At 41.8% G+C, this 287730-nt stretch overlaps 10 protein-coding genes and 4 long non-coding RNA genes across 31 annotated transcripts; 5 read left to right on the top strand and 9 right to left on the bottom strand.

The window, feature by feature from the left end:
* Positions 1-1391: 1391 nt before the first annotated feature.
* Positions 1392-8312, bottom strand: LOC133480052 (uncharacterized). Its single transcript, XR_009789163.1, has 2 exons — positions 7896-8312; positions 1392-2318 (listed from the first exon to the last, which is right to left on the bottom strand). It is a non-coding gene; the product is annotated as an uncharacterized LOC133480052 (long non-coding RNA).
* A 903-nt stretch (positions 8313-9215) lies between these two features.
* twist1b (twist family bHLH transcription factor 1b) lies at positions 9216-11209 on the bottom strand. The gene is made up of 2 exons (XM_061777702.1): positions 10471-11209; positions 9216-9711 (listed from the first exon to the last, which is right to left on the bottom strand). Exon 1 carries the CDS (start codon positions 11049-11051, stop codon positions 10497-10499), a length of 555 nt encoding a protein of 184 aa, XP_061633686.1. The 5' UTR covers positions 11052-11209; the 3' UTR covers positions 9216-9711; positions 10471-10496.
* A 13481-nt stretch (positions 11210-24690) lies between these two features.
* On the top strand, positions 24691-46273 carry LOC133479742 (uncharacterized). Of its 3 annotated transcripts, none has more exons than XR_009789058.1 (6): positions 24691-24780; positions 31559-31652; positions 33844-33938; positions 34637-34695; positions 45301-45524; positions 46115-46273. It is a non-coding gene; the product is annotated as an uncharacterized LOC133479742 (long non-coding RNA). The 3 variants fall into 3 exon arrangements; XR_009789059.1 differs by lacking the exons at positions 45301-45524; positions 46115-46273 and adding exons at positions 40144-40281; positions 40363-40440; XR_009789057.1 differs by lacking the exons at positions 45301-45524; positions 46115-46273 and adding exons at positions 40075-40281; positions 40363-40440.
* Positions 26817-32161, bottom strand: macc1 (MET transcriptional regulator MACC1). Of its 2 annotated transcripts, none has more exons than XM_061777079.1 (5): positions 32005-32161; positions 31355-31460; positions 29255-31269; positions 28902-29090; positions 26817-27751 (listed from the first exon to the last, which is right to left on the bottom strand). In XM_061777079.1, exons 2-5 carry the CDS (start codon positions 31365-31367, stop codon positions 27548-27550), a joined length of 2421 nt encoding a protein of 806 aa, XP_061633063.1. In that variant the 5' UTR covers positions 31368-31460; positions 32005-32161; the 3' UTR covers positions 26817-27547. The 2 variants fall into 2 exon arrangements, with proteins under 2 accessions (XP_061633063.1, XP_061633062.1); XM_061777078.1 differs by having other exon boundaries at positions 31365-31460.
* sp8b (sp8 transcription factor b) lies at positions 36504-40078 on the bottom strand. 2 transcript variants are annotated; one of them, XM_061777080.1, is made up of 2 exons: positions 39946-40078; positions 36504-39636 (listed from the first exon to the last, which is right to left on the bottom strand). In XM_061777080.1, the coding sequence occupies exons 1-2, from the start codon at positions 39964-39966 to the stop codon at positions 38269-38271; spliced, it is 1389 nt and encodes a 462-aa protein (XP_061633064.1). In that variant the 5' UTR covers positions 39967-40078; the 3' UTR covers positions 36504-38268. The 2 variants fall into 2 exon arrangements, with proteins under 2 accessions (XP_061633064.1, XP_061633065.1); XM_061777081.1 differs by lacking the exon at positions 39946-40078 and adding an exon at positions 39728-39836.
* A 48834-nt stretch (positions 46274-95107) lies between the features above and the next one.
* Positions 95108-136562, top strand: si:dkey-233k19.3 (dynein axonemal heavy chain 11). Of its 4 annotated transcripts, XM_061776575.1 has the most exons (82): positions 95108-95508; positions 95637-95780; positions 95874-96067; positions 96143-96332; positions 96461-96560; positions 97024-97235; positions 97376-97597; positions 97669-97836; positions 98167-98283; positions 98389-98526; positions 98604-98719; positions 98801-99005; positions 99269-99370; positions 99461-99856; positions 100059-100391; positions 101131-101385; positions 101467-101636; positions 101718-101940; positions 102022-102138; positions 102220-102306; positions 102411-102569; positions 102749-102832; positions 102933-103091; positions 103186-103308; positions 105160-105282; positions 105802-106026; positions 106708-106799; positions 107240-107366; positions 107453-107593; positions 107741-107974; positions 108315-108446; positions 108674-108834; positions 108911-109067; positions 109164-109309; positions 109393-109509; positions 109588-109726; positions 109807-109899; positions 110075-110269; positions 110345-110422; positions 110531-110663; positions 110808-110935; positions 111180-111328; positions 111478-111628; positions 111721-111852; positions 112335-112508; positions 113060-113264; positions 113415-113580; positions 113648-113750; positions 114059-114298; positions 114378-114539; positions 114639-114832; positions 114997-115159; positions 115582-115705; positions 115897-116039; positions 117597-117758; positions 118955-119188; positions 119363-119509; positions 119628-119741; positions 119818-119961; positions 120542-120724; positions 121977-122078; positions 122192-122326; positions 123184-123357; positions 123460-123695; positions 123848-123970; positions 127814-128018; positions 128110-128274; positions 128451-128591; positions 128831-129001; positions 129401-129523; positions 129643-129836; positions 130271-130419; positions 130502-130629; positions 130934-131161; positions 131249-131440; positions 132335-132454; positions 132847-133089; positions 133182-133364; positions 133440-133555; positions 134740-134852; positions 134922-135062; positions 135153-135625. In XM_061776575.1, exons 1-82 carry the CDS (start codon positions 95290-95292, stop codon positions 135398-135400), a joined length of 13374 nt encoding a protein of 4457 aa, XP_061632559.1. In that variant the 5' UTR covers positions 95108-95289; the 3' UTR covers positions 135401-135625. The 4 variants fall into 4 exon arrangements, 3 of the variants coding, with proteins under 3 accessions (XP_061632559.1, XP_061632557.1, XP_061632558.1); XM_061776573.1 differs by lacking the exons at positions 95108-95508; positions 95637-95780; positions 95874-96067; positions 96143-96332 and adding an exon at positions 135637-136562 and having other exon boundaries at positions 96493-96560; positions 132326-132454; positions 135153-135315; XR_009788964.1 differs by lacking the exons at positions 95108-95508; positions 95637-95780; positions 95874-96067; positions 96143-96332 and having other exon boundaries at positions 96493-96560; positions 132326-132454; positions 134933-135062; positions 135153-135291.
* A 1075-nt stretch (positions 136563-137637) lies between these two features.
* On the bottom strand, positions 137638-158670 carry LOC133479489 (rap guanine nucleotide exchange factor 5-like). Of its 2 annotated transcripts, none has more exons than XM_061776577.1 (18): positions 158248-158670; positions 154199-154321; positions 153530-153662; positions 148690-148768; positions 148421-148565; positions 148241-148338; positions 144930-144960; positions 144711-144789; positions 142835-142984; positions 142064-142161; positions 141522-141644; positions 141207-141385; positions 140418-140508; positions 140294-140344; positions 139670-139757; positions 139502-139566; positions 139370-139424; positions 137638-139289 (listed from the first exon to the last, which is right to left on the bottom strand). In XM_061776577.1, the coding sequence occupies exons 1-18, from the start codon at positions 158647-158649 to the stop codon at positions 139171-139173; spliced, it is 2109 nt and encodes a 702-aa protein (XP_061632561.1). In that variant the 5' UTR covers positions 158650-158670; the 3' UTR covers positions 137638-139170. The 2 variants fall into 2 exon arrangements, with proteins under 2 accessions (XP_061632561.1, XP_061632560.1); XM_061776576.1 differs by having other exon boundaries at positions 153530-153630; positions 154185-154321; positions 158248-158658.
* Positions 158671-164349: 5679 nt separating this feature from the next.
* Positions 164350-170771, bottom strand: si:ch211-254p10.2 (solute carrier family 40 member 1). 4 transcript variants are annotated; one of them, XM_061777521.1, is made up of 9 exons: positions 170632-170771; positions 170259-170364; positions 170093-170160; positions 169019-169178; positions 168561-168676; positions 168270-168396; positions 167931-168182; positions 166528-167202; positions 164350-165580 (listed from the first exon to the last, which is right to left on the bottom strand). In XM_061777521.1, the coding sequence occupies exons 2-9, from the start codon at positions 170359-170361 to the stop codon at positions 165321-165323; spliced, it is 1761 nt and encodes a 586-aa protein (XP_061633505.1). In that variant the 5' UTR covers positions 170362-170364; positions 170632-170771; the 3' UTR covers positions 164350-165320. The 4 variants fall into 4 exon arrangements, with proteins under 4 accessions (XP_061633505.1, XP_061633504.1, XP_061633507.1 ...); XM_061777520.1 differs by having other exon boundaries at positions 167931-168396; XM_061777523.1 differs by lacking the exon at positions 170632-170771 and having other exon boundaries at positions 167931-168396; positions 170097-170160; positions 170259-170319.
* On the top strand, positions 168276-170643 carry LOC133479948 (uncharacterized). The gene is made up of 3 exons (XR_009789123.1): positions 168276-168401; positions 170079-170143; positions 170249-170643. It is a non-coding gene; the product is annotated as an uncharacterized LOC133479948 (long non-coding RNA).
* A 1484-nt stretch (positions 170772-172255) lies between the features above and the next one.
* On the bottom strand, positions 172256-178486 carry slc6a19b (solute carrier family 6 member 19b). Its single transcript, XM_061777519.1, has 12 exons — positions 178253-178486; positions 176702-176842; positions 176498-176635; positions 176253-176434; positions 175561-175671; positions 175142-175254; positions 174944-175072; positions 174703-174859; positions 174303-174507; positions 174051-174210; positions 172863-173025; positions 172256-172773 (listed from the first exon to the last, which is right to left on the bottom strand). The coding sequence occupies exons 1-12, from the start codon at positions 178449-178451 to the stop codon at positions 172624-172626; spliced, it is 1848 nt and encodes a 615-aa protein (XP_061633503.1). The 5' UTR covers positions 178452-178486; the 3' UTR covers positions 172256-172623.
* A 758-nt stretch (positions 178487-179244) lies between these two features.
* fhod3b (formin homology 2 domain containing 3b) lies at positions 179245-267490 on the top strand. 3 transcript variants are annotated; one of them, XM_061775849.1, is made up of 28 exons: positions 179245-179733; positions 190715-190821; positions 197345-197409; positions 230827-230894; positions 232448-232553; positions 245939-246033; positions 246546-246657; positions 247270-247364; positions 248410-248553; positions 248653-248900; positions 252381-252512; positions 253599-253646; positions 254437-254532; positions 254619-254753; positions 254834-254884; positions 255590-255780; positions 256094-256681; positions 257364-258244; positions 258825-258983; positions 259570-259752; positions 260796-260915; positions 262056-262217; positions 262748-262938; positions 263029-263221; positions 264017-264040; positions 264309-264495; positions 265726-265887; positions 266054-267490. In XM_061775849.1, the coding sequence occupies exons 1-28, from the start codon at positions 179569-179571 to the stop codon at positions 266134-266136; spliced, it is 4791 nt and encodes a 1596-aa protein (XP_061631833.1). In that variant the 5' UTR covers positions 179245-179568; the 3' UTR covers positions 266137-267490. The 3 variants fall into 3 exon arrangements, with proteins under 3 accessions (XP_061631833.1, XP_061631835.1, XP_061631834.1); XM_061775850.1 differs by lacking the exon at positions 264017-264040 and having other exon boundaries at positions 179247-179733; XM_061775851.1 differs by lacking the exons at positions 252381-252512; positions 253599-253646 and having other exon boundaries at positions 179246-179733.
* On the bottom strand, positions 194672-204850 carry LOC133479215 (uncharacterized). 2 transcript variants are annotated; one of them, XR_009788872.1, is made up of 4 exons: positions 204696-204850; positions 201470-201635; positions 200786-200925; positions 194672-197151 (listed from the first exon to the last, which is right to left on the bottom strand). It is a non-coding gene; the product is annotated as an uncharacterized LOC133479215 (long non-coding RNA). The 2 variants fall into 2 exon arrangements; XR_009788873.1 differs by having other exon boundaries at positions 204606-204710.
* A 72-nt stretch (positions 267491-267562) lies between the features above and the next one.
* rxrbb (retinoid x receptor, beta b) lies at positions 267563-275780 on the bottom strand. 3 transcript variants are annotated; one of them, XM_061775853.1, is made up of 12 exons: positions 275597-275780; positions 274669-274838; positions 273582-273735; positions 273278-273457; positions 272919-272972; positions 271586-271746; positions 270276-270405; positions 269669-269795; positions 269550-269591; positions 269348-269439; positions 268877-268982; positions 267563-268793 (listed from the first exon to the last, which is right to left on the bottom strand). In XM_061775853.1, the coding sequence occupies exons 2-12, from the start codon at positions 274792-274794 to the stop codon at positions 268646-268648; spliced, it is 1320 nt and encodes a 439-aa protein (XP_061631837.1). In that variant the 5' UTR covers positions 274795-274838; positions 275597-275780; the 3' UTR covers positions 267563-268645. The 3 variants fall into 3 exon arrangements, with proteins under 3 accessions (XP_061631837.1, XP_061631838.1, XP_061631839.1); XM_061775854.1 differs by having other exon boundaries at positions 272928-272972; XM_061775855.1 differs by lacking the exon at positions 272919-272972 and having other exon boundaries at positions 275597-275776.
* A 1535-nt stretch (positions 275781-277315) lies between these two features.
* LOC133479211 (macrophage mannose receptor 1) lies at positions 277316-282265 on the top strand. Of its 2 annotated transcripts, none has more exons than XM_061775847.1 (6): positions 277316-277491; positions 277659-278018; positions 278109-278426; positions 279884-280015; positions 280137-280241; positions 281386-282265. In XM_061775847.1, the coding sequence occupies exons 1-6, from the start codon at positions 277404-277406 to the stop codon at positions 281748-281750; spliced, it is 1368 nt and encodes a 455-aa protein (XP_061631831.1). In that variant the 5' UTR covers positions 277316-277403; the 3' UTR covers positions 281751-282265. The 2 variants fall into 2 exon arrangements, with proteins under 2 accessions (XP_061631831.1, XP_061631832.1); XM_061775848.1 differs by having other exon boundaries at positions 277322-277491; positions 280137-280232.
* Positions 282266-287730: the final 5465 nt, after the last annotated feature.

The raw sequence follows: 287730 nt of genomic DNA, 5'->3' as shown, positions 1-287730 counted from the left end.
GTGGAAAAAATAAATAAAGTAATATTGTGTTAACATTGACTGTATGATTAAGGGACTGCCCTGATTGTGACACTATTTTTGATTGTAAAAACAATCAAACGGTCATTCCATAAAATAGGAATGGGCATTTTGCACGACACAATGTTTAAATGAAAACAGATAGCACAGCAACGTTTGGCCAATGGCTTACACGACAATGTTTTCAAACCAGAAAAAGCACACATTACAAAACAGCTATTAAAGTTATCAGTAAACATTTGACAAAATGCAAATGGCAAAATCTCATAGTCTTGGTATACAGTGGTACCTCAACTTAGAAGTGCCCTAACTCACAGGTTTTTCGGGATACTACCAGTTGCTCGGACTATTTTATTCTTTTTGCCTTGACTTGTGAGCAGTGACTTGAGTTATGAATGCTCTTCAGACTCTCCCCCACTCCAGTGAAATTGGAAGAAAAAAAATGGCGCAATTAAGGTGATCCTTTTATCAGGGGTTTCCTTTAGGAGTCAGTTTACAAATTTATCGGACAAATATTGCTTGGGTTCACAAAATATGCTTCCTGACATGGCTCAGGTGTGCTTTCTCTCACAAAACATAAATGCCATTCATCCCGCATGTCATGCATCATACAGTACAATTTTTCTTTGTTAAAAACATAACCAAAAAAGATTGGGTGTGTTGGAACAGATTAATGGCATTTCTATTCATTTCAGTGGGGACCGTTGATTTGATTTTGAGCGTGGTCACGGAATGAATTGAACTCAGTTAAGGCACCGTTGATTGTGACTGCCGCTGTCTGACGTCCATGTGGTTTGAGGACTTTTGAATTTGATGTGAATCTCGTAATTCTTCTTCATGTACTGTCAGCACTGCCAAATCCAGTATTGTGATAATAGCGTGTTGCAAGTTTCTCCCTCAACTTAAGGTCTGGGATCACGAATAAAGTGTGTGAAGACGGACAATTGCAGTATGTCACGACATACACAGCAATGGTGTAGCGATGCATTTACTACACCACAATTGCATATTTTGAGTCCCTTATTATACATAGGTACGCAGATGAAGGGCGTTCAAAAATCTGTTCTTAAATAGAACTTGAAGAACAAGCAGTTGGTGGACGTGTATTGCGCAATTATCGCCAACTACTGGCCTGGCATGCATATTTCAGCGCTTAGAGCCACTGAAAGCGGCAAACTGTGTCAAGCTTTCTGCCAAACACCAGTCATCCTCTTTAAACTTGATTTACCACTAAGGTCGTCTTCTATGTGTGGAATGAGAGGAGTAGCCAGATGACGAGGAGATAACGGACATAAGCAGGCTTTGTCATCTCACGGCCATTATCAGTTGCTTGCAATGGAGTGTCCACAAGGAAGCCCAGTCAGACTCGAAGAAGAAATATTTCTGGAGTATTTATTGTATGTTTTTAGATATGAATGTACATTATACAGCAGTGAAATACAATTTTCCAACATAAAAACACAAACATTAAAGGAGAGTTTGTGAATAAAAACAAATAAATAAATCAAATCTGTCGTATTTTAAAACTTTTTGTCATTACGACTTGACAGTAACGAGTACGTGATAAATGTTATCTGTGGGGGCGGGGGGGAATAATCTGTTTCTGCCACATCTCATCGCACCTGTCTACGATTGGTTGTTCTTCTTCGGGCGTGGTGGTTTCTTGTACATGAAATTAAGGTACAAGATGCGGCTCATTTTTTTTTCACAGATCAAAATTGTCATGTACTACTGTCAAGTCATAATGACGAGAAGTTTTATCAATATGACAAAAAGCGATAGTTATAATGACTGTTAACAATATATATTTTTTGCAAACTTCCTCTATAAATTGTTTTGAGCAAGGTTGTCAGACATATACGGCACAGATCAATTTGTGACAGGGACATCGGTTTATTGCAGCAAACAGGAATCAAAAGGTTATTTGCCAAAAAGATGATCGATAACATTTCGCTCTGACAACTAAGTTTGGCGGCTTTGCAATCGTATAGTTGTAATGTAAATTACAATAATATTAGTTTTATAAACAAACAAATTGACACACAAAAGACAAATGGTAAGTACACCATCCACAAAAATGGCTGACATGCTATGTACTACATGTTACATTTTGACATCCTTCCAAATCAGTTTGGGGTTATTTTCCTAATATTCAGTGTTTTTATCAAGTGAAGTGTCTACACATTGGAGCACTAGGTTTTCGTATGAAATCCACCTAAGTTCTCAAGTGAATGGGGCACGGTTCTTGACATCCAAGTGGTTCCTTAAACAGTGGGCTGTGTGTCGCCATGACGCCCCTGCTGGAATGTGAGAGAGGACAGTTTTTCCGTCAGTCACGGCTTTAGTGATACATTACAACCAAGCAACACCACACAACAAACACTAGCCTGGTTATTACATTTCACCACAGTAAACAATGAAAACATGATTGATGAAGTCGGTTTTCATCGTGGAATGCTGTATTATGGTCTGTTGCTGTCTGGACCTGCTCCGGATCGACTGTGCCCTGGGATATGTAGAATTTGACACCATACATACAGTACCACATTGATTTCGATAAACACAACAGCATACGTACTTCATTCCATGTTTACACCATGCGTACGCAAGGTAGACCCCATCTGCTGAAAATCTAAAGTTGCAATCAAAATATTTGTGAAATTGGGGACGGCTCTCGTTGATTTTTGCCCACTTTGAGTGATTATAGCACATTAAGCCATTATATGAGCACAGAGCTCTGAGTTCAGTTTTGATATTTATCTTTTTTTTGTGGCGGGGGGGGGGGGCTCCAAATGCAGATTAGTGCAGCCGGTTGACAATTCATATGCAGTTTGTGCAAAGGAACTTGGAATTGGAACACCCCGGAAGTCACAAAATACAGAATTCGAACAATATTTTCAGGGAAAAAAAAAAAAGGCCTTGTGAGTAGTTTTATTACATTTTGATATGTAGCACTTCTTTTACATTTGTATAGCAGTTAAAGAATGTTTTGACTGTATAGTTAACAGTTTTATTTTAGCAACAACGACTGAAACTGATTGAAATTCCATTCTTTCCTATGGGGGAAATAATTTCTAAATCCAAACAGGAGGTCGACCAGCGTGCCGTAACTGATTGCGTTCAACCTCAGAGGTTCCACTGTATTTAGATTTTAATACCACATTTTTTTTCCCCTTTTCTTTCAAAATGTAAGGAAACTCACATGTAGTCCATTTTCCTCTCTAATTTATCGACATAAGCGCCCAACGTCTGCTGGAGAACAGGGTGTTGATGGTCAATTTGACTTGCCTCGCTTGCACAAAAGGATCCTGCCTCCCTGGAATCCACTTAATGGGATAAGAGTGTTTGAAACCGTGTAGGAGCAACAGGGGGATCATTGTAAGTGGAGGTAATGACACATTAATTATCAGCATGAGCCCCACTATTGGTGGGCCAGCAGGTTAATGAAGGCAACGGGATTATAACCCGGGGAGTTGTGCGCCCTCAGGGACAAGATGAGGAGCTTGCCGTGTCTGTAATCCCCTCTGGCAAAGCGGCTTTCTCTCTCGTTGCGCTGCAATAAAAGGACAAATTGTCTTCTGCGCGCATTCACTCTCAAGAGGAGGTCGCATGGCTTTTGTATGATGGAGCGTGTCCCTCTTGTGCGCTTTATTAGGTACAAGGCATTTGAGAGCCAAACTCGAGTGAAATCAAGGTCTCTGCTATCAATTGCAACAAGATACTGTATATATTTGTTTTAGTTGCATTTCATGCTGGAAGAGGATATTTTTGCAAATGAGAATCTGGAGGACTAAACGAGCGACATTACAATTAGTGTAGTGCCAGAGCACTGCAAACGAAAACAATCAATATTGCTGAATACTTCTTTCAATCCAAATTTAATATGATCAAAACTGTTGAGCTTACACCTCAGTCAATATTAGTGTTTTGGTCTTTCTTTCTCCAAAACCCCATTAATGCTCAAACTTGAGTAGTAATCAGCGAAACCCAAAACAGACTAAAAATGCATGGTCTTAATTCACGCACTGACTGTTTCAACTGCTGCACTACCTTCTCGTGCAATGGACTATTCCATATTCTTACTGCACATGTGTGGACTTGATTCAGGAAAACGTGTTGGCACGTTGTGAGGAAAATGAAGCATTTTACCCCAGTGGAGTGGAGAAGGTGAGAGGAAAGCAGTTTAAAAAAAAAAAAAATCAATACAAAGGTTTCAAAACTTTTTCACCGTGACACATCACACGAGTCAGACACTGCAGTGTCATCACGAAGATGTGACTATGAAAGCGGTCCAAGTGGTAAATCATATTAAATGTTGATTAATATTCTATAATATTACAATAAAAGCCTTGGGATGATTCACTTGTTAGACAACCCTCGAGAAGGATTTTAAGCAACTTTTCTAGCTCATGAAATAGGATCATTTTCTCAAATTCACACTTTTGATTATTAATTATTAATATTGAAAATCTTTGCAGTATAAGGAGGTGGAGGGCCCGTCACGCATTTTTAAAATCCGTTTATGTGTCGACGAGCCTAACGTCAAAATAAATCCCCTTTCAGCGTTCCACGTTCACTATTAGTGGGCCAACAATCCAAAGCTACATCACGATGATGGTAAGACCCCCGCATCGAAGGATTCAAAACACCATGATATTGCCAATGACCAATCAGGGTAAAGCTGTTTTCCATATTTAAATTAAGAATAACCGTGATCCGATCAAAGCAAAGCACATTTACACAATGAATATTAATGAGAAATCAGGCCGTCGCAAATGCTAAGCGTAATAGACCAATCGGAATAGCTCGGGAAAAGGGCATCCTGGGCATTTCCAACCAAAATCATCCTGCAACCCCGATAAAAGGACGTCAAAGATTAGGGGGGGGGACATTGATGGTATGGTACCGTTTATGATTTGCAGCGGTTCACTTCTTTTTACCCATGTATGGCAGTTAAGGATGTGAAGTTTTTGCAGTTAATAAAAGTTTTACGATGTCCACAGTTTGACCCCAGAACAGGTCATTTCCTATGGGAAAATGTTCTGAAATTAATGTCAGTCGACCAGTGTCCCAGAACGGGTTGTTTGACCATCGAAATTCCGCTCGATATAAATATATTCCCCTAGGTTCAATTCTATACTATGTGCGTATAAACATATTTGCTATAACATCTTGATTGAACATAAACAGGAAGGTTTGAAATGGTTTGATCTCATGTTTATGTACGTCCTAGAGGGGCCCTCAATTTAGGAGCAAACGACAACCACAAATAATCATCGCCTTTGTGCCGCTAACCCCCAAAAATCTGATTTTATCATCTGCAAAGTTTTGCACGGCCTTTGTGTACGCTCACGCCACCCTCTGATTGCCTGTTTATTATTGCAACTTTTCCACTGAGCCAATGAGGATGTGGCCAATTGCAGTTAGGTGCCAAGCTATTTTTTTTTTTCCCCCAGCCATTTCCTGTCTGGTGACATCATTGTGTACTCCTCCTAAACACGCTGATTTGTGTCTTGTCTGCAGCTTGGGTGGCACGCATCACACGCGTATGAGCTAGAGCAGGTTTCCAGCGTGCCCTTCGCAAAAGTATCAAAGGATGGAATCAGGTCGCATGCCTGAATCGTGGCGTCATTCAGCGCCACTAGCGAGCCTTCAGCTATGATGAAAAGCTGACCTGCCTCCAAATTCTGAACTGAAATATGCAATTTGCCAATTGAAACACACACTTTACATCCAGCCTTCAAGATGATTAAAAAAAAAAAAGCCAAGCAGCCAAGAACACATCATAGATTCCCATTCTGCTCACTTTCATCCAGATGGCGACAAAAATATATTTATTACCGCCAACATTTTGAAAAACGTATACCTCCGTCAAAATTTGATTTGGTCTTCCCCCCCCCCTCCGAGATGGAATTAATTTGCAAACTTCAGCAGCAATCAGCTAAGAAAAGTCAACATTTTGAGGAGAACAGGTGACTTTGCAGTTCGGTTGTCTTTAATTTTTCGGGAAAATACATTTGCCTTTAATCCTTGAACTGTTTGTTTTAAAACTTTATTGAGGTACATTTTCATGTAACTTTTATATGCAATACATTTTAACTGAATCATTTTAAGTTCAGCGTTTATAAAAAAAAAAAAATTAAATCTACATTTAAGTGTAGGATTCAAACTACGTAATGTTACAATGGCTTAGAATAATATTTAATATACTTCTTTGGAATAAAATGACAATTTTTGTATGACCACTTGGGCCTACTATGCTACTGTATATTAATGGTCATGATGCTTCTTGGAAAATTAAAATTAGTTAGCTAGTTCGTCTTTTCGGAGGTTGTACTTGGTGTAAAATGTTTGGGAAGCACTGTAGTAGAATCTGAATGAACATTTTTATTTTTTTTAACTACCTGCCATCTACTTGTAGGGGCGGAATATTTAAGAAACATGAAATTGCCTCTTCTACTTTTTATTCTCAAAGGTAATTCATGGCACTGATCGGATTTTTAAATGACTTTACAAACATGCCATAACACAGGTGGTGAACCTATAGTCCCTGGGCGATACGTGGCCCGCGAAAGCATTTGAGTCGGCCCTTTGTGCAATTCATATTTTTCATAAAAAATACAACCTTCTGAGGATTTTAAAAGGCACATGATGGTTACAAAAAAAAAAAAACACACACACACACATAACATTAAAAAAACACAGGTTCCCCACCCCTGTTAAGACAATCAGTTTGACTTTGAGTATATTACATTTAAAAGTATCAAATTAAAACGCGTTGGTTGAATGCATTAAAATGGTGTGACCTTCCACCCAGAGCTGCATTTGTTCATATAGACAAATATCAAAACCACCACTTAATTTAATTTTGTTTCCTTCATCAAGTGAAACTTTGATTGTTTTGTGCTTTCATCTTTAAGATTTATTTATAGGCATGGCTGTTTTGCTTTATTTTTACCTTCTCTGGAAAATTCTACTCTGAAGCTACAGACGAGTTCAAAGCTGCACCTGCTTTTTGCTCAATGACTCGGCAAAGAAACTTATGCACATATGTTTCCAATTGTCCTTTTTTTTTTTTTTTTTTAAAGCACAAATTAACATTGACACTGTTTTTATTTTAAATCCAGCATGACTGACTAAGTAAATGTTTCATTTTATTTAAAGTATAAAAGGACAGGAAAGAGGGAAATAATTAACTAATTAAAATTGATTAGCCTCAAATTAAAAGTAACCAAAGAAACAACTGAAGTCATTTAAATTGACACGATACATATACAAAAGTTACCTGGAGAGACTCTTAAATTAAGTTTTGATGCAAATAATTGTTGATCATTTTAAAAACATTTTTTTAACAAATAGGAAATAGTTATTAATTTTAGATTCTGTTCTAATGCATACCCACAAATAATAATACTAATAATCACGTATTGTTCTTAATGATAGCAGTATTGCTCTTATCATTGTTAGCGCAGGTATCAATATTATGATTATTATTATTACATAATAATAAATGTACTTTATGCTTGTTTCTCAAAGTTCATTCCTTTATGTTTTCATTTTTGGAATCTTGTACAGTAATAGAATAGAGTGAATTACATAGTTGTTAATTAGATACTGTCACATACTAAGTCTGACTTAAGTTTCCCTCCCCAAACAGCTGCTTGAAAACACACACACACACACACGCGCGCGCGCGCGCACACACACACACACACACACACACACACACAGAGCTTCTGCATTTTTGACCTCTGGACCTTTGAAACTCCCTGATCTTTACACGTGGTATAATTCATATTTCCATCAGCACTTACAAATATAAAATAGAACGGATGCAAGCAATAGATGAACAAAACAACACGTTTTGAATGGCCTACCTTTGCTTTTCTTTTCTTTTTTCTTTTTGTGCAGCAAGATGATTCCTGCACGTCCACGCGCGATCATTCCGATAAAATCCATTTAACGGGAGGCTGTGGGCCGCTAAGCGCGATGTCGGGCTCGGTTCGGCGTGCCGTGCGGGTTCCCTTCCGTCCGCGCACTGCGACGCAATGCACTGTGTGAGCCTCCGCACCGCACTGAACATCTGCTCATTTCACGTGACTTTTTCCTTCCAAAAAAAAAAAAGGAAGAAGAAGAAGAAGCTAACATCTGTTCTAAATAGGTTTCATTCTGTGTGCCTCAATTGGCAACTGCTCTCCTCTGAAAAGGGGGAAACATATTGAAGTTTGTTTCATCCAGTTTTTAAATGTCAGTAGCTCAAGGTCAACACTAGAGTGATGCGTTCAAACCAATAGGGATATAAGTCTTTTTTTTTTTTTTTTTTTTGTAAATGCAAACGTTAAATACATCAAGTCAATCTTAAAGTCTGTGGATGTGTTCGTGGGTTTGTGGAGCCCCCACTCCCACCCACACAAACAAGCGAGAGTGGCCCCCTCGTCCACGCTGCCTTCACGGCCTCCTTAAATTTCATAGACATCTGGGAATTCCATACATGCCTCGAAGGCCAATTACACACCTTCAAACGGTCACGGCTTTCTTTTTGGACAGTGAGAAAAAACTTTCCCACGTCACCTAAACGTTCCACAAAGCCATGACAGCGCACATCAGGACACCGGAAGTCGCTTTTTGTCATTGAAAATATATTCGAGTCCAGTTTTATTTGTGGTTTACTTTTCAAAATTAGTAAATGAGTCAGTCTTGTATTTAACCACATATTGGTGATTATTAGAACGTCAAAAAAAAAAAAAAAAAAAAAAAAAAAAAAAAATGTTGCGCTAGATTTTACTGAATACTCCGAAACACATTAAAGCAACGTTTACAGCATTTGAGTTGGGGGGAAGAAGAAGAAAAAAAAACTACTTTAGCAGGTTGACACGACCCCTCGAGCCTTTATTTTTTTATGGTGAGTTCATGTATGCGTACAAGCCAAGACCAGCTTCATTTAGATGTAAACGCATTCCGGAGCAATAAACACAAGTGCATTTTTATTATTTTTTATTATTTTAAGGCAGTGTATTTAGCAATTACTTCACATGTTCACTTTAACTTGTGTATTTATTTTAAAACTGTTTTTTTAGCTAGTATTTTATCCAATATACTTTTTTTTTCATTGGTGCCTGGTGGTTTGTCCCTTTTTGAAAAACAAAAAACTATGATTAAATTAGAACCAGCAAAAGAAGGGTATAAAGGCAAAAAAATATTCTCCTTTTCTTTATTGCAAAAAAATATACAAACATTTACAAAAGTGATAATAAAAATAGGAATGTATTTGTATTTCAGACACAGGATTTATTCCTAAATGTAATACCAATAAATAAATAAATGTTTTCTGACAATATTTTTTTTTTTTTTAGCACAGGTTTGCTCCACCAAAAAAAAAAAAAAAAAAAAAAAAAAAAATCGCCTCATAATGTGGGCTACACCACCAGTAGAGAACACACACACGCACTCACACCGAAATAAGTCCCAATACATGTGATATATTCAACATTCGTCGTCAACAACATGCACATAAACCGTCATCAGAGTGGCTGCAAAAAAAAAAAAAAAAAAAAAAAGAAAAGCTAACAAACGACAAGAAAAATCCCCTGCAGCACCTCCGTGGTCTTTGCTTTAAATAGTGATCCCATGTATCCAGCATTGGACTCCAGACATGTCCCGTCAGAATGTGAGAAGTAGAGAATCAGCAGTCACCTGTGCAAGGTCACACACACACACACACACACACATGAAGATGAGTGTTTATTGATCACTTTATAGTCCAATATTTTTTTTTCTGCATATGTGACACATCGAGGCATGCATTGTAAGTGCAGTTGACAATTTGCGTCGTGAATTTGAATAGTTGGGGGGGGGGGGGGGGGGGGGGAATAGTTGACTGTTGCATCATGCAATTTTGCTGTAAAACGCATGTTGGAGCACATTATGATGCATGTGAGATTTTAGTTGGGGAGGGGGGCAAGTAATTGCCAGCACCATGCAGTTAAGCAATAAAAACGTATTTTAGCTGAAACAATTTTGAATTAAGAATTGATCGTGTGCTTCAGCTGGGAAGCAGTTTGCATGATGCATTTTAGATGGGGGGGGGGGGGGGCGGGCAATATGACGATATGCATTATGTATTTTCGAAAAGGAAAAGCATGCATGCGTTTTAGCTGGACAAAACTATTTGACAACATACATCGTGCAGCGAAAGAAAAATAAGCGTGAATGCGTTTCAGTTGGGGGGCGGGGGGGGGGGGGGCGCTGGGGAGTATTTTAACAAAGGAAATAAAAAGTATGCCTACATTTTAGCTGTTCAAAAATACATTTGACAATATATTTTAGAAAGGAAACTAAGCATGCATTTGTAAGTAGACAAAAAAAGTATATTTGCCAAAGATAGGCGATATGTATTTTGGTGCTTAATAACTTTGGATTGGAGCGCAGTGTGAGGAGCGTGTGCCTCCCTACCGTGTTGGGCTCGAGTCGCGCGGGCGCTAGTGAGATGTGGACACGGACCAGGCGCCCTCCATCCTCCACACGGAGAAGGCGTAGCTGAGCCGTTCGTGCGCCACATAGCTGCAGCTGGACATCTTGGCGTCCAGCTCGTCGCTCTGCAGCACCTGGCACAGGAAGTCGATGTACCTGGCGGCCAGTTTGAGCGTCTGTATTTTGCTGAGCTTGTCGGACGGCAGCGTGGGGATGATCTTGCGCAGGGCCGCGAAGGCCTCGTTGAGCGACTGAGTCCTCTGACGCTCCCGCACGTTGGCCATGACGCGCTGGCTCTGGAGCTCCTCCAGCGACTGCGGGCTGCCGCCGCCGCTGCTGCTCGACTTCTTGCCCCGCTTGCCCCCTGCCGCGCTCGGGCTGTCCGAGTCTTCGGCGGCGGCGGCGGCGGCGGCGGTGGCGGCGGCGTTTTTCCTGCTCGGCCTCCGCTTCCTGGCGCTTCTTTTGGGCTGCGTGTGCGCCTCCCCCTCGCTGTTGCTCGGGCTGCTGTCCACAGGGGAGACCGGGGAGCTGCTCGACTCTTCCCCCAAGTTTTCCTCGGACATCTCCACTCGCCACACGGAAATAGTGCCGCTCCCCCCCCCCCTCTAAAGGAGTCCCAATATTAGCTCCCTGTCATCAAGTCCTCGGGTTAGTCCACCTGTAGGTCTTCGCGCTTTGAAGACAGCCGAGCATCCATCGATGGGCCTCCGGGAGCACAAGTCTTTTTCTGACGCTTGAGAAAGTTAGCCTCATCTTATAGGCTGAAAACGTTTGGGGGGTGGGACGCGATTGGGCGACGAGGCGAGCGACGTCACGAGAGGGGCGGGGCCTCTTTGACAAAAGAAACCCAGATAACGGTGCTGTATCATTACGTCATACCAGAAAAGAAGAAAAAAAAACAAAGTTGTGCCATGACTGCCGCTATGGAATAATAGTACAACCAAACATTAAACGACTGACTACGCAATCAATGAGATCTATAAAACTTACAATTAAGAACAGTGTAACAGTCTAAATCGTTGTATCTTGCAATGGTGTAGAACGGCATTATTAATGACTGATTGCACACGACAAAACATTATGTCATTACCAAGATAATAGTACTCAGTTTAAACTGACATGGTCAAAAATGTTCATCATTCCACATCATTTTCACTCTTGTGATACTTTTGCAATGGTGTGGATCTATCCATCTATCTCTAGCCATCTTATCTGCTTTTCTAAACTTGTGACCATCTCCTGCAGCTGAATGATGCAAGTATGAATAAGGACTTGTTCGGATAGATGTTGGAGAACTTTATATATACTGTACATTAAAACAACAACAACAGCAAAACAATTTGATCATTTCAGTTTGTCCAAACATTTTGTCTGAAGTATAAATATTGACATACATTTTAAGGATTTCAAATGATGTGCATGGTATGTTTTGGATTAGGAGTTTTTCTTCAGCGAATATGACAAAATAAGACTTTTGCGGAGAACAAATATAACCTAAAGCAGAGACAAACAAAACACTGTAAATTAAAATGTCGCCTCAGGGTCCAAATTACCTCCCCCTGTCACATGACTGCCCAATTGTTTTTTTCATTTGACAATCTTCTTTCCTTCCACTGCACCAGTCCAAAAGAAACACCTCCCCAAAAAGTCGCGTATTCTATTATGCAACCATGCGTGCAACCCACATGACGTTTGCTAATAATGTTTCCATAGTCTGACCTAATCCCAGGGAGATCAAACGCGTCTCATTATGCAACACATGAGCCCAATCTGACACTTTGCACATGAAGCCAGGGTTGCACATTGTACAAGAGTTTTTTTTCTTTTCTTTTTCTCCTTATGCTCTAATTATATTCCCCACAAGAGGGCATGTTTTGGTTATAAACCACAAATGTAGATGACGTAAAAGCATGGTAAATCACAGATTACAGTATGTCTTTGTGCACGTGCATATGAAACAATGCGCACATCAGAGCCCCCTGTCGAGTCCACGCAGCCGAGGGAGAGGAAAATGCATCTTTGTGTGCGAGGCCCTCTGGTATTTACTGGCGCGGTGATACAATATCCATCTTGTTTAGTGGAGGATTACTTTGTTTAGGTTGAGAAGGCCGTGGACCACGGGAGCAGCATCTGGTTCAGGAAACGGGGGGCAGTCGGGGTGAGAGGTCACAACACCAGCCAAACCATCCATTTACATCTTCACGGAGGCCTGAGAGTGAAGTATTGTTCCAAGGGGAGCGCCTCCAGGTACTGACAACACACAGGCTTGTTTAAGTGGGACTTGTGCTGCATTTTAACCAAGCAGATGCAAATCTTTCGCCTTTTATGAGCACAAATGAGTACTGGAACTTGCATATGAAAGTTTGTAACCTACACAGTTACCCTGATGACGAATTAGAATCTGAATGCGTCTCGTCAAGGTGAACGTACCTGTGTGGTGTCCCTGTCCATGGTACTGACTTCAGCAAGCACCTTTTATCTGTGTGTGAGGAGCAGTTACCATTCATTTGTCCTCATCGGCGTTGCGGGTGAGCTGGCGCCAATGCCAGCAGACTTAGGGCGAAAGTCTGGTTACACCCTGGACTGGTCACCGTCCAATCACAGGGTATTGAAAAACAAAACCATCATTCACACCTATGGACAATTTAGAGCCAGGGCATTAAACTAGTTTCCACCCAGAGCCACATTGTAGTTGTGATGTCTCTTGGAGGGCCGTTATGACTGTGGAAACTATATACTGTAAATGTACAAACCCCAAATCCAACGACGTTGGGACAACGTAAAACAAAAAGGGAATACAATGTTTGCAGATGCTTTTCAACCTCTATTCAAATGAATACATTAAAAAGACAATGATAGTTGCTTGATGTACAACTTCAGTCGCTCAACAGTCTGGGGTCTCCATTGTCGTATATTGTCCTTCATAATGCCCCACACATTTTCAATGGGAGACAGGTCTGGATTGCTGGCAGGCCAGTGTAGTACTCACTCCTAACACGTGCAGAATGTGCTTTGGCATTGTCTTGCTGAAATAAGCAGGGACATCCCTGAAAAAGACATTGCTTGGATGGCAGCGTATATTGCTCCAGAACCTCGATGTACCTTTCAGCATTAATGGTGCCTTCACATATGTGCAAGTTACCAATGCCATGGGCACTAACACACCCCCATATCATCACAGAGCCTCTTTTTGAACTTTGCGCTGTTAACAATATGGATGGTCCTTTTCCTCTTTGGCCCTGAGGACACAACATCCATGATTTCCCCAAAACAATTTGAAATGTGGACTCGTCGGACCACAGCACGCTTTTTCACTTTGCATCAGTCAATCTCTGATGAGCTTGGACCCAGAGAAGTCGGCGGTGTTTCTGCGTGTTGTTGATATATGGCTTTGGTATTACACGGTAGACTTTTAACTTGGTTTTGTAGATGTAGCATCGAACTGTTTTAGCTGACAATGGTTTTCTGAAGTGATCCTGAGCCCACATGGCTATATCCTTTACACAATGAGGCTGTTTTTTAATGCAGTGCCACCCAAGGGATTGAAGGTCACGGGCATTCAATGTTGGTTTTTGGCCTTGCTGTTTACATGCAGCGATTTCCCCAGATTCCCAGAATCTCTTGATGGACCGTATGATGGACCGTAGATGATGAAATCCCTAAATTCCTTGCAATAGTACATTGAGAAATGTTCTTCTTGTTGTGCTTTGGCCATGTTGTACTGAACAGCCGGAAAAAGATGCGTTCCTATGTCTCAGTAACTTCCTTTCTGATTATCACACTTTTCCTCTTTGCAATACTGGTACTCTTCTGTTATAAAGAAGTTGAGATGTCAGCCAGGCTAAAAAAAAAAAAAAAAAAAACATTTCTCTGTTTCACTGTTTCTGTTTCACTTCTGCCTTTACTGTAATTGAGGACTGACTTGCATATTTTGCAAGTGGCCATACTACCGGCGTCATTTTCGGTAAAATATCTCCACACGCTTGTATGCGCTAGTGTTACAGCACAGTGTTGTGATGTTTGTGTTATATTGTATGACGAATACATTTTATGTTATCACACAGTTGTTGCCCTCGCATTGCGGTTATTCAACTTCAAGATTTCGACCATGTGGAGTAATATAGTCGACTAGTCGACTCATCGGTTCAGCCCCTAGTCGGTTCAGTAGTTCAGATTCTAGTTCAGAAAATGTGACAATCAAATATTCTTGGTCTACCAGGACATCCTCTCATAATATCCAGAACCGTGCAAATAGCTCAGGCCATCACCATTAAATGTGTGGATTTAGCAATGCGGGAATGACCATACATAACTAGGAAGTCTGCAATATACAATTTTTGATTTACTCAAAATAAAAATACAAAGTGCAGCATTGTATTTGTTTGTTTGTCCATCTGTGGGTTACTTTGCAGGATACTTCCTGGTTCAAGGAGAATGATGCGCAGACAAGGAGGGCCGTTTCGATTGTGGGGGTAGACTTATCCATTGATGACAAAATTGTGACGGTAAATTCCTGTAGCTGTAATGTTGCTAACTGCATACGTCCTGTTATTTACCATGTCACATTGACTGTTGAAAAAAAAAGGTAATTAAAACAGCAAAGCTTGTAGTGGTGGCCTTCTGCACGGTATATCCATTAAAAAAAAATAGAAGCTTGTCTTTAGGCCCACTCTATATTTATAATCCTTGGCAGATTGCACTGCCGAGTTCAGTTCTTTGCTGCTGAAGTGACTCTGAGAAAACACAGCTGCTTCTCAGCTAAATGATGTCATCACAGGACAACTCCTCCGGTGTTGATCTTTAATAAAGACCTAACCTTCATCCAACTGTCGGGAAAGGACGCACACAAATACAAAAAGAGCAAGACAGGACGCCATGACGTGTGCCCGCTCGTCTGCTTATCAATGAGCTCCGGCGTGGCTGTTGTGATCCTTAAGTGTTCTTGAGCGCGCGTCATCGAGGACCCTCCCAGAGGTCACATCGAGGCAGACACAACTCAGGATCTCACTCACTATACGATCTGAACCCGAGCCAGATCCGCAGAGACCTGTCTATTTTCTCTGCTGGGGCCTTGGAAGGCAGCGTTTCTCTATCAGCCCACTCATATCTGCTGGAATAACAAACCACAGTCCCCCACATGCACTACGCTCCCACAATTGCCCGTGATATCCGCGTTCACCCCATTAAAGAGGCCGATCGCACCGAGTCCGATGCCGGCTTGCCAAGATGGATCAGCTGCACGCTGTGAGAAAAGACAGGGCTCTTTAATGGGACGAGAGCGCTTAATTAACCCAAGGGGGTAACAAGGTCAAGCAACAGCACTGGATGACAACACTTTCCTCAACAACAAAATGTGCCATTCAAGAGGGAAATCCAGACATCATATTAGGTTTATTATTATTTTTTTTTAAACTCCGATAACAGCAGTCCTATAAGTGAGAGATGATGTGGGGTGTTGAAAAGGGAGGTGAGGATAAAAACAAGCCCTTATAAGCCGTCTGGACATGGAGGAGCCAGGACTCCTGGACAGCAGTTAAAAAAAAAAAAAAAAAAAAAAAAACGGTCTTTAAAGCACAGAGCTTTGATGTTGCACATTCTAATCGGGCTTCAAGTTGCTGTTGCTGCAGCACAATTTCACTTGGTTTGAGAGGTCTGAGCTAAGGCCTGCCGTCAGTAGTCGCTCGCCCCTGAAAAGATACTTTGTATAGTGTGAATGTGTGTTGGTTGTAGCTGTATCCCTGGTCAGGGGCTGCATTTGAAGAACGATGACATCATGACAGACGGTCCAGGATCCAGATCACCGGGGAGGACAAGTGATATAGAAAATGCATTCATGGTAGGATCTATATTATACAGTATGTATTGCAAGGTAAATGCCTCATCCGGCCCCCTCCCCATCACATTTTTGAATTACATCAGTTCATCGATTTTTCTTTTTTTTTTTTCCTTTTCTTTCCCCACACGGAATCCAAACAGCAGCACCTATCAAGGAACAAAAACAGTTTCCAATGGATTAAAGTGTTGGTTCCATGTTTATGTGGAGATGATGTAAAATAATTTGGAAAATGTGCGACCAGTAACAAGACGACTGGTGTTTTGTGCAGTTGAGTAGTAGTTGAAGGGTACAGCACCTACGCTATTGTGTCAATAGTACATGTTCTGTTCAAATGTATTCATAGCATCTGATTGGGATGTGGGACAGCTCCAAACACACAATGACACCTTATTAGCCACTAAGAACCAACCAAGCTCCAGCATGTTTTCACAGCTTGGAAGTTGACACACTCGCGCACACACGCACAAAGCAAACACCAGGGATAGATTTGCTCATCGCATGGTCTGAGTTTGGCACACACCAAACTTCACAATTAGAATCAAAATCCCACCCTGTTGCATCTCTGCATCATTCAACATGTCCTAACTTTTTCCTTACTTTGTGTTTTACACATGGAAAGTTAGCATGTGTGTGTTTTTGGCTCCTTGGCTGCAGTTAAAATCTTAAAACCTGGAGACCAGTGAGCCGTGCCTTCTGCTGTCTATAAAAGCTTGCCGGCAACCAAAAGACCACACACACACTCACACACACACACACACACACGCACACACACACACACACACACACACACACACACGTTCACCCAGACTGCTGCAGCAGGCTGACCAATGCAGTGACCCACGCAATGAAAACATCTGCTCATAGAGGAGTTACAGTAGCTTTATCGCGGCTTTGCCATCAACAGGTGCTGTGCTGAGTTTCGAGAGTGCTGCGTTTGTGCAAAGCTCTTTAAGGAAACAGGCTGAAAGCTACTCATCTATTGGGAACTGAGCAATTTATTTGCGCAACAGTGGTGTTTTTATTTTAAATATACTGGTGGGGCACAAATTAATTCCAATGTATCTTCCAAGGAAAATGTTATAAATAAAAAAGAATCCCTGACTCATTAGAACAACTACACGATTGGAATCCAATTTTGACCATGTAGCAGACATACAGGAGACACATAAATCAACAGAATGGCCCTGAATCTTTTTCCTGCATGGGCACATCACATATTTGGCCTGGCCTCTTGTTGCTAGGTGAAATTTATATGGCTCAATCATTTTTTTCCTAAATATTGGCCATGCAGACAAGTTCATTTATACACAATTGAATCACTGCTCCGTATTAAGTATAAAATGCATATTTGTGAAAACGAGGAAATTGATTTCGATAAAAGTTTGTAGAGGAGTCCTATGTGTGCCCTGCGTGCATCAATTTTAGTAAGGGTGCAAGAATTAATTTTGACTTTTACACTCCTTGCATTGGGGCCTAGCCTTGAAATGACCAACTGGATATGTTAGTGCCACCTACAGGTCTAAGTGGAACAGAATGTCATACATGACATACGGTGCATTTTTCCAAACACCCCAGGATACAGCTTTTTTATGATTGACCTTGGCGGAAGTGATGTTCCACTTGTACTCATTTTTGTCATAAATGTTTGCAATCTGGCGGCACGGTGCGGCATTGTGTAAAGGAGAGCGCCACTGGTTAGTCTGCCTCACAGTTCTGAAGACAGGGGTTCACATCCCGGCCCCGCCTGTGTGGAGTTTGCATGTTCTACCCGTGCCTGCGTGGGTTTTCTCCGGGCACTCCGGTTTCCTTCCACATCCCAAAAACGTGCATTCATTGAAGACTCTAATTGTCCGTAGGTGGTTGTTTGTTTCTATGTGCCCTGCGATTGGCTGGCGACCAGTTCAGGGTGTACCCCGCCTCTCGCCCGGAGATAGCTGGGAAAGACTCCAGCATGCCCGCGACCCTAGCGAGGATAAGCGGAACGGAAGATGAATGAATGTTTGCAATCTCTTGTCCTTTCAACTGCATATGCTTAAAGCAGGTGGCATGGTGGTCAAGTGGTTAGCACGTTTACCTCACAGATCTGAGGTTGGGGTTTGAATCTGGGCTTGGACTTTCCCGTGTGGAGTTTGTCTGTTCTCCCCCTGGTTCATTGGGTTTTCTCTGGATACTCCAGCTTCCCCCTACACTCCAAAACCGAGTACGAGTGTGATGGTTGTTTGTCTAAATGTGCCCTGCGATTGGCTGTCGACCCTTTCAGGGTGTAGCCCTTCTCTTGCCCAAAGTCAGTCTTTTTTTTTTTTTTTTTTGTGATTTTTTTTTTTTTATACCAGAAGCTGGTGATATTTAGGCTGCCACAAGACAATCCATTCACCATAAATAATTTTTGGAGCCGACAATGTCCCAACAAATCTCTTTAATAGGATCATGGATGGGAAATATCTTGCTTCTCCAATTCTTCTGCGTCGTTGTCTTTCTGTCTGTTTTTTGCCCCGTCTAATAATTCACCAAATTCTAAATCAATCAGTCAAGTTTTCAACTGTGGTCGAATTTACATCTGTTTTCATCTTTCACTTTCCTCACCTGAGCCCTGCCATCCTTCAACAATGAAAAATAACTTGAAACTCAATCGCAGTGGGAACCTTCCACCCTCTTGACAGTCCACAAGAGCTCTCAATCAACCAACCGATTTGACTGGCTTGTTTTTATTTGCACTGATGCAATAGTCCCTGTGCAATGTGCTCTTGAAATAAAATGTATTGGCTTGCATAGCTGCGCTGTGGATTCGATAGGAATATAAATGCACAAGTCATGTTTTATTTCAGATACCAAAAAAAGGTCACCCTCTTGATTTGGGAGATTTAAGACATGATAAACTGTTCCGTTGATGCATCGTACTTGAATTTGAGCATACAAGTAACAACGTTATACATACAACATAAGCTGCTGTAACATTTTCTGTTTTGAGGTTCACAAAAAAATGCTTGGATGAGTTTGGTGTGGAAGAAATTAAGAGCCCTGACCTCAACTACCTCAAAAACCTTTGGGATGAACTGGAACAGTGATGGTGAGTCAGCAGTAAAAGAAATGGTAAATGTTAATAGCAAATCCTAAAATCAACATGTAGCGTATCTGAAACATTGTTGAGTGATACTGTTATTTAATTTAAAGTACTGGTCAATTTGTCTTGAACATCTAAACCCGTTCCTATGTCACGGTTCCACTTCATGTTCTATTTTTATTAGCACTTTTTGCCATCACTGGTTGATTGATTTCTGTGGTGGCATCACGAAATGGCAAAACACATTTTGTTGAATGAATCCATTTAGAATCTCAGTTGGCTGCAGTCTGCCAAGATTTGCTGACGTCTCATGAATGGTTTGAACTCCAACAACTTTTGTTCGACTTGGTGACCAGAAGATTTTGATTGAACTCCGAATTTGGTGAACTCTCAAGTCAAGGTCCCACTGTATGACCTCTTAAAAGAATAATCTTTAACTCAGACCAGACTTGGCATGACACGAGTCCATGTTGGGAAACAGCATATGGGTCACTTTCATATAATTCAATAACGGTAAAGACATGGCCCACAAAATTTCCTTTTGAAAAATAATTATTTTACTGATATTAGTATTTTAATTATTGACACCTGTTATCTATCAAAAGGTTATCATTGGTTTTAAGAAAAAACAATTCTAAAGTCCATTTTTGAAACTTTTAGGCCAATTTTAGAGGGGCTAAAACTTCTCAAGCCCCCCAAAAATTATTGCTAGTATGTATCTATGGCGAAGTTTTATTGTCTCTGCCCCCCTAAAACCGATTTTCAGGCACCACAAAATAAAACAAATCAATTGTGGTTTCCCAAAAACGTCATGAGAATAACGTCACTCTGAAGTACTGCCTACTAATTACGGGTACATCGAAGCTTCTGAGTTTCTGCTCATAAGGGGCTATAAGTAGGGAGCAGGTCAAGCAGAATGCTCCAGCTGCATATGAGGATGAATTTCGTACAAGTGGGGACGATGGGCAGAGGTGTGGGGGTGGGCAGCCGGTACTTGGGGAGTGATCTGGGCGGAGGAGGGTCTCCCATCTCTCGCCAAGAACAACACTACAGAGGATCCTGCTGACTTGTATATTAAATGGCCAGGAATCTTATCTCATTTTTTTTTCACTTTGTCATTCGATAGTCGTTCAGTCGAGGTGATACGGCTTCAGAACCAATATGTGTATCCCACAATGCACCGAGGGACGTAATTGTAAATGATGCGAGGCTGTAACGACCCCGATGGTCTCTGAACTGCAGCTGAACACTCATCTCTATACTCACCTCTGCACCTCCCCACCGTGTCAGTTAGAGGCGACCTCTTCTTCCTCCTTTCCCTTCTCCTCCTCCTCACCGAGGACACAATGGCCTACCTCTCCAACGATGTTGTTTTTGGAACAGGAACCCTTCAGCCTTGCTCGGTTGACAGAAATTAGCCAAGAAGACATCCTCGGAGAGATTTACCCCCAAGCTCTCAGCTGATTGTAGATTTTTGTGTATTTGCTCTTGGGAGTTGTTTATTTTCCCCTCATCGTTGAAGTTGTGTGGTCACCCAGCTGGGCATGTCATCAAGGCATGATGTCATGCATCTTGATAATTCCAAGCAATAGCTTAAAGTACAGTGGGACTTTCAAGACTGAACACAATCTGACCTCCAATTTATTAGTGTGAAGCACTTCAGGAGAAGTTCAGCAGTTTAAGAAAAATAACACACTTTGAAAACAATACTGCTACAATAAATTCTTCTTACGATGACGACGTCCTCCTCTCTCATGGCTCCGTAGATGTGAATGGAGTCCAATAATTGATTTACAGCTCCAGCCACAAAAGAGGCAAGTGAATGATTTTGTGGAAGGTTGCGGTTGGTGTCGGACTCTTCGATCCAAATAGCGTTTCAAATTTGTCTGTCTGGACTTGTACCAGGTGTCTCCGTTGAGATCGATCAGGAGCAGAAGCTTTGACGGTTTTAGGTTCAATACTACAGGTCTTGATGGTTTTCTTTTTTCATGTGGTCAGCGTATCGCTTCTTTGGAGCCTCGTGTGGTCGAAAGCCATCACAAAGTTCTGAGTACAGAACAATCTTAGGGTGGCGATTGTCTGGCATCCGTCAAACATCTTCATTGGTGTTGATATCGACTGGCTGTGATGCTTGACAGTCCACATTTGCGAAGGATCTCAATGTAGGGGACATAATCTTTCCAAGAGATCTTAAGGACTTTTTATTTTGAGACAGCGGATGTGAAAAGTCTACAACATCTTCACGTCTCCGGTACATGGTCCAGGTCTCACTACCATATGGAGAAGATATAAAGACTGCTCTGTAAACAGTTATTTTAGTGTGAAGGTGAGGCGAGTGGATAAAAAAAAAACTCGTTCCTCGACACGACCAAAAGCAGCTGCAGCGAGATGAATACGATTTTCCACGTCCCAGTCAATGGTACCAGAGTTTGAAATAATACTACCGAGTTATTTGAACTGGTTGACGTTTTTCAGTGATCTTTTGTCAATTTGAAACTGATCAGGAGGGTTACCGCTACTGGAAATTTGCAAAATGTCTGTCTTACTCTAATTCGCCAACATCCCAGCTTGTGTATAGATGTTCTTCAGTGACGACTGCATGGATTGTAAGGATGGTAAATTCAGTTACAAGTCAAAGGCACAATAGAGAGGAGACCGTCTGGGGAGAACAGAGAACTGAAGTAAATACTAGCCAGAAAATGAGTTCAACAATTGCAGATATTATATATGGATTTGATGTTGAAGCTGTAACATTGGTGTCAAACTCGAGGACAGGGGGCCCGATCTGGCCCACCACGTCATTCTATTTGGCTTTCCAAGATGACTTTGAGCGAGTACACCTTGGAATGGTTGCCGGTTAAAACATTCCAAAAAAATTTTTCAAAGTTAGAACTGGCCCTCTGCGATTGGCTGGCGACCAGTTCGGGGTGTACCCCGCCTCTCGTCCAGAGTCAGTCAATTGGTTTGTGGTCCCTGTTAAAATGAAAAGCAGACTTACACAGTGCACAGTGATTAATTCTTTGGGTGTGAAAAATGATAGCAACTGGGATATGTTAATATTCAATAGAAAAAAAATGTAAAAAAAAAGCCTTTCAATGTGTTTTTGATGAGATTGTTCAGCTCTGGCTTTTTAAAATCTGTCTTCAAAGGTGGTACCTTGACCTACAAGTGCCCCAATTTGCCAGTTTTCCAGTGACGAGCTCTGTTGGTCTGCTCTGGTTGGTTTTCCCCCCCTTTGTGTTGGAAAAATTTGAACTAAGTTGACTCTCTGTCATTGACTACGACAAGTCCAGAGTGTAGTCAGCATTTTGCTTGATGTCAGCTGGTAACAGTAGGCGGTGGCAGTTCCACTTTAGGATGGAAGCCGTGTGCTATGAAAACTCACATTGCTGATGATCAGCATACCTCAAAGCCAACCCTGTTCCCGCCATCTGGTTTTTAGATCATGAGTGGACTGGGAGTGTCACGCTTGGTACACCGGGCCTGTCAGCAGCCACGCTCTCTGCACATCCCCCACACCATCGCTGTACACCTGACAAAACTTTTGACCACAACATAGGATGTGATCACACCATCTTAAAATAAATAAGGGATTCCTTTTGCCATCATTTCATTTGACTGATTGCCTGCATAGGAGCTGTTTATCAAAGCCGAGCTCATTTGTGTGCTTTCATTTCATGAAATTCAACTTCTGTAAGGTGCCGAGATGGAAAAAGTGAGAGGAAAGTCAGGCGTCCAGGATGTGGATGCAGATTACTCACAAAGCTGCTCCAAAACGCTGCCAAACACTTCACGTTGCATTTTTCCCCCCTTTCTTTCCCTCTGAGTCATGTGGTAATGGAGCTTCCTCCTTCCCAGCGGTGGTCATGAGAAGAGGCTCCGGGTAGGCTGTTAGTCAGAAGAAAAGCATCGAACACCTTGTAACCACAAATATATTGCTCAAAAACTGTCAATAATTCGTCCCATGAATTAGCTGAATGGAACAAAATAATAATGATTATGACTGAACAGATGATTATTATTATTATTTTTTGCTCATTTGAACAGATGCAAATACAAGATTTAATCACATTACAATTTTAGATTATATATAGAGTATAGTTTGCAAAGGGTTTGTAGTTTGAGTTCCTCTTTAAACATCCATGCATCTATTTTCTACACCACTTGCCGTCATTGGGGTCATAAGTGAGAAAGAGTCTATCTCAGTTGACTTTGGACAAGAGGCGAACTATACCCTGGACTGGTCGCCAGCCAATTGCAGTGCTCTTAAGAAACAAACAATAGAGTATTCCAATAACCTGACATGCAGTTTTTTTGTTTTGTTTTGTTTTGCTTTGTTTGTTTGGAATGTGGGAAGAAACTGCAGAAAACCCACCCAAACATGGGGAGAACATTAATTCCACACAGGAAGTCCGGAGCCATTATTCCAACCCCAAACGTCAGAACAGTGAGGCGGATGTGCTAAACACAAATCCACCATGCTGCCCCCGCTTTTAATCAGAGGGACTCAATCCCCAGTGATAAATGAAGTGCAGGTTTATATACTGTTACAAGCCCCCCCCCCCCCCCCCCCCCCACACACACACACACACTGACTTTTCTAATTACCCAACATGCTCAGCTATCACATCATCCATTACCAGATTATTTGGGTGTAAAGTAAAAAAGGGTGGGTGTTGTGGTAGGCGTCACCATCACAGGCTCCACAGTGAGCATAAATCAGCAAGCTAATAAATTGAAAGCCAAATGACTTCTTGGCCCCAGCATATATCACGGAATCATGGCGGCAACTAAAATGAAGCCTCGTGCACCCAAGGGGGACAGAGGAATGCTTCTGTTCATGCAAAGTGATTTGTGGATTGCTCCCAAGTTTGTTGGCTGCAGAAAGCACCCTTCCACAAACTTCCAAACTCACTTATCTTAATTTGTAGTGGATCGTTACTCCATTATGGCTTTAAGTTGGCAGCAAATCTTCGAAATGGGACTTTAAATCTTCTGATGCAGATATTAAGATACTAAATTAATGTTATTCTTTATATTGCCCTTGTACGTGCCCAATTTTTAGACTCACAATGATTCCACATTGTTGGGACAATGGCGCTACCCATTGGATGCAGAATGTCACGACAGCTTGATTTTCAGCCTGTTGTTTTCAAGTTAATATCAACACAAGAGCATGGCGATGTGCTTCTATGGATAGATTTGACCAAACTCTTCAGTTTCATTTAATAACTTTAAACAACAACATATGCACGTCTATCATAAAAAGGGTGGAACTAATGCATCAAGGTGTCGTTGCGCTCAGGTCCCTTTTGAAGGAAACACACCATTCCCGGAAGTAAAAAAAAAAGTGATTTATTTGGAAACCCTTAAGACTTTTAACCACGTTTGCCAAGTAAGTATGCTTTCAAATGTACTCAAAGCCCAGTGTTTACCATTTTAAAAAATTATTTGCGAATGGGCTTATTTTTAGCTATATATCTGAGTGTAATTTTGAAGTTTCTAACCACAAACTACATCGCTGTAGCTGCAAATTCCTTGTGTTAACGTCCTAGACACGTTCACTAAAAAAAAGAAAGAAAAAAATACTACGTTAAGATTCCTGTACTTTACTACTATTGTGTGTGTGTATCTATCTATCTATCTATCTATCTATCTATCTATCTATCTATCTATCTATCTATCTATCTATCTATCTATCTATCTATCTCAACTACAAAATAAATAATTTCCCACAAAATATCTATCAGTGGTCTTCAGTCAGGGCTCTTTGGTATACACTCGTGCTCTTAGAGATTTAGTATTATAAGTACCAAAGTGCTGAATGTGAAATTAACTTTTCTTTTGAATATCACTGAAAAATATACCCGTATGAAACAAAAAGTGCTTCAGGATAAAGCAGCCCAAGTATCGATGGAGTTAGAGCTGTATATAGTATAATATGTTGTACACATTAACTTGCCACATCATTAGGTACACCTACAGTTTACTGTTGGAAACAGTGCTTTTGTATGTGACTAAAAATAAACATATTTAGGGACATAATTTTATATATTGTGTATTTTCTTTGTGATAATAAGAAAATGTCAGAAGAAACATGCACTTCTTTTATTAGTGTTGACCAGGGATTTTAGAGTTAATTCAAATCTTTGACTTGATTTTTAAAAATGACCAACGATGAACATTTTGTGCATTATAAGCAATATGATATGTTCTCTCTTCTAAAGAGCTTCGCATACAAATTCCTGAGGCCACTTCCAAGTGTTACAGGAATTTAAACACTTGCAAGTGTGGTAACGATTATTTTCGTCAGGTTTATTTTCTCAAAGACTGTGGAAGAAAAGCAACCACACATCAAAGTGAGATTTTCTGCTCAGAAGCAGATCTCAGCTTTAGGCTTGGGGTTGGAGTGTAAGTTACAAGGCTTTGTTAGTTTGGTTGTGTTGTATAAAACTCCCAGGGGAAGGCATGGCTCTTCTGTAACAGAAAAAAAAAAATGTTTTGATGGAGAAGCAATGCATTATTTCCTCTAATAGACACTCTGCCCCTATTATTTGCTGGGTACTTGAATGAATGAAGAAGTAAATGTTCCGCCTTGAATAGATCCCTCATTTGTTCTTTAACAATAAGTTAGCAGACTTGGCATTTGTAAGTCTTAAATTTAGGGTGGAGAATGTACTGCCGTATACAGTAGTAGGCAATAAATGACTGTTTAATTAGTTAAATTTAAAAAATTTAATTTAATTTAGAATAATTAATAACTCTAAATGCTGTCATTTGTTTTAATGCCATCTCCAAACTCCACTCATAAGTCAGGTGAATCTGGTGGGCTAATTCCCATAAGAATTTAGTGTAGTTGTTTATCTTATGTAAACGTCGTGCACTTGTTGTTTTGTTTTGTTTTGAAATTTCAGCTTTCTGGTCGTCTTAAAACCCTGTGCAATACAAGATATTTTTTCTTCCCACCGGCCATTGTACGAAATAAAGTACAGTAAGCTAAAATGTTTTTCATTTCAGCATTGTTAAATTGTGCACACATTTTTTTGTGTATATAATCCTGATTGTATATATTTTTGTAGTCTGTTTCCAGTGACAAATATTTCCTTGTTTATAACAATAAAGATGATTCAAATGATCACTTCTATTTTTATATTCCTGCACATTTCTACTATTGCTGTCAATGTCCATTTCTGCAATCAGTTGACTCTGTTGCCTGTTATAATGTGCAGATTTATTTAGCCTCAGGCACGTTCAGTCAGCCAAAGTCAATTCATTGTAGCAGTGTGTGCTCCAGTAAAGACAGTGAAGATAAAACTGAAACTAAAGCTTAAACAGTGTTAGCAAAAGCAAACATGGAGGGGAGGAGGTGGGGGGATAAATCACCACTGAAACCACTGCAGCAAGACCAATTAAAAATGCATGACACCAAACTGTTACAAAGATCTCATTTATTAAAATGTGATTCCTCCAGGTAGTTTAGTTTCAGTGAATGTTTCCATCAAATGCAACAGTTCATTTCTGTGTCAAGCTTGGTACCACTCTAAACAAGGATCAATAGTGCAGCTTTAAAACATTTGGCAACATGGTGTATAGGAAGTAATGTTTCCTTGTAAAATATAACGTTACAATACAAAATATAAAGTACCTGTTCATTATCACGTTAGGAGAGCATTCAGGAAGTACATATAAATCATAAGTTAATGCACGTAAATGAGTTTCACATTTCTTGGTGTCTCAATTCAGATGCTTTGTGTTTCAGATTAACTGATGCAAATATCTAAACATCTACCGCAACAATAGTGATGTGACTTATATTCAAAAGGAACAAGTAGTCTGTACAAAGTACCCAAAAAATACATGTTGTAATCATCATTATTTGATAAATGTTGACATTTTACGGGTAAAAGAATACATAGGTAGATGTCCCTAAAAATTATAAGGAGAATATCACTGTAATGTGTTTATCTCATTTTCATAAACACAATGTCCTGATGGGAAAACTGGCCTTCATTTTTTATTTGATTACATTTTTTTTTTTTCCTCATCTGATTTCAAGACATGCTGATCACAGCTGCAGTTAAAGGACAAAGACATACAGTAAACAAACAGAAGAAGTCTAAGTGCAGGGACATTATCATGCTCTGATTGCAAAAGTGCTTAGCTTAGGTCTTTCGGGATGCTGAGTCCCTGTAGAGATTGAGGCAGTTGACTGTGATGAGGGCACCGGTCAGTTGTCGCCATTGTCTGGTGACAGGATTCTTCATTTTATCTAGGACCAGGTGGAGGTCTTGAATCACGTCTCTGTATCGGTTTCCATAATGTTGACTCCAGGAGAACAGGAAATCGTAGGCAGGTTTCCACATGAACTGTAAGACATTGGTAAACAATAACATATTTTTAAATTTCATTAACTGCTCCTACTGTTGGAAACTGTAATATGCATTTAAGGCGTGTTTAAAACAAATCAACAGCTGTAAATACACATTTGTTAAACATAATGATCACATGCTACAGAAACCGACTCAATAAATAGCCACGCTATCCACCAGTTAATATATGATATCATGCCTTGAAGTAAACCATGCCGGATTATTTTAGCATATAGCAAATTTTGTTTGAGCACTGCTGACAACTCCAAACAGTAACAAAAGCACCGAAACAAGCACTAACTTAACACAAGTTGGTCCACCAACCACATTGGCAGTACGCTTTACACCGATCTGATCGGCTTGATCGGTATCGGACAGTAATTAGCATTTTATGCTGATCGGTTTTGGTGTCATAATTCGTCGTTCCGATCAATGATGTCATTGATCAGCTCCGCAAAAGACACTGCAATAAAATCTTGTATTCCAATACCACCGTCTTTTACGATCACTGGGCTTTATCGTGTCAACTCAAACGCGACCGGATACACTCATTACCACGGTGACAACAATGGATCGTGCCACGTGTATTGTAAGAACAAAATAGGGGAAAACGTGTGGTGGTGGTCACCGGTGCTCGGGAGAGGACGTTCAAGGTTTGCTTGAGGTATGTTCACGTACTTTTAATACGATACGGCACGCAAGCAGGCAACAAAACGTTATGTAGCCTAGCAAGCTTGTGCTAGCACTAACAGTTGTACGTAAACATGCCGCCGTTCTGTCGAATCATGCTCTAAAGTTCCGGAAGTGAAGTAATTCCAATAAAGTAATTTAATTACAGTAAGTTAGCACCCATTATTTGTCATGCTGTAATGTTGGTTTGACCTGATTGATTAGAATACATGACCTGACGAGAATACTTTTGAAGATACTCAGTATACAGTACACAGTAAATGTCATTTAAATAGATCGGTAGGTAGATAGAATAAATCGGTTATCGTTTTTTTTTTTAACTCTCTGATCTGTGACTGGCCCCAAAAATCCTGATCATGGAAAGCCTAGTAATAACAGAGAATACTCTCCGTGTTATAAGCAAGAGTACCATCAAAATAACTGCAGGTCTGGAAAACTACAAGGCTGGTTAACTGACCTGAGGCCCAACTTCTCCATTCTTTTCTCTGTGTGGAGCCTCATAGACAGCGATCTGAGCACTGGTCAGCTTTGCCGTTTTGTCAATGAGCTCCCGCCATCGAATCCCCAGCTCCACAGCAGTGGACAGGATAACTGTATTCTGAATCATCTGGGCCACAAGATCGATGCTGTCCATCTTTAACAGACTCTTAAAGGACAAACACAGCAATAAGTTGCTCGTAGAAGAAAGAGGTCACTGAGAGGTGGAGGAGGGTGAGCGTGTTTGAGTATTGTCTGACAATAAAAATGTATTGTCAAGTGTTGACAGTCTTGTTGGTGTGGAATTTAAAAATGAAATGTCCCTCTACTTACAACCATGAGTTCGTGAAGGAATTTCTTTTCACTCTTCTCAGCGTGGCAGTCTTCCTTCAGCTTTTCCAGCACACAGGCCACCTTATCAGCCTCTGTTTCAGCAACTCTGCGAGTGATGCTGTCCAGCGACAGATTGTAATACCCTAAAGCATCTGCAAAATCTCTCCAGTTGGTTATGTGCTCAGTGACTAATGTCTGGATGGCTGAGTACATGTACGTAAGCTTCTTGAAGGGCAGTGTCATGTTGTCCAGGAGAACCTCTGTGGTCACGTGAATGCCGGTAAAGTCGATCACTTGATCGACCGTAATGAGCTTGACATTTTTGCAATGGACCAAACCGATCTTGCCCCTAAGGAATCCAATGTACCACTCCTTTACCTTTGAATTCCCTACAGATCTAACGGTCGCCTTGGAGAGGATAGCCAACGTGTCTCCCTTGAAGTACTCCAATAGGTAGTCCACGTGTGTCTGACGGAGAACTGACTTTAGGGCTACACCATACCATTTTAGGTTCACAGGTCCATCTTTAAAGATGGGGAAATCTGACACCCGTTCCTCAGGAATAGAGGTTGTTTTCGATATTTCAACAACTTTTCCACTTGTTTGATTTGGCATGCGCTTTTCACATCGAATCGGTGCTGCAGGAGGGGAAGGGACCTGGAAATATGCAACAGTTGTAGAGTTTGTTTCAGTTACGTGCAGATCTAACTGAAACGGACTTAGGTCTTTGCTACTAGCACAAGATAAGGCCACCGGTAAACGCAGCACTGTCCCAATTTTGAGCTGGCTCAGCCTCACTTCTTTCACCGTGTCCTCAAGTCTGATTTTAAACGTAGAGCCTGCGATACTAGTGGTGACAAGCAGGTCGTGCAGGTTGTCAGTCCTAAGGTGATGTGTTCCCCAAAGCTGCAGCACGAGTGGAGGCAGTCTGTTTCCTCGACATATATCCAAAAACGGGAGCTTTGGTGGTACCTCCTCGTGACAGCACACCACTATTACAACATTAAAAGCTGGATGGATGTACCTGGGGCCATAGATGGCGACTGTGATTTGGCGGTGAAGGTAATCCCAGACTGACATAGCCGTGGACTGAATGGCTGAGGCCTCTGCGACTGCTATCACGTAAAAATGCGTCTTCAGGTGCTGGAGCTTCATCTGCATTACGTTGTTGAAAATGTCACAGTCATTCACTCTAGTATAGGGTCCTTCTCTTTTGCAAGACAAGAGTCCGACCACTGTGGTCAGGACCTGACTTAACGGGTCGCTCCGCACTTCTCCGGACAGCTTAACCTTCAAGGAGATTGAACCCTTTGTGTTGATGTTGCTGAGCACTACTTCCAGAAGTGGACTCATAGTGGTAATGTAGTTGTTGTTGAGTCCAGGAGGGGGGTCGAGCATTGCCTTCAGTGTAACTTCCTGAACTTCACCAGGAGGGATGTGGCCCTCCGGGACGTGCATACTAATTTCAGAGTCTGGCAGGTGGACTGTGCCTCCATCATGGCTGATCTTGCAGATGACCTGAAAGTTTGTTGCCTGAGTCTGAGCCCATCCAGGACTCTGGCTTATCAGATTTAGGTCCAAGCAAGAGCGAGTTAACTGCCTGTGGCTCAGCCAAGCCATTTTATAGGCTTCTCTATCATTTTTTAGCCAATCAAAATCAGGAGTTAGAACAGGCTGGGGTGGTTTGAAGCTGTCCCCTCTCTTTGGTGTCTTCCTCTCAAAATTATCCAAAATGTCTGTGGCACTCTTCCATCTCCCAGATTTGTTATTGGCTTTGTTTTTCTTTTCCAGAAAGTTCCCCACATTGCCTTCATCTGAAGATGTGCTAATGGTGTCCCCATTTTCTGTGTCCAGGTGGTTTACAGATCCTGGGAATATGTGTGATGTGTTGGAAATAAGGTTATCAGAGTTGTTGTGTGCAATGTCATCGAAAGGAATAGATCCTGACAGCTTGTTCCAAAAGGGATTTTGTCTTGTCTCGTCATCGTTCTTTGGCGTTGGAGGCACATTTCCATCTATTTAAAAAGGCATGATTTTATCAATAATTCTGCTTTGAACAGGATCTTAAATATTGCTTACAATTTACAGAAGGTACATTACATTTTGTTACCATTTAAAGCGTTTTCATCCAGATCGATCAGTGTCCCCTCAGATTTGCTTCTTACAAGACTCCCTGCACACGGCAAGGAGTTTGCCATATTTTCATCTGTAAATGTTAAAAAAAAAAAAACATAGTTTGGTTCAAAGTTGTTGTCGTTATTTTTTTTCCCGTCAGTACAGAGAGCCTCTGTGCCTGTCTTGCAGAGAAACGGCACCCAAAGTGGAAGAAGGCCTCAGTTCGTCATAATGTGTCGCTTGTTGGCGTAACGAGGAGTCAACCCATTCATGACATGTCACAGTGAGTCAGTCATCAATAATGTGCTTTCTTACAACCAGTGCACAAAAAAAACAGGTTGGGCTTGTCAGGCTTTGAGCGTTACAGTCAGTCCTCTCCTGTGTAGAAAATGTCAATTTTTACCAGTGCCTTGAATGACGTCAGCAACTACATTTTGCACTGTCATCATATTTTAATACATTTCAGATGAATGAAATCCAGGTAAATAAACGATCTTAACTGTACTGCCGTCTCAACAGGTGTGTGTCTTGTGGTTACATGTTAATAATTCGTAAACTAGACCGGTCACGTCAGTGTCGAGCCGTAATGTATAAAACGATGAAATGTAGAAATAAAAAGGAATCTAATGTCTCACCGTCGGCATGAGATGTTAGTAGTTTTTCCTCGGGCACGCGTTCCGAAAAAGAGTCCGCTTGACAAACATTGACACACTTTGTTGCCGCACACACACACACACACACACACACACACACACCGAGCATGTTGGGACTGCGAGTTTGTAGCCGGACGCGCTCGCTCGGCGGAGGACGGGCCTGTCCGCCGTGCGGCACTACAACTCCCACAATGCACCTCCGCGGACGCGCGAGATGTGACGACACCTGAAACTGAACGGCGGTTTCGAGGGCTTCAAGGCGAGCGTGCCGCTGACAAATGATGTTGCACGGGAAGGCAACACGTTGACGCACAAATACACTTCAACACAAATGGAACACAACGCGGCAAATACTGCTCTTCGTTTACGAGTGCTTTGTAGTTCTCTATGAAGGCTCACATGCTTTGTTTTGATGGATTTTCCTCTGTTTGGGTATCACTGCTCTTTCGTGTGATCTTACCCCAAACGAAGGTTAACTGGAGTTAATCCCGTCAAGGACGGCTGCCGTGTTATCTAATGAAACAAATTACTCATTAACTGTGAAGGCTGACTGTTTTATATCACGTCGCAAAATAGTGGCGGCATAGCAGTGCAGCTATTAATTAACAAATACTTCTTCTCTCTCTCACTAGCGGCCTATAACAGAACAAATATGTTATGCAGACCTACATCCAATAACATCTTCCATCCATCCATTTTCTGAGCCGCTTCTCCTCACTAGGGTCGCGGGCGTGCTGGAGCCTATCCCAGCTGTCATCGGGCAGGCCAATAACATCTTGTATCAGATTAAAGATAATACAGCAAATGAATAAATTATTGTACATTTTAAGCAATTTTAAATGAAAATAACTTAATATGGAGGAAGGGATAGAAGATGGAGGAGGGGGGGGGGGGTCAATGCTACTTTTAGGGTCTCCAGCAGGTCAACACACACGGACATACGCACCCGGACTTGAAACCTTAACCTTATTTTTAAAAAATAAATAAAAATAAAATAAAAAGCCTTAGTCGCAGTTTGAACCCAATTTGAAAGCCTAATTCCAAAGCCTCTCCCAAGGACGGAAACCCCATTTTGAAACCCCACTTCGAAGACTAACCCTGACTTGAAACCCGAAACCTTCCGTCAAACCCTGCTAACGCTTGCCTTGAAATCCTGTTTTGAAAGCCTAATTCTTGACGCATGACTTTATTGAAAGTGATGCAGATCGGAATTTGTGCGAACTCGAGTGTCGCAATGATCTGGGAAGCTTTGAGGAATGTTGCAATGTCCAATGAGAACGTTAAGGTGTTGTCACTTCTCAGCCACGTGGTGGCGCCATTTCTCTAACATTCATTTCATTGCCAACCGACAAGCGTTTTTGGTGTTGACCGAGTTGAGATCCGGCCTGAATTGAGTCCGTTTAAATGCGTCATTCTGGTCCCCATGAAGCAACAGCGATGCAATATAAGGCTTGAAAATGTGTTACGCGGATTTCATCCCCCAAATTGAAACGGTTTATTCGCTCTGCTCAGTGGAACCTCTAAAATGGGACAATCTGTTCCGTGACGCTCACCCCCCCCCCCCCCCCCCTGTAATTTCAAAAACTATTTCACCGAATTTAATCATATAAATAAGCGAAACTCATTTTGTGTGTCATCGATAATCGATGACAGTTGATGTACAACAAAATTTGCTGACGTGCACGATAATTAGTTTTGTTTGACTTTTGAGGCATATTTTCAATTGCTTGAACTGCAAATTGGGTCACATTAGGGTCCATTAGGGCTGCCATTGGAGTTTTGCCACAATCTCAATGCTATTCATTCTGTTCCGTTTTACAGTATTTGTTGTTGTCTCCCATGGACCACAAGCCACCACACCCTACGGTCATGTGACATCTTGAACCGTACTGCTCTTCTTGTTTGGACTGAACAGGGTAAAAGGTCATTTATTTATGCTACTCCTGCTTGGAACGCTCAGCAGACAGAGCTGAAATGATCACATCTTGTCTCATTTGGAACTTTTCACTCTATTTTAAAAGACAGATAGCAGAATTCAATTGGACACTTCTTTGACTGTTGACAATTGACCCTTATTGCTGCTTTCACAAATCCTGCCCTTCATTGATTTATGTTAACCTATGCTATGTTTTGTTTGTATTTGTGATGTATGTTGTGATCGCTTGGCCAGATCATCAAACCTCGGTCTCAACTGGTCTTTTACCTGGTTACAAAAAGCAATTTCCACTTCAAATTGTGCGTAAATTATTATTCATTAATTACAAATATATCTTAGGTCATCTATCTTTGCCAGCAACTTGTAGTGACAGACGGAACAATGAAATGCTCTTCCACGAGATGGTGGAAAGTACAGTAAACCTGCCCACCTGTTGCCATTGTCAACTTTGGGTTCAATTAGACAGATGCACATTTTTTTTTTTTACGAATTAATTAAGTCAATTTGTCAATGGATTGAGACAAGATCATCATTATTTAAGTATTCATACTTTTTTTTTGGTAACATTCTTGTTTGGCGTGCTGTGCGACCTTTTGTTGGGAAAAACTGAATTCAAGGGAACTATGTGACTTTGTCTGGGGAAAAGACTTTGAAAAGTTGTTGTTGTTGTTGTGACAGTTTGCGAGTGGATGTAAAGAATGAGATCGATGGACATCAATCTTCAACATCATCCTATTGTAAGTATTAATGCTTTTTTTTTTTTTTTTTTTTTTTTTAAATAACAAATCTTATTTTGATACACGAGAGGGTCAAAACCGGTACGGTTCTACACTGCTGCAAAGTATAACCACAATAATAAACACATAATAAATAAGCACATTGTTAAATGTATTCCTCGGTGACACCGTCAGTCATAAATGCCATATATTCTTATGCCGAAACAAGGCAACATTTCTGATATAGTGCCTGTCTTGTATCTGATTATATTGTGTTGGTGTACCTAATGAAGTAGTGGACTATTTTTTAATCAATTCCCTTGCTTAGCGAAAAAATTGTAGGTGTTGCATACTGAATGTGGGAAAAGTAGTCTACAGATATAATACACAAATACAGTACGGTATATAACGTTTTATATCTCCTGTATATGAACTATTAAATAATGCAATCAGGCTGCCTCATGTCTCATTTATAGAAATAGCTCCAAAAAAAAACAAAAAAAAAAACACCGTTGCCTAAATTTAGTGTTGGTATATTTGAAAACCTAACTTGATTCACTTGGGCTTTATCAGAACGTATTGTTTTTAGTTTATCTATAGTAATGAAGTTGAGAACTTCAGGGGAAAAAAAACAAAAATCAAACTGGTTAAAAACAAACAAACCTTGACTGTTATACAATGACAGTTTCTAGTTTCTGATTAGAACTCTGACTGGAATTGTACGATGATGAACAAAGTTGGGAATTTATCAGAATTGATGTGGTCTGGCCAAAACATTTCCACCGATAGAGGGCGCTGAAAGGTTGCACATTGAAGAAGGACCTTAACTGCTCCCTCCTTCGTCTTTAAGAGGTTTAAATAGTGTTTTTTTTTTTTTTTAAACAGTTATTCGATATTACAATGTGTAGCAATGTTTAAATGTCACGCTTAACAAGGATGTTTTGTTGTTGTTGAAAGTTTGCCATTAGAGTTCTTAAATTTGTTTCACAATATCTCGTGTGTGCGTGTGTGTGTTTGTGTGTGCAACACAAATTCACAGCAGAAAGTCAGTTGAATTCGCCTTGAAGTTTATAATCATGATAATAAATGAATGCTTTGTATTAAATAGGTGTTTTGCTTATAAATTATTATTATTATTATTATTATTATTGTATCAACTAGAAATGACGTGTTTTCAATTTATTTGAGCAGGCTACATATTTATATAAAAAAGTGGAACTTCCAGCCAATGACCAATTTTGTACATTTTGCTCTTGAATGCAAAGCTGCCTTTTGAAATCAAATTTACAGGGGAAAATATATATCTTTATATTTAGCTTTAATTGCCCGCATGTTGTCGTCACTTATTTCTGTTTAATTTGGAACAAACACAACGTTTTAATTGCTGAAATGATTTGAAAGACATACGGTTTCAGCACATTTTCAATATCGGTATACTCGAGATGGCAAAATTCATTAAAAAAACAAAAAACAAATCAAAATATTGCAATTGACGTCAAAATATTGAACACTCGTACTGCACTCAACTGCTCTTTTATCGGCATGAGGGAATTTTCTTTAGCTTTAGATTCAAATAGAGCCTAAATTATTAAATATTTTTTCTTTTGATTCTTAAACTGACCTGACCCATTTTTCCATTTAATTAAGAGTTGAAAGTTAATTAAGGAACAAAAACAAAGCCCTGTTTAATACAAACGTGCTTGTTGGGGGGGGGGGGGGGGGGAACTAATCCATGACCTTATTAAAATGTTTTTAAATAAAACAGAATGATTTCCAATAGGTAATTAGTTAGTTTCATCGCCAATCATTTAATTGACCCAACAAAATAATTCTGAGTCCTTACTCACTTTATTGAGTGCATGGCTCACATAAAAAGCCATTCTCAGGAGAGAGAAAAAAAAACAACAAACGAAAAGGGATATCATTGTAAAATTAAAATCACTTTACAACATGCTTACTTAAATAAAATAAAAAATAAAAAACAAGTGGGTAAACAGTAACTCATTTCCAAAGCTTACAAATAAATTCAAAAGTGCGCCTAATGATAGACCCCTAAATACAAGAAAAATCGTGGTTAAATAGAACTCCCCACAATACATTTCATATCATGTCAAAAATGAAAAAAAAAAGTACATATCCGTATATTTTCAAATATTTACTAGAGTCCATATACAACTAGAAATCGCTATACAAAATCGTCTCCTGGACAAATACATTACTCACCTTTGACATGGGCGTATATTCTAACCTACATGGTTCAATATTTACAGCACATTTTGCAGTCCAATAAGGGACCTCCTCAACTGCAAACCTGCCTTGGCGCACATGTGGACTGGACACAAAGTGTGTGTGGGCGGTGGTCAGATATAACAAAACCAGCCCATAATTATACTCTATTTCTTCCACACCGAACTATATGTTCATCTCTCCTTGTCGGTAATATAAAGTGCCAGAGTTTGCCCGTGAACAAAATGTACCACAGCACACTTTTTCTTTTTCTTTTTTTTTTTTTTTTTTTTTTTTTTTGCAGCCCCTGCAAAAATGCACAATAAGGCATGAACCAAACTTTTTTTTTTTCTTTTTTTTTTTTTTTCTCCCCCAGCACTTTTACACGGGAAAATGTCAATTGGAACAGCAACATGTCAATCAAAAAAAAAAAAAAAAAAAAAAAAAAAAGTTTATAGCCTATTTTCTCAATAAATGACACTCATGGTGGAGCACACTGTATGTTCACTGTCACCTCCTTAGGCCTAAATTTCCCCTCACAAATGATATGGAGCGTCGTACACCAAATGTACTTAAATATAAGTGTGCAGGCCTCATTTCTCAGTCAATGATGATGGATTATTGTGCGTAAGATATCCACTGCGCCCAAAAATGTTGGGGCCTCTTTTCTCAATAAACGGCCTGAATCGTTGCGAATAGGTATACACATTAATGTGCCTATACTGAAAAGAAAAATGTGCTATACACCAACGTATATACACACTGTCGTTTTCATACAGAAAAAAATGTGTAGGTTTATTTTCTTCATAAATGACGTGACGTATTGCGCATATACTTAAGTATATACACGTTAATGCCCGTACATAAAAATGTATCGGCCCATTTTCTCCATAAATTAGAGTTAGGAGTTTTGTGCATACACTAAATGTTGTCCACTGTCTAGTCGTTACCCCCCCCCCCCCCCCCCCCAAAAACAAATGTGAAAAATGCACAAATTGCATGGGCTCCCTTTCTTAACGAACGACATACGATGTGCATACACCAAAGTGTATTCCCCGGCACGCCCATCTCGGGGCAGTTATGACGTTGCACGTTGTGTACCAAAGTGTAGGATGTAATTTAAGAAATGCGCTGGCCTTTAAATGCAACATCGAGCAAAGTAGTGTACTCCTCACGCCACAGAAAGTTCTCAAGGCTTCTTTGACAGACGGAACATTGTGCACCCACTCGTGCACTGTGTCCTTATTGAGAAACGTGTAACTTTCGCGATTTGACATTGCGCACGAAGTGCAATAATGTCCACCGGTGCCATGTCCTCACAGAAGGTCCCCAACATTTTCTCGTGGTTCGCACACACTTGGAACGGAGTTAGAGACCGTTCATGCCCAGCACGCCCTGCCTGGCCTCGGCCGGGTGCAACAGGTCCGGGGAGTGGCACGGGGGGCTCCCCGGTGCGCTGTGCTCGCTGTCGGTATCGCTCCCCCGCTTGCCCCCGCTCCCCCCGGAGCCCGAGCCCGCCGACCCTCCGGCGCTGTGAGTCTTGACGTGCTTGCTCAGGTGGTCGCTTCGCATAAACCTCTTGTTGCACACCGGGCAGGCGAACCTCTTCTCCCCGGTGTGCGTGCGTAAGTGCCGCTGGAGCTCGTCGGAGCGCGTGAACCTCTTGCCGCAAAAGAGCCAGTTGCACACGAACGGCCGCTCGCCGGTGTGCCACCGCAAGTGCGCCTTGAGGTGAGACGTTTTCCCGTAAACCTTCCCGCAGCCGGGGATGTGACAACTGTGGAGGCCCTTCCTCCGCAGGCTGGCGCCACCGGGTCCCAGTCTCTCTGCCTCCTGACAGTTGGGACAGTCGCAGGTGGCCCTGCCCGAGTAGCGCCGCGCGGACGAGCGCGGGGACGCCGCTAAGGAGGCCGGGGGAGCCCCGGAGAGCATCGTACCCGCCGCGCCGGTTAACGGAGACGGGCTGGTGTCCGGATAAGAGGAGAGCACCGGTTTGAAGCCGTCCATCAGGTGCTGGCCGGTGGTCAACAGGTGCGGAGAGGGGTTTGTACTGAAGGCAGAGTGGCTCAAATTGGAATATTCAGAATTATATCCGCCCAGGGGGGAGTGCAAGGACGTCTGCAGTCCGCCGGAATGTAACGACGTCTGCAGTGCCGCTCCGTTGGGGTTCTGGACGTCAATCCAGCCGGGTCCCACGTCCCACCAGGCCGATGCCCCCGCGGTGCCCACCTCTCCCGCGGGGATGCCGGGGTGGGACGACTTGAACCAGGACTCGTACGGGTGCGCCACGCTCATCCTCGGGTAGATGCCCTGCAGACCGTCCACGGACGTGTGCACCTTGGAGATGAACACCGGCTGGTGGCTCGACTCTTGGGAGCCGTTGGACACGGACGCTTGGAACACCGAGTAGTCGTTGCCAAAGTGGGATCCGGGCGAGGCGCCGGACGTCAGGGAGAAGGCGCTGGAGCCCGTGGAGCCGTTGGAGCTGAACGAGTCCGAGATGGCCGAGCCGTTGCGGGACACCCCGAAGCCGGAGAGGCCGGAGCCCAGGCTGCAGCTGCCGGCGCCGGCGGCCGCGGCGGCGGCGGCGGCGGCGGCTCGCTTCCACGGGTGGAAGCCTTTCCCGAACGAGGAGGAATTATCCGAAATGGTGGACGGCGAAGGGCTCGGACTCCCGATTTTGTTGCATGTTGCGGCTAACATGGCTAAAGGAGTCGATCCCAACCTCGGCTCCTCCTGGATGTTGGGGACACAACGAAAGCAGCACGTTAGGAACAAAAACAAAAAAGAAAAGCAAAGAAGACGCTTTCACGCTCGACCTGCGTACCTGGACAAAGTTTTACAAACAAGAGAAGAGCGCCACACACAACTTTGATCCCATCTACCGAAAATAGAAGCTAAACACTGACTTTGCTGTAAGGTCGCCCGCAAATTTCAGAGCGTAACCCCCCCCCCCCCCCCCCCCACCCAAAATCCAAGCCGGAGAGGAGCAGCCAATGACAAGAACCAATTGAAGCAGTAAGAAAGTCCTTTTCGGAGACTCACCCCTAGAAGTGAAGTTGCCATCACACACAAAAAAACACAGCCCTCCTCGGAGGATCTTTTTATATTTATGAATCCGAGCAGTGTTTCTTTCTTCCTTTTTTTTTTTTTTTTTTTTTTTTTTTTTTTTAGAGGTGTGCAATACAATGATGCGTTCCGCCCATTCTTCCACGGTCCCGCGGCTCCTCTCCGGCTTTGAAGTGGCGCTGTGACACGGGCGTCCAATCAGCGGCTCCAGCGCGACGCTCGGCCGCCGCGCGGCCCCCGTGAGGTCATCAATAGACGGGCCTCTCCACCCCCCAGGCCGCCCCCTCCATAATAAAAGACAGCGGAAGGAAGGTAAAGTTAAATGAGAGTGAATAAGGAGGGAGGAATTAGGGGGCCACTTATTGAGATTTTTTTTTTTTTTTTTTTTTACAGAACATCACTTTCCATAAATTAGAAGAAAACTGCTTCAAGGAAGGATGAGCAGAGCGTCAATAAAAGTTTTTCTTTCACGCAAATCTCACTCCTTTTTTTGCTTTAATGCAAAGTATCATTTTTCAACTTGACTGTTTTGTTGCAGTTCTTCTGAACTGAAACATCTTCAGAACGTCTTTTTCTTCAGTTCATCACATGGCAGATTAAAATTCCAATTTCTCTGCTTTAACTTAATATACACAAAGTCACGCAACATATAAAAGGCCGCTTTGTTCTCCACCCGCGTGTGATCCTATATTAAAATCACTTTCGCATAATTGACGTCAATTATGTTGGCGCTTTCGATGAGTAGAAGGTGCAGGTTTTTGCACAAATTCAACAAAATAGAAGCAACCCCACGCATGGGCTGGCAATATGGATAATGTTGGCGTCTGGATTATTTATGGGAATACATGATTGCGCTCTTTGGCTCGGGCTGGATTTCCAAATGTAAATGTTGCATCTGTTGAATGGGGTTCATCACTTATTTGCACAGTGACATGTTTTTATTTTTATTTTTTTTGGGGGGGGGGGGGGGTTCAAGGTGCTGTTACGTCATCGGTAGTTTGGGTTGGGGTGTGGGTAGGGGGGCAAAAGCGTGCATCGCACGCCGCTCTCGTCCTGCTCTATTTGGCATGCAGCGCGCACTCGACGCGTACATTTCATTTGAATTTCAAATTTAATAACGCGGGAGGTTTTTAATCATCCGCACTTTTATTTGTTTGATATTAACATGCTTATTGACCGCCTCTGTTGACCAGCTTGGTCATGACAGGACAGGGAAAAGTTAATTAAAACGACCAGGGATTATTCATCACATCATCTGCCTTGGCCATGTCGCTTCCTTTATTGCACAGCCTGATAGATGGACTGCCTGATTAATTTTTGTCTTTCTACATTTGGAGACGATCTTTTTTTTTCTTTTTTTCTCTCCAAGTATTAATCCACACTACTTTGCTCGCGGCTACACAAAAACAAAAATGATAGGGATGACAACTTTATTTATTTATTTGGTTGTAATTATGGCGTACAGGTGCAAATGTTGATTAAAAACAGATGACGTTCCATCACGTTTTACACTTGTTGCTAATAACTGGCAACGTTTAGAAGTCATTCTAATATAGGGTTTGACATCGAGCAATTAAATTGGATTATTATTATCATGATGCCTTTTTAAAGATTCTTTCAAATCAGCTATAGATTTTTTTTCAAGATTCAAAAAAAGTGAAGTAAGACTAAAATCGGGAAACTACACTCTTTATTTGCGGGATGGGAGATTTTAAATCTTGAAATGCAAGTAATACATTTCAAATGAATCTAAATATCTAAGGAAGATTCATCCCTTTTATTTATTTCATGATTTGTATTTATGTATTTTGACTGCGTTTTCATTAAAAGACCTCGACGGAAATTAGTCGCAATATAACGAACGGACAATGCTTTTTGGCTGCGAATAGACGTGTGACAATGACGACGAGAAATAAATGAATAATAACTACCTACCGTTGTCCTCAGCTTGGTCGTGCACCGATCAGTGTTCGCTTTAAGAGCAGCGCAACGTCACATCCCGGTGCAGGCTGCGTGTGGCAGTGTGACTGCGCACCGTGCACTTAAATGATACACTTGTAATTTCCTTTGCTCTAAGTTGGGAGACAGTTCGCCAACCCCCTCTATTAGAATATGCAAAAAAAAAAAATGGTCCCCTCTTAAAAAAAAAAAAAAAAAAAAAGAGGTAAATATATGTAATGAGAAATAAATATGTATATAATTATGGATAATTGGGGGTGATTCCGTTTTTCAAAAATCCATTATATGCGCAAGAGAGAGTCTTGCACACGAGGCTGCGGTGCGTGGGGGCGCATGCTGTGGCCCTTGGTGACAAATTAGCAAGTGATCATTGCGGCAAGGCTCAGGTCAAAGGTCGGCGCGACAGCCAGCGTGTCGCTTGTGCGCTCAGCTCTCGTGGACACTTAATGCATTCAAATAGAAATATAAAATTATTTTGGAGTTCCTATCTTCAGTGGCTTGTTGTGTGTGCGTTCAGATGGTGCACAGGTTGCAGCGATGGCTGTAACTGTAAGCCGCCCTGAACAGATGTCTCCATTGAAGGCTTTCTTTGGGGCTATATTACCGCCATGACATCAAACTCCAAACCTGTCCCCTTGGCCGCCATAATGAGCGACTTATTCTGGGCCGCTGAGCACGAACAAAGTGGGCGCAATATTGCATGTGGCACAATTGCTCCTCCGCGCACTAAACAACCGGGGCCGTGGCTGCAGACACGACACTTTGATTGGAAGCTTCGCCTTCAAAGTGGCTTGTGTGTGGAGGAGAGGAAAAAAAACAAACAAACCTGGGGGTCATCACTTGTGGCCTCAGTCTAGAAAGTCCTCAAGAATCTACTTTTGTGGTCATTACAGGCTTATTTTTAATAGAAGCTTAACATGTCAATTAAGTTATTAGATTACTTCTATTTTTACGCTTAACCATATCATGCTAGGTTTGCCTTATTACCGCCACCTGTAATTAGGACTGTAGTACCGTGTTAGTGTAGGTTAGCGATAGACTACAATGCGTTGGAACCTACATACAAATTTAGGTTTAAGTCACTGCCAAAGGAATGAAACAGTCAGAAACGGATGGATTTTCTCTATTTTCAAAATCGTACTCCCCCCTTGGAATATGAATTGCAGTTTGGTAGAATCTTGTCCTTCTGTTCCTACGGTCTTGCCTCATTTTGCATGAACCGGAACAGAACCAGCTAAGTAAGTAGCAACATAGCCACAAATGCAGCCCCCCATGATTTTTCCACTTTTATCAGAGGAAGTAATAAATTGTATAAAATATTTCTTAGTTACAAATGTTGTTTTCTTCATCTATCTATGGCAGCGATGTATAGTGACAGGCAGAACAATGAAATCCTCTTCCATTAGATGGCAGAAGGCCCCTTTGTAGGCACCTGTCGGCGTTCATGTGACACAATAAGTCATGGCTTCTTGTGACTATATAAGCTTTGTGTTTAATTAAAGAGGCCCAGAGGAAGTCTATTTGAGTGAACTGAGACGATACCATCATTTCAGTAATCATATGTCTTGTGACATTTTGGTGGTGTGCTGTGACATTTTTGAAATGTGCAATCGGTTCCTTTTTCTCAAAAAGGTTGTAAAACATTGTTCTAAGATGCCCCAATTAGTTTCCAGGCTGCATTATCTACCTGAGAAAAATTGATGATGGCAGTGTACCCTCCGTCCCAGATGAAAAAACTGTACATTCCTGTCATGATACAAACATGATATGTTTTGTGCTATTGCATCAGGCTTGTAGTTTGTTAAATTCTGTTGATTTCATTATTTCATTCATGTTGCACCAGGAAAGAGATACCGTAATTTCTGGTGTATAACGCGCACCCATATATAATGCGCACCCCCAAAGTTGACCTCCAAATTCTGGAAAACCCTTCTACCTATGTATAATGCATTTTTACGATGCATGATTTTGCTTGTACCCATATGATCAAAACATGAAGTATTATCTGTATTTTGTTAGGTTTTTTTCAAAGAATTATTCTGACGTTAAGGACTTAATTTGAACACGCAATACTTTATTTTTATTTACTTGCTCTTCTTTTGACATTCACAGCCCTACTTTTATGTAGTAAATGAGAAAACACACAGTTGTGCTCATATGTTTGATTACCCGGGGAGAATTTGTAAGATGGGTACAATTCTTTAAAGAAAGCACGAAGGGCCAGGCAAAACACATTTAGTTTTATTTTGATTGGATTCAAATTAAACGTTCAAGCATTTCAGAAAAGCATGATCATTAAACAAAACATAACCATAAAGAAATTAATGACTGTTGTTGTTCAGTCATTAGTTATATTTAATGAAAACAAAAACAATATTTCACAAATTCTGCCAGGGTATGTAAATTTATGAGCACAACTGTACATATTATGCAGTCCTACGTACCCCTGTCATATTGGAATGAAAGTGTAGGCTACACCTTTTTCATAGCCTCTAGGTGGCGCTGGCATATTAGAATGAAAGTGTACACCTTTCTCAGAACCGCTAGGTGTCGGTGGCATATTGAAATGAACGTGTAGTGCTTTTTCATAACCTCTAGATGGCGGCATACATTTATAAAATGGGGAAAAAAAATTCATTTTCCCCTAAACCTATGTATAATGCACACCAGTGATTTTTGACATTTTTTTGGGGGGGGGGGGGAAATGCGCATTATACACGATAAATTACGGTAGTTACGTTTTTTTTGTGTGTGTGGCTTCACAATAAAGACCATTCCTTGCCATCTTCCTGATTCAGTACGTTTACATGCACAAAAAAACTAAGTATTGTAATGAATCAATTGAAAAGTTATTCATTTAAACCACTCGACTTTGTGCCAATTAGCAAGTAGCAAATACGTCTAACCTCTCTGTAGTCAACTCTTTCTTGTTGAAAAAGCCACAGCTAAACGAGCTGAACAGAACATCGTCGCCACCTAGCGTTTGGAGGCAGACCCAATTCGGCCAAAGATCAAATTGAACCCACCTCGTATAAACTGAGACCTCCCAGAGAAGTGTGAAAAAGTGAAAAGACCCAACTGTGTCAGTAACTAGATTAATTTGGAGATGTAAGTCAGAGAGCACGCTGCTGTTTGCAGAAACTACCACTCCTCACAACATAATTGGACAGATCATGATATTTCCAGAGTTGCTGCTTGCAAATGTCTTAAATCAATAAATAAGTGGAAATTTGTCTGGGATAATACATTTGCACGAGGTGCAAGAACAGATAAAAAGTTTTGTAGAGGTGCGTAAATGTTTGGAACCCCTAAGATATGAATGAATTGATCGATGAGTGTACATATCAAAGAATAGGCTCTGTGGCCCGTCAGTGTGTTTCTCCACCAGGAGGTTTGGTGGGAAGAGCAGATGTCCGCGTGCACATGGAGCTGCCAAGAGGGTGCAGAAACGGGCCATGCTCAGACACAAGGGCCCCAAATGGTGTGACAAAGGATGTGCAGGAAGCCCCTCTCCGCCTGGGTGAGCCCCAGAGAGGGTCTCCTCCTCTGCCAGTCTGTGCGAGCCAAAGCCTTGTGCTCCTCACCAGGACGATGAGGTGATACGCTAACATGCAAACAAACACAAATGCACGAGCATACAATATGTACAAAGATAAAGGGGCAATTTCATCTTGCACAGAGTCTAGTCTGTCATTGTAAAAAAAGTATTTTTTATTTTTGGTATTTTTTTTAAAGAAAAGCACTTTTTTATTATTATTATTTTTTTTTTACATGAATGTTGTCTAAAATGTATTTTTCATTCATTTTGTTCCCGTCCAAGTGCCCCAAACATTTAATCTGTACTATATGTATAAGTATAAACATCATCTATCAATCTAAATCGGAGTGTTTCAGTAACTGTAATTGTCTCTTGGATTATATTCTTATTCATCAACAACCTGCTATAATAGGCACATTTATACATCAATTACTGAAAATGACACAAAATATTGAAAAATTATCCATGTGTTAGTATAACTAATTGCAAAATCATAAGCAACATACTATGGCAGAATGAAAGGGACCCAAAAACAGTCATATATATTTTTAAATCACAACTAAAGTAAATACTTGTTCTGGTATACTAGATTAAGACCAAATTTGTTGTTCAAAGTATACAGATAGTTCATTTGTATATCTCTTTCAGTTGCCACCGTATCTAATAGATTCTCCATCCATCCATCCATCCATCCATCCCCCCAAACAAGGTGACCGTGTCACGAGTGTCAATCGTGTCGTCTTCCAAGCACAGGTGTGCCGCCTGGCCCAGAGTGAATGGGGTGCGGTCGACCATAAACAATGATATAAATGTCTGACAAATAAAATGGCTAGTTAACGGTCTTTTGACTGCTCTAACCTCTCAGCCTTTTGTTGAGTATCGATCAGCCAGCTGTTACCGGCTTTGTGCGGCAAGACGGGCGCTTCTGCTTTCTCCTGCGCAGATGAATGAGAGCCGCCAAAACACTTTCCTCCCGATCTGTCCCAACAAATAAAGATCGAAACGGAGAGCAGGGCCTCCCCTCTACATCTAACCTATTTTATATACTGTATTTAATATGGTCTCATAAAGCTACACAGTAAAAACTGAATGTTTTAATGCAAAGCAGTTTTTTTGTTTGTTTTTTTTCTTCTTCAAACTCCTTTGCTGTCTTGGTTCTCAGTTGCTATGTTTTGGTTGGCATGGAAACCTGTAGCTGGTCAAATGGACAGGCATAATCTGTTTCTCATAATTGTATGTTAATAGCGAACATGCTCAGAATTGAGGCGTGACGGATCTTGTCACGCAACTATGTCGAGATAGGCCGCTAATGATCCAGCCCAGCTTCTGTCAATCAAATTCTACGGCCAAGACTTTGTCGTATAGCTCACGTAAGACCCCGGCGCTGCCTCAGTGTTACAAATGATTCTTCCTCTATTAACAAAATTAAATGTGTGGAATAATTTATGTGTGCCTGTTGGATGTTATGATCTGCATCCCCTGTGATAGATTGCAGTGTTTGTTTATCATAAACCGAGATAACTGCTCTGCCTGGCGTGACTGCTGCATCTCTTCTTATTGACTTTGACTGAGGCCAACGTTGCACTTTGTCAGCAGCCGTCTAAAAGAGACGAGCGGCCGAGGCGCTCGTACAAAGTGAGGTACTTAGGATTAGCGTGGGCTCTTCAAGTTTCACTAATTATCCTCCCGGAGGCATTCTTTCGCTCTGTGCGGGTTAAGAATGGAAGTGCGGGTGTACGCCTGTCACCTCTCGAGTGTGGCTGGATGGGATTGTCGCCCGCGAGAGGCGCAAGACAGAGAAATGTTTGCGTTTCTGTTATGTCATCCGAGCAGGCGCAAGAGGAAGACAAACTGGTTGTGTTTGCCAAGCTTGCACACAAACAAACGTCTCCTTGTAATCTTTTCAACTATGGATGCGATAACAAAACAAACTCAGAAAGGGGGGGGGGGGGGTCACACCGTGTCATGCATGGGTGTTTATTGCTTAACAAATATGTCACTTGATGGCTGCATGTGTTGATATATTGGGGAATAATGTTATCTGGTATTCATCAAGCTGTGAAAATATACTTAAACATGAGACTGAATGAAAAGGTTCATTATTATTGCCGTAGTATTTTGTAGTTTGGCACTGAGAGCTGTTTCTAATGCCGTATTTCTCAGCTCTCAGAATGATGCAATGCAGTTCTACACCAACACACGTCTCCCTGGAATCTTTTCTCGTCTGGTTGTGATAACAAGAAAAAAGGAAGGTGGGTTACCAAGTGTTGCGCACGGGTGTCAGTTAGGATAAGCAAATACTTTGTATCGACGTGATGACAGTACGTGTTGTTGAAAGATAAACGGTCTCTCCGTGATAAACATAACTCTTAGATTTGATTGACACTGGCATTTCGCAATGGTTATATTTACAGCCCAGTTGTAGTTTGCAGTGGTGTACAGCTGTAGTTATATACAATACAATCACAACAATAAACATATTGTTAAATTACACCTTTGATCAAACCTGAGCATTCGAAATATTATTTGGCTGACTTTTTGGTACAGCTTGTGTACTGGTTACCATTAGCGGGTATATTTGTACCTTATTTACGTTTTGTCCCGTGAGTGCATTTCAGCAAACGACGCCAATCGGATAGCGCTCTCTCAAGAAATATTTCAACATATTTTCTTATCAGTAGCTACCCATGCCCCGAGGCCTTGTGTGTAACTTTTTTTTTTAAGGGTTTCATCACTTCTTTTGCACCTTCACTTGTATTGGCTCTCATTTGAACGTGCGAGCATATAACTCATGTTGCGGTCTGTGGGTTTCTGTGGTCCTTCACTTTGTTGTTATAAGCCTCCACGAGAGGAACAAATGAATATTATTTTAAGCTCTATTCAGGTGCAATGTTGGATGAGTATAGATCTCGTTCTAGCCAGCAGAGAAAACAATGCTTTAATTAAGAGTCAGTACGATTTCCCTGAGGAGAGATTGTCTGCTTCCATTAACTTAGTTTATCATATAATAAAGAGGTTGCCTTGTCCTTCGTCACGCAGACAATTGCTTTTAATCAGCCAGCAGGCCTTTCATGGCTGATAATTTATGCTAAATTGACAAGGGTGGAGTGTGTCACACAAAATCATTATGACAGGGCTCATGTCACTGCCTGTCACCGTCTACATTTAGCCCGTGTCTCATGGCAGTTTCTCAAAAGGGTAAATAACTAACCTTTGTGCGACACCATTGTTATTTTCGGGAATAAAATGTGGATGTATTTCAAGCAAAGGAACTTAATTTAAAAAGTTAACATGAGTGAGTACCAACAGTTTGTTCTAAAATAGACTTGCCAGGCCAGTAAGAGTGATGGTGTATGCTATGCTTATACTGTAAAAGTAACAACGGGTTCAATACAAATTTATAGCGGGTGCGCTAAGAACACAATGACGACAAAACAATATATCTTTATTTGTTTTAATAATGAAAAAAAACAAACCTTTTTAGTACCATCTTTGCAAATGTGAAAGTAGAAATTAAGATTTGAATTAAAGTGGTGGTGGTGGCGGGAGGGGTGGGGCACAATCCGGGATGAGCGCACAATCCGGGATGAGCACGGCGAGGCGAGCCCGTGACACACTCCTTGCGGTGCAATTTAATCACTGTATACCCAGGCAAGTATTGACAGTTGTCCTGTGGAAGCTATTAAAGTTGCTGTCCAAGGTTAAATGAAATTGCAGTTTATCAAGGCAGCATTGAGAAAATAAGGGAATCTGTTCGTGGCTGTTGATTAATGTGGAGCGTGATCAACACAAGGGCTTCATTAAGCTATACATCACGGGGGTAATTTAACATGTCACCCGGCCTGCTGTCGCTCGCCTTCACACGTTCTGTGCACTGTGTACACTGCGAGTGTTTGTTGTGTGCTTACGAGATGAGGCGCTATGACCTCGCGCTCTCTCTTGTTTTCACGATTTGGCTTCCCCACAAAAATGCGGTCACGTTTGCTTTTTTTGCAACGAACAGTACGGTGAACCTCCGGGTATTCGCAGCTCGGTATTTGTGAATTTACTTATTTGTGGATTATTTTTTTTGTAGGTAAACTACACGTAGCTATAAAATGTACACGTGTGCTGAATGTTAGTTAGCGTTAATGCTAATTGCAAATGCTAACCATTTAGCAAAGGCTGATTTTTGTCAGTCTCAATTTCAGTACAGTTTATACCAAGCATGTTAGCAGTTAAATTTGTATTTATTTATTAATTTTTGTGGGGAGCGATTACTTGAGTAATTGGCGAAATATATATATAGGATAATCGATTCTAAAAAGATTCGATCGTGACAGCCCTAGAGTTAATGAACATTTACTGTTGGCCGTAGACGGCAAAAAAATCACAGCAGTTGTTCACTCAACCAAACTTCTGCAGTGAAAGGCAAAAGGCTGTTGAGTGTGGAGGCGGAAGTTCTGCCAAAACACACTAATTTAGTCCACTGCCACCCTGCAGCTTGCTCATCCAATTTCAAAGCTAACAGCTGCGGTGTTAAGGCCTCTTTATACTCCGGCGGTCACGTGACCGACGAATTGCCCCGCGCAGCATCTCTGCGTAGCAAAAATAGTTGCTGCGCGTCGAACGCCGCGGAGATCATCTCTCGTGATTGGTCCATTTTACTCACATGCTGTGACGATTTACCAGCGTGCCCATTGGTTCTACATACCATCTCCGTCGCCGCCTTCTCGATCGATTTTGCAGCATAATTAAACGTATCATGTGGTCATCTAGGTCCATAGCGACACCCCCGACTTGGAGGAGAACTGCAGCACACTTTCAAAACAGCGCGCGTGGGTTGCGCTCGAGTATAAAGGCAAACTACGCGTGGGACAGCCGCAGTGACGTCAGCGCGGTCGCCGTCCGCCCGAGTATAAAGAAGCCTTTAGATTTGTGATTGACAGTCAGTGTGGATAGATAAAATGGCGGCGCCCAAGTCTGCTTCGGCTGCTTTTCTCACGATAGTTTGGCCAATCTAGGACTAAACACTGCGTTAAAACCAGTGGAATCTGTTACAGCAGCTCAGCGGAACATCGCTAAACGCTAAAATATGTACAACTGCCAGTTCGTGTTTTTTGCTGCCTGGATCCAGCGGTTTCGGGTCATTAAACAAGCAAGCGCTAAATGCTACAGTATGTCGGTCGGCGCTTGCAGCCTACGAAGCAGCAGACTTTTCCACCACCACAGGCCACCCCAGGGGGTGTCGGGCCGGCCCCATTGATGTAACTCTTGTGCTTTGCTGTGCATTCAAATGTTTTACACCTTACTGCAACACTAGAGTAATTCATCATCATCATCAGCAGCATTATTGACACGTACGTACAGGCACTGTACTTTATACATGCTTGGCTATAAACTGTTAACTGCATGGTATTTTTGAGGGTAGAGCACTATTTGAAGATTTTTGCAAGCGTTCGAAATGCCATTAAAGTGGACCGTTGTTGTGGTTTAAACTATTAATATATGCACTTCTAATCACCGATAGAATTCTTGGCAGACATTCGCTCTTCGCAGTAGGGCTCGGTCCCTATCCCCCGAGAATAGTAGGGATCCACTGCACATGCGATTGGAAACACGCTGCTATGCTTTTCATCAGTGTATCAGTGCAGTAGTTGACAAGAATACATATAGGCCTATGCTAATCAGGCATCAGGCCTGGGACCTGCAGCTGTCTTTTTTTTTTTCGGTGCTCTGCAGATTTGTTTGCTGGTGCTGGATAATTGATGGTGCTTGAGGGACAGACGTGAGTCAGACATGAATCACAGTCAACATGGCTCATGATAAGGAGCTGAAAGTCGCCTGTAATTAAGCTGGGCACTAGAGACCAATTGTTTGTGGAATGATTTGGTCGGGGCTAATTGGCACTAATTGTTTAATCAGATTTTCTTCCCCTCCTTGCTGCAAGTGTGTTCTACTAGCACTTGACACCACAATGCGCTGACAGAAGCCCTCGCCCACGCTTGATTTGCGATGCATGTGAATATAGACCTCTGTTCGTGATATGCACACCATGCATCCCAACCAAACGGTGCAGTCTTGTTTTCTCTCAACTTCAGGGCGTTTTGATGTTTGTTAGTAAACAGGATTATGCAAAAGACAAGCGACTTCATGAAATGTTATGTGCTGAGGAAGCACCTGTTACATTGAGGTACAAATCTGGATATAAATGCAGCTAGAAGAATGACAAAATAAAAACAAATGCCAAACACAAAGATGACACTCCATGATTTCAAATGTTTGGATGTTAGCATGCTAGCTAACATCATTTTCTGCTTTTGTTAGATGAACTGATTTTTTTCTCTTTCGGCGTTCGAGTCATTATGGAACTTATTTGAGGGTATTTCTTCTTTTTTTTGCGATTTGAGTCACAGTGGAACCTTTCCCACAAGCCTCGAAAAATCCCAAACGGTAGAGTTCTATCTATCTATTAAAACAGAAAAGTAGACTGATGGTAATTGACGGACAAACAAGCAAACACGAACACAGCACATCACAAATTCATCATCTCTGTTTGCTGTTCAAATCAACATGGAACAGTTCTCCACCGCCCCACAATGTAAAGAATAGAATCCTATATAACCGTAACATCTTGCACTCATTCCTCATAAATCAGAAAGTAGTTTGCTAACTAACATAGCCGAAAAACGGCAATCGGGAATTTTCTTCGTTTTCATGTAAAAAGAAAACACTCACAATTTGGAGATACATGCTTTTCATTTGACTGAGATTCTACAATATTATTCACTTTAGTGGGAGTCATTTTGTCTTTTTGCTGTGTGAGTCGCAATTAGTGTAAGTGTTAACCTACCCCCCTAAAATGTGCACCCCCCTCATGTTACATCATCCATTTACCACAATGAGATTCGTGTTATTGCGGTAGGCGTGTTGTTTGTTACGATTGCTGTCTTTTTCGTTGTGTGTGCGGCTTCGCAATCAGGGCAATTCATTACCATCTACTTCCTCGTTCTTGTCAGTGCGTACACCGCCAATTGCAGAAACCATGTTGTCTGAGGAATAAAACAAATACAGCACTCCGTGATTTCACCCCAGTTCAATACTTGGCGACAGTCTGCATTTGGTTTTCTAGTTTCTATTCTTTTATTGAATGCTGACATCACCATCAATATAATAATATTCACTGGTGTTTTAGAACAGCAGCGGGCGTGTTGATGAGCTGTAGAATGCAGCAGATTTACGACATCTGGAGCGGGCACATAAATTAGTGCTCTAATATTTGTGGTCCTCCCACACAGGAAGTGTCCCATTTAGCCTTTTTCACAACAGCTGCTTTGGAACTCTTTTGAAGCACAGAGTCAATTACAATGCTTCAGGGAAGTTGTTTTGGAAGAAAATGAGGCTTTTTTTATTTTCATACTTCATTATGAAGATAACTTAAAGCTAGTACCGTAGGATGACTTGACAATCATTTACATATCATAGCAATTACATCTGCTTTCTTTGAACATCCATTTACCTGAAGTGTGACCATACTGGGGCTTGTAGCGAGTCAGAAAAACAAGCAAAAGACTGACGATTGAATGCTAAACTATGCAAATGAATAATTGTATTGGACGAAAACTATATGACGGTGTTTCATCATGTGACGGTGGCAGCACACGCGAGGAGCTGTTTTTGAAAGATTAAATGATGAAGCAGAGCAGACAATTAGATACGAGAATTCCTTTGCCATCTGATTAAATCCAGCAAGTCAGGATAACGAGCCGGCGGTAGGCGGAGACGCCACACATGAACATGAGATCTAACATCATTACGTTTAATGGCAATTGCGCTTTTTAATTAACACAAACTATGATTGGATATTAATGGTTATTACGTGGGGGCCGGTGGAGGAGGCACATGGGATATCCCATCACTTGATGTAAATCTTACTGAATGGAAAAAAAGGAAAACATCCAACTAAAGAGCTCAGGTTAAAGGGATAGCACAACAAATTAATGTAATATAAAATGATTATTATTCATTTCATGTTCCTGCAGATTTATTTATGCCAAATGTCAAACACACCAAAATGAATCATAGTTTGTTACAGCTTTTGTGACAGTTTGTCATTTTTGTTGTCTTGTACAATTAGCGACAGAGGATAAAATTAATACTTCGCCAAGATGAATTCAGATCTGTTTGGAAGCACACAGCTAATAATCAGTTTAAGTTTTTACAAACATACATACATAAGTACATATATGTGACGAGGGTCCAAAATAAAAATGTACTTCAGCTGTAGGAAAACAAACATTGCTTGAAAGTAGAGTAGTAGTTATATAAATAACACTCAAGTCAAAGAACCAAAAGTTACATATCATGTGACATGTTATTGTTGGAAGCAACACTTTTAGGGAAAAAAAAAAAAAAAAAAAGTATATAATGTGGATGAAGCGCATTATTCAGACATATTTATTTGGTGTATAATATCCGAATGAACTTCTGCTTCTCACTAATAAAAGTGTCATTAGCTTACTTTTTATTTATTTATTTATTTTTGGTAATGTGGAATTTATTTTTTATTTTTCAGTGCGACGCCTGAGTCACAATCCAATGAGTGTTTATCTAGTGTGTGTTGCTTTTCAATAAAGTTTTCCAATCTCTTGTGGAAGGCTACCTTTACTTTGTGCTAATAATTGGATGCTATTGAAAGGATGAGTTTCATTGATTTTTGTGGATGACTCGGAGCATTAGCAGCACACACCACAGATTGTCGGCAGGGTCTGCGGTGAGCTGGGATCGATGCCGCTGAGCCCCCACCACCCCTTCTCCTTTTTATTTTTTTTTTTTTTTTTTAATTTACTTGTGTCTCCATTGATTGAAACATGTAATAGTTCAAGGGCTATTATCACACTGATGCTAAGTTTCTCTGTCTCGCGAGTTGAAATAGCTCCCCGTGTTTCTGGGCAATATCTCACTCCAGCAAGTGCTCCCATCTTTCCCTTTCTAACTAATGAGTTAAGAGTATTGCTATGACCTGTAAACATCAATCATGGACCGAGAGGCAGACAGTGACTAACCGCACCGGCAGCCCAGGAACAAAATGAAAGTATACAATAAAAGAAGCATCCAGAAATCAACACAATGATACTAAAAAATGAACTTCCTTTAATTGTGGCTGAATTGCATATCCACGCAACATGATTTCAAAGGTTTTATAGAGGGTAGCTTATAATACAATTAGACTTTTGCTGAAGAAACAAAGTACTTGAAACTTTTCAGTTCTCTCATTGTGTATTCAGTGGCATACTCTTAATCCAACTCACTGCACTCAGGCTGTGGAACAAAAAAAAAACAAAGCCATGAATTCCCATTCAACTGTTAAAATGAAACTTTTCTTGTTTTCTCCAAATGGATACCTCGCACAATTCACCCTCTTGTGGCTGCCGTGCTAGATTGTTTACACGATGCAACATGGGAACGTTTTATTTCCCGACAAAACAGGAGAAAGGTCAGTGTCCCATCCAAGTGGGACAGGCGTGATTGAATGTAATCAGTATGTACTTGTTATTCCGAGTGCTGGGCCTTTCTTTTTATTTGCTGGCCCAGAAGTTAATTTCCCTGGTGACCTTTTGTGTAATAAAACAGTATTATCTGTTGCCGGAGCCGCAGCGAGGAAGCGAATTAGCTTCCTCGGCAGCAACGTTTTGTGACCCGTTCGATCGCTTATGAGTTTATTTGCTTTAATTCGATGAAGGGTGCTGTAAAGGCATGTTCCTAGGTGGGAATCAGCCCTTGTCTCCTTGCATTATCGGATTGTCCCGGGACAGTTGGACATGTGTTGTGCTTTTAGGAGACATATTTGGCAACTACCCCAAAATACATGCCGTATGTCTCACTATAAGGCAGTAGAACTGGGAAATCAGCAAAGAAAGAGCTCATTAAATGCAATGGGGGGAGTATATTATACAGAGCTATAATAATTAATAATTTAGAAAAAAAATCAAAAGTAAAAAATAAATCTAACGTACTGCATACATTTTGTAGGGTTTCATGTTTTTTGTTAAATATATTTTTCAATGAGTGAACTATGAAACGGTGTTTCTAAGAGTGTGGTCGGTGGACTACTGTTGGTCCCCCAAAGAACATCAAGTGGTCTGTCTGTATGTAACTAATGTTTTATTTAGATTTTAGCTGAGTTAATTCTCTTGTAAGTGCAAGAAAAGCAAAGTTTACCAAGAAATGTATTAGATGTATACTACATCATGGCCCTACTAACAATTTTACTGTTGTGAAATTCACAAAAAGTAAGCGCGACACACACACCCTCAAACTCTCTTGTCCCATTTTTTTTGTTCGGATTTTGGATGCTTATTCGACCTTCGGAGCGTATTTACCGTGGAATTTTTAGGTCAAACTTTGCGTTGCTCGCCTCCCAAAGCGTTCAAGTTCTGAGGGTCCACGTTGCAATGATAAGCAGGTCTGTTGTTTTGGGATATTTGGAGAGCAGGTCATCTGAAAAGGTTTGACGAGTACAACTATAGTCTGTGTTTGTTTAATTGTTTTTAATGATGATTGTTTTAAGGACTTCTGTCAAACACGGCGAGGAAAAATGTGATGTCGATTTCTCACACTTTTGCACGAACATATGTCACTTGATACTGTGGAATTCCTCTAATCCTTCCTCTACTTTTAGTGGGAGTGACGCTTTTCTTTTTGAACCGGATCTTTCTTTCTCTAACAAGCTTGGATCAACACCTCAACATTTCCCCCCCCTCCCCGATGACGACGATTTACCGTCAACTACAACGACCATGTTGTTGTTTTTTTTTTTGTTCTTCATTTACTGCAGTTCAATCTTATTAGACGTTCGTGATCATATACACCGGCGGCACACACACATTCCGTGTCGAATGTATCGTTTGGCGAGCGGGCCCGGTTAAGACTAAAGGTGTGTGTGAGCGGCGGAGGCCAAAGTGAATGCAATGCTTTAGTGACCCGAGGAATCTCTTTTATTGCGGCCTCTTTGTGCCTCTCCCCGCGCTGCTCCGTCAGCCCATTCAGACGCAGTGGCAGCCACCTACATTATATCCTGGATAGGCAGGACATTCATGCCTTTTTAACCCATTGTCCTTCCCCCCGGGGCGAGGGCCCAGAGCGGGATGTGAGAACCCCATGCTCGGCATTGTGTCCCTCCTCGCACTCTTCACACACCCGGCGGGGGACTTCCTTTCTGGTGTCACCGAAACCTGTGTGGTGTAATCCGCAGCTCCCCGCTGAGCAGGATGGGAAGGTTATTAAAAGTGCGTCTAATGTCTCGTTAATAAATCGCTTCCATTTTCCGCTTCATTTCGGCGTAATCGCGTTGGGAGTGTGGATAGGCAGGAATGTGTGTAGGCCCTGTTCCCGTGGCTTCCGCTATCAAAGCGGCGCTCGCATTAGCATTTCTTTTTATTGGCCTGGACACACGAGTACAGATCCATTAGCGATGTGACCCCAGCATCGGAGATCAAGCAATACGTGCGTCGGTGCGGCGGGGTCAAGCGACAAGGTGTTGATGCCACTCTGATTGCCGCAGGAGAGATATTTAAACATAGCGGATCCAGCCAGGAGGCTTCGGGTTAATGGCGTCTCTACAGTGTGAGCTGCTGATGGTAGGTCGAGCTCTATAAAAGCAGCAGAGGTCAGTGCAGTTAGAGCTGCGCTTGTGTTGGGAGGTTAGAGAGCAGAGGTCCCGCTCAGCGTGCTACCACAAGCACTCTTCATCATGCATTTAGGATGCTCAGGCCTCTGATTGCCACGGTGGGACCTGGAGGTGAGCTTAGGGACCGCTTGGGTAATCCCATTAACTGTGACTCCTCAAGCACTCTCCTTGTGTGTGTGTGTGTGTGTGTGTATATATATATATATATATATATATATATATATAACCCCAATTCCAATGAAGTTGGGACGTTGTGTTAAACAGAAATGAAAACGGAATAGAATGATTTGCAAATCATGTTCGACCTATATTTGATTGAATACACTACAAAGACAAAGATATTTAATGTTCAAAGTGATAAAGTTGATTGTTTTTAGCCAATAATCATTAACTTAGAATTTTATGGCTGCAACAAAAAAGCTGGGACAGGGTCATGTATACATATACAGGAAGTCCTCGAGTTACGACGTACTCGACCTGGAACGTTTCGACTTTACGACTCCCGTGCCTCGTCCGCCATTTTGTCCCCAGCACAATAGTGTTTCTGCTTAGCTAGTGCATAGCGCTTGTCTGTGTTTGTGCGCCGGGAGTATCTTTGCCTTTTTCGCCCTCCTTTTTTCACTCTCAGCAGTAATGGTAAGTACAGCATCTTATTTTTTAATTTTAATGTATTTTAGTTTCTTTCTACGAAGTGTTAACCTTTTCCTGCTACGGTCACCTGACTGTGGTCGGGAGACGCCTTCTTCAGGGCCGAGGTTGTCCTCCTCGGGGTTAACTCCCTTCTCTCGTTGCACAGCTGAGCTGGGTGGCGGCAACAATAAAGGCACGATTGCTGCTTTAATGGCTTTATTAGCGCCTCTGCACATTCAACGTCAACGGTTCCTCCGCTAATCCCTACTCTTCCCCGGTCGCCGCCACTACACTTGCCACTGCACACACTCGCACCTGCGCGCACTCCTTCCTCCTTCACAGTCCCGCCGGACGACGCCTGCGCAGTCCCGTCTCACTCCCACATCGACGCACACGCCCACACACACTGAGCTTGTTGTCACAATCACATATATATATATATGTATATGTATGTATATACATATATATATATATGTGGCGGCACGGTGAACGACTGGTTAGAGCGTCTGCCTCACAGTTCTGAGGACAGGGGTTCAATCCTCGGCCCCGCCTGTGTGGAGTTTGCATGTTCTCCCCGTGCCTGTGTGGGTTTTCTCCGGGCACTCCGGTTTCCTCCCACATCCCAAAAAACGTGCATGGTAGGTTAATTGACAACTCTAAATTGCCCATAGGTGTGAATGTGCAAATGCAAATGGTTGTAAATTTCTATGTGCCCTGCGATTGGCTGGCAACCAGTTCAGGGTGTACCCCGCCTCCTGCCCGATGACAGCTGGGATAGGCTCCAGCACGCCCGTGAGGAGAACGAGCTCAGAAAATGGATGGATGGATATATATGTGTGTGTGTGTGTGTGTGTATATATGTATATATATATATATATATATATATATATATAAATATATATATACATGAGAGCTGATGGTGGTTATTATGTGCAATACACTGCTAAGGCTATCTGCATCACTCCCAGGCAGGTGGTCAATGCGAGAGGCTGCGGAAATACAAATGGGGCATTTATGGCAAACTAAAAGCTATCAGTGATTGTGAATAGAGGACAACTACTAAGAAGGGGTCAAATGTCAATGGCGGGGAGTGGGAGAGTGTTTGCTATTGTCAATAATGGATTCTCTGTTTGAGGCTCGCATCCTCGCTGTGGAAACCTTCGGTGGTCAAGATGGATCACACTGTACATGATAACTAACTGTACAGTATGCATTGCTGTAAGGCCAAGCAGACACATGGTTCGTTCTGGTGACATTTTCTTCTCTCCATGAAATGAAGGGAAGCAGAAGGATAAAGTGAGCTTTTAATACAATCAACTGTTGTTTTTTCAAAAATGATTTTTACATTTTTAAATTTTTTTTGCTTTCTAAATATGGACAAATAATCATTTGGATATTTTATGATAGGTGCACCATAAATCTGAACGCTTGATACCACAGATCACATTTTCAGATACATTTATTCTAATTTCTTTGGTAATTAGTGAGACATTGCACACACATGAAATCTAGTCGAATTAGATTGATTTTAAACATCTCCAATAACTATAACAAAAGTTGTATTTTCCATGATGATTCAAACTCAAAATAGTTTATTTCTCAACCCGTCGGCACACAGAGCCATCCATATCTTAAAGGGTACATTTAATTATTTGACTGTAACTAATGCAGTTAAGACGGCTATTCACAGTTATCGGGATTTGGTACAATATAGTGAGTGAGTGAGTGTATTGATCAGACTCGAGTTATGTCGCATCTGTCAATAACAGTAGATGAATCTAATTATAGTTTCTCTCCGTCTACTCAGTTAACTGTCAGCACGGGAGCCCTTAACCTGTATGTTCACATTTAGTGCACTAACACACACACACACACACACAGGCCCGCACACACAAACACACACTGCTCTAAGCACATTAGCGCTGTGGGCTTAGACTCGCAACTCGTTGCTTAATGTACTACCTTCTAAGCTCTAGAAGATGTGTACCAAAATATATAAGTGAAGTGAAGGCAGTGAAACCATTGTAAATAGGATTCATACCAAACTGTATATATAGTCACTGATAGCTCTAACATCTATTTTCCTTACTGAAAGTAATATATTCAATCATCCATGGCTAACACGTGTATGGAAAAAGCGTTAAAAAATCCGAATGAAGTACATAAAGAAATAATCACCCTGCAGACCAAAGCACCAAGCATTTTGGAAAGAAATGCAGATTTCTTGTTTTGGCCTATGGGGCATTTGATGCTTCAGCCCTATGAAGTCTGCCTAGCAACAAGCCTGACTGGAGATGATACAATGTCTAAATTTCACTCCAAGAAAATGATCGCGGTTTTGATTATTATCACAACATTGCTAAAAGACAAATCAACAAAAAACAACAAAAATGCAGATGCCTGCACTCAATGCAAAAAAAAATAACAAATCAGTTTTCACATTGGAAATTGTAAACCACAGCAACCAAAATATAAGACCCTTGAAATTTAAGAGAACTATTAGCCTACTTGCCTTGCATTGGTGTGCAGTTTTGGGTGATAATCATGGATCACTGGGAAGTTTTATGAATGGTGAATGATGTGTGGTTTCAAACTTTAAAAATTATTTTTTTAATTTATATTAAATAAAATAACAGCATCAGGCAAATTACTGCGGTGTTTTTGTGTTATGCAGCTGAGCTCAAATGGAGGGTCTTGTAGAAACATTACCATATAAAATGAATAAGTTCTCATGAATGCAATACAACATGCTTTGCAGAAAAGAGTCACTGGTCCGATGACACACTTCCATTTTTGTTTGCCCAGTGTGTCACCTCAGTGAAGCACGTGCGGCCACTTGGGGACTAAACACACACACACCCGGCCCCCCATCTCCTCAGCTTCGCAAGCCAAAGTCGTTTGAGTCAGAAATCTTCTGTGGCAAGTCCAACACTTCATCAAGGGTGAAGACTCCGCGGCTATCAGAGATGTATCAGTTGGTGTGATAAAGCCCTCGGTGTGGTCCCTGCACCGCTACATCCCATCATAAATAAAAGCAGCAGAAAGAGGCCTTTGTCACTGTTTATCTGCGCTGCTTTTCTTCCTCGCCCTTGATTTCCTCTTCAGAAAATTGATGCACCCTTAAATTGAAGCGGAGGGCTTGACAGGTAATGGTTAGTGTGATAACCGCTCAGATTTCATCAGCCCAGGCTTTTTTTCCCCTCCCTTTGTGTGCAATTGTTGGAACTTTCAGCTAGATTACCTGTCATCCAGTGCATCAGATAAAAATGCAGAGTTGATGAGATACAGCCAATAGAGGAGCAGATAGCAAGAAAAACATCTGGATGCTCCATGTTGGACGGCAGTGGAAGAGCGAGTACACAAATCCACATTTATCTGATTGGGTGCCAAATAAAACACATTACTGTCACAATCACTGCTGGTTTCCAGAGAGATTTGTGGTTGTATATTATGGGATTTTAAATGCCCCACAAGCACATGATTTCTACATCATTGCCTGCCTCGGAATATTTGTTGCCTTTTAATATAAATGTTCGCTGATGGATAAACATGCAAACTATTTATTAGATGTTTTAAAACACCTCTTGCAAAGATGTTTATTGGGCAAACTCTTTCACAAAAAGCCACAAAAGGCTAAAGAAGACAAAAAAAAAAAAAAAAAGACTTCCATTTTTAGCGCTTGCTGAAATGAGGTCTCGTGGGCTATACTGACGTGTGACATGACACGCGTGGCTGTTCCAACTCAGATGTTTTGTTAAAGACAAAAGTGCAAAATGGTAACGCTTCATAAAAATCGTGCGGAACAATTTACACATAACAATTGATTTTCAAAAGGAAATTCAGTGTGGTGTGGCTGTTTTTTGATCAAATTATATGACAATGGCCCATATGTAACCCTGCAACACTGAGCGGTCTTTGCTGTGTGGAAAAAGAAAGACTGAATGACTGTACAGTGTGTCTCCTTATTTCCATACGTTGCATTTAAAAATGGTCCTATTGATCCATGGATGGATCTTCTCTATTTAATGATGTATTGATTACTACTTCTCATAGAGATCTTTGGCAAACCACAAAGGTGAAATCTTCTGACAGATGTGTGGCAGCTCATTTTTCTTAGCTATTTCTGCATTATTGCTACTCTGTTGGAGTTACATAAAACATGCTTTTTTTTTTTTTTTTTTTTTTTTTTTTTATAGACAGGGAAATGCTCTGACGAGAGAAACAGCTGTGCTGGCCTTACAATGCATGAAGTATTTCATCCCTTTTTAGATGGTTAAATTGTGCATGAAATGCTGCTGGCGTCGGGTTCTCCCGAGCTGGACTGATTAGGCAACATCTGTTACATTGGGAGAAATCTGTGGCGGTTCTAATTAGCTGTCAGGCTACAGCTACGTTGCGCCTGATGGTGCTGAGAATCTGCCACAGGTTCCTCTCCTCGTCCTGTCACCTGCTTGTGCGCGGCCCCTTCCCCCTTTCTCCCCCCCTCCCTCCCTGCTTGCCTCAGTCTCCCTAACATCATGTGTAATTAGAGAGCAGGCTCCATACAAAGGAGCGAGCTGGGAGTCAGGCTCAAGCCCATCTGTGCAAAGGCCATCGTCGGCAAGCCTCCGACGCTGGGGGACGCTCCTGCGCCAGAGCCCCAATGAACTGATGCTGGTCATCGGAACAACAAAACAAACTTTACTCCTTTGCTTACGTCATCTTGGACTTTCCATTTTTACTGATTGTCCCTCACACAAGACTGAAAACTAAAGGTGATAGAGCCTTGCAGTTTGTAAATCTTCACTTGTAGAATGCACTTTTCTCTTCTGTAGACATTTTTAAATGCAGATATGAACACATATGTTTAGGCATGGACTCCAGCAAGACTTGATTGTTGGTGAATTTTTAATTGCTTTGATTTATTTTAACTACGCAGAGCACTTTTGGAGTCTTTCTGTGAGAAGTTCTGTCTAACTAAAATGTACTTAGTTACTTACAGTACATTCATTTCAAGTGAAAAGTGGATAACATTCATTTCTATTTACCTAAGCACTGGTCTCACTTTTTATTTTCTGTGTAAACCAGAAGACTACATCTGTGAAAGGACATTTGCATGCATGTTAAAGGAGATTTTCTCCACCATTTGAGACAGTTCCCAGGTGTCTTAATAACATGTTTGTGACCGCCTTTGTCAACAAATGATCAATAGCACGGTTTACATGCCACATTTCTTGTCTTGTTGAAATTGACAACTTCACCGAGCAAAGTACATGTAACTTAGGTAATGCTGCTATCTTACACTAATCTGTGAATCCAACAAAACTCAATGCAGCTCTACTTATCTTGCGCAAAAGCCACCACTGGCTAATTTAACCATATCTCCAGAATGGCTAGAATGGCAGGCACAGTTTCAGAAATAGGAAGATAAAAAAAAGTATGGACTTGGTTCTTTAATTTTACACTCAATGGCTCAGCAGACCCTCCGGTTACCCGACTTGTACACAAACAATAAAAAGTAAAATTTCCATAATAAGCCACTTTAAGTGTTCAGTGTCGGCATAGTCGAGTATGTTGCGACCAAAACAGCCATAGCGAACCACAACGCTCAGTTTGTGTTTAGACTACAAAGTGCACATTAACTGCACGGCGCGCAGTCCCAGTGGGGTCGTGTTCCTTATACCGACTGCATCAAATGTTATACTCACATATGAGCTTTTGAAGGACATTAAATACTCCAAGTTAAAATCGTGTTGCTGATGGTGTAGTGGTTCGTTGGCTTGGATTCTGTTCAGGCATCAGTTACCACTCAGTGCAGTGTGAACGTGAGTGTAGTGGTTGTCTGCCTCTAAAGTATGTTCCCTGTGGTTGATTGGCGTAGGTGGTAGAGTGTGGTCTTCTAAGAACCTAAAGGTTGTGGGTTTGATCTTGAGCCCCTGTGAACAGTGTCCTTGAGCAAAATATAACGGTCCACCCAAGTTGCTTCTGATGCATTGTCATGGTGAGGATCATTTAAAACGCACCTTGAAAGTAGAAAAGCGCTATACAAGTGAAAGCCCATTGACCATTTTGGCCCGAACTTAGCTGGGATTGGCTCCACCTCCCCACCACCCTGAACAGGACAAGCAGAATAGAAAGTGGATGGATCAATGGATGGATGGGTAAGAATTGACAAGTAATTAGCAATATGATAAATATTGATATAAATACGTAGTGATATTTTGTGATTCGTGATATTTTGATAGCAGCAATATCACGAAACAGCATATGGATATGTGGTCTGTGCTAACGGGAATCATTTTGACGAAGCTTCTCAAATACAGAAGAAGAAAAAAAAAACATTTACTCACTTGTTTTCTTTCACTCTGACATTGTGTGTGTGACTAATTCGTCTTAAATCAAATTAAATACACAGCAGGGAGGCGATTGACAAAACAAAGCATTAGAGGAATAGCGTGAGCTAAAGTCCATATGGACAAATTAAACAAAGCAGACGTGTCAAAGACACACACATTTTATTTTTTTAAATGTACTCTTCTTTTTGATCTGAAATTCTAACCCTACAAGATGCAATCCAAATCCATTTTCATAATTCGCTGACAGACCTTATTGCCCCGCTGTCATTCAGCGTCATCACTAACCAACTGACACATTATGCCATCGCTAAAGGTCATTTCCCAAACAGAACACCTTATTTGTCAGATTGTTCATTTCATAATCAATAAGGGTTGCGTGCATATTCCAGTGAATCATAAATGGCTTCAGCCATTGATCCTTTACCTAAGGTTACAAAGTCTGCTTCTATAAAATAGGTTGATTGAAGATTTAAAAGGCTGATTCTTTTTTTTTTTTTTTATGCAGACCGAGGAGTTATATGAGCTTAGGATCAGGTTATGCTGGTATGGTTCTAATAAGATATTTACCATGTGATGACTAATTACCTGAAATACTGGGTTAAAGGCCCTGTAAAGTGAAATTAAAAATGTCTTACCACAGAGAAGAGTGTTAACGAGCCTGCCAAATATAAACGAATACAATAATCACGTACAAGAGGCAGTCCAAAAGTAACAAGCCCAATTTAATTTAACCTACTGATAATTGAAACCTTTTTTGGAAAATGTCATGGTTTGTAGTTTAAATACTTGTTTGCACCACAGAGCGCTATGATTGAATTACTTACTTTAGAAGGGGAATCACCGCTAAACATTATCAAAAGGTAGGCAAATAGTGTATAGGGTTAAGGTTTTTTCATCAGTGGTGACTCATGATGGCGATTTCATCAATCGTGATTCTACGATCTTCTCTGATCATTGCCTCGACCCTAGCGATATTCCCAGATCAACCGCTGAAGATAGTCTGCCACTCCTTTGCTTGTCACGGAGGTCACTCAAAGCAGGCTCTTATTCGGCCTTTGATCCTGGACACCCACTTTCTGACCGTGCTGTAGCCTGTTGCAGCTTCTCCATAAATATTTTGTGCGGCCTTGAGCTTGACACCACTGGTTTAACGCTATAGCTCAACAATTTAGCACTAAATTGTTCTCAGTCTTTGCATGTTTTCGGCATTCCATTTTTTTCAACATGTATTGAGAAACAAATCACCAGAATAACTCTATAGTGTCTATAAAACTGTAAAAGAACCACATACCTTGATAGCAAGGTCTGTCTTTTTAGATAAGTCTTCATTTCGCTGCGTGTTTTTTTGTTCCATTATGTGTGTTTTTCCCTGAAAACCTCATGAATCCAAATGAAAAATTACATAAGCAAGGACCTGACTGTCAGCTGTGTAAAGAGGAAGTTAAGTGCGGGTACCCTGGGTGGCTGGGGGTGCAGTCTCGCTAGGTACGTTGCCTTTTGCAATTCTGAGCAAATCAAGTTAGAGTGGTAAAACTGTGTGTGACCGAGAGTGACAGGCCGGAGAGAATGTCACAGCAATTGCGGGGCCATCACTGAGGAGAGATGATGGCTGATTGCTCAGTGTTTGCGTGGCGAGTCCATCCTGGAGGACACTGCTGTCCCTCGCGCATCTGTGGCCCCGCCAACCTTTGCCGCTGACATTTAAAGTGTTGATTTTGGAGCACTTATGCTAATTGTTGTAATTTTCCTGATGAAGCGCCTTTCTGATACCTTGATGTGTCCAAGATAGTTTTACATTTGCTCGCGCTCTCCTCTCTGTGCCATTTACACCGTGTCGTGGCAGCTGCGAGGGCTTCTGAAAGCAGACAAAATTGCAAGCAAATTGCATCAGATTGCCAACATTGTGAAAAGGTAAATTGCTTGCAAATCTATTTAAACCACTGCCCTATTTTCATCAGCTATAGTGCTTGGTATTCATGATGACTTAATTGTTGACCTTTTCTCTTGTGTAGTGCTTTATGGTGCGATGGAAAACAATCTTTACCAAACCAATTACCACAATTTAAAAAAAAAAATGTTGTTGTTTTACTCCACACTACTGCATGCATTAGAGCTGTGATTGAAGCAGCTCACCCTTTGTAAAGGAGCTGTCAGAATGTAAAAGTGGCATTTGTTTTGCTATGATGTTGCGGTAGCCATTGTGTTGTTGTTGTTGTTTTTTTTTTTTATTCTAAGCATTGTAACATAGACAGGCAGCTTTGTTATACCCTTTCTACGTGTGACAGTAATATGCCCACATAATAGTCATATTTTGATTTTGTCTCTCTATCAATTGTGCATGTGGACCTACCATGACTTTACTTTAACATTTAAATAACCTTTACAACTGCATGCTGACAACTGAATGCATCTCAATTCTTTTTTAATGTGAATGAATATAGTGAAGCGCTGCCTGTCTGCCAACAGGCCGGTAGAATTCATTCTGGATTAACCCACACAGCATGAGTGTGAGGTAAAGCCCCTGGCTGTGCATGTGTGTGTGTGTGTGTGTGTGTGAGATGCCAAAACCTTGGCTGTACAACTGGCATCTGTGTGCCGCTGTCAGGTAGTAGAAATGTACTTGCCACGACATCCCTGCTCTCTGCCTCTCACCTTTGATTGTTTGGGAGTACTTGAATGGCTCTTAAGAATGACAAAAATCTTTATTGGGTCCAACATGAAGTTGTGGGGTGGTCCTTAGAGAGGCGGTTTCAACTTGTTTTTCTTATCCATTGAAGGTGATTCAAATAAAACATCAGTTCTGGGTTTGGGTTAGGGTTAGGGTTTTTAGGTCACTGGTAATGTGACCTTTTGTGTAGCCACCGAGGGATCGATTCGGACTCAGTGACTGTAAGTGTATGTGCATGCTTGTCTGTCTCTTTGAGTGCACTGCGATTTTAACTGCCGCTAACCATGGACTGCATAATAAACCAGGGTGTAGTCTGCAGACATCTGGGATAGACTACAGTTTACCAGGGACTCTGAACAACATGAGCAGTAGAAAATGGATGATTGTCCACTTTTGAGGACCTAGAAAAAGTATCTGGTCGGCATTTTAAAAATAATAAATTAAAACCCTCTCAGATTTCATACCTCAGTTGGTATGTATTCTTCCACTCTTCTGTGGCTTGTCTCTCATTAAGACCACATTCATGCATAATCTGACTGTATTGTCATCGGCTGGATTTTTAGTTACTGTTCGTTCAACCATTATCTTAATCATAATAATCAATATCATTATACACTTTAGCCATGACTGTTTTTGTCACTCAGGTTGTATACATATTAGTCGTAAATTTGTAACACTTTCAATCCAATTTTCAGCTATTTTTGTGGAAAATGTATTTTGTTCCTTTAGTTTAAATTTAAATTTAATTTTTTTAAATAAAATTTTAAAAAATGTAAACTCATTCTATAAATTCACTATACACAGGTTGAAATAATTCATGATTGTATTTTTTTATATATCATTTTGATGATTATAACTTAACAATATGACAAAAAAACCCAAATTCGCCATCCCCAGAAATTACATAAGAAATTCCTTTTAATATAGAAATTCGGTAGGAATTGGTCTGAAGTATTTTGGCTTTCTGAATTGAACTACTGAAATAAATATTCAAATTTATTGAGATGCAGCTGTATATTTTCAGCCAAAGTTGTTCACACTTGTGACTGCTTACGTGTTTACCAACAGGAAAACCTCAGGATAGTATACATATAGATAAGAGTGAAAGAGCACCGTCACACTGAAGGAGTCTGATCGAGCTTGAGGAGTACCGACAATACAAGTGACGACAATCGGCCTCGGCGGTGGCTAACAACAATGCGGTAGTACGATTTTTGGTCAAAATAATACTATTTTTGCCGAGACTGAGTTTTTTGATGAAATTATTATATTGTCTCTCTTTACATTGTACAGGTGTGCCTAATGTTGGGACCAGTATATGAGCATATGACTTCCCTATCATTTCACCAAAAGCACTGAGTGAGTTTGTGAAGGGGAAAGTCAAGGCAAAGCTGATTGATCTGTGATTGTAAAATCAATAAGGAGACACTGTCATTTCTGTAAAGGAAGCGTTGGAGGGAGAAAATAAATGAAGACTCCCCAGATTGGTCTGGATGTGCACACACTGAGACTTTGGTCACATTAATTCACTTGACGCTGCGTTTTGGTACTGCAGCGTCCACAGCTTTCTCTCTCACAGCCGCTGAGCCGTGGCGTGCTCTATTGGCAGCTAGCAGGCCCTGTTATTAAACTATGTATATTTCATCTGGGTCGTGCAGAGAAATCACACCGTTACCCTTGCACCCCCTCCATGTCATCATTCCTGATGAATCTATTTAGTTATTTTCTCAAGTGCATCATCCTGAGGGTTGATTAAATCAAGAAGTGAGAGCCATTGTCCGTCTTGCATGTCCCTTATCAGAAGCAATGTGCAGCCTGTGCTCATTTGTCTTGAGTTGTTATAAGAAATAAAGAGCGGGGGCACTTTTCTCTGGCGCGAGATATTGCAGGAAGATTAATTTACCACTTCTAATCTCTTACCTTCTCAGTTTACTGTCGACAATGTCTCCTCTAATATTTGTCACGCTTATATATGCTGCTTTTGCGTCTTCATTCTTGCTTCCCCTCTGTCTTCTCATCTATTATATCACACTTTTCTGAGCCTGAAGAGAATGCGGTCCTCAGTGGATGGATGCTTGGAGGAGGCATAATATCAACTTTTGCCAGAACATTTGTCACAATGTGCCCCCGTGTGTTTCATGTGTGCTCATGATTTGCTTGTATCTCCAACATCTTTGTTTTGTGCCATGTAGAACATGACTGTCTCATGCGGCATAGACAGCGTGCTGTGCACGTGTGGGCGAATACATCCAGCATCTTTTAAACGCTGGTCTCTAATGTGCCTGTAGTTGATGGGGATCCACTTGTCATGTTGCTTGCTCAGTTGGGCCATTAAGGACACATCAGACTCTGAAGGCAGCTTGTGGAGGACTGGCAGATAAAAAAAAAACACTCTCGGCCTTAGTGGGAATAATCTTCAGGTCAGGGAAGCTTCGCATGCAGCTGGGGGGGCCTTAGAAAAAAAGCACTGTGATATTGGAAACTGATAGGTTGATGACTTAAATTATCACCAATCATATGTAAGCTTCTTATACTTTACAGAAGGGTTGTCATGATTTGCTTGCACATAATGCTTTGTGTATGTGTGTGTGTGTGTGCGTACGCGCGCAGATGTGTCACTGTCTGCCATGACAGACAGCCCATCTGTCAGCCAATCATGTTCTAATAGCCGCAGTCAGCTCCACTCCCCTATTTAAGACTTTGTTGATAATGCAATCATTGTCAGACTGTCCAACAGCCATCCATGCAAGACACTACGTCGCAATCCGCTCCACTTTCCGTTCACGACCAGGAGTTCTGCCAGATCAAGTTCCCTATTTCTGCTCTCTGTGAATTGTGGATTAAGAGAGCAATGAAATCTGACCTGCTATCTGTAGATTACGGAACACAGAAGACAAATTCCCTATCTTCAAAGCCTCACCCGCTCAACTCTGAAGTGAACTACATCCTGAATTGGAATTAACCTGTCACAGTTGATCTTAAAGGAATTTGCCAAAGTCAATTCCAACCTTTCCAGTGGTTTGGCGTTTTGCATTCAGGTCCTTTTGCAGGATTATACAAACTAGAATAACACTGTGGAGTGAAGACCTCCACCAAACTTGGACGTTTACAAAAGTACCAAATAAATGTGTAACGGTGTATTTGTGTATGTTAGTGTGACCCCATTTTGGCAAGCAGCAGTTTCTGCCTATCAGCAGTGTGCACTCTAACAAGAACAGGTTGGTAGATGCTAATTGATGGCCTTTATTGTGATGTCGCATGAAACTCTAACAAGGAAAACAACTGTAGTAGTGGTTTAAAAAAAAACCTCCTTGCACCTTCACTCTTCTCCCTTAGCCCACTATGCCCCACTCCTCTACCCGTCCATCACAACTTGCGGCAAGCTACGAGATCTCAGAGACCCTAAAACGTAAATTGTCTGACTCGTCCAGCATGCTGGAAACCCACGCTATACCCCCTAACCTTAGGACATACCGTAGGGGTAACGCTCTCTGGCTCTCTTTTACTAGTCCAGTATTAAACACTTTTTAGCAGACAGTTTTGGAATTGGTTCTAGCTGACTTTGTAGGGCAAAAGCCCCTGGAATGTCCACCAATCATTTGGAAAGCCATTGTGGTTAGGAGGAAAAAAAATGGTAAGATTTATTATCGGGGGAAATTTGTTGCGTTCCGCCCTCACTTTTTGTCTGCTGGCAACCAGTTTGGAATGTGAATTTCCACCACCTACAGAACTGGTTAGTAACAATGTCAACCGTAACAAAGCCAACAACAGGGCTTTTTTGTTTAGTTTTTTCTTGAATAAACTTCACTGTTTACAAACAGCTCAGATATCCTCTGTAAATGTGGCCTTTAATGGCTTTGAAGTCTATCTAATGAGTGCCATTCTAGTTTGTTGTCCATCGGCTTGTTTGAAGAATTACTCAAAAACTCTTGACTTCCTTGAAACTCAGTGGAGGAATGTAGGATGGGCCAAGGAGGATCCCATTACAGTTTGGTACAGATCCAGATAAATTCTCAACTCAGCTCAACTTTATTTAGAGAAAATACCACTTTAACCACAGCCGCAACCGTAACAGTGCTCTCCACGAGATATAAAACATTTATAATAATACAATCACGAATAATCCCAAAAATATTATTCCACAATCAAAATACACCATAGTTCCCTTCACACTTGCAAAGTTTGAATCCCTCTTGTTGCAAATGTTGTTTGAAGCTGTTAGTAGAGGAGAGAGGAGCAAGCAACTGTTTTCGAACTGTTGGCGAGTATCACACTTACAGAAAGATTGGTTCAATTCCACTGCCCCATTTAGCCGTCCGTCTCTTTTGCTTCACTTAAATGTTTAGTGCCGACTCTCATCCCTCTCTACATACCCTCCGGGACGCATTCGACTTCACGTCTGGGGCGAAGCTCCTCGCAGTCCCGCTCCTTAGAGCCGTAGCAGCGCAGACACTCCAACAGTGCTGACATTCCCTGCTCAACAAAAACAGAAAAGACAGAATTTAGGTACCAGATGGCTATCCAAAGTTGGTATTTTTAATATCTTTATCTGTTTTTAAAATTCGAGATGAGAAAAAATATCGGAAAGTGCGTGCTCATATAGTGTGTGGTGTATATGAGACGACCAACGTAACACAAGACACACATAATGACATTTCCACTGACAATCCCTAGTCTTCGAGCCCAAACCAGATGTCTGTCCGAGTAGCAAGACTGACCTGTAAGACCTGCGGCATGGTGACCACAGGGCATCCAAACTGCTTGAAAATGCAAAGAAGAAGCTGATAAGTCTAGATTGCGTTTGCCTTCACACAACACTCAACTACAAGCAGTTGCTCCTCTATTTGTGTCCAGCAACAGCGTGAGCTTCAGGAAGCGTCCTAGTTTGAGGTCACAGAGTCCGTGACTTGGCGAAACTCTGTTCACCGCACATGTAAGGATTTGCGATGGTAAATATTGAACAGGTTTAACATTTACAATTGTTGGCGCCGACTACTTTGTGTGAGAACATTTCGAACACACCCTAGACCACAGGATAGTCACTAGGGATAATCTTTTAGAGACATCCGACAATTGGGTCTTTACTGAGTTTGATCATAAGGGAAGGAAAATGCTCAAATTTGGCCTGATTTTTGGTATTTGTGTACCCCACTGAAGATGTACAATTTGGTATGATCCAAATTTGAATTGTTTGTACTTGGAGGTCTTCACTCAGATTCATCCATCCATGGGTAAAAGATGAAGCAAACCCACAACGTTCTGAGACATATGTTGATGCCGATCAAGGCTGTAGCATATAGCGTGGTGGGTGATAATCTGTTGTTCAGTGGAGCCATTAAGGACACACCAGACTATCAGGAGGCATCTTTTGCAGGATCGACAGGAAGAATAAAAAGCACTCTTTGACCTAAGTGTGAATAATCTTCAGGTCAAGGAGGCTTCACATACAGCTGGGTGTCTTAAAAAAGAAGCACTTTGTGATTTGGACCTGACAGCTCAAGGACTTCAATTGTCACAGATCATATGACTGTTTGAAGAATTTCATTCCTTAGGGATTTAAAAAAATATATATATATTTTTTTTAAAACAGAGACTTGGGAACGACACAAGAACCTTTGGGCACAAACAAAAGGAATAAATCAGATTTATGTGAATAAATAAAACAAAGTTTCTGATGCGACATCTGTTGTGGCAGAGCTAAAGACTAATTCTTTCAAGCATGGCATGAAAGGAGATAATTTGTATGTGAAATACTCATTTAATTCACATTCACTAAGCAGGTTATCAAATTAAATCAGGGCTCTGTTAGGCCTGCCACTTGGGCTTTTGGGCCTGGCCTCATGTGTAAAATTGGCCAACAAGAGATTTGAGGGAGCATTTGGCACGCCTCTGTCACGTCATCCCTTGGCTCCCGTCAGGAGGGCGATCCCGGGGTCAGCTCTTGTGGAGAGGTGCTTCTATGGACTGCCACAGGGTGACAGGGCCACGACACCACCTCCAGCTGGGCAACTTATTACAGCCCCGGTCTTTCTCACCCCTCCTGGGCTGCTCCAGCCATTCACAACATCATCAAGTCATCACTTATTCATGAAGCTGTGTGCTGCTGGAGTGTGTGTTTGGGAGAGAGATGGAGTGGGTGGGGGGTTCTGCCAGCGAGGTGACGCCGCGCGGTGGTCGGGTTGGGAGAGCGTATGTTGCAGACAGTAGGGGGGTGAGTCTGCAGGTGGCTGTCACATCCGTAATTGCCTCATACTTCCTGCCGCAGCGTAAAATTGTTTTCATTATGTGTCATGCACACAGTGCCAAGCAAAGGCCCCTCGAGAGCGTTCCCGAGAGCCAGAGGGAGGAGGCACTCATTTAACCAGCCGCTTAGCTTCAAATGCGAGAGGAGAAAAGGAGCTGCGAGAGGAGGTGGAGGAGGAGGAGGAGGAGGACAGGAGAAGAGGGAAGGGGTGTGGAAAAAAAAAAACAGAGGAAGCTCATCATTAACTGTGTTCGAACAACAGCAGACAAGTGGGAGCTCATGCACAAAAAAACAGCCAGATCTTATCCTAAACATCTCAGTTACCAAGGGAGGGGGGCGCTTGTGTGGCACACTGTGAGCTCCTGGAGGGCTTCCGTGGTCGGAGGGGGGAGAGAAAAACAAGGAGCGGGAAAAGAAAAGGGGAAGGAGAAAAAAAAAGTTTCCACCTGACTGGAGTTCCCATGGTTTGCCATGCAGGGGGCTAAGCAGGTTTGAGCAATAAACTCAGGCATTGTCAAGCAATAATGCTCAGTCAGGTCCCTGGGATTCGAGGGTGTCTTTTTCTGTGCTCCCCGCGCTGCACTAATCACAGGCCTACTTTGTTTAATTGCGTCAGAAAGGGAGAAAATGTGTTCAAGAAGTCATCCTAATCCCTCCCCTTTACTCCCTCACAACCACCGCAGCTCCACCGCGCTGTCTCTGTATATTCTTCACCCCCACCATCACCATCCCCTTTTCCTCCTTTAATGAATTGTGGAACTTAGCAGAGACAACAAACAGCTGAACAGTGATTAAATAAAGGATTGACCAGGGGTGGGGGGTGTGTGATAGGTGAGCGCCTGAGGTGTTGGCTGCTTATCTATGAAAAAAACAACAACAACACTTCCGCTGCATTTAATCACCACCATTATACAGTTGTGTTTAGGCTTTAATTGGAACTGAATTTAGCCTCGCAGTTAGCTGCTGGTCGCCCACTTTGAATACAGCCTCAGTGTCGTCACGACTGTTCAAAAAATAAAATAAAATAAATGCCATAGAGCCGCATTCACTCCTTCTGTTTTCCAGTGGCAGATGTAGAACGTGACGGCGGTGGCGTGCATTGTAGGCGATGACTCTGAGGTCACAGGCGCCAGGGGGGTAAGAGCGGGGATTTATCAATCAGGACTCCTCGTGTTTCTAAAGCTGAATAAAAAGCCAGCCATGAAGAGACAAACCAGTCCCCCTTAAAGCAAAGCCTTTTCTTATTCATTAGATCCGTATTCTGCCTTCTCCTCCTTTTACCTTCTTCTCTGGTGAGAGATGACCTGGCTCCAAGTCATGAAGCACATGATTTTAAAAATGGTACTATGAGGGAATCACTAAGAGGTCATTTTGATGACAAATAATCCCAGATGTGCTGAGTCACTAAGGTAGGCAACATTGATACAACATTTCACAATTTTTAATAATCAATTGTACTGTTATGAATTAATATATTCTACTGTATACTATTAAGTCATATATACAGTGAATATTAATTAATACAATTACATTGTAAATTGAGGAATAGAGAATTCTTTTAAAATGTGTATTTCATACAAAAATTTTTTGATTTACAATCATTTAATTGTAGTTATTTACTTTATAAAAATAAAAAAAAAAAAAAAAACCTTGTTCATGTTAAAATATTTGAAATAAAATGCTTGTAGCATAAAACAAAATCCCATATTAAAAGTGATACATATATAATAATTTATTCATATTTTTACAAAACTGCGAAATTCCACAAATCATAACCTCAACCTTGAAGTTTACAACAAGTTTTTTTTAAATGTGGGACTAATAATCATTAATAATAATTATTAATAATAACCAATGTACCACTTGGTTTGGTGAAATTATTTCTGCTTTTACCTCATTGTGGAGCATTCAGAGTCAACGTTGAACTCCCGCTTAAGTAGCCAAATATGTTTCAATATGTTTTCCTTGTCCAAAATAGGGTTAGCTTTTAATAGAATAGAATGTCTTTAAAATTCCCCATAATTTGCATTAAGCACATTTGAATGATTCCGTTATTCTGTATGTTAAAATAAAAAAATGTGCATGTTCTCCATCATCAGCATTGAGTCCTTCATCAACAAACATTTGAATGGGATTTTATTGAATTAGAAAACCCCCAAGAGGGCCTGTGTGGATGAGGATTTAGATGGGAAAATCCACCCTAAATAAAGGACTTCCCATGTGACCTGTGGCGAGTCACTTAACCTCTGTCTTCATGGCTGGCACCCAAAGTTTAAACAAGAGGATTGCTCAGTTGCATCCCCATAGAGCCCACACGTCCCCTTGGAACAAACCATTTAGCTCAGGGTGAGAAGTCCTCAGCATGGGAGCCCTCTTCACGGCTAACATGCATATCATTATCAGCAAAAAAAAATTCATCAATTTAAGAATGCATTTGGCCACATTTTTGTATCGAAATAGCTGTAACATGACTTTTAAAAAAAATAATAATAATAATTTCAAGTGAACATGTTTGTTCACTGCCGTGGTCATCTTCTGATATTGTCTTGATTTCTTCCCACTTTTTCCTTGTTCTTGCTTGAGGAGTCCACAAGCGACAGTTGCAAGCCAATGAGGGCCACCGGTGCCTGTGAATGTTGTATTATGGCCCAATCTCTTTCTTCCTCCCTGAAAGGCTGTTTAAATGCTCCTGGTTTATTATTGCCCAAGGAAGGCTAAAGGCTTCTGTCAGCATTTGGGCGAGGGGAATCACCGGCTCTTTACTGGACAGCTGTTCCGGCCTTAGCCCACTTTTCATATGGATATGTATGTTAATGACAGGCAATGGACTGGAGATGAAGAGGCCCGAGCGCTAGGCCCTCTCTTCAGCGCACTTCTAAAGCCTCCACAAAAGGAGCAGTAAAAGAGGCTGCAATGGTGAAGCTCCCACTTTTGTGCGCTGAATTAGTTCTGCAAGCAATGAAAGTGATCTTTTCGGGACGACAGGGGAAGTCTGCCGATGGCGGGGCCGCCTCATTAGCACAAAAGTCTGTTGGGACTTATAATTGACTGAGGCAGATCCCCCTCCTGTCACAACACACGGGCAGAATATATCCCCAAAAATACCTTTTTACATACCTGTGCCCTCCCACTGCTGTCCTGTTTACTTCCTTCGTACAAATGTTCAAACCCCCCCTTCGCCACCACCCGCACCACCCACCCAGTCTGCCGACAGCTATGGAGTGCCACTTCCTGTTGCCGGCAACACTTTTTATTATTTCATATCTTGACTTATGCAGTAGACGTACAGTTACATCCTGTTCGGTGTGGAGAAGCACATAGTTAATTCAAGCTCTGATTTACACTATACTGTTGTATATATTGGAATACATAAAGTCAAAAATATTGCATGTGGGCAAAATCTCTCTGAGATGGAAGTAATATGCGCAGCGCACCAGTGGCTGCATCACGGTTAAATTGACCGGAAAATGCCGTTTTAATTTCCGTGTTAATTGAAATGGACTAATTGTTAATATATTCCAAGACCGAAGTACACTAAAATAGAATAATTCTCCTTGAATTTAGTCCATTCAGAACAGCTTTGGAAATGGAATTATTTCCAGCCATGCTATAAAAAAAGAATCCAATATAATATAATTCCCTTTTCATAATGTTTCTTTTTGCACAGCGGAATTTAATGGATTTTTTTTTTTTCCTTCAAGAGACTTTGGACAGTGTAAAGGAGTCCACTTGAAAACAATTGGCATTGTTTTTCCATTTTTAAGTCAGAGAATTTTGTCAAGCAGCTAAATAGGGTATTCTTCATGGTCTCCCTCCTTCACAGCCAACTATAGAAATTAGCCCTACGTTTCTCGGCTCTCACACATGGATACACACGCTTGCATGGACACAAGAAAAATTTCTTTTCTTCTGTCAGCATTCCTGGCCAACAATGGCTAGATTAGTGGACGTGAGGGCCCCCTCGGGGGCACGCATTGTGGCACAGAATACCCTCGGCAGGAACAGCTGGTAGGGGTTAATGGCTACTGAACCTCTCAGCCGGAGCCCTTTCTCTATTGTGTGTTCTGCTCATGGGAAGGAAGGAGGCTACTGACAGCTTCTGGGGTGTGAGGAACTCTTAGAACAGCGCCCAGGTCACCCCAAATGGGGAGCGGGGCAGAGGGTGGGAGTGGGGGACGGTGGTTTATAAAGTGGTGGTTGATGCTGAGGGTAGTGGCATGGTGGCAACGGGGGACGTACGTCTCTGAGGACTCAGAAAGATGCACATCAACATGGCCAGCAGCAGCATTAGCAACAGTGTATATTCACGAGATAACAGGGGCTCATCAGTGGGAGGCGCCCACTGTACCCAAGTGAGGATGGAGTAGGCGGGGAGCGAGGTCTGCCCAGGCAAACTCATCATGTCATGTGATTCTATTACAAAGATAAGTAGAATGGCGCTCAGTGGAGCGCGGACCTCTGCCAAGGTTGAACAATCCAAATTTGGATAACCTTCATTCTGCGTATACCAGAATTTTTGAATTAAGGTCCATGCGCTAACCACACACACACACAAAAATGTATACAATAAAATAAATTTGCGGCAAAAAGTTTAATTAAATGTTCGTCAGTATAATTTTGAAAAAGCATATATTGTATGTATGTATAAAAACAAATCAGCAATGTTTACCTAGGGAAGGGCTGCATTATTACAACTATGCAGTAACAAATTATTTCCATTGAATTCAATGGGTTGTTCATAAGCGCAACAGTCTGGTGTATTTTGTATCACCTTTCTGTCAGTATCGCAAATCACTCAGAAATAAGGAAAGATATTATAAAAAAAAGACAAAATTTCAATAATAATAAAAAAAAAAAAAAAAAGAAGAAATGGGTGGCACGGTGATGACTGGTTAGTACATCTGCCTCACAGTTCTGAGGACCGGGGTTCAATCCAGTGAATGTGAGTGCGAATCGCTGTTTGTTTATATGTGCCCTGTGATTGGCTGGTGACCAGTTCAGGGTGTACCCCGCCTCTCGCCCGATGATAGCTGGGATAGGCTCCAGCACTCCCGCGACCCTTGTGAGGATAAGCGGCTCAGAAAATGGATGGATGGATGGATGGAAAAAAGAAATGCACCTTTATCTAAACTTACTTAGCTTCTCTTGGCAGTGTCCAATCCAAACTTTAATGGAAATTTCATATATTTATCATAATGACCGATCATCTAAACAGGACAGGTCTGCATGTTTCAGCCGTGAGAGCGCCTGTTTTTTGTGTGTGTGTGTGTGTTTGTGTGTGGGCTTTGTGGCCTTGTCTGGTCAGCGTCACAGTTCTCCATGCCTGCCACCCAGAGGAGCCCCCGTGTCGGGGCCCTGAGGAGACGGCACCTCACGTTTAATCCCTCAGATGCTTACCCCCACCCCCCGCTGGCAGCATGGAGAAGCCTCTCTGGCTGATCCATCCAAGCCTCTCACGCCAGCGGCCACACTCATTAGGCGGCTGATTATGATCGCGCGCCGCCGGTGTAATGTTTAATCGAGGTTGACACCTGATTCGCCGTGTTGCAAATCTTGTCATGCAAATTGAGCCATTTGTGCCATTTGATATGGCGGGATGGGCTAGGAAATGTAAGATTAAGCCGGGAATGAGACACGGGGGGACGCGTGCCCTCTGCTCCCCCTGCTGTGATTACAAAGATAGGAACAAGCATCTTTTTTGTAACATGTTTTGCATGACATGTTAAATTAACATGGTTGTTGTGTGGCTGCAGGAATCAGAGAGGCACCAGAGGGGGAAAAAAAAAAAAAAAAAGGTTGCATCTTCCTGCCGCAAACAAGAACAGGATAATGGACCTCTGGGAGTGTGATGTGTGAAATCAAGCCAGGCTCTGGCAACTGAAATTATTCAAATGTCCTTAGCCATTTGGATGCATGATAAAAGCAAATAGTTAAAATTCTTTATCCATGAATATTCCATTTCAGTCTTGACAGTGTAGAAGCAAATGATCAGCGTTGTGAGTTAGTGTTAGTTAGGGTTGTCGAATAACAATTTCAACGTGTTACAAAGACAAACCACATTGTACTGAATTCAAACGGGGCTGACATTTACGCAGGTATATATGCGCACAGTTTGATGAAATGCAATCAAATTTTCTGCCCTTACAAAAAAAAAATCTCAGTGAGAGTCATTGAGGTCTTCATTTAGCAACACAGTTTTTTGTTTTGTTTTGTTTCTGCTCTGGTTTAGAAAGACAGCTTCTTATGCCGTTTTTGGCGACCTCATTTCTTTCTGACAGTGTCAATCAAAACTGGCCGTTATTGTTTTTGGAAGGAAAAAGTCTTATGTATTGTATTGTAATGTTGTTGGCATTCACGATATACTGTATTTGGGTTAAAATGAGATTCACACATACTTTAAGTTATCAACTGTCAGAATATAATTCAAATGTTTTTGAACCAACCTCACAATGATGACAGCATTTTTTGGAAAAATAAAAACACTTAAAACGCAGTATTCCAAATTCTTACCCACAACAGAGTTTCAAGAAATGTCCGCCTAAACTTACGCCTGCTCAGACCACGTCTCACCATCTCATTCTGTATTTATTCACGTTGCCTTTTGCTACACCGGCCAACAGCAGTGGCAATCCAGTCCAGTCATTCACAGATCGCTGCGTCCTCTTCCGCATACAGAGACGTCTGCATTCGAGACTAAGAATTCGCTTCGATGGGACAGGATTGAAGTCGGCTGAGGTGATGCCCTCACCACGAAATTACGGAAACCGGATTACGCAGCGCTGGGTTTGCGCTAGCTACGAAAATAGAGCCCTCAATATGACTTTTCATTTCCTTCCGAGGATTAAGATTAAGGGTTAATTTAAATCAAGGTTTCAATGTGGTTTTGTAGTTGTGAAAATGTTGGACTTGTCTGTATTTGAATATTTTTTTTTCTTTGAGTTGTCTGATTTTGTGATGAAATTACATCAAAAACCTCTTTGAAAGACCTTTTCGATAAATATTTTTTTTTTCAAAATTATCCTTTTAATTGCCTAATACCCATTAACTTAGAATACTCTAAATGAAAACGATTAGTTTTAACCTGGAAGCAGAAATTTAAAAAAAACCTAATTTGACTAAAGATTCACACAGAATTGAAACGTCTGCTTTTGCATTTGAACTTTTTTGTCCAGTATCTTATCATCCTACTCACTGTCAACATTTCATTTCCTGATCCTGTCTTGTGTCTTTGTCTGTGGTTTTAATCGGAAAGACAAAGCTTGTTCTTGTTTGTCTCTGGGCTTGTTCCTCTCTGCTTTCCACTATCTCTTGACATTTAGCGTGGGTGCAAATGTCGTTCCAAAGATGTTCTCCTAAGTGGCTTGTGTTTGTCTCTTTTTCAAGCGCTTATGTTTAGCTTCCACATAGGTCACCAAACCATTGCTACAAACATGTCGGGTGGTTTCAGTTCCACAGGCACTTCTTGGCTTTCATCTGTGGAAGCATATTTGTTCCAATCAAACAGTGCTGCTGTGATTTCAGCCTTTGTGGGCAGGCGATCAAGACTTCATATTGAGTTATTGCCCGTGCAAAAAGCTTTTACGTTGAGTCACTTCTCATCTCGCTGCTGCATAGCTACCTGTTTTTACAAGTCATCCCCTCGGAGGAACACCTGCGCTGAGCAACGGGCTCATTGTTTTCCTTTTAGTTACGTCGTAAAAGATGGAAGGAGCAGTGAGACAACACCAGGCAGGTTTGCTGAATCACTCATCCTTCCTGGCGCCACTGGGCTGACAGAAGAGTTCCTGTCAGAAATACTTCATCATGACTGATGGCTTCGTAGAGATTCAACAACTCTTTGGTCCCGCTGGATTTTGGCTTCAGGGGAAACAAACGTGGGCTCTGTGCGCTGTACACTGTGTGCAAGAGGCCTCCATGTTTCCGGTTTTTGTCACCTGCCACCAGACTAGCGTGCTAAATCAAGGCCGTTTCACAATTTTCGGGATCAAATATTAGGGGAAGACAAGAATGAAGTTATAATATCACAGCAAAAACGTCACAATGTTAGAAGAAAAAAAGTACCAATATAGTGACCAAAAAAAACCCGAATACCTTTACAATAATATTGTAACATTACAACAATAAAGTTGTATATAGTTATATAAATTATGTCCTAAGATTGTAGAAATAGTCATAGTATTATGAGAAGAAAGTCTTAATGTTACAATTACACAGACGTAAAGTTATGAGACTAAAGTATGAATATTATTTTTTTTTAAAAAGCCAAAATATTTCGCAAATGTTTAAAAGTTAGCAGAATAATAGAAAGAAAAAAGTCTGTAATGAGAATTAAGTCACAATGGGCTAAAACGTATTTTACAAGAATGAAGAAAGAGAGATTGTTATGAGGATAAAACTGTCATGTTAAGAGAATAGTATGGTAATTAAACTCATATTTGAATTAAATTCCAACCCTGCTGTACTGGAGTACATTTTCAATCAAATAAGATTTGAACAAAATATTGTATTTTTCAAGCTTTGATGCTCTTCAGTGTTTTAATACATCCACTCCATTTTTTGAATCCATAAAAAGAGAAAAGAAAGAGAAAATATGTAAAATAAGGACAAGAAAGATATTACATGTTTTGTCAAAAATAAATCCAAAGAGAAAAAAAGTGAAAATATTGCCTTCATGATGAAGGTCAGACTTTTGCCACACTATTGTGATAAACAAAAGCAAATTATACTGTACTTAAGCCTGTCATAATATTAAGTACATATACTCAGTTTGTTTGTGTGCCTACAAAATATCCAGTAAGTACATAATTTGAGACAATTAGAAATCAGCCCCAAAAAATACTAATTATGTTTCCGCAAATTCTAGTCACGCAAACATAGCCCTCATACTTGTAGTTTGCAGAATATAAAAGAGAAACGTGCTCTTTGTTAAATATAAATGTGAGTGTTTTCCCAAAGTGCCCAGCATATTGTTAAGTTATTGATTAGTTGTCATGTTTGGAGCGCTCTTATAGATGGCAGCAGAATGTGAAAGTAGCCAGCAAACATGGATGTAAAGATCAGGATTTATTGCCTGGAAGCTCTTGAACAATTTTATCAGAAGCCCATTCCGCTGTGACACTTTTTTTCTGCAATAAATCAGCGAGGGGAAATCTATCAGTGGACAGTAGTGAGAGATAGATGAGTGCAGGGATGAGAGGGTCAGCAGAGATTTTTCACTGGCCCTCCCCGTCACCAGCGCAGCCTCACTTTTTCACTTTTATCAATTGCTCTTTTACTGACTGCCTGCCCTTTTCATTTGTTTTGCACACTCGCAAAAAAAAAACAACAACCCCAAAAAACGTTTGGACTGTGCGCATAAGATAATGTATTGATTGTTAAAGCACTAGTGCAGCTGGCTCATATTTAGACTAAGCAAACTTGGTGATGAATGGCACTTGCGAGATGGATTAACCCTAATATGATATAGTTAATTTTATGGATATATTCCGCAAGGGCACCAAAGATATGACACATGGGTTCTCTTTTAAGGCATATTGTTTTTTTTTAAATCACCTTCTAAGCTCAAAGGAGAAACCAGAGTTTGTGTCACTTTTATTTTTGTACCTGAACAACAGGGCCGAATTTGAGTAGCATTAATGGTCGCATCTGTCTCTGTACATATCTCTCTGCACAATGTAGACAAAGGTTCCTGGCCTTTCTTCAATTATTGCCCGAAATTTGTAAGCAAAGAACTGTTTAACGCAAGGTGGGCAAATACAGGCTCCAGATCTCCTCATCCGCCTCCTGATTGATTGATTAATTGATTAAAAAGAGGGTCTCTATACGATTGTGTGCTAAAGTCTTCAACCATCATTCCGGTCTAACTGTTGTTTTATTCATTATTATGCAGTATAATGGCCTTATATATATTCATTGCAACAATTAACTTTTGCACAGTATTGTAATCTGTAGTCTGAAGCCGTTTTGGGTCTAATTATGAAGGTGTTGGAGTGCAACGTGATGCAAAAGCATTTTTGTAGATTGTGTGTCTAAACATTTGTGTTACGACCCTGGGGTTTTTCCGTCGCTTCATTTTATTTTCTTCCTCTTTACGTCTGATGGATTTATTCCTTTTGTTATTACTCGCAGTGCTGTGTTGCTCTCGCTCAGTCCCTCTTGATTGAAGGCCTTCATTTGCTATGCAGCCATGTAAAGTGGAAGCCTTGAAATATCACACTGCCCTTGGTCTCCCTTTCTTCATCCGACACTTTATTTTCTCAACCCCCATGGGAATCCTCACACAAAATCCGACCCGAGCACGCAAGACTGTGAGTCTTCCGACAATATTAACATCGAATCCACGTAGTGATCTTGCAGCCGACTTCTGCCATCTGCCATCTCATAAAAAAAAAAAAAAAAAAAAGATTGAGATTAATTGCACATTAAATACACATATTTCTAATATATGGAGACAAATGGAAATAGTAAATCTTGAAGTGAGTTGATTTTGATTTAATATCTGTTTTTCCTTTCATATATGTTTTTGGGCAGGATTTTGTACTAGCAAAGTTGATAAAAGGTACTTTTAGATGATTTATCAGCTAAAATGAATGGAAATACCAACACATTGTTTTGGGGCAGTTCTGGAGATTTTGGGGGAAAAAGTGATTAAAGCGTGACACATACAGTATCCGTGATAATGTTATCACAGTAAACAATGTCTCCAGTTACTATACCGTTTGGCAGCACAATGCTGCTGTTTAAGAATAAGTTGTATCCAAATTTCTACACGACAAATGTTGACTTTATGCGTAACGTCTCAAAGAAATTTGTCTTCAGTGCACTTAATTTAAATCATAACTCTGATATTATGCACATTGGAGGACTTTTGCAGATTTTCTATTTTCCTACCTCTGCTTTGCAACTTTACATTGATTTTAAGCGGAGAAAAAGCAAGACAGCCCCACACGCACATTACTCACTGGCCTTGTTAAGCAGTTTTGCCGCAAAGTGTCGGTACGTTGCAGTCGGGTGACATTATTGGCATAGTTGTTTCCTGTTCACCCCAGGGCGGCGGAGGGAGTGAGCACGAGGGATGAGTGAGCTGCCTCGTGTTGTCTACCAGTCTGATTTACTGTCTTGTCGTGTTTGAAGTCAGACAGGCGAAATTCACTTGGCTCCGTGTCTTTGTGATCACGCCTCCCAGATTACAGCCCAGGTGAGGCTCCTCGCCGTCAAGCACAGGATATAGGAAGCCGCTCGCGCTCATCGCCTCTGGACATTGCCCCTGAAACTGTCAGCATACCTAACATTGTGCTTATCTTGCAGCGTCAAACCAAAACCTCCCAGTGACTTGCTGGACACTACCACTGACTTACTTACATTTATGTCGTTGGCAACTAACAGAGAATTGAAATATTTCCGTGTTGTGAGAACAGCCTGGGGCAATGACCTTTTGCGCAGCCAGACAGCACAGCGCGAGCCTGGCGTCAAAGCTTCGTTTTTCCCCCGTCAAACCTGCTCTGTACACATGCCAATACTTTAGAAAAAATGCTTTTTTCCACCTCCTCAGTCAAAACTCTTTGCCAAATTTTTTGCTATTAACTGTCAGTCAGCAGCACGTTGGTCTAGTGGTTAACACGTCGGCCTCACATTTCTGAGGATTGTGTTTCAAATCTCAGCGTCCAATATTCCTGTGTGGAGTTTGCATGTTCTCCCTTTGCTTGTGTGACTTTTCTCCAGGTACTTCAGCTTCCTCGCACATCGCAAAAACATGTTAGGTTATTTGAAGACTTCAAATCAGTATCATTTAGAGTTGAACAGAAACGTGTATCCACTTTTTGTGACAACTTTGTTTGGTGATATGTCGTAAGATTTTTTTTGGCTCAATAAAGGTTGGGAAACCCCGCGAGTGAATGATTACGTTTGTAAAGAAAAATGCAGATGTTGCAGTTTTTTGAAGTTCCTGTAACTGTAAAAGAAACACAAAGGATGCATTTTCTTCACACTTTCATTTGAAATGGAATGTGCAGTGTTTCTAATGCATCTATGGAAATATGAGCTATAATAGGGATTTGGGTATTTACTCACCTTTTTTAACACACTGCGATTATTCTGAACCCAACAGTATGTCTCTTCGTGCGTAATCAGGCAATAGCACACATACACCTACCTACACACACACACACACACACACACCAAGCTCAGGCCAAAGTGATGTTGGCACGATGCGCCTGATTAGAGTCAATCAGCACATGGTGAAAGCAGCATTTCCCCCTCCAAAATGTTGACACAGGTCTAGAATTTCTTCCCTCAGCGCATCAGTTAATGGCGTGGGCACGTTGTCAGAGGCCAAATAGCAGCTTGATTGTGAGGAGAGTGCAATATACAGGATAGAGTTGATCCACAGAGTCACAAGGCAGACTATAATCAGCACCTCTAAAAGTTCAATTGGATGCAGGCATCACAGGAGGTGATTGGGGCAGACGCTGAAAGATAGCTGATGTGTCCTGAGAACAAAGCACCCTTTAAATGTGGCATTTGGCTGCAAAACGACGACGGGAGCTGATATTTGGCTTTGATTGCACTGCAAAGTACGTCTGCAAGCTTGCAAAGTTAACTGCGTTTAGTGTTGGTGTGTGAAAGCTTGCCTTTCTATAAATTCCTGCTGGGACAAATTACATTTATTCTGTCGCTTTGGAGTATCATTTACTCAGTCAGTTAAATAGTTATTTAGTTGTTCTCCTCAGTGCAATGCTAGGCACAGCGGGAACCAATATAAAGTGACAGTGATGAGGTCAGAGGTGAGACTCAACAATGACACATCAAATTTCAGATACCAAAAAAGGCTTTCATTAGACAATAAGTGGATGACTGCTGTGAAATAAACATTAGTTCATTAACATGTGTCAGATATCTGAGACTTTCAAGTGTCTTTGGAGGACTAAATAACCACTATTGATATTTTTGCATTTCAAAGGCCACCTTAAGTCTGAAAGCTGTCATTGTTTTTATTTAAGACTTTTACTTAAGTATTAGTTTGGTTTCCCATTGAAGGGGAATATCAGAAGAAACTAAAGAGAGAGCGCTAAAAAGGGCATAGAATGACGGCAAGGGAAAGCAAAATGACAGCACTGACAGCGCATTGTCACTATGGAGCCTTATTGAAAACACACACAAATACAAACACAATAAACTGCTCATACACAAGATGGTGTTGATGTGACAAAACATCGACTGTATTTTCTGCTAAACTTCGACAACAAATTCCTCAACAGTCGTCTATGGATAAATATTCATGTAATTTTACGCATGTAATTTTATGACCTGACGTGACACTTTCTGACTTTGTTCTGTGAAAGGTGCGAAAAAAATACATTTTGCTTGCTTCCTCTGGTTTCATAAAATGATTGACTTTGGTGTGTTTTGGTAATACAACATTCCCCCCCCATCATTTTAATTCTCATAAGATTGCTCTATTACTCATTTCTAAAAAAAAAAAAAATGGCTTGAGTCTCATAATTACATTTTTAAATTCCGTTTGTACTGCAGAAATAGGATCTTGCAAAACAAATGCAATAAAGCTGATTTAAAAAAAAAAGGTGTCCTGCTGCCATACAAAAAAAAATGGTGGACATGTGCTAACCAACAAAAGCTATTGGACAATTCAATACAAAAACGAAAACTATGGCTAAAAATATTGCACAATTATTTGCAAAGGCTTTGTATTGAATGAGTCCCTTATTGTTTTGACATGCAACACCTTCCCGGCCGAGCGGTGTGTGGTCATCTTTATCAGCATCCACCCTGTGCATGAACTTACTCTGGATTGACAAATCTTTGAGAGAAGTTCTTGAGGCGGAAGCGAGTCCCAAATTGAATTACATGCACGATTGTCAGCCACTGAGGGGGGCCATCACTAATTAAAACCATGTGATTGATGACACTGATGCTTCATGCCAAAGGAGGATAAATCACTCTCGCGGTCACTTTGCTGCATTGGATCCTGTCTCCACACTTCAACTTCAACACTTACTCAGCGGAGGGGGGCAAATGGCGGAAGCGTGGCTTGTTTTGAGTAGAATGTGCTCACTGTTGATTGTTTTTCCTCTTGTGAGCCAACAAATGCACCTTTCCAAAAGTATCTAACACCGATCTGTGTTTGAAGTGAGACACAAATCTTCTTAAAGATGATGATAAACGATAATGATAAACCCTTAAAATTTGCCACACCTTTGTTGACACAACCCATTGACAGAGCAAATGGTGGTGGCAACCTGAAATACACTTTTTGCATCATGGTAAATGGTAAAGACAAACGTGCATGACGGTAAACACAAACAGATTCGCGGCAATCATGTGAGTTGCACAATTTACGTGCGTTGCCCTTCAAACTCTGCAGATACAAGTGCATAAATAATCCTAACTACTCATTAAAAACATTCCACTTTTGTCTTTATACATTCATAATAACAGCAAGGACATGTGGTTGTTCTGAAACTTTCACCAATTCATACAAGTCGCAGAAATGGCACCTTCTATTTTGCCGTCCGCTATTATGCGAATGCAAAATGGCTGCCACATCCTGCCACTTCAGATCACAGATCCCTCTGTTGTATTGCAACAATATAATGAGGTTCTTCCCCGTGGCGTTAACAGTAAAGACAGCTTGAGTTACAAAGAAGCACCATTTGAGAACACCCCCCCCCCCCCCCCCCCCCCAAAAAAAAAAGGAACTCTGCAGACACTAAGGACAAAGACATTACGCAATAGGAGAAATATGCAGAAAAAATGTGGCAAATTATTACATTTGATTGGGACATAACTGTAAAGACATTTTGGCATTAAAATTGTGACAAATACTACTTTAGAAACAATAAATTCTTAGAAATACCATTCAGGACACTGAGGTAATTTAACAAATATTGATGCTAGCAGTTTGTTCACTTTATTACATTTTGGCCATTATATGTTTCAATAACAATACATGGAAAAATATTGGATGCGAGCAGAATCACCATTGGAGAAAATTCAAATTGGAAACCTATAGTCAAATACCAGAAGTCAACTGTAATCCATATACTGTAAATCCATGTTGGCATGCGCCACAAGTGGACTATCACAGTGGTAGGGAAGAGTTTAACACTCTTAAAACGCATACAAGTCAGATCCTGTTGGTGTGTTAGTTGTGTTCAAAGGAGCAATTAGTGGGTCCTACCTTAGCCTCAAGCTGGTGGACGTTTGGGAGGGGGGCATCCACCTGAGAGGTGCACTGCTCTCCCCACTGGGCTTTAATTGGGAAGATAAGGGCGGGTGGCAGTTTCGGTGGCTTTTACCATTACATAGGACTTCATTGTGGCTGCTGACCGTTTGATCTTAAAATAATTTACTTAATGATCTCACCGCGGGAGCAATTGGTACTGCTCGATTAGTCTGCAGGGTCTAATGGAGCTGGGAGAGAGGGAGGAGGAGGGAGGGGACAAGGAGTGACACAGTAAGGACTAAATGAATCTGCTGTGTAACCTTGGGGAGGTGCACTTTTTGCATAAATTCACAGGGGAAATTCTGACAGCGTTACAACCGAGGTTTATAAATGTGCAAGTTATTGCAGCTTTTTAACAATCCAAAGCAGCAGGGAGACTAATATACCAGTGGGATTTAATTTATGGTAAATATTTTTGATATATTAACTCTAAAACCACAGCCATGCACCTTACACCACTGAACTGGGAATCTATGGCAATTTGTTCATCTTTAATATCCCAATATCCAATGCCTTATTTACTAAACTATAAACAAATTTACGTTCTTGATTCTGTAAATATGAAAGGTTAAATGATCTTTGGGCTACACTGTATATGAATAAACTTGACTAGACTAACGACACCCTTCAGTTTTCTTAGACAGTCACCCAAATGAATTCATACCTAGATTTGAAGTTAAAGGTCCTGTATTTTGGGTATTTAGACCACCATAGAGTGACACACTAACATGGACTCGTATAAAAGTCTCAATTTCATTTTTTAAAAAAACAACTTGGTTTTGTCATGAGTGTCAAGAAAGTCCCCTCTGACAGCTACTTCTGTTTGACCCAGTTTTGTGTCCGCTTTGACCATATTTGGCCTTTCTTTCCTCTGATTGGTTGCCTCCGTGGAGAAAGCCCACTTTTGAGAGCACGCTGGCTCGTGAGCAGAAAAAAAATAGACGGAGGTCTTCTCCAGTGTCGTCGATAAGGTTCGAGAAATTCGAATGACCTGAATTCAGTCCCCTCGGCAGAAAACAATTCCAGACTTTTTGTTGAGTGGATGTATTCTGGCTGAAAATGACACAAGACTTTAAGAGACAAAACACTGTAAGGTTGTGGGGTTCTCCATTTCCGATTGTCACCATTTCATAATTATCTTTTTTTTTTGTACGTTTTGAGAATTATTTTTATCTTTGACAATTTCGAGAAGATGCCATCTCTACTACTACTACTCTAGATCTTGGGAACTTTTAATCTAGAACATTCTGTATTGTATTGAGGAAGTATAAATCATTTTGGTCAAAATGTAAAAAAAAATAAAATTAAAAAATTGCCCTGCGATTGGCTGGCAACCAGTTCAGGGTGGACCCCGCCTCCTGTGCGAAGATGGCTGTGATAGGCTCGAGCTCTCCCGCGAAAAAAATAAAATAAATAAATATATATATATAATTTTGTATTGTTTTTAATCCTTTGCTCATTGTGAAGGTACGTTGTGTATTTTTAATTTACATTTATACATATGTTACTTGCACATTTCGCCATATTCTGATTTACTGTCATGTGATCTCAGTTAGTCTAGAAGTTGTTGTTTTTTTGTCATTTTACATACATTTTGGGCGTAAGTTTCAATTAGAACTACAACAGCTTATTTGGGCCTAAAAATGGTACGCAACACACTTAAAGCAGAGTTGAAAAGGTCACTACACATAACTACACGAGCCAAAGCATTCCTGACCTCTGGGCCTAAATTACTGGTCAAAGAGGTGAAGGGGGATGGGTTGTAAATTTCACCATTAGGATATGAGATAGTTTCAGTCAGTTACGCTGGAGCAGTTTACTGAAAAGTACAGTATGAAAAGAGAGAGTGTGAAGATGACTTATAAAATTAATGGGGAAGCCTGTCAGAGCCCGTGAAGTTGCCCGTAACAAGCCTCAACAGAAATGCGGCCCGCTGGCAGAAAATTAATAAATACTTGAACGTGGTTTTATTGATGGGACAATGCGGTATCATGTTTAATGATGAACAATGATAACGATGACAATGATGATTAATGAATGAATGACAACAAACTTACAAGACTGACATGTGTATGGATTGTAACATATTATGTGGAGACAACGAGTGGCGTATTGGTTTTCTGAGGTGATCCAGTTTGCTCTCGTGATTTGATGCTCAGGCTTTTACTGTGACATGAGCAAAGGTCGACCTATTCACCTTACAGAGGTCCTTAACTGCACACTTGGCAGTAATGAATAGCCACCACGCATTTAGTTCATTTTATAAGTACGAGCAAACGATTTGCCTTTTCGTTCTCGTGAGAAGGAACAAATGTGTGAAAGCGGGCAAATTTTTTAAGTGTATAACGCTTTAAATGCACACGTTTGTACAATTTATAAGGCCTCTGTTGAATTTCAAGACAATTATTGAACTATCTTTGCCCGAATGGCTGTAATCCTTGCGCCAAGCTCTGCATATTAATTTATTATTTTATTTTTTTTTAATTTTATTTATTTATTTTTTTACACAAGCTCCAAACCACCTGTGATCCTCTCGCCTGCGAGTCTCGCACGGGAGCATAAATCACAGCTTGTGAGCGGAATATCTCTCTGACATTCCACCGAGCTCGTGCAAGGATTAGGAAAGCAAAAGGGCACGCGCTCTGCAAATGCTACACAAGGCCCAAAGGAAGCCTGAGTGTTAAGAAATGGCAAATGAGGCTCCCTCGGCAGTCGTTTAAAGCAGTTTCAGACTGACACAAGCCCTTGGGATATTCCTTGCAACAAACTATATGTGCCATGCGAACAGCTGCAAATTGTAGTCTTAACAAAATGGAAATTGCTGGACGCATTCTCGTACGTCTTCATTATCTTGTTGTGTCTTAGATTAATTTACTCTCAACCGCATGAGGCTATGATGATTCATTTAGGGAGATTAGTTTACCCAACAGCGGGAATTGTGCTGAACTTACATTTTGTAAAACAGTGTCGGAGAATCTGGGCCTCTCTAGTGTAAAGCAGGTGTGCAGCGTACGTGTGCGATTAACATTGCGTAGAGGACATGCATGATTTTCCATGTATACAGGCCAAATGCACTGTGAGAATTTGAAGTATTTGATAAGGGGGAAAAAAAGAAGCTCCAGATGCACAGCATCCTCGCCTGGCACTCGTCAAATCATTGATGAGATGAATTTACATTTATGGAGTGAATGATTACACAAGTACACTGTAGGAGGAATAAAAGGCCCAGCTCAGGTTAAGGCTGATTGACAGCAGCATTGTCTGGCGAGGTTGCACTTCATTTGGAGGAGCCCATAGTGACCCCCCGGCATTATGGCCAAGGGAGGGGGGCAGTGCCAGTCTCTCAGGATGCTGATTAAGTGGGATCAACCAGCCCCTCACACACAAGTGGCCTGGACGTCCTCAGGGGAGCCTTGCCTAACAGCCTGGACCTGGACTTCCTCCACAACACACCCACCCCTCCCCACCTTATAGACAAACACACAAATACGCCGTGACACCACAGAAACATTGGGAAAGGCTCAGATGGCTTCACGTCTCATATCATGCAAGTTAAAAAAATATATATCTTAAATATTTTTGAGTAGCCCTTTAAGAAGTAAACATAGCCCTACCAGCGTAATGCTTGGGATATGCTTTAATATCTACTGTATGTGTGTGAACCAAGTCAACAATGGGGATTGAAGAACAATTGTACGGTAATGGGGGCCCTTAAACCTTTTGTTTGACCTCAGAGGAGGCACTAAAAACAAGCCTTTCAAGATAAGCGGCCCGGCTGTTGTATTGAGGCTTTGGCGCTCCCCCAGGACAGCATATCCATCACCAGATGCCCTCGGGTGTGGCCTAACAAATTTGTACCTTCTGGGGCTTACATCACACCTCAAGAGCATTAGCACTCACCAGTGGGATTCGTGTGTGATCTGCCACAGAGATCCAGCTGTCAGATCATAGCAATCCTGTTTTTGTGTGTGTGTGTGTTTTTTTTTTTTTTTTTTTTTTTTTAAATACTTGTTGAATGTTAATTCACAACAGGTTGCAAATCCTAACCCCCACCCACATGTCACTACACTTTTGGGCTATTATTTTCCACCAGCGGATCAAAACTATTGTATGTGTGTGTTTCCGGAGACACCTGATAAAGTAATGACTGACAAGACATTATTATTTTGTCAGCGCGAACAATTATTTCAGAGGGGAGGTCACAAAACAACAGGAGCATGCTCTCCTCATAAACGCCGGAACAGTTTTAAACTATACTAATTCGAATAACAATATAATAATAATAATAAGAATAATCTATATATATTCTTTCTTTCTCTTCTTTCTTTTTATATGTATGTTTTAAGTTGTCATGCAGTCTCTCCAACCTCTTGCAGTTCAGTGGCTGTGTCAAAAGAGACAAGCTAGTGCTCTCTTCAGGACAACGCTGGAATTGCACAATGTCAGAAAAAGCTGTATGGTTCTCTAGGTTATTATGTACAGTATGTATACTGTAAATTGCTACAAAAAAAAATCACTGACTATTAAATACATTCAGAAGTATAACAATAAGACCAAAACAATCTTATGAGCGAAGGAGAGGAAGAAAGAATTTGAAGAAAAAAAGGACTTTTCTTTTGATTTAAGCCAACTATGCATCTTGAGCCAAAAGGTCAAGATGCAATCCTGCTGATATTTTATCCATCCATTTTCTGTACCCTTGTCGTCATTAGGTGAGCTGGTGCCTATTCCAGCTGATTTTGGGTGAGAGGCAGGTTACACCCTGGATTGGTCGCCCATATAGACAACCATTCACATTCACACCGATGGACACTTTTGATTGTTTAGTTAACCTAACATGAATGTTTTGGGAATGTGGGAGGAAGCTGGAGTACCCGGAAAATAAACACTCTATCGCCATGCCCGAGTTCAACCACGAAAGGAAAATTTCACTCTGCTGTACATATTTTTGGGTTGTGTTGCATGAATGTACTGTGTCTAATTTTGCTACTACTGTAGATCTTGCTGACCCAAGTTGGTGTTGAACATGCATTTGGTGACATTCTTCTCGTCACAGTGAGATGAAATAGAGAATATAATGTGTCCTAATGGAGACTAAACAGCATGGGCAAATTAAATGGCTCACATTCTCAACCATGTCAACACCTGTTCTGATTTTCAAGTAGAAAAATAATGAATGTTTGGCATAAATCTGGAGCCATCTTCATCTTTACTGCTTCACTGCATTGCTTCCAACTTGTTATTAGCACCATAGCGACAGGCAGGAAATCTCTGCCCCACAGGTGGTCCTGTTATTGTTGGTAATGTGGGCCAAAATGGCAGTGCCACCTGCAAACATAACTGACTGTCTGAGTCACTTCTCACTTTTGTAATTTTTTAATGAGCTTCTTCACTTGAACACCAGTGCAGTAAATGTAAAAAGGGAATGCCCAAGATGAAATTTTAATTTTGCAAATCCATCACTCTGCCCTGAAACTATCTATTAACTTTAAAATGTGTCCAAATGTTACTTTGTTTTTATACCCTCATTTATTTTCACGTTTTTCACAATTGTGTATTGTCTCTCGCTATATACAGTAGCAATGGTCTCTTGAATTCTCTGGTCTCTCCCTCGCTCCAGTTTGTGTGCTCTCTGTGGTGTGTGGGAACCCAAAAAAGGGCACCCATCACCAAAATTATTGATACAATTAAGGAAAAAAAAACAGTATAAGCATTATGGTTTTATTTCTGTTAACACAATCAACATAGGCAATAAAACAACTATTAACAAAGGAGGTGAAGGGAAGCTACAGTGGATATAAAACGTCTACACATCCCTTTTCAAATGACAGTTTTTTTCAGTTAACTGATAACCTGCACAACTCAATTGAAAATAAAATACAATATTTTAGAGAGGGGAAGCAAAAACAAACAAGTGAGATAATGTGATTGCACAAGTGCACACACCCTCATTATTGGGGATGTGGCTGTGTTTACAACTAAGCAATCACATTCCAAACTGTTAAATGGGAGTCACCACACAACTGCCACCTTTTAAAGTGCCTCTGGTTGACCCTAAATAAATGTGTGCTATTCTCGCAGGCTTATCCTGACAGTTTTGTCATCACATATTACAACACAAGCCACGGTCCGCACACGGCTTCCGCAGCATCAGAGGGGTCTCATTGTTCAAAAGGAAGATGGGTACAAAACAAATTCCAAAGCGTCAATATCACATAGCATAACATATGTATAATTCTCCCGAGGACTCAAATAAATGCTTGTCAGATATGAAAACACTTTGGGTGGAATTGATGATGTGGAGGGTAATTTTAGAGTTTTAAATATTGATGAATGAAGGGAAAAGATTGGCTGCAGCAAAAAGGGCATTTCAGGGCAAAAGGGCAGGTGACTGAGCACCACTTGGGGTCTATGTGTGCATGTGCCTGCTGTCCTCATAGCTCTCCTTGCATGCCTGCATGTGTGATCTGTGTGTTTTTTTTCCTCCGCGTGTAGTGTACAACACAACACAACAGTACAAAGTGTATAATAGATTAAAAAAATGGTCTGATTTAGTGCCGTGGTTGCTGAAGCAGAATATTCTACAGTATTGCTATCTCATCAGATTGCACAAGTGTCCCTAATATTTTGGCTAGTGTACGGTCTAACATTTGCGTGATCTGTTTGGCAAACAATATTTACTTTTGCTTTGTTTTTGTTTTTACCTTCGACAGCGACTAGAGCAAACGGTCAGATCGTGTTTATGTATTCACCATAAGCATGATCCACAAAACTCCCCACGGTGACACACAGCGCTCCGAAACGTCCTCGGCAGTGATTGAGGAGACTGTCCGTTGCTTGGCAACTCCACGCGGAACCTTCTCCGTGGACCTCTCAACGCAGGACACTCTTCTTCACCGACAAACGCTTGGAGTAACACCAATTTAGCGGATATTTTCCCACGGATATCACATGAGAGGTTTTTTTTTTTTGGTGTGTGTTTATTTTATTCCCGAAAGTGTTGACGTTTCAACGTCATGGTCGTAAAGTGAGCCAACATGTCGGACGACGAGGAAAATGTGCCTTCGTTTCTCGACGACGTAAGAGTAAAGTTTGTCGAGGGCAAAGTTTGTAAGTTCCTACAAATGCAGCATCAAGTGTGGGATAAAAGTGCTGCCAGTCAAGACTTCCAAACACTTTTGGCAGACCTTTTTGAAAAACACACGGCTGTTTATTTTTCTTTGTCAAAGACAGGTAGTCTGGTCGCTACTAATGAGGTATGCTAACTGTTACATTAACCAATACAGTCATAACTAGCTTAGCATTTGTGCTAGCTAAGCTTAACACGATTGAAATGTGTCATATTTGTTTTGGTGCATGTATTTTTTTTTTTCTTCCCGAACAGACACCGAGTGTTGCCAGAAATAGGCTCATTTATACCACAAAGAAGCGAGCTGACCCCGTCAATTCAGAAAACTACAGGGAGCTTCTGCTTTTTGGTGTACTGGCTCCATGTCCATTACTGCAACTGTCAATCATAGTTGAACAGGTGATACCAAAACACTCCCATCATTTTATCATTTGCTCAGTTGTAGTATGTCTTTTTTTTTTTTTTTTTAAACTTGGCTTGTTTACTTCCAAGATATGTGCCCCATTGCTGTCCAACAACCTTAACCAGCACACATGGCCACAACTGTTATCTGAGGATGTTACTCAAAATGCAAGGAGTATATGCAGTAAAACATCAGTTGTGCGGAGACGTGCATTGGGGAAATCTGTCCTCGCTGTCCCACCTGATACAGACTGGATAGGAAATGCATCCAGTTCATCTAAAATGTAAGATTACACATATTATCACAGAATATAATGGACCTGATTGCAGATGCAAAACGTGTATTTTTACACCCCCAGGTATGGTAACTATGACAGGGCACTGGCTCACAACATAGAGACCCAGGTCAGTAACTGGACCAATCTGATCCAGAGATTGTTGAAGGAGGATTCATCAGACATACTTCTGACTGGCAGTAACCCTGGGCCCGATGCAGAGCTGAGGTTTTGGGCTTCCAGGAAGAGCAATATTCAGAGCATCTATCAACAGGCATGCACTGAAAATGCTCATATTCTTTATTGTCATCTCCTGACATTCCTTGATATAGATGTTCCCCCTCCCTCCCCTTTTCCTTTTTCTTTAAAAAAAAACCAAAACAAAAAACAAACCCTGTATAGCTTCAGAGTCCTGTTGTTCAGGAGATGGCAAAGATGTTGGAGATGATGGAAAGCAGCTATTATCCTGCCATAAAGAGCCTGATAGGAAATGTATTTGATGGTAAGATCTTTTTTCAAAATCAAACCCCAAATAATTTGTAAATTACATGAAATTCAGACTATAAGCCGTGACTTCTCCTCCCAGCCCTCACCCCTTTTCGTATTGTTCGTATTGACTGTATGATTTTATTTCTCCATTAAGATTTTAAATCAAATCCACACGCATTTGGATCGATATTCAGAAATGCTCTGCTCAAATACATACCCTTGTCATGCCCAAAACGTGAAATAATTCCTTTGGTGCAGCGTTCAAGTTGAAACGCAATCGACCTCGCCTTTGCAAAAGGATGTTAATTCTCAACATTTTAGAAGAAGAAGAAGAATCACCTTTTATTGTCATGAACATGCATGCATGTTCTCTGACAACATGTTTTGCACGTGTCATTTCCAGCCAAATGATACACATTCAACTTTTAAAAAATTACTTAAATTTGCTCTCAAAAACAACTTTTGTTTCTCAAAAGCACTCGAAGAAGCAGAGGACATTGACCTGTATCTACAGCCACTGTGTGTTCAACTTTCTCAAATGGAAAATGAAGGATTCGCACACTTTGAAGCCTCCATCCCTGCACTGTTTCATCTGTTATTCCTCATCTGGACTAATTGCCAACCATATCAAAGGCCCACACGAATCGTTGTTTTACTTCAGCAGTATTGCAATCTGCTCATTGAACAGGTATGACTCGTGATTTTACTTTTGTACTTATTGTATATACAATAAATGTACACATTTATTTTGCACTTTGCTTCTGTCAAGCATTGTGTGACAGCAGAGGTTGATTTACACTTTTACAGGTGTTCTATTTTATCTTACAGGCATCTACATATTTGTCTGCTGACTTATTACTGCGAGAAGACCCTGAGGAAGGTCTACACATGGTGAAGAGGGTGATAAAACTCTTCAGATGTTTCAAAGAGAGTTATCAGAGTCAAAGGGAGAGGTTGGCAAGCCGTGCAAGACATGCTCCCTGGGATTTCCCATCTGTCATGATTTTCACACGTTTCAACAACTTCCTTAACCGCATGCTACAACTGGAGGTAAGGTTAAAACTTCATGTATTTTATGTCATGTGTTAGGTTGCACTCCATTTGGTTTTTCTTCATTGCAGGACATTTTTGAAATAATGCTGGAATACAAAAGAATGGAAAAACTGGAATTTGGTGGGCCGAAAGGCAAACTCTACAGTGAGCGTGTTGCTCAAATGTACACTGAGTTCAGTGAGCACTGCCTGAAATTGATCCACTGTAATCACAACACTCTTGACTGCAACGGCCAGGTAAACTTTTCTTGAATAAACATAAGTTGTATCTAATAAGGCTTTCTTCACATTAGTAAATGTAGACCAAATGCAAAACAATATTGTTTTTACACTGTAACAATACACAATATTTATTCCTGGAAGGGGGATCCCTCCATCTGTGGTCCCTTCTCGAGATTTCTTTTTTTCCCCCAAAATGGGGTTTTGAGTTTTCCTCTGCTTGGTTGGGGGGGTTTTGATTGGGGGATGTAGCCAATGTTTGTCACCTGTGGCCCTGCCAAGTCCTTTGAGGCGAAGTTTGTGTTAAGGCCTCTACAAATAAACTTGACTTGAATCTTGATTTTACAGGATTTTGAGAAGGAATATAAAAATTTCAAAGTGAAGATTGTGGACTTTGAATACCGATTTGCCAGCCTACTGTGCTCAGCCTTTAAGGATTGTGCAGGACTAGAATCAGCATTTAAAGTAAGAAAGACTGGCTATACTGTGCTGTATCGAACAGGTGCAGACAGCTCAGCCACTGTGACAGCAAACGGTCATGGCATCATATTCTCTGGTATTTGTCTTTAGCTGTTAACCATTTTTGGACCTTTCCTTGAAAGAGGACACATTCTACAAGTATTCAGTCCCAACATTCCTCTACTGCTGCAACAATTCCGAGATGAGCTGGACAATTGTAAATGGCTCTTTAAGTCACAAGTCAATGAGGTAGGTACCAAAAGCTGAATTAATATTGCTAAAAGGATTAATGTAACACTCCGTTACTATTCTCTTGTTATTTACAGTTGGAAAGTTGTTTGGGAACGAACATGACTCGTATGTCTGGAGTGTTAAAATGGGCAACAATGATCAGAGAACGCATTAAAGCCCCATGGGAAAAAATGAAAATTGTGTTTAAAAGGTTGTGTGAAATGACTACTTGATTATACATTTCATATACCCAGATGCAGTAGTGTGCTAAAGCTCTAGACTTATTATTCAGCATTTTCAGATCTGAGGGAGGCATGGATACAACAGAAGAACACCACATATCCACGGAGATGATTAGTCTTCTACACCAATGGGAGGAAGGTGTTTATACTGAGTGGTGTGATGGTTTGGAGCAGGCTTGCCAGATTAACCTGAAACAACCACTCATTTTTAGAAACTCCTCAAATGACCTCATTGCAGTCAATTTCAATCCCAAGGTGAGTTCCCTTTTTTTCCCCCCAACAGACACCCATAGCACTGTTCTTGCTCCTAAATAGTCAATGCAATTCATAGTGAGTACATTTTATTGATCCTCAAAAATAATATGAATTTCTATAATATACCACTGCACCCCCACCCTTCGGAGTTGCACCCCCCACAGTTTTGGGAACCTCTGGTCTATTTGATTCTGCCAAAAACCTAGCCCTGCCCCTCAGTCAAAAGGGGTCAGGTGTCACAGATTTTTATTTCTGTTCCTCAGCTGGCTGAAATCTTGAAAGATGTGAAGTACATTCAAACGCTCAACCTTAACATCCCTGTGGCAGCCATGACTGTTTTTGAGAAACGTGACCTTTTCACAAAGGTTAGAAGCTCACATGCACTCAGCAGTACCTGTTACTATTTTGTCGGTGTTTAAGAGGTTCTCATCATTAATTATCTGGATATATTTCAGTATGTGAGCAGTCTGCAGCTAATCGTGCAATGGTACAACAAACTCAAACAGTCTCTCCTCGAAATTGAACTCCCACTCATCAGAGATGAACTGGCTTCAGTCGACCAATTACTGAAAAGAGCGGAGACCGACGTGATGTGGCAAGACCAGGACTGCTGGAGCTTCATAAGCACCACAAAAAAACAAGCCGAAGACCTTGTTAACCGAGTCGTTAGAGCAAAGGAGAACCGTGATGCCATTCAATCAATGATGAAGAGATGGAGCAAACACACTATGTTTTGCAGAAAGGACAACAAGAAAAGCTCACTGCTACAGCTTGAGGACAGGGGAGACCGTGTTAACAAGATATATAGTTCAATAAAACAAGATGGAGACTCCATCCACAAGTTGGTCCAGGTGCTTCACAATTTGTGGCAATATTCTCTCTTTTATATCGGTCATATTTTCCGCATGTATACTCACTAATCCCAACATTACATGTACTGCACCAGTAAAATCTAAAACAAAACAAAAAACAGGAAGGAATCTGCATCTAATAACGCTGCATGTTGCATATGTATTCTCTCCTGTTGTCCACAATGCTGTGAACAATCTTTAGGAGAACATGGTGCTGTTCAATGCAGACCCAACTTCAGACGCTTGCCGGGCCTACATGGACTATGTGGACGAGATGGTGGTCGAGGGTCTCTTCGGCTTCATCGGTCACTCACTCCAATTCTTTGTGGACAACATGGACTCATATCCCAAGCAGGCCCCTCTATTTGAGGCTCATTTGATGCTTACGGATTCTGGGATGATCTTCCTTCCATCACTGGAGAGAGATGCAGGAGATGGCTTCTATGAGCTGTTAGAAGGACTGGTTGGAGATATATTTAAGGCATCAGTGAATATCAACAGGTTGGCTTCTGATTTTAGCGTGGACAACTATCAGGTACTGAATTTCATTGGCTTCTGTATTGCAATTAGTGATGGGCATTTGACAGAATTTCCTCGATTGACTAATAATGATCCATCAATTGATTGATGAATAGTTATTTTTAATGCAATGGGAAAATGTCTTTCAATGTTTTTGATGTGGTATGTGAGGAGTTGCCATAATGTGAATGTGACTCAACTTCCTATAGCTAACATGTTTTTGTTCAAGACAGCAACTACCTGTAGTTCAGAGTTCAGACTAAATTAACAATACCTCTTCTGGTTGCTCCCAAGTAGTCCACTTTGTTTTTTCTTACTTTCTTCAAGACATCTACTGTACACAAAATCAATAGAGTTATTAATGATCAGTTAATTGATTAATCAATGAGAATGCCCATGTCTTAATTGAATAGATAATGTACGACACAACATAATGGTTTGATTTTAGAATACATACAGCAAGTATTTGTAGAGTTAGACGCATAGATCTCCCCCTTGTGCTGAATGATAAACCAATTGAAATACTTTACTGGACTTCGGGGCATTGTTTCAATATATAGATGGACTTTTATTTGGTTGTCCATCTGCTGTTGCTGTTGTTGTAGAACTCTGGACATAAGGAGGAAGGACCCTCCAAAATAAAGAGGCTATGTCAAGGGAAAGAGTAGAAATGGAATGCCAAAAAATGTCCTCACTTTCCACAACTGCCATAAAGCATTTTAGCAAACAACCGTCATGTGATTGAACCCATACAGGATGTAATGGAAGACATGCTTGATTTGTTGGATTTGCGGAAGGACGTGATGGAGAGAGTTGAGAATGTCCGCAACAAATCCATATCTTACCAGAGACAATTTGATTGCTACACCCATTTGTGGCAAGATGACCGGGCAGAGTTCCTCACCCAGTTCCTCTTGTATGCACGAGTGCTAACACCTGAAGAGGTGGAGGCTCACAGAGCTGATATTCTCCCAGAGAGCCCTCCTACCGTTGATCAATTCAAAGAACAGGTGAAAGGCGTCGTCACCTCATCAGCTGCAAAAATCATATGATATTTGCATTTGTAAATAACAGTGTTCTTAACTTTACAGATTGATTACTACGAGGACCTGTACTCTGAAACATGCAAACTTGAAGATTCCAGAGTATTTGATGGATGGTTTCGGGTGGATATTAAGCACTTCAAAGCCAGCCTCCTAAACACTATTAAGAAGTGGAGTTGGCTTTTTAAGGAGCACCTCTTGACATATGTCACGAACAGGTCACCATTGACTCTGCTAAAATACCAGAACAAAGAAAAAGGTCTTTGTGCCATTCTTACATTTCATGTTATTCCCTTCAGTCTTGATGGCCTTCAAGGATTTGTCCGAACTACTGTTGAAGGGCTTGCTAAGTGTGTGCCAAAAGGAGACTACCAGAGTCTGATGGAAGTCATGAGTCACCTCCTGGCCATTAGAGACAGACAAGTTGTCACCGACAAGATGTTTGAGCCTTTAAGGGACACAGTGATCCTCCTAGAACGGCATGGAGTGACCATTCCTGACAAGGTCCATTTTCAGCTTGAGGTAATGGGGGGGGGGAATCCTTTTTATTTCTCGAATCATTTGCAACTGATGAAACATTTTCAATGTAAACACACTTGTTAGGAACTCCCTGAAAAATGGAATGGGGCTAAAAAATTGTCCTTAAAAGTGAGACATGAGGTCGCTCCTCTGCAAAATGAAGAAGTGATGGTTTTACGAAGATGCTGCTTGGAATTTGAGGTCACGACTCATCTCTGTTTCTTGTTTATGCATAAATTCTATATAACATAATTTGATGTATAAATTATATTTCTTATTCAGGTGAAACAAAGCCAATTCAGGGACATCTTCAGAGCAACTGCACCTTTCAGTTACAAAACATCTCATCCCTACATTAGTCTGGATAAAGTAGGAATTGAGCTTTGGCCTAAATATGGTTAAACAATAGAAAACAATTCGCAATAGTGATAACAGATTTTCTCTCTTCTCTTCTTTTCTCTATTCTTGTTTAGTCTGAAAAAGCAATCCGAGAAATGGACAGAGAGTTGTCAGTGTTGCAGGCCTCAACACACCTATTTGACGTCACAATTCCTGAATATAAAGACATCAAGCTCTGCAAACGCGAGATCATTGTTCTCAAAGAACTGTGGGACATTGTCATATTTGTGCATGTAAGTAGCGTACTAGTTATTTTAAGAAAATGGAAATATAGCTAAAAGCCCCAAGAACCAATAACTCAATAATCTGACCAGCCTGCTGTCTTGGTGGTCATTGATTCTCTTACCACTAAATGCCCCAATTAAGCTCCCTCAGCCTATTGACCCCTATGTATGTGTCTTTATCTATACAGACCAGTGTGGAACACTGGACAAAGAGCAAGTGGAGGCAGATAAACTTGGAGCAGATGGATGTAGAATTGAGGGGGTTTGCTAAGGTTAGATCATCAACAGTGAACATCTCTCCTGTCATGCACCACTGCTTTGATGATGACATTAGCCTAATAACTAATCATGGTTACAAACCCGTCTGTGTAGGACATGCGGAAGCTTGACAAAGAGGCTCGTGTATGGAATGTGTATTCCGGTTTAGACCTTTTTGTGAAGAACCTGTTGACGTCACTGCGAGCTGTGAGTCAGCTACAGAACCTTGCAATACGAGAGCGTCACTGGGTGCAACTAATAAGGACAATGCAGGTGATTAAGAGCAATGTCTTGCTACATGGAAATGAAACTTTTCACATTAAAGTTTTTTCTTTATATATATATATATATATATATATATATATAGATGAATTTCACTGTGACTGATCATACCACCCTGGCGGACCTTTTGGCTCTGCAACTTCATCTTTACGAAGAAGAGGTCCGCAGCACCGTGGATAAGGCAGTTAAAGAAATGGCCATTGAGAAGGTTCTTCTTCAGTTGTTTATGCATGATGGTCAATCGTATCACGAAAATAATCGTCACTAACAAAACTATTATAATAATCTGAGATTTAACACACTTGTCTCCCGTCTTTTGGTTTGTGTGTGTGGAAAGGTTAAAAGTATATTTTTCATCAGTTTGGATAGGTCTATTGGTACAGTTTTGGTCATAAGTTTACATACCCTGGCAGAATTTGTGAAATATTGTCAATCTTTTGGCTAATATGACTGATCATGCGGAAAACCTTTATTTTGCTTTATTTAGGGATAGTGGTCAGGTGAAGCCATTTGTTATTACCTCAGTGTGAGTGCCCTTTTTAAATCATAATGACAACTGAAATCACCCCCATGGCATCAATCAAAAGTTAACATACCCTTGAGTGGTTGGCCTGATAACAGGTTTAAATGGCTATTAAGGATAAGTTCCTACACTCTTGAATTGTGTGATTGTAATTAGTGTCCGTGTAAATATAGTCAAGCTCTTGAGGGACACCTACACATTTCATCCAGGGGCTACACTGACTTTGCTGCATACTGATCTATGCAGAAAGCAAAAGAACTGTCAAAGGACCTTTGAGAAAATGAAGTTCAATTTTGAAATCCCTAAATGAATATAAAAAGATATCTAAAGATCGGTTGTGTTCAAACTCTGATAAAGAAGTGGAAAATTGGTCATTCTGTTGACACCAAGCCACTGTTAGGTAGACCACCGAAGATTTCAGCCACGACTGACATGAAGATTGTTTGGGATCTAAAGAGAAACCCAAAAGCAACTTCAGCTTTAATGCAGCCTTCTCTGCAAAAAAACACGGTGTGGCTGTCTCAAGATGCACAATGAGGAGATACTTGAACAAAAGTGGGTTGCACAGTTGAGTTGGGAGAAAAAAGTTGTTACTGTGCCAACACCTCAAAACAGCCTGCTTACAGTATGGCAAACAGCACCTAGAAAAGCCTAAAAAACCTTTGAAACAACGTTATTTGGTGTGATTACACCCAAATTCATGGTCACAACCATAAAAGCTGTATTTGGAGAGGAGTCAACAATTCTTACAGTTTGATGAAAAGTACGTTATTCCTTCTGTGAAACATTGAGGTGGATCTCTGATGCTTTGTGGAGGGATGAGCTACAACAACACATGGAATATTGTAAGAACTGATGACAAGATGCAGCACGTTGGCAGAAAATATTGGAGGACAATTAGTATTCATGTGCTCGGAAGGTGCAAATGTAACAAACTTCGGACTTTCCAGCATGACACTGATCCAAAACACAAGGCCAAGTCAACTCTTAAGTGGCAACAACAGAAAACAGTGAAGGTTCTGGAGTGGCCATCACAGTCTCCTGACCTCAATTTCAATGACACACACTGGGAGATCTCAATCGTGCAGTTCATGTCAGGCAACCCAATAATTCACGGGAAGTGGAGGCTTCTTGCCAAAGGGAATGGTCAGCTTTACCACTCGAGAAAGTAAAGGGCCTCATCTGCAACTATCACAGAAGACTGCAAGCTGTCATTGATGCTAAAGGGGGCAATCCACAGTATTAAGAACTAAGGGTATGCAAACTTTTAAACAAGGACCATCTCATTATTTTCTTTATTGCTGTTTTTTTTAATTATACTGCTATTTTGAAATGTGTTATAGTTTAATTTTTAATCACTTTAAATATAAAATAAATGTGTATTGCATGATCACTCTTTATTTTATTTTTTATTTTTTAAATAGTAGACATATTTAAAATTTGGGCAGGTTATGTAAACTTATGACCGCAACTGCAGATGAACCTTGAATAAGTAAGTTCTTATTAGCAAAAAAAAAGATTGCTCTTTAATTTCAGGTTGTGACAGAAATTAGTCAGATATGGGCATCAATGGAGCTTTCATATGAAGATCATTACCAAACCTCTGTGCCCCTTCTCAAATGTGACGAGGAGCTCATTGAGACGCTTGAGGATCATCAGGTAAATTGCTCTGAGAGTCTGCTCAGAATTACCTTATCATCTCAAAAAGGCTGTAGCTGTAGCACGCAAGGACTAGTCCTCAAGATGAGATGTCTGTGAGAAGCACTGGTAGTTAAATGCTGAATGTAGACGAGAATGCAGAATGGGGCCGCTCTGTCTCACTGGCAAACAGCACAGCTGAGGCAGGAGAGGTCCCTATTGAATCGTCAGATTTATAGCCGCTATTGCACATGGGGCATTGTTACACCCCGGCGGTCTTTGTACATGTACACCAGATGCAATAGGGGGGAGGTTGTAGCTAGCAATTAGAAGTCTTACTACTTTAGTGCCCCTGTCTTTGTGTAAATAGACTGTATCCTCCCCCAGTTTTTTGTGGTGTGACAAGCTGATGAGATTGCTTGAAAATGAAACTGGTGCATATGAGCTTATCAAGATGTGACCCCCTGCAGATTAGTGTTTATGGTTGTACCAAATGTTAGATAACCATAATCATTCCAACTCTTTGTGCCCATCCTTAAGGTTCAGCTACAGGGCATCTTTCAGAGCAAGCACATATATCACTTTCTTGGCGAAGTTGTGGAACTTCAGAGACAGCTAACAGTGGCTGACTCTGTGCTGATGGTCTGGATGGAGGTGCAGAGGACATGGGCCTACTTAGAAAGCATCTTTAAAGGCTGTGATGATATCTGTCAGCAACTACCAACAGATGCGCACAGATTTCAAATGATCGACGCTGAATTTCAGGTCTGCGCTTGCATTCATACACTGGGGAACACAATTTTTGTTGAGTTAGGTCTGACAACTGTTTGTAACAATTTTTTGGGTGCAAAATCCCAAACTGATCTCAGTTTTTCTCTTTCACGTCAATTTTTTGAACAAAGTGGAACAAAGGAAATATATACCTAAATAAATAAAACACTAAGATGGAATAGTTACAAGCTTTGAAAACAAACAAAAAACTGCATAAAACGAACTAGAACTTAAAACAGTCTGCCGATGGTTACAAGGTTAAGAGAGAAGCCCGCACAAATCCTCTTAATTCCTACTATGCTAGCTTTCTGTTTGCAGATATTGATAGTACTGACCTATTGGGAGCTGCACACACCTTTCACCGCACTATCTCAATTGTGACTGCACAAACAAGTTGCCACGTAGCTGTCGATCAGTCCAATCGTAATCAGCTGGCAAGTTTTACTACAGCTAGTCAGTGGATTTTTGCTTGTTTGGAGGGTAAGCTGCAGAGCAAAAACTTGACGTGCTAGAAAAAAACTGACTGCGATTTTGGAATGAGCATGCCAATTTTAGTTTTAATGAGCATAAAAATATAACTCAACAGAATTTTGCTCTCTAATTGTTCCCCAGTGTAATTGATTTTCTGGACCAATAGGACTCCAATTGAATCCAGTTTTTTTTTTTTTCCTTCAGGAATTAATGTTGGACAGTGCAAAAAACAAACATGTCATTGAAGCCACCAATAAACCCAAACTATTTGCAAAGTTAGAGGATTTTCAGAAAAGGTAATTTTATTTTATATTTTAAACATAGCGGCACGGTGAACGACTGGTTAGAGCGTCTGCCTCGCAGTTCTGAGGACCGAGGTTCAATCCCCGGCCCCGCCTGTGTGGAGTTTGCATGTTCTTCCCGTGCCTGCGTGGGTTTTCTCCGGGCACTCCCAAAAACTCCCACATCCCAAAAACATGCATGGTAGGTTAATTGAAGTCTCTAAATTGGCCCTAGGTGTGAATTTGAGTACGAATGGTTGTTTGTTTATGTGTGCCCGGCGATTGGCTGGCGACCAGTTCAGGGTGTACCCCGCCTCCTGCCCGATGATAGCTGGGATAGGCTCCAGCACTCCCCCGACCCTTGTGGGGATAAGCGCCTCAGAAAATGGATGGATGGATGGATCTTTTAAACATAAATACTATTTTCATAATTCCGAAACCATCTGTTTTAACAGGCTGGCTTTATGTGAAAAGGCTCTTGCTGAATACCTGGAGACCAAACGACTTGCATTTCCGAGATTCTACTTTATATCATCTGCAGACTTGTTGGATATTCTCTCGAAAGGAGGCCGCCCTAAAGATGTACATTTTTGACTTTCTCTTGTTTCCATAGTAAGAGCCACCTTTCAATATTGACTGTACATTAAATACAATTTATTATTTTTCAGGTAACGTGCCACCTGTTAAAACTATTTGACAATTTGTCTGATGTGGAATTCTCCAAAAATCATTCTAAACTTGCTGAGGGCATGTACAGCAAAGAACGGGAGTATGTACCATTCCACAAGGGATGTTACTGTAATGGAGTGGTAAGCTATTGCGATAAAATATTCTATCTAGAGTAGTATAGTGTTCATATTATATTAATCTCAAGGCAAATTCCATACTATTCAACTGTATGCTAATATTTCATTGTTAAAACGTTTGGATATGCTGTAACATGGCTATCGTACAAGGTGGAGGTATGGCTTGCCTGTCTGGAGGATTCCATGAGGGAAAGTGTTAGGTGTCATCTGTCTGAGGCTGTATCTGTGTACGAGGAAAGGCCCAGAGAGCAGTGGATTCTTGACTTTCCAGCCCAAGTTGCTCTGACTGCATCACAGATATGGTGGAGTAACGATGTGGAGCTTGTGTTTAAAAGACTGGAAGAAGGATTTGAGTCTGCTCTTAAAGACTATAACAAAAAACAGGTGAGAAGAGGACATATAAATGTTTTTCATGCCAACATAATCGCATCCGATTTAATGTCAATTTTGCCAGTGCTGTGTCAGGTTAACATGTCCTTGACTGCTGCTTTAATAATCTTATCTTCCCTGTAGCAGATGGATTAGAGCTGTCATGCAAGACCAGTGACAAATGGACGATTCCCAGTGATATTTTAGTCACAAGCTGTTTGTGCCAAATTATCTAGTTGCAGTGTCCACTTTCATATACTCTATTGCAGATATTCTGAAAACTGAAGTGTTAGACTGTTAATGTTTTTCGATAACCTTTGATTTCTTTCAAGTTGTTCTTTCCAATCTCCCCCAGGTTGCTCAACTAAATGTGTTGATTAACATATTGTTGGGTGAGCTGAGTCTTGGAAACAGACAGAAGATCATGACTATTTGCACCATTGATGTGCATGCGAGAGATGTTGTTGCCAATTTAATTGCCCAAAAGGTGAGCAATCTGCGATTCAACTAACTGTAGAACAGGCAAATTTGACCTGACCAGAAAATGATATTCACTGTTTGAAGACTCGATTTTTTTTTTATTGTTAGGCTCATTTTATTTGACTAATGGAACTAACATTTTTAATCAGTTCCCACTGTCATATTTCTTTGTCCTGATGGTGATTGCTTTGCTACAGCATACAGTAGTTTGTCAGTTCTCACCTGTATTTCTAGATCACCACCTCGCAGGCCTTCCAGTGGCTTTCCCATCTCCGACACTGCTGGAATGAGCAGCAGCGCCACTGTTTTATTAACATTTGTGATGCCCAGTTCCCTTACCTTTACGAGTATCTTGGAAATACACCACGTCTAGTCATCACTCCCCTTACAGACCGGTAAGAATGCTGGCCATTGTCATTCAGAAAATGTATCAAAGGTTTCAAAATACTGCATATTTCTTTATTAATTTAGTTGCTACATCACACTGACTCAGTCACTGCACCTGACCATGAGCGGAGCACCAGCGGGTCCTGCTGGGACTGGCAAAACCGAGACCACAAAGGATCTTGGCCGAGCAATGGGTGTCATGGTCTACATCTTTAACTGTTCTGAGCAGATGGACTACAGGGTTGGAGATTTCACAATCAACCCCCTTTGTTTGTTTTGCATATTGTCAAAAATGCAATTGTTAATTTTGTTTTCTCTCTATTATTTTTGTGCTAAGTCAACAGGCAATATCTACAAGGGTTTAGCCCAAACTGGAGCATGGGGATGCTTTGATGAATTCAATCGCATCCCTGTCGAGGTTTTGTCTGTTGTTGCGGTGCAGGTGAAAACGATCCAGGATGCCATCCGATCTAAAAAGAAAAGGTGAAGAGATTAATCTTAATGTATAAAGCCTTATGCACAAGGTAAAGATAACTGGTACCACTAACAGGTTGATGTTTCCTCAGGTTCCTGTTTCTGAATACAGAAATTGTCTTAAAGCCCTCTGTCGGGATCTTCATCACTATGAATCCGGGCTATGCAGGAAGGACAGAACTACCTGAGAACCTGAAGGCTTTGTTCAGGTAGAAATTATACACCCTTATAATGTGTCATTAAGTATCTTTAGGTTAAATATGTGCTTTATCTTCATGCTGTCATAGACCCTGTGCAATGGTGGTACCGGACATTGAGCTCATCTGTGAGATCATGTTAGTGGCAGAGGGCTTCTGTGGTGCAAAGCTTCTAGCCAGGAGGTTTACTTCTCTTTACGTTTTGTGCAAAGAGCTTCTTTCCAAGCAAGTAGGTCAATATAGTTTGCCACATTGTTATATGTATATTTTTTTACTTTAGCATTAATCTAAATACACACCTTTTTTTAGGACCATTATGATTGGGGTTTACGAGCTGTCAAGTCTGTTTTGGTCGTGGCTGGTGCGCTCAGAAGAAGAGACAAGACAAAACCTGAGGATCAGGTGATGCATTAGCACTGGAAAAAAAGGGTGCTGTGGGCTCAATACATTTATGATCAAACAATTTCAGCAGAGATTATTATCCAAATTTGTGTGTGCAACCAAGATTTCTTTCAGTTTTCCTCAGAAGAAATACTACTATACTAAAAAAACATTGATGCAACAATGTATTTCTTAGGTGTTAATGCGTGCGCTGAGGGACTTCAACATGCCAAAAATTGTGACTGATGATGTCACCATCTTCCTTGGATTGCTGCGAGATCTATTTCCAGGCCTGGAAGTAGAGAGAGAAAGAGACTGGGACTTTGAAAACGAAGTAAAAAATACCACAGTTTCTCTCCAACTCCAGCCAGAGGAAGCATTTATCCTCAAGGTATGGCTCATAAATGCTTATCTTTTAAAATAATTAATGAATATCCAAAATGTCATCACATCTCTTTTTTTTAAGGTGATGCAATTGGTGGAACTCATGGCTGTGCGTCATTCTGTTTTTGTTGTTGGAAATGCTGGAACTGGGAAAAGCTCGGTTAGATATACACAGTTTTACCGTACTTCTTAAAAATAAATCCATCGCTTATGCAGTTACTGTGTAGTAGTGTCTAACTTGCGGCATACTTTACTCACTTTTCACTAGATATTGAGGGTTCTCTATAAAACGTATTTAAACCTGAAGATGAAGCCTGTCTGGAATGACCTCAATCCAAAAGCAGTTGTCAGAGATGAATTGTTTGGCTTTATCCATCCTGGAACTCGGGAGTGGAAAGACGGCAAGCATATTTTATTTGAAATAAAAATATATTTAAATCCATAAACTACAGTGCTCATTCGTATTAAGTGTGGCTAAAGACCCTCCAGTCAACATGAAACTAATACCTTGCAATCTCCTTTCCTGTTTGCTTCCCCAATGTAAGGTTTGCTTTCATCGCTGATGCGAGAGCAAGCGAACATGTCCCACCTTGGACCTAAATGGATTGTGTTGGATGGAGACATCGATCCGATGTGGATTGAATCACTCAACACAGTGATGGATGACAACAAGGTACCTCCCTCCTGTTCACTCATACACTTTTGTACAACACATAGTAACCAAGGTGGTACAGACAGAAAAAGATGTTTCTTTCACCCTTCTTCAGCAATCATTTCCTGGAGTGAGAGTACTTGGAGCTCTTTTTTTTCCAGAGCAATGAATCATGTCACTGAGCTGATGAGATATGTTTTCATTGTTTAGGTTATGTCTAGCTGATCATTATTTAGGAAGAATAAAGCTGTATACAATCTTTCAGGTCCTGACTCTTGCTAGCAATGAGCGGGTGCCACTCACCTCATCCATGAGGCTTGTTTTTGAAATTAGCCACCTGAGAGCAGCCACTCCTGCCACTGTGTCCAGAGCAGGAATCCTCTACATCAACCAGCAAGACCTGGGCTGGAATCCGTGAGTCTTAAACAATTGTTTTCCATCCCTTAGCTGTGAGTGGGACATGGTGTGACATGTGACGTGTTTATTTCATTATTATTTTTTGCTAGATGATGTTGACATCGTAATTGCTTCAGCTCAATAATAAATTATTAATTTTTGCTCAGATATGTCACCAGTTGGATTGACCAACGAAAACGACAAACAGAAAGGGCCCACTTAACCATTCTGTTTGAAAAATATGTCCCACGTTGTCTTGAGAAGATGAGAAACACCTTTAAGACAATCACTCCAATTCCTGAGAACTCTCTGGTGCAGGTACATCACACAGACAGCAAACGTTGATTTCCATTTTGCCTCAACGAAATAACCAAGACAGAACTTATCTGTATTTCTCTTTTCTCATTTAGACACTCTGCACTTTGCTCGACTGCCTTCTAACCCCAGAAAACATTCCATCTGACTCTTCAAGGGAGCTTTATGAGACCTACTTTATCTTTGCCTGCATTTGGGCTTTTGGAGGGGCATTGAGTCAAGACCAGGTATTCATTTTCTAATGTATTAAATGATTTCTTTTTTTTTTTTTTTTGCATCTCAGCTTATAGGTGAATACTTATATACTTAATATACTGATGTATTTGGGTGGAATAAAATCACCCTCCAACATAAATGATGTACGGATTAAAAAAAAAGCATACCTACGTGATACTGGTGATAATATTTTATTCTTACATTTAATACTAGGTTTGCTCATATTTCACTTTTTTGTCTTTCTAATAAAACAAACATACAGTAAGATGGAATACGTCAATATACTTTGTTTATAATGATAATAATAATAATGCATTACACTTATGTAGCACTTTTCTAGGCACTCAAAGACGGTTTACAATTGCACCCACTATTCATTCACACACGTTAACAGTTTAAATTACCAAAAATAAAGCTTGACAGTCTTTAATTTGGAATGGCCCTGTGCCTTGAGAGTTAGCACTAAATTCTGAAATGTTTTTTGATTATCTAGCTCTTTGATTACCGGCTGGAGTTCAGTAAGTGGTGGAGCAAAGAAATGAAGACGGTGAAGCTGCCAGCACAGGGGACAGTGTTTGACTTCTACATCGATGGTCAAACCAAACGCTTTTTTCCTTGGAGTGACATTGTTCCTCCCTTTGAAATGGAAACTGGCACACCATTACAAGTGAGAACACCTCACTCTTTTCCCAAAACACAAAATGTTTTCACAGGTTTGACAAAGTGTGATATACACAATCATAAAAATGAACATTTTTAAGACGAATAACCAACAATGATCAATAAGCACATATTAAAAATCTACATATGCCTCAGTGAGCATAATAAGTAAGGCTAAAGTCACTTTGAGAGGTTATGACAGGGGTCCAGTGGTTGATAGGCTTGCCACTGTGTGTGATTACCCTCTAATACACCCCATACCAGACTGTGTGGGGAGGAAGGCTTGAGCAACAAGGCTTGAGCTATCACCCACGCTCTTTTGTCTTTCTTTATGCTCTTGTATACAGCTGTGAATTCTCCAAACCATAATTAGTGGGGTTTTGTTCCCAGCAAATGATGCTATTATGACAGAATAGTTGTGGTGTACTGGTGAAATACAAGAAATTAGAAATCACATCCAATTCACTGAACACGTCTGTCAATAAATCACTCCAAAGAAAGCCCTAATAACCATGTATGCTTCTGTTCCCTGTCCTCCTGCTGTTTGTATGATTGTAGGCTGTTCTGGTACACACAGCAGAGACCCTACGTCTTCGCTACTTCATGGACTTGTTGCTGGAGCGGAGACAGCCGCTTATGCTTGTGGGGAACGCTGGAGTAGGGAAAACTGCACTTGTCAGGAATAAGTTAAATGATCTGCCAGAGAGTTGCACAACTACAAAAGTACCCTTCAACTACTACACAACATCCCTGGTGCTGCAGGGTGAGTGGGGGGAGGTTTCGGGATGTGAATTGTCCCAGGTTGCAAATGTATGCTGTAGCGCCATCTGCTGGTACTTTCCAATCTCTGAGCAGGTGTGAGGAGTTTAGTTGTTCCCTTAAAATAAAATCATTATTTGTGTTGGTTTTGCAGAGACCCTAGAACGTCAGTTAGAGAAAAGAGCAGGCAGAAGTTACTCACCTGCAGGCAGCAAAAGGCTGGTGTACTTCATCGACGATATGAACATGCCAGCTGTTGACCCCTATGGAACAGTGCAGCCTCACGCACTCATAAGGCAGCATCTGGATTATGGGCACTGGTATGGAGGCACATTTTTACTATTGCATTTGATTCTGCTTTCTAATGCATTTTTCACATAACGGCAGGTACGATCGACAAAAGTTGTCCTTAAAAGAAATACACAACACACAATATGTTGCCTGTATGAATCCAACTGCTGGGAGCTTCAATATCAACCCAAGACTACAGGTATGTTTGAAAGTTAAAATTTCCAAATACAGAGAATCATTTTATTTAATTTTTTAGCAGTAATGTGTTCTGTATAATTATTACATTCTGACAGAAGATAATTAAAACTTGAGCTTAACATGGAACTAAATACTGCAATGGATATTATTTACTTGTAAGATATATTAGTATTTAGTATATTGGTGATCACATTAATTTAAGACTAATAGTCTGAAATTAACTTGACTTATAGTGGATGCTTTTAAACAGGGATACAGGTACAATAAAAGGACTATCAATCAAGATAATGTAATATTTTCTTTTAACAGAGACATTTTTCGGTATTTGCGGTGAACTTTCCTTCAGCCGAGGCTCTGATGTCCATCTTTGGGCAGATCTTGAGCTGTCACCTGACACAGTACCACTTCAGTTTGCCGGTTCAGAAGAGCATTGCAGCAGTAGTGCAGGCTGCAGTAACACTCCATCACAAGATGGAGCTTAGCTTTTTACCAACAGCCATCAAATTTCACTATACATTCAACATGAGAGACATGTCTAACATCTTTCAGGTAATGCTGATTGTACGATTGTAATATTTTGCTATAATGCCTGTGAATAAAGCTAATTATTAGTGTGTTTGTGGTTCAGGGCGTCCTCTTTGCTCAACCTGAGAATGTAGAAAATAGCACTGATCTGGCTCTGCTGTGGCTCCATGAGTCCTGCAGAGTTTACTCCGACAGGCTATTAGATGTCAAAGACTTGCAGCTCTTCCGGAAGCTCCAGATGGAGACTGTGCATGAATGCTTTGAGGTGCAATACAAACTCTGATTCCAAAATAATAATAAATAGTTATTGGTCAACAATACTGACCAGTAGTCCCAAATACATGGATATATTTTGTTTACCCAGGGATTTGAGGATGAAAAGGTCACAAATCAACCCCTTCTCTTTTACCACTTTGCCCAAATGGGCAAGGAATCCTCTTACACGGCTGTCACAGACTGGTCTGTGCTCAGGACCATCCTCACTGATGCGCTGGAGAGCTACAATGAACTCAATGCATCCATGAATCTTGTACTGTTTGAGGACGCAATGCAACATGTGTAAGTACTGTCATGATATATAGCACATGATCGGAGTGAGTGAATATTTAGTGTGTTTGGTAATATGTTTACTTTTTTGAACTTATATATATATATATTTTTTGTTTTCAAAAAAGCAAGTACAGTAATGTGAATTCAAGCGAAAAAGATCTTGTCGTTGCCAGCTGTCGCATCAGTCGCATCCTGGAGTCTCCGGGCAGTCACGGCTTACTGATCGGGGTTGGGGGTAGTGGGAAGCAGAGCCTGACTCGTCTGGCTGCTTACATTTCCTCTGTGGAAGTCTTCCAAATCACATTACACAAAGGTTACAGCATCCAAGACCTCAAGGTAAACCCTGATGCAAGATAAACATGATATACAGTATATTGCCATAAAACATGATTTTCCCTAAATGTTCTATCAATAGTCAAGACCCTTGAATTCCATTGGTTTTATACAAAACATCCATAATTAATAAACCAAACTTGAAAAACCGTGATCAATATTCCCATTGGCTTCCTGCATGATATTGATGCAATTCCATTTTGTTGAGCTTCTCTGTTTATGCAGCAAATAATTGTCAGATATCATTAAAGGTCACTGGAAAATATTTCAATATCTTGTTAATGAAACAAGGTTTGTGGCTGACTGTAATCATTTAAAAACATTAAAAGTTCATATTGTCATCATGTGGGTTATTGTATTGATTCCAGTAAGATGTTTCATCATTTCCATATACATATGTTCATTTCATTTGTGGTTTTGCTCAGATGGATCTAGCGGGTTTATTCCTAAAGACTGGCGTGAAGAATCAGCGTGTTGCTCTTCTTGTGACGGATGCACAAATACCCGATGAGCGCTTTCTGGTCATTGTTAATGACTTACTGTCATCAGGTCTGATTCTCATTTTACATTTATTCTTGTTCAGTGCTTCTGTAGTTTTTTTTTTTTTGGTTTGTTTAGCACAGAATCCATTTTTAACCTATTCACTCTCTTAAATGATTGTGAAATCTACCGCTGCATGAATAATGAATATTGATCCTAGCAGTTCTGATGTTTGTGATAATGACTGCGTCTCCTTGCAGGAGAAATACCTGAAGTCTTCAGTGAGGAGGAAATTGAGGGGATTATGTCCTCTGTGAGAGCTGAGGTCCGAGCTCATGGGTTGCTTGACACTAAGGAGAACTGCTGGAGGTTCTTTACTGACAGAGTCCGACTTCAATTGACGGTCCAGTTTTTCCAAACTTAAGAAGTATTTTTAAACAAGATGTGAATGTAGCCTCACTTCAGTAATGCCTCTCCCCTTGAGTCTCTGACCAAAGCCACGCCCCTCACTAACGGGCACGAGCACTATTCTCCAACATGGTCATTTATAATGGCATGCGATTATGAAAGTGTGTAATCGCGATAAATGCTCAAAGAGAACGCATATCCAGCCTTATCAAAATAGCAAGCAACTGCTAGAAACTAGGGTAGCATTAGCACTGTAAACAAGCCTATGTTAGCCACGGCTGCTACGTTGGGAGCATGACTTATTCGTAATGGAGTATTACTCTAACACTAAACACTTTGAAGTTGTATTTTTTGGAATACACAATCAATTAAAAAAAATAATCCAAAATAAGTGTTAAACGTACCTGCTTCTAACTTTGCGTCGCTTTTGAATCCAGTCAGCTGCATGAGTTCCCTTCACTCTGCTTCATTTTGTTAGTCTTTATGCCCATGGTGCCAAAGTTTCAGCAAAGCTCCTGAAGCCCAAGGTAACCGGTCAGCACAAGCCCGTGAGAGTGTGTCCGCTATGATTGGCTGACGAGTGCACGGCAAATGATTGACACCTCGTCAGTCACGCCTTCTGTCTCTGATTGGTTGTTTTTCCTTAGGTAGGTGGTTTCTTAAAAATCTGATTTGAGGTATAAGGCGGGGCCAGACATGGTTGCTGTTTTTTTCTACAGATAATTTATTTCACTCATGTACCACTATTGCATTATACTGACAGTTGTAACAAATATAATCAACTTTTTTTGCAAACTACTCATGACCACACTTGTGGCATGACATCTTGATTGTGATATGCCTGATGTATTTTCCTAAAATAACATCTTTTTCCTAACCTTTTGAACATTTCAATTTGCAGGTTAGCTTGAAACAATGTATTAGGGAAACATACTGTATCGATGACACAATTGTTTTGCGGAAAATCTATAGCTATTAACGTTTGTTTGCGAAGTGTAGTTTATACACTTATTTATTACTGTACTTAGCATTAGTTTCTGCTAACTCTCAGACTAGACAGAGACTTAATATTTGATTAGTAATTAAACTAATATGTGCCATTAGAGCAGAGAATTTGTTACATACGCATATTCTTGCATTTAAGCTATTCACAGCTGCTGTTTAAAGGCATTACGGCTGACAAGATAAATTAACAAATCGAGTCAAACTGCGAGGTTAAAAGGAAGTAAATTCTTGTCTGGGTCCACACATTTGTGGGCCAGCTAATCCTTGTGCCAGGGTCTCTGGTCGTGGCACCGTCTGCTTCATCCAACTGGTGAAGTGTCTGCCTGACTGCATGCCAAAGTGAGGAAAGCGGGGGAGAAAGAGGAGGTTGCCAGTCATCTGTTTTCCTTTAGGATGTTTTGGTGATATTGCTGCTCTCTTGATACTGTATGTGTTGCTTTTTCTCAGAGAACTGACACTGCCATTGTTAAAGCTAAGTAAGGATGCAAACGTTAATTGCACATTCAGTATTTGGTTTGAATTCGCTTTGTGATTCTTTTTGTTGTAGGTGGTGGTGTGTTTGTCACCAGTTGGAAATGAGCTCCGACTAAGGGCCCGTCGATTCCCCGCCCTCGTCCAGTGCACCACCATTGACTGGTTTCATCCATGGAGCTCAGAAGCTTTGCAGTCGGTCAGCTATAGATTCATCCAGGAGATTGATGACATTGAGGTAACACTTTATAACTCACAGTACATTATCAGTTGAAGACAGCAATATTAGTGGCCAGAATGGTAGTGTTATCAAAGATGCAAAAACATTTTCTCCATGACATAGACATGAGTAGACCATAATAAACCTCTTTTAATTACTACAGTGCAGCTGGATTAACATTTTCACAGATCCCTCATCATTAGTTCTATGTTGAGGTTCTGACAAATTGCCGAACACATGCCCGAAGACGCGCAGTGAGTGCACGCATCACATTGTTTTCCATCATAGCAGTGGAGCGATCACAGTCTGGGATCATTTATGTTAATGAGCAAAGAGTGATTAAGCACATAACGACCCACTAAATAGGCACAGCTGTCACAACCAAGAATTGTCCTCACATGTACGCACATGCCAGATTGCTACTTTCTACTGAAGTGAGTGTGCGCATCTGTCCCTGTGGGGATGTTGATCAGGAACGAATAATAAAAACAGCTGCAAAAAAAAGTCATGATGACTTGTGTGATACATAGTGGTCATCTATTATCATGTATTTCCAGTTGATTTTTAAAAGACGAGAAATTAAATAATTCGTTTTGAGTTTGGTTGTGCACGACCTTTAATTGCAAGGCAATCAATGGCTTTATTTGGGTTCACTTCTCATGGCAACATAGTTTATTTTTCAAAAAGCATTATGTGTGAAATTAATTAATTAAATGAATACCATATTTCCTACTTTCTCCGTAATCATTAAGGATGTTTTTGTGAGTTATGGTTGAGGGTGATCTTTGTATTTTCTGCATTTGCTTTGCTTTAATTGATTGCTAACTGTGTGATTAATGAAGCCCGCGTGTCATTGAGTAGCTTAGATACGATGAATACCTCATCACAATGTAGTGCCGCAGGCATTGTAGGTAGTGTTTAAAAACGTGAAAGGCATTAGATACTGTTAACATGCTCCTTGTTTCACAAACTACTGTCTGTCTCTGATGTCTCTGAAATTATTTTCACAGAGGTTTCAAAGCCTAATCATTTCTGCTAGCTACACCTAAATTTCAGATTGAGTAAGTCAGGGCCACCCTAGTAAGATGGAAAACTTGTAGATGAATTCAAAATTTATGAAGATAATATTTCAGTCCCCATCAGCTTGCGGATGTTAAACTCTACTCAATCCACCTCACCCTCTTTCCCCCCTGCTTGTCTGCTTGTTTTTACAGCCTGCTGTCCAGGAATCCATCAGTCTTTTCATGGCCTACGTTCACACCAGTGTCAACGAAGCAAGTGAAAAATACCACCGCGATGAGAAGAGGCACAATTACACCACCCCCAAGAGCTTTCTCCAGCAAATCACGCTGTACACGAACCTTCTGCAAAAGTCCCGGGCCCAGCTCCAGCACAAGATGAACCGGCTTGACAGCGGCCTTCAAAAGCTCCAAAGCACTGCTGCTCAGGTAAGTGAAACAATTTCCTGTAGACTTGAGGACAATATGATTCAGGTAGAATGCTGTAGTATGGAAATTACGCTAAGCTTTAATTTATGATCCAAGTCATGTTGCTTCTTACCATCCCTGAAGTACAGTGTATCACATTTTAAAGCATGTGTAACAACCTTGTTTCTCTTTTAGGTTGAGGACCTGAAATCCAAACTAGCAGACCAAGAATCAGATTTGACCTTTAAGAATCAGAATATTGAGGCTCTTATTACAAAGATTGGACTTCAGACTGAGAGGGTTAGCAGCAAAAAAGAGGCAGCAGATGTTGAGGCACAAAAGGTGAACTAACACATTGTATTCTTGATTTTTCTGGTCTAGTCACAGCTTTTCTTGTATAATCAACTTCCTCCTTTTAAACATTGAAATGCAATTACAGTAATTTATCCTGTTTGTTTAGGTCTCTCTCATCCAGGCAGAAGTGTCAGTAAAGCAAAGGGATTGTGAGAAAGACCTAGCCAAAGCAGAGCCGTTACTGACAGCTGCCACTGCAGCACTGAACACCCTCAACAAGGTACTTGGTGCTGTTAAAAAGTCAGTCAAATCTGGAGTCCTTCTGCAAGCTGTAAAACATTTACAACTCTTTTTAGGTAAATCTTACTGAACTGAAGGCCTTCCCCAACCCTCCCCCAGCAGTTATCAACGTAGCAGCAGCCGTGATGGTTCTACTGGCTCCACGCGGTCGGGTTCCTAAGGATCGGAGCTGGAAAGCCGCGCGGGCCTTCATGGGCAAGGTTAAGCTGTCACCTCGTCAGTCACATCTGCCTGATGAATGCCAATCTAATTTTTGTGCTCGCCTTGACCCCTGGCCCCGCTCACCATCGCTCCCATACTTAGATTACAGCAGGATGGCTCCATGAATATGCTCACACACTAGGGGAGGCGGCGCACTCTCAACCCCCACTATAGACATATTTTATAGCTCTTAAAATTCAATGGGTCTTTAACCTTTTCAAGATTTGTTGTCACAGCAGGATAACATATTTATTTGAATTAATGAAGAGGGGTCTTACCAAATTTTTCAACTGACTTTTCATTGTGTTTTAGCTAAAAACAAAAATACCAGTGGGTCTAAAAGCACAAAGGGTTAATGAATAGGCCGGCTATTAATGTTTACATTTTCATGCAAATATATTGATGCAGTTGATGCATTTAAAATAACAACTTTGGGCTAGTATATTCAATAGAATTTGATAAAATGAATAACGATATTTTTTTTATGGCCAGCCAGCCCAAGCTACAAACCTAATTTGTGATACTTTTAGTCCTTAATGTGTAAACATTTTAACGTCCCCCTTACGTGTGCTGTATCAGGTGGATGATTTTCTGCAGGCACTGGTGTCATATGACAAGGAGCACATCCATGAGTCCTGTTTAAATGTGGTCAAGCAATATTACCTTAAAAAGCCCGACTTCCACCCTGACCAAGTTAGGACCAAATCTACGGCTGCAGCAGGACTCTGTGCCTGGACAGTTAACATTGTTCGATACTACGAGGTTTGACACACATCTAATGTTCTCTATACAATTTGCTTTTGTTATGGAGAATTACAGAATTATTACATTGCAGAAGTGGCTTATTGTTAGGCTTTACACGATCAGGATTTTTGGGGGCGATCACTGATCAGCGAGTTTCAAAAAACGATAACCGATCCGATCACATGATGGAGGAATGTGTCTATTTAAATGACCTGCTCAAAAAATTATATTTACAATAAATGATGTATCTATGTTCCTCTATTCATGCCAGTGAGGCATAGTGACAGACAAAACAAATGAATGGTCTTCTATTAGATGGCAGGAAGTAAATAGAGTAATTAATGTATCCACTTTTTGTGACATTTTTGTTTGTTGGTGTGCCGTGAGATTTTTCAATTGTAAAATATGTTCCTTGGCTCCATAACGGTTGGAAATCACTGCTCTAGTCAGGTCATGTATTCTAATCAGTCAGGTCAAACCAACATTACAACATGACAGAAATAATGGGTGCTAACTTACTGTCATTAAATTACTTTATTTTTAATTAAATTACTTCAGCCACACCAAAACTTTAGAGCATGATTCGACAAAACGGCGGCATGTTTACGTACAACCGTTCGTGCTTGCACTAGCTTGCTAGGCTACATAACGTTTTTGTTGCCTGCTTGCGAGCCGTGTCATATTAAAAAGTACGTGAACATACCTGAAGCAAGCCTTAAACGAACGTCCTCTCCTGAGCACCGGTGACCACCAACACACTTTTTTCCCCCATTTTGTTCTTACCAACACACTGCGCGATCCATTTTTGTTGTGTATCCGGTCGCGTTTGTGTTGACACGATGAAGCCCAGTGATCGGAAAAAACGGGATGCGGTGGTATCGGAAAACAAGATTTTATCGCAGTAGTCTGACATAGTGCAATCGTGAAAGAGCAAATTTGTCTTGTAGTCTGATCCGCGCGGTCGTTACGTGTTGTCTGTTCCACACCGCCGACATGTTTTTTTTTTTAAATAACTTGATTGGCCATCAGATATTTACAGGACTACGCCAAAAGACACGCGACAAGGCTAAAAATAAACTAGCTTTTGGATTCAAATATACTGTGCACGATGGCGACACGGAGTCAATGTCTTTTGCGGTGCCGATCAATGACATCATTGATCGGATCGGCGAATTATGACATTAAAGCCGATCAGCATAAAATGCTAATTATCATCCTATACCGATAAGGCCGATAAAATCGGTGTAAAGTCTACTTATTGTTATTCCAGATTTATTGTGAGGTCATTCCAAAGAGGCATGCTTTATCCCATGCTAATGCAGAACTAGAAACTGCAACAACTAAACTGCTGGCCATCCAAAAGAAGTTGGTAGTGAGTACAAATATGTTTTATATTCTTTGTTAACTTAGCCGTGTGGTTTGCTGGTCATATTTTACTGTAACAATGACATATTCTCGCTCTTTGCCCTTGTTGTTGCTCTCTAGGAATTGGATGCTAACCTCCAGAATCTTACAGCTCAGTTTGAGAGAGCTACAGCTGAGAAAATCAGCTGTCAACAGGATGTAACCTGCACCAACCAGACCATAGAGCTGGCCAACCGACTAGTCAGGGGCTTAGAGGTAATCAGTGAAAGAATTTGAGAGCCAGAGGTTGTGGTTGCTATCATTGCTACTGAATTTGCTTGCATAGAATAATATATGAATTTCAACATGTTCCATTGCTGTATAATTTCTCCAATATTATATTTAACTCGTGTAAACCACCACCAGTGCCTTTTGCTGTCTTCAGTGTATATTACAGTTATAAATGCTAATATCACATAAAAGATGACCATTCAAGTGGTCATTTTGTAAGTTTGACTTTCTTATTCCATAAAATAAATGTGGTTTGCATGGAACAGCTTGGCTTTTAAGCATATCAAGATAAATGTTTTGTCTTTATGGCATTGACCTGGAAGCAATATTGTTCCGACTAATAAATCAGGCCATCTATATTTAATCATTGACTTACCTCAAAGCCTCAACAGCTGTTGGAAATTAACTATGTCTCACACCAGACTGAGTGATATTACAGGCAATCCATAATACATTAGAGTAAAATTATAGTGATTTTTAACTGTCTGAGAATTTATTATGTGACATATTCCAGATCTACGTCCCCTTGTAAGAAAATGTCAGGCGTGATTTATCGCTGTAGAGCTGTCACAGTCGTTTGAATGTTGTATTGAATGTTTAGATAAATGCTGAAATGATGCAGAGTGAATTCTGAGACCAAACTTTAAGCTCTTTTTTATGGGATGTACATTGATGTTTTTACAACCACGTCTTTGCTTTAGGCTCTCCATGTAGTAAAATAAATATTGAACTTTGTAATTATGGGTGCATTCTAATTGTCAAGTTCTTATCTTTCCGTGCCTAATCCATTGGTATTTTATATGTAATCACAGTCCTTTTTTTGTCTGTTTCTTGTCTTTCAGTCAGAGAAGGAACGTTGGTCACAGACGCTTGTTCAGTATGAGAAGCAACAGAACACCCTGTGTGGGGATGTTGCCCTCACGTCAGCATTTGTCTCCTACATGGGTTACTTTACCAGGCAGTATCGTGCTGAACTCTTCATTGAAAAATGGATCCCCTTCCTCCGATCTCAGAAGGTTAAATGTCATCTGTGTCACGCTGTAGCGGTGAAACCTCTTTTACAAGCATCATCGCTGCTTCCAGTGCTCAGCGATATCCATACCTGGCTTCCGTTCCAGGTCTCTGTACCCCTGACAGACGGCCTGGATCCCATCCTCATGCTTACAGATGATGCCGCTGTGGCTGCTTGGCATAACCAGGGTCTGCCAAATGATAGGATGTCAACTGAGAACGCTGCCATCCTGACCACCAGTGAGCGTTGGCCACTCATGGTTGACCCACAGCAGCAGGGCATCAAGTGGATACGAAGCCACCAAGGCTCCAAGTTGAGAGTGGTGCAACAGGGACAGAAAGGGTGAGAAAGAGTTGTGATGCGTATGAAGGAAATTTGAATATGGTTTTTTTCTTGCTTTTGTTTATTAGACTCAAACCTTTCTCTTTACAGCTAAGATTATCATACAGTAGGGTACTAATCTGCAATCCTAATTTTGTTTTGTTATTCCACAGTTACCTCAATGTAATTGAAGAGGCATTAGCCTGTGGTGAAACAGTTCTCATTGAGAATGTGCTGGAAAAATTCGACCCAGTCTTGCAACCTCTCCTGGGTAAAAACACCATCAAAAGGGGAAGGTTAGTTTTTCTTTAACTGCAATATTACAGCACAGCCAAAAGTGATTTAATTTAACGCCAAACTGTTTTTGTTTGTTGCCTATTGAAACACAAATGAATGCATCAGCAATGTGCTTGTGGTTCAAGACACTGGGATCAGATTACCAGGTTGAATCTCACTGAGCGCTGGAACATCAGCAAGACATGATTGAACACATTATCATTGGCTGTTCTTCAGATTATTAATGGATGTGCTGAACATATTCTGAATCCATGAATACAACATATTGATCCACCCCTCAAGACAGGTGATAGATGTATATTTGTGTGTTCATATTCTTTAGGCCTGATGAATATTGAACAGTTGAGCCTCAGTGTAAAAGCAGAATGGAGAGCATTCATGGTTTATGTATTAGGTCTCACAAGAAAGGTAGCAGGAAGCTCCCAATGCAGTGGCCCTCCATCATGATTGCAAACTTAATGTGGCTTCAAAAATCTCATAAGGATTTGCTGCATGTTAAACCTTTGCCCATATGTAATCAGGGAGTGCCTTTAAAGAGCTTTGCAATTTATTTTTGCTATATCCTTTTCTTGATATTATCCCATTGAGTTCTAATAAGTCTGGGAGTCTTTCCTTGATGGTTGTACTGTAAGTGGCATTTGTTCTGGAAACCAAAACCGCATTTGATTTGAGCCCTCCACGGGTGTTGGTACTGCTCAATGTTTTCCGCCTAATCCAAGTGTGTTAACATATGTACCGTTAACCAAATTAGTTTTAGTATTCACAAAATCCGTCCTAAAGTCTATTGACATCTTCACGCTGACTCCCGCCAAACATATGTATGTACTGTACATATGGATTTTGCTCTGATTTGTGTATGACTGTTAGTATGAAACTTCTTTTTGCACATCTGTCACGCTTCCTCTGACATCCTGTCTTTTCCGAGAACACAATTTATCACATTAGATCTGATTATCAGTTTATCCCTTGTAGATGACCCGCACACTTGTTTCTATCGATGATTAATACAACCAGCAGAGCCAGCCATGATGGATCTGGTGGGGCTTCACAGCTGAAGTTCATTAATAATTGGAATGTTGTAGAGTGTGAAGTAATGAATACTAATTATTCCTTTCATGGCTGACGGAAGACTACAAGACAATCCATCAGCAAACTTTAATTTGGTGGAGTAATGGTTCTATCAATAGTACATTAATTCTGGCTTGTGAAGATAGAGAGTTGAGCCCGATTAGGACGCGAGGAACCTGCGCTGTAGAACCATGGCCTTGCCTGCCATCCAAGTGGTAATTAGAGAAAAATGAAAAGCCACTAGGTTCGTCAAGCCTGTGCTAATTTAATTGAAATGCAGGGACAGATACATATTGGCTATGGAGCAAACAATCTTTTATATTCATTCAGAATTATTTCTCTGACTTAAGTTGGTGTTAAGTTTGTTGTGTTAAAAAATAGGTTTTACACGATCAGGATTTTTGGGGCCGATCACCGATCAGAGAGTTTAGAAAACCGATAACCTATCACAAGATGGAGCCATGTGTCTATTTAAATGACCTGTTCATTTACTGTATATACTTGTGTACTTAATTGCTCCAAAAATTATATTTACAATAAATAATGTATCTATGCTCATCTATTTATGCCAGTGAGGCATAGTGACAGACAGAACAAATGAATGGTCTTCTATAGGATTGCAGGAAGTACATAAAATAATTAATGTATTCACTTTTTGTGATATTTTTTATTTTTCAATTGTAAAATATGTTCCTTGGCTCCATAAAGGTTGGAAATCACTCCTCTAGTCAGTTCATGTGTTCTAATCTGTCAGGTCAAACCAACATTACAACATGACCGAACTAATGGGTGCTGATTTACTATAATTAAATTACTTTATTGTAATTCAATTACGCATTTGAGTTGACAAGATAAAGCCCAAGGATCTTAAAAAACGGGATGTATCAATCTTGTATCAGAATACAAGATTTTATTGCAGTAGTGCAATCGTGAAAGACCAAATTTCTCTTGTAGTCTGATCCAGGCAATCGTCACAACCATTTATAAAAACAACTAAAAATAAGCTTTAGTAATAGAACTATGGATAAAATGTTGACAAATAGCTAAAATAAGCTAATAATTAAAAAAATGTTGTTGCCTCCAAGGCGGGTTAACCTCCAAACCCACTCACCATAAATGACAGCTCGCATGTAAACTTTAAAAAAAGGCATAGAAAATTAGTTTGAGGGCCGTCAATATTCAAATCTGAAACATTTAAACAATATGCAAATTAGAGTATGTGAAAATAAATTTGGACTGTCGATACGAATAGAATACAATATCAAATTAGGCCCTGTTCAGGCAAGAATTTGCGCTTGTCGACTTCCTCAGGGCAGTCTCGCTCGATGCTCCAGCAGTAATCTGCCATCATGTTTTTGTCCCATCTGCTTTGGTGGTGATGTTCCAAGGTCATGAGGTCTTGATGGAATCGCTCACCTTGTTCATCACTAACAGCCCCGAGGTTATCGGGGAATTCATCAAGGTGACTATTGAGCTTGATACTCATGTTGCACCCAAGTTTGTGAAAAGCTAACAGCATTGTAATAACCACAACTTGGTAGTTATCTGCCCATTTGTTCCCAAGAAGGTTTCATGTAACTGCCACAAAAGATAGCCATGCCGCTTTCTCCTTGTCATTCATCTTTTTGACTATTTCCTTATCACGTACAAGGGTACGAATCTGAGGTCCATCGAACACACCTGCCTTGATTTTGTCAAACGACAATTTAGGAAAAGCAGTGAGTATATGCTGAAAACATTCACGACCATTATCCAGTGCCTTCACAAACTGTTTCCTCAAGCCAAATTTTATGTGGAGTGGGGTGGGGGGTAGGGGGGGAGAAACTAGGAATATAGACTAAAATTGGAATGTCCCATCACTGGTGAGCTATTTTTTAGGACAGGCTTGTGGGCTGCTCGTGGTCCTCAGGGGCAACCTGAGTAGCACGAATACACACGCACGCACACACAAACACATGTGCATTGTAATCCCCAAATGAATTATTGTGAGGTGTTCCTGGTCCCTTGAAAAGTGCTACATAAATATTTATTACTGTAAAAAATTATTGTAAAGGGTTCAAGTTACACTGGCTATATGATACAGCTGTTGATGCTGATACATAATTAGCTGATTGATTGTTAAGAAATCGGTTGCTTTTGAAGAATAGACCGTTGATTCATCCACTATTTAAACAATCAATAAAAAATGGAGTTCACTACATGGCTTCAACTAGTTGAGACACTATTGATTCAGTCTGAACTGGTTTGTGACCGAAAGGTGAGCATCCAGATGGGAAGTTGAGCCACATTCACAAATACTGTATGTATGTCTGCGAATATATATATTACTGTAGCGTATATGAGTCAAATAACAATGTTGGATACGCTCATCGTTTTGGTTCGGGAAGGAGTCTTTTGAAGCCAGGAATCGAGATTTGACGGGAAGCTGCTAATTAGGTTAAGGTCCACTTGACGTACGCCAGGGCATTCTCCTAGTGGCCGTCTCACAGCAGGGCAGCGTGGAGGAATTGGGTTATCAAGTGGTTGGGAGTCCCTGTAGCACCTCCAATTGCGGGAGCATATCCGCTACATTACTATACTACTATATTTTTCAGACAATAATTTAGTGTCTCCTTTCTTAATGAGTGTTGCCGATTGATCTTGGAAATCCCAACTCAAGTCTTATTTTTGGTGGAACTTTTATTTAAATCCTTAACACAATCTGTACAGTGTTGCTGTGTATGATATTAGCTATCCAAGTTGGACTTCTGGCTAACTGTTTTTTTGTCATCCAGGTACATTCAGATTGGTGGGAAGGAGTGTGAATACAACAGCGACTTCCGTCTTATTCTGCACACCAAACTGGCCAATCCCCATTTCCCTCCTGAACTCCAGGCTCAAACAACCCTCATCAACTTCACGGTGACCCCGGCTGGTCTGGAGGAGCAGCTGCTGGGACAAGTAGTATCCCGGGAAAGGCCTGACCTTGAAGACCTGAAGGTAAAACCTCATAGTCCTTTAGTTAATTTACGTACGAGGCTTCAGGCCATGATGATAGAGAGGAATGATTGTTTTGTGCACTCCGTCAAAGATGGAGCTGACCAGGCAGCAGAACCACTTTAAGATTGAGCTTAAAAGGTTGGAGGATGACCTGCTGAGTCGCCTCTCTACAGCCTATGGTAATTTCTTGGGTGATATTTCTCTGGTGGAGCAACTTGAGATCACCAAGACCACAGCTGCCCACATTCAAGACAAAGTACGACACTTAACACATTGCAGTGTTGCATTTCTCTTGTCACTCAAGTTTTTTGAATGTCTCATCTTTTATTGTACTAGCAGTAAACGGTATGCAGTTTGGAATATGTGTAATGAGCAGCTTTTGGAGCATGACTGAGAGCCTCATAGCTCATTCTGTGCATTTGGAACACACAGGTGTTGGAGGCCCGAGAGAATGAGACAAAGATCAACGAGGCTCGGGAAATATACCGCCCTGCTGCTGAGAGAGCGTCACTCCTCTTCTTCATCATCAATGACCTCAGCAAGATTAACCCCATTTACCAGTTTTCCCTCAAGGTATTGTAGCTTTTTACCCCTGAAATCCTCTCGGTGCTTACTCCATTTTGTTTAACTCATTTTTCAATTAAGAGTTAGATTTTTAATTAGGAGGTTTAAGGTATTAGTTGTTTTGTACATTTTACCCCAACTGTGTAGTTCAGTTTAAATGTGTACATTTTGTGTCTCACTGTCCAGCCATTGCTTAACCTTCAATTAAAAGTCTTTTCACATACACTGTCTTTTGTGTTGTTTTGCAGAGTTTTATCTCAGTATTTAGCAAAGCGATGGAGCATGCGGAATGTGAGGAGGATGTGAGCGGCAGAGTGGCCGCTCTCACCGAGGCCATCACCTATTCTGTATTCCTGTACACTAGCCAGGGCCTGTTTGAGAGAGACAAGTTAACCTTCTTGTCACACACTGCCTTCCAGGTGAGGGACTTTGGACCGCCTTGAAGGTGGAGCGTCCTGTCATCATGATCAATCAAAATGTATTTCTGCCCTCACATTAACTTCAATTAAAAGCAGTCAGCAGGACTATACGCTGCTATTGATTACCTCTCACCCTTCGCTCACCAGCTGCTGTTCAAACAGTAGGTTCTGACAAGGGGGTTGGTTCTGGTGGCATACTGGAATTATCAGTCATTGTGACTACTTTTTTCCATCGAAGACATTGTGTAGTACTGAAGACTGTCCTATTTTACAATCTAAAGTACTCAGCCGGATGTAGTAATGGTGTCCCTTTGCCAAGGAGTTGTTTTGAAACTTTGAGTTGCTTTGAAATTGACTGATAAGAAATCAATAAAATCAATAAAATACTCATCCCTCCAGATTCAGCTCAAGCAGAACCTGATCGATGCCAAGGAGTTTGACTTTCTTCTTCGTTTCCCGGTGGAAGCTAGCAAAATTAGCCCCGTGGCCTTCCTTTCACCACATGGCTGGGGAGCCATTAAGGTACCTTAATGTGGAGGATGAAATCATACACGATGTGAAGTTGATGTCAGCCATCAGTGTTCCATATGTATCCGACTTGTTTGTGTCAAGAGAGTTGACAATGTATCATATGTCTGTAGACCATTTCTTCAATGGAGGCGTTTAATGGACTGGACCGAGACATAGAAAGTTCACCCAAGCGCTGGAGGAAGATTGTTGAATCCAGTTGTCCTGAAAAGGAAAGACTTCCACAGGACTGGAAATATAAGAGTTGCATTCAGAAGCTTATTATCCTGAGAGCTCTGCGCCCTGATAGAGTGATGTACACATTAAGGTAACTACAATACCAAGCGGCGGCACGGTGGATGACTGGTTAGCACAGCTTCCTCACAGTTCTGAGGACTGGGGTTCAAATCCCGGACTCGCCTGTGTGGAGTTCTCCCCATGCCTGTGTGTGTTTCCCCGTGTACTCCGGTTTCCTCCCACATCCCAAAAACAGTAGTGGTAGGATGATTGAAGACTCTAAATTTCCCGTAGGTGTGAATGTGAGTGCGAATGGTTGTTTGTTTCTATGTGCCCTGCGATTGGCTGGCGGCCAGTTCAGGGTGTACCCCGCCTCTCGCCTGAAGATAGCTGGGATCGGCTCCACCACGCCCACGACCCTCGTGAGCATAAGCGGTAGAGAAAATGGATGGATGGACAATACCAAGCATATTCATGGTTGTGACCAGTGTACAGAATGTTCAATAATCTTTAGTTTCCTGGCAGGAATTTTGTGGAAGACTTCATGGGAGCAAAATATGTTGAGACTGCAAGGTTGGAATTTGACAAGTTGTACGAAAGTACCAGCCCATCAACACCTGTCTTTTTTATCCTCTCACCTGGTGTCAATCCACTCAAAGATGTAGAGAAACTCGGTACAACACTTACACCAGGTCCAATATCTGCAATTTCTTGCTGCTCTGGGGGAAAAAAATGTCATTAATTTTGTTTATATAGGGTTAATGCTGGGATTGTCAATCGAACTGGGCAGTTTGCACAATGTTTCACTGGGACAGGGACAGGAAGATGTAGCTGAAAGGGTGCTCAGGAATGCTTCTAAACTTGGACACTGGGTCATTCTGCAGGTAAGAAGATTTCCTATTCGCAGGCTATTGTAGTTGCACCAGGCTGTGCTTTTAGCCAATGCCACTAATGATACTATCGCCCCCAGAATGGGAAATTTGGTTCAATAAAAAACATAATTGGCTAGATCAGCCCCATAAATGCCTCCTTTGATAGTAGAAATTGGCAGCCAAGCGAATCCCACAGGGTTGTCGTCATAATTACCAGCAAAATAAGACATTTCTAGAAGGATCTCTTAAGAAATTAACTATTTTGCCTAAAAACAATGTAATGCTTTATTCTTTACTGTATATTTTGGCTCCTTAGAATGTTCACCTGGTAGCACGCTGGCTCCCTGCTCTTGAAGCTCTACTGGAGAGCGAGGCAGTGGATTGTCACCCCAGCTACAGAGTGTTCATCACTGGGGAACCAGCACCTAGCCCCGAGCAGCACGTAATCCCCAGAGGCATTCTCGAGAATGCCATCAAAATAACCAACGAGCCGCCCACTGGCATGAATCCCAGTCTGCATGCAGCCCTTAACAACTTTAGTCAAGTACGTTTATATTGAAGAAATTATATTTTCTACGGAAAAGCTCTTTTGGTGCAACAATGTGATTAATTGATATTTTTTGTTTTTTAGGACACTCTGGACATGTGCTCACGAGAACAGGAATTCAACTCCATGTTCTTCTCCCTCTGCTTCTTTCATGCTTGTGTCACGGAGCGCCGAAAGTTTGGCCCCCAAGGGTGGAACCACAAGTATCCCTTTAACACCGGGGACCTCACCATCTCAGCTAATGTTTTATTCAACTACTTAGAGTCCAACTCCAAGGTGATTTCATTCATCTTTCACCATTGTTTTCAATATTTTTCACAATTGGCTGTATATGGTATATTCTTTTCTAATAATTACCCAATATTGTGTAGTTAAAAAAAATACCTATGTTCTGTATTGTATCTGGTCAGTAGTTCAAATTCATCCATCTATTTTCCGTACCGCTTATCCTCACTAGGGTTACGGGCGCCCTGGAGCCTATCTCAGCCGACTCTGGGCGGTAAATCTAATTAATTAGCGAAATGTTTTCACTCATATGATTGATATTGCGGATTCCCATTATTTCACATTTATGTTTGCTATAAACATGCAAGCTGTAATTTAGCTTTATTTCAAGACGACAAAAAATCCATTCTCCGGTGTACTCGCAGCTGCTAATGTGTTTCTCTTAGAGCTTCTATTACCCCGGTCAGAACCAATCACATCTCCAAGGTGTTCTGCCCTCCAAAAAAACGAATGTCCTTCATTATGTTAACCAAACAGTAACCTGTATGTGCGTATACAGAGAATTCATTAGGAGAGCAATGAAGCGTCGTCCTAAATGTAATTACATGCAGCCAATGTGACAGTTCACAACACTACATAAGTGATCACTGCAATTAGAGCTGACGAAGGAAGCAATTTGCAAAACAATACAGGTACAAATGATTGTGAACCTCCAGCTTTGGTAATTTATTATGAATCACAGGTTATCTTCTCCCTCTTTAACCTCTCACAGATGATCATCCCATGCTGATGGGAAAACTTGTCACACATCAGATCATTGTGTTTCAAGAAGCATCGTTTTCTTCTATTTCCCTGCAGTTATTATGTACAGATCACATCATTATTGCTTGACGTAGCTAAAAATAATTTGTTTTCTTATCAAGTGTGTGACTTAAGTTCATGCAGGTGCCATGGGAAGATCTGTGCTATCTCTTTGGGGAGATCATGTATGGTGGACATATTACTAATTACTGGGACAGAAGGCTGTGTAAGGCCTACCTGCAAGAATTTATGCATCCCAAAATGGTGAGTCAGTGCCATTTGTTTTCCTTCTGCACCTATATTATGTAACATTTGTGTGAGACGTTGCTCTTTTCAGCTGGTATTCTTTATTAATTCTCAAAGAAGATGGCTATGTTGAAGTGAATGTAGCTATGTTAAAGTGATAATGTAAACGTTTTTTTGATTTCTTGTCAAGGTAAAGGGTGCCCTCTTGGGATGTAAAGCTTAACTGCAATTTTATTGTCTCCTTAGCTCACGCAGCTGTCAGTGTTGTGTGACAGCCCACTGAAGAAATGATTTGCCCAATATTGTGTGTGTGGTTCTTCTGTTTTCACCAAATGAGTTTGCCTAGCTGTCATACTGACTTCAGTGCACAAGTGATTGTATTTTTTCTAAATCTAGTTTTCACTTGACAGTTTGAAGGGGAGCTCTATCTGTGTCCTGGCTTCATGGCCCCTCCATTCATGGACCACAACGGGTACCACACTTATATTGATGAACATCTTCCACCTGAGAGTCCCTCTCTGTACGGCCTGCATCCAAATGCAGAGCTTGAGTGCCTCACCCTCACCTCGGACAACCTCTTAAAGACTCTGCTTGAGCTGCAGCCACAGGACTCCTCCGGAGGAGAGGGGGCAGTATCGAGCACAGAGGAGAAGGTGTGTCCACCACAACTCACTTTTTTAGAACAAACTCACTTGCATAAATCGCCAAACAAGGCTCACCGAACAATGCACATTTTTTTTGTCAGGTCAAGTCTATCATTGAAGACCTTCTTGACAAGCTTCCTGAGCAGTATAACATGGCAGCAATGCTGGTCAAGGCAACAGAGCGAAGCCCGTACATTTCAGTCTGTTTGCAGGAATGTGAACGCATGAATCTTCTACTGGCAGAAATGAAGAAGACTCTTGATGAACTAGATCTTGGCCTAAAGGTAGTGTGTTGAAGGGTCCCCTTGGTCATCAGTTTTATGTGCTGGATCATTCATTAGGATTCTATGTACTTGCAGGGAGAGCTCACCATCTCTTCTAGTATGGAGACTCTGCAGTCGGCCCTGTTCAGTGATGCTGTACCAGATTCCTGGGCCAGATTGGCTTACGCCTCCACCAAAACGCTTGCACAATGGTAAACAAAACACAGATTCCTTTTTACTTAACATTTATCCATATTTTGCCATAAGTATTGCTTGCTGTTGGTTTTTAAACAATGGAGACGTAGCATGCCGGCACGGTGGTCGACTGGTTAGCACATCTGCCTCACAGTTCTGGGGACCAGGGTTCAAATCCCGGCCCCGCCTGTGTGGAATTTGCATGTTCTCCCCATGCCTGGGTGGGTTTTCTCCGGGCACTCCGGTTTCCTCCCACAACCCAAAGACATGCGTGGTCGGTTGATTGGAGACTCTAAATTGCTCGTAGGAGTGAATGTGTGTGCGAATGGTTGTTTTTTTTCTATGTGCCCTGTGATTGGCTGGCGACTAGTTCAGGGTGTACCCCGCCTCCCGCCGAAGATAGCTGGGATAGGCTTTAGCAGCCCGCGACCCTAGTGAGGATAAGCGCCTCAGAAAATGGATGGATGGATGGATGGAGACGTAGCACTTCTGCTTAAGCAGTTATATAAAAGACCAAAGTGACAAAAGACCCCTTGATGTCAAATTTAACTTTTACAGTGCTGCTTTGAAAATGTACAGAAAGGATAAGGACCATATTTCACTCAGAATTGAGTTTTTCAGCAACATGGGTGTCACAGCGCCTGGTTAAGCACAATGTGCAAAACCCATCCATCCTTCATCAATTTTCTATACTGCTCATTCTCGTTAGGGTCACAGGTGAGCTGAAGCCCATCCCAGCTGACTTTGGGCGTGAGGTGGCCAATCACAGGACACATATAGCCAAACACACATTCACACTCAGTCTTTGATAAACCTAACATGCATATTTTTTGGAATGTCCGAGCAAGTCGGAATACCCGCAGAGAATCCACGCAAGCACCGGGAAAACAGGCAAACTCCACACAGGAAGACTGGAGCCTGGATTTGAAACCAGGACTGTTAGTTCAAAGTCTTTAACAACAAAACAATGGAAAAACTGCCACAACAAATTCCACCAGCTAAAATATATAGTCGCAGACATGCTCTGCAGATAATGCTATATTTTGACATAATTTTAAGCATTAAAGTGACCGCAAAACTGTGTCCTAACCGGCCCATCACAACGTTTTACGTTTCATTTGACGTTTAACTCAATAGTAATAGTATGCTGTCTCAGTCCATTCATGAAATAGGTCACATTGCGACTTGATTTGTGTTTTAGGTTCAGTGATATCAAGTGTAGCTGTCGCGACTTGGATAGCTGGACACAGGACCTTGTTCTACCTGCTGTTGTTTGGCTCTCGGGCCTCTTTAACCCGCAGTCTTTCCTCACCGGTGAGCTCTCAAGATGAGTAGATAAAATGCATTTCAGAGAGTTAGTGTATTTCTTGTGATGTTTGACAGCTATTCTGCAGAGCATTGCTCGTAGGAATCAGTGGCCCCTGGACAAAATGACGTTGACTGCAGATGTGACAAAGAAGACAAAAGATGATTTTGGCCATCCACCACGGGAGGGGGCCTATATTCACGGCCTCTTCATGGAAGGTAGAATAGATACAATATGTTATTCTTGCTAAATTACAAATTAGCGTTTCCAATTTGACTCAACATATAACCTGCCCCATGTCACTTCAGGAGCGCGTTGGGACACTCAGTCGGGAGTCATCGCCGAGGCAGTTTTGAGGGATCTGACCCTTCCCATGCCAGTGCTATATGTACGAGCTGCACCGGCGAAAGAGCAGGAGCTCAAAAACACTTACGAGTGTCCTGTGTACCGCACTAAACATCGCGGATCCACGTATGTTTGGACGTTTTATCTTCGAAACAAACAGCCTCCTGCGAAGTGGATTTTAGCTGGTGTGGCCCTGCTGCTTTCAGTGTGACACCTAATGGAATGCAAATAGTATTATTTCTTGCAATAGTATTATTATGCAAAGTTTTGCATAACATGTAAAAAACAATTTGATTTAGTCATGTACATATTTTTATACCTCTTGATTATACACAAACCTCTAGTACATATTTCTATGTTTTGACTTTGACATTGTTTGGTGTCAGCACAGCACTGATCATGTGGTGTGTTTTTTTTTTTTTTTTTCCTCCTCTTCTTCTCTCTCAGAGATTTGCAAAATAAGAACAGAAGACAACGAGCTACATGTTTAGAGCAGCAAATGTCATCCAGACAGTGTTGAACCTCTCGCCTGAGATTGTTCAATCCGGCCATGATTTGTGCGGAGCTTATGTCTCCATTTTAGACCATGTAATTCCGGATAGGGAGCATATTTTATTGGAAGGTCAAGATTAAAAAAACTCGCTGGTTGCCCTCTACTAACTGAATGATACACAATGCCGTCTGGAGAGATGCCGGCCTGAATTCCCAGGAGATGATGTGCATGGTTGCTATTGACTTTTAAATGAGGTGCATTTGACATTGACCTTTTGTACGGCTTCGGCAGAATACTAACAGGCTAGTGTAATTCATTCAGCTGGGCCTGCTGAAGAAACCTATTCAAAGCCATTGATAGTTTTCAATGAGACAGCAACACATCAGATTACACGTCTTTTATATGTCTGCTGTCTGTCCAGATGAACCAAAATAACCCAAAAGCTCTAACAAGACCCCCTGTAAGATAATTTAAAACAAAGATTTGCAAAATAAAGGGTATAATTATGAACGTATTAAAGAATGTAGATATAGTAGTAGTATAATGTTTGCAAATAAATATGGCAAATAATGAATAAACGTGTTTCATGTACTATCCAACAACAGTTTTCAGTTTGAATTATTGCAACTGTGTTGCATAGAAGTTACATATAATGTGAAAATTGGTGCTCATGCTTTTTTTCTAACACTAACGGCTGTGTTTCTGCTAATTCCCCCTTGCATCCCTCGTATCAGCAGACAGAATTGTGGAGGATGAAGGATTGACTTTGTGTTTTGTATCGCACACAGGAAATGAAGAACTCGTCTTCCCAGTAGTATCTCTTCATTTGCCCTCTCTTCCTCTCATTAGCTTCCCACAGCAACTAGCCAGTCATTTGGTGACAGGGAAATGATAACGTGCCCACTGTATTTGTGCGGAAATGGCAGGGTACGCTGGGCCTGAGGCAGCAGGTGCCGTGGCACACTTAAAAGGCCAAGAAGGACACCTGGTTAACGTCCATTAAGACATGGAACTAACCCTATGGAAATAACAGTGGAAATTGTACTTCTTCCTACTCCTTTTGGACCAGCAGCACATGTTGTTTTGGTATGGGATACAATTCATATTGTAAATTTGTATTTCTTTTTTTTTTTTTTTTTTTAATGCTGCATGTTCAAAATAAACATTCAATTGAGCAAATAATACACTCATTGCTCATGTACAGATAAAATAGCAAAATATCAAAGACATTGCTCAGTAAATGCAGTAGTAGTATGGAGTACATTTCTACACCACTGCAAACACCTCTCAAAGTAGAACATTCCTATATTTGTAAATGTAGATTTTTATTACACCTTTTGCATTAGATCTTAATAGATTGTGTACCTTAATAGACTGTACCGTATATTAGTTCTTTCAAGTGCTGAGCATCCCAGTTAAAGATGTTTTTTTCTGTACTGTTTTACAGCTAAAGACAATGAAGTGGCATCAGTGGTTTGACTTTCGGTAGGTGAACTTTTCTCTCATTCTAACACATCCATCATTTTTTTAAACAATAGTGTGTACCGCAGGACACCAACAAAGGCCTTAGAGAATGAGCTCAACTAATGTTTAATTGGTGACAATGTACTATAATTTATTTGAATTTTAAAAAATACATTATACTGAAAGTATTTGTGTCACTCTGGGGGAAATTCAACTCCCACTCTGGTTTACTTTGTTTTGCACGCCACACGCAGCACAAGATCGCACACACGCAGGCATGCAAAGACAGATTCAGAGTGAAAGAGGTGTGCATCGAGTGCACCACTTGAGCTGGGTAGGTAGGGACAATGTCTTGCTCAAGGGCCCCTCGAGAGTAGCCAGCAAGCAGAGAGATGCTATCACAGTGGGACTTGAACCCGTGCCCTCCGACTCCAAAGCTCAAGTCCTCGCCACCCCATATAATGCAATGTAAAAGTCACATTTTACAGTAATTAGGTCACTTTTATGAAAAATATTTTATTGGGGGCACACTGGGTCAATTGATGGTTTGCCATGTCACAAAATTGTTCATTGAAATGTAACAAAGTTGAGACAATAGAAATAAATTATTCTGAAACAAATAAATAGGATACGCACACGCAATATTTAATAAATACATTGCAAAAAATGTATTGTTTTAACAGTCTATATTTACAATGGTGTATACAAATAAGTGGAATGTAATATACCGGTACATTCTACTGAGTCACAACTCAAGATACATCTAGGGCAGCAGCAATTTGAAGTTTTGAGTTAGGAAATGTTTTCTCGACTTCCAACTTCTCACTAAATGTTCGCAAAAACCTCCTGAAAGTGCTGCAGTATTTCACGTCACATTTTTCCTACAGGGACAGTCCCCCTCCCTACAACGTTACACTATCCAAGTAAACGAGATTAGATGGTTGAAATAGACAGTGGGCTTTGTGGCATTCTAAACTCAAATAGAACACAACGCTGTTTGAATTCCAGTCTGAAAAAAAAGTTTTGAGTACAATAATATAGACTGATGTGATTGAATGTGTCTTCTCCTTATATTGATTGTCCACAGCATTTATTTGAATATGATTTTTTTTTTTTTTAATGGTGTTTATGTAATTGACTTTTCAACCACCTTTTCACATGAACATTCTCCAATAATCCAGTGCATTGTTTATCTTATATAACCACACACTGAACAATATAAACACTAATTACTTTAAGCATGATTTGTAACTTGTCTGTAAGACTCGGGCTCTACTCATGTAGTTATGACTGCAGTTGCTCCACCATCAAAAACAACAGTAGATAATGTTTTCAAGCAACACAGAACACGATACATCTTTAGTAAAATGCTCTTTGGTTGTGGTCGTCATTGTCATTCTACCATTTTAGTAATTAATAGTAACTGGGCTATCTGCTATACTGTATATTAACATTTAAGGAGCCACTTAAAAATGGTGTTGAATTTCTTTAAAGGGAACCACCTCGACATTGATGGCTATCAATATCTCGTTGGCTAAACCACTGTGCATGACACGTGTGCCAAGAGAGATCATCAGGAACTTATCCAATTTGACTTCATTGGTTCAAAAAGGATCTATTTAGTACAATTAATATATCTCTGTTCATCCAGTGATGTATAGTGCCAGGGTTGAGAAACACGGAACTCAGCCTCCCCAGATGAGTCGAACTGGGACACTATGAAACCCATTTGCCAAATGACGCCACCTGCTGGACATTGAGAGTCACAGAAACAGTTTAGACCGGCCCTCTATGCGCCATACACGCACGCAGCAAGGCGGATGTGAAAAAGATATTGTGGTGAACCTCTCCAAAAATACATGTAGTAACAAAAACAATCCTTCCCTTTATATTTTTCTCCTCCGTTAGATATGTATTTCCTGATTGACCAACTCTCTCTGGTGGTCGTCCAGCTGCGTGACCTCGGCTTGCTGATATGGTCCTGAGTGTTAAGAAGAAGGCTACAGTAAGTAACGTCTTTCCTCTCAAGTCCGAGGCTCCAGCCTGTGTGACAGTTCAAAGAGGGACTGCTGATTGTCGATGATGTGAAGGTTATCCATGTAAGCGTGCACTTCTGCGCTGCTCTTTGGGCTGATGCCGTTCCCTGTAGGGGTTCAAGGGAGAGCATTTGTATTCATTATCACATCTCTTCGCCACTGGTTAACTCAAAATACGAGCACTGACCCAAATGATCCTTCCGACACTGTCTGATGAGGCGGACGGTGTCGGCTATCATGTGCTGGTGAAGAGGAGTGACAAGCATGTCAGTCATCAATGTGATTTGAAATCCAGCATTTTGTCTCATCCATGACTTACCAACTTTTCAAAATTTACCAGATTTTCATGAAATGTCTTGTTGCCTTCATGAATGAATGTGATATCTTGAAAAGAAAGAGATAGACATCTTTAGTTTTTAGCTATATGTAGTGTTGTGTCGGCATCTTGATCCTGTTTCCATATTGATGATGATGACGCTGAGTGTACCTTTAAGCAGCAGAGGAAGAAAGGGGATCTTTGGCGCCTTCATCTTTTTGAACGTGTCCCTGTAGGCCTTATGGTTCAGCGAGGGATCCTGTGAAGACAAAACAAATGTGTGGGATGCTCAGCGCGTGCAATGTGCATGCACATGGGCGCCGCTGAAAAAAGCCCTATTTGTTTCATCCTATAGTCACCGAAGCACTGATAAAGGAATTTTATAGTTTGTATATACAGATGCATCTCAATAAACTAGAATAGGGTGGAATGTATTTCAGTAGTATAATTCAGAGTTAAACTAATACACAGTATTCTGTACAATACATACACCACACACAAAATAAAATATTTCATGATTTTATTTGTCGTATCAAAGATTATAACTTACATCTAAAAAAAAACACAAATTCACCTTAAAGAAATTAGAATATTCCATAAGAAACAAAAGCTTTTTTTTTTTTTTTTTTTTAATGTAGAAAGGAATAGTGAACAGTGTTTTCCTTTGGCTGTCACTTTTTTAATTCAACTACAGTACTGAAATAAACTTTTCTGCGATATTCTTATTTTATTGAGCTACATTTGTGTACAGTACCCATAGCAACATTTTCAATGAAAACCTCAAAATACACTTACCGTGATGCTCTCTAGCTCGGAAAACAGCTTTTTAAATTTCCCAGGAATTTTCTGCAGGAATAAAAATGGCATACTAAATGTATTGTAACATTTTCAAGTGAAAAGAGAAATTTGAGCTCGTTACCTCCCATGTCTGACTCAGGCGACTGACAGCAGCAGTGTTCAGGCCCATTATAATAGCAAAGAAACAGTGGAGGTTCCTCTGTGCTTTGCAGCTGCCCAATGACATGCAGCGAAGTTAAGAGGAGAGCGCGACAGCAAATAAAGTCATGCAGTTCATTGATCAGTCACTAGAGAGCAGCATTTCCACAAATATGCAAGCGACAGTACAATATTTCCTCACATTGGGTGTATATCTACTCAAATGCAGAGAGGGCAGTAGGGGCATTAAGGGCTTTACTCGTGCGAATATATTTTTTCAAATAATATTAAATACAATATATTTTTTTAAATAATATTCTATACATAATCTTATGATTAAAATTAATAAAATATTTGCTTCGAAAGTCCTTTCTCCCCACTCCAAGCGAGACATGCGCTCTTCTTGTCCGCAAAAGTCAGATCTGTAACTTGTTTGTTTGAATCTTTTCAGGTTAGTGTTGAAAATTTGACCATCTTTTATTCCAGAATGCACTATGCTTTCTCTTTAAACAGCAGGGGAAATGTCAGCTTTACAGGTGCCATGTATGCAGGCAGCATGCTGTGGTCAACATGTCAATCGCAACACATGGTGGTATCATCAAAGGGAAATTACACCCAGGTAGTGGCCTTTTTTTTTTTTTTTTTGTTCCTTCAGGGGAAACGGAGGCATCTATTTGAGGAACAGCATTAATCTGAGTGGATGACGCACTCAGCGAATAATTAGCGTGGAAACTGTTATCTGAGGAAATATGATGATTAGATGGATGCTTACTGGGCAGCTATCTTGATGAACTTCTTGATGAGCTGTACTCTTTGGCAGAGCGCCGTGCACAGCAGCACTTCAGTCATCACCCACAGTTGGATCTCGTTGCAGCGCTGAAGTAGCAACTCTAGCGCCGCCGGGTGGCTGCCGCTAGTATGACGCCTGAACGTGAAGTAGATCAGCTCTTGCTGCAAAAAACAGCAACACGGCTCATGATTGAGGCAGGATGAGGATGGGGTCGCTGAACAGATTTGTACAGCCCTCGACGATTACAGAAAAGAAAAGATTTGAGCAACCCTAGAAAATGAAAGGTCTGGTACAAACCTCGTGAACCGAGTTAAATATGGTCCAGTCAATGTTGCTAAGAGCTACAGCCACGTTCCATGTGTTTAAACTAAGCATGCGTGCGGTCCTCTGTTGTAGTTTTGAGTTTTCTGTGAATGGGTTCTGAGGAGGAATGAAAATAAAAAGAACATGACACAGTGCAAGATATACAGTATACTGTATGATTACAGTCTTGAGATTGTACTGTAGTGTACCTACACTCCTAATCAATTATGTATGCCCCAGTTCACCCATTTATTTTAATCATTTACCTTGCCAAATATTTTGGATATGCTTCCAATTTTGTGCTAACGGTTGCTTAGAGGAGTCAAGTGTGGAAGAACTTGTGGGACCTAACCAAGCCCTTTCTCATGTCCTCTGATTTATGAAATGCTCCAATATTTCAACCAACACAATCTTGTAGAAATTATTCCAAGCAGAGTGTACCACTGTAGATTTAAAAGATTTGTTGTTCTTATAATGGTGTACTTGTGTCCATATTATGTCTGGTAAAGTGACTGATGTGACAGTGTTCTTCCTACCAGGACTTCACCCAGGTCCTTTCTGCAAACATGCAGTCTTCCCACCGGCCGCAGCAAAGGGGAGAAAAGTGTGTCGTGAGGCTGCAGGAGGAGTCTGCCTGCAGGGGAGGAAATATATCACACATCACAGGGGGCAGACATCAGGCAAGATCTGTCAAGCAGAGTACAAGAGATAAGACTCCACTTGGAGGAAGACAGACACAAACTTAACTGTTTATTGATGAACTTCTTCCTTTTATTTATTTATTTATTTATTTATTTTTAAATCAGTGATTTCATGGTTGCCCCAATAAGTGGCAGTTTACAACAACATTGAAGGTTAGGCATGTATGGAATCAGCAGTGGTTTGGTAAGAAATATGAATATTTACTTTTTCATAGGGTAACGGTCAATTAACTGTGCGTATAGTAAATAAATGTTTCTAGTCAGACTTGTTACGACCTTTAAAGACTCTTGTTATTTAAATTCCAATACATATAAGCTCACTGTTGGATACCTAATCATTATATATACAGAAATGACTGATTCTCTAATACAAGAATTGAATGAAAATTACAAATGAGAAACACAAAGACTATAAATATGAGAGGACAAACACCACACAGTATATCCCAAAGTTAACATGTTTTGATAAAACATGATACTAACTCTCTTTCTAGCATCACAATTGCTGATACAGCTCCTGTACTTGATTGGATCACATTAAGGTTGTTGGGGTGTACCTAATGTTGATCACCTTGTTAACGTGACCTCGTGTAACAAAGTGTTTACCTCCAGGATAAGTCACGGCCACCAGCACCAGTTCCCCCTGGGAGACGTCCATCCTCTCAGCCACTGCTTGGAGCAACTCCTGAGCCACAACACCAGGATGGGCTCTCATGCTCAGATAGGAGTCCATCGTGATGTACACATGACATGGTACTGCTCACGCACACACACACACAGAGTATACAATCTCAAGGCAAGAAACTCGAATGGTCATCAATTTTGAACAGTCTAACCTCATGATTATCAAAGTGTGGTACGCGTATACTAATGGTGTGTTAAAAAAATACTGAATTAATTTTTTTATGTCTCAAAAATATGTTGTCTGTTGTCGTACGTGAGCAGCTCCAACTAACAGAGACAAATTCCTTGTGTGTTTTTTGACATACTTGGCAAATAAAGATGATTCTGATTTTAATTTTAAGGAGAATAATTACTACATTTTTTAACTTTGTTTTCAAACATTTATGTAGGTACTATTATTTTATTCTAATATAAATTATGTTCAATACATTTTAATTTTATCGTTTAAAGGGAATGTTTGCAGTTTTATTATAAGAAACCACCACACCCGAGGAAGAACAACTTATCAGAGACAGAACGCGTGACCGATGAGGTGTCAGACATTTGCCGTGTACTCTCTGGCACACCTGCAGCCTCATGCTGAACTGTTAGTTTTGGCTTCAGGAGCTTTGCTGACTATTTTGGAATATCTACATCTTGAGAAATTAAAAAAATGTACGTCCCTCATTTGCTAGGTAAGACTAGCAAACCGAAGCAAAGCGAAGCAACTTCAGGCAGCTGAGAGAATTTAGAAGCGATGCCGAATTATGTACTTTTATTACCTCTTTTTGATTTTTAATTGATTGTAAATTATTTAAAAAAAAAACTGCAAACTGATGTATTTGGTGTTGCAATAGCACTCTACATATGAAAAAAAATCATGTCAATAACGCTAATGTTGACTTGACTATGAATATTCTGATTCATCCAGGTCATTTGGTTCTCAGGGCATTAAATCAATCGCAACAGGACTGCTCTGGTTTATCTCTCATCTGAGCTGGCTTCATCAGTTCGTCCACAAAGCTAGTGAGGACAGCACTAGCCAATCCTTGGCTTGTTTACAGTGCTAATGCTAGCATAGTGCTGGGAGCGCAGCTATTTTGTTGGACAGCATTCTCTGTGACTATTACAGCTATGCACTTTCATAATTGCATGCCATTATGAATAGTTGCAGTTTTTTATTTTTAGTATAATTACGTGCGGTGTTAATGTTCAAAATTTTCAAACTGTGCATAACGTTACAGTGGATTACAGTATTATTAGCCACAGTACAGTATATGTTTTAGGACTAAAACCTCTGCCTTGTTTTTGGATGAAAACTGGCGTACTATGCAACTGTTTTAAAGAGCTATTTTTTGTAGGTGGTAAATTTTGAGAACAATTGATCCAACAGCACAAAATGTAAGCGGTACATTTTCCGTCTCACATTTCACATATTTATTGTTGAAGTAAGATAATCTCTATGTCCCTGTTGCTTGAGGCCAAACAACATATGGATATATTGCTTTTGTTGCTTGTCAGTGCTCTACCAGTTGTGATCTTCCTCACTCACTTCATGGGAAATGCACGCTTTTTTATGTTTCCTAGTTGTCATGATCACCAAATTAGCACTTTCCCTTGAGAGGCTTCCCGACAGTACAACACGCTGTTGCGACCAGAGTATGTCTTGTTTTTCACAACTGGATCATAACGCAGGAATGTGCATGCCAAACTGTCACATTCAGTCTTTGGCAAAATTCCCATTGTGCTGCTGCTGGGAGTAATGCCTCATCTGAACAGCTTTAGGAATAACGATGATGGCAGGAATGTGTGTCTTTACCTTCCTTGGTCTGTCTGTGCGTGGCCCTCGACAAGACCCCGTTCTCTTTCAGGCTCAATTGGTGGAAAAGTGCTTTGCTCTGGAGGAAAGGAAATGAACACTGAGAACCACGTAACAATGTCCAACAAGGCAGGAAGTATGGGGATAAATAAACCATTAAGTACAGTGCACTTTGTACAGAATGGTCTGTTTAGTTACATCAAAACCTTCTTCACTCACCTTTCTTTGAGGGGAGTATTCTTCCACCGTGCTGGGAAAAAAAAAAAAACGAGTAAATAAAAAAAATTATGCACCAACCAACACAGGCCCAAACATCCATCCATCCATTTTCTGAGCCGCTTCTCCTCATTAGGGTCGCGTGCGTGCTGGAGCCTATCCCAGCTATCATCGGGCAGGAGGCGGGGTACACCCTGAACTGGTTGCCAGCCAATCGCAGGGCACAAACAAACAAACAAACAAACAAACAAACAAACAACCATTCACACTCACATTCACACCTACGGGCAATTTAGAGTTAATTAACCTAGCAGGCATGTTTTTGGGATGTGAGAGGAAACCGGAGTCCCCGGAGAAAACCCACACAGGCACGGGGAGAACATGCAAACTCCACACAGGCGGGGCCGGGGATTGAACCCCGGTCCTCAGAACTGTGACGCCCTAACCAGTCGCCCACCGTGCCGCCAGGCCCAAACATGTTTCATTATTTAGCCCTTGAAGTGAATCTTGTGATTGTTCATTTTTGATTTGCATAAATCCATCTCCCACACTGTCTAATCAAAGCATACACGTGTTTGGGTTCACTTCATTATTTCAAGTCAATATCAAGAAGTTGAGAGCAGCTTGCTTGGTGGATTTTTTTTTTCCCAACCTTATTTATTTATTCTACCTATTCGCCACAGTTAGGCCTGATGGATGACTATGATGAGTAGCCCTGTCTATTAGGGTCCTTTGCATCACAATAGAACCAACTTGCTGGGCAGCAGCCGTCCTTGCCTCCTAAAAATATATTTCAGGGTGGAGTGCTGTGAATCATAAGGCAGCCTTTTGAAAGGCTTCTAGAGAAGTAATGGAGTTAAGTTACTTAGCTATTAGGAGCACATGACAGGCTTTCTTTTGCAGAAAAGCTAGATTGGCTAAGTCTGCATTCTGTGGCACAAAGCAGCCAATTTTGTCCTCCCAATGGGTCTCATTGTAAAAAGCCCATAAATAGTAGAGTATGTCACTTAGTGCCACCCACACAAAGTGTACTGGTTGTAGTGGGTCTCCCTCTCTGGATGTGAGCAGGAATGAGTCAGTGACTCAACAACAGCGGCAGCATCAGGCGGGATCATTTGCACTGGCTTCTAATGGACAGCAGGACAGAGCCTCCCCTGGGAGACTCTGATTGGAAGCTGCGGTCCATGGAGGGTGAGGGAGGGGGGGCAGTCACACATGGCGAAGTGCATGGCAGCTGGGGGATTGTAACCTCCACCAAGGAGGTCATGTTTTCATCTCTGTTTGTTTGGTAGCGAACAGGATTCCGCAACTACTAAATCAATTTCCACAAAACTTTGTGGAGGGCGGGGCAAGAACCCTCTGACCCTCCCACCCCCAATTTCTTCATATATTTATTTTTTAAATACATTTTCCTTATTCCTCATTTTCAAGCATGAATCCCAATGACAAAATTCCGGCGTGTACAGTAGGTGGCTGTCTATTTAAGTGTACTGATCCAAATTAGGATTGTTTGTACTTTGGGGAGGCCTGCAGTGTAAAGTAGATTAATTCTGTGTTTTAATTTGTAAATGTAATTATTATAATTAATCATTATTACCTATGTTTTAAGATCACAAAACATGACACTGTCTTACAATTAATGAAAGAAAAGTAGCCTGGCTAAACACGTTCACAACAGCAGCAAACCAAATTATATATATTATATATATAGTAATGATAAATTATGTATTGTAATTCTAAGCATTCTAATTATTATCCGTAAGAAAGAATAAAATATTGTCCGGAAAGAAATAAAATAAGTTTTACTAGAAAAAGCAGCCAAAACTGTACCTAATGCAGTAATCCCTAACCGTACACAGGAAATTATCAAATTTTGTTTAATTGGTCTGAACACGGTGGACGACTGGTTAGAGCGTCAGCCTCACAGTTCTGAGGACCCGGCCCCGCCTGTGTGGAGTTTGCATGCTCTCCCCATGCCTGCGTGGGTTTTCTCCAGGCACTCTGTTTTCATCCCACATCCCAAAAACATGCATGAATTGGAGACTCTAAATTGCCCGTAGGTGTGAATGTGAATGTGAGTGCGGATGGCTGTTTGTTTGTATGTGCCCTGCGATTGGCTGGCAACCAGTTTAGGGTGTACCCCGCCTCCTGCCCGATGATAGCTGGGATAGGTTCCAGCACGCCCGCGGCCCTAGTGAGGAGAAGCGGCTCAGAAAATGGATGGATGGATGGATGGTCTGAACATGATCATTTATGTACGACAAATCTTTGTTCATCTATCTGCCAGGGATGTATAGCGTATTAAATACTCTCCCACAAATTGGCAGAAGTTGGAATTAATTTGTCCATGCATTGCCATTCATACAAAAGAATAATCCTTTTGATTTCAGTTTACTGCCAGCCCGCACAGTTAAAGTGGATGTTTTACTACAATAGTCGTCAATGGCAGTGAAATGAACATTTGTGAGTACAAAGAGACACGTTCATATTGTGTTATGTCAGCATACGTTTACACCTTTTGTGACATTTTTGTTTGGTGGTATGCCACAAGATTTATTTTCTTAATGTAAAATACAGAATGTGCCGTGGCTCAATAAAGGTTGGGCATGTATAACACAATGTACCCTTAGTCATATATGTGTATGTGTGTGCACATGCATCTAAATCCATTTTTCTTTGAATAGCTCAGTATAATTTGATGAACGTGCAGCTTGTGCCTCACACATTTTCCTGCACATAAACGAGATGTTGCAATGAGCCCCTGCTTCCATTGAAGATGAACTCGCTCGTTATCAAGCAAGGACAGAAAGTGTGCCAAAATGTGGCTATTAAAATTGCAGCCTCGCTTCAGTAACTTCCTGTGCCCCACACCCTGGGGTGACCCTCGCCTAAAGCGGTAACATCACAAAGCTTCATCACCCCCCAAAATAATATCAACCAACTTTAGCAAAATGTCTCTAAATTGATGCTTGCACATTGCTGTATTAGTATTTATTAACTGTCATTTATCTGACAGCTCGTCTTGATTTTATGCCCTCGATTTATGAAGATTCCTCATAAAGAGCTCCCTGACTTTCATATTTACATGCACAAAAGCACAGAACACTGCATTTCCTCGTCAGCCTCTGAAAGGATCCATTGATGAGAGAAGAAGAAGCTTTTCCTTTGTGCGGTGTACATGTACAGTATCTTGAAGCTTCCTCTCAGGGATGCAGAAGTTCATACTTGTACTTGTCTTACCCAAAAATTGTAATATTGTCATCTATGAATTATTTGGTAATCAGTCATTGATGACTTCTGATCATGTTACTCACTGTCTACGATGCAGCTGGTAAAGCTTCTGCAGCTCCCTAACATCCCTCTCCAAGGCGGGGTGCTCATAAAGGTCATCCAGCATATAGCGGTACAAAGTCTGCAAGGAAAAGTCTGTTTTGATTTCTGTCTGTTAAACCCGCTGCTTTCCCCTGTTTTATTGCCAACCATTCGTCCTCTACCTTCATGAACACTTTGACATGCTCGTCCTCTCTTAGGAAGTCCCTGCAGAGAAGCATCCACTGCGACACCAGGTGCGCCACTTTCTGTTTCCTCTCCAGAGCCTCCTTCGCATCTTCTTTCACTCTGCAGCACTTGCAGCAATAAGTAAGTGTGGGTTAAGGCGAAAAATGTAAGATGTGTGATTTTGACTTCAGGCTTGTTCGCTTGGGAGCCTGTTGAATACAATGGAATGATGAGGAAATATTATTTGGTTGTTATTGAAGGATATTGTCCCAGAAGAGCTTGGCATAAATCACTGGTTGACATAAACACTGGGTAGGTCAGCAAAAAGTCATCCAAAAGTGTGTCTGTAAACACAGAAACATCATTATAATACAAATGTACATTTTCAGTGCTACTGGACCATTTAAAATCTTGTATCTCTGCCAGTATGACTCATTTATGAAGTGGAGTCATATCAAAGGAGAGCAACATGAGAGAGATTTCTGAGAGAAAAAGTCCTTCGAGCCTCTGATGATGACTTCCACCAGCCAAAGCTTCGCTTGTCCAAACAAGCCCGTGCATAGCTTTATCTCGGCCTGTAAATGTGCTGGTAAGTGTAGGTTGAGTCGCTGCAAACTATGATTAAGTCTTACTGATCATGCTTAGCCAGCATCTTAATGTACTTTTCTACCAGTGTTTCCTCCTGTGTTGTTGGCCCTCCTCATGGTTGCACATGCTTAAATGTTCCTGTAAAATGATTGAATAAAAGCTGATCAAGGAAAATCTTTTTTTTCAAATGTTCACAGTGAGTTTTTTTTTAAATTCAGAATTTAGAAAATTTAGTACTAAGGACATTTGATATGTTGTGATTAAATTAAAGCATTAGACTTCATATATATTTATGAATTGCATGAAAACAATATGCAAAACACACTATCCATCCATCCATTTTCTGAGCCGCTTCTCCTCACTAGGGTCGCGGGCGTGCTGGAGCCTATCCTAGCTATCATCGGGCAGGAGGCGGGGTACACCACTTAAAAATGATGTACCGTAAATTATCGTGTATAATGCGCACCCATGTATAATGCGCAGTTGAGCTAAAAATTCTGGAAAATGCTTCGACCTATGTATAATGCATTTTTACAATGCATGATTTTGCTTCTACCCATATGAGCAAAACATGAAGTATTATCTGTATTTTGTTAGTTTTTTCAAATAATTATTCTGAACTTAAGCAGTTTATTTGAACACATAATACTTTTTATTTACTTGCTCTTATTTTGAAATTCACAGCCCTACTTTTATTTAGTAAGTGAGATAACACACAGTTGTGCTCAAATGTTTGCTTGCCCAGGCAGAATTTGTAAGATGTGTACAATTCTCTTAAGAAAACACAAAGGACCAGGCGAAACACATTTAATTTAATTTTAATGGGATTCAAATTAAACTGTCAAGCATTTCAGAAAAAACATTATCATTAAACAAAACATAACCATGAAGAAATTAATGATGGTTGTTTTTCAGTCATCATTCATATTTTAAAAAATAAATAAAAAATTCACACATTGTGCCTAGGTATGTAAACCTGCACAACGGTACATATATGCAGTCATATGTACCCCTGTCATATCAGAATGAAAGATGGCGGCATACATTTATAAAATGTGAAAGTCTTTTTCATTTTCTCCTATACCTATGTGTAATGCGCACAGTTGACTTTTGACATTTTTTTTGGGGGGGGGGGGGGGGGGGGGAATACGCGTTATACACGGGAAATTACGGTAATATGATTTTACTGTAGTATCTTTTATGCAGTGTGTTGTGGTACCCAGAAGCCTTAATTTCCTGACATGCTTGGAGTGAAATGTAACCTGTTTTTGGAATTAATGTAATCTGCACACACTTGTACTGTATGTTTGTCCAATGTGCTTCATTTAAAACTATCAAACAACTTGTCTTGCAGTGGTAGTCAGCATTTGCATTCCGCTTATATTATGTGCCCAAACATTGAGCCAAACCTTGACAAATGGAAACTCATCATGGGTGAATGTATCCGCTCTTTTATAATCTTGCATGGAATCAATCAGGCTGACAATCGGTTTTCTATTTCAATAAGTGCACATAAAATTGATTATTGCACCCTTTGAATTAAGCATGTATATGTGTCACTTATTGACTACAGCCACCACCAAAGAGGCATTTTCCATTTGTCAAAAGCTTAAAATCCTTGTAGCTGGAACATCTTGTCTTTCCATCCATCCATTTTCTGAGCCGCTTCTCCTCACTAGGGTCGCGGGCGTGCTGGAGCCTATCCCAGCTGTCATCGGGCAGGAGGCGGGGTACACCCTGAACTGGTTGCCAGCCAATCGCAGGGCACATACAAACAAACAACCATTCGCACTCACAGTCACACCTACGGGCAATTTTAGAGTGTTAATGCATGATTTTGTGATGTGGGAGGAAACCGTAGTGCCCGGAGAAAACCCACGCGGGCACGGGGAGAACATGCAAACTCCACACAGGCGGGCCGGGGATTGAACCCGGGTCCTCAGAACTGTGAAGCTGACGCTCTAACCAGTCGTCCACCGTCCCGCCCATCTTGTCTTTATGAACACAAAATATTATTTTATGTTATTTTTTTTAAACTTGTAGCACATCTATAATGTAATAGGAAAACAAATACTTTGGTTGTGCATTGGTAGTGAAGTTATTCAAGTAGCTGACTTTTGTGCAGCAGGGGATCAATTCCTGATTAGTGCGCCCTTCACAATCACCCTGTGATTAGCCTCACTTACACAGAGATCTTGCGACTGGTCACGTCCGAGACGTAACAGGAGATAAAAGCAATAAGCCTCATTGTCATGGAGCTCAGAGAAGGCAGAATATTCCCACAAGCGTGTATGTTTTGACACAGTGACTCAGCACTTTACAATCTGATACATTGCGAGATAACTTGATGGACTGTCACATTCAGCACAACAGATCAGGAGAAGTTGACAAGTGTCAAACTTCACACCCCTGTCCCAGCGTGACGACATTCTCTTACACATAGGCGCAGGTCTGTCTCTTTTACGGCTCAAGTACTCTGATTTTTACAAGGTGGAAAATATTGGCTTCAACAAGCACTGGGAAAAGGGGCTACTGACTGGTGACCACGCCAGGCGTAATATGCATTGCTCCCCATGTCTGCTTTAGGCTCCAACTCCCCTGCAACCCTAACAGTACACTAAGTGACACAGATGGATTGTGGTGACTTTATTTGCCTCACATATGCCGAAGGTGCTTTTAGAAGCAAATTACTAGTACCGAATAATGTGATCTAAGCCATCTTTAAGAGAAAAATTATAGAGCGTGCATGATGACAATGAGTTTATTGAGTCAGACCATTACATATCAGTGGGTGGAGATCAATTGATGTCTCTTTGCTTCTTCTCTTTTTAGCTGTGTGGCTCTTTGACCTTGTGACATCTCTGCAGTGAGCTTCTGTGCTCTCCTTTCATAGTGAACTCATGCAGAATGATTACTCAACAACACCTGTGAATTTAAAGGTAGGAGCCTCACTTGTCAATACGGTATTGTACATGTGCATAGTGTGTTTTTGTTCCCCAATGTTCCAATTTTGACACACCGTGTTGACTATTGCAGCACCAAATGCTACACAACACATGCCACGAGACAGCATTGAGATCAATTTCATTCACTTCCTCATCAGAATGAGTAATGATCGCCATTGAGGTGCTTTGCCTGCTTCCATCCCAATGACAGATTAAATGTGATCACTTACATTTACCAGGAATCATAGCGTGTACCCGGTACCTCCCTCTCTTTCTCTTCCTCTCATCCTCTTTCCATTCTGGAGGTCTCCCCCTTGCCCGTCTCTGCTAGCTGCAATCACAATTTCTCCTCCCTGCTTTAGCAACAGAGTTTCCTCTGCCTTGGCAACAGTGTCACATTATTATTAGTGTACCTGCTGCCACAAGGAGAAGTGAGTGCATTTGTTGAAAGAGTGTGTTTCCATTCTAAAGCTAAGTCTGCCTGCTGTTTGTATGAAAAAGCTTTTAAATGAGGAGAGCCAAACTGCAGCGTTGGGGAATGATTGCCTGGGAATGGAGGAAATTAAATGAAAAACAATGATGAGATCCACGGGGGAGCGGGAGCCTGGCCCATCTGACTTAAGGTGAGCTGAGCTGCATCCTGGACTTGTCTCCAGTTAAGCACAGGGCATATAATACTGTATAGACAAAACCACACAAAATCACATTCAAACCTATGGACAATTTAGAGTCTTTGTATATTCAAGGTTCGATATTTGCATAGTCACATATTGCTCATCATTATCATATTGCTTTGGTGCTATCTTGTGGCATCTTTGTGCCAAGGAACTATGCTGAATTGAGTTGAGGAGCTTCATGTAGATCTTTGCCATCCCATTGAATCTTTAAGCAATTTCACCTTTAGAGGGGTGTCAATTAGTCACAGATTTTCACTGCATGTTTTTGCAATGTGGAGGAGAAACCCACAAAAAGGTCAGAGCCGAGATTCGAAACCAGAACTTTTGACTGTGGGGCAGTATCGCCTACAGCAGACTCTGACCCACAATGATGACAGGGTCTGACTGATGTGGATTTTTGGAGGCAAATATTGATATTTGGCGGAATAAAATTCAGATAACCGATTAATCGGCCAATTAATTTAAAAAGTACATATCGAATAAAATATCTCATTCTTTGATCCCTTAACACTTACAACCATAAAGATACGAATTGCAGGCAGAACATTGGACTGTTTCACAATACTTTGTCCTTTAGTATTAGTTTAACTTTACAAAAGAGACATACATTTTTTGTTTGTTTGTTTGAATATCATTATGTTTGTCTTATGTTGTAATGTGTTAATGTGTAGCAAAAACTGGGGGGAAAAAAAGTCTTTTTTTTTCCTGATTTGATAAGGGCTAATATCGGTCAATTAAAATCGCCCGGACGATTAATCGGTTGGACCTTAATAATGGCATCACGAAACAGTATTAGTAATAAAGCATTCCTGTGCATTCGGAAATTTGATGACGTGATCCCTAAAGAAGAGCCCAAATGGTCTAACGGAGATGGTGTCGAAGGTGTTGCACTTACCGGTCTCTTTGCCCTGTGTGGCCGCCTGGTCCTCCTCCAGCCTCAAGCCATTCAGCATGTGGTCCAGGATTTTCTCTGGGGTCCCTGACACCACCATGTACCTGTCAGACACCAGAGAGTCAGTGGACAAGTCCTCGTCCATGGAGGACAGCGAGCGGCCGCTGCTCCACTCCTCCTCGCCCTCCGTGCCCTCGTCGTCAATGTATCGGAAGTAGGGCACGTCGAACGTGGGCAGAGTGGACGGCTCTACCCTGCCGGTTCTGTCGCTGCCGCTGCTGCCGGTCCCCTCCTCGGACCTCTCTTCGTCTTCGTCCTCCTCCTGCTCCACCAAGGCGACGTGCAACAGCAGCATCTCATCCCGCACCAGGCTCATCCTTGCCCTCACGCCGGCAATGTTACCGTGCTTACCCTGCCATCCAGTCCTGTGTCTCCTCCTCACAGATAGTCTAAACAAGCCCCCCCACCTGCTCGGAACGACTTGATCGGGAAGGCTGGAGCTCACAGTTCCATGCTGCTTAAGACTATCCAACACAGTCCTGTATGAGCACTAGTTGTGATGGATGCGTGTGAGAGTGAGAGTGATCCAGAGAGACCGATGAGAGGTGGAGAAAGCGTTCTTGAGAAAGGCAGGCAGGGATTTGTGAAGTGGCTTTACCTCCTGTTCCTCACCGCCTCCTCCTCCTCCTCCTCCCGCTTCCCTCCTCCCCTCGCCGGCTGTGACGACATCCTCTGGAGAACCAGAACGCAGCGGCCCCGCTCCTGCACGCGCACTGCCTCGTCACTCTGGACAGGCTGGACATGAGAGACGGAGAGAGGGAGGGATTGTATTATCACCAAGGAGACCCCCACCCCCTACTCCCACTCCCCCACTCCCGCCCTGCATGTTCTCCAACTAACACAAATCACCACTGATTTCCATTACAATGCTCTGTCAAAGCCTGCACTGTAAATGAAGCCCAATTTCCACTGATCATTATTCAGGTTGTATCAGTAGGAGCCCATTCAGGGATTAACATAAGTGGCTCATACATATTTTAATTACCGATTCCTGATGTCGGCTCTATTAAATTATGACTAGTGCCTTCGGGGTCTCAGTGGTGTAGAGTTTACATTGTCTGCTGTCTCCTAGCTGTCTTTATGATTTCATATTCAGATTTGTTATGCCAAGTCACTCTATCTGATATAAATCTGAACCAGGAAAGGTCACCTCTGTTCTATCTTTAAATCGTATATGGGGAGACAGGCAGGTCCTCTTTTTGCACGGCTTAACCAGACAGTGGGGGTGGTACACGCGCAGTAACTCCTAATAACATCTGATAATTTGCACAGCAATTATCAGTGTGTCATGCCAGGAAATGTGGCTATTTCTGGCAAAAAGTAAAGGAATGAATATAAAACCAATTTCATTTTTCTGCTCATGATGGTCAACTACTGGAGATGATTTTTACAAACAAAACAACTCAAACTTAGGGCATGTTTTATACTACGGTATACATAAAATACACTTAAAAAAGGTTGAAAATGTAATGATGATACTAAATTCGTCTGGTTTGTTGGGTTCATTGACAGATACTACTATACATTTAGATCCATGATGACGGTCAGTTGTAAAGACTTTTCATATACTTTTCTCGTTCGACTGAAAATGCTAAAATTGTTGACTCATTATATGTTGGCTTGATTGTTCCAAACATTTTTCAAGGTTATTAACAGCAGTCTTCTCTGTGGTGTGTCAAATTTAGAAGACCTTTCCTTTACCTTTGTAGAATTTTAACACCATCAATTTTCAAAGCATTACTTTTTCGACAAAATCCTACTACATTGTCGGTGGAGCAGACGCTATGCACTGTAAAGGTATACGGTAGACAGATGTACTGTATACCAACTCCAAACATTGCTTTTTTCCCCGTTCCAGATAGTAGGAAGTATAAGGATTGATGGAAGCCACTTGACAACGGCAGGTTTGGATCACATATATTGGCCATAATGAGGACTTTACTGTACAGTACATGCACACGCAGTCTGCCCTTGTTCAACTCCTCCTTCTCACCCATCAGTCAGTGCAGCACTCGTCTCTGTGTATGCAATTAGCTCTGCAGATACCCTGGAAGTGGTTGCTTCAACCCCCCCCCCCCCCCCAACCTCCCTAATTGCCTTTTGAAGAGAAGCGTTCAAGCATTACTTCCGAAGGCGCATTATCATTGTTACAATATGGTGTATATACAAACATAACATATGCAAGTCTCGGGCTAGCTTTGTTTTTTTTCATTTTGACATTGACAATAAAGATACAGGTGTTAGTAAGTTGATCACTATTAACTGAGTTTGTCAGCATCACGCCGGTCAATATGCTAACAAATCTTTCCTCACGATGAATTATTTATCTGACTCTGCCCAACTCTCATCTAGCCCTGAAGTCTTCCCAAAAGGGATGAAGTCTGTAGAAGAGTAAACACTATTGGAGAGCTATGTGATTTTAAATGGTTTATTGTCTCTCTTTGGTTTCCAGATGCATTCCGCTGGCTAGAGGGACCCTCTCTGCTCTGTGCTGCTGGCATACATGGAATGGAACCCTCAAAGGGAACTGTAAAATCTCTGTCCTGACACAGCGCACATTTGGGCCAAATTCTGCTCGGGGTTGTTCAAACACCAGCTTGGTTTTCAAAGAAGCATTTGATGTTGACTTGGTTATCCCTAAAAGTTCCTTGCAGAGGCCTCTGTTGTCATGCTTTAAGCTCTGATCAAATCTACAGTGTGCGCGTTATGCAAAATATTTGCACATGCATTTGCAAAGAAGAGCAGTTCCAAGTAATTATCCAACAAGGTGACGTGAATTATACGAAGGATATAAATCATAGAGAAATAAATGAAATAAGATTGAAAGTGATTGCATAACAGTCAGAGTGCATTCGACTGGAATAATCGTGCATTCGCCATCTGGGAATGCTGAGCTCTTTGATGCCCATATTTAGATATGAATATGAGTCACATGGCATGAATGCGCCTAGCATCATTGGATTATTGTAAACCACTAGATAATCTCTATATTTCCCAAGTCAAGTAATAACTAAGATCTGATTGGATCACGCATGACGGTCATACTGTATATGCGTATATTTATATCGGTGCACATTATTTTCCACTATTTACAGTATATAGCAGCAGTATGAGAATAGCTTGTTTTATGCACGTTATCGGGCACACAGATTAACAAAGGCATTGTGCAGGCAATACGTCATTATGTTGAGATAAACAGATTTAGTGTTTGGAGAAAAGGTCGAGGACCTGACGCACTCGACTCCACCCTGAAGCCACAAAATGTCCTCGCATGGTGGTCTGGCTTGCTTGCGTCACTGCTTCCTGCCATTGTTGCACAGTCGAAGCGAGCGCAACGATCCAGTCGTCAGGAAACTGAGCCCCGCCATGATCTCAACCAATCAGAGACCATCGTTTAAAAAGTGAGGTAGATGCAATCTGTCCACATTACTTTAGTTGTCCTATTTTACCAATTTTTCGCTATCTCTGGTGTGTTCTCAGGATTACTTTACATGAGTGGAAGATGCAAATATACAGTTGAACCCTGAAGTATTGAACACAAATTTTAGTTTTTATGATTTTTCCCTTAATAAACCACCAGAATTTGAAATAAAACAAGATATTGGAGTATACAGTGACTATAAAAAGCAGACTTTTTATAATTACTGTAGTCCCCTGTTCAAGTGTCAGGTTTTTGTGATTTATACTAAGTCATTTAAAAACTTTTTCCACCATTAATGAGACCTGTGCAACAAGTGTGCACACCCTTTTATAAGGGTTTGTGGACATTTTATAGCAACTGTAGACTTCCATGTTTTTTAATTTACATTTTTTTTAATGCAGTGTACCTCCTTTTGGTACGTGGAAGATGGCGTCATGTTTTCTTGGTGGAAAAAACAACAAAAACCTTCACAACATCAACAGAAGTTAAGAGTATCCTTAAAAGATTAGTTTAGCTACGTTAAAATCGGAATTGGAAAATATTGGGAAGTACATAAAAACTCCAACGTATAGCACATCATGTGTCAAACATGGCGGAGGCCGTGTTATAGCATGGGCATGCTAATGGAAGGTGTTGCCTGGTTACTGTATGTGACTACTGAACAGAGGAACAAGGATGACTTGTAGGGTGAATAGAAATATGCTCCCTTCTCACATTTAGCCTTACACAGTGATTTCTTGACGTGAGCGTTTTTTTCCAGCTCCGAGCTGTTACTTGGTCAGTTTGATGCCTTGTGTTGTGTGGCAAAATTTGAGTTCCAAGCAAGCGTCACAGTATGCCATTGCTCAAGTCAAGTGACAAAAATGTGGGGAAGGAGAGCCACTGCTGCACACTCAGCCGTTTATTGATTCTAATCATTCTTAATCCATTTGGGTGAAAAGCATCCTAAAAACTGTCACTCATGTTCAAATACTTCTGGACCTAGCTGTACTGTATATTGTTATGTTTCTGAGGTGACTTGTCTTAAAAATGAATTGCTTATTGAGTAAATGATTATATTGCCTTAGTCTTGTGAGCTAATCTGTAAGGACATAAGTCACAGTGTATCTAAATGCAAAAATATTACTGGTGACATCAATAAAGTGAAGATTGAGAGCAGCATTTTGGAGACATTCAAGTTCTTCATTAATCCATTTACATAAATGTGATGCCAAAGTTTCTCAATGTTTTTTTTTCTCACCTCATTTGCCTTGTCTGGGCCCTTGCTGTGATTCTGCAAGAAGCGGCAGCCATCCTTGGCCAGTCTCTGGACCATCTCCAATCTGGACAGCTCCTCCTTATCATGCAGGACACACATGGTGCCCGGCTGCAGTGAAGGGGACACGGAGAACATGTACCTCAGACCGCAGTCCCACGACATCGCTGCGTCGCCGACCGGGACAAAGAGTACAAGTGGAGTCTGGGAGCTGACTTGCAAAGAGACGAGCAGCCGAAAAACGAGTCTGTTGTAAGCTCGACAAAATCCCAGGGAGTCCAGGTGTGTGCGTACAAAGTGAACGACACACTGCCTTCTCGTCCTTCCCTTGCCTTTCACCACAGGGGCGGGGAGGGAGTTGGGAACAAGGGCAGGTTCAGGAAACATCTGGCCAGCCAAACACACCCAAAAAGGAAGTTTGAGAATCTCTCGAATGCAGGAGTCTGGATTGACGGAGTGGGCAGGGTGCATTGAACTGGAAGGTCAGACACTTTGTTCAGTCAGGCACACAATACGATAAAGAAATGTCAAACCACATTTGTTAGGCGTTACTTGTGTTCGTATTATTCATCCCATGAAGGAAGGGTGCAATAATGATAAATTATAAAGAAACAGCATTTCAACGTTTACGCTCACATGAAGCTGATATAAGGTTACAAAATAATCTTTTGAAATTCTAATCAAGAATTTTTATTTGACACATTTGAACTGCATATAAATCAGTGATGCTTGAGTTGTTTGAATATTCACAAATGATGTTGAATAATGCAATCTGTCCACAATACTTTACTTGTCCTATTTTACCAATTTTTCACTATCTCTGGTGTGTTCTCAGGATTACTTTCAACTAGTGGAAGATGCAAATATACAGTTGTCACGTACGTGGTTAGGGCGAAGGAGAGTAACGCAAGGCAAGAACATGGTGGACCCAATTGCAGGGAAGCAAGGAGGCAAGGCAGGAATGTGGGAGTCTCAAAATAATATTTAATCTTCAAAAAGGGGAAACGAGGATATTGGATAAAGCAAAACTGAACGAAGTCCCACAGCAGATAATCAAACCAAAGTAACAAAGAAACACTTGAATATCTAAAACTGGAAACAAACTATGACCTGTGAGTAAGACGTGGAATAGATGGGGAAAATGACACCTGACAATGACATACCACAATGATAAAGACAACTGACGACTATGACATGGCAAAGACATGTGACAACGACAATGAGCCGACAAGAAGTGAAAGAAACCAGGGAACTAAATACAAACAAATTGACGACACGACGAGGAACACCTGGACAAGACACGAGTGGCTGGAGCGAGCTGATTGGTCGACACAAAGTAGACGAGAACAGGTGGACACAACAACCTAATGAGCACACGACAAACATGGAACACAGGAAAACATGGAACAAAACTAAACACAACCCAAACCAAAACACAGACCATGACAACAGTTGAGTCCTGAAGTATTGAAAAACAAAAAAATGAGTTTTAGTGATTTTTGCCACCAGAATTTGAAATAAAACAAGAGTTGTATACTGTATAACAATACTCTGTATTGGAGTACACAGTGTATTATGTACAGTATTCCCCTGTTCAAATGTCAGGTTTTTGTGATGTAAAAAAATGATACCAAGTCATTTCAAAACTTTTTCCACCATTAATGTGACCTGTGCAACAAGTGTGTTATCATTAAACGTTTGCTGTTTGCTGACACTGGCGTCACAAAAAAAACAAAAAAACAACCCACTTGCGTTAGTCATGCTGGTGGTCACTGAGCTTCACTCACAATGTTTCAAATGGTTGTAATAGTACCCCCAATAGTGATGTAATTGTTTTCATTTGCAGGAAAGATCTTTGAAACTTCCCCTTTCAGGTGACAGTGAGATTAAAAGAATACACACAATACTACTGACCAAGGACATTTATTTTTCCCCTAACAGCATTTTCTCTATTAACGTTCTATGGATTTTTCCACAGACAGCAGCGTACCGTCTGAACGGGTCCTTGCAGGGCCTTTCACTTGTGCTGGCGTCCCTCATGTGCTGACCCAGCAAAGTGCCACGTAAGAAATGGTCCGTGATTACAGTTGCTCGTGTACCATTCACCTTTTTGCTCTTTTGAGAAGACGCAAAAGGATTCCATAGGATGTACAGTATATTCTTTAAAGTCTACTTTTTACTACTGTACTTCTTTCATCAGCTTATAGGGTACATCAAATAGCAACAGTGGGAATTCTTATAGAAATTGTAATGAAAACCTTTGACTTCACAAGTAATGCATACTGTAACGTGAGGTTCTTGCTTTTTAACATTCTTAAAGAATACACGTCATGAAAATGTGACTTTTGAATTGCTTGAATAGAAATATCTTCCATGATATGATCCACTCGCCTGGACGAAAATCCAAAGCCAGTTTCAAGTGACGACCGCAGTCTGGCCACCGGACTACGCTGGCTGAAAAACTATCATGCAGAGGCACTATAATGCTGAAACTCCCACATGCAAGTGTTAGGCATTTTAGTGCATATCAGCCTTTTTTTTGGGGGGGGGGGGGGGGCCAGTAAGAGATCAATTTAAAACAGTGTAAACTTCAGGGAGCTATTTAACTATTTATTTTTCACTTAACTATGTAAGAGATGCTAAGTGTTGGAGTATTATTCAAAATTTTGATGCCAATATTTCCCCTTTTACAGCAAATGAATAGCTGCTCCAGATATCGGTTATCAGACTCCTTGACCACTAATAATCGATATTCGCCCTGAAAAAATAAGCATCTTCCCTCTTTAATGGGCTAATTTTAGCGAAATAGACTGTGTTACATGTCTATAATTCTTAAACCTTTGGTATTTTGACAGAAACATCTCAGACCAGTTATTAAGGACTCTCGTTTTGAATTGTAGAAAACCCTCACAAAATAAGTCTCCTTTAAAGTTGTCCGCTAATTAAAAAAAACAAAACATCACCTTTAAAATGAATAATGAACAAGAATAAGTAGCTGATATGACAACAGGTGTGACTGGTGTATGTTGTGTGTTCTAATGCGCGCGTTATGTCTACTGGTGTAAATAGAGAATTCTGACGGCTTGAGGGAAGATGTTCTTAGTCAGCCACTCTGTCGTGGCCCTGCAGGAGCCGAGGCACTTGTCAGAGGAGACCCGCTGAAACGGTCTGTTGCTGGGGTGGTCAACGTCTTTGATGATTTTCTTGGCTCTGGACCTGCACCTTCTGGTGTCCATGTCCTGGTGCATTTCCCTTCCCGTGGTCCAGGTGGGTGAGTGTAAAGTGGAGGACTTGGGCGACGGCCTGATCAGTACATCTGTTAGGGCGCTCGGCGAACCGAAGGGGTCCAAAAAAGATGGGAAGTGATGAGCAGATTAAATCTGTGATGAGTCTCTTGTCGTAGTTCTATGGTCTCTTCACATAGACACGAAACGCAGCTCATCTTCCGGTGTACATTCCGTCATCCTGCATTCTTCTTTTAGTATCGTTAGCGCGCCTCTTTGTGTTTGGCCCTTCACATCTTTTTATGTGGTCCCTACCAAAGATTTCCACAGTTTTTCCCGCGACTTCTGTTCTTAAACTAGCCGTAGAAAGTTAATAACCAATGCAGGGGCAATTGTGTAATATGATTGGGTGATTATTAGGGTTCCCACACAGAACATAGTAGAAAAAAAAAAGAAAATGAAAAAAATAACATATTATGTAAGGGACAGTAATTAACTGCCTTGCGCTTTAGCCTCACACCCGTAAACAAACGCAGTGCAGCTCTGGTTCTGCTTTGCAGACGTCGCGTCTATTGGTTTTCTTTTGGCAGAATGTCAAACTTGTTAACTCATTTGAAATGTCACCATGCGAACATCAGTGCAGCACAAAAAACATTGATGCTGTGCTAAAGTAACTTCCTGTGGCGTTTAATCAACCTCTCTTTCCAGGGTTCTTCAGATGGAGCAAAAGCAATAACAAATGTCATGAAAATATTAGGATTTTCAAAGCATAAAAGTTCACTCTGTTTAAAAGGTTACCGTTGCACTTCTCTGCATTTGTCATTTCCTAATAAGACAGCAAACAAATAATGCACTTTCCAAGAAAGAAAAGATTGAAGCTGTTGATGTTTCATTTTAAATGTCATTAAGTCTGTCCCTTTACACAAAATATTAGCAGTTTGTTTTGAATTATTGTCCTTGACAGGACCAAATGTAAACCGAACCATTAACTTCAAACAAAGGTACGTAACAGAACAGTTACTTTTTTTTTTTTTTTTTACACATCATTACAGCCATCCCCTAGCAGTTACACATTTATGCAGTTTCACTGTTATAACTTCCCCCGCCCCCCCCCGCCCCCCCCCCCCCCGAAGGCAAACCTAGCTACGATGTTGCCCGCGATGAAAATAAATTTGACCCCCCGTTCTGGATGCTCCCTGAGCTGAAATCTGACAATATTTTCTTGTTTGATGTCATGCATGAAAGGGGTTCACCGTTTGGATTTTTCGTTGACTTTAGAGGCATATTTCCTGAAACTGTGCGATCCCCGACAGTTTGGCGCCTCAAGGAGGCAAACGATGCGGTCGGCCTTGAATATCTACAAACAGCCTTGTACTATTGGGTCCTATGTGCTCCTTTTCGAGTTTCTCAGAATAGTGAGGCAACTGCAGCTTCGACGTGCTACCACTGACCCAGTTTTGCAATTAAACGAATTTCAAAGTGAGAATGCCTAAAGTCAGACTTGTTAGTGTGTGCACGTTAATCAGGGACTAGGATGAAAAGCATCAGGGATGCTGTAGGCCTGGAGGAAGTGATGAAAGCTCAGTTTGCTTTTTGCATTTTTTCACTGATAAGTGAATAGTGGACTCTTTTACACCATACTAAAATAGGTCATATTTCGCCTCCTGTGATGTCTTTCACACGCAAGCACAACTGCTTTAAAATGATTGCAGAACAGTGAGTACATACAAATATTAACATTGTTATGAAGAACTGCTGGCACAATCGCACCATTTTTAAATAGTGATTTCGAAGAAGCAAACCGAAGTATTGATGTGTAGATTTTTTTACTTTTTTTTTGTGCTGCCCCCACAGAAGGATCCTAGTGATGCCAAAGAGGAAAACTTAGGATAACCGTAGTACAGAAAGTGGAAATTACTGCCGCATTGTAAAGTTTCTGGATCCTCAGTGCAACATAAGCCGCGCAAGGGCTGTTTGCAGTTCCGTTCCCACGGCAGGAAAATAACCCAAATTTGGCGGAACGTGCTGTAGACTATCGCTAACCGGCACTAAAACTGTAGTAAAGTCATAATTATAGTAAATATTTGTATAAAAATGTCATATAAAAACAAGTACGGCGCTAATTTAATGTCAATGTGCCGCATGTTGACATTATTATGCTGCTCCACAAACACGCTCACTACGCACCATCCGTAATGCTGGGACGGAAACTGTGGACCTTCTGCACAATTACAGTAAATATTATATATTAAAAAACTTTATAAATTACAGCAATGCCAATAGAATGCCATGAGGGCTTCTTCACAACTTCCTGTTCCCTCTCTCTGTCTGTCAGGGTGAGTTGTTTTACTCCATCTTAGTTTTATTTTGTTTAATTATACGATGGTTAACTTCTCTATTTGAATTTTAAAAGACTAAAAAGTATTTTAAATGATTTTAAATTGTAAGACAATTTATAAAAGTTTAATGAAACTGAATGTTTGAGTCTGGAAAAAAAATGAATCCACTTTGAGAAAAAAAATGTTTTGCGATGAGAGCAACCAACGACAATTAATTGTGTTCAGCTTCAAAAGTTCTATTGTATTAGTACAAAAGATGATAGGAGTTCAAATTATAGTGCGTAGCATTACTTGGCTTGCCTTATTTAGCTGTAGCTGTTGACTATACCTTTGTCATGTCATCTGTGGTAAATTGGAGATTTAAAAAGGTTCATTGTAGGGAGAGACCTGAAGGGGGAAAAAAGAGAGAGCGAGAGAAAAAAAAAACATGTCCCTGTTTTCCTTGTCGTCGGCATGCATGTCAAGACAAACTGTCATTTTAAAGATTCTTTATGATTTATTATCATGATGATATCAGTCTGAAATAAACAGTGGCAACACACGATATGTAGAGGTCACAGGAAAATGATACAAATATATTGCAGAGGTGATGCTGGTTGTGGGATGTACTGTACATGGAGGCAATATGAAAATAATCCCCAACTGACTGTGTTCTTGCTCTTTGTCGAGGTGAGGTCACGGTGGGTTCATTTGAAATGTGACAGTGTTGATTTCAAACATTTTGAAAAATATTTACTAACACTATGATATTGGTTATTTTACATACACAAGCCATTGGAGGAAAAATGTTGTGTTCTATAGCGTCGATGCCTATGTTTATTTATGTGCCATGTGTTCTTTGGATTCATGCACATGAAAATTAATCAGGCAAAGAAAATGTTTCGTCCATTCAAAAGGGAGCTGCCTTTCTTATTTTTATTTCAGCTTTATTTCATATGATCTCGTGTAATTCCCTTTATTTCCCTTTATTGGAATCCTGGAACATTTCCAAGTGGGTGGATCAGTAACATCCGTATACTGCACTGTACGTCTTTCTTTTCTATGCATCAGTATTTTCCTCCCAACGATGGTTCTTTTGTGCGTGCAGGCTAAAAAAAAAATGTCACCATCCATCCACTTCCATAGAGAAAGCTTGAAAAGGTTCATTGAAAGCCTTGCTGTGATCCTATGGGGCTTACGAAGGCATAGAGTGCCGTTGTAAATTCCACTCGGACGTCTCCCCCGGAGGTTTCATTGCTGCATTTATAGCGGCCATTCATATTCATGATACAGTGTTGCTCCCATTCTTTTGCACCTGAGTTCTGGTTTGCTGCTTTATCACACGCAGGCCCTGCAGGAAGGAAGCAGCTGAGGTGAGACAGACTCTGACTGTTGTGTGCTGAACGGAATGGCTAATTCACGGAACAGGAGGGAGACATTCGTTTCGCGCGGTCAGAGCGGACTCAGTGCTGGTAAGCGTCTCGTGCTTTGCATTTGTGGGCCCCGTCTCCCCCCTTTAGGTGTTCAGGTGACGTTTTCTCTTGGCTTTGTGCGCATACAGGAAGTACATAGTGTGTCCAGTGGTGATGAAGAGCACAGAAATGAGAACTAGGATGCCAAAATGCTGTGGCTGTGGAGCGGAGATGACCATTATGAAGTGGAGCAGGTCCATCAGGTAATTCATAGAGCTCTGCACCCCATTTACAACACCTCGCTCAGACTCACAGATGTTCTCCTGCAACAGCTGGGTGACGGTCAGGTCAAAGGACCACAAACCTGCAACACAGGTGACACTGGGCTTTAAAAAAAAATACCTGGCTAGCAATTCATTAACAGTACTCTATAAATAATTCTGACCAATTGCACAATAATATCCAAAACTGTTTCAAATTTTCTGCCTGGTCACGATTGCTTTATTTTTGTGGTTGTAGTTTGCAGTGGTATGGAACTGTACTACATACAGTACTGCATTTTAATGAGAGCTATTTTGGATACCTCAGTTATACAAGAGAGTAAAAAATATTAGCCAGCTACAATGCAAAATCACAAATCATACTGTCCCCGAAGCCCCAAACCAAACAGTTAGGCCTTATAGCTTTATGATAAACGTTTGCACTTATATCTGGATGAAACCTCTTAGCAACAAATTAGGGATAGACATTTTATCACAATACCGTACCCAATGTGGAAGAAAAATAGATAATTATTAATGGTAACATTTGATTAATAAAAAACATTTTTTGGAATGATATTGGAGAATCTTTGTTCAAATGTTGTGAACTCCCGTTTTGATGCCGGTGTTACATTAAGCACAATAATGTTTCTTCGGAGGAGTTGTGGATGTATTTTCAGCTTCCCATAGCTGATGAGACTGACTGAACAGCACCTCTTCTGGTTGCAGCCAAATATTGCAACATTCTCATAGAAGGCAAGGTGGTTGTATACTGTGGTCAGTTGTTATAAAATGTATGCTATGGTAGCTATCTTCACATCCACAGAACTGCTTTCATTTTTTTTTTTTTTTTTTTTCCCTCATACCCCAGCTGCCTTATAATGTTGATTTTCAGTGCGGTTGCATTTAACCAGAAGGTGTGGCAGACAAATTGAGTATTAATTGTGACATTTAGCAAGTGGGAAAACAATGTGTTCACTGGTGGATGTACAGTGTAAAAGTAAATGAGCTCGACTGAATGCCGAGTGTTGTTTGAACCATGTCCGCTCACCGATGCGTGCCGTGATGACGCCCATGAACAACAGGATAATGGAGATGTAAGATTCCGGTGCGCTACCGGAGGGCACGTTGTCAAAAAGCACAGTGTTGTTGGTCCAGTGGATGGAGGAGCGGTCGGGTAGAAGTGGTTGATTGCTGCCTCCTCTCAGAGGAGACGTGTGTTTTTGTCTTTGGCTCGCCATCCCTCCAAGCTCAGAGGAGGAGTTCGAGGTAAAGTAAGGAATGAGCAAACTGAGATCCATGGGGCTTCCGGGGGCAAAAACGGAGCACACGCACAGTAGCAAGCAGCCCAGGTGGAGGCAGCTGGAGATGATGCCGGTGTTGATCAGACCGTACATCTTCCTCAGTCTCGTAAACATGACGGTGCCCATCAGTCCCGTGATGGCCGATACTCCCATCAGCAAACTGAGGAGGGAGCCGCTTATGCCCTGAGTGTAGGCGTAGCCAGTGGTGATGCAATCAAAGCCCAGTACGGTGGTGTAGAGGAACGCCAGGCCCATTCCGGCCAGGAACACTGGCTGCTGATAGTAAGACCTCCATCCGTCCTTGCAGGTGCTCACCAGCCAGCGAAACCTCCGGAAGCACAGCGGGAGATAGGTGATTTCGTTTAGGTGAAGGCTGGCGTCGCTGTTGTCTTCTGCCAGAGGCTGAACGACTTGACCTTCGCCTGATGACAAATAATTAGCCAGTCAAACAATATTTCGGGCACTTTCACACAACAGCAATCTGAAGACAGGAAGCAGCATTTTTGTGGTGGGGGGGTGGGGTAATTATTGTTCTGCCTTGGTGGAGGTGTGCATCCCACCGGGGTGAGGTTATATTTGATTTAGTTTAGCAATTTACTGTTTTGTTTTTTTTTTTGTCTCCATTTTATGTCAAAGTAGTTGGAATCGCAACATGGGCCAAAATATTTATTCATTTTATTTCCCTAAAATCATAGTTTAATTTAATGACTCCATTGATGGGACTTACCTGTAAATGTTCACATAGAATTTGAGGATGTCCTATGGCAGAGGTATGAAACTCATTTTTGTTGCGGGGCATATTGTCGGTGAGGTTTTCGGAAGGACATTATGACTGTGACAGCATACAAAGGTTTCATTGCCTTATCATAATCCTACATATACGCAACAAATTGATTGAAATCTAATTTTGAAATCACAAGTCAAGGGTAACAATATCCTCAACTATTGTTGAAGCCACTGTAATGAGGTGTTTGATGAGAAAAAAAAAAAAAAAGCTAAATGCTTGCAATATCTCAACATTATTTATTACATATGACAATTTAAAATTCCGGACCAGATTGATTTTGACACCTGTGTCCTACGGGATACATTGTGGCCATCTGCAATCCATCAGTTCTAGTCGAATGATGCATTTGAAATGAAATCCCACCTTGTGATCTTCTCCTGTCCATCCCTTGCAGAGTGGCCTGGTCCACCGCCGTTGGCGGTTTGACGGAAAGAGCGGGGACGATGCGGTACACCCGCGACAAGAAGAAGAACTCCACAATGAGAGACACGAGGTTCCATCCCAGGATGAAGCCACACCCAACTACGTTGGAGGCCAGGGTCATAACCTGTCCCACCGCGAGCGGGGCCAGGATGTTCGTCACCTGATCTATCCGCCTCATGGTGGCATTCATTCCTTTTGTCGGGATCAGAGAGGTCGAGGTTAACGCGCTTGCTCGCTCGCCACGACCACGTGCATTCCCGAGAGGGCGAATCCTCTTACCGGCTAGGTGGCCGCGGTTGTAGCCGGTGATGACTATGATCCAGTCCCGCTGGATGGCAATGGTCAGCGCAGTGCTTGCAAGGTTTGCCACATCTGCCAGGACGATCACCACCGTATAACAAACCACCTTGTGTAAGTTTTGCGATGCAACATGTTATTATGGAAGCACAGATGGTTTGCAGCCACAAGCTCACAGCGCAGAGGGGAACAACAGCAGCAATAATCACAGCCGTTATCCTGTTATTGCATATGAGTGAATGGACATGGCGTCAATATGTCGGGTGTACTCACAGTCAGCCAGCCATCCCAGATCTGCTCAATCCTTTGCTTATATGAGAAGACCAGCATAAGCACAATGCTGCAAATTGTCACTGAGATGTTCTGGATGAAAAGAGACGCATGTGCAACTGAAATAAGACACACACACAAAAAAAAAACAAAAAAAACAAAAAAAAACAAAAAAAGACTCAGAGTGTGGATGATATTTTCATTTCTGAAGCCTAACCTAACCCAGATGTCAGTGGCTGCGAGCCGTGCACTTCCCTGGTTTTGAGTGTCAAAATCAAATCAGAAGAGTGATTTACACTTGAGACGCCGGGAGGGAAATGCAATTTACCCCATGGCGGGACGGCAAACCAGCACATCGTTCCAGCCTCAAGATCGAGATGCGCTGATTTATCGCCCACTTGTCTGATGCACTGTAATGCATGCTACAATTTTCAGGTGGCTGTGAAATTGCTGCCGCATACCTTTATTCCTGGGATTGCGGTCAACCCAGTCTCCGATCAAAGCTCCGAGCAGGAGCACCGAGCCAGCCACCACCAAGCCGAACACCGCAGTCAACAGCAAGTTACGTCCGTACAGCTCGACCAGGAACACAGAGATGGCAAAATGCCACATTCGGTCGCCCTGATTAACACAACATAAACGGCCGTCATTATGTCTTTGTGAGCAGTCACAGCTTCAGTCAGTTGAAAGCAAGACTATGAGGCCATCTTAGCTTCAAATAATATCCTCCGCTATGGTTCAATGAGACAACTGTGTAATCCTCCCTCACATTCCATAGTAGTTTCTAATATCGGGACACCTAATGTTATGTTAGCACTGGCATTAAAGCTAACGTCACAAACTTTGTTGCCCACTAAAATGATGGATGAGCTTACGATGGTACTAATAAGAGAATGACCAAAGAGGTCACATTACATGTACTTGCTAAACAAAACAGCAGTACCTACTGAAGCAATTCAAGCAGTCTCTGATGACTTGCTGGCTGCCCCGCTGATATTAGGAAGTTCCCTGCCCGACATTAAAGATGATCCATCTTTATGGGTAGTCAGTGTCTTTTCAACGACAATTTGCCACAGTGTTAAATTCGTCCATTTTTATGTTCTGTGTAAACACGGCTTCATATTAATTCTCTGCGGTCTGTCTAACCTGCCTATATTCTTGCAATTTTTTTTTCCTAATTTTCAAATTTGACCAGCCATATGTGAGCATCATGATAAAACATGACATTATAAAAATTGTGCACAAACTCAGCAGTTAAGTCAATAACGGCTTTGGCCATTACTTGAGGAAATACAGTACTCTGCAAGACTTTACAGCACTTTGGCACAAGGGAGCAATTGTTCCTTACTGCTGCTTTTCTCTGTGTGTGTATAAATAAGTAAGTACATTTTATTTACACTAAACAGCACTTCTCACAGAGTGCGAGTGGGCATGTCACAATTTGGAGGCAACAGACTGCAAGGCTTTACACCTTTAGATTTTAAAAACAAAAAAGTAACCTGTGTGTATGTGTGTGTGCAGGAGATGATTCTTACCCACATTGACAACGCTCCACTGACATAGATGAGGAACTTGGGACCCTTGAGGTAGATAAGTGCTGAACCTTGATAAGAAAGGCATACCAATGGAATGGAGGTACTTTATATACAACGTATTTGAGTCTGGCCAATATATTCCATGTGTATTCAAAGATGAGCTCACCTGGTATGCTCCTGGCTTTCTTGGCTCTCGCATTCCTGATGTCATCAGGCTCAAACTCGACCACAACGCCACCACACTGGGAGGACTCGGCTCGCTGGGACATTGCCTGTGGAAGACGTTAAACTGGTCATTTCTCATCAGCCCCAAAGAAGTAGTAAGTCATTAAATGTGGACATTTTTTGTAACATCTGGTTGACAGTCATATTCTACATATCCTACCTCTATCTTGTGTTTCACATTGTCAACAATACATCATCACTAATAGCTCCTGTACGTCACATTGTGAAGCAGGAAACAAACGAGTTGTTTTCCAATGGGACTCGGTCAAACAAATGCAGCCTTAAGCTCTTATAAAGTCAGGTAAGTGAGTCACCTCGTTTCCGGTGTTACACTCGATCCTTGCTGCTGTTTCTTGATGATGTATGTTGTGCCATGTAGCCTACATTGGGATGCTCGTCTTTCCTGAGAGCTGGAATTCAAGCTGTAGTAGTCTGAAAGGCTTAATAGCGTCCCGGTGCTCAAGTGCACCATTGTATGAAAGTGCCAGAAAAGCAGAACAGGCAGCGGGACAACAAAGGCAGCCAGCATATTCCACAGCACGTGACAGCGGGGGAGGACAATGTCACCCTCCACCCGCTCCACAAAAAAAGCACAACTGTGTGACTGCTCCGACTCAAAAAGGACACACGTGCACGGTCACCGTGTACACATACATGTGGATGCACACACAGGCACATATACCTGTCTATATACGCTACTATATTGTCACACCTGCTGACAGGCACATGTGACATAATTCACCAAAATTCTATTGATGTTTCCCGCTATAAAGAGTTGGATTTGGCAATGTCAATTGACTGACATGTTATTGCGTTTTTACCAGCGTACCGACATCATCATCTGCTTGTTAAATGCGTACGCTGAACCCACCAATTCATTCAACTGGTAGTACAAGAGGCAAACTAAAGACTTGTACAAAAACAGAAAATCCCACTTCAGCTTTGTTTTGCTTTTTCATCCCCCCAATTTTTCAAGTTGTATTCTGTTTAGAAACCTTGACATTTTTTTCCAATCACAGCTATTGTTAAATGTTACTTTAAACAAGTCGTGTTAAGTTAATAAAGATTTTATGACGGTGACAGGCCATATGTTTACATTGTCAAAATATTTGCCACGACACTCAATTGCCTGGATGAGAAACCTAGTCGGCCGTAGTAAAATGAAGTGAACGCAACTTAACCTGACAGAACGCAACAGGACTTATCAAAACTTGGACAGCGGGAAGTGTGTCTACTCCCTGGCATCTCACGCTCGCCACGTACAACTCTTCTCAAGCTGATTTCCCTCCAATACCCGCCGTGGCATGCCTGTTTAGAATGCTTAATGTTGAATGTGTGTGAAAGAGAGCGATGTACACACTGCGGTGTGTATGTGAATTACGGACTCATTTGCATATTTTGGTGCAAGAGATGTGTGTGAGTCCCCCAAACGCCCGCACCCCCCTCCCCATCGCGCTGACGCCGACATTGAGCTGGGCCAGACAGTGAAGCTTCATTAGACTCGTCCGCGACAGTTTTGGTTTTGTTTTTGTACAACAGAGATATGATATATTTATGTCTTCATTAATTAATGAGGCGCTTTGGCTTTCTGTTCATTTATTATTCAGTGAAATGGTTAATTTCAAGGAGAAATACAATAGCGTTAAGTGTCCATTCCCTGCAGGGGGGCTCGGCCTTCGATGATCCCATCCCAGTAAAACCTGTCTCAAGACTTTATATATGACAATAATGAATAAAATTGCATGAGATTTAACTATACTTCGCACTGTTTTTTCATGACGTATGCAAATTACTTGTACAGTGCAACATTGCATATGTACTTTAAGGGTCATTTTATCCCTTTCTTTGACAGTCATTAAATTATGACAAATTATTATTATGGTTTAAATCCCCCCCAAAAGAGCATACAGTCACTTAATGTGATCATATAACCACAACGACACGTGCACAAAAGTTTATTACATTTTTTTTTAATACAGTACACATTAAAAACATCCACATTTTTAATACAAAGTACATGAATAAAACACACTGCAAAATTAAAGATTCAAATAATTACTGGGGAAAAAATACAGAAAATAAACAGCAATGATTGACACGCCTCAAAAATACGCTTAACAAATCTCAATACTGACCCCTGCTGGACACAGAGCTACAACACCATAAAGCCCTACTGTAGTTTAGTTGTACAATATACACATTGAAAGATGAATTCATAGCATTGGAAGCAATACGTGTATATAGTGTTTGAAAATAGATTGAAATGAAGACTATGAAGCATGTGATCAGTCGGGTTTGCCATTCATTTAAACGCGCAGCTTTGACTTCTTCTTTGCCCTTAAACATTTAAACAGTGCAATGAAAGGTATAGCAATACTGGGGATGCCTGCCACGATGAAGATGATCACATAGATCCACGGTGGATACAACTTCTCCTCCAGAATTGGGAATTTCTCCTGAAAACAGTGCATATTATAAATAAGTTATACACAGCCTAAACGATCCATAATTGTAAAACCTCCACAACGGATGTCGATGAACGTACATATTCAGGATCCCAGGCTTTATAAAAGATCTTTTCTGAAACTTTGGTGACGAAGTAAAAGATTAAGATGAAGATCATGATGAGCGGACTGATGAATCGCCACGTCGCCTGCCAGAAGATGTTGGGTTTGTGTCCAATCATGAACTCGATGTCTTCATTGAACCTGAGCAGACAAACACGCACGATGCTCCCAGAGTCTTATCGTCATAGTTATCAATGTTGTTGCTCATGATTAAATCATCTTCTAAAAGTTAAAAAAAAAACAAAAAAACTTAATAACAAGGCTCCCTAGCAGCCCAGATTATACATTAAACAGATTAAATAACTATGAAGTGTGAGTCCACGTATATTTCCCCCCCCCCCCAAAAAAAAATCATAAGTAATTCATCCCCTGCCAATTGATATTCACAAAGAGTTTAGAACATAATCAAAGCATAATCACCATTTAGTGGAACCAGCACAAAAGAGACTTTGTACAAACAGTGATACATTCCATTAGTTAAAAAAAAAAAAAAAAAAGACAAATCATATAAATATACACTACATACAAAATAGCATTTGCTGTATGCTAATGTCATGTCATAGAGCACAAGAATTGTTTGGGATTTTGTACAAAATAAGATATTTACTTGTAGAAAACTGATTGAAAGTTGAAGCTGTACAGTATTTTATGAAGCTATTATTTATCAATGCCTCGTCCTGCATTTTAAAATGCTGTGGTTTTTTTGTGCGTTTGTTTTTAGAAACGGTATAACATTCTTAGCCCTACACTAAGAATTGTGTCGGATTTTTTTGTAAAAAAGTAATGCACATAATCAATAGGAAAAAAAACACAATTTTGGGGGGTTACATGACAAAATATTTGTATTTTTATTTTTTTTAAATAATATTACCTGATGCCCAGGCCTAGCGTTTAAATTATTTTTTTTTTCATGACAATATGTAGCATGATGCCATGTGATCAGTGAAAAAGAGAACAATGCCTAGCTCAATCTTTTGAATGATTTCTCAATGTAGTGTCGTCGTTGTATTGTCAACGAGCAAAATTTGACAAGAATGTCGTATGATTTTATACAACATGTTAATTTGTAGAAATCTGACATTTTACCTGTCAAGCTTAAACATGCACCAACAAAATATGATTTTAAAATGTGGAAATACTTTTAAAAATGAGAGTATTTGAATTACCTATCTATTCCGTATATGTAAACCACCGAGATCATCTCACAGAATCCGATGACCAGCAGTGGGATTGATCCTCCATAGGTGTCGAATAAAGAAAGCCAATAGTTCCCTGAGCCTTGGACAAAGATCAGGCCCACCAGACAGCAGAGCACACACGTCACACCTGAAGAAGGGAAATCAGAGTATTTTCAACATTGTATTTATAAAATAATAAACGAAACTCCATCACGTCATCGGAACGAGCATGTGAACTACCGGTGACGGCTTCTTTGGGCCACCTCTTGGGAAAAACGTTGAGGTCTTGCAGAGGTACCACAACTCCTTCGATGTTCCCAAACATGGACGACAGGCCGAGGCTGAAGAGCATGACGAAGAAGAGGACCGACCACAGCGGCGAGAAGGGCATCTTAATGATGGACTCTGTGAACACGATGAACGCCAAACCGGTTCCTTCAATTCCCTGAAAAGAAAGATGGACACCTTTTAACAGCCAGTACCTCAATCAAGCCGCAATCTCTCAACACAGTGCTAACTTCCAAGGTACTGTGCACACAAAAACACTTTTACGTAAACATTGCCGTCGCAATACTACCTCGGGCATGTTCGGCTCGAGACTTTCTGCTGCCAGTCTCATAGAGAACATTTCCATTGTTACCTCACTGAGAAACGTATTCAGATCACAAGTGGCAAGATTCAGCCCTTGAATCACATCCGGATGTGTTGCATTGAGATGCCGTAACGCCTCAGTGTAGTTGCTGTCAATGATGTGTCCCTCAGGAAGGTCAAAGGTATTTAGGAGAGTCAGGATGTTCCTGAAACGTTAAACGAGATGTTTCACAACCTGTAGAAAGGATGTACGTATAACTAGATGTCAGAATGGGATCAATAACAAGCACCCGTCAATGCAGGCGTCAAATCGCTCAGTTGCCCTGAAGCCGATGACGGTGTAGATGACCGTAGCGGCGAACACAGATGTGATGCCGTTAATGATCGAGATGATCACCGCGTCCTGTTCACAGTTGTTACTGAAAGCATGCACACGTACAAGATGAGCTCTGCTTGTCGTTTTAAAAGACGTTAAATGTGAGACTTACTGTACTGAGTTGTAGCTGGAGAAGGAGATGAGGCCTCCAAAAGCCAGCGAGAAGGAGTAGAAGACCTGAGCGCCTGCGTTCATCCACGTTGAAGGCTTAGCCAGCTCTGCGAGCTGCGGATTGGAAGCAATTCATCATGAAACTGTTCTCGAAAGCCAAAACTGGCCACAACATTAGGTAACCTGCAGAAAAAAAAATCTGCATTCAAACTACTATAATATTTGGATTACTGTATAACAGTACAGGAGAGTACAATACTCGAAACATCTCGCAATATGTTACAGTAAAGTTTTGCATAGCTGTAAACCACAGTATAAATCATCTCTTTACATCTGTTGGGTTTTCTAATTTAGAAACCAGGATTGCTTATGGTTTCGTTGTGTTTTTAAACATAAAAAAAAAAAGAAAAAGAAACTTACATCAGGTGTGAAAAGAAACTTGAGTCCACTCAAAGATCCCTTCAGCGTCAGTCCTCTGATCAGAAAGATGGTCAGCACCACGTATGGCAGAGTTGAAGTCACGTATACAGCCTCGGAGAAGAAGGAAAAACATCAGTATTATTTCATTAAAAAAAAAAAAAAAGTATTGACACAATATATACAATAGTACAGAAGTGAATGACAACACTGACTTTTGTGAACTAGTTCACAAGGTACTGTGTACCCGCTGGGCCAATAGTGAATACGGATATTGTTACCATGGCGACCGGGGTGAAAGCTAGGTTGTTGCAACTTGGCAAGTGGCTTCTACTTGTAGAAGTAGAGCACAGAGTGTGAGTGGGGGGCATTAAGTGGCGGCAAGGACAACAAAAGCATTTTCACTCATGGAGGCAGCACTTCATACACTTGTCAATCAGTGTGCTGATCTGTGCATGTGGGGCATGGACACGTCGCCAACCACCACCTGGTCATGGGCAAATTCTAATGAGGCCATTTCCCCAACATTCAGAATGGCTCGCTCACAAGCACATTTTCTGAAACAGGCAGATTGAAAACAACAACAATTAGCTGTTTTTTAATTTCACACTTGATAGGTGAGCATGGAGTCTGGTTCGTATGCAAACCATAAAAAGCCCCTTTTCCATTATTTGTCCCCTTTAGGTGAGCAGTACCTTGCCGGTGGTCTCGATACCACGCACGATGCAGACGTAGAGCACCGACCAGGCGCATATGTGACATAACAACGTCCACCATTGGATGCCGCCATCATCCACAATGCTCGCCGTTGTGTTCAGCGTCTCCCTGTACCAAAAATAGTCCACTGGGGAGCTGCTTGCACACTCCGAGACCAGGCCTGCAATTGTGATGTATTTTTTATTTCTTCAGATATTCATTAATAGTCAGTGGAAGCATATACCTGTTAAGTTTTCATTCATTGGACAGTGACTCCAAGGCAAAGGGTCTTGAAATGAGTTGAAGAAGTACCAAAGAATCCAAGCAATGATGGTGTTGTAGTACAGGCTGATGGTCAGAGATACACACATGGAGGCGATACCTGCAAATGCATCTTTTCATTGCTTCATCGTGGACGCTACTACTACGACCGTAGAAGGTTGCTCACCGATCCCGCTTAAGTAAGGATGAATGGAGGACCACACTCCCAAACTGCCTGCCCTCAAACGCTGACCCACGGCAAACTCGAGATGCAGGAGAGGGATTCCCTCAAGAACCAGCAGGATTAGGAAGGGGATCATAAACGCCCCTGCGCAAAAGACCGTTATCTTGATTTGCATCCTGTCATATATGTGATGATAAGGAATGACTCATGCAAACATAAAAACGAGACAGCTGATTCAGCATGTTGTGCAAGCCAGAACAGGCTTTTACAAGAACGCCAGCCTTGTACAGTATATATATATATATATATATATATATAAAACAAAAAGCTTATCTTACAGTACAATGAGGATCTAATTATTGCTGGATGCGCAGCGTTATCATCTCTTGGAAAAATAATACCGACTTCGATAACACACCAATGCTTCTCATTAACTACACTTGAGTTGTCATTTTTCTCTCAGGTGGCAGTTTGAATAATTGGACTGGTTCGTCTTTATTGTCCTCCAGGGACAATTTGGTTTAAAGGCCACAATCACCAGGAAATAAAACGCAATATAACTGTGTAAAATGCAGGAACTACAGTATTGTGCTCCTCTATATACTGTAGACGAAAGACGTTACATAGCAAATGCCTAACATAGGTGTGTGAATGTTCATGATTGCTCGTTTTAGAGTAGGCTGGTAAACTTGATGATAAAATTGCTTCATCCCGAGGAGCCAAACTTAACAAAATACAATTCAATAAAATTTGAATATTGTGGAATAATTACTTTGTTTCGGTAGTTCAATTCAAAAAGTAAAACTCATATATAACTTCACTCCACAAAGTAAAATCTTTCAGAATTAAACAAAATAATTTGGATGATTATACTGTAGCTAATATAAATACATACATACATAATGAACAAAAAAATTGCCATCTCAAGAAATTGGAACGCTACACAAGAAACATTCAACATTATTTTTAAGATATGAAATTCAGAAAAGCATTTTCTTATGTATTTAATAAATCTATATATGATGTGAGTTTCACGTTTTAATTGAACAACTGAAATAAATGATCTTTTCTCCAATTTCCCAATGGATTGAAATGCACGTGCACATCACAACGTGTAGTACTGCCATACCCTCGACACATCTGGTATATACTGTCGGTATTGAAAGTCAAAACACCCCTTTTAAAAAATTCTAATATCTTTTTGCATGTAAAAAGAACGTGAGAGTATATTTCAAAAACATGTCCACCCAAAAATGTGACTCATGTTCTGTTATAATTCAATTGAACAGGGGGGAAAAAAGATTGTATAGCCTCCTCTTCTATCAACTTTTTGCCAAATCTAGGCAAAGGATGAAAGTCAGGATTCGTCTTGGCCTCATTATCTACATCAAAAAGCCCCCCCCCCCCCACACACACACCCCTAAAAAGGACATTTTAACAGTGTAGACTTTTATTTCTACTTTAGCTAGGCCAAGCAACATTACAAAGATTACACTGTGTATGGGGGAGGGCGTGTGTGTGTGTGTGTGTGGTGGGGGGGGGGTCCTCACCCACCTCCTCCATGACTCTGACACAAATAGGGGAAGCGCCAGACGTTTCCCAGTCCCACACAGAAGCCCACGCAGGTCAGCATGTACTGCGCCTTGTTCTCCCATTTGGGCCTGTCTCCCGCCTCGTCCTGCTCCAGCTTGTCCAGCTGCTGGTGGGACGCGATCCTGTCATCCAGGCCCGGGTTGGGGACTGTGAGCTTCATGATCCTCCGATCGCACCGGGATGAAATTGATGGGCTATATAGCCGAGCTCTGTTATATATTGACAGAGAGCATGAAGCTGGAGGTGTGACAACTTTTGAAGCCCACACATGAACCTTAAGTAGCGTCTTATCTGACAACGATGGGTCATTGCTCTTGTAAACATTTCTGGGGAAACATTCCATTTTAATAGTATTTAAAGTGCAGGGTGGCCTTCAAGCCTTTGGTAAGCACCTTCTCAGCACAACACACCATTGCTTTTATGTACCGCATACAAATCAGTATTACCTGGTGACTGTAAAAGTTACGAGGAAAAACAGAGCTTTTATATATAACATGTTAATGGTTAATGTATTTACGATATAAAAGCAGAGTAGAGCATTCTGCTGTCTATCCAGCCATCTATCTATCTATCTATCTATCTATCTATCTATCTATCTATCTATCTATCTATCTATCTATCTATCTATCTATCTATCTATCTAATCTAATCTAATCTGATCTACCTCAGAAAAGCATTCTTGATAGGCTGTCAGAGACGTATAAAATATTAGAAACACCTCCGAGTGCAGTGCAGTCTTAAATAACCTAATTCTAACCCTTATTATTGTAATAATTAATTTCTAAGGTTACATTTCCAATTTTTGGTTGTGATTGACCTCATGTCGCTGAAATGGGATGTGTTCATCCAAATGTAGTTTTCATCTTGACCAGTAGAGAGCGCCCCCGCGCTCCTAACACGAGGCGCGCTCCTCTGCTTTGCGCGTCGTTCTTCTAACAGAGCAAAGAGGAGAAGTGCGGTCCTCATCGGGCTCAGTGCTTCAGCACCGCAATGCTCCTGGATGCCGCATAGGAAACGCAGAAAGAGAGAGAGAGAGAGCGAGAGAGAGAGAGAGAGAGAGGGAGGGGGGCAGTCCCGGATCTTGACTTTGTTGGACCGGCTCGCTGTGACCACTGTCCTGCATCTGGTGTACGCTGCGGGCGCTGGTGGCTGTCCCGCATGGAGACGCTCCGAGTAGGATAGGAAGAGTCGGCCACCAAGGCCTCCACCCACCGCCACCCCGCCCCCCACCCCACACCCATCCCCACCCTCAGCCGGCCTTGCATGGGGGACACACCATGGCCACGTTTGTGTGCAGGGTGCAGTTCCTAGATGATACGGATCCGTTCAACAGCACCAACTTCCCGGAGCCCAGCAGACCTCCAGTGTACACATTCAGGGACGATATCCCTCTCATCAATCAGATAGCTGGCGTGCACAAGCTGCTGAGAGCCCCGCACAAGGTATGTTGACAATGCTTCTTCATGCTTAACCTGCTTCTCCACACATGAACATGAATAATTAGCCCCCGGGGTTGCTACCAACAAAATACAAGTGCACTTTTGCTGATGTGGGATGCTGACATGCATTTGAAAACTTGATGCATGAAAGAGTGCCATATACCTTACAACCACTTAATAAGGTTATTGTGTAGCTGTGTGTCATTTGAATGTGGATTGCGAATCATTTGGATGAGGGCAGGAAGCATCTGCTCATGTTTACTTTAACCACATTAATCCCCCAGTTTGACCTGATTTGAAAAAAAAGGAGCATTCATTGTCCTGTAGTGGCATACGTCATTTTTAATTTAAGGTATTGTTTTAGGCGGCACGGTGGCCGACTGGTTAGAGCGTCAGCCTCACAGTTCTGAGGACCCGGGTTCAATCCCTGGCCCCGCCTGTGTGGAGTTTGCATGTTCTCCCCGTGCCTGCGTGGGTTTTCTCCGGGTACTCCGGTTTCCTCCCACATCCCAAAAACATGCATTAATTGGAGACTCTAAATTGCCCGTAGGCATGACTGTGAGTGCGAATGGTTGTTTGTTCGTATGTGCCCTGCGATTGGCTGGCAACCAGTTCAGGGTGTACCCCGCCTCCTGCCGATGACAGCTGGGATAGGCTCCAGCACGCCCGCGACCCTAGTGAGGAGAAGCGGCTCAGAAAATGGATGGATGGATGGTATTGTTTTAAATACAGAAAGTGGTTGGCATGTCCATATCGAAGTTCTGAGGTTCTGGGTTTGAATCCGTCATGTGTGGCGTTTGCATGGGCTGCCTCCTACATTCCAACAACGCACGTTAGTTTAATTGAAGACTCTACATCATTCAAAAGTGTGATTGTGACCGTTTGTTGGTCAATAGGTGCCCTGCAATTGACTGGCAACCAGTCCGGTGGGTGGACCCGCCTCTCGCCCAAAGTCAGCTGGTGTAGGCTGCAGCTCACCGGCTGCCCAAATGAGGACAAATGCTATAGAACATGGATTGATGTACTGTACGTAGCTGTACTGTAAAATGAAATGAAAGAGAGCAGTCATTTAAAGAGGCTGTAAAAGCATGTACCCCAATGCATCCATCCATCCATTTTCAGAGCCGCTTCTCCACACTAGGGTCGCAGGCGTGCTGGAGCCTATCCCAGCATACGAACAAACAACCAGTCGCACTCACATTCACACCGACAGGCAATTTAGAGGCTTCAATTAACCTACCAAGCATGTTTTTTTGGGGGGATGTGGGAGGAAACCGGAGTGCCCGGAGAAAACCGACGCAGGCACGGGGAGAACATGCAGACGCTCTAACCAGTCGGCCACCGTGCCGCCTACCCCAGTGCAGTAAATTAATAAAGTTAATCCCCCAGCCCCATTGTGCAACATTTAACACCCCATGTCGTGTACAGTTACAGAAATGTTGTACCTGTTTCACCCCAAAAATAACAAAAGACAACCTAGCCAAGTTTCAGGTTTCATGGAGTGTGTATTTTCGTAGAACAGTTATATTCTAAGATAAGATATGCAGCTGAATCCTCGGGATGCATTGGAGAACCACAAGGCTCCTTCTGCAGCTCACTCAGTTTGAGGAGATAACCTCTACTGTCTGCAGGAGGGAATAATTAAAAACACCAAGAGCTCACACACAACTTTTTTTTTTTTTTTCTTCCAGTGATTTTACCACAATCACCAGTAAGATATATTTACCCAGATAAGAAATCCTGGCTCCACAGTAATTCCCAGTTTTGCTTTAACAATGTCAGAGAAGTATTTAACCGCATAACACATGCAAACTAGAACAATAGTATGGATGTTGTTTTTTTTTTGTTTTTTTTTTAAAGCCAAATTGTTGGTATGGTCCTTGTATCGGGTCCTATTCGATTGCAACGTACATCTCAGCAACCAGCTGACACTCTTAAGATCTGGAGAAGTCCCAGAGAGCACGATAGTCCCCTCTGAGAGAGCAATCTGTTGTCTTTGGATTCTGCTCGCTTATAAATAGTACGCTTCTAACACATGATGCCCCGGGAGTTGCAGTGGCTCACATGTGCAGTCCCTGCGCCTTTCCTGTCGCTGTCATTCTGCTGTCGTTACACAGGCCGCGGAAAGATACAAGCGCTCCACGGACATGTGGGCCGGATCAGACGTATTTCATTCATAAACATGTTGAACAGCGCACATCGAACTCTCTGAATCTTTGTAGAAAGCAGTTAATTGAATGCATTATTAGAATTATGCTCATTATGAGCCTATTTCTATTTCTTTAACTCACCCCACTGGCCAGCACATATATGAATGATCGTACATGACAGACATATTTGAGTGGCTTATCGCCACCTCATCCTGTATTTAATCACGTTGTCTTTTGCCCAAAAAATCATAATATGGTGCTTCATTTGTTTAGAATGATTAATTTTCATTTTTAAACTTTATGCTTGTATTTTTTTGCTACGTCGACCCTAATACTGCTTCCTTATATGCACCATTGGACTAAGTAGTCATCAGTGCCTCGTAATAATATGTTTTCATGTCAGGCTAAGTGCATATTCTCTTCTAAATCCGATGGACTTGTTCCAAATCTACCATTATCTACAAAAATCAATTGAGCAACAGTCGTTCAAAGGCTTTTCCTCTTTCTCTCTTTTGGTTCCATCTCGTGAGTGACTTGGTGGCCTTGGGTCTGGTTTGTAGAGTGAGTCCAAGTAAGGGGAAAATCTTGCTCAGTCTTCGAAGATGTACTCTCACTTCTCACCAATTTCGATCTGGACTCGTTGTTTTCCTGCATTTTTCTTCCACTAGAAATTATAGAGTCCCATAATGAGAAGTTATGTGAAATGTTGTAAAATACAGGTTCCTTCTCGGAGCCTGTCAAAGGACCTTCAAATACTTTTACACATTATTATGCACGTTTGTGGTTGTGCCGGTCTCTGCAGTCTGGACTGTTATTTCTCAGCATAGGAATCCCGCAGTAATACTTCTTGTAGTTCTGATTTCTGATGTAGTTGGTCATAAACATGCAATTTTCAAGCAATTGTGTTTTGGTCATGTAACAAAAAAGGAAAGTATGACGAGCTTAGCATTCTACAAAAGGATGTGAATCACAGTTTAGTGGATTAGGACTATTTTCCAGTTTCTTTATAATGCGCATATTATGCAAATACACCATGCATTGGAGGGAGATAGCACAGTTCAATTGTAAATTGCATAGTGTTTATTTTTAAGTCTTTTTCTGCCTTAACTGCCTGCCTGGTCCCTGGTCAGTGGACCACAGTATGGTGGTTGAAGGGAGAGGCTAAGGCTCAGTGTGAGAGCGCACAACTTGTGGTTCCCTCTCTGGACTCGGTCACAACACAGGGCCACCGTGGGTTCAAATCCTGGGGGCGGGACAGCTAAGGAAAACCTCCACTGCCATTGATGTGATAACACTAATCTTGGATTTCTGCATATCTTTCTACACATAGAATCAGACACAAAGACAGACTACTTAAGGAAAAGTTAAAGCAACGATATGTAACAAAATTCTGCCCTAAAATAACAGCTCGAGAAGTTGATGATTATGTCCACGATGTATTTCTAAGCATACTGATAATAAGGTGCGTCTCTCTTCACCACGTGGACCCCACTAGGTTGGTGGACCAGCCAGGACACTTCTCAGGTTGTGTTAGCACTAGCATGGATGCTAATGTTAGCCTTGTGCGCCGCGCTTGTATGAGTTCCACGTTAAGAAGAATAAGACACCTTTTTAATGCTGCTTTGTTCAATTGTACATGCATACATTAATTTCTTTAGCCTGTGACCGTGTCTTTGAGATTTCAGTTTTGATTCACTTCACCCCTTTTGAAGGACACACAAAAAAAAAAACACAAAAAAAAACAGGGAAAAACCCACGCATTCTGTTCTGCATTTTGGGGATGTGAAGACCCAACATCTATTTGAACAGTTTGATATAGAGTTTGTCATTTGATGTTTTTGGTTCAAATGATGAAATGCTGTAAACAGCACTTTTGACATCTTTAGTGGCAATTTCTCTAGATGATCTGCTAATCATCAGTCCGGTCTAGTGCAGTGTACTGTATATTCTGTTGTACAATGGCAACAGGTGGATACCCAGGTTAATTGTACCTTATGCCGTTTAGTGGTAGAGCATTTCATTTTCTGCTCGTCATTATATGTTGCTAGCATAGATAGATGACCAAAAATACATTCCTTGAAGTAAATAGATGTGAATTTTTGGACCAATTAAGTGAAATTGGATCATTTTCAGTGGCACGCCAGATAAACATACACGCATTTTCTTTTTTTGGTCTTTTCTTTTTTTTTGTGGAATGTGTTAGGAAGCCCACGTAAACACAAGGAGAACGTTCAAAGTCCAAAAATGAAGGGCGGAGCTGGAGATTCAATCACTGATCGTCCAAAGTGTGGGGTAGACGTGCGAACCGCTATGGCCACCGTGTAGAAAAATAGCATCAAATATGTATATACAGTCAGCCTCTGCATATTCATGCATTATATGATGTTCATTTGTTGTTTTTTGCGCTCAGGCCAAAACAATAACAGTGGTGCTTTCGGTGGCATCTGGGTGCAGGGAACCACTTTGAAATGAGTTGAGCGCTTCAATTTGGCAAATGTAGTTTTTTGCCACCCGCTTGTGCCAGGGCTCGCTTCTTCTCCCCGCAGAATAGTGGGGCTTAACTTGATAGCAAAAGTATTTTCCGCTTTTTGGTGTCTGTCACTCACGTAGTGTCTTCTTGGTGACACGTTTTCATGTGACTGTCACTCACATTTGCATTGAAGGCAAGTTAGTCTCGCGCGGCATAAATAATTGGTCAGCCTAACTTTGGTGTGTACGTCTGGATGTGCTAGTCTGTAATTTGCCGTCTGGAGAAGCGCTCTCAGGCCTCATCTGTCTGTGTTCGGCGTAGCTGGCCTCGCTTGCCTTCTCTCGGTCTGCCTCTTTCGATTACCCGCTTTAGTTCGGGGGAGGAAGAGCAATCGTAATACGATTGTCACCCCCGCACTGGTAATAGGATTAAAGTACTGTGCATATGTTTATTCTGTCTTTGGGCTCATCACAGGGCCCTTTAAACTGTTCTAAACGAGTGTATTTAATAGTTGCCTTTTCAAGGACACGCTCCTTTGAATGTCCTCCACACAAGAATGATTATCACAAAATGTCTTTGCCTTCCATGTCCTTCCCACATAGCTCAATTAATCATATTCTAGAGGAAAATGATGATTGCTTCAGAATTGAAAATATCTGGTCAGATTTAAATAACACATGGGGCTAACTTTTCGTAGATGGCGTATCTGCGGCAAGGTGCAAAGTCTGCCGTATCTTGTTTTTCGTGCAAGCGCAAGGCTCACGGCAGCCCGGTCTGCGCCAAGCTGGGCGTTACGGCGCAGCGAGGGTGCGCCCTTGGAGATGCGCTCGGCGGAGGGAAATTTTGGTGGCAAAACTTACACCTCCTGAGACCACGTCTATTTCTTGGAACAAGGTAGACCGCTGGTCTAATGCGATTTTGGTGAATGTGATCAGGGCACAGGCAGACAGATTCTGAGCCCTGTGGACATGTTCGGTGGCCGTCAGACGTAATCCATTCATAAATATCATTGTAGAAATCAAAGAATTGAAAACATTATTATTATTATTATTATAATCATTATTATATTTCTCAATATCATCCCACTGGCACGCATGGGGAGGAAGGAAGGAGGAAGACAGAGTACCTTGAGAAAACCTACACAGGCGCAGGGAGTACATGCAATCGTCGCACAGGAGGGCCTGACAAATGAATTGGTATCTGTAATTAATATGAATTTACTGTATCTGTATCGCTCATATTATACTGAGCAGCCAAAAGTTCTCCTGCGTCTCAATTTGTGGTTTTGTGGTTCTCATCCAACTGCAGTTGCCCTCACTGGTTTCCTTTTGTGGTGGCATAACAAAAAACATCAATAAGTCAAACACAGAGAAAAACACACTTTTGGATACCCAGAAGGCGAAGTCTCGCGCGGTTTGCTCACGTGATGTCACACTTGATGGTGGTTTAAAAAAAAAAAAAAAAAAAGGTTTTGTGTGACTTTTGTGGGATATTTCATTGCAGAATCTTACCAAGAATATTTGTCTTACTTTGAGTCAAAACTAATCTGGTTACACTTAAAATAAGACTCATCATTGAAAAAATTGTTTTTAGACCATTTTCTCTTGTTTCAAGCTATTTTTACTTGAAATAAGTCAATTGTTTTCCCATTTCAATGACAATTTTTTCTACTTATTTCAAGTGATGACTCCTATTTTAAGTGTAATGAGTCTTATTTTAAGAGTTATCAGATAAATTTTGACTAGAAATAAGACAAATATTTTCGGTAATATTTTTAGTTTTTGCACTGTATCACTTTTGGGGCGTCTAATGTTGGAGGATGTACTGATTTTTACAGACTCCTGAATATTGGGAGGTTAAATTGAAGGTCACCTGAGCCATGTGTTTTGGACACTACAAACAACTGATGAAAACCCCGAAAGGAGCTGACAAATCACACCTCTTCTACGGGACCCGTTTTTACGTGACCATAGTTTATCAAACAGAGCAAGACGAGAGATAAGCGAAAACACAGTGCCAGGCTGCTCCCAAATTTGTCATTGTTAAGTGCTGACAGGAGCCGATAAGAGGTCCCTCCTGACATCCGCGGGAGCCGAGACATAAACCTGCCTCAAATACTTGACACGGTGCACACATGATCAGTGCACCGCAGACGCTACAGCTGGTGACAGGAAGAGGTCAATGACATAATTCAGCGACGAGGGAGCAAGACAGGAGGCGGAACATCTCCTGGTGGATGAAGAGCCAGATACCAAACATTTGAAAATGTCATCAGCAGCCTCAATAGAGACAGCAGACACTGCGCTCGGATGTGCTTTGCAAATGAAGCAACAGGTTGCGGTAGTAGTGACTTCGTCAAATTAGGCGAGAGAATCTTGTTGGAACATTTGTGAATGATCGACAAGAGATGGTTAAAAGTGGACTCATGAGGAGCTGCACATTTGCCTGGGGTCTTCGGTTTATGACAGTCCCGAATCCCGACGTGCGCGGTTTGAAGGTCATAAACGGCGTCCAATGAACTACGTAGTGCGAAGCAGAACAAGTATGACTGTATCATTATGTTGCACAAGCAGACGCTCTTATTTATTGCAGTATGTACTGGTTTTCATTGGATTGTTTAATATTATTAAACAATGATATTGTGATTTAAAAAAAAAAAAAGATTTATTATGGTTTTACACACAAATTTGGGAGCTCAGTCATAAACTGATTACACCCGTAATAAGAATGTACGCAGATTTACTTTGAAAGACAATGCAATCCTTCTGGAAAACGAAGACATTTTAAAGCACTAAAACTGAAAAAAAAAAAAATACTACCTAGAATAATTTGAAGCACTGTATGTATTTCCCCCTCCTTGAGCCGTCACCTTGTCGTGGTGGAGGGGTTTGTGTGTCCCAGTGATCCTAGGAGCTAAGTTGTCTGGGGCTTTATGCCCCTGGCAGGGTCACCCATGACAAACAGGTCCTAGGTGAGGGACCAGACAAAGCACGGCTCAAAGACCCCTAATGATGACGACAAACAATGGACTTCGTTTTCCCTTGCCCGGACGCGGGCCACCGGGGCCCCCCGCTGGAGCCAGGCCTGGTGGTGGGGCTCGAAGGCGAGCGCCTGGTGGCCGGGCCTGCACCCATGGGGTCCGGCCGGGCACAGCCCGAAAGGGTAACGTGGGTCCCCCTTCCCATGGGCTCACCACCTGTGGGAGGGGCCATAGGGGTCGGGTGCAGTGTGAGCCGGGCGGTGGCCGAAGGCGGGGACCTTGGCGATCCGATCCCCGGCTACAGAAGCTGGCTCTAGGGACGTGGAATGTCACCTCTCTGGCAGGGAAGGAGCCCGAGTTGGTGTGTGAGGTCGAGAAGTTCCGACTCGATATAGTCGGACTCGCCTCCACACACACCTGGGGCTCTGGTACCAGTCCTCTCGAGAGGGGTTGGACTCTCTTCCACTCTGGAGTTGCCCATGGTGAGAGGCGCCGAGCAGGTGTGGGTATACTTATTGCCCCCCGGCTCGGCGCCTGTACGTTGGGGTTCACCCCGGTGGACGAGAGGGTAGCCTCCCTCCGCCTTCGGGTGGGGGGACGGGTCCTGACAGTTGTTTGTGCCTATGCACCAAACAGCAGTTCAGAGTACCCACCCTTTTTGGAGTCCTTGGAGGGGGTGCTGGAGAGCGCTCCCGCTGGGGACTCCATTGTTCTGTTGGGGGACTTCAATGCTCACGTGGGCAATGACAGTGAGACCTGGAAGGGCGCGATTGGGAGGAACGGCCCCCCCGATCAGAACCCGAGCGGTGTTCTGTTATTGGACTTCTGTGCTCGTCACGGATTGTCCATAACGAACACCATGTTCAAGCATAAGGGTGTCCACACGTGCACTTGGCACCAGGACACCCTAGGTCGCAGTTCGATGATCGACTTTGTGGTCGTGTCATCGGACTTGCGGCCGCATGTCTTGGACACTCGGGTGAAGAGAGGGGCGGAGCTGTCAACTGATCACCACCTGGTGGTGAGTTGGCTCCGATGGTGGGGGAAGATGCCGGTCCGACGTGGCAGGCCCAAACGTATTGTGAGGGTCTGCTGGGAACGTCTGGCAGAATCCCCTGTCAGAAGGAGTTTCAACTCCCACCTCCGACAGAACTTTGCTCATGTTCCGGGGGAGGCGGGGGACATCGAGTCCGAGTGGACCATGTTCCGCGCCTCCATTGCTGAGGCGGCCGACCGGAGCTGTGGCCGTAAGGTGGTCGGTGCCTGTCGTGGCGGCAATCCGCGAACCCGTTGGTGGACACCAACGGTGAGGGATGCCGTCAAGCTGAAGAAGGAGTCCTATCGGGCCTTTTTGGCCTGTGGGACTCCTGAGGCAGCTGATGGGTACCGGCTGGCCAAGCGGAATGCAGCTCTGGTGGTCGCTGAAGCAAAAACCCGGGCATGGGAGGAGTTCGGTGAGGCCATGGAGAAAGACTTCCGGACGGCTTCGAGGAAATTCTGGTCCACCATCCGACGTCTCAGGAGAGGAAAGCAGTGCACCACCAACACTGTGTATAGTGGGGATGGGGCGCTGCTGACCTCGACTCGGGACGTTGTGAGTCGGTGGAGAGAATACTTCGAAGACCTCCTCAATTCCACCGACACGCCTTCCCATGGGGAAGCAGAGTGTGGGTTCTCTGAGGCGGGCTCTCCTATCTCTGGGTTTGAGGTCACCGAGGTAGTTAAAAAGCTCCTCGGTGGCAGGGCCCCGGGGGTGGATGAGATTCGCCCAGAGTTCCTAAAGGCTCTGGATGTTGTGGGGCTGTCCTGGTTGACACGCCTCTGCAACATCGCGTGGACATCGGGGACAGTGCCTCTGGATTGGCAGACTGGGGTGGTGGTTCCCCTTTTTAAGAAGGGGGACCGGAGGGTGTGTTCCAACTACAGGGGGATCACACTGCTCAGCCTCCCTGGTAAGGTCTATTCAGGGGTGCTGGAGAGGAGGGTCCGTCGGGAAGTCGAATCTCAGATTCAGGAGGAGCAGTGTGGTTTTCGTCCTGGCCGTGGAACAGTGGACCAGCTCTACACCCTCGGCAGGGTCCTCGAGGGTGCATGGGAGTTCGCCCAACCAGTCTACATGTGTTTTGTGGACTTGGAGAAGGCGTTCGACCGTGTCCCTCGGGGAGTCCTGTGGAGAGTGCTTCGGGAGTATGGGGTACCGAACCCCCTGATACGGGCTGTTCGGTCCCTGTACGACCAGAGTCAGAGTTTGGTCCGCATATCCGGCAGTAAGTCGAACTCGTTCCCGGTGAGGGTTGGACTCCGCCAAGGCTGCCCTTTGTCGCCGATTCTGTTCATAACTTTTATGGACAGAATTTCTAGGCGCAGCCGAGGCGTAGAGGGGGTCCGGTTTGGTGGCCTCAGTATTGCATCTCTGCTTTTTGCAGATGATGTGGTTCTGTTGGCTTCATCAAGCCGTGACCTCCAACTCTCATTGGAGCAGTTCGCAGCCGAGTGTGAAGCCGCTGGGATGAGAATCAGCACCTCCAAATCTGAGACCATGGTCCTCAGTCGGGAAAGGGTGGCATGCCATCTCCAGGTCGGGGATGAGATCCTGCCCCAAGTGGAGGAATTCAAGTATCTTGGGGTCTTGTTCACGAGTGAGGGAAGAATGGAACGGGAGATCGACAGGCGGATCGGTGCAGCGTCTGCAGTGATGCGGACTTTGTATCGGTCCGTTGTGGTAAAGAAAGAGCTAAGCCGAAAGGCGAAGCTCTCAATTTACCGGTCGATCTTCGTTCCTACCCTCACCTATGGTCATGAGCTGTGGGTCGTGACCGAAAGAACAAGATCCCGGATACAAGCGGCCGAAATGAGTTTCCTCCGCAGGGTGTCCGGGCTCTCCCTTAGAGATAGGGTGAGAAGCTCGGTCATCCGGGAGGATCTCAGAGTAGAGCCGCTACTCCTCCGCATTGAGAGGAGCCAGATGAGGTGGCTGGGGCATCTGATTCGGATGCCTCCCGGACGCCTCCCTGGTGAGGTGTTCCGGGCATGTCCCACCGGGAGGAGACCCCGGGGACGACCCAGGACGCGCTGGAGAGACTACATCCTTCGGCTGGCCTGGGAACGCCTCGGGATCCCCCCGGAAGAGCTGGATGAAGTGGCTGAGGAGAGGGTAGTCTGGGCGTCCCTGCTGAAGCTACTGCCCCCGCGACCCGACCCCGATAAGCGGTAGAGAATGGATGGATGGATGTATGTATTTCATAGAACTTAAAAACACAAATTTGATTGTTGGACATTGCTGGTTCGACACTGATCCGAATGAAGTCCAGTTCACCAAATTCAAACCATTTGTTGTCTTCTGAGCACATGATATTGAATAATGTTTGTGTTTCTCCACTGTAGCCTGATGACTGTGCTCTTCAGTTGTCTCATAATGGAAGCTATCTGGACTTGGAGTCGACGCTGGCAGAGCAAAAAGACGAACTGGAGGGATTTCAAGAGGAAGGAGGGTAAGATCATTTCCTTTGTCTGTGTGTGTGTTTTCCCTCTCATTGCGGTGCTTTAATGTGGTTTTAGTGCAGCAGTGTCTTGACAGTATTACACAATTTGTTCAAAGAAGGAAAACACTCCTTCTCATGAAACTCAGCAAATTGAGCTCACCTACCCAAATCTTGGCTTTCGGGAGCTAAGCTAGTGTGTGAAAGAGTTGAAGGGTTCGCCTTTGCCCTTTTGATACTGCAGCAGTTTCCAAAAGTCTTTCGGCACTTCTCTTTTGGAAAAATACTGTTTCAAGATGAATTTGTGCTTCCCCCCCCCCCCTCAAGATTAGTAAGCAAACTTTGCTTCTAAATATTCCAGACCCTTTTTTTTATACTGCTAATCTTCGGAGCGTTGGACCCTAAATCATTATGTGCTGTTGAACCTCGGCGTTCGAGAACAATAAGAATTTTTTTTTTTGCCACAGGTCCAACGGTTCTCATCGTAAAACCTTCATTAACAGTGCAGACTTTGTATTAAGTAATGAAGGCAATGCATTAAGTTACAGCATAACGTTATACCGAGACAGACAGTAGCATACAGTGACATGAAAAAGTATTTGCATACTGATTTCTGTTTTTTTTTTTTTTTTTTTTTACACTTAAACGTTGTGGCTCATCAGACAATTTTAGTATTTATTATTTCTACCAAGTGTGGCCCAACCAGTTAATTAAGTTCAAGGAGCAATTACTTTTTCCACATAGGACTAGAAAGTTTTTTTAATTTCTTTCATGCGCAAAATCATCATTTGGAAACTGCATTTTATATTTAGTTGGGTTGTCTTTTATGAGATATAAAAATTGGTTCGATGATCCAAAACATTAAAATGTGATCAATGTGTAATCAATCAATAAATATGCATTTCTGTTGTTAATTCCAGTCTTCAACAGTACCGTGTAGGTGTATTTTTTCAGGAATTTTTTGGTTGACTTCTATATTGCGCAACATTTAAGGCATTCAAATGAGAGGTTTGACTGTTTGGCGGCCGGATGTCACTGTCCAGACTTTGTTTTCTGCAGGTTTGACCGAACGTGCCTTCTTATGCCGCTTGCAGACATATTCTTACGCCGCTGCGCAAAGCAATTGAGTCTTTCCCGTCCGTAACTTTCAAATGTCAAAATTGCATTATTTTGTAGGAGAGACACTGCTTGGCCATGAATAGAAACCAATCAAATGAAAAAGTGAGCATACGCTCTTGTGCTGCATGACGGTGTATTCTTCTTCGTAAACTTGAAATGTCTCATGTCGGGACCGTCGCAAACTGACTACTTGGTATAAAATGCGGTCCATCTTATGTTTGTGTACTCTTTCTTTCGTGGGGTAAAGAAACAAAACCGTTACGACTTTCCAGGACCCCCACGAGTCCACGTCCAATGAAATGCCTGGCCGCAGTTCAACAGTTGATGTGATGGCAAGCGCTTAGGAGGTGTAGACGCGTTTCATGAGTAACTGCCCTCATCACAATTCAGTTACTTCAGTGTTCTCATTAGAAGTGACTCCACTGCGCAGCGCCCGACATCTAATAAGTTTTGTCTCGGCATACTTTCTAGACCTGAATGAAGAAGAGAAATGCGGGAAATGTTTTTTTTTTTTTTTACTTCATATTTTTGGCCAGGTTTTTTATCGATTCCATATGTTTTATGCACTGTGGCTTGTGTTGACGTATCCACTCATATAGAGGATCACAATCCAAAAGTTGGCATGCGCTCGCCTGGTCGGCTGGACCACAAACATGCGTGGGATTTATTTACCTAACGTGGAATTCACATGCTGCTCTCCAGCTCGACTTTTCCGTTGGACGACCGTCTTTCCCCAATTTCAAGTAGAGTGAAATGGTTAGGAGCTTATGGGGAGCTAGTGAGAGCTGTGAGGTTAAAGTGGTCCGCCTCGTTCCTCCTCACAGATCCAGCCTTCCAAGGCGTTATGTCTTGCCAGCTGGCACGAGCTGGCATGATGTGTGTCATTAAACCCACACTGTGTTGTCTGAGGCGGCGGGAGGTGGTGGGGAGAAGGTGCCCAGCCAATTATTTTGTAAAAATAGGGCAGTAGACCTCCTGGCTTTTTATGGCAATGATATGTGCAAGAGTGCACCCCCCCGTCCTCCACGCTTGTGTTGTTGATTTGATGACTATTACATCTGATGAGGCCTTTTGCTTTTACAAGTCTCATATATAAAAACAAACTGAAGGAGTCCAAAGTACTTGACGTTGATCACATTTCATGTCGATGCCAAGTCCTACACGTTGACCTTGGTATAGCACCGCTGCACTAACAAGCAAAAGTAACGAGCAAACTTTTTTTTTTTTTAAAGCCTAGCCATTATGCCGTTGGCCATTAAATGCAACTGTAATTGATATTAATGACAGGTTACATTCCAGGGGCGCCTGTGTCATACCTTGGGTGTTCACAATCAGATTAAAGTTCGGTCCTCCCGACCGAGCCGGGAGATATCCATATCACAAGATCTTACGGGCCGTAATCACTTCCACACCAGCGCGTGAAGTTCGGCTATAGAAGACTGGCTCTCGTAAATCCTCCATCCCATCACCGACGCAGTGCGTCTTTAAGTAATAAATGTACCGTATAGTCCAGGCATGTGCTCAGACACATGTGCACAGCTTTAGGTAGTCAGAGTGGCAATTAGGGATCTGGCTGTGATGCTTTAATTGAGTCCCTTTCTTAGCGGCCTTCGTTCTTGGACTGAGCCACGACAGTGTGTGACGGTTGTTTTGATCTTTTCATGAAGTCATCTCTATAAGTCTGCTCTGAAGTTTAACGATGACAAATTGTTATTTCTGGAAGGAATCTAACCCATTTTTTTTTTTAAAGAGCGCTCCGACTCCCGTCCCTTGCGCGTCATCCGCTGGATGATCATAATTTCATAGTGACTCTTACTGCATTTCTACAGCTTTTCTGACTTTGTGGATAAATTTGAGTTATTATTCTTACTTGAGGTGGCTGGCGGAAGAAGTACACCTATCGTACGATATGATCCTCGATTGCTTTTATCACTAGAGTTACCGTGCTGCTAATGAGGGAGCCCTGTGATTTCTTAAGAGGTTTTTAGATTTCTTTTGTTCAGACCAGTATTTTGTTTTCCAGTCTTGGCTGTGACAGCTCTGACGAAGGCTGGCGTGACATCTGTGTCTAAGACTGTCAATGCGCCACTAGCACGCCACATTTAAAGGGAATGAGAGGAGCCGCTTTGTTTGGCGGCGAATGAAGTCGTCACACAGCCGTGCAGACCATAGTTTTAGAGATGTGGGAGTGCAGTGGTCCACCAAATTACCAACACCGGTCTAACCCGCTCACGGAAATTGAGCCCCTCGTGTCAAGTGTGCTCAAACTGCCAGGCAAGACTCCCAGCAAGGAAGCTACATGTAGCAGGTGATGACTCGACTACATAAATGTAAACGCTAAAGCAAATTTAAAGTAATTGTGTGCTTTTGCTTGTTAATCTAGGAATTATTGAGCATTTTGGACATTTTGGACAAGCTGTTTTGCGTCACGATGATTGAAATCCAATTGTTCTTGTTGTGAAGGCCGCAGATTTCTTGTCACATTCTTTTAAGACTGCTCTGCTTTTAATGTTTTTCATTTTGTCTTGACCCACTTGTGTGCGTTAAATTTCATTTGAAGGGGTAGAATGAATATACCCTCGTGAAACTGAAACACAAGGGGGGGGGGGGGAATAAAATACCACTTGGCTGCTTTGTGTGTAGAGCTGTTTTATGGTATAGTTAACAACGCAGTGCAGCGTAGTCATTGTTTTGTGTGTGTTTGTGTGTGTGTGTGTGTGTTGGGGGGGGGGAGGGGGTTCACAAATATGCATGTCTGGTCAATGGTTTAAGAGGCATCTTCTCCACTGTGTAAACAGTCCCTCTGGATTCCCGGTAAGTCATTCGCAGAATGACTACGTGCTACCAGAATTGTCATAGCGCCACTGCCGCTTCATTCTTTTCAATACAACATTTTATTTTAATGAGCTTCTGATGTCCACACAGTATTTCGCTCTAAAAGTCCTCCACACAATTTAAGCAGACTTAATTCATTTTTCACGCTAATGTCAAGTGAGTCATGTGATAATGCTAACGATCAATTCTTGACTTCTTTTGTGACAGCGTTGAAAACCAGATGGTTGGAATCAATAATATTTCAGACTGGCGACCTCTCCGAAACAGCAACTATTTTTAATTGGACTCTGGCTTGGCGTGATCAGCAATCACCTGGCACGCACAGAAGAATGTTGGCTCAAGAAACAAACCTAAAGTTTATTAGGTACCACATGAAGTTCATCCCAAGGAGAACTTCTGCAGCTTTAAGTTTCACCTCTACCCGCATGCCGTGCTCTTTGTTAGAGTGCCCAGTTTTCATATTTAATTGGGGAAGGGGTGGGCCTCTCTTATATTCTACGCATGTTTATTTAATTTGATAATGAGCACGCTGGCCTGTATAGCCTCAGGTGCAGCAAAGGGATAATGTTGCAGTTCAGCCGACAGAAAGCAGACATTGGTGACTAAAGGGTTCTGGTTACCCTTTTGGATTAAAGCTCCTGCTTGCCGTCTCATCTGGCCAGCCGTGTTGACAGATGTTGCTCCCGTCTCGCATCTGCCTGTTGCTGGCTATTATATTTGCTAAACGGCCGCACTATGCGGACGTTCCCCCGCTGCGTAATCTGCTTGTGTGCACGCTGGGTCCAGTCTCCCACTGATCGGAGCAGGAAAGATGTCAGCTTGGATGTGCTGAGCAGTAATGATTCTTGTTTAGGGCAAAGCAGTGCTGTGATTTGCCCTCTGTGCGGAGTCTTTTTCGACTGTCGGGCCCGCTGCCGTTTGAGTGTCGCTAACAGACTTCTGCTGCAGGCGCGCTGCCAGTCAAAGGGCTCTCACAGCCTTTGAGCATCAAAGCGTCAAAGTCGATTTGTCAGAGCTTGCGGCAACTCTACCTGCTCTGCTCGTCGCTATATTTACTGGACTTGTTTGCATCATTTCTTTTTAGATAGTTGAGATGATAAAGTTTGTCAGTTTGTCATTCAAACGGGCGCTGGACTTTATGTTGAAACAAGGTGACATGTTATGAGTGTGATAGTGGGTAAAATAGCATTAGTTCTAAAATAAGAACTTGCTCAGGAGTGGGCAAAGCTGTACAACTGTGACTGAACATCATTTATGAAGAATCGTACATCCTCTGTATGAATCCGCAGCAAAAAGTGGTCTTGCTTTCCCCTTGCTGCGCAAAGTTTTGTGGACAGTTTGGTATTTGTGAAGTCGTGATTCAACAATTCTATTGAACCAAGACACAGACACAGAAAACGATCACAGCAGACCACAACAAAAAGTATACTGTTGCGTAATCATGATGCGCTCATCTCAGTTTGCTCACAAAGGTGACATACCCGCAAGAAGCCATGACTTTTTCAGTTTTATGAATGGAAGCAGGCGGATAAATAGGTTAAATGCACCTTCTGTCATCTAGTGGGAGATCATTTCATTGTTCTGCCTGTCACTATACAACGCCGGCATAGACAAAGATACATCATTTGGAATTCAGGCATGTGCAATTAGAAATGATATATAGTTTTTGACCAATTAAGTCAAATTGGATAATTTCTCAATAGTTAGGAATCATCGTTCTAATAGACAGTGACTCCATTAATCCGCAAATAAACATATCCCTCAAACAGGGCTCGTAAGTGTATTTATCTCATTCCACAGACATGATTAGGCAACTGTTGAGCCTTTTGAAATGTATGGCTAACTCTGTTGCTAACCAAAACGGCAGTCAGCACTGAAACACGTAAACAGATTCTCAGTTTTACTGCCTTTGTGTTCCAGTAGATTTTGATGTAATCACTCCACAATGTTGTGTGTCTGTTTATGTCGTTGAGTTTTTTTTTTCTTTCTTTCATTTATAAATTGTACACGCACAGTTTTTAAATCATCTATGTATTAATAATAGGGAAATACTGGCGTGACAAAAATCAATTGATATCATTGATCGATGATGATTTTCTCAATGATTTTGTTTAAAACCTGCCGTCCTTCTGAAACTTCAGAAATAAATTTGCAAGCAGGCTTTTTAGTGGAGGACTGAATAGCACTGCGGTGCATTGTTGGCACGGTTCTCTTTGATTGTCACTCAGACATTGTGAGCCGTTGACAGGACGTTGATCGAGTCTTTGCGTGTCTCCATTAACACGGAGGGCGGAGTTGACCCGTGGGCTGCTCCCGTCCTTCATTTTCACCCATGGAGACCTTTTCCTTGTTGTGCCGTTTGCTCCGCTTCTTTTTGTTGTCTAGCAGCTGAAAAAATAAGAGCTTTGAATACGGTCTTTGTTTTTCGTTTTCACACTCTCGTTCAAGCGGTCCTCTGCTCCATTTTCTCATTAGTAGTTTTGAGTACAGCTGTAGTGACGTTTTGATTCATTCATTCTGTTTTTGTCTTAATGAACATACACTTCTCTCTCTCTCTCTCTCTTTTTTTTTTTCTTTCCAGGAGAGGCAGAAAACACAACCTCATACTTCGAACGCAGCTGTCAGTCAGAGTCCACGCTTGCATCGGTGAGTACTGTAAACGTACACCGCAAACTTCAACTGCACATTTATCACTCTATAATCGTGAAATTTGGGCTGCATCACTAGTGTGGTATGAGCTTCCATTACCGCCGCCTCCATTAGCAGCAGCTTGTTTTACTGCCGTGGCACACAATGCACAGTGGCAGCTTTTGGGAAACAGCCCGTCTCTTAATTTGAGTGCAAATTGCCAACATTTCAGCGACACTCTGCAAAGCTGTGTGCTGGCGCATGGCACAGATTGAAAACATTTTTAGGGTTACTGTGTTCTGTCACTTTGTTTTATTGGGTCTCCCGGTGTCTGAATAATAAGACGGACCTCGCGTAAAGAGCTGAGTGAAAACACATGCAAAGCAGACTTGCCTGCTCGTGACATATACACAGACACACACGCACACATGCAATGAACATATCAGCAGCTGCTTAAGCTTTTAATAATATAAAGTCAGTCCGTTTTTGGCACGTGCTCCTGTTTTACAAATTCTTTCCACGTGTTTACTTTCTACTTTTATATGTAAATGGTGTTATTTGCTGCCTGTTTACACTGTCAGCACTGTCACACCGTCATGGAAGAAAACACACACACACACACACACACACCTAGTACGACATCATTAAGACACAGACCCATAACAATATGGGCAGAAATGAAGGCAAGAAAAGAGAAACGTTCAGCTTGTATAACTACAGATATTTACAAAAGGCCACCGCAAGGCATGCTGGGAATTAGCATGGCATCACTACAATAGTAACCTTTCACTCTATTATCACACGTGGTAATTCTTAAATGGTTTGAAAGGCTCCTCTTTTATTCAGTAAAAGTTATTCAAGTAATATTCCCTTGTGAGAGATGTTTGCATTTTGAAGCACACAAACCTTTGTACGTAAGCCATGTTGGTGGCGTGCGTTGCTTCCTTTGTTATACGGCGTAGTGACTGACAAGCGTGCTGCGCTACGATATTCCAGTTCGATCCCGATTTAGCGCTTAAGCTTTTCGTTGTTGACTCGGATAGCGTTGGCGTCTTCTACTGTGAAGTGGCGCCGCAAAGCCTTATTCTGTCCTCCTGCTGTTGCTTGGCTGAGCTTAGCGCAGCCTGCAGCGAGTCAGACAGATTTGCCGCTCTTCCCTAAGTGGATGATGGCCGTCTTTCTTTTTAAGTTGACAGCCACCTGTCGCCCTTCCCCAATCTTGCTCTGAGACTACCCGTGAGGCCATCTGATGTATTTCTTCCAGCCGAGGTAGTCACTGTTACTGTATCCAGACATTTGAGCCCGATTTCGTCTGACTGGAGGGTTTACCCCGAAGCCCCACGAGTGCGGCATTACGAGGTGATTTGACACCTCAACACAGGAGATCCTTCTTGAGTTTTTTGATTTGTTTTCTTAAAACAAAAGGCTTTGGTTCGCTGGAGGCAGTGCACCGCTTTCGTTGTTGATTAAGTCATCGAGCATGTCTTTGCTGTCAGTCCGAAGTCCCTGAAGAGGACATATCGTAATGGCTTTTGTTGCAGGCTATATTTTTGGCTCTTTCGATATTGGGAGTTGATGCACAATGAAAAGTAGCTGCACTTTTTTTTTTTTCTTTTTTTTTAAGTTAAAGTGCTTTGGAAAAAAAGTGAATGCTCTCACATACACTATTGGAACTCTTCCATTCACAAATAAAACACTCACATTCACTACTGAAACGCTCTTACAAACAGTACAGGAATGCTCCCATAAGATACATATGCAGAAATCTCCCAAGGTGACTGTTGACCTCCAAGTTTAAAGGCGTATTTGCCCCATATGTGTTCAGATTTCCAAATCGTACAAATTTACGGGTGCTTGAATTTTGGTCTTTCTATATTTGAACCTAGCTGGCTGCTTGTATGTGTCGTAAAACAGAGTAAGCCCTCATCTAGCCTCATACCTAATTACTACCATTAGCGCCCATGTACAGTAGCCGACAACGTTAATGGCTCTGCGGGGACGAAGCCAGTGCAGGAAGGAAAGTGGTCACCTTCATCAACAGTTAATGATATATTAAACTTCCTTTTGTAGATCCACAATGGCTGCAGTAATTTGTTATAAAATGGCGAAATTGGCTGTTTGCTATTTAAAAGTCTACCTCAGTGCACAATTTCCTTAGGATGAGTCTTTTTTTTTTTAAGGCAGCAAATATTTAGTGAAAACACATCCCAAATGAATCACGTTAACATCTAGGTTGCCATGGCGACATGTTCAGCTCATAGCTCATTCACAACATTCGACAATGTTCTCCTCATGTGAAATTGAGTTTACAGTGTGGGCTTCATAGTTCTTAGATGTGCACACCAAATGAATGTTCCAGTAACAGATTATAATGAAATTAGAAGAAATTGTGGCCATACGTTTCTACAGACCAATGTGTTCACTATACAGACATTAAACATTGCGTTTCAATAAGCGGTGGGCAAACTATGGCACGGGAGCCATATACGACCCGCTCCGTTTTTTTTTAAAATCTGGCCCACCGAGTTAAAATCCTTTAATATTTGTTGCGTTTGTTGTCGTTTGAGCATAGAATTTGTTAATTAGGGTTTTACATTTATTTCTTATTCATTTTTCCCATTAAATGTCTGGTTAATTGATTTATTGTAAAAAAAAATCTATATATATATATATATATATATATCCTGTTTATCCTGCTCTGGGTCGTGGGGAGCTGGAACATATCCCAGCATCATTATTAAGTCCTTATTTTACTGTTAAAATAAACTATTTTCCTTTTTTTCCCCATATACAAATGACCTGGCTCATCTGTTTGTTTTAAAAATCTAACGTGGCCGTTGAGCATAAATGTTTGGCCACCCTTGGTCCCGTTCAAAGGCGAAATGTGTTGGCATTCTCCCTTTAAGTGCGGTCTTATCTGTCAACGCGATGATCCCGAGCGAGGAGTGACAACCGTAATCAGAGGCGGCACATTCTTAGTGGATTATCCGCCTTGTCTTTTACAACCTCTTTCATAATCCCAGCTCAAGACATGATTCATTGTGGTCGCTCGATGACTATAATGGAGTCAAATTGATAGTTTTGATCTTCATGTTGACAACTGCAAACTCCGGTTGACAATGACACTAAAAAATGGAATTCACTGAGCTGTGCATTTTCTTTTATTATTCCCCTACAAACCTTGTGGACAGTTCCTTGCAGATGACAGCATCTTTGCATACTGTGAAGTGTGGCCCTTTTGATGCTTTTTAATGGTTTGTTTATGTGCATGATTATATGTAACCAATTTAAGTTGTGAACCGCTTTGGTGAGGAAATTTGGAGTCGTTTTGTATGACGTCAACGGTGCGCGGCCTCAAAGCGCTTTGAGGGTGAAGATTTGTTTTTAAGGTTACCATTTGTTTTAAAGTCCGGCTTAGGATAATGTCAGGCAATTGACTCTCGAGGCGAAGATTCAGTGTTTTCCACGAACGGTGCCAGACTGGTGCGAAGTTTGGTTTGTTGATCTTGTGGGCACGTCAAAAGACAGCACCAGCTGTGAAGATTCCCAAAAAAAAAAACAAGATCAGTTTAAAATGTCAGACGTTTTGATTGGAGCTAAGACTGCTAATTGTAAGTGAGGTAACGGTCAACGGTAACATTTATTGGTCCAATTTAATACAAATTGATATAATATTTAAAGACTTGATTTGACATCTCTGCTGGGCTGTTCATGAACGGATTTTCAGCGAGTTTAGAGGTGAGGTCGATAACAATTATGATTATTATTATTATTTTTTTGCACAGTCTTTATCAGTTAGTCTCATCAAATTTCTCTGCTTATTTCTGGGACCAGAGCAGTATAGTTCAAAACAGACATATCACATGGCACCTCGGGGACTGAGTGGAAGACAAAATGGTCTATCTCTTCCACTTCTCTCCAAGAGACCCAAAATGGGATTACAGTCGCCGTGGGAGGCCAACCCAAACAGCTTAGTGCCAGAGAGCAGAAATGTGAGGCAGCCAACGTCTCAGAGCGACGGGAGAGTGAACCAAGTCTTGATCCTCAAATCAGTGGAGGGATCGCTCGTATCACTCACCTCACACTTTTTCCCTCAAATGTTTTTGTATTCTGTCCGTTTGGCCGTTAGCCCAACAGCCCCGTGCTGCGTGATAACAGCGCAGCCTTGGTTTCGGCTTCTTTTTTTTTTTTTTTTTTTTTTAAAGCTGCAGTACAGAAGATTGTTTTCCTTGTTGTCCTGTGCCCTTGGAAAAAAAACAAAACAAAACATTTTATCTTCAGGGTAAAAAGTTCATTTTTTTTTTTTTTTTAAATTGCAATTTCACATACAGTACAAGGCCAGGACCACAACAACAGTACAATCCATCGACAAGGACAATCACATGCTCATGTTCTCACACACTCAGACAGAGGCATGCACGTTTTAAGAAGCCATCTGGTTCCAGTTGAAAGGCCCCTCAGCACTTTTCCTCACCCGTCCAAAGAGAAGAGAGCTTACTACATTTCCTTCCAAAGAGGCTTTTTAGTTTGTTCGCTGTTTGCTGGACAGGAGCGGGTGAACAAGCAGACTGACCCACTGACAAGGTTGTCTACGTTTTGGACAACTTAAGCCGTGGTTCAGCCAAGCGGTTCAGTTCAGTTCCACCACAGTGCGGTTCGGATCGGTAAATCTTGATCCGGCTTTCCACGGTGGGGCTGGCGGGCATGTAGGCAGGATGGTGATTTGACCCAAGAGAGCGGTTTTATACTACTGTGACCAGTACCCCAATGAAGGCGAACAGAAAAGACCGCCGCTACTTGAAGGGTATTTTGGAAACATGCGTGCTGAAGTGAAGAGCAAATTACCAACAACAAAGCAGTCAACTCCAACAATCTACAATGTGTTTTGAATTGCCTTAGAATAACCCACACTAAAGCAAGGCTACCAATCACGTGTAACCGACTATAAACCGGGCTACAGCTGGTTAAAGTAACCCACGGTCATGACACTAGGGTGGGACGGCACAGAGTGGTGACCGTGCGAAGCAGAGCATGCTGGGAAAAAAGAGACGGGATCATTCCATGTTGAAGTGGACAGGTGTGTAACCTCAGCAGCCACAGGCTTTAAACAACTGTCCGCTCACTGGAAAGAACATCAGAGTGGTTTGTTTTGCTTCAACCAACATGGATTTCAATTCTGCAGAATATAGTTGATTGTATTATAATGTCAGGGTTTGCGGTTTTATAGAGTGAAGGCTTGAGTGCTTCTGGAAGAAGCCAGTGTCCACCCACTCGTTACATCCTTCATGCGAGGATGAAAAGTCATAGTCATGGAAAAAGAATGATTTTTAAACATTCAGTTGACAATCGCATCATTGTCAAGCTCTAAATATGGCAGCAAATCATTTGAGCTTCTGTAAAAGTGTGTCACGTTAGCATATGGACTTAATTTTACATCACAGGTTGTTTTTTTGGACTACATTGCAGATCTGTGAAAGCATTGCTTATATAATATATATCATGTACTGTACTCTAATTGTGTCAGTATTGTACCAGTTCTGGTACAATACTGTATTTATGGTACCCATGATGTTAGGCCACGGCAAAAATGTAGCTTTAAAAGATTTTTTAGCCGTCATGCTCGAGTTTTGCATCAGGATTTATGCTTTGCTCAACAGTACGAACAGAAACAACTTGAGAACCAGTATATACTAGTAAAAACCCTGACAGCGCTTTTAGTACGCAACTGGCCTTCAGCCAAAATCCCACAGAATTCCAGTCCAGATCCGACCTCACTTTTCTTTCCTTTAGCTTTGATGATGGCTACGTTGTAAGGAAACGTCACTTTCCCTCTGCACCGGTAAAGACAATAAGCCTAATAGGACCCAAAACATATTTTCTGTTTGTCGTAATACTACTGTCACTCATCCGGTCTTATGTGAAGCTTGGCTATTATTTCTTCTCTCACTTTGGATCAAGCGGTGTTTCCTCAGCTGGCTAGCTTTGAATCATTTACAATGCTGTTTTGCTTTCAAAGGAGATTTATTGGATTTTTTGTCACATTTACGCGCTGAGATTGATCCACTGTTGAGCCTGACATCAGCTGGAAAAATTGCTACAGGTTTAAGTTTAGAAGGATGTGACAATCTAATTCACTCAGCTTGTCACAAGTCCATCGCGGATGCCGTAAAACGCAGGAATGCCCCCAAAGACCCATGAACTGGAAAAAAGGGAAGTCAAGACCATTCACAACTTGTGAACGGTCTAAAGAAAAGGAATTCATTGGGGTGGAATATTTATGATTTTTTGTTTTGTTTTAATCTGCACATTATGTGTGCACCCATTGTAAATTGTGTTTCATTTCCTGTTAAAATCACTGAGTTGTTAAACTAACCTTTGTTGTTTTCTAACATTGACAATTGACAATAGAGAGGAACATTCAAAGTCGAACACAAAGTGTTGTGCGACACTGGTCAACCTCCGATTTGTTTTTGTATAACGCTCGCAGTTAATGTGAACTGTTCTTCACGATGCTTAATCATCCCCGTGTAGCATTTTGTTTCGCAGGCATAGCGCTGAAATACTCGGCAATTCTGGATTCTCCATGAAGACAGGCTCGGGTTTTCGTCTTCTGTCGTTATCAGTAACTTTGGGTGTGCCTTACTGCCACCCATGCTGGAGTCTGGCATTTGCTACTGTTTTATCACTTTTTGGGTGTACGGGGTTGAAAGCACCACTATGGCTCTATTGCGTCGCCATGTAGAAGTTCAAGTCTTGTCGAGTCTAGTCTATTTTATCAACCAGTACCTTTTGAGCCACTGGAAATAATAGTGAGTGTACCAGTTTATCAACTGCAAACATGTCCAAGGCCAAGAAAGAACTATGGCTGTTATTTTTAGAGGTGATGTAAGCTTCAAGTGCAAGCCAAGTGTGGGATAAATAATATTTATATTGCAGAGCCTATAATGAAACATAATATCCTTTTCAATGTTATTCGCTCAGCTCCTTGCCAGTGTTGTCATTCTTTTCTCATCATAAAGAACACGAGGTGAATGAGGTTTCTGGAGAATCAAATGTAAAAACTCCAACGAGTATAAGAATTTCACACAATAGCGATATGATCTCCGTCAAGGTTTTAGAATAATCCTGAGAAACCTAACATCCTGGGTATAGGTAACAGCATGTTACGATGACAGTCGATGCAATACAAGACACGAGAAAATGACTAGCCTTACCTAAGAGTAACCCTTATTGTCGCAAAAGTACTCGCTTGTACTTCTCACTGGGCCTCTCATTATGAGAACAAGCAACAACGGAACACTCACTGCGCTCGTATTCCTTCCAGCCATCATTGGAGGACGGGAGGCTGAAGCTCCAATAAGGAACTCAAGCACCAGTCCACGGCTCTTAAGTGGACCACTCCAAGTGGCCTTAGCAGGACACGATTGAAGACGCTTTTTATCGTGCGCTAAAGCGAATGGAAAGAGCCATAGATAGAGGGAAAGAGAGGAGGCTGCATGCTTTGTGGGAGCATCAGCCAAGAGCACACTTAATCTGGTCAGCATTGCTGGGCGCCGCCTCAACTCCAGGTTACAAAAATGCAGGCCATGCGTGGCGGTGAAGGAAGGCATGTGGAAGAAGAGTTCTGAGGAATAGCTAAACTGGACACGTTTGGGTGAGTGAGCAAGGGGAAAAAAAAAATAAAACACATTGCATCTGCATATGGTGGGATTCTCTTTGCTCACTTGCTGTAAGCATCATTGCATACATGAAGCACTAAAATGTTTTGTTTAGACCTTTTGTACACAAGCCTTTAATCTCTTTGTTTGGAAATGTGAAAATGTTTGTATGTCTCGCTGTGTCTGCATGTCGACATTCAATTGCCTCGCTGCGCTTTCTGCTCTGTGATGAATCACTTTTGTTCAGCTGAGAGAGCTCGTATGAGGTTTCACTTTGATCCTGTTGTTTGCGCACACAAATACAAATATAATTCATTAAACGATGTGCACGTTCCCCCCTCTTCAATCATCAGCTTATGTTTCTGCTTTATACTTTTTTACTTGGAAATATCAAAAACATCTTATTCTCAAAAACACAACTTTTTTTCCTTAAACATACTACTTTTTCCTCTCAAAATAAACACACATTTTTTTCTCAATTGTACAACTTTTTAACTCATAATTAAACAACTGAATGAGATTGAATGTGAATGTGCTCTCCTTGGCAAAACAATTTGTACCGGTAATTAAATCTAAACATCTCTTGTTTAATTTCATCTATTTAATCCGCCGGAGGTTGCTGCGCCACGGTAGTCCTTTCCCGGATGGATCGATGGCGCCGCTTCATAAAACGAAGGCACCAAGACGGACCTCCTTTTCACTTCTTCTGCAAGCGTTATTGCCTTCAGTTAAATGGTAACTGTAGAGACGATTCTCCCGGCTGTTCTTTGCTCATGAATCCATTGCCTCGCCTTGTTTCCGCAGAAACTCAGCTTCGTCTTCTTGACTTGGCGAAGCTCGTTTTCCTGCTTCCTCCACTTGCGAACCATGGCTTCGTTGATCTTGAATTCTCTGGCGGCTGCTCGATTCCCATGTTCCTCTGCGTAACTGGTAGCTTGCAGTTTAAACTGTCCTTCCTATGCGTGTCTCTTCGTAGGTACCATTTTCGGGGGTCCTGAGCCAAACCGATGTTGTTTTGCACAATGCACATATACGGCGCTATATACCTACTGGGGGCGTGCCTTTAGCGTCCTCTGTCACGCGCACCCTTCCCCCTTTACGTCCGCATTCTGTCCTCAGTCAGGTCCGCCTTTCCTCTATATAAGCAGCGTGTCGGCAGGAAATGCTCGCAGTCACACAACAACATTTACAGATTTTGAAACTCGTGCACACATAAGGCGCGCCGCATTATAAGGCGCCCCGTCCATTTGGGAGAAAATTGAAGACTTTTAAGTGCCCCTTATGGTTGTGAAGATATGGTACTTTCTAGCAGAGTGACTAAGCAAAAAATAGAGAATTTGGAGGCATAACTTTATTTTTTTTGTTTTTTACATGATTGCGTTTGCCCGTTGCATATTTTGGTAGTGTTGCTTCCTGGGTTCATTGACCTTGTCTGTTTTGAGTAATTTATGCACGTCAGATGAAGTTTGGATGCGCCTTATTTTGCAGAGAATGCAACAAGTGCACATTTTCTACTTTCTGGTGTGTCATCCTGAAGCTTGTATCAGCAACACACTCACGCCAACTTTCCATTTGTGCGCCTCAGCGCAGTTGACCGAAGGAGGCGGCAGCAGCTGTGCTGGAAGAGCGTCCTGTGTGGAAAAAAATATCTCTGTTGTCTGCTCTTAATTATACCTTTAGCTTATGGGTAGCCTCATGTCCAAACAATTTTATTCACTAGCGTCAGCAATGGTCAAGTGCTCTAATAATTAAACAATTTTAACCAGTTAAGATACCTGCACTCAATTAGTATTAATTTTTTTAGGTTAGTGGCTGCAACAAAATAGCTACCTTACAAAACGACCATTAACTCTTAACGGCACCAGCATTTTTTATATATACAGTATACAGATGATACAGTACATATATGTGTGTGTGTGTGTGTGTGTGTGTGTGTGTGTATGTTGCGGCAGGAACCTTTTGTTCGATTATCAGTGAAATCCACGGAAGAACATTTTGCTTGTCGTCACCTGGACTTCTGACGTGGTTCGATAACGCCAAGACTTTTTTCCCGAATTGACGTTATTAGTAACAGTCTACAGTCTGCGGCAGTCAGCTACTTGAGCTCATAAACTATTGAATATGACACCGACTGCCTCCTCCCTCAAACAATCCTTCCGAGCCAATGTGACATGTGCTTCGACGCACTCCTTTTTCCTTTAACGGAGCAGATAACAGTTGTTTACTCTCAAACTTCATTTTTTTCCCCCCGCTTGATTTGGTTCTTATAATTGGAAGAACATCCAGTATAATTTCAATAAGTCTGCATATCATCACTTTTTTCTACTTTAACATAATCGAGGTGTTTGGATATTATGATTATAAGCATAAATAATATGCCAACAAGCTATTAAAACATGAATTGTACAGATTTTGGCGTAAACATGTCGTTTTCCTGCACCTGTCTTTTACAAGCTGACATTAGCAGACTCACGGCTTGTCGTTTTCTTCGCATTGTTCATAGGAAGCCATTATTATGGATGGACATTGTTGGCATGCAGTCTCCAACATTTGAACACATCAAACATCCACTTTGTAGTATAGATTTACTTTTCTGTTACAAAATGCGTCGCATTGTGGTTTGTTTTTATGAGATGCTTCTGTGATTGACTGGCAACCAGTCGACGGTGTAGTCTACCTGTGGCGCACTGTCGGCTGGGTTCGGCTCCAGCCCCTTGAGATAAGCAGTAAAGACACCGGATGGGCAAACTGCATTTCTTCTACTTCTACTGAAAAACAACTGAAATGGGATACGATCGTTGTTGGAAAGCGGTCATATTCTGAGATTGGAACAGTGATGTACTTACATGTTATTTCATAGTTCACAACATTTAAATGTCACATGCTGCCAGTTGGGTGACAGACTTTATAGCTTTGGTCTCTCAGAGAGCCGGGAGACGAGGTCAACCGGGGTTAACCCCGTCTCAACCTGTGAGCCACCTGGAGGACCCCGTGCACAGCTCACCAGGATTATGCTATCCCCTCCTACGCACGGGTTGCCTACATAAGGGTCATAGAGGTTTTGTCTCGTTCGCACGCGCTCTGTAGCTGACTTTGATGGCCGCGTATACTCGAAATCAGGCGTCAGCCATCTTTTTGAAGTGAGAGCTACTTCTTGGGTTTGGAGGCTACGCGCTGTCCACGGGCATCGTGTTGATGACCCCAGCTCTAAATGAATGAATGGGAGCCACTACTCGATCTCTACGGGAGATCGCTTAAATCGCTTCTTAGTCGGAGATGACAGCGGCAGGCGTGGACTGAGGACCAAGTGACACAAGCATAACCTCTGTAAGATGCCATCACATCCTGTCTTCCTCCTGCCACCTCAAGTTGAATTTAAGAGCATTGCAGGAGAGGAAATATTTGAGCAAGCCTGTGGTGTGTTTTAAAACATGAACTGACCTTCTTTGAGAAGTTCCTGTGGAAAGTTCTTGAATGAGAAATTCTCGTTTCATTATGTGTCTGGGAAATATGTCATACGTCGTCTTTTATGGTTTAAATTGAGTATGAATTTGCCGCACCGATATTTTTACACCAAAGCACTTTTTATGCCCCCCCCCGACCCCCGTTTCTAAATGGGGAATGGCGGTTTTCCGAAGCAGTGCGAAACACACAGAGGAATGTTCCCCCTGTAGATGTCATGTGGTGCGTGACTCTGCGCACCGCCAGGCCACGCTGGCTCGCTCCTGCTGCAGACACCAGCCGGAATTCTCATTTGACTTCTTGCTTAATCGAGAATATCATACACATATGTCTGCATGCAACAGGTATTATAGGAGGACCTGCAATACGACGAGCACATGTATTTGCCTTGGACCTTGCCTCTGTATCGGAACTAAAAATATATATATATCCAAAAGGAGCAGCAAGATATCAGACCGCTGCAGCAAAGATGAGACTGCGAAGTGTAATACGTCAGCATGGAGCGCTTGCACAGCAACGGCCTACGTTGAATGTTAGCTTGTGTGTTGTTGTCATCAAATGACAACGACAGTGTCAACCATATGGCCCATGTTTGGACCCCAAATTGACCAGGTACTAGAACTAGTACATAGCGGTACCTGGCAGTACCAATTTTGACACGCATACATTCAGGATATCATGTAGCTGGTACAGTGTGATGGGTTGGGGTCCGCAGGGCAAGTCTTGAGCTGTTTTTGGTCTGTTCCCCATCAGGAAGGCTGCCTCAGCCTGCTCGCGAGTGGAAATCTCGGGCTAGTGTTATCTTTGGAAAGTGTCGAGTCCACAGAAACCGGGAGCGAGGAGTCCAGTGTCGGCTAACGCATCCCGGGCTCACTTTTGCATTGAATGACAAAGAGAGCGCGGTGCAGCAGAATGAGGCGAGCTGAAGAAAGCATTAGTTGTTATTCTGAGTGACTAGACTCAATGAAGGGACATGAGGGGAGCTTTGGCTGCTCCGGTGGATAGTCCAAGATCTGGGCTTGCTTGGGGATTTCTGAGGGATGTGGGAAGAAAGAGCTCCATATGTGAATTGTATTGCTACTCGAGTCCCACAGTGAGGAGGGCCTCATCCGCTTAATGCAGGAATCCATTTCTTTCTATCCATCTATATTGCCCCTCATGATCATCCCAGAGAGCCAGCAGGGGATTGAATAGTGTCGTATACATTCAGCATGTTGCGCAGGGCGTGACAAATTAGCACCCCGCAGAAGTTTGGAATCTCTGCGGATGTTTGTCTCGACAAAACAACACGGTCACTTCCTGACTTGGCAAACAGAACGTTCTGCTATATTGTATCATTAACGGAAACATAAAGCTTTCAGGCAGTCTCATTTGAATCGATTTTTATACATTCGGTGCCAGATAGAAGCCTACCTTAAATTGAATGTGTTATCATAATGCGTTCACGTGGTTTGCATTATGATGAATCCAATTCTTGAGGACATGAAAATGAAATACAATATAGTTGGAAACATCCAACAAAAGCAAGTATATCATCATCATTTACACAATTTACTTCTCTCATGTAAGCAGTTGTTGTTTCATCAGACAAAATACCAACCTACTGTTTCCTGACTGGACTAATATAGTTATACCAACACCAAAGTCTTAACATCCGGCACATTTTCACACTTTTTGGGGGAAATTGCTCAGCTATAACAGCTTCTTCTTGCTGCCATCACGGAACTATACTTAATTAAGTTTGTCACTTGATCTTCCTGCATCACTAAAATAATCACACTGGTTTGTACTGTAGATCTTCTCAGCTATATAAAGAGCGATGCTGAGCGACTGACCTGAATATTAATAAGAAAACAGTTTTTTTCTATTTCGAGAACAGCTGGGTATTAGCGGGCTAAATTGCTGTTTCGAGACTTTCGCCTTGGGCCTCACATTTCAAATGCTATGTAGTGTATTTTTGTGGTGTGGTTTTACATGTGCTTGAATGTATATTTAGCCGAAGCCCTATCTCTAAACTGGTCAGCTGGTGGCCGGCAGCGAGGGGTTGCAGTGGTGTTCATTTATTTTCTGATCTAACCCACATGTATTCTGAGGACGGACAGGTTTCACTTTCCGAACATATGCGTACAGCAAACGCCAGATGTCCCTTTAGAAATGTTCTCAAATGTTAACGTGAATAAGTGTGCGATCCCTCGTCTCATTCAGATCAAATTTACTCAAATGATGAGGATGTTTTTATACTGAACCAGATATGGTTGGAGGCATTTGGTTCTCACATTTTACTGGCCATTATGTCAGCAATAAAAGTCAGCACCAAGCGCTTTCTTTCTGCCTTTTCCCATTTTTCTTGTGGCGTTTGCATTATGTTGACCGTTCTTGGCCATTCTGTGATTGGCTGTCGACCAGTCCAGGGTGTAACCCGCCGCTCCCCTAAAGTCATCCGGGATAGGCTCCAGCTCATCCGCGACGCTGATGAGGACAAGCGCTGTCTAAATCAATGTCGGGATGAAGCCGAACTGGCCATCGGCCCCAATATGCCAGTCTGGGACGTCGAGCAACCGTAGAAGACCCACGCAAGCATGAGGAGAACATGCAAAGCCCCACACAGAAATGCCAGAGTCGAGATTCAAACCCAGAACCTCAGAGCTGTGAAGTACCCGTGAGAACCATTACGTCCACTGTGCTGCGATGAATGAAAATGAAAATGCAATAACATCAACATGTTCTTAATTGAACTGTACCTACTTGATCGAAAAAAGGCTTTAGGCCGAAGTTACAATACATGATGCAACAATTTCTTTTCCCCCATGTGGCCTCGTTCGGGTAGACGTCATGGCAATCTCAGCAGCAAAACATTTGAATTTGGAAATTGTCAGACCCGACCAAATGTGGATAAAAATCAAATCTTAATCGGATATCCGCTCAAGTTACCGCAGTATTTCCGCCAATTCCAATGAAGTTGGGACGTTGTGTTAAACATAAATAAAAACAGAATACAATGGTTTGCAAATCATGTTCAACCTATATTTAATTGAATACACTACAAAGACAAGATATTTAATGTTCAAACTGATAAACCTGATTGTTTTTAGCATATAATCATTAACTTTTTTGGCTGCAACACGTTCCAAAAAAGCTGGGACAGGTGACAAAAAAGACGGAGAAAGTTGAGGAATGCTCACCAAACACCTGTTTGGAACATCCCACAGGTGAACAGGCTAATTGGGAACAGGTGGGTGCCATGATTGGGTATAAAAGGAGCTTCCCTGAATTGCTCAGTCATTCACAAGCAAAGATGGGGCGAGGTTCACCTCATTGTGAACAAGTGCATGAGAAAATAGTCGAAATGTTTAAGGACAATGTTCCTCAACGTACAATTGCAAGGAATTTAGGGATTGCATTATTTGCGGTCCATAATATCATCAAAAGGTTCAGAGAATCTGGAGAAATCACTGCATGCAAGCGGCAAGGCCGAAAACCAACATTGAATGCCCGTGACCTTCGTTCCGTCAGGCGGCACTGCATCAAAAACTGACATCAATGTGTAAAGGATATCACCACATGGGCTCAGGAACACTTCAGCTGCCGGCTTCTCTGGGCCAGACCTCATCTAAGGTGGACTGATGAAAAGTGGAAAAGTGTTCTGTGGTCCGACGAGTCCATCCATCCATCCATCCATCCATCCATCCATTTTCTGAGCCGCTTCTCCTCAATAGGGTCGCGGGCGTGCTAGAGCCTATCCCAGCTATCATCGGGCAGGAGGTGGTGTACACCTTGAACTGGCCGCCAGCCAATCGCAGGGCACATACAAACAAACAACCATTCACACTCACATGTACACCTACGGGCAATTTAGAGTTGTCAATTAACCTACCACGCATGTTTTTGGGATGTGGGAGGAAACCGGAGTGCCACGCAGGCACGGGGAGAACATGCAAACTCCACACAGGCGGGGCCGGGGATTGAACTCCGGTCCTCAGAACTGTGAGGCAGACGCTCTAACCAGTCGTCCATCGTGCCGGGTCCGACGAGTCTACATTTCAAATTGTTTTTGGAAATTGTGGACATCGTGTCCTCCGGGCCAAAGAGGAAAAGAACCATCCGGACTGTTATGGACGCAAAGTTCAAAAGCCAGCATCTGTGATGGTATGGGGCTGTGTTAGTGCCAATGCCATGGGTAACTTACACATCTATGAAGGCACCATTAATGCTGAAAGGTACATACGGGTTTTGGAGAAACATATGCTGCCATCCAAGCAACGTCTTTTTCATGGACAACCCTGCTTATTTCAACAAGACAATGCCAAATCACATTCTGAACGTGTTACAACAGCATGGCTTCGTAGTAAAAGAGTGCGGGTACTCGACTGGACTGCCTGCAGTCCAGATCTGTCTCCCATTGAAAATGTGTGGCACATTATGAAGCTTAAAATACGACAACGGAGCCCCGGAGTGTTGAACAGTTGAAGTTGTACATCAAGCAAGAATGGGAAAGAAGTCCACCGAAAAAGTTTCAACAATTAGTGACCTCAGTTCCCAAAAGTTTATTGAATGTTGTTAAAAGAAAAGGTGATGTAACACAGTGGTTAACATGACCCTGTCCCAGCTTTTTTTGGAACGTGTTGCAGCCCTAAAATTCCAAGCTAATGATTATTTGCTAAAAAATAAATATCTTTGTAGTGTATTCAATTAAATATAGGTTGAACATGATTTGCAAATCATTGTATTCTGTTTTTATTTATGTTTAACACAACATCCCAAATTCATTGGAATTGGGGTTGTACTTCATTTCTGACTCGAGGCTGGGAATCAGGTTATTGTTAAAGAATTTCAGTCATGCTCGGTAAAGTGTAGAAAAGTAAGGACCGAAGACAAACACGTTTATTTTTAATATGCCAAATTTAGCCATCGTGTACTCAATCTGTGTGGTCTTAACTTGTTTAAGCTTAAATTTGTTGCTTTCTAGTATGTACTCTGGGAGGTTAATTGTTTCATCGATTTAGTTTGTTTCCTGTCTGTGGTGCTTCAGAATCGGAGAATAAGAAATCAAATTAAACAAAATAATAATATTGTGCTGGAGGTTCTTTCGCTCTCAAAGCTATAGCTCGCTGACATCAGTCATGCGTTGAGGACATCTGACCGTGAAGGTGCTGGAATTCACTCGGGTGATCGTGACGCCACCCTTGAATTTGTGTAGCTGTGAATCGGGGGGTTTTGCCATCTCTGTTTGCGCCAACAGAACAATGCATCAAAAGGTGCACCTGGCCCTGTAAAAACATCTCATACAGCTTGGCAGTCACAGTGCAATGCAGCGCTCATATGAGCTGGCACAGCTTCACATCCACCAGCTGTGGAAAAAATTCCTCACGCCATATTTTCTATATGTTTCTAATAGTTTGCAATTTGCAGCATGGCAGTTAAACCATATTGTGGCTGTTTCTTTAATGGTATAACATGTAACCTTTTCACATTAAATTGTTTTATGGCTACACTGTAACTGCTATAATGCCAAATGTGTTCCGCTATACTGTTTTTCATTAATTGTATTTTTAGTCTCAGGACAATACAAGACAGTCTGATAAGGTGCTGCTGCTAATTGACAAGCTAAAGGCTCCTGGAATTTTAGCATTTAGGAGGCTGTAAACTGTTTTATAATTGTGATTGCACTGATATGTTATTTTCTTAAGCAACTTTTTGCAGATTTTTGTTTTATTTTTTATGCATCTTTTGCATTTTTTTTTTTGTGCAATTTCCAAACAAAAGTCTTCCACAGTATTTTTTCCTGATGCGAGTCTACCGTGAAACATTACTTCTTCCGTTTTCTACAGCGCTTCTCCTCATTAGGGTTGCATGGGAGCTGGAGCCCATTTTGGCGATCCACTTGGTGATCGGCGGTGTGCACCCTGGACTGGTTGCCAGCCCATCGCAGGGCTAATCCCATCAAATGATTACTACATTACACTACTACAGTGTTCTAAAATTGGTGTAGCTTCTATAGTAATATATGATAATACTTTATTGATACCCAGAGGGCAAATTTATAGTGACGTTGAACTTTTTTTTTGGTAACATAATCTGGTCATTTTTGGTCATCACTGACTGCAAATATGCCTGGTAAAAGTGACATCTAGGAGTGATACAGCCCCCTTCATGAAAAAAATACTAGACACAAATTAACCTGTAAGCACCTACATAGTTAGAAAAAAATCATAGCGCTCATGGTATCACAAAATGTGTTTTTGTTGCTTCCATGTCACGTGACGGGGTTTGTGGTCAAGTTTGTAGTGTCGATGGAAGATTAGATGTGACAGTGACTGACTCAGGCTTGCCACATATCAAACTCAGCTGAAGAAGAATTCATTTGTTACTTTGTGAGTTGATTGCGCTTGTTTGTGGTCTGAATGTGTTAGTTAGCTGTAATTGGATATGATGCTGCTATATTTTCTACTCAGTTTGCTCTTTGTTTGTTCTGCTTTTGCGGTTTCAAATTGCTGGGATGCACATGTTTTGGTTTCTGTCGACAACAAGGATTTACAAGGCTTTCATTTTCTCCTGCTCCAACTTGAATAGTCTTGTGAGCCCTCTAAAATGTATAATCTCAACAATTACATATTGTTATTCTTTAGTGATTACTGTTGCCATGCACTGTCTAATTTTAACGTTTAGGTTTTTCACATTAATTAGATTAGACAGACAAATTATTTGGGTTTATTTTAACTGGTTTCTATTCCCTCGAGGTAGGACAGAGCAAGATATTTTATATTTATTGTTCATGGCCTAACATGAAGCGACATTGGGGGTTTTTGTGCGAGTGTGATAGAAACAAATGGTAGTACCGTAGCTGTAATCCAGTTTATTAATGGATGTTGTGAATTTGGAGAGCAAAAAGTGAAAATGGATTGATGAAAAGATAGACTGAAGACAAGATCACTCAGAAAGAACCGAACTCTCCCTGGGCTCTTGCGCCACCCAACTCTAAAGTTGTCATAGTTTAGGGTGTAATCCTTGTATATTTGTGTTTTAATTACAATTTAAAAATTGGCCCTGACTTTTGCACATTATCGTATAACAGCAAAATCATATTCCATCTCAGTAAAGCGGAGACTTTGAGATGCAAGTAGCAGACTTACCCGCGGCAACTCCCTGCTTGGCAGTTTGAATAAACAGAGAAGGACTTAGTGACCTCACTGTCAAACACATTGATATGGATCTTCTCTAGCTTTGGAGGCACTCCTTGCCAGGCTTAGCACCACAACCCAAAACCAAACCCCCCACCCCCCTCCCTTTTTTTTTATTTCATTTCGTGCCCTTCTCAAATCACCTATTGAGATATTCTAAAACGAAACAAGGCGGCACGGTGGCCGACTGGTTAGAGCGTCAGCCTCACAGTTCTGAGGACCCGGGTTCAATCCCTGGCCCCGCCTGTGTGGAGTTTGCATGTTCTCCCCGTGCCTGCGTGGGTTTTCTCCGGGCACTCCGGTTTCCTCCCACACCCCAAAAACATGCATTAATCGGAGACTCTAAATTGCCCGTAGGCATGACTGTGAGTGCGAATGGTTGTTTGTTTCGATGTGCCCTGCGATTGGCTGGCAACCAGTTCAGGGTGTACCCCGCCTCCTGCCCGATGACAGCTGGGATAGGCTCCAGCGCGCCCGCGACCCTAGTGAGGAGAAGCGGCTCAGAAAATGGATGGATGGAAAACGAAACAAGGCCATCTCTGCAGCATGTATTTTTCATTGACACAAGGAAAAGACTAATGCCCAAACACAGAGAGGCTCAGTTCAAAATCCCACCATGTATCTGCTTGCAGAAGTTGACGGCTTGTTGGCTTGCGTGACAGAACGGGTCACAGTGGCGCTGCCAAGCGGGTCTGCGGCTGTCGCACACCCATCACACGCATGCAGACGTCATGCCTCTCCTTCCTCTTCTCACTGATGATGCCCATAAGTTCCAGAGATAAGTGGGAGACGCTAGGAAGTCTAAAAAAAAAAAAAAAAATACATGCTGGAAGTACAAGCTTGCTATCCCACAAAGCTTGCACAAAGTGTTCTTTCTGCTGTGATGATGCACATTTGACATCAGCGGCAGGGGAGACAGTTTTCTTTATATTTGTGTAAATGCTTGTTTTCGGGGAGGCTCTTCTATAAAGGGATGCTTTGTGGCTGTGTTAACATTAGCTGAGAGGGTAGAAAGAAAAAAAGAAAAGGTTGTGTTAGGAATCTCACTAAAATGCATCACGCATCCTCCAGCTTTTTCTTTTGACACTGCACAGTAAGCACATGCAAAACCACAAACATGTATTTTAAATTACAAAACTACCAGTGTGAGGAATGTTCAGCTGTTTCCAAATTCAGCCCAGATTATGTCTTTGAGTTTTCTAAATACAACACAAATAAATCAGAGAGATGAGTCATCTTTTGGGATTTATTACTCAAGGTCTCTGCCCAGCACACTGTACCTATATTATATTATCAGCCCAATGCGGAGCACCAAATCATGATATAAATCAGCAAAAGTACAATGCCGACAGTGTCTGGATTCAACGTTTGGTGTGATGTCTCAGGGGAAATTCCTTGGCCGTCTCACCTAGAAGATGAATCACAATGTTGAAATCAAACATTTGCAGTGTTGAGAACGAGATGCTGCTAAATAAGGGAACCAAAGTATAAGAACCACCTTTCACTACAATATCGGTTGTTAAATGAACCCCACCTGATGTGCAGCAAGGTAGCGTTTAAAGCGGTATCCACTATTTGCTATTGAATTTGGTGGTGGTGATGGTTATCTGCCTGTCAGTCGGTCGCCATGTCTGTTCTGACTGTCATCTGATGACTACGGCTCATCTCAACAAAGCTCCACTCATCAGTCACAAATGACAAGCTATCGCACTGGCTTGGTGGGCAGAGAATTGCCCCCCACAGATCCCAAAACAAAGTGTATTTTTCTAAAGGGACAATTAGCCCTTGACGAAGCAGCCAGGCTCTAGGGGTTGATGATATCAGGGAGTCAAAGGTCACTTTCTGAAGTGGAAAGTATCCAGTGGCACAAACCTCCTCTTCCAGTGGGGAAAACTACACTCGTGCTTTCTTGGTTTCTTGGTTGCTAAGTTAATAATAATAATAATCGCTGATAGATTGGTAGTTCATTTGCCGGAGCCAACTGATTCCACTTCTACACAAATTATTTTTAAAGGGGTAGTATATCTATCACGGTGCTGTTTGCTCTAAAAGAACCAGGTTGGTTTTAATGAAACAAGGTGGAGGAGTGGGTTCAGTCAAGCATGGAGGAAACCATTAAATTCAGGAGCAGAGCTGCGCATAGTCATTATTTTCCCAGGTAATATTACGCAGACCTCCACATGTAGGCCCCCTTTCATTTTGATCTTTGAAAAAGCTGTTTTTATTATACTTATCACAACATTTAAAATATATATATATATATATATATGTTGAAACACTGTGACCTGTTTTAGTGAAAATCTGAAATAAATGTTCCCGTAGGAAATAATGGGAATAGAAATGTGTCTGAGTCAAATGTAAGTATATTTTAACATTCTTAACTGTCCTACAAGTGTGTAAAAAAAAAAAAAAAAAAAAAAAAAGAGTTAACTGTAAATATTAAGACGTTAAAACAATAAAACGATAATGGCTTAACTTAAATAATGAAGGCGAAATGCTTCGTGGGGCACTGCTCTCAATCTTCACACAAGTGTAAAAAACTGCCAAACAATACAACAGTGATAAGAGACAATATGCTGCAAACTAGCATCGCAAAACCCGGCATTGTGCAATTCCTGCCAAACATGGAATTGAATTTCTCTTTCCTTTAAAAAAACTTCTTTTAAAATAAAATCTTTTTAAACCATCCTGTCATCTGAAAATCGAAACTATCTTATTCTTTCATTTTAAACCTGTTGTCTACAACGTATTGGCAATCGTGGAGAATGTAAAAAAAAAAAAAAAAAAAAAAAGCAACGCTAGATTTGCCAAGGAAATCCTCCGTTCCTGTGATCAAACATAACAAAAGCGTTTGAATGAGACCAAATAAAATAGCAAGCCCATTACCGTGACATGTAAACAAAAATGGCCGTCTCCACCTCTGGATCCTATTAACAACGTTTCAGTGTTTGTTCAAATCATTGAGCAAATGTAGTCGTTCGTGCCCATCATGTTCTAGTATTATGCAAATCTCTCTGTTCGTTTGAAGGCCGCCATTGTTCTAAATCCAAACACAGCTTGTGTTTGTAAGTCTGTAATGGTTTTGGTGTAGTCCGTGCCGCTTCTCTAGCGTCTTTTTGTTCCAATCATATAATATTTAGAATATATAGAGATTGTGTTGTCCGTTAGCTAAATCCTGTGGCTTCTACAAAGAGTGCAATGGCGGCTTTGAGGCCTTTATGGAAGCCAGGTGCCTTGGTCAAGTGTTTCCAGAGTTCCGTTTATCTGGGTCGGGTCAGAATCAAGTGACTCTGACACCGTTTGCAACCACTTGAAGACATTTAAATAACGATGGATTCAATCATTTCAAACTCGCTCTCAAACATCGTTCGGTGCGCTCTGTCTTTCTTCAGCTTTTTCCGATTGACAAGTGGTACAAAACCCCCAAATCTTACTCGTACTTATGTTTTTGTAAAGCAAACATTACAGTGAGTACAAATTGACCGCTTGACCGCACAAGATGCTTTCACGGGTTTTCCATTGTCTGTTTTTCCCTTGGCATTTTTGAGAAGAAATCAGCCATACAGGTTTAAAGCCACTTAATTTGAAAATGAGGTTAGATGTAGCAGGGGAAATGTTTTGCACAGAGTTGGCAAGCTAATACCATTGATAGGTCTGGTGAGGACATCGAAGCGGGCAAGCAAGCGTTACAATCAGTGCACAAGCCTTAATACCCCCTACTGCTGATGGCCAGGAATCACTTGATGTGGTTTACTTTGAGCTATTTTGTATTCCATTCGCAAAGTCGGGGCTGTGCACCAAACCAGATTTCTTTTCAAAGTATATACAGAGCTAGAAAACCATGAGGAAATATGTATTCAATTGGAAGTAAAAACGTATTGGCTCGGCGTGTCAGCGTCTCGAAAAAGGCTGTTTTGCTTCCATGATTGGGCATGAACCTGTATGAAATCACCTTCTATTAATCGCCTCGTACTGAGGGTTAACGAGAGCACCTTTTCTTCAAGGTCTTCTTGTTTTTTCTTTTCTTTCCTTTTTTCAGAAACACTGAGCGGATTGCACTGGTATTGCTCACAACCACTACCAGATGTGCTTGAAACAGTTTGGTGAAGTTGGCAAAGGGTCAAGACAGAAGAGAAAGAGAGGGGTGGAAAGGAAAGGGGGAGTACTGGAAGGATGAAGTACCTAAATGTAAAAACATGTACCAGCCAGAATCTGGTGCCAGTGTGCTCGGGCCTAGTTGTCTGAACTTGTTATGGTGTAATTATGCAGGGCAGCTGCGTGCGCTCACATAAACATTATTTTCACATTTTCCTCAAATTCCCAGTGAATAATGCATGAATCTCAGTTTAGTCCATTGAAACTGAACATTTGCTTGTTTCCCCCGTTGGCATGGTTGGTTTGGTCAGGTGTCAACACGCTAATCAAACTGGGGCATGGAGCAAACCAACTCTTCTCGGTGGTCTTGGTATGGATCCAAACAAACTTGGGCCCTGTTCGTTTGGGGTGAGAAAGCAATCCGACCTCTACTGTATTTACTCCAGCTGTCAGAAACCCGTATGTGACCCTAAAGGGCACAAGGCTGACAAAACGGTAAACAAATGAAACCGGTGATTTCATGTTTTGATTTTAAGATGGATCTTATGTTGTCTTCTTTACCTGGAGGAAAGCAGACCAAAGGTGTGAAAGCCAATGACAAAATTGAGACATATGTCTGTGTCAATATGGAAGTCTACAACTTAGTGCCGATCGGCGATACATTTAAATCCCATTCAACTTTCGTTTGTTCTAATTGTTGCTCAGCGACACCATTACGATACACTCCTTACTTTCACCAGACACTTGTCAAATGGTATCAAATGCGCTAGTAGAGATGGCTCATGAATATGTAAGCGAATGCAAATATTTGTGCACTTTCAGATAACAATAATCCAACCTAATGTGCTTGATTCACCGATATTTAAGACTGCGAGATTCCCTTTGCTTTCTTGGTACGTGTAGTTGCAGCCATGCGTAAAGTTTACCCCCTGCTGAGTCGCGATCAAAGTCTGTACTGTATGTCTTCTTCCTTCCCCTTGATGGCATAGTTAAGCCTGTTAATTCGCTCGTTAAAAAAAAAAAAAAAAAAAAAAAAAACACCAACCAGAGACTGTCCTCTAGTGGCTGATTGAACAAAACAATCAAACAAATCCACTATCTCTATTTCACTATTTAATGAATTGTATCTTATTTAATGTCTTGTTCAAGGTTGTAAGTCGCATACGAACTTATTTTTTCCTGTTAAAGGCTGCCAGGAACTTCTTATCTCTGTCAAAGACACACAAAAAAACAATTAAAAACAGGTTGTGATCACCATTTATCATCCTCATATGTTTATATTTTGTTGACATACCTTTTCATATCTTTGGATCATAATCTTGGCAAAATCCCAGATGTTTATACAGTGACTGACTTTTGCTAAATAAGGGAAGAAATCACAAGATTGTGTCTTGCCTGAAGACGGCAGAGTCTTTTGTGCTGTGAGTCAGAGCAACTTTTTTTTTTTTTTTTACCTGATCACAAAGTGCAGGTGCTGTAGGCGTTCTGATCAATCGTCCCCCACCTTAAAAGTGTCACGCTGTTGGGACGCATGACTGGCTCTTAATGGGGCTTGTCCAAAATCTTGCCATTTTACCCTTTAATGCTTAGACGTTTATTAAGATGCAGGTATGTCTCCACACCTGGAAAAGTACATCATTTCTATTTAAGATATTTTAGAATGCCCATTTTTCAACAAATTAGATGACACAATATTATGTTTGATATGATTTTAGGTTTTTTTTTTTTTTTTTTTTTCATAGAGCCCAAATTTCTACTTTCACATCTTGCTCGTGTGATATTGTATATTTTTTGTGCATTGTAATCTGGGTGTAGGATTTAGTCTATCCATTGGGATCCGAATCACACATTTAAAAAAAAAAATTTTTAAATAGTGAAATGCATCAATACGATAAGTTTGAAGATAGCAAACATGTTTCAACAAAATAGTTGAAAGGCCAATCGGCAGCGTGGGTGGGATTATTATGATTGGCTTGCCAAGCAAATATTTAATCCTTATCTAGCAGCACCAGCTGGAGTGGGGAAATGTCTAATATGATCTACAAGGGGTAAAACAGAAAACACATCAGTCATCAGAAGTCAGTCCCCCTTGAGAGGGTTCCAGTTTGGCAAACAGGTTGACACAAAAGCAATCCCTTTCAAAATAACATGACAGGCAAAAACACTGAGTTGAATGTTAATTTTGTTCCATTTGTTTTCAGTTCATATCCCGGCTCTGTAATTGCGCCGGAGATATTCTCGCGAGTCTACGATGGCTTTTCTCTCAGGGTGTCTATAGTAGTCGCTAAACTGAACCTTTCCCAGAGTCTGCCACCTGTCAGCAGTCGCATCGCGCTTCACACCAGCTTAGCATAGCGAAGCCGGTGCCAAGGCGAAGGAATGCGACATGACAGGGCACCCGTGCAAGGCCAAGATTGTAGCGATAGCTCAAGACCGCATATTATGTGCTCGGAATAACATGAATGCCTCATTTTACGTCTGCGGTTAACCATCAGAGAATTTTAAATAAAGCTCATTTATCACTGAATGTCTTGTGTGGATTATTTACAAAAGCTTTTCCCGTTAAGACTTGCAGAACCACATCCAAAAGTGGGGAGGTGTACACACTCTAGGAAAACAAAGTCATGAGCTGGCTTGTTGGGTGCCTGTGTTGTCAGTGGTCGCTGGATCACAGTTAATGGCTTTAACTGCTCACAGCCAAGAAAAGAGATATTACATTGCACCTGAGAACATATCGCTGTTAACATTTGCTACATATTTGAGTCAGATTGTGCGTAATTGTGCACTGGCCTATGACATGCACAGCGTGGGTGTTCTTCACTTTGGCGCAGGCTGTTTTTCATTTTCCATAGGCTTTTAGAGCGACAGAAGATATCGCGCGTGTCATCGTTACGATTGTAGCGTTCGTGCTGACTAAAGCACATTTCATCTGCTTCCAGGTGTCTACGGGCTGCTTTTCCTCACTGTTACACTCTCCTGTTGGAACGTAATTCAGCTGTATGACAATGCGTCATTCGTATGCGTTGCATGTTCTTGCAATTGTTCTCAGAAGAACTGAAAAGGACATTGTAGGAAAAGATAAGGACTGTAAAACATTTAAACCCAGAAGTACCCTACATACATGGTTGACATGCCACTAATGTAATAAGATTTAGGGATTAAATTAGGGTCTGGGCGTATAACCTGGTATATACTGTCGTTTTATCCCATATTACATCAATTTTTAACTACCGGTAAATGCAAAGCCATCTGGCGATTGTCACCAGGGAAGCAGTCTAATCCAGCCTTCACTGTCTACTAGCCACCTTGTGTACAGCCTTTTCCTGCAGCGTAGAGCGTCCTGATTAGCGTCACCTGAAACGAAGCCTAACGCAGTTGACGATGGGCGAGAGGCGGGGTGCAGCCCCGGATTGGTCAGCAGGCAATCGCGGGGCACTTATACATAGACAACCATTCGCTCTCACATTCGTTAAGAGTCTTCAATCAAGCTTCCAATTTAATTGCAGCATATGAAATGCAACATTTTGAATTGTCAATGAGCTTGCGAATGAATTTGTCTCTTTTCTTGGTTGAAAAGGAAAATAAAGAGCAGTACAGACTGAATACATCAGATACAGAATTTATGTGCAATATGAAAGCCATGACCTTGAATTTTAACCGACACAGTTACAAAAATACAGACCATGACCATCATCTGTGGGTGGTTAGCACAACTTCTTAACTCTTGAGAAGATGATTCCATTTAGCTGTGGTACAGCTGGACCTGACAGACTGCCTCCACCCCCAATCGGAGCGGCTTCAAACGTTGATCCGCTAGTTTGTAGTATGTGTGTCAGGCTTTTGTCTGGTGCTCTGAATGGCGGCATGCCTTTAGTCGGTATCTGTGTCAGTGGTGCTTAGCTCGGGGAAACCCTGCCGAGGAGGTGAATAGAGGGCAGCGGGCGACATCAAATCAAAACAGAGGAAAGGAAAGGGTGGGGGTGCTTAAGGGGGGGGGGGAGGGGTAGAGTGGGTCACCTGGTAAGGAATGACTCACTTGGCTGGCAGGTCCTAATGAAAGTTTTTGCCTTGCTGTCATGCATATCTGTGCAGAGCCAACCAATATTTTTCCCTACTGAGTCACTCTGACAGCATCAGATAGCATCTTGATGTGTGGTCAACATACATATTACGCAGGCACAACAAGAGAGCTTCAGGCTGCCATGCCCGTCAAGCACCAACAACTTCTGAATAAAAAAGGATCTTTGAAGAAAACCAGCAGAATCTGAGAGACTCAAAGACATGTCACTGCTGGAATTATCGGGACTGACAAAAACCTAAACTTGGACCGTATGGCTTCCGTAAACACGTCAATAAACACCACAATCCAATTTCCACTCGGGCACAATGTGTGCCGTTGAGCTCTGTGGGGTAGGTTTTATGTTTGTATGAACTTGGCTATGGTATGTCTTTGCATCCAATGGGCCAGGCGCGATCGGGTATCACAGCCCAGTAACACAACCCCCCCCCCCACACCCCCCCCCACCCCATGCCCAGCTCCCAAGAGATTGGAGATGTCATGCCCTCCACGAGATGTTGAGGAAATCCAGCTTTACCACATCTGGGAGGGAAATACAATTAGAAGGAAATTATGGTGGTTTATTTGCACATCTTTATCTTCTGAACAGCAACATCTTTTCACTGTCTGCTTGTGGTGTGCTCATGATCAGATTATGCGGCAGTTTATTGCTTGTTTGGAGTTTTCATCTCTCCCCCATGTCTCTGCTTTTTGTGTGCTTAAACTTTCACGCCCTGTGAGTCCTGTGAGGCCTTCCTATGGCTCCCAGTGACAGAGACCTCTTCAGTCTGTGTGGCCAAGGCTCAGTTTGCTCTAATCTAAACCGTCATCGCCACATGGCTTCCATCATAACACCCAAAGCATTTCCAGGCAACAGGAACAAATTAATGAATGTCTTTATTCCATTGTGCACATTGTGAGCAGCCTTTGTGTGTGTGTGTGAGAGAGAGAGAGAGAGAGAGCGAGAGAGAGAGACAAAGAAGGTGCACATACATTGGTGCAGACATCATTTTAAGTATTACTTGTCGTCAAAAACCAAACACCGAATGTGAGCTCAGTGTTACCTGCATTGCTTCCAAATAATTTCCAGTGCTATAATCTGCTTTTATTGTCCCTTCATTCACACCTTCAGTCAGGCAGAAGAGGGTAATTCCTGGCTAGTAGCATGTTAAACGTCAATGTCGGGAAGTCATAAAAGCAAATTTTATCTACTTGTTTTTTTTTTTAATATAAACTCTGTTAAGATTGACTTTTTAACAGCACTTCAAACCAGCAAGAATGTGGCAAAGCATTCGTCTTGTTGCTCTTGTGATTTACTATGTAATATAGTTGCTCAGCAACACTGGCAAATACTGAATTTAAATTGCCTGCAACATATTTTCTTATTTAAGATACAGCTCTAAGGGTCTCCACTAGGTAGCTTACCACTTTTAGAAACCTGATTTGGTGGGGGACTTTTCTATTTGAAATCCGTAGTTGTAAGAAAGTGAAATCCAGGTTCCATAAAAACATCAACATGAGACATGCGAGACAACAACAATAGCCGAGAAGTGCGGTTGCCTCTATTCGTCTATTTTCAGCACAGATTTTATTAGAAAAGAGACTGTGGGCAGTCAGAAGACAGAACCATGCAGAAAAGTGGAAACTTTATTATATAATTCTCTCTATTTTTGTAATTTGTCACCATGTATCTAATGTGTTGCAATGGGAGGATAAATCTCCTTGACCAATGAGTGAGCAGCTGTGGCATACTTCACACAAACGGTACCGGCTTGGTACGCCGATGACCAGGTGCTAGAACGAGTACTTAGTGGTACCTGATTTTACATGACCATGCTGTAGAAAAGGGGCAATAGAGTAATACTTGGCCCCAATGGGGCATTGCACCACAGATATACATCAATTTCTTCTTCAGGACAAATTCAAAACCCATTTTTCTTGAGTTCATTGTCAGAGCCATAAGCTTAAGGATTTTCAATCCAAAATGTTTTTTTGTTTTTTTTCCCCTGAGCTTCTTCATTTCACTTGTGACTTTTCTCGCTGTTAATCAGTGGTCAACCTCCCCACCAATAAAGAATCCACCCTAAACTTTTCTCTTGACGGGGAAAATTTCCCCGTCAAGAGGACATTTTTGTTTGCGATTCATCTTTGCTTCAGATTAAACATGAGGGAAGTTTATTGATGTTGCCTTGACTGTAATAAAACTTCTTAGAAATAATAACACAGATGGAGGACTTTATTTCCCCTGGCTACTCCAAACACAAGCAAACTCTTGTTAGTCAGTTAGCTGTAAAAGCAACACATCCCTCAAGGGCAGAATGGCTAAATGGTGGCTGACAAGGCCGGCCTGCATATTGAATGTAATTGGAATTATTTATTTGTTGTCTTGCATAAAGATTTATAAAAAGACATGTAGACCATCTTTTTTGCGTTCTATTGCTGAACCACAATTTGCTTGACCGTACTTCCTGCAGCGTTGTCCCAGCCAGTCGGGATCTCTCGGCCGCATCAAGACCGGATAGCCGTAGTCCCTTATTCTATTGAATGCAATTTTCTTTGAACAGACACACACATACTGTACGAGATCTGATTCATTGGGGTCATCGCAGGTGGAGGTGCTGCCACCTGGGACTCAGAAGTGCCTTGCTGGAATGTCTTGCCTCCTACATGAGAATCAAGTTGAATTGGAAGCGTGACTGTACACAGCTAACTCTAGCAAAGGCGTCCGACTCTTTTCAACACTCGACAAGTCTTTGTGTATTTTCAGTGCAGACTGTTTAAGCGTGAGTAGCTGAGCATACTCCATATGATTAAAGATGTCGCGCTACTGCACTGTGTTTATGATACTGCAGGTTATATTGCAGGTTGTAATCGTCGCCTTTATCTCTGTGGAAATGTTGAAAATATGACTTTGTGTTGAAATTTGAGAGGAGATAACAGCTGGTGCATCAGTGTAAGGTCAAATACTTTCAAGTTCACTAAAAATGAATAAAAGGAGAGCTTGTGTTTTCTCATTGTAGTGCATCTTTGTGGTATGAAGAGTTATTCACAAGATATAATTAGACTCAACTTACTATTAAATCAAAACATATTTTGAATAAATCCATCAAGCTGCAAATGATTCAAAGGCTTATTATGCAGTTCAGTTATGATTTAAGCGCAGTCATACAAAAGTTGAAGCCAAAATGATATTGACTACCCCAAAAATGTGCCATCACTTAAGATTTATTTTGGTTCTTATTCTGATATTTGGATTTAAACAATAAAGATTAAAAAAAGTAAAAAAAAAAATTTTTAAAAAGCCCTGACAAATGCTATAAGCTATTAGGTTGGAAGTCTCAGCTGGTTTCAGGTAAATATGACTGTTGGAGCTGCAGTCCTGGAAGTTTTTTTTTGCTGCGAGATCTCGTCCCTGGCTAGGAAAACGCCTGCTCTTTGGTGTGTATCCGGGCCAGACGGTATGGAACTAATCTCCACTGAGCTATTTCTCATTAGAGATGGGCCTCTGAGCGCTTCATCAGAGGGTGGACCATGGACAGGGACAGGGAAAAGATTTGTCTGTTCCTGCAGATGTGCCTTATTTAGTGTCGGGAAGGAATAACATTCTGACAGTTTTATTGCAGTCCGGAATAAAGGGCTAAAAAGGAGAGAATAAGTCTTGAGTCTATAACTACAGGAAGATGGAACAACTCTCAACCATGCACACACATGCTTCTGGGTTTAGTGAAGCCCAGTCAATGTCGAGCCAGGTGCTGATGCATCACTGTCACTTGGTCGTGCTGCGAGCTGGTCACAGTCACTTGTGAAGCAGCTCTGGGTGTCAGTTATTTGTTGGCTGATTTACATTCAATGGAAGTCAGGGATTCCAGATTTAGACCAGAGAAAATCACGGCCGGCGCTGTCAGTTGCATTGAGAGCTATTTCCTTTGGGTTTTTTTTCTCAGTTCTCAGGTTTGTGACATTGCCATTTGCGGAAAGGATAATGGGCCTAATTTTCCCTGCAGGGGAGGTTTACAAATAAAGTTTTAATAAACTACTTCACACTTGGAGGAATCTTGATGACAGAATTCATTTCTGAGCAACATTGTCAATTCACCAGACTGTTAACAACCATACTTAAGATATTAATATGTGCCCAAAAAATATTTATCTTTGTTCAGTTTTGATTGATTTCTGACACTTTATGTTGAAAGGGCTGAAGGGTTGATGAAACTGATTAACTTCCCCACCAGCAGCGACACGACAAGTATCCATCCATCCATCCGTTTTCTACCGCTTATCCGAGGTCACGTCGTGGGGGCTTTAGCGGGGATGCCCAGACTTCCCTCTCCCCAGCCACTTCATCCAGCTCTTCCGGGGGAATCCCGAGGCGTTCCGAGACCAGCCGAAAGACGTAGTCTCTCCGGCGTTTCCTGGGTCGTCCCCGGGGTCTCCTCCCGGAACACCTCACCCCGGGAGGCATCCGAATCAGATGCCCCAGCCACCTCATCTGGCTCCTCTCGATGTGGAGGAGCAGCGGCTCGGCTCTGAGATCCTCCCGGATGACCGAGCTTCTCACCCTATGGCTAAGGGAGAGCCCGGACACCCCGCGGAGGAAACTCATTTCGGCCGCCTGTATCCGGGATCTCGTTCTTTCGCTCACGACCCACAGCTTGCAAAACATTTTCAAAATAGTGAATATTTAGACTTTTTTTTTGCCATAAAGTTAAATATAGTATTTGTGATTAGCACATACAACCAGCCTAAGTCTGCAAAACTTACCTTCCCCATGCAGCTAACACAATGTAGCAGGCAAAACCAAAAATAGGCTTAGGCACGTTCTGTTGTTTCAAAGCTCATTTATCCACAACACTGCTGAGCTTCTCCACAGCTTCCAGATTTATTGTTTGTGGTTGCTGTTGCCTGTGACTGTGACATTTTCCATAAAAGACCAGCCCCGCTCATTAGCTATTTCAACCATGTATGGCACTGAATGCGCAAAACATTGGAAGCCCTGAGCCACTTGCACATAATGCCATGGAATCATAAATCAGAATCAAGGAAAGATTGTTAAGTGGACGAGAACAGTTTTCAGTCTGAGGTGTTGGATTTCAGCAAGCAAGTTCATTTATATGAAGACTCTCAGCCACATATGGTCTGCTTTCGGTTCACACTTCACAATATATGACAAAAAAACAATTTCTTATCGTGACATATAGGAGTGAGGTTGCAGTGCTTTGAATTATTCAGTGGAACCTTTCAAATCGAACCCAATCTGTTCTGTAACTGGTTGGTTCAATGGACCTTAAGCACGACAACACGTTAAACAACCTTTGTCGTGAAAATGTGTGATAACCCGGGATTGCGTAACAGGTATACTCAATAGGTCAGTGCTAGTACTCGTCGAAATGGCATCAAAAGTTAGAATTTTTGAAAGACGAGTAGATAGCTGCTTCAGCCAACACTCAGTTTTGAGATTTAACACGTTTCCCATGTCGTCACGATGCGTTTCCGTGTCGACCGGAAGCTAACTTGTCACCTTACACCGAAAGCGGAAATGCTGTGTGCATAGAGTCCATTTGTCCTCATTTTAAAAGTATTTTACCCATAGGAGATAATTGAATGAATTTGCTCACGGGTCAAACTGGTCAACTACGACCACCTTTAGCCTTGCAATGTTGACAAAAGTGTGGAAAGTGATTCTGCATCCACACTTTGATCACGGCCATGATTTTTTTTGTACCATGCGCCACCACTCCATAAAATCTTGCAGGAATCCTGCTAAAAATTGAGATACAACTGTTGTCCTCTGGGGTGTCACGAGGATGCCCATTTTAAGATCTTCCTGTTTACATTGTGTCATCTTTTTAACAAAAGTATGTAGTGGTATGATGTTGCATGATTATTGCATCAGTGAGCCTACGCATGTGGTGGGAAAAAGCTGTGTGTCACTGGAAAGGCACCCTAAAGACAAGAGGCCCAGCCTGCTTATTCTGTCTGGTCCAGTGTCTGGAAGTAGGCTGCGTGTGCCCACAGAGCTGGCAGACAACATACATCCTCTCTCCCTCTCTCTCTCTGTTCATCCGCTAAAGGGATTTACTCGATGGCCAGCAACAATAATGAATAGGAACATTTTGCTATGAATCCCAAGCGCATGCACCAATTGGTGTGTGTTTCTCACACTTTAGGATGGGATTAGCAGCAGCTGTTTGTAAAGAGTCGGTCATATGCACGAGGGTGTGTGTGTGTGAGAGAGAGAGAGAGAGCCTGTCAATTCCAATCCCTGCTGACGAAGTCATCATGTTTTTAAAAGTGCACCGGTCCAAAACATATGTAAAATGTGCATCTATTATGTATGAAAATGGACCGAATGAACAAGAAGAGGGCGAGTTGACAGTTGCTGTAGTTGCTATATCTGCAGCACCACGACATGACTTGTGCTGAGTCAGAGAGCGTTCAAGAGCATTGACGGAAAGACTCACACTGTGCTCAACACTGCCACTCCCTGGCAGCTGCGCAGGCTGCTTGCACGCTGACGGATGAGCAAAAGTTGTTGCAGGAAATGTTCTCGTCCATTAGAAGGACCCACACAGTTTTCAGCATGTTTCCATAACTGATTAACGAGCGGATTGTTTCGTAGCCATTGTGGTGTTCGTGCCACGAATTTGCATAACAGCGCGCTGCGTATTCAGCACTGTCAGCAGGAAACTACTCACTAACTCTGCACAGATGTGGCGTCTTCTCTTCTTTTTTCGGCCGACTTTGTGTCTCCCAGCATATTTTTCACATGTAGCTACTAAGGAATAATTGCTGCTATTGAAAGTCCTCGGACACAATGGAGTTATTTGTTATTCACGGACACACCACGCACACTTAAACCACAATTCAGGGGCAGTTAATTTTGGGTAGGATAAAACAAATTTGTCTCATTTATTCCCCACTTGTGACAACATCATAGGACGGTTCCACATGTGTGACTGATTTCTTTCCTTTGCTCTCCGTGCAGAAAAACTCTACAACTCTACTGGACGGGAGCTGAGGAGAGCCCTTTTTTCCCTCAAGCAAATCTTCCAGGTAACTCTCCTTTTTCAGCAGCTGGTTTCTTCCACTTCCACACTGGTAGCAACGATCACGTGTCTATGGTAAAGCTGTTATGGAAGCCGTTTAACCCCCTCCAGGGGAGAGAAGGAGCCTTGATGGTCCCACAGTGTTGGGCCGCTGTCTTCCAGGCTCCCATCTGAATGCTGAGCTTTATCAGAACATGCGCCAGCTCGGCTTTAAATAACAATGTTACTGACAGGTAAGAGTTGCAGGTGGTTTTGTCATCGGGGATAAAATTGCCAGAACAACAGGTCCTTGAAACAAGCTGTAATATAAGGGATAACTTTGCTTGCGTTGCATTGATTGAATACTTAAAATAGCTGATACTTTAAATCGAGTTTGTGTCGTAGACAATATGAACAAACCTTTGAATCATATACAACTAGCAGCACCAACATTAGGACAAGCCTTTTCATGTCCCCTTCCATCAGAATCCATTTTTTCCCCCACTGTTTTATAAATAACATGGGTCCAAATGAGTCTGTGACATGGTTTAAGGTTGACATCTATGTGGTTTGTCGTTTAAATGCAAAAGCCATTGAACACCAAAACGCTTGCAAATGACAGGATTTGAAATCGCCCACAGTGTGATGCAGTTGTGCTCATTATATTCATATATTATACATTACCTGCCCACTCAACTCAGCTGTAGGGCAACACAGTGAGATAAATTATCCTCCGGTTGAATGGAATCGGAATTCAAACAGACATGTCATTATTGTTGTCCTTGTTTAATGTGCTTGTAATCAATGGGGGGGCAGCACCTGAGGCTTGGCTTTTTTACCACTAAAGTCAATGTTAGCCGAAATAACATGAGGTGGATGTTAAAAGTCTAGATTTCCTACTTACATTCCAACACTCATCTCTAGCCACACGCTCTGCGGATCGTGACTGAAAGACGAGATGGCTCCTACAAGCTGTTGAAATGACTTTCCTCCATATGCTCGCTCGCACTGATGCAGTGACTCACTATTACTGCTGCTGCTGCTCGGTGAAAGAAATCCTTTATTTTTCTCTCTCTCTCAAGTATACAATGGTATTTGCCCCTCACTGACTCAATGTCGGCTCATGAGGAGCAAAAAAAATAAAATAAAAATAAATTAAAAAAAAAAAATATATATATATATATATATATATATATATAAAATCAAATACGTACTACTAAATCGGTTCCATTGAGGTTTCTTGGCAAATCTCTTCTGTATGCTCAAGCCACAACGCTGTTGACTGAACATCTGATCCAAGATGTGTGAACACAACTTTAGTTCGTTTGAATCAAACTCCAGTTTGTTTCCTGCTGTGAACACAGCAAACCAACTCAGTTGATCCCTCAAAGTGTCTCTAGCCACCTCCTGGAATCCAGCGCACAGTAGCGCAACAACATTAACAATTTTTTTCCTTCCAACCCTCAAGTCCTTTTGGATGGCCTGCTGCCGCCCTAAGTTTACAAATATAGTTATGGTTAATGTAAAGTTTGCTGACGGTATGACTTATCCTTTACATTGTCCTGTGCCTTCCCTCTTCAGGATGACAAGGATCTGGTTCATGAGTTTGTGGTGGCCGAGGGACTGACGTGTCTGATCAAAGTGGGTGCCGAAGCCGACCAGAACTACCAGAATTACATCCTTAGAGGTACGTGAGCATCAGAACTGCACGGTGTCCAGCTTGACTTTGAGTCTGAAGGAGGACTTTTCCAATCAATCACTTGTCTCTCCGTAACTTTGTTACCTCGGCTGTATGACCTTCTCGCACACACAAAAAAAAAACAAAAAAAACACAAATAAAGCAATGTTGAAGCCTATTTTAGTTGTTGGTAAATTTATCAGTCCCCTGGTATTGTAAGTGAGAGACCACATGCTTTTGGGTCGGATAGTGGAGGACTCACATGCTGCAAGGTCATTGACATTTTACTGCCTGCTATGAGGGTCACACATGCTTAAATCACTCATAAAAACCTGTTGGGATCATAAAATTTACCCCCTTTATGTTTTTTCTATCTTTTCCGCTATCAGCCTGGTTTTGTTCTGGATGTGATCCAACTAATGCTTGCAAAATTTCAGGAATTTACAAAGTTGCAAACTTTACATCGGGATGTATGAGAATTATCCTCAAATGTATTCAACTGGAACTCTATGTTCCTAATTAAAACCAGACAATAAATCAACCAATAAATCACAACGCAAAAAGTGAAGTGAGTCAAATTTAGATTTGTTTGCCTGCGTGTTAATGCAGTTTTTTTTTTTAATTAATTCTTATTACTAGTGTTACCCCATGGAAAGTTCAACTTTTGAAATTAACTAGAAATGCCTATAAATAGAAAATACATTTGCCAGTGGAGATCTTTGAGCAACGGACCAGTTACTTCTGTTCCCCCCCACTTGTGCGGGTTAGAAACACAAACATGACCCCTGCTTGCATTCTGTTGGCCTGCTAATAAGGATTTTCTCATTCACAGACGGATTGAATTGTACAGGAGAAGGAGGAGGTGGTTTTATTTGGATCATCCAGAGTTGCAGGAGATGTTGGTGTCACTCTGTGATGAATCATGAGACCACTTCTCATATTATTTCACTCCCCTGTCTGATCAAAACATCCTTATCACTTATTCGCTCCTCCTTGTGTTTCAACATCACTATGAGAAATTTAATCACACTACTACCCTCCCACCCATTTGAAATCCTTATCTCGGTTGTCTCGAATGGCCACAGAATATTGAGAGTGTAGTAGGTCCCTCTCTCTCGTGACGAGTAGAACATGAGATGGAGCACATTTGCATAGGTCGTAGACGTGTGTAGATGGGGCTGCTTTGCAGATGATGACTGAATAAAATGTGGAACTATGTCATAGGGATTCCCAGAAGGGGGGGGGAGGGGCTTGGCGGGGGAGCGTCGCAGGCCTGGGATTTCCATACATGCGCGGAGACAGAAAGAAAATGAAGCATACAGAAAGGGTTTTTTTCGTGTGTGTGTTTTAAAAAAATCTCATACAGATGACGTGCTGCCAAATCCTCATTCATTCGGACCTGCAAAAATGTGAAAATGTTGTGATTTGCTTGTGAGCGCAGTTGTTGGTGATTTTTTTCAATTTGTAAAAACTAATGACAGTGGCCTGGATAAAAATGATGGTGCCCAGCTGAGGTTCAATAGGATTGAGAACAGGGCTCATCGAAGATTAAAGATTAAATTGTCTGATTTACACAGAGACTATGTAACTGTGGAATTTTTTTAACATCCAGTTTAAAGTATTGTAAAATGTTCAACCTCCACAACGGCGTTGTCTTATAAATGAAAACAACACAAGTTTTTAAATCTTCTTTTTTTTTTTTTTAGATTAATCTGTGTGTGCATTTTAAACGTCCCGAAGGGTGAAACACTGATCCTTTGTTGTATTTTTAATGTGATTTCTTTCAACTTGAAGCCAGATCCAAAAGTTAAGGAAGGCAGCCTTGAACTTTTTCTGTCTGGAGTGCCTTTGAAAGCTCCGTCATGAATCAATAAAACTATCTTTAAAGATAGAAAAAAGAAACATTATTCACACTTGCACCTAGTGAGCATACATTTTACACGAGCAGGTTCCCAGACTACACTCCTTGGAGTAATGCCATCCACAGCCACATCTTGCTTTTTCCCCTTCTCGGTTCTTGTTGGCCTGAAGGTGTCTGTGCTCAGTTAGTTCTGTGATGTGGGTTATTTCAGGGTCTGCTCCCTTCTGGAGGCGTCCTCACACCTGGCTCAGAGACCGGGATTTAGCTTGCCGGAGGCCTGCAGTTCTGGCCCAGATGGGACCGTGTATGCCGTCATCAACCCATCGGTGCAAATGGGAATGAGGTCACTCTTTCTGAGGTGGCTTTTTGTCATTTGGTTTGGCTACTTTATGCTCAGCCTTGCTGCAAGGTCACAAATACACAGGTGTAATTAAAGCCTAATTAGAGTTAATCATTCTTCCACCTACGGATGATTTTAAAAAAAAAGCATAATAATTGTATGCTGTATACCTACAGTATGTCAAAATTAAATACAGGGGAACCTCTAAGATCGAACACAATCTCTTCTGCGACGCTAATCGAGCTACGGATTGAGTTTTCAATAACAATTGGTCCCATAGAAAATAATAATTAACATGTCATGTATAAGGCGTGAATAATCTGTTGCAAGGTCAAACTGTTGTAGTAGTAAGTGCGAAAAATAAATGCAATGTAAAAGTTGATATTGAATGATGAAGGCAATTTTATCATTTTAAAGATTTTTAGAAAGCGTTAACCACTGTCCATACTGAAAAATAACTACACCAAATAGTAGTATGAATGGGATGTCTTTTCCGTTGTTTGCACTTACTGTAAAGTTGGTCACATCTTAAAAAAAAAAAAACACACAGGAGAAGCATCAGACAGACAAACTAATTACAGCCAACTTGAAGCAATTATCTCTTTCACTCAAATTGTCCCTGTGGACAAAGTCCAGCATGATCAATGTTTTTACTGACACCTATACTGCTATTTCTGCCTCTGCGCTGTTTTTCTGATGAAACACTCTGAGGAAGTGAACTTGACAGTTTAAATCTATAGGAATGTGGAGAAACTTTCATTTTTACCTTTTAAAGTCAGTGGGCACAGGGCGAAACGCTGCATGCAGCGCTTGTATCGTCGGCTTCGAGGAACACAAGTCATGACATGCTGTATTATGTTGTACAGTGGATTATATGCTATAGCTTCGAGAGTTGGCAGTTGTAATAGATAAGTCACGCTCATATTTCTTTTTCCGCTTTTATCATCTTCCTAACTCTTGCTTTTGTCTCTTTGGCACTATAGTTAGGAGGCCTGCTGTCTTTAATGACACGGTTGTTACAAGGCTATAAGCCGAAGCACCTTGTCGAGGGACTAGATGTATGAATCCATGCATGGCTTGTTAAACTGTCTGGTGACCTCATCAACAGTCAAGCGCGCTTGAAACACAATACCCTTTTCGTTGGTGTACAGTGGCTTTTGTAGTGTCGCACAACACACCGTACTCCGTTTGCAACGGTGCTGATTTGGCAATGTTTTCAAACAGGAAACAGAGGAACCGATATTTACAGTACTAGTCAAAAGACACGCGACAAGGCTAAAAAATTAACTAGCTTTTGGATTTAAATATACTGTGCAACCGACGACACGGAGTAAATGTCTTTTGCGGAGCCGATCAATGACGACATTGATCGGATCGGCGAATTATGACATTATTGCCGATCAGCATAAAATCCTAAATATCGGCCCATACCGATCAGCCAGATAAAATCGGTGAAAAGTCTAATTTCAAAAAAGGCCTTAATGAATCAAATGTTATATCTGTGGTGGCATCCAAAAGAAAGAAAAAAGGGGGGAAAAGACTTGTGGAATGAATCTTCGCGAGAAGTCGTTGTTTGCTGGCCTCTCACTCGATGTCGTGATTGAAATTTTTGTTTTATTTCCGGATTTCATTTTTGAAGGTTCCCTCTCTTATTTACACATTTCACGTATTCATTTCTGCTTTGTTGTAATTTAGCGATGCAGCCTTATTGCATGTCTTTTCCACCTTGTCTTATCCACAAGATGTAGAGTATTGCTAAGCAAAAGGTTTTTTCATCGTGACATCGAACTTCCAGGATTCCGCCACATAGAAGTAGAGCACCTTGTCATCCATTTTTGACAAAGGATCAGTGTTGTTGTGCAAGATGCCCTGCCCCAAGTTTTTCTACACTTTAAAGAGTGTAACAGAATCCTGTCCTTGCTGCTTTGACCATTTGGTGAGAATTAAGTGAAAGCCCAGGTGTGGCGGTCTCAACGTGTTGCTGGAAGCTGTCGTTGGGAACACCGTGCATTGCGTCGTCTGGCCGTGTTACGGCTCGGCTCCTCCAGAGGGTCCAGACCTTTACTTTCGCGTGTCATCTGCATAAACACATGTGCACGCAGCTTATTTCGGGAGCGGTGACCGGCATGCTAGAAAGATGAACGGGGGCAGATGAAAGGGGACAGGGATGCAATTTCGAGGGTATGATAAAGGAAAGGTTTGGGAGAAAAAACAGATATGGCTAACACGTACGGTGGACGAGCGCTGTATAAGAGGTGCTGATATCAGGACTGTTCAAGTACTTTTAAGCATGTGAGACACATCGTTTCGTTACATTTTCTGTATGTGTTTCCTGTGGGTTGGGTGATTTCCATTTCTATCCCAATTGGCTTGCTTCTTCAGAAACTACTGCAATTTGAAAGCAACTGAGTGCTACATGTTTTCATCCTGCAAGTCCTCAACTCCACTGGTGACATTTAGCCTCCAGTATGGTTACTCTCCAAATGACTCCATACGCCGTGCTCTGCTCTGGCAACACAATTAACATGTTGAAGTTTCAAAAGCTTTTGACTCAGCAACCTTTACATGAAAGGAAACCCTGACCCGGTGACCTGTGTTTGGTTAGATCAGACCAGTTACCCTCACCCCCCCCTCAGGTGAAACCTAACAGAGACCCTTCGTGTCCCCCTCACATGGACATGCAATTTAACCCCACCTGCATGACCTACACACTGCTTTTCTTCTCCCTTCATACGTGCAAGTTTCTAGGGAAATAAGATTTTGCACTTTCTGTTACTCTTCATTGCTGTGTCCAGAGTCTGTGTTCCGCCGATGAGTCATCTTGCAACCACCCAACCCCCCAGTCCCCCGCCATCGCAGACTCGGTGGCTATTCCTTGTTTAGTGGTTTGCGTAGTCATCATCCACAACATTGTGCAGTGACAGGCTCCTGCAGACATGGGTAGCTATACCATGCCAGCCCCAGTGTGGTAAAAATGGTAAAATAAGACAAATATTAGTCAAATTAATAATTACATTTATACGGTAGCCGGCATGGTGGATGACTGGTTAGCACATCTACCTCACAGTTCTAAGGACCGGGGTTCAAATCCGGGCCCCGCCTGTGTGGAGTTTGCATGTTCTCCCCGTGCCTACGTGGGTTTTCTCCAGGCACTCCAATTTCCTCCCACATCCCAAAAACATGCGTGGTAGGTTGACTGAGGACTCTAAATTGCCCATAGGTGTGAATGCGAGTGCGAATGGTTGTCTGTTTCTATGTGCCCTGCGATTGGCCGGCGACCGATTCAGGGTGTACGCCGCCTCCCGCCCAAAGATAGCTGGGATAGGCTCCAGCAGCCTGCGACCCTTGTGAGGATAAGCGGTAAAAGAAAATGGATGGAATTTATACGGTAATTTAAAAAACAATTAAATTAATTATAAATAAGAACATTAACACATTCACTGCCATTGACGGCTTTAGAAGTCAAATATCAATGTTAAAACTGAGAAGGTTGGCAGTGAATGAGTTAAAAATTAGACTGAAATTATTATTTTTGTCAATAATCTATCACATCAATATTCTTTAGCAGTTGTCCTCGTTAGTGTTGCAGGTGAGCTGCAGCCTGTCCCGGCCGACTAACTTATCTACAAATGATTTGACCCATATTTAAAAAAAAAATTAAAAAAAATCTAATATGGCACAACATTTTATTTATATAGCCTACCTATGTTGTTGGTTCTCCACAATTGTATTCATTAAAAAAAAGCACATGGCTAACCAAGACCAGTGAGAATCATGGCACTATACTGCCTATGTTAACACATGCTCATCTTTTTCTTGACCTTCCAGTTGGGAGGATGTCATATTGTGGCGTTGCTCCAAAGACCCTCCCTCAAAGGTTGGAGGTAGATGAACTCATCAGTCGAGCTTTCAACAGGTTTTCATTTATAACCTCTGAAGTATAACTTTAAATATAGGGCAAGTTTTGGATGTACACCATAGAGAGCACAGCATATTTTCTTCCTATGACCAGCTCAGGACTTGCCGTTCTTCATGAGGCCTCCAGAGACGACTCGCTGCATGCTGTTAGATGTGTTTGCATGTCATTAGGGAATTTTGGGGGGTTTCGGCCCCTACTGAGTTGTCAGATGCCTGCAAACGTGTGCTTCACTTCAAAATGGAAGCATCCTCCTTTAACGGCACTCGCGCTTTTGTGACCTCACTGTCCGTCTGGCAGTCGGCTTGGTGACTGGAGATGATTTGGCAGGCGCAACTTGTCTTGCTCTGTCTGGACTCATGAGTTTGTTATCCATGAACATGTCCTATCCGGTATCGAGACCGTAAGCGAAAGACGTCTGCTCGAAAAAAGTTCAGTAGAACCTCTAAAGTTGAAGTTCTGTGTAGCTGGTCCACCGTCAGATTTGATTCAAAATTCAAATTTCCCACCATAAATAATCGAAATGAACATAAGCCATCATAACTTTATTAACTGTACAGGTTATCATTATCATTTTAACATCCCTATGGTCATAAAAAGTGTAAAATAATGTATTAATTGTTAATAGTAAAATGTAGAAACACTAAAACATGTTAACTCTAATGACAAGACTCTATGTCCAGCGTGCCAAGGGAGGATTACAACTTCATGCAGATCACATTTTTAACAGTCATACAAGTGGGGGGGGGGGGGGGGGATATGATAGTGATAACCATTGATAGTAAAACAATAAAATAATTTACAGTTTGCTCAGGCTCTTATGAAAAGTCATGAAAGCATAGGGAAGAGTTTAGTACAGTTGTGTGGGTTCTTTTGTTGTTATTTTGAAATTTATTTAATGTTGACTTACTGAGCCTTTTTGTGCTGTGCAGCCAGGACAGACGTGTGTGCCATTTTCCCAACAATTTCTGGTGGCATTTGAAATCAGTATCACGAAAAAGCCAAAGAAAATTAGAAGGGGAAGAAAAGAAAAAAAAAACACATGGAGTTAATCCTTCCGATGCTCACTGAAATGACAACTTGCATGCAGAGATGCTCGACTTGGCTTGAGGTTTTACATCGCTCAATGACTTCAGAACTGTAATTTTCTCAAAACCTACGGTTGAATTCTGATGATCGGGCCAGCGAATTCGACCTTCGAGGTTCCACAGTATGTATTTATGTTTTCAAATGTCACGTCTTAATGAATGATGAGTCCACTGACATGGTCCAGAGGCTTTTACGGTGTTTGAGCTTTTTGATTTGATGGCTTCTATTTATTCCCTTTGTGGTTCTCATCTGTTGTGAACATCCTATTCTTATTTTTTTATTTTTTTATTTTTTTTATGTTATGTCTTTGAATGGATGTTAATGTTATTGCATGGGATGTTGAAATGTTGACGTTGGCAGCGATTCTAGAGACGAAGAATCTACCGTCCATTGAACAGTTTCTATACTGCAAAGTGCTTTGAGTGAAGCGTGTCCAGTTCACGTGCCTCCCGAGCGCCTCTGACCTGTGAGTGCAACTGCTGGCTAATGCACGGCATAGTGAGATAACGGCCTGAACGCGACGGAGATTTGGCCCCTCTCCCAAAGTGCTGATAAAATAAATTCTCCTCGATGACGGACAGTCCGAGTGACCTAGTTTTGTGTACCTTTCTAAATTAAAAACCCAAGGGGCAAAGTGATGAATGAGTTTGGGAAAAGGGAGGCTTTGTGTTGATTTCACGCATCTTTCCAGATAAGGTCGCTCCTTTGGAGCCAGCTGACTAATGTTGGCGCTGCCAGCCTAACCTCAGAGATTTTCTCACCTTGGCAGCGGTCAGGGAGCAGCCCTTCCTGCACATTCCTGTGGATTTGCAGCATAATTGCTGCGGTTAATGCGAGTGAGGTCTTTAAGCAACACTTTCAGAACCACGGCTGTGGCTCAGACGCTTCGGGTCTTTCATACAGAAGGTCTTTGCTTGTTGTCCTTACGGCCATGTGTTTTCTTCCCAGGCTAGCCTTTCCCATCGTGGATACATTTAAATTCCAATCACTGAGCTTTGAAGGCAGCTCACCGTCTGCCAGCATCTCATTACGTGACATCCATGCAAAAGGGGGCAGAGTCGTGTTATTGTTGTACTTTGTGTGAGGTATTTTAGACCTGCTCATGATTAACCCAAATGGAGGCTCACATTTTTGGCCCCAGATCAGTGCCTGAAGTGGACGCTGTCCTGCACAGTCTCAGCGCTCACATGCTCTTCTTATTAATTCTCCTAAGAATGTATTAATGTTGTCTGTTATACCCTAGACTTTGGGGCGGAGGAATCAGGTCTCAGCTATTTGCTATATCATCCATGTTATTACAAGAAGATCCAGAAGATAGTTCTGTTTTTCTTTTTTTGCGTTATTTTTACATGAAATATATACATTCAAACAACCTAACGGTTGTGTCCGACAAAGTGTTCTGGAAAAGAATGAAGACACCACAGCAAGATTAAACAAAAGAAAAATAAGAGTACTTCAAAATCAAGGATGGACTTTGGGGCTAACGCTGCGAGCTGTGCTTGTGTCACAGTCGTATCCAGTAGGCGACTACAGAAAGCGACAAACACTCCAGGGCTGTATATTTGGCCTATGGGGCAGTTATGATAGAGCCCTCAGATTTCTGCCTGGCAACAAGTGACCAAAAATGTTTGGTCTCACAAGTAAAATGAATCTTGTGTGTTTCCATTGATCTGTTGCTGTGCTGTGTGTTGACTCCCAATGACAAAGACAATGTCATTCCATCCATTTTCTAAAGCGCTTGTCCACAATAACGTCATGGGTGAGCTGGACTTGTCGCCAGCCAATCACAGGGGACATATACTGTAGATAAACATTTCACCCCTATGTAGAATTTAGAGTCTTAAACAAACCTAACATGCATGTTTTTGGCATGTGGGAGGAAACCGTATTACCTGGAGAAATCCCACGCAAGCACACAGAGAATGTGTAAACTCCACACGGGAAGGCCAGAGCGGACATTCGAAACCTCAAAGCTCAGAATTGTGAGGTAGCGACGCTGAACACTCCCCCACCGGGATGTCCCAAAAATGTCAATCATTTTTCATAATTTAGTCATAATTCCTTCTAGTTGCGAACTAGTTTACCCTGTATGCTGCAATATTATACTCCGCAGTCTCCAATTTGCTGCAGCAATATATTTTTTTGCCGCCCTCACTCTCCTTTACAGTCACTCACATCACCACCCTATCTTGGCATACCACCACGCGCACTCTCTGCTCCAGCAGTTTTATTAACCATTTTTGTTCCCAAAGTCTGCACTACTTTTGGTCAATCTTCTTTTCAGTTTTCCGCCCCAAACGACAGGAACACTCTGCAACAAATAATGAAACTCAGCTCATTCACTTTCAATGTTATCGTTTAAAAAGTTAGTGAGGAATACTGTACATCAGGGGTGTCAAACTCATTTTTGTCACGGGCCACATCGTAGTTATGACTTCCCTCGGAGGGCCGCTACAACTGTGAACCCATCTAAACGAAAGATTACCTCCTATACTATAATTACATACAGTATACACAACACATTGATGAATAGCCAGATTTGAAATCAGAAGCCTATAGAAATATGTTTTTCAACTATTACATTTCTTTTCAAAGGGGGCTTGGTGACAAAAGAATGCTTGCAAATATTTCAATGGTATTACACCAGAACACAATGAGCCATTTTGATTTGCTTTCGCGGGCCACGTAAAATGATGTGGCGGGCCGGATCTGGCCCCTGGGCCACCAGTTTGACACCTGTGCTGTTCATGATCGCTGCACCTGATTTTAGCCTTTATAGATCCTTGTGCTATGATGTAATGTAACAACTATGTAACTAGTAACTACTAGTTAGTCGTCTATGTGTTTGTATTTGCTTTCATTTTGCTTTCTTTTTTTTTCCTTTTTTTTTTTCCAGTAGCAGTTTCATGAGTCATTTAATTATAAATAGGGGAAGGAAATAGGTTTGCCTCTCACCGAGGTGGCTGCTATGTGAATAATTTGATGTTTCCCAGGGTTGTAGTTTCCCTAAGAAATGGTCATTTTAGTTTTTTTTGTTTTAGTTTTTTTTTTTTTTTTAACAGGTTCCAGTATAATTTTGCCTCATTGTGGTTTAATGTGTTTACATCTAAATGTTCTTAAATCTCCGCTGGCATGAACTAATTCCACGACGAAGCATTTTTTAACGACTAAAGGAAAGATTGCGGTAGTGTGGTTTTTGGTACTGTGTATAAATGTTTACACATTTTAATTTCTCGATCTGAAGCAACCACTACATGAACCCGCCATGCGTTATGATAATCTAAGCATCGTCTCATTTAGCGGTCGACTTTTGGAGCGCTAATGTGTCATCTGTCAGCAGCCGAACAATCCCGTTGTGTGATGAGACGTTGAAAAGCTTCAATTAGGCCGCGCATTTTCTCCTCAACCTATTATCTGCTCAAAACCTTTGTGGTCCATGCAGGGCTTATTCAGGTGTAGCCAGCAGATAAACGTCGGCACGGCGGTCATATCAATGGTCGACTAGAGACGAAGAATGTAGCTCACCATGGAAAATCTGGAAAATGTGTTAGTTGGAGGTCTTAGCTGTCTGGATGCTGCATTGTGGAGTCAGTAGAGCAGCTGTTCATCACGTCATTACTGCTGTCACCCATCCATCAGCAGTGCTCCCAAGCAGAACGGGGGAGTTCAGGGGAGAGGGTGACACTCGAGTCCACGCTGACTGAGGAGGTTAATCATGTTTTTATAAACACTGTCTGATGTGGTCTCTTTCGACTCTCCACATTGTCCGCGCCGCCGCTCAGGGCTCGCCGAACGACAGGACTGTTCGGAATTCTTGGGTCTGACATGTTGGGAATGATTAACTCTGATTGATCAAAGATGAACTGTAGCCTTCACACACGTGTACTTCAGCTGCACCTGGGAATTCTGGCTTATCTGTGGCGCACTGATCATTCCCGGCCCCTCCGAAAACCAGGAGAAGTATGTGACTGAAGGTGCAGCCTCGCATCTCATCGACACATGGGAAGTAGTTTAACACTATGACCAAGTGAAGATTAGTTGGTATAACTACTGAGCAGCTCTCACTAAGCCGCCATAAGTCTTGGTCAGATACAGTAAAACCTGCTTTATTGGGTCATCATATCCACTGAGATTTGATTTACTCAAAGCTGCTGTTTTTCTTTCTTTGTGATTTCGGTGGAACTCTTGGACATACATGTTCGTCTTGTTTTGTCATATCCAAACACGTGACCTAGTTAGACAAGAATTCAGATGATTTACGTTTTCCACTGGAAAAAATAAGAAAGACTTGTCATTTGGGTAAAAGGGAAAAACCAAATTATTATTATTATTATTATTTTTTAACCAATCAGGAATGGGCATGATAATCTATAAATGGCTTAGTTGAATACTTGTGGGATAATCGTACTCTAAGAATATTTTGTGGCAGAGGCAGCTGAGGTCAGAGGCCAAAGCACATTTTTCGACTTGTTACAATACTCGACCAAGTGTTTTTGACGTTCATTGCCGTGAGAGCAAGAATCCTGCTGAATCTTCATGACTGAAATGACATTTGAGGAACCTCAGTGGACACTTGGGACTGAAATAGTTTTGGCAGATGAAGAACCCGAAACTCAACCGAAAAGAAGAAGAAGTGACTTTCAACTCAGGGGTCAGGGGTCACAGCAAGTCACTCGCATGATTTTTTATCCGGGCTTGGGACCGGCAGTGGCTGGATATTGGGAATTGAACCCGCACCGTCTACATGAAAGACAGCAGCATGTACCACTACACTATCAGCACAAAACTCAACCTAAAATTTTAAGTGAAAACTTGAAGGAATCCAAAATTTGAAATAGGACGAGATGACGGATAGCCACTGATTTCCAATTTCTTTTGCTGACATACTTACTTTTGGCAAGCAAAACAGAAAGCAGTCAGGTTGACGACATCTTTTACCCTTTAACATGACTTGCTTAACGTCCTTTTTTTAATTCCAGTACATGACAATTATGCTCAAATGTAACATGAAATGTTATCTGTGCAGTATTTACTTTTTTATGGTAAAAGTTTCCCCCCTGGACCAAAGTAATCTATTTAAATGATTGATGAATTAACAAATTAGATGAGATGAACTAACCCTTTTTCAATGTTACCGTGTCTTTTTTGTCGATATTTTTCTTGTCCGCTGCCCCTCCCCCCCTTCTCGTTTTCTGATTAATGGAGGTAGTGGGGTCAAGCTGCGCTCATCCTGTTAGTGTGAACGCATTAACCCCTTGTTGTGTGCTCGGATGTGACCGCTGGGGCTCGACTAAGCACCTACTGTTTGAAGGGGGAAAAACCAAAACATTTAACGTTTGTCAGTCCAGCTGTACTTCCCCTCCCCCCAATTCCCTCTTTAACAGAAGCCCCACACTTGTCTGACCCGAGCTCTTCCCCACTGAGATCCCTCGGCTCTTATTTTCCTCTTATTTATGTATCCGCTTACACATGGAAGTCATGTCAGCGTCCATCGAGGCGGTCTGCTCAAATATTTTCCTTACAGTCACGTCGGCCGACTTGAGGGATGAGTGCGCCGAGTTGTTTTTTCAAGTTTCTCCCGGACAGTAGCTCGAGTTTCTGTGTGGGGCACAGCAATATAATTAACACCTTTCACAACAATACACATCTGTTTGTGATGTGCTTTTCATTTTTTGATACATAACATTTGATTTTTAAAACAGACTGATGGACCAGTTAAAAAAAAAAAAAAAAAAAAAAGTTTCTTCATTTTAATTAATTAACCAATTATTTAATCGAAATAAATTAAGCTAGGCAAATATTCAGTGAGGTAAATAAATACAAAATAAGCAAATTAGTATGAATACATTCTAATTTAGGGGAAAATCCGCTGAGTTAATGAAACAAATATTACAGGAATGAACGGTCGAGATGTACTGTACTTTGCCCACCCCTCGGCTACATTGTATGTCAACATTTTACTCTCAAAATGATGTTTTTTGTGTTGTGATTCGTTCTTTGGAAAGAGGCCAAGACAACCTGCTGAAATTAATGGTAAAACCATTGGAAATTCCTCAGTTGTTTCACTTGTTTTGAGAAGGACCGATGTGACACCGGGTTCTTACGGAGTAGACAATAACGAGACTTCACGGGATGGATGATTAACCAAACGCTTCTCCCCCATCTCGTCTTGTTTTCTCTCTTTCCAGCTCTGGGACAGATAATGTTGTTTGTGGATGGCATGAATGGCCTCATTGCCCATAATGCAACTGTCCAATGGCTCTACACCCTTGTGGGAACCAAGGTAAAAGCAAACAACAACAACAACGTGTGACTCTGGCGTTCTATCATGATTCTACTACAGCTATGTGTGCACTGACTGATCATAAGTCGTACATTCTGAAATTTGTGACGCTTTCAACCATCGTGCTATTGTAGTCAACTCAGCTCCCCCTAGTGGCCAAATTGTTACACAGAAAGCAGCTATGAGACCAACTCCCCTTGATAACCTTTGGAACATATTTCAATGTGTTGTCTTTTTAATCTTTTTCATCCAATAATTGCCTTTCTATTTATACTTCTACATCTTCCTTATTTAAACATCTCTTAAATTAGCATCCTATAGGATAATGTTAGGTTTTATTTAGGTTTTAAACTAACATACACAAACACAATTTCCTGCAAGGCTTTTATCAAGTCACCCAAGACAAGAAACACTTCTGTAAGAGGACATCACTTTTTTCTGGACATATGTCGATCCAAGATTGTGAACATTTTCTTTTTTCAAATAAATGATGCTTTTGATTTGCTGCGCAGTTCCGTCTGGTGGTGAAAACGGCCCTGAAGCTCCTGCTGGTGTTCGTGGAGTACGCAGAGTCGAACGCCGCCCTGTTCATTAAGGCCGTCAACGCTGTGGATGCCAAAAGAGGTAAAGCGACACCCAGCGAAACCAGAACACCAATAACAGAGTGGATCACGACAAATTACTACAGTCTTATTTCAATCGTTTTTCTACAGTGAAGTCACTAATTGCACAGGCATGCGTCCCATAATTAGATCAATTGTAGAGTTAAATCATAATCTCATTTCGATCCACATGTTGAAAGTATAAATAAAACTTGAAATGCGCTTACTGATCCGTGGACCCCCGAAAAAGTCTAAGTTTGATCAGAGGCCAAATTTCTGCGCCACAGTTGAGAGGTTCAGGGTTGAAATCTCCACTCGGGCCCTCGTGTGTGGAGTTTGCATGTTCTCCTTGTGCTTGTGCGGGTTTTCGTCAAGGGTTTTCCTCCCACATATTCTCAAAACATTCATGTTAGGTTAATTAAAGACTCCATCTGTTTTGAAAATGTCCATTGGTATGAATGGAAGCGTGAATGGTTGTGATTGACTGGAAACCAGTGCAAGGTGTACCCCGCCTCTCATCCTCAGACAGCTGGGATAGGCTCCAGCACACCAGTGAGGACAAGCGCTTTAGTAAAAGGATGCATGGCTGATTCTCCAATGACTACCATCTGCTGTCTGTATTTTACTATTTCAGGCACAAAACTATGGGGGAACATCATGGAGATCTTGGACGAGAAGGATGGAGTAGATACCGAATTGCTGGTGTATGCAATGACACTCGTTAACAAGGTCGGTGGGCCTCTTAGCGCTTAAGATTGAATTCGTCAATCCGCTTTTGAACTAGGCCCCTTAGTTGCCCATGAATCTGAATTCGGATCAATACAATTGCTTCCAATTTGGGGAAAGCAATGTACACAGAGACGTGCTTAGATGAGTTTGGTGTGGAAGAACTTGAGAGGCCTAACCTCAACCCCATCAAATGGGTTCGAGATCAGTTGGGGGAACAGGACGCACTGCAACATCTCTCCAAAGTGTTACAGGAATGAAACCTGAGCTATACCACAAATGATGATCCCAAAACATATTTATTATTATTATTATTATTATTATTTCAAACTCATCTGACAACATTGCCCTTGAAAATAAATGGCTTGCAGATGATTTGATTTTGGAAAGAAAAAGAAAAAAAAACACCAGGAGTACAAATTTAGCTCCTGTGGAGCCCTTTGAGAATATTTGGTGATTAAGGGCTCTGCAAATAAAGTTGACCTGACACCTCCATGACATACAAAGCTTGTCTCTCTGTCAAGATGTCTCACTTCAACATACTTCCTTGATTACTGTACCACTTTCCTAGTTAGAGAGCGCGTTGGGTGTTTCAGAAACAGCACCAAAAGGCAAATACACTGTCTTTTGAATTTACTTCATTCGAACATGTACATCGGATGCACATGATTAAAATGTGTTAAACTAACACATTTGATTATTTTCAAGGAAAAGAGTGGACATTATATCAGTTAACAACACTTTAGTTGTGCTACCTCAAATGAAGTACTTATTTTTCAGTGTTGATGAGCAAAGCGAGTGAAGCACCAATATGCAGAGGACTGCTTTATTTCTTCAAGTCCATATTTGCTTCGATCTCTGACTCACTGTTGATGTAATGGTCAGGTGTCCCCATACGATTTCCAACTGATTGTGTCCGCACTTTCATTTTCTTCTCATTCCTTAACGTTTCTTCATCTAACATCTTTCCGCACAGATCCCAGGTTTCACTCATTCCATCCACTTTGGCATTTTTGATACAGCTCATACGTGTGTGTGCTTGTTTCAGACTCTGGCCGGTCTGCCTGATCAAGACTCTTACTACGACATGGTGGACTGTCTGGAGGAGCAGAGCATCGAGGCCTTGGCAAAGAGGCACCGAAGCAGGAAGGGTTCTGACCTTGACCTTGTGGAGCAGTTAAACATCTACGAGGTCAGGAAGCCCCTCTTGAAGCAAAGTTATTATTATATTATGTTATTAGACTGTTATTGTGACAGTAAGTTGACTTGTTTCTGCCATATTGTTCCCCAGACGACTCTCCGCCATGAGGACGGTGACGATGAAACGCAGTTGCCTCCGAGCGGCAGGAAGGAGCGCCGGCGGTCGAGCGCGGGCGGCAGCAACGAGCGGCGGGGCCTGGAGAGAAGACGCAGCCGCAGACATTCTCTCCAAAACAACAGAGGTCACGTCTCGGCGCCGGCGTCGCCCTGCGGCCCTCACGCTCACGGGAGCAGCTACCTGCCCTTCGCTGGCCAGTATGTTGAAGACATCAGCGAAAGGTGAGGAGCACAGAGGGAAAAGGGAGCATATACAATGCTATTGTAAAGCCGATGTACTTGCTCGTACACTGAATGACAGGAGGTGCATTTTGGGGAAAGACAAATGTAGTTAAGGGGGGCTTAAGATTGGTTTTAGGGCAGCTAAGATTAAAAAACTTCTGCATTAAAACATAATACTACAACCCCAATTCCAATGAAGTTGGGACGTTGTGTTAAACATAAATAAAAAAAGAATACAATGATTTGCAAATCATGTTCAACCTATATTTAATTGAATACACTACAAAGACAAGATATTTAATGTTCAAACTGATAAACTTGATTGTTTTTAGCAACTAATCCTTAACTTTTATTTATTTATTTTATGGCTGCAACACATTCCAAAAAAGCTGGGACAGGTGGCAAAAAAGTTGAGGAATGCTCATCAAACACTTCAAAAACCAATGTCAGTAAATACAGTTCGGCGCTACATCCGTAAGTGCAACTTAAAACATTACTATGCAAAGCAAAAGCCATTTATCAACAACACCCAGAAACGGCACCGGCTTCTCTGGGCCCGAGCTCATCTAAGAGGGACTGATGCAAAGTGAAAAAGTGTTCTGTGGGCCGACGAGTCTACATTTCAATTAGTTTTTGGAAATTGTGGACGTCGTGTCCTCCGGGCCAAAGAGCAAAAGAACCATCCGGACTGTTATGGACGCAAAGTTCAAAAGCCAGCATCTGTGATGGTATGGGGCTGTGTTAGTGCCAATGGTATGGGTAACTTACACATCTGTGAAGGCCCCATTAATGCTGAAAGGTACATACAGGTTTTAGAGAAACATATGCTGCCATCCAAGCAACATCTTTTTCATGGACGCCCCTGCTTATTTCAGCAAGACAATGGCAAACCACATTCTGCACGTGTTACAACAGCGTGGCTTCGTAGTAAAAGAGTGCGGGTACTTGACTGGCCTGCCTGCAGTCCAGACCTGTCTCCCATTGAAAATGTGTGGCGCATTATGAAGTGTAAAATACGACAACGGAGACCCTGGACTGTTGAACAGCTGAAGCTGTACATCGAGCAAGAATGGGAAAGAATTCCACCTACAAAGCTTCAACAATTAGTGTCCTCCGTTCCCAAATGTTTATTGAATGTTGTTAAGAGAAAAGGTGATGTAACAGTGGTAAACATGACCCTGTCCCAGCTTTTTTGGAACGTGTTGCAGCCATAAAATAAATAAATAAAAGTTAATGATTATTTGCTAAAAACAATCAAGTTGATCAGTTTGAACATTAAATATCTTGTCTTTGTAGTGTATTCAATTAAATATAGGTTGAACATGATTTGCAAATCATTGTATTCTGTTTGTATTTATGTTTAACACAACGTCCCAACTTCATTGGAATTGGGGTTGTAAATATTTGGGGCGGAGGGGGCCTGAGAAGTTTTTAGTGGGGTCTTCAGCCCCCCCCCTAAAATAGGTCTAGCGTCGCCGTTGCTGTATAGTAATTCAGGACATGTTCATTTAGTCTCATTAACTTTACAATTGGATTGCTGCTCCCTGACCCTGAACAGGATAAGTAGTGTAAAAAAAAATAGATGGATGGAATTCTGCTACACAATGTCGTCAATTATAAAAGATTGATTTTTTTTATTTTATTTTCTGCACTATAAATGTTTTATGGCACGGTCACAGGGAAGTGGTGAAACAAAACCAAATTGCACTGTTGTTTTATGATAATGTTGCTCAGACTCTTTTCTGTAAAACCAAGGCTGTTCTTCCCTGTTGCCTTTTTTGAGTTAGTACCAGTCACCAAACAAAAATAGGTTCACATTTCAATCTGTGCATTCGTATTTCAGGTCTTGCGCCTCCTTTTTAAACTATCACCTGATCGCTGCCACCCTTAATGCATCACATCCTCGCCAGGTTTTGAAATAGCACACCAATTAAACCTTCTGGTAGCTCCCAGGTCTGGCCGGTCATGTGATACCTGCCCACTACAGGAAATTCTTTGAAGATCAACATTTTTCCATTTTGTTAATGAAAGCCAGAAGGCCCGTGCGAGCGATGGATCTAAATAGCAAACGGGCAACGAGACTCACGTGTGAGGAGGTAGAACAGGAAATAACACTGAGCATATCTCCCGCAGACGTTCACGCTCCCATCATTTGCAACGAATCGCCTTCTCCTCGGTCCCAATCGCAAACAGATTGTTTACTTAATAATATTTGACATACCTGTAAATACCCCCTCTGTCTTTCCATTTTTACCTCCGCTAAGGATGTTGTATTTCCATCTGTGTTCCGCATCAATGCTCAAGGCAGAAGGTTATGTTTCCATTTGGTTCCTTTGACTGTCATTCAAGTCATCAAACAGTACCGCCACCTAGAGGACGCATTTGGCCTACTCCTGTATGCGCCATTCTATCTATTTATTCTATGTGTAACCTCTAGTCTTTTGCTATATCAGTCCACACGGGGATGAGATCATAAAGAAAAAAAAAATCCAAATTAGTGTACCTCCAAATCAAAACATTTAACTCGACTTTACTGTACATGCATCATAAATATATTTTACATACATGTGTTCCGACATTTACAGTGGTGTGCAAAAGTCATAGTTAACTACACGCTTTGTTTTTTTTGTTTTTTATAGTGAACCATTTTCACAATAGTCAATATGACTTGTAAAACATGAACTCATAGAACATAGCACTTGTACGCAAATGAGTACAAAACCACAACACTTTGAACAACCAATCATATTTCAATTCATTTTGGTGATAATTTGGATTTTACCATATGAGTCAATATGGAACCATTGGAACCTTGCGAGCCCTCCGATTCATACGGGCACCCGCTGTATGTATACTCTTAATCAGCGATTAACCAGGAAGTTGCCTGTTAGCTAACAAACAAATGGACAAACAAACTCAAATAAAACACTCTCTGCATTGTTTTCAGTTTTATGTGAATATGAATAGCTTTTCTACCAAATGAATACTTTTGCTCAGCATCCCAGGGAATGGACTACAAAAAAAATCGAAAATAAATGTACACGTTCAGTATTAGGTCACAGGGTTTAAATGATAACCCGCTAACTAACATTCTTGTCGGGCACCTGTTTCTCTGTCATCTGCACTAGTAACTACTTGCTTGCTGCATGTCTGTGTTCGGTGTTTCCCACAAAATTACAAGAGTAATCCTAAATCAAGGCACTAGCATTCCTAATTCGCTTTTAGTCTGTTTTAAGATGAATGAACACAAACACAAGGCACACAATTTCACCTGATAAACTGTATTTTTGTGTGTTTACATACACGTATTTTGGATTTAATGGCTTCCAGAGGTGAATTTTGTTTTTTTAACATGGGAAACACTGATATTTGTCACTGTTTGTGTCTGCTTCCGTGTCTTTCAACTTTGCCTCTGTGGCGCTTCTTGTTCCTACATCCTCCCTTCCCTCCTTTCAAACCCCAAACCGTCCCCTACCACAGAGATGAGGAGGAGGAAGGAGAGGAGGAAGAGGAGGAGGAGGATGATGCAGAGGAGGAGGAGGAGGAGGTGGAGGAGGAGGCAGATGATGAAAGTCATCCAGTCACTGAGTCCTCTAGGCAGGACGAGCACAGGTATTGTAGGCTAACTTAGTCCTAGACGGGATGCAACCCATTCTTCCCTTTGCCTTTGCAGTACTTCCCATTTGGCAAACGAGCAGAAGTATAGCAGCTTAGCAAAGTCCTCTCAGCACAACACTTTTAGTCTAAAGTGTATCCCAAATACCCAAAACGCATAACCAACCCCATCCCGGATGTCTACGCACAGTAGCTTTTTAATTGTCGATTCAATCGATGGTAATTCTGCTCCTTTTTTTGTTCCTTCCTGCCTCCGTCAATGCTGTGATTTTCCACCACTGTTACAAAAACACCTCCTTTCCCACCACAATTTGTCTGACAACCCCAAAGATGTGGTTAAAGGGAAAGGAAGGGGAAAAAAAGTTGTCGTTACTTTCTTTTCTCAATTGCTGGAAACAGTTATTTTGAGATTTTTATCACTCATCTGTCTTTCATTTTTGATCCAACCCACCGTTAACGCAAGACAAGTCAACAATTATATTCGAAGAATTAAGGGATTTTTCATGTGAGTCACAGTCTAGCTCGTCACTGGTCACGAAGTTTGGAAGAGAAATGGGGTTGAGTCGAACGTTTGCTGTATACTTAATCGTATTAAAAGAAAATAATATTACTGTGGGAATTACGGGAATTAAGTTGTGACAATAGGATTAAAATAAAAAATACGACGAGGCTAAAGTACTTGAATGAAGGAAAACAATGTGGTAATTTTAAAAAGAATAAAGTTGTATATTTTTAGGAAAAAAGTAGTATCTTTACAAAAACAAAATTGTAATTTTATGGGGGGAAAATATCATAATATTACAGTGAAACTGTACAATAATCACATTGCAATTTATGAGAAAAATGACCAAATTCGCCAAAAGGCCATAATATTAGAAGAAAATACAGTACAGTAGTCTAAAAATATACAGTTGCCCACTTCGAACACATCATAAGAAAATGTGTGTCGTCCCTAATTTTCCCTCATCATTTCTAATGGACACAAATTTGACCTTGTACGCGTGCTGCCTCCATCGACTTCTTTTGTGCGTGAAATTTACAACTTTTGACACTTCTTTGTTTCATGCTTTCTTCGATCTTCAGTGTGACAGAACCATCTAACACGCTTAGAAAGATCTGCTGGGCTGAAAGGTAAAAGCAGTCATACTTGAACGAGGCTTTGCTGTAGAAAGTGAACCTTGTCACTAAATCAAAAGGGAATGGTTTATGTTTCTGTTTTTATTATTGGCTTTGCTGCCATTTCTGCTTGCTTGTTTTGCCAAACGTTTTATTGGACTTTTACACTCGCACTTTGTTGCTACGCTCCCAATCTTGCAAATATTCCTCCTTACTCCTATCTAAGGTTGTGTTGTGTTAAAAGTTGCTGATTTTAACTTTTAAGAGTGGACATAATCAATATTGTAGCAATACAGTGAACCCCCTCATATTTTCAGGTCAGCAATCCTGAACTCACTTATTTGTGGATTTTATTTATTTTTTTGTTTTTGTTTGTTGTTCTTGCTGTTTTCAGTTGTTTGCTAAAATTCAACTATTCTCTGTTTTAGTGCTGAGGTCAAAGCAATAGAAGTATTAATTTAGCTCCCTATTGTTGCCGCGGAACTATGTCAAAGTGAGTTGAGCAGTTTCATCTGGACAAAAATAGGGCTTTTGCCGCCATCGTGTGGTGTCTTGGTGTCAATATACTATGTTGAAGTGAGTTGAGGAGTTTCATTTAGACAGCAATAGTCCTCTGCCGTCATCTTGTGGCATCTTAGTGCCGAGGAACTATGTTGATGTACATTGAGGAGTTTCTTTATGAGCCTTTTTTTAAGGGGGTGTCAATTACAGGGCTCGTTCCCTATCCCCAGCGAGTAGTTGAGGTTCACTGTAGGTTGAAAACACGAAATTGTATCCGAGAATGAATTGCGTCTTGTGTTTGCAGCGTTACTTCCAACGGAGCTCCACATCAGACTCCAACGTCACCCAGCCATCGATTCACTAGTACGGCAACCTGCACACCAGAGTCTAAAACTGACAGGTTGGCAGGGATGATAATGTGCTTTATATGAACTTATCAACAAAGCCATCATTTGAATATTGTATCTTGATATTTTGTCGTTGCAGACCGGCTTTAGGAGGTTTGCTGAGCTCCTCGTACAGGCAGCATCAGGAGTCTCTGGCTGCAGAACGCGAGAGGAGGCGCGTGGAACGAGAGGAGCGTCTGCAGAGGATCGAAAGGGAGGAGAGGGACCGCTACAAGTCAGTCTCACCTTGCAAAACACACAGCAGTCTCATCATATTGGGAATCCAGGCGATAATTCTTGCTTTGTCTATCTCAGTCGAGACTATGTCGACAAAAGGGAAGAAGCAAGACAAGCCAGAGAAGAAAGGTGGGTTTTATATGGCACACCTTGGTTTACATTAACTCGCAGTATTGTTACCGTTGTAAGGATTGATTTAAAAATAGAAATCTTGTCAGGCTTTAATTCAAAGGGGAGCGCAAATGGAAAGTGAGTTTCACAGAGCCCCACAGGCTGAATTCTACCTGCCAGGGCCCCCGTAGGCCTGTTTACCATTAAGATATCCCGAAGTTAACTGGACAAGTGTGTAATTGTCTTTGGCATGGATGTGGCTCAGGTGCTTTGAAAGCCAGGAAACTCATCGTTCCGCCGTCGGCCACTTCACCCCTCTAAAGTGGAAAATGTCTGTTCTGTTCAGAGGTGGCAAAAGGATTCACACTCTGTAGTTAAGTAGAAAATACGCGTGTGTACAAAAAGAGTGATGAAACTGGAAGTACAGATTTAACTCCGCTATTTATTTAAGTAAAACGAAAAGTACAGACTATTAAATGTACAAAAGTAAAAATGTACTGTCAATTATTATATTTGTCAACTAGACACAACAGAGAAAAAGAACTGGATACAAAATAGTCTCCCTTTTTTATTTACTTGCATAGTGCTCATACCATTTCGCTGACAAAGTCATGCCAGTTGTGACAGTCCCGTTAGTCACAGAAAATGAATTTGTGTGGTCGCTAATTCAGAACGCCGACATATCATCCTGATAATTGAGCTTTATGCTGTTTGCCGTGGCAGGTACAAGGCCGTGGAGAGGCTAGCGGCGGAGGAGTTTGAGCGAGAGCGGCCCAGGGTGCCCGTAAGAGGCCGCACGGAGATCACGCTGTGTTTGAGTTCCAACCCCGCCGTCCGCTCGGCGTCCCGCTGTGTCACCACTTCGCCCGTCGCCTCACAGCAAGACAAGGCGCCCAGTGCTCAGCAGACGTCAGGTAAATGCCCTTTGCCGGAAAACTGATCCTCCTAGTCCTTGTGGTTTACAATTTGATTCCTTTTGTTGACTCTACGAAGGATTTTTGGAAATTTGGCCATTTTAAAATTTGGTCGTTTTTTTTTTTTATGCTGAAGGTCTTGCAATACGTGGAAAATCCACCAGATATTGAGTAGTCTACGTCATGGTCCTATGCTAGCGTTCCACACAACTCAAGAATGAAGCTACACTGTTTCTGAAAAGTATCAACGGTGCAATATCTGTACTTTTATAAATTCACATTTTTTGCTTCTTTTTTTTCCCTCTCATTTCAGAATCTCTCGCAGGAAATGAGCCCATCCCCGAGTCAAAACCCGACTCTCCCACAGGAACAAAAAGTCCGGCATCAGAGTTAACGGGATCAGAACTTTGTCCCTCATCTCCTTCGCAACCAAATATGGCTGCAAAAGAGCCGCCAGCAGACATGGAGGATCTTTCTGACGTTCAACCGGTTCAGAATGTAGTTTTAGAGCCAGAGGGGTGTAAGGAGGGGGGAGTGGGGAATGAAGAGAGGCTGGAAGAAGGGAAGCTTGAGGAGCAAGAAGAGTGTGAGACCGGAAGGGAAGTCGAAGAGCAGGTGGACGTGGTGGAAGGGGCTGACGGAGTGGAAGTATCTGATGAAGCCCAGGCAGCTAGTGTCGCGGTGGTCGTGGATGTGGAGGATGTGGAATCACAGGAGGTTTGTGAGCGGGTTCAGACGATAGAGAGGGATGTGGAGGAAAGTATCGTGCTGAGCGAGAAGGAGAGACAGAACGAGGAAGTGAACGAGAAGGACAACTGCTCGGCATCCAGCATCTCCTCCACCAGCAGCACTCTGGAGAGGGAGGAGCGCGAGGAAAAAGTCAAAAATGACATTGAAACAGGTATTATTTGAAGCTTTATTTATTTTTATTCAGGGCAGCGCTAGGCAAACGTTTGTGCTCAACGGCCACGTTTGATTTTTAAAAGGGGACAGATGTATGTGAAATATGTAAAATACTATCATTTAGTCTAACATTAAAAGCATTTTATTGTTTATAAATATACGTGTTAATTTTTGCATTTTTTTCATTTAATTACGTAATCGTATAAAACAATTAGCAAATTATTTAGTAAGATGAGATGTATTCTTGATCATCAATTGTGATTAATTAAGCAAGTATTTCATGATACAAAATTAAAGAAATAATGACATAAAACTAATTTCAAAGAATGAATACTTTTACATTTTAAATTTTAAGTGGGGGGAAAAACAGCTAAATGAATGCAACAAAAATCCCGGGGGTTACGTTCCAGACCACGCCTCCTATAAGTGAAATCCGCAATACAGAAATACTCCATTTAAATACATGTTTTTATCGTATTTATGGCACTTGAAATTTGTTTATAGCTCTTTTTTTTTTTTTTTTTAACTGTATTACAAGACTCTTAATAATGTAAATGCTAGCTGAGCTGGATTTAAGAACGGAGCGCGCCGTTCGTATGTAGGCCGCAGGTCATAATTTGCCCACCGCCGATGTCGAGACACGCGGAGCATGTGTTCATCGCACGTTTTCCTCCCAACAGGCCAGTGGAGTCAGTGCATCGAAGACCAAGAAGAGAAGGACGTCCTCAACAGCCAGCGCTTCATGCTGGACATGCTCTACGCTCACACATCCAACAAGGGGGAGGACAACACAGGAGGAGACGGGGAGAAAGAAACTCAATGTAAATGTGAAAAGGACTCAGAGGTGGCTGACCCCTCTGTGGCGACTTTGGCCAGCAGGATCTCCACGTTGGAGGCTCACAGGCAAGCCAGAGAAGAAAATGTGAAGAAAACGGAGGTGGGCAGTGTACGGGCAGTGGCGGAGAGATTCAGTGATTTGGTCAAAGGTCTGACTTCTCCTGTTGAAGCGGAGTCGTCAAAGGAGCCACAGCGCGCTCTGAGTGACAAATCCTCCGGCATCATCCCGTCAGCCCAGAAGAAAGAATCGGACCAAATCTGGGACCAGCTCATGGCCACGCCCAGGGAGCTGCGCATCAAGGAAATGGATTTCACAGACCTGCGGGATGAGGATGACGTGGATATTTTAGACATGGACAACGTGATGGGGTCTGGTGATCTTGTCCCGCCGGCGCCGCCCCCGCCGCCTCCTCTGCCGTGCAATGCTGCTCTACCGCCACCCCCGCCCCTGTTTGGGTGCCCCCCGCCTCCTCCCGTCCTTGGCAAAATGCCCTTCGTGCCCCCTCCGTCCCCTCAGCTGAATCGGGGGGAAGTTCCTCTTTTTCTCAAGAAGAAGAAGACCATTCGGCTCTTCTGGAATGAGTTGCGCCCCGTGGAATGGCAGTGTAAGAGTCATAAGTTCTGTAAGGAGTCCCTGTGGTCCAAACTAGAGCCACTTAAACTGGACACATCCAAGCTGGAGCAGCTGTTTGAGTCCAAATCCAAGGAGCTCCCTGTTACCAAGGTACATACAGTGCATTAAGCCTTACTACGTAACTGTATTTAGTACCAGGAAACCACATCAGTATAAGTGATACCACAACAGTGCACCCTTCTCAAACTAGACGATATGATGTGAAAATGTGTGGGTTCACTTCCCTCTCAGTGATGGTGTGGATGTGTGTGTAAGTGCTGATTCGTCTGTAATGTGTGAACCCTGAACAGAATAAGCAGTATCGAAAATGGATGGAATTCTAAAAATGGAATTGAGTGTGATACAGTAATAAACCGTTTTGAAACATGTTATTAAAACAAAAAATATTTTGAATTTATAATACTTAATAGGAATGCAATATTTCCTTACACTACATTATTAATATTAGTATACTGTATATTATTAATCTATGTTTATATTTTTTATAAAACAAAAAAAAATCAACACAAACTGTTCACGTTTGCATGGACAAATAATAACGGAAAACAAATGTGCACAAAACAAAAAAGAAATGCAAATGAGCTGCTTGAAAGGAATGAATTAGACCTAGTTAAACATTTTTAACTAACCCTCGTTCAGTGGGATGGCTGACTTGTGCTGTGTCTCCTAGAAAGCAGCAGTTGATGGCAAACGACAAGAAATCATAGTCCTGGACTCCAAACGCAGCAACGCCATAAACATCGGTCTAACTGTCTTACCGCCTCCTCGTACCATCAAGACCGCCATCCTCAACTTTGATGAGTACGCACTGAACAAAGAAGGCATTGAGGTAAGGATGACGCACGTCCAAATTTGAAGTGTCTGGAGAAATCCCATCCAGTTAAAAAGGCGTTTTTAATTTTTTCTCCACTGATGCGGCGGCAACGCACCAAAAATGCGCAGTTGGAGCTCCAAAAAAAGAAGATTCATCTCGTGTAGATGTGATAGTTTACAATGTTGACATAGCTTACGTCTGTCTGACGGCGTGTAATTAATCACCGTGACGATTAAAATGTCAACCAGCTCTTGAAAATGATGTGAAAGACATCAGCGGATAATGATGAATGTTGTGTCCCTTTAGTATTATGTAAGACTTAGAAGGATCACTCTCCATGAGGAGTTCCTGTTCACCTTTTGCCTTTAGGATTTATTAATTTTTTTCCCAAGCTAGATAAAAAGGTTGAAAGTTCACACATCACGCACGTTTCCTGGAAATCTGGAAACATCTAAGATAAACAGCGCTGGAAAAATTTGTGTCCTCTCCTGCTCTACGGTTTACCTCCAGTCGTGTTTTGTGAAAACAAGGCGATGATGACTTGATCAACGACCCACCTCCCGTCCCCCGCCCCCCACTCTGTCATCTCATCTCCTCCTAGAAAATCCTGACCATGATCCCCACGGAGGAAGAGAAGCAGAGGATCCAAGAGGCTCAGCTGCTTAATCCCGATATTCCCTTGGGCAGCGCTGAGCAGTTTCTCCTCATCCTCTCCTCCATCAGCGAGCTGTCAGCCCGTCTGCAGCTTTGGGCCTTCAAGATGGACTATGAGCTTATTGAGAAGGTCAGCGTCTGCGCTTTATTTCATCGTATGCACGTGCATCCGTTAAAGCAGAAGCAGCAAATAAAGTTCATCAGTTCACATTCTCCACTTAAATTGCATTCGAGAGCACTTTAACGAAAACTTCAGCTGTAACAAAGTACCAATATACTTAAAAGACTTATATAATATACAGGCGCTCCCTTGATATTAGCGTTCTTCATACAGGAAGTGCAGAGTATTGTTGCCCATGTTGTGGAAGCTGTTAGTAGATGAAAGAAAAGAACGATCAATTCAAAGTCAAACGAGCAAGCTGGGGCTCTTTGATATCTTTGGCAGTGGCAAAAAAAAACAAAAAATGTATGCTACTCTCAGTAATTAGTCTTTTAAAATCTGCTAAAATGTGGCCCTTTGTTGCTTTTTACATGTAGTATATTGACAATGTTTTTCCCACTCGTGAAGCTGAAGTGACACAATTTTTAAAAGAGCACTAAAACTACAACCACTATAATAAACACGTTTACCGACCTTTATTGAGCCAAGGCACATATTTTGCACGAGAAAAACACAACACCAAACAAAAATGTCTCAAAAAGTCCTGTATACTAAAATAATGATCGATACACAGGTTAATTGTACCGTCTGCCCTCTAGTGGAAGAGCATTTACTTGTTCTGTCTGTTACTACATGTCACTTGCAAAGATAGAGCGATAAAGATACATTATTTGAAGTATGTAAAGTATTAGCCACCAGGGCACCGTGGTGGGAACTTACTGGTTAAATAAATCCCTCTTTGGAAGTGTCAATCAAAACTGAGTATTATTATTTTTGTAAAGGCAGATTTGTTGATGTAGCTCGTCTTTCTAATTAGATTTTACAGGTAGGTCTTCCTAATGGGGCAGCGCAGTGGGGGAATGGTTAGCACAGCCCAGAATTTCTGGGTTCAGATCACATCTCCAGCCTTCCTGGAATTACTTTTTTAAAGAGTCATTTAAGGAGAGTTGTAAAAGTGGATGACAAGGACATGGGAAATGCCAACTTAAAGTACTGCGCTCTTGTGTTTGCAGGAAGTTGCAGAGCCCCTCCAGGATCTTAAGGAAGGGATGGACCAACTCGAGAAAAACACAACCCTCCGCAACATCCTGACCACACTGTTAGCCATCGGCAACTTCCTTAATGGCACAAATGTGAGTAACCCTCAATCTGTGGTGTGTTTATTGTAGTTTTGTGACCTTAACTTTGAAAATACGCCAGGATTAATGCAAAATGTTATTTTTCACTTTAATGATCTTTAAATTATACACAGCCCGGTAATGAGTTTTTAAATGTGTTGTTAAAATGAGATTACATCAGCACAGTTGTGTAACCTTAAAACGCAATGGGTGGTTACTAGTGCTGAGAGGTCAACGCAATTGTATCGTGGTCGAGAAGTTCTGCGTTTGAATTTTAGCTCCGGCATTCCTGAAGAATTATTTTGAGGCTCCACATACAATACACTGTACTCTTATTATAAATGTATTATTAAACCACAAAAGCATGGCATGATTGTGAAGGAAGAAACGGGCGAGAGTCTGGACATTTTCAGAGGCTGTTGGCAGTGATCTGGCGCCCCATTCACTGCCTGCACTGGTGGATTTCAATAACAGAGACTCTGTACTTAGCATTCTATGTTATGCATATGTATTGATATTTGTTTTTATTTGTGTGCGAAAGCTCGTGTATTGTTGATCGGCCAGTCTGCAGTTTTCCAACGTTGTGGCCGATGTCCTTCTAACTGGTCAGAACGACACTGGCACAATGTGTGGGAAAGAAAGAAAGAAAACAATATTTGAGGGATTGTGTATTTTCTGGAAGCCAGGGTGTGGAGGAACACGCATCTGCATCTCTGCTAAGCGATTCTACCAATAAGTCTATGAGGGACGAACACGCAAGGGAAAGTACAAGTCATCTGCATCAAAACAGGCAGTTCCCATAAATAATGGAATCTGGAATTTGATTTTTTTCAGTTTGACATTTAAAGCTGGCAGAGGAACGAAGGAGATTGTGTTTGCGTCTTTCATGCTATGTGCTGGCTTGCGCTCCGCTGCGGCCAGCGCAGAAATCCGTCGGTTTGGAAGTAGATTGTGGTTCCTGATAATCGCAAGCTAATGAAGCTACATATCTTCTTGGCACGCTTTGAGAGCCTTTCTGTGCTCGTGCCAGAGAGGAAATGCGCTGCAATTTGGTGCTCTTGTTGGGCCTCTGGATTGTTCCTGTCAGAATGTGCCCCCCGCCCTCCTCTTCTTCCTCCTCTCTGAGTGTGCTTCTGTGTTTCCTCGCTCCTCCAGGCCAAAGGCTTCGAGCTGAGTTACCTCGAGAAAGTCCCCGAAGTCAAGGACACGGTCCATAAGCAGTCCCTGCTGCACCACACCTGCGCCATCGTGGTGGAGAAGTTTCCAGACAGCTCCGATCTCTACTCCGAGATTGGCGCCGTCACCCGCCTCACCAAGGTGGGAATAATTTGACATTCAGACCCTCGGAAGTCGAACGCTATCTTATTCCAGGCGGCCTGTTTGTTTAGCGGATGAATTGTCACCAACGTAAAACTTTTAATGGTAACATTTGGAAAATGACGATGAAAGCAAAAGATTTTCAAAGATGATATACAAGTTACTGTGGTTAACAGTGGAACCTTTTGGTGACATCTTCCAGTTTTGGTTCTATCATCGTTACCATTTTCCACTCCAGGTTCATCTGAGATAGAGGGACGGACAAATGGGCAGACAGACGGATAGATAATCTCGATGGATGACAGATAGCTAGATGGACGGACAGATGGATAGCTATACAGATATATAGATTCAGAGAGAGAAAACCCAACTGGCACAAACCGAGACAAGCATAGCTGATCTGGATTTGGCTTCATTTTGCACACTTCCTCCAAATATTAAATTCCGTTCCAGTTCCGAGAGTCAGCTGTGCTTGCTTGTCAAGGGTCCGCCCCTAGAGATCCGCCGTGACCTGTGCTGTTCTTTGCCAGGTGGACTTTGACCAGCTTCAAGACAATCTGGCTCAGATGGAGCGAAGGTGCAAAGCATCGTGGGATCACCTCAAGGTCATCGCCAAGCACGAGATGAAACCTGCACTGAAACAGAAAATGTCCGACTTCCTCAAAGACTGCGCGGAAAGGATTATCATTCTGAAGATCGTACACAGGAGGATAATCAACAGGTGTGCGTTGGTCGTATGGGTGCTTATCTGCACCCATTTTTGTTGTTGTTTGTTTAGGTTTTTTGTGCGTCTGTGATGTTTTTCCTGCAGATTTCACGCCTTCCTGTTGTTTCTGGGCCATCCGATATACGGCGTCCGCGACGTCAGCATTCATCGCTTTAGCAAGATCCTCAGTGAATTTGCGCTGGAATACCGCACAACCAGGGAGCGTGTGCTCCAGCAGAAACAGAAGAGGGCCAACCATCGTGAGAGGAACAAGACCAGAGGAAAAATGATCACAGATGTAAGTGGACCCTGGACCTGGTTTTGCTTTGGCCAAGCAATCAGCAGATGGAAAAATGCCGACGTCATCGAGTGCCAGCTCGCTGGCCCCGGCTGGCCTTTTGAGGACAAATTGGAAATCTGATTTGGAGCTAAAAGTTTAAGTTACATTGGCCAGCCCAATAGATTCTGAAGGCCGTTCGACAGGGCAGCACATGTCGGCTGAAATCCGATTGGACAAAAACATCTAACATCCACACAAGCTACTGGAAGCAGTGCCTCCAAGAGAAACGCGATGAAATGACGAGAATAGACTGTTGAGAATAAATGAATACAATTTATGGAACAAATGTTGGAATTTAGGTTGAAAATGTTGGTCAGTGTTTAAGAGGCCTTTGTGATTACATCAGCAAGGTCCTCACATCTGTGTTACTGTAACGACATTCCGGGGGTTGCCGTCCGTCTCCTCCGATGTGTCGCTTCAGTCGGCTTTAAAAGGCCAGAGCAAACAACTCGCGCTACGGTTAGAATCCCTTAAAATTAAAACCTGAGAATGTCTCTAAAGGGGCCCCAATTCAAACTTGGAACTTTAGGCGTTCCTGTAGGAGGAATAACAAGCCCATGTGCATTTACGGTGTTCAAATCAAAATGCATTTGTGGACTTCAATTTAGTGGTTTAAATTTAGTGCCTCAATTTTTTTGAGGCACATTTGTCTTACTGTCTTACAAATAGCCTATTCGTTAGCGTAACCTTGTCTTTGGAAGCTCCCGCTTGACCTCTCAAGGCCTTTGTTTCTCCCCTCCCTCATGTCTGTAGAGTGACGACGAAGGTGACATTGAGGTAGGGAGCGCTGCTGTCTGCAGCCGGCCGCATGCGAAACCGTTTGCGGTGACTCATTTTCAAGAGTTGAACTTATAACCTGAGTGAAGGCTGACAGCGGGCGCATGGCTGCAGGTGCTAATGATGACGGTATCATCAATATATTACCAAGGATGCAACAAAAACAAAAAAACACATAAAAATAGAACCATGTTTGACCAGTCCGAGCAAAGCGTGGCAGTGAGTCGCTGAGCCTCACTTTCGCCAACGCGTACCCCCTTTCTTGCAGAGCGGTAAATTCGGCGGCGCCCAGCCCGACACGCCCGAGAGCCAGCCTCGGGGCATCCGGTACGCCGAGGACGCCGCCGAGCACGAGAACATGAAGGCCGTGCTGAAGGGCAACGCGTGGAGCGGAGAGAGCGAAACGTCCGCGGTGCCGGGCCTCCGCACTCGCACGAGAGCCAGCAGCACCGCAGGTGAATAAATCCAACATTCGACACTTAAATGTGGATTGTTTGCACCATCAAGTGTGTAGAAAGGATGAGACGTGCTGTATGTAACGTCAATGTGATCCATCCACACTGTTGGGGATTAACTAATTTCATGTAACGAGACTATGTAATTGTAATCCATTATAATACTGGGAGAAATTTTATAATGAACTTAAAGGTGCTTTTGGAAATGTCAGTGATTACAATTTGAGTTCAAAGCAAAAGCTTTTTTCATTTCATTTCTCTTCCGCCTCAAGAAAATGCTTGTGATTGGCTCTCTCTGGTCATGTGCCATTCTGGCTGGTATCAAATGTGACATATTTTTCCAAATGTGACCACGAAGCGCCACCTTGTGGTGCAACTTGTTAGTTTGTCTGGAATTTTCAGGTTAGGATCAGTTACACTTTTGAGCACATAAAAGAACATAGGGTTTGTCTAAACTCTTTAAACCCTAATTTGAAAGGCTTACCCAGTTTTGAAACCCTACCCGTTTTAAAACATGACGCCTGTTTTGATCCCTATTTTGAAATCTTATCCCTGTTTTGGAACCCTATTCCTGTTTTGAAACCCTACTTTGAAACCCTAATTTAAAACCCTGACCCTGTTTTGAAACCCAAGTTTAAAACTCTCACCCTGTTTTGAAACCCTACTTTCATACCCTGACTCTGTTTTGAAACCCTTATTTAAAACCCTAATCCTGATTTGGAACTCTAATATGAAACCCTACCCCTGTTTTCAAACCCTACTTTGAAACCCTAACTCTGGTTTGAAACCCTAATTGAAAATCCTAACCCTGTTTTGAAACCCTAACTCTGTTTTGAAAACCTAATTTGAAACCACAACTCTGTTTTGATACCCAACTTTTAAACCTGAACAGTGCTATGAAAAGGTATTTGCCCCCTTCTCAAATTTTTATTTCCCCACTTTAAGATGATGAAACAAAAGTAAATATCAGACAAAAATAACCCAAGTGAACATAAAAGTTCACAGTTTTTAATTGGTGATTATAATGTATTATGTGAAAAAAAACTGACATAGAAATACATATGTTCCACACAAAAAACAGCGGCATAGCATAGCCACGATAAGTGAACCGCGATATTGCAGGGAACATTGTATTATATACGCACACCAAAACTAGAAGTCATCTCCCCGTTCCTCTGGTCTTCCCAACTGTCATCATTGACGAAGCTCCTCTGACCTTTGTGTTTTCAGCACGCATGCCATCGTGGCGCGTCGCCAACGACGACGCCGTCAACTGCACGGACGACACGGCCGACGAGATCATGGAGCGAATCGTGCGCTCGGCCACCCAGGGGCCTGGCCCGAGGACGCAACCTCGTGAGAGGCGGCGCTCCAGGGTCAACCGCAAATCACGTGAGTTTTTTAAGCGTTTTGGTGCGATAGCGGGAGCGGCGAGTTCCTGGCAATTTAGCGCTGTTACAAAATTTTAGACTCCACTGGAAACGTTTTTTCCAAAAAGACTCTTGAGCAACTTTAGAAAATGGACTAAAACGTCCGCTGTGTCTTCTGCTTTGTGAAGTGAGAAGGACCCTGAAGAGCGGTTTGACATCCGAGGAGGCCGGCGTTCTGGGCTTGTCCGGTGGTGCTGACGTGCAGGTGTGAACAAGACTGGAGGACGCACGTTCGTTCACACCTCCTCCGCCTGGCTCCTGCCCCGATATGGACGACTTGTTTGCGCTTCCCTGAGAAGATGAAGAAGAAGCTGAGTGCCGCATTGAGACCACTGATCTTCGCGACTGGCAGATCCCACCTGCACTCCTGCAGCGCTTGACCTCCCCCCTGCTCCCCTCTTTAACACCTAAAGCACCTGTGTGTGTGTTCTCTGGTGGTCAAAGTGAAAGGAACACGTCCAAAGATGTCACCTGCGTGTGCACAATTACTACTGTGCTGCTTTGGCGCTCCAGAAGGTGACCCGCTAAGCGATCGATAAAAGCTGAACTACGTCACAAAAAGATAAACAGTAGCACATTGTATTCGCATTAAATCAAGCAGGTTGAGGATCCTGTAGGCTACGACAGATTGACAGATAGGTTGCTCAGCAGCATATGGCGCACAGCAGGAGCTTCTGTTGTCCCAGCTGTGCATTTCAGTGCCTTTCCGAGACGCTTATTTATTGAAGAAGGTTTTTCAGGGACATCCAATCAGATGAGGGCCGATCACGAGCTGTGATGATTTCTAAAAGTGTTCGCTCGATTCACAGTGAAGCTTATTTATTATGGCAACTGTTCCCCCCCCCATCGCCTTACATTTCACTTGAACTGTAAGTTGAAAAGTATACGAAACAGACATCTTCAACTGGCATCACTGGAGATTCAGTGACAAGCACGCTTCCTCTCTTTAAAATGAATGTGAAAATCACCATTTAACTTATATTTCTGAACATCTATATTGAAGTGGTGTAAAAAGGAAGGTATTTTTCTTTTCTTTTTAATTGTAGGCCAGTTTATTTTATGTGCTATCATCCAGAACATCATTTAACTTTTTTTTCTCTCTCCAATACTTCTGAGTCCCAGTTTGCTATTTAGAACGGGAGAGAATCATTGAGAATCAATCCATCTGAAAGAAGAAAACACCAGCAGTTTAGTCAACTCTGTTCAGCACCTTAGATTCCAAACATCTAACATCCTGATGGAAAAGGATTTTTTTTTTTTCTCAACCAACCAGACAGATGTGCAAAGTCAGTTAGGCCAGTTATGTAAAATGTTTTTTCTTGCTCAATTTGTAGAATAGTGTATTATAGAGTAAAAGCAGTATTATAAATGTAATTTAAAGGTTTGTTTTAAGAGTCACTTTTGCAAGTTAGGGTTTGATATGAATGCTGGTTCTGTGCTCTGGACACTCGATGGCAGCTTTGACGTCATCATTGCACTTCACAACTCCGCTCCACAAACAAGCAAGGCTTCACATGCAGCCAGGAACAAGGTCACTCTTTTGATTAAAAGGCTTGTGAAAAATATTTTCGGTCTGTCTGTTGTATTCTTGTTGTTTTGAGGAAAGGACAACAACAAAAAATACACAAAACAATAAGTCACAAACTGAAGTCATGTTTATTTTTAGTCCACACGACCCATGAGTCAAGGAGCACATGGAGGTCAAGTTGATCAATGACTTGAGGTGCTCTGGACCTAATTTTACAATTTTGCTTTGAATAAACTGCAGAGACAGTACAACGGACAGGACAGCTACCTAGCAAGGAAAGAAGGATGGAAGGAAATACAATGGAGCTGAAAGGGATTTAAAAAAAATAAAATAAAAAAGCTGAAACACTGTCAGCAATTCCAGTGCAACCCAGCATGTACTGCTATTTGAAAACTTGGAAAATAATAAAAACAAGGGCACGGGTTAACAATGATATAATTTGTATCTCCTGGTCATAATTGAAATTAATCAACATACATTTTCACTGAACAATTTCTTTTGCACAGTACCTCAGAATTGCATAAATTACAAAATGGAATATTCCCTTTCCACCAGACGTGATTTACTTGGTAAAACCCCTGAATGAGTGAAAGGCAGAAAGCACTTTAACATTTTTCATATTGCTACATTTTATTTAAAATAACAAAAAAAAATAAAAATAAACAAAGCTCATGTTTGCATATCCTCTTAGGTGTGGGGTTTTCAAACCAATAGTCGCATTTTCTCGTAAATAGCACCAAACATGAAAAGGCTCCAACAGTCAGCTGGCAGCTTTTAGAAAGTCAAGTGATTGGCCTCAGAAAAGGGCAGTCGTAAACAAGTCGAAATGGAGGGCAGACATTTTGTGTCTCTGCTAAGATTTCATCTTGTGGAATAGATCCATGTTTGAATAGAAAGGATTAAAAAGAAGACTAGGTCTTCGACGCGTGCGCCCGTTTAAAAATAGATCCACTTAAGCAGTGTGTACAAAGCTCATATAAAATGGTATATAGCCGGTGAAAGGGGGCGGGGGGGGGGGGGAATACTTCTTTCGACACGTAGCACCAGCCAGCTTGTTTGGTCTAAAAAGAGCAAAATGTGTGCAGCACTAAAACAAACAGACAAACGAACAGGAAGTGGAACCCAGATAGCAGTGAGACAAGCGGACAAATGTTTCAAAGTTAAAGTGCCACTCCAGTCTGCACGCTCCCTTCTAGGCCAGCTGATGAGGAGCTTCAAGCATCTCCATGAGGAAAGTGTCAATGGGCGTGTCGCCGATCAGCTTGAAGAAGAACAGGTGCTCCAAGCACTTCAGGCCGATGGAGCGCAGCGCGGGCAGGCGAAGGAGCAGCTTGGCGAACCTGACACCCACGACACACGCCAGTCACGCGCCTGCTGCCGCTTTCTTCTTGTCGGAAGTGAAAAGGGAGGAAAGTGCACGTACCTGCCCTGCTGCTCGGGATATTTGTTTTTGCAGTAAGCCTCCAGCGACGCATACACCTTCTCTCGGAGCACCTCCACCTCCCCCGTGTTGGACAGACCTTTAGCATCTGCAGCACAACACATTTGGCTTTAAGCCCTTACTCCTTTAAGGACAATATTCAATTTAAAAAATATATATAACAAAAATATTGACAGACAAATGTGTTTAAACTGTTATGTATGAACAAACCATAGAATATTATTTTTAAAAAAATCCACCCTCCCTGTCCCCACCGAATGTTTCTAATTGTAATTACTATTTTACAACTGAGCACGGCAAGACAAGAATAGCCAATTAGAGAGCGTAGTGTCAGTCATTTGCGTGCACACGCGAGTCTCACTGTGTGCACACCCGGCAAGCTCGCGCAGACTTTTATTATTTGACAGATTTGGGGAGATGGGGTGAAGGCCACGTTGCCACCAGCGGGCTCACCTGGGTTGAAGAGGACGATTGCGCGAAGGCAGCCCAGCTCTGTCTTGTCCATTTGCATATCTCTCATCTTGTTGACAAGCTCGGTGAGAACCCTGATGGACAACATTTGAAGAAGGCGCAAAACGGTCAAGTTTTCCCCCCCCACCTCATGAAATAAATATAGAGTTGATTTAAAAGAAATATGACAAAAGTGTGTGGTTACCTGTCAAATATGGCACCAACCTCTGCACTCTGCACACTCTCCCTAAGTTGAAACAAATGTGCTTACTATGAGGGCCTATGAGCTCATTGACGTAAGGGGCAAGTGGCCAATGAATGAACCTGTCAAAGATAGCTCCCACTCCTGCACTGTGAGCACCGTCACGCTGCAGCTCCGAGGTGAGCAGAACGCCGTCCTTCAGGGCAATGGAGCGGTGGGAGAAGGAGGCGATGAGGAGCTCGTTCCAACCTGACAAGACCATCAAGAGGGTTAGGTGACGACAGCCGTGACATGTATTAAGAGTACAGTGAACCCTCGCCGACTCGAGATTCACCATCCTTAGGACTTCATGTATAAACTTGTATAAAGCTGGAAAACTTATTACTTAACTAAAAGCTCTAAACTTTTGAATTCACAAGTCCATATTGATGAATGGACCAATACATTTCCTGGTTCAATAAGCATTGGTATTGAAACAATCCTCTTCACATTTTGACATCATGAGACCAAAAGTACCTCGCCATAGCCAGACTTCAAAAAAGGAAATGTTGTAAGATGAGTTTGAAATGATATTGAAGTGTTTTTGGAACATAGTTTGGGGTAGATTTAGGGTACATTTTAGCCACGGCACCCTTTCCTCGCAAATTTTCACTACTCGCGTCGGGGCTCAATCCCAAACCCCGCGAGGGTTCACTGTGTGTGTGACTGTTTGTGTATGAGATGAGGCACCTGCACGCAGGAGGATGACCTGGTCATCGAGGGGCAGCTCACAGAAGTGAGGGATTCTCTTGGCCCACTCCACCAGGGCGAAGAGCTGCTTGTCTGCGGTCTGGCAGATGTTGGTGACCGCGTCATGGGGCTGAAACACATACAACTGCGTCACTAAGGGCACTTTGGAGGTTCCACACACAAACAACAACAACGTCAAAACCTGGTTCACACTGACCCACGGGCTACTAGCTGGCAGTGTCACTTCACAGAGAAACAACGCTCGAGAGCACGATGCTAGACTCTTAACTGAACCTCCTAAAGCGTGTAAAAATTCTAATACTTCCTTGGTCCTTTATGTCACTCTTGACCAATGTTTTGTGGTTCTGACGGAACCTTTAGGGAATTAATAAATAATTGGTTTAACTTGACGTTTGCATCAGGCAGCACTTGACTCCCCTCCAGTGACAAAGCAAACCACAGGATAAGAGCTAAGGAATGATCTTTTTTTTTTGTTACCGTCACTGAAATGATGACATATTGTATTGTATTAGTGATATGAGCTAATCATGAATCAAGAACCCCCTGCACTTGTATGTTGAAACACTGCTTTAAATATCGCCTGTACTGTAAATAAAGGTTTTCTGAATGAACAAATAATTCCAAATATAACTCAACAAGATCTTGAAGGAGTTTGACCAAAGTCACGCCCCGGATTGTAAGGTTACCAATGATACCAGTAGCTAGTACCAGTGTTGGTTGGGAACTGGTGTTCGTGCCCCATTAAGTTCAACTTGTCCCACCACAAAACATCCAGCTTGGCAACGAGCCAAACCAGAGCTACATTACGTGACCAAGACAATGGCCGCAAGACGAGGTCGCTAGCTTCCTGCCATTAAATGGCGGTTGAATGTTCATACCACAGACGTGGTCAACACCCCCCATTGAATGACGTTATAAGAGACTTCAAGAGCAGCAAAGAGTTGCTGCTAGTCTGGCACCAATTAATGGGGTGTGCTAAGTGGGGGCCTGTGCTGCAGAATGAAAATATCAAACAACTGCTGCTAGTTTTGGCTTTAGTGCCAAAATTACAGCGCACCAGTTCAGTGTGAAAGCACTTGTAGTCAAGGAACAAAAGCATCTTGGGAGTGTGTCCACCATTATCCTTTTGGTTTTGACATATTCATGTGCTCAAATGCTGTTTACATGTCAACAACAATGGTTTTGTTTGTTTGTTTTTGGACTCCAATTCACTGTTTTTGTGTAAATGTAAAGCCAAAACAATGTATTGTTTCTGTGCTGTGTAACAAGCAGCGGTTGCGTGCACTCACAGAGTTGCCCGCAGAGCCTCCATCAGAGTGAAGCTCAGTCTTCTGCTCCACCGCAGTCTCCGCCTCCAAGATCTTCTCCACTGGCATCTCCTCGTTAATGCCCATGCTGAACTCCAGCTCGCCTTCCCGTTCGCGGTTCCTCTGGCGCTCCTCTTGAACCGCTGCATCACATGTGGTGGGAAAGAGTGATTTATACGAAGATGACAGAAGTCACTAGTGTTTAAATGCAGATAGGAGAAACCCTTTTGGGGGGGAGAAGTGCTGCAGTGGGACTGTTTATCATGTTGACTGCCATCTTATCAATCCATGTGTGCAGGAACAATTTTTTTTTCTCAAAGCATATGACTTTTTAAACATATATACTCCGTACTATTTAATATATACTAATATTATTCCTATTAGGATTGACACAAAAGCAGCCACTTCATTGAGTACATCTGCACACAAAATGAGAACAAACAGAATGGCTGCAACAGTTTATCAAAGATTCTGCCTTTTCATAGATAATTATCTGTTTTGACTGTCGGCCAGTGATCCCACCCAACCGCCTTTTTTTTTTTTTTTTTTTTTTTTAAATTGATGTACAGTGCCATAAAAAAGTATTGGGCCCCTCCTCAAATTCATATATTTTTGCATCGTTTCCCCACTTTGTTTAAGTTGAAACAAATTTAAATATCAGACTAATATAACCCAAGTGAACTTAAAATGCTGTTTTTAAATGGTGATTGCATTTAATAAGGAAAAAAACTCTTCACAGCACAGTGGGTTTATGATCTAGTCTGGTGAGTTGTTGTTTTTTTTTTTTTGATACCTTAGAAATAAACTGAATCCGGACAAACCTTTATCCCCTTCTAGCCAAGCGAGATTGTAAGTGACTGCAGCAGCACGAGAAAATTACAGTACAGTACATTTGCGCCTTTGCTATATGGCAGATTTTTGAGCGGTGGTTTCTATGGGGCTTCACAATTTACAGGCAAGTTCAAATATAGAGTTTGAACGCCTTTGTTGTGGTACCATGTTGTGCAGCACTGAGGTCTACTGGGTTCCTACGGGAAGAGCTGCAGCAAGAAAAATAGGCAGAGAAGGTCCTTGACTAAGATGTATTGATAGTTGTTAACACAGAACAGAGCGAAGATATGCCTGTGAATATTGTTGTATTCTCTGTTTGTATATGTTGCTCATCCGTATGTGTTAAAGAGGTCGTTGCTTAAAGGTTTATAATTACCATAACGTTTATGCTAATATATATTTTTTTTAAATCTACATGTTCAATACAACACCAAATCCAAGACATTACATTACAAGGAGTAGGTTTAAAATATCAATGCCATACTCATCCGACCCTCATCTTTTCCATCTTCTTTTATCCACCTTACATGTTTGACCACTATTGAAAGATGGGGAAAGGGTAGAATTGGGAAAGTGAAGGGAAGACAGGGGTTAGAGATATAAACCCAACCCGCTGCATCAGTCTCTACCATATTCCTATGCTATTGCTATTTTATGTCCTACTACCATGGGAAAACTGTTCAACTCCAACCACAGAGTGATAAATAGTATGTAAAAGACACCGCGCATCCTGGTGCTTTCTCCCCTCCCTTGCTGCTTGGTTAGTTTTGCTTTGTTTTTGTTTGTTTTTTTTTTGTTTTTTTTACTATGAGAGACATGTTCGGCAATAAGAAACCTGCATACCTTCCCTCTTCATTCCCATGGCCAGGCACTTCTGGTAGCGGCAGTACTGGCAGCGGTTGCGCTGGCGTTTGTCCACCAGGCACTCCTTGTTGTCCCTGCACGTGTAGCTCAAGTCTTTGCGGACCGTCCTCTTGAAAAAACCTTTGCAGCCCTCGCAGCTGTAAACACCGTAGTGCTTGCCTAGTGCACAAAAAACACAGGCGTGGTGAGAAATTAGAAGATTAGCCTAAACAAATATTTACAGTAAAAGCAGCACACACGGGTTGTCTTTCAAAGTGAAGAACGTTGCGGTGTATTCACTCACCAGACGAGCGATCTCCACAAATGACGCACAGGCGCTTCTGAGACAACATGATTCCCGGACTGTGCGCAGACATGGGCCTCAGGCCGAACGGAGGCTTGATGTCCTCGGAGCTGCTGATTGAATGCATCCCTGACATGGCGCCTGAAGCTGAGAGCTGGACCGACATGAACCACACAGAGAATTGTCATGCGAGGGATTCCACCTTAGATCAATTTCGACAAAAGGACCCTCAATCATGTCAAATGTTGAGAAGTTCTTCAGTTTAAATTGGGGTTTCCAATATTTTTCCCTTTAAGATCGAAAATAGAAATGAAATGCAATAGACATGACTTCACGTGAAAATATAATTACTGCCTTTGGCCAAGAAATTCTGTGGCACCCGTAGAAACCAACACCTGCCTGCGACCTAAAATATTAGCCTAAAAGTTTGGGAAAGACTCGTTCAAATCAATGTCTTATTGTATACAGTGAACCCCCATTTATCACAGGGGATACGTTGCAGACCCACCAGCAATACAGTAGATGAAAATTTGCCATCTAGAAAGACCATATGAAAAACACTTTTTATAAATACTTTTACCCCTCCTCCACACTTTCAACACATTTAAACTTTTATAAATACTCTTCTAAAAAACAGAGAGCATATGTGAACACAAAAAATTGCAAGCATAAAATATATAGGAAATATTGTATAGTGTCTATGTTAGTTACACGCAGATGACTTTAAGAGGCGGGGCCTAGTAGGGTGGCATGTGACATCAGCGAGTCTGCATATGTGAGTGCCTGGGCGTATGCTGTTGCCGACAGCAGCTGTCGTTCTGTGTGCTCATTGTGTTTGTTTTACTGTTCTCCTCGCATTTGACGAACGGCGGAAAAGTGCATCGGAAACAGTAAATAAGTACACTGTAAAATCCTTTTTTATTATTTAAACAACTTAATATAATGGCGGCATGAACAACAAAGCGTGATACAGCAGGGAAACACTGTATATTAAAATAGATATTGATTGATGCTGAAATGCATACATGAAAGGTACACGCAGGCCATGCAAAAGCATGATCTTATTTTGCTTGTAATGTCAATTTACCTGGGTGTGGCTGATGGGTCCAAATCCCAGAGAGGGCGACACCATTGGAGAGTTGATCGAGAACGGAGAACCGATGCCATTGGTGGGACTGTTGGGGGCCGAGCTGTTGGGCTGCTGGGAAGACATGGCTCTAATAACACAGGATGATGTCCCGCCGGATGGATATCAGTCTGAGGGTGACATTCGGATATGAGCGCTTATTAGTACTAGAACATCCTTATGACAACTGAATCAAACATCCTGCCTGTTAGCTAACACTGTTTCTGTGAAGTCCTGCATCGTCCTGAATTTCCCCATTACGAAACTAATAAAGGTCTTCCCTATAATCAGAGCTGTGTCTAAAATGGCAGCTATTTCAGTCACATAGATGAGGAACAAATTTCACTCGAGTCAAATACAGTTCTCTTCTTCCGCAAGAATATTGTCGACTAACGTGTGCCGTGGCGACGTTCCAGTTTTAGCTTGACAAGACGTTCGCTGGATAAATGCTGCAGCAACAGATAACATTCACGTTGCCCAAATGAAACTACATTTTACTCGAATCGTCCGTGTTAGAATTCAGCCAACATGAAGTGAACAGTACAGCACGTACAGGACATCCGTTGGACGCTCAAAGCCTTGGCTCGTAACATTAGCCAGCTAGCATTAGCAGCATACCCGGTGCGGAGTTAACGTGATTTAAATGACTCGAACGCTATTCGTTTAACACAAACCTTCCCAGCGCGCACCTTGATTCGGGGATAAGAACCGCTTGAAATCCGCGTGTGCCGTCGCAGTTTAATCTACTTAGCGAGGCTTCGCAGCGAGTCGAGCTAACCTAGCTAGCGTGGCTACGTTTAGCCTGCCGCTGGCTACATGTTGGCAGTCGGGCGAGCCAAATCATGGCAAGCAACGTGTTCGCTCGCAGGTCGGGGCGGAAAACACTCACCAAACACACAATCGACGCATTGTTGAAAGCACGGCCGTGTGTCTTTATTTTGCTTCCCGGGAAGCAGCAGCAGACAGCGAGGCCGCCGCTCCGAGCCAGTTGACTTGAAGTTGACGCTGTTGTTGTTTACTGGCCATGGTGGCTCAGTGCCAGCTCCTCTCGAGCCAAAATGTCTCCCGGGACCACCCAGTGGCGCGGTCACGTGACAGGGCCGCACAGGAAAGGGAGGGGAGGGGCTCATCTGTAGTCATTCAAAGTAGGATTATCGCTTTACAAGTTACGCCGCAAAGGAAATTAGCCATCAGCCTGGCCCGTCAACCTGCGTTGTTCAAAAATAGCCGTTGGAAACATATAAATAAACATTTTTATTTTTATTTTTATATATGTTCCAAGTCCCTTTCAGAGCACATTATTAAGAAACTGAGGATCAACATGACAACCGCGTGTACAAAAATGAATATCTTAGCTTTGATTGCTTCTTTTTAAGAAAGTGCAACACGAATACAATTTGTCTTCCATTAGGAAATGAAGGATGCAGATCAAAGCAACAGTAATGTAGCGTTATGCAATAAAAACCACCAAAGGCTTCTTTATGTAAGAGTTTGCTTAAATGCCACAGCAACCCTGCATCAAGTAGGTTTCTGACACATGCCTGTCAACGTGTACTTTTCCAAGTAAAAGGACAATAGTTGAACGCAAACCTACGCTAACGCAGTGCTGAAGTAATAATTACAGTAAAAGTTGAATGAAAAACACTTCTAGGCCCAATCCCATGAAAAACAGTAAATATGGCGCTAACTGAGCATGCTGTCTTGTACTGAGTGAAGACATTTTCATGCTGTCTGTAACCTCAAAATGAAACATTCTGTCATGTTTAACTGCTTTCTTTGAGAATAAAGAATGCAAATTCTGTGGAAAATTGCACGGGAATGTTGAAGAGTTAAAGCTGCGTAAGTAATTGAATTGTTGAATAGATAACCAAAATCGTGAAACGTGTAAGGACGGTGAATATGAAAAATATTACTTGATGTGGGAAGTTTATTGAAAACGCAGTGGCGGAACAAGTGCCACGAATAATAAACGATCATTTTGGTGTACCAAACATATTGTGGGAATGCTCTTCAGCATCAAATGATATGTGAAGAAAATAAATGTTGTTACTTCTGTGACTTTGGCAGCAGGTCACTCTCATGATTTGCTTGTTTTTGTTTATTTTATTTTTTTTAACAGCATAAGATAAAAAGAATATGCTGTGTATAATATTGATGGTGATAATGACGTTTCTTTATTATTATTATTGCAAAATCTATAACAGAAATTTTATTTAGATCTATAACAATTTTCAGTATATCACTAATAACCAATGGATGGCCACACCTACAATAAAAGATGTAATGTCTTTCTTTTTGGTGACACACACATACAGGAAATGAAGGAAACGTTTTTTTTTTAAATCCCTCATAAGTAGGCTACACAATATATGTATACAGAGATTAAACAGACCTTTTTATTCGACTATTTTGCAATTTAGTGGATCATGTGACAACGTGGTTGTGTACTACGGAGCACGAGGATCGGGTTGCGAGGTCTTGAGATCTGAAATGAATAAACACAGGCACAACATTTGTATGATTTTGTCATCAGCTTCCGGGTGCAGTTCTAAAGAGAGACAAACGGGAAAAACTGCTTCGGTAAGAGGTGTTTCCGAAGAGGAGGAGTCCGTCAACAAGACAAGTGGCATTCTTTTTACAAATGTGGCGCTGCTGCTGTACGAAAGCATCCATATTTTCTTTTCTTTTTTTTTTTCATGTGTATTAGTTGTTTTTGTCCTGAACACAGGTTGATCATGATGAAAAGCACCACAACTGCTAATTTAATTCTACTGCTAATTTCAGGTTTGTAACTCACGTTTTTTTATAACCCATTTACAAATGCATGTGAATGTAAATGTAGACATTAGAATGATATTTGGAATGACACAATAGCACTATGCAATAGTTCTCTGCAAAACAAATGTGTGTTCGTCTTGCTGTTACCTAACCAATTGGCCGTCATTCGCCAGGATTCTGCTCCTTTAAAGCGGCATTTTGCAACTTCCACTACATCTCGCTCCAGAGGACCCACGAAGAAGCAAAGGACTACTGCAGACGGATACACACGGACCTCGCCACCGTCAACAACCTGACAGATATGAACGATCTGATCGCTTCGGTTCCAAACAACACCGTCAGATCGTGGATAGGACTTGAGTTGGGAGATGTATCGAGGTGGCACTGGGCTTGGCCTGATCAAAAACTAGATTTCTTTAACTGGAAGTTGGGAGAACCGCAGGGTTTGGGTCAACATTCGTGTGTAGCTATGGATCCACAGGGAGAATGGTTTGAAAGTGAGTGTGAAACCCAAAGGAGCTTTGTTTGTCACAGTAAGTAAAAACTTGGAACTATATAATCCTTAAATTACAGTCACTGTTTGACCGGTGTCACAAATCATGCTTGAAAAAAAAATCTTGCAGACTACATTTTTGTTGCCAACACTAAATCATGGAGAGACGCCCAAAAGCACTGCAGGGATTTATCTTTGGATCTGGTCAGCGTAGGCTCAGCAGATGAGAACAGGGAAGTCCGGAATGTGTCCACAGCTCAAACCGTTTGGATCGGCCTCTTCCGAGATCCGTGGAGGTGGTCCGATGGGAGCCGGTCGTCATTCCGCTTCTGGAAACCACGGCAACCAAACTACCGCGATCAGGATTGTGTTGCTGCTATATTCAAAGACGATGGCCGGTGGAATGATCTGAAATGTAGCAGCCAACGCACCTTTGTCTGTCAAGGCCGTAAGTTGACTCGTCTATTTGTCATCAATTGAATTGTACCTCACATTATTCAACCCTTAATATATAATTATATGAGCTGTAAAAGAAATTTGCAATGAACCAACCAAACACGAACAATTCAAACACACAACTAAACAGGTCACTTTTTTCTTTAATTGAAAGTGGCCATCTATTGAACATTTGCAAATAAATGTCATTTATAATTGTGTGATAGTTTGGAGCGCAACTACTGTATATACGCAAAAATTCATAGCAATACCTGCTACCATACAAATATGTCCCCGAATGGGTGAAAGACTGTTTTTTGTATAAAGTGGAAACATATACAATTGTGTCATAGGGGCTAGTAGTTTACATAACAACAGTGTTTTTGGAGCCTGAACAGGAATATATTTGAAAATGACAAGCTTATTGTCTAAATTAATGGTGACCAAGCAATGTGTGATGACCCATTCGTGGCCCAGATTTCACCCTGAGTAAGTACATTTGTCAGCAAACTGAGACCAAATCATCAATTTTCAGCGGACTGTATACAGTGAACCTTGCGCTATTTTCTTAAGATAGCTTGTAATTGCCTATTGATACCACAAAATGGTGGCAAAGCACTTTTTTCCCCCTATTGGATAAGGCTAGGGCTTGACTAAATGAAGCTCCTCCCCTCATTTCCACATAGTTCCTTTGTACCAATATGCCACCAGATGGCGCCAAAGCAATATTTTATATTAGACACGGCTTTGGCCTGAAGACAAAACAGCGAATCCGTACAATATCAGCAAATAGGCAAATTCACAAACGCTGAAGCACGAATATGCGGGGGTTCACTGTATACGTTTTGTTTTGGTGGTGTGCTGTGAGATTTTTCTCATGTCAAATATGTGCCTTGGCCCAATAAAGGTTGGGAATCAAAGGTCTAAACACTTGAAATGAAAGCCATGCGCACTGTGTTTACTGTTTAGTCAGTCAAAACAGCGGCACAGTACCTTGGTTTGTACTTCTCTGGCAAAGAGTACATTTGCTACACTCACAGTGTGTACAGTGGAGTCATATCATTTACCAAAGCTTTCAGTCACATTTTATTTTATACATTTGATAGGACTGTAATAAGATAACATTTGTTTTAATTGTTAACAGACTTGACAAAAAGTCCAATCTTTTTGGCAAGCCTCAATCATTTCATACATTTGTCATAATGACTTGCAGAGATTATATATACTGTTTAATCTCGATCAGGATTTCCCAACCTTTATTTGAGACCAATTAAAACAAATACAAATTGGGATATATCCTTATGTGTTTAATGACTGTAAAGAATACTGTTTCACTTTTTGAACTGAACAACTGAAATAATAATTTTAAAAAAAGAAGTTTTCCACGACATTCAGATTTATTTAGAGATACATCATTGACTGTATAACAAACTGACATCTCTCGTCGCTCTTGTGTTATCTTTGGTGCAGCGAGCAAAGTTCCAGCAAGCAGTCAGACAAGCACACAAGAGACGATTGTCACAACGCCTTCAAGCAACTCATCTTCAGAGGCGGTTCCATTTAATTCCACAGCAGCTATGTCCAGCCAACAATTCAGTACAGGTACAGAATGGGTCACCGGCAGAGGCCACAAAGTGCACCACTCGTCTTTTGTCATGTGTGCAATAAGCACAGTCCACTCAATTGCAACGTAAGATAAAATGACGTTTCTGTGCAACTACAGGTGGTGTCTCGGCATTCACGACGCAGGCGGGGACACTAAACACAACACAATCGTCCAGTGTAACATCCTCTGGAAGTGGAACTCCTTGGACTTCAGGTACACTTGGTGTGTGAGAAACATTTTCAAATGTAGATGTTCAGGATTCTTTCCCAGGGATCATTTTTTTTCCAAACACCAATCTAGATGAATTAAAAGGTTTTCCAATAAGAAGACATTTGTTTAGACACACATTCCAATCGGACTGGATTGATTTTTATTATAATTTTTTGGGGTATTAACTATATAATTGCTAACCAGATCATTGTTAGCTGTGCGTCTTGATCATGGCGAAAATCTGTGGCTTATGGTCCCCGCAGTTTACACACTGCCTTTTAAATTCCGGCAAAGATCAAATTTACTCAAATATTGCTGCATAATAGCATGGGGAGAATAAAATTAATGGGAAACAACACATCTTTTATTTGGGTTTGTGCACATATGTTGTGACAGCCATGCCCCATTTTCTTTATATTTGATTTTAATTTTATTCGGTCAAATTGTTGTTGTTTTTTAGGTGTAAAATGAATTCTTGCAAGCACTTCAGAACAATTAATTAAAACCGTAAGACATTTAGAACCCTTGGAAATACCATAGAGTGAATTTGAAATAATTTAGCTGCACTTTAGTGAAATAACGTTTAACGGTGCCTTCATGAGTTGAAAGATTTCTGAAGGTAAATAAAAACATGATGCTCAAGTGAGAAGAAAAGCGAATGGTAATAGTTGTGTTATTAGGTATATTGCCATCTAGTGGACAGGGGAAGTATGGCGTCTCGGTAAGAACAAAACGGTAGAAAAAGGAAACTAATAGTGGCATGGAACTTTGTGTATAAACATTCATTCCTTTTCCGTACCGCTTATCCTCACGCCGCAGCCTATCCCAGCTATCTTCGGGCGAGAGGCGGGGTACACCCTGAACTGGTCGCCAGCCAATCGCAGGGCACATAGCAACAAACAGCCATTCACACCTATGGACAATTTAGTCTTCAATTAACCTACCACGCATGCTTTTTGGGATGTGGGAGGAAGCTGGAGAAAACCAACGCAGGCACGCAGAGATGCAAACTGCACACAGGCGGGGCCAGATTTGAACCCGGGTCTTCAGAACTGTGAGGCGGATGTGCTAAGCCGTCGCCCACCGTGCCGCTGAATATACGTTTGTATACTAATTTACATACATTTTGTAATTGAGCCTTTCTCTTCTCACCCAGGAAACTTGATATTAATTCGTGAAAACAAGACTTGGCTCGAGGCCTTGCGTTACTGCAGAGAGCACTACATGGACCTTGTCTGCATCACAGGGCAAAGCATTCAGGATCAAGTGGCTCGGATGGCACAGAACGCCACATCGTCCCATATTTGGCTTGGTCTGCGCTACACTTGCAACTTTGACCTTTGGTTCTGGAGCTGTTCGTCCGCTGACTGTTACCAGAACTGGGCGCCTGGGCAAGGACCATCAGAGCGTGTGTATGAATGCGGACTAACTGGTGCCCTGGTGACCACAGGGGGGCAGCAATGGGTGGGCTTGCCTGAGACACAGCAACTGAACTTTATCTGCCAGGACTGTGCCGGATAAGGAAGATTTTGTGAGACGTGTGAGCTGGTTGTCCTAGTTTCGTTGTGCGACATTCACAGGTTTCATCTGTCTATCGTTCTCTTGTCCCCCGAAACCAGCGCACTAGTGCGAGAGGAAACCCGAGGACTGCCTCCTCCATTGTTCGATGTGAATGTCATTAAATATGAAAACGCTGCGGTGCGCAGGCCAACACATTCATGAGCGCCGAGAGAGTGACATGAGAACATTGATCCGCTGCTTTCACTCAGGGGTTAATATTTGCATGTTGACCCCTGCTGCTTGAGCTGCAAGATGCTCTTTTTAGGACCACCGTGGACTCGGTGCAGACGGCCTGCTGCCCGCACCCCCCTCCTCCCCCACCAAAACTGACCTTGTCCGCAGCGCTGAGGTCTACGGCGACCGCTTATAACCGTGGGAATAAGTTCACGATATTCTAAACTGCTGATCATTCAACTGTGAAAAATGAAAGAATCAATAAGACCGAATAAAAGAAATACATTCCATTAAATAATGAACGATGTGTGATCTATTGAGGTACCTTCAAATGACAATAAAATATCATGCCCGGTTGGCACAAGTTTCATGAGCTACATAAGCCTACTTCATATAAAATGCGGTGCCACCTTTGCACTATGCAGAATACACTTCTGTGAAAATGAATACCTGCTCTAGAAATATTTCAAGACACCGAATATTGATAAATGTCAGTCAACACCTTCAGTTAAAAAAACTTTGGTTTGGTGGAACCCTTTTATGCTTGTTTTTTTTTTTTTTTTTTTTTTTATGCGCATTTGGAACTCGAATAGCAATCCATTCATTTACAAGTATGAAATGTTTGACATCTCTATTCCAAACTACAGAAAATGAGAGTCGGGTATCATTTCAGCTAATCCCAACAAGCTTGTAATGGTATATTGCATTTGGAAGGCCAACGAGCCTGTTGTCACTTGTCAATTACCACGGCCCATTACGCCTGAGCGTGTCATAGCTTAGCTTGGCTGTCAATAGGCGCTGCTCACCGAGCCTCCCATCAGTTCAATGTTAATGTCCCATTGGGTCCACGCCGTCCGTTTGTGGACCATCACCACCCCACGCCGCCCTCACCATCTTTTCTCACCCTCCTCTCCTCTTGTGTGCTGTCCAGCTGGCTCTGACCTCTGACCTCTTCACCCTCACTCCTGACCTCTGGGGGGCATTCCCACGCCACACCCTTTTGTGTCCGGCTCCCCATGGTAACTGAGTGGGCACTCCCTCTGCGTCTTTAGAGATGACGGCGACGGGCATCATTCACTTTAACTGGCAGTCGTGTAATGCCGCCTGGTTGGGGCCTAATCCCACGTAAGGGCACAACATTAGGTACAAATGAAAAGGAGATCCTTGTCCAAAACGTTCTACCTAAAAAGATAATAATGACCGCTTTTGATTGACATTAGCAGAGGGGTAATCGCTAAATGTTTCGTACTGTGGTTGTAGAACTGCACTTTGTTACAGTTTAGGCAGTTAAACACTAAATATTAAAATTGAGAATTGTTATCTTTATTAAATTATCTTAATAGATTGTACCTAATGGAGATTTCCATTAATGGGCTTTGGAAAAATACAAATCATTAATTAAATATCACTCTAGAGTTCCATTTATAACATGACTTTTATGTTCTTGCAAAATAAAACAGATTATTGAATGTGTTGATTTTGAACATTCTGATCACCTAGAGGCTTTTGGTTTTCTTGTAAAATGTCAAAATTGGAAGCACTTGAGTACTTTTAAAACTTCACATCTTAGTTCCTGTCATGCGCACTGCTGTCATCCTTTTCTTCTCGGCGTTGGCGCCCCCAACGCCACGCAGCCCTCCCTTCTTTTCCTTCTGTCACTTTCACAGCTAATTGTAGAAAAGGAGATTTTCTCCTTTGAGGCCCAGTCTCTTAGGTAACCCCGCTCCTGCATGAAATGAGATGGAAAGATGGGAAGCGGCAGAAAGGGGCACATGAGGAGCCAAACGGAACAGGCGGCCCTTGAGGTCGGATGCACGCGAGTGTGGACTTTAACCAGATTCACTACAAGCTGCATAGAGTTTATGTATTGACGGACATATTAGTGATAACTGGGACTATCGTGAAAATGCATGACTGAAGGTGCATGTTGTAAGTATTTAGAATTTCCCTTGTAGAAACACCTTGGCTCTATATTGAATAATTCACAAGTTGAGACTTTTTTTTGGTTTATTTTTTAACCAGTAAGCATGAAATCGTTGAACGTTGTGCACAATTTATGATTTTTGTCAATAAATTTGCCATGTATTGTTTATTTTTAAGCCAGCGGCGTATCCACCGTGGGGACGAAACGATGCGTTTGCTGTGTGACCGGGAGTCTGGAGCTGATTGTCCAAACGCAATTCTTGTACTCCACATCCAGGAGTTGTGGATGGACATCAGGCCCCTGACTCCCACTTAAACACGCAGCGACAGACTTCACGGGGGGAACTATAATTCAGAATGATTAAGATTTCTAACGAAAGATTATTTGATTTTCTTTCGGGATCGGCGCATGTATTTGCCTTCCCTCATGAAGCGGACAATTGAGTACACAATTAATGTTAACTATTTAGTTTATCTTACGTTGTTTGAATGTGGGTGAATAGAATTTCAAAGGGGGAGATGCGCTTATTAAGTTGATTTTGTTTATCTTACAATATGGGAAGTTGTCCATCCATCCATTTTCTGAGCCGCTTCTCCTCACTAGGGTCGCGGGCGTGCTGGAGCCTATCCCAGCTGTCATCAGGCAGGAGGCAGGGTACACCCTGAACTGGTTGCCAGCCAATCGCAGGGCACATAGAAACTAACAACCATTCGCACTCACAGTCATGCCTACGGGCAATTTAGAGTCTCCAATTAATGCATGTTTTTTGGGATGTGGGAGGAAACCGGAGTGCCCGGAGAAAACCCACGCAGGCACGGGGAGAACATGCAAACTCCACACAGGCGGGGACGGGGATTGAACCCCGCACCTCAGAACTGTGAGGCTGACGCTCTAACCAGTCGGCCACCGTGCCGCCTATGGGAAGTTGTAAGAAATTAATTCAATGTTTATGAACTTCCGACAAGACTCACTCATAAAATGATGACTGCACATTAGTACATATAAAGAGCTTTTTTTTTTTCTCCTTCAAAATGCTTATACTGTAAATTCATTCTGAGAAAAAAATATTGATAAATACCCAGACCTTCAAATTTTATAAACATTATTTACATCCTATTTAAAAAAAAGTACACACACAATGCAAAAGCTGGCTTTAATCTTGTTTTGGAAACAAGCTCTTCGTAAGTTATCACAGAATATATATTACCTGTAACGTAGACCCATGCTAAAGTACTGTATGTCATAAAAATTGGTACTGTATTGGTCCTGCCTTAAACTGCAATATGTGTTTCTTATCCGTGCTCCATGACTTTTAATAAAACACACTTGACTCTTCTGTGTTTTGTAAATGAGGGTTTAAGCAATGAATGCTTGATTGAATTTGGGAAACCCTCGTGGTTTTTCGCAACTCAGGTCATAACAATAACTTTGTTTAATGGCTTATTTGTCTGGGTTATTATCAGAGAAGACAAAAGTAAAGGCAACAGGAGATATAAACAAGCAACAAGTGTCCAAATAACCTCAAAATGTTGGTAAAATGAAAAAAAAAAAAAAGATGTAATTCCAAGGTCAAGGGTCAGCAACCCGTGGCTCAAGGGCCACATGTGGCAGCTAGCATAAGTGTCGTGCCTATGTGGTGGCCATGTTGGTGGGGGCAAAATTCCTATCAAAGGCAACTCTCTCTCTCTCTCTCTCTTTCTCTCTCGCTCTCTCTCTCTCTCTCTCTCTCTCTATATATATATATATATATATATAACATATAACATAACATATAACATATATATATATATATATATATATATATATATATATATATATATCTTTTCTGTCATCCAGGTGTCAAAATACAGAGAGAGAATAATCTCTTTCTAGCAGAGAGCTACAGATATCCTACTGTAGAATTTATACATCTATGGCATGGCATCTTTTCAAACTCGCTCATATTTCCCTCCTGGATATCCACTAGATGTGGTGGTAAGATTGTTGCCGATGGTTACCCCGTGAGAAGCTGCTTAAATAAATAAATAAATAATCGATGGGGTCCAACCACTTTCTTGCAGTTGCTTGGCTAATTATCGGGATAACTGAAGGCCTCTTTTAATCGCTGATGCTTTTCTTACTTTCAATTTTTCTTTCAAGGGATATATTCTAGATTGCAGATAGTCTCCCTGAGTTATAATAAAAGCTTATGATGAATCTCATATAAAGCCAGCGAGGACGTAAAACAGTGATTAACAACTTCTTTGTTTGGGTTATTTTTCTTGGCATGTCCATCTTTTGCATAGCCTGTTGTTGATAGGCCAAATGTGTTTGTTTGAGGACTATTAAAGGCCACACAGAAAAAGAAAACAAATCTTAATTTTAATCTAATGAGAATAAAGTTGTCATTTTAATTGGTGAATGTCAGAAAGCCCCATAAAAAGGGATATACAACAGAATGGTTTGAACTTAAAGGATAAAATTATGTGGGAATGAAATAATACATAATATGTGAAGACTTTTTGTCCTTGGCGCCATCTTCTGGAGGTGTGCTGTCTGATCCATCCAAAGGTGTCGAAAACAATAAAATAAATATTGTCGCCCACCTTGACATAATGTCAATTTACCATAGGTAAGTGATATTTTCCACAGAAACCTCAAAATATATGTATTTTACGTCAATCTGAGGTTTTCTTCATGGCCAGTTAGTGAACTATAAAAGAAATGGCCTCTGATTAATATGCCAACTCCACATTCGAAGCTCAGAAGTGTGAGGCCAGACACTGCCCCACTTCCACCTATCAAAAGGCTTTGAACGCTCAGATTGGATCGCTCAAAGGCAACCTACCGGCAACGGCTGATATGGTTCGTCTGATTGGCTTCTGCTACAACCAGCACGGTGACATCACAGATGTCGGGCATGAACATGAGATAAAGGTCAAGGTTGGTAAGCGGAGCAGATAAGGTGCTGAATGTGGATAAACAAATGAACACCTCCATGTGGGTTTGAATGAATAGGTTTTGAAAAAAAGTCCCTAAACTCCCAAATATGTAAATTAACAATGTAACTATTTTGTGCTAATAAGATTCATTTTAGGGAGGTAGAGAGTGACATCATTGTCCAGGAGGGCCAACTGATGTGATAGGAAAACCTTGCAAAGATAATCGTCTATACATGTTCACGAAAGACTCGTTTTGTCTCTATGATAGTTGTTTCCGAAATACTCTCCGCAATGACGACATCAAAGTAGAAAAACCAATTATTTGACTTATGAGAAAGCACAGAATTTCACATTATTGGAGCTGGAAACATAGTTCAAATCTCTGGTTAAAATATTTGCTTTTCAATGAAAGGTATTTGCTTAGAAACATTCATTATGAGCACAATTCAAACACAAGTATTTTCCACCCGCCAGGGGAAGGTTCTGGCAGCGCCCATGCAACAAATCTCCGGCAACAGTGGCACACCTGATTGTTCTGCCCACACCACACATATATATATATATATATCAATGAAATTTAAAAGGTCTTATGCTGTGTTTGCTCTAAAAGCAGCGCCTCTTATAGAGATGAGGCTGCTTTTAGTGAGTGGCGCTGTTCTGAAGAATAGTACTAAATAATACAGTACTTTAAATGTAAGCGCATAGCGTTGCATGGACTTTTAACAAAGATTTTATGACGGTGATAGTTTGACCAGTGTTCACCCTTGCTTCTTCGTCTTTTGTTTTGTGTGTTTTCTGGTTGTATGCTAATGAAGAGACTGGGTCATTGTAGCATGAAAATAACAAATGTATTGGTTGGCCGAGGCTTGTCTGGGTTGCAGAATGTAAACGCTTTCCATCCGCTGGAACCCCAGAATGACTG

Source organism: Phyllopteryx taeniolatus, chromosome 6 (genome assembly GCF_024500385.1).
Source record: "Phyllopteryx taeniolatus isolate TA_2022b chromosome 6, UOR_Ptae_1.2, whole genome shotgun sequence".
NCBI lineage: Eukaryota > Metazoa > Chordata > Actinopteri > Syngnathiformes > Syngnathidae > Phyllopteryx > Phyllopteryx taeniolatus.
Note: the sequence above shows the minus strand (reverse complement) of the source record. Positions and strands in the feature narration are given on the sequence as shown.

Excerpts from the sequence above, each read along its gene's own strand:
- si:ch211-254p10.2 (XM_061777520.1), bottom strand. The coding sequence starts at position 170,361 with ATGTCCCAGCGAGCCGAGTCCTCCCAGTGTGGTGGCGTTGTGGTCGAG. Across the intron at positions 168,677-169,018 it reads CCGCAATCCCAGGAATAAAG|TTGCACATGCGTCTCTTTTC; the intron begins GTATGCGGCAGC and ends GTCTTATTTCAG. Across the intron at positions 167,203-167,930 it reads GGACAGGAGAAGATCACAAG|GCGAAGGTCAAGTCGTTCAG; the intron begins GTGGGATTTCAT and ends ATTTGTCATCAG.
- LOC133479211 (XM_061775847.1), top strand. The coding sequence starts at position 277,404 with ATGTGTATTAGTTGTTTTTGTCCTGAACACAGGTTGATCATGATGAAA. Across the intron at positions 278,019-278,108 it reads AAGGAGCTTTGTTTGTCACA|ACTACATTTTTGTTGCCAAC; the intron begins GTAAGTAAAAAC and ends AAAATCTTGCAG. Across the intron at positions 280,242-281,385 it reads TTGGACTTCAGGTACACTTG|GAAACTTGATATTAATTCGT; the intron begins GTGTGTGAGAAA and ends CTTCTCACCCAG.
- si:dkey-233k19.3 (XM_061776575.1), top strand. The coding sequence starts at position 95,290 with ATGTCGGACGACGAGGAAAATGTGCCTTCGTTTCTCGACGACGTAAGA. Across the intron at positions 107,367-107,452 it reads AAGGAGGCCGCCCTAAAGAT|GTAACGTGCCACCTGTTAAA; the intron begins GTACATTTTTGA and ends ATTATTTTTCAG. Across the intron at positions 113,581-113,647 it reads CATCTGGATTATGGGCACTG|GTACGATCGACAAAAGTTGT; the intron begins GTATGGAGGCAC and ends ACATAACGGCAG.
- slc6a19b (XM_061777519.1), bottom strand. The coding sequence starts at position 178,451 with ATGAAGCTCACAGTCCCCAACCCGGGCCTGGATGACAGGATCGCGTCC. Across the intron at positions 176,636-176,701 it reads TCCTTACTTAAGCGGGATCG|GTATCGCCTCCATGTGTGTA; the intron begins GTGAGCAACCTT and ends ATGCATTTGCAG. Across the intron at positions 175,255-175,560 it reads AGTTTCTTTTCACACCTGAT|CTCGCAGAGCTGGCTAAGCC; the intron begins GTAAGTTTCTTT and ends TCCAATCCGCAG.
- macc1 (XM_061777078.1), bottom strand. The coding sequence starts at position 32,131 with ATGCTCGGTGTGTGTGTGTGTGTGTGTGTGTGTGTGTGTGCGGCAACA. Across the intron at positions 31,461-32,004 it reads ACTAACATCTCATGCCGACG|ATGAAAATATGGCAAACTCC; the intron begins GTGAGACATTAG and ends TAACATTTACAG. Across the intron at positions 29,091-29,254 it reads TCCTTCACGAACTCATGGTT|AGTCTGTTAAAGATGGACAG; the intron begins GTAAGTAGAGGG and ends TTGTCCTTTAAG.
- twist1b (XM_061777702.1), bottom strand. The coding sequence starts at position 11,051 with ATGTCCGAGGAAAACTTGGGGGAAGAGTCGAGCAGCTCCCCGGTCTCC.
- LOC133479489 (XM_061776577.1), bottom strand. The coding sequence starts at position 158,649 with ATGTTTCCTGAACCTGCCCTTGTTCCCAACTCCCTCCCCGCCCCTGTG. Across the intron at positions 148,339-148,420 it reads ATGTCAAAGTGTTCATGAAG|ACTTTGTACCGCTATATGCT; the intron begins GTAGAGGACGAA and ends TTTTCCTTGCAG. Across the intron at positions 142,162-142,834 it reads GGCCGTGACTTATCCTGGAG|GCAGACTCCTCCTGCAGCCT; the intron begins GTAAACACTTTG and ends CCTCCCCTGCAG.
- rxrbb (XM_061775853.1), bottom strand. The coding sequence starts at position 274,794 with ATGTCTTCCCAGCAGCCCAACAGCTCGGCCCCCAACAGTCCCACCAAT. Across the intron at positions 273,736-274,668 it reads GACCCATCAGCCACACCCAG|CTCTCAGCTTCAGGCGCCAT; the intron begins GTAAATTGACAT and ends ATGTCGGTCCAG. Across the intron at positions 269,796-270,275 it reads GGTCATCCTCCTGCGTGCAG|GTTGGAACGAGCTCCTCATC; the intron begins GTGCCTCATCTC and ends TGGTCTTGTCAG.
- sp8b (XM_061777080.1), bottom strand. The coding sequence starts at position 39,966 with ATGGCAACTTCACTTCTAGGG. Across the intron at positions 39,637-39,945 it reads TGGCAACTTCACTTCTAGGG|GAGGAGCCGAGGTTGGGATC; the intron begins GTGAGTCTCCGA and ends CCCAACATCCAG.
- fhod3b (XM_061775849.1), top strand. The coding sequence starts at position 179,569 with ATGGCCACGTTTGTGTGCAGGGTGCAGTTCCTAGATGATACGGATCCG. Across the intron at positions 248,901-252,380 it reads GTTGAAGACATCAGCGAAAG|AGATGAGGAGGAGGAAGGAG; the intron begins GTGAGGAGCACA and ends CCCCTACCACAG. Across the intron at positions 264,041-264,308 it reads ACGACGAAGGTGACATTGAG|AGCGGTAAATTCGGCGGCGC; the intron begins GTAGGGAGCGCT and ends CCTTTCTTGCAG.